Source organism: Trachypithecus francoisi, unplaced genomic scaffold (genome assembly GCF_009764315.1).
Source record: "Trachypithecus francoisi isolate TF-2019V2 unplaced genomic scaffold, Tfra_2.0 Lachesis_group19, whole genome shotgun sequence".
Lineage (NCBI taxonomy): Eukaryota > Metazoa > Chordata > Mammalia > Primates > Cercopithecidae > Trachypithecus > Trachypithecus francoisi.
In genome coordinates, this window is record NW_022681464.1 from 44,400,040 (window position 1) to 44,688,397 (window position 288,358).

A 288,358-nucleotide genomic window follows, 5' to 3' on the forward strand; every position below is an offset into this window, starting at 1 on the left:
TGCCGACAGGAATGGAGGACTGAGGAATGCCGCACGTGGCGTCCCTCCGGAGCGGCTTTTCTAGGAGTGGGAGGGCAATAGGCGGGGCACGGGCGTGTCCGGGGGCGTTCCGCAGGAGCGACCAGGTAAATCTTGGTCTCTTCGGATTGACGTCACCTGGCGCATGCCCGGTTGGTCTGCACCTTCCCTGGGCGCTGGCTGCATTTTCGAGCCCGCGGGAAAAGTTGGTGAAGAAGAACCCGGAAGTGCACCATCTTGCCTCCATTCGTCCAAACAGTAAGTATAATGCGAATATTCCAAAATCAGAAAAACGCTGCTGGTCCCAAGCATTTTGGATGACGGATACTCAACTTGTACGCAAATATTCTTAGAGGCACTTCAGATTCGGAAGAGTCTGTATTAGATTCTTCCTCATCTAGGGCAGTCTTGGGAATTCAAAGAAAACACAGATTTCCCCCATATCACAAACACACACACTCACCTACCCGTTGACTAGGTTCGAACTCCAGCCATCCTGAGCATCTTCTCCTTTACTTGGGGGTTGGTTTCAGTTAATTCAAGGTTTGGAGTCTCTGGAATTTATACTCATTTCTTGAATGAGAAGAGTTACCAAAATGAAGCCACTACACCAAGCCTCAGACATTTCACATCACACAATAGTCTCCTGTTTCTTTCCTTTATTACTCGACTTCGGCGTGGGTCCTCTTCCTCCATCGGCCATTCTGCCAGTGTCTAGCACAGTCAGGGTCTGCTACTTGCCGAATGGGTGGGTAAACAGCTAAACACAGAAATCCCTGCGATATAAGAATCGTTGCCAACATCTACAATTAAACCAATTTTTAGTTGATAGCAAATAAGGTACAAAACAGTGAAACACAACTCCTTTTAAGAAAAAGAAATCCTAAACTCCATAGTATTTCTCTGAGCAATTGCAAGAAAACTTACATGACTCGCCAGAAGCAACAACCCAAGACAGTCTATGAAACAAAACTGGGGTTGTGGCGACTTTGATCTGCATCATTAATTTAATTTCTCAGTTTTACAAGTAAGCAATGAAAATGAACAGGACTGATGGAATTACATGTTACTTAGGGCTTTTGGGAGGTGGTCACAGCTGAATCAATTCATTTACCTTCCATGGGAGGTGTTAATATATATCTTATTGCTTATTTTCTTTTAACCCAACACTTTAAGCTCAGCCAGAGATCCAAGGGATGGTGGAGGTTGCTGGGCAGGAGTGTCAGTAAAGAGGCCAGTTAGATGCTGAAGATGGCTTAAGCTGTCCAGTGCTAGCACTCAGGAATCTGAAAAATTTAAACACTATCACCTGACACCAATCCTTTGTGAGGTCCCAACAGCGCCTGCCTTGTCTTCAGCGAGAGCTGTCTGCTTGTTCTGGAACACTTCTGAGCACTCTCATTCGAGGCGATGGAGATGACGAGGAGGCGAGCCCCCACCCTCCCCGTCTCCCATCTAAGATGTCACCACACTTTCCACATGAAGAAGACATCTAGAGTTGCAAAAGGAGGCTGTGCAATTTCTATCCGCTTTCCTAACAGCCCCTCCACCGAGCAGCCACCTTCCTTGGGGTTCTCAGGAACACTCCCCTTCCCACAGACAGAGGCTGTTTCCAGCCTCCACCCACCAGCTACTGTCTCCTTTTTCAAGTCTGTGGGTGAACTATGGGGTCCACTCACTTCTGTTTTTCTAAATCCCTCAAATCCCTTTCCCTACCCTGGTATGTCCAGGATTCATCTCCTCAAAACTGTTTAAAGGGTGCGAGTTACAAATAAGATTAGGTAGCACACGCTATTTAGAAAGTTTCATGAAAGAGAAGGAAAGAAGGAAGGAAGAAGGAAGGAAGGAGTTGTTACGTAAATGAGAAATACTGAAAGGCTGTTTAACTGATATTGCAGACACTATAGTTCCATAAAAAAGATAAATGATGAAAAACAAGGGTTGTAAACACTTTTATTTTTCCTTAATTGACTCTTGGGCAGACCAGATGACTCAGTACTGGTCTCCAGGGATCAGTCTGTGCTCCAGGGCGTTGTAACACATTTATATTACTTATCCTATTTAACATTTTGAGTCATATTATTTTCACAGAACCTTATTTACTATAAACGTCTCATAAATCTACATAGTATACACATTTCATTTAATATCTAAGTAACATATACTATTGTACACCATTAAATACACCCAGTAAAGACACCCTAGCTTGCTTAATCATTCCTCAAATGTTAGGAGATTTGAGTTACAATTAGTGCAAAAATCCTCCCTTTACCTCCCTGGAGATAATTTTTTTGTTGTTTTCTAACCCATTTATTTGTTTCTTTGTCTGCATATGTGTTTATATTCAAACAGGCAGCTTTGTTTACTTTTCGTCTTTGTATGTTAATGTTCAACAAAGGATTTCCTGAATCAAAAAACGTGGTTAGTTTTATGACCATTACTGGCTTTTGCTGTTGGAGACTTTATAGCAGCAGAGAAGTGGAGGTCTGAATTAGCACATGACCATTTACGTTACAAAATTCTCACAAGAAAAACTTGCATGTTCTATTTCTTAATTTGATAAATTGTCAGTTATGTACCATTGAATTTTTATCCCTGCTGAAGTTATACCCGAACTCCATATTTGCAGGAAATTCCAGAGGAGTCAGGATGGGCCCTTAGTGCAGTAATCAAAGAGTGTAACAATAGAGAACATGGCACTTTTTTAAAAAGTCGAGAGCTACCTCTGACCTGTCACTACTAAAATATGTCTCCTAGCAGTCATCTTCCTGCCTTCCTGGGCTAGAGCTTTATAGGTTACCTTAGGGTGATCATGGGGACCTGGTTTTCATGAGGCCATGTTTAAGTTCAGGGGTGACCTGGCTGGGGAGAGGGTATAAACCCGTGAACACAGGCCAGTTGACAGACCAGGATTGCCACTTTGTGAAGAACAGCCCAAGGCCTGATCAGAATGAGACACAAAAGAGGTCATTTTTAATAGAGCTAGGGGTGGGGAGAAGGACAAATGGACTGGGGCAATACTCAGGGAGGGAAGGGCTGGATAGCGGACTGTTTTGGGAGAGCCTAGAAACCACACACCCGTCTCAGACACCCGGGCTAGTGGAGAGGAGAGCGGAATGAGAGCAGTCAAGAAAAACGGTAAGGGAACACAAGAGAAATTCGGTTTGCTTATTTTTGTCTGGGCACGGTTTTGCCCTTAGCAACCTAAGGCAATTTCACAAAGCCCCACTCACTGCACAGGATGTAGAACACCGCGGAGGCTTCCACTTTGGTTTGACTGGCTTTTGGGAATTGAGCTGGAAAGGCAAAAGGACACGTTTCAGTGTGGAGATCCAAGTCTCAGTAGGTGCCCTGAGGGCAGGGGAAGGCCTGGGGGAGGTATCTTTGCAACTGTGTAGCGGTGGTTTTCTGATTAGCAAATCTGAAGGCGGTGAGATACTGTGATCAGGACTGTTTGATTCTGGGCAAGCCTCTTTTCACCCTGCCCACATAGAAGACTCTGCTTTGGATACAAACTCAAGGACAGATACGGATACAATGGACCTGTAACTTGTTCATGGCTGCCTTTTGAACAATTGAGTCCATTTGAGTAACCTCCACAAGCCTGCACTTCCAGGGCAAAGTGCCTGCTCTTTTGGGGAATTTAATTGTGAATTGTCTGTTTTGGGGCCCATTTTGACTCCAGTATTCCAGGACTTACCTCTTTGGAGGCCTTGATTTGGAATTTCCCATTGGATGGGGGCTACTTGGGTATGGGGTAGCTTCAACCTGGCTTCTGTAAGAACAAAGCCAGATGATCACGGTGGGTGGTCTGCTAGGAGAATGGAAATGCCATTGATTAAAATGGAAAGGTTTGGCGAGAGGCCTGAGAGTTTGGGATAGGAGATGAAGTTTTAAAAAATCAGTTTTTTAAAAAAACACTTCCCATCTGAAATGCCAGTGAATTGTTCAGATAGATTACATTGAAAAGGCTGGCATTTCTGTAGCAGCAACGAATGAAGTCATCGGAGTGGATGAGGTGCTCTAGGCCATACATGGAGAAGAAAGAGAACACAATCACCCAGGCCTCCCGTGACTGTGTGCGGCCACAGCCTCTGCTCATTTCCTAGTTAGGAAGGATGCAGGGGTCTGCTGGGATCGCCAGTTTCTACCTGTACTCCTGAGGACTGGGTTTCTGCCCACACGACTTGCAGGATTTGCCCTACTGAGAAAGAGTTTTGCTCCAGAATGCAAGTTTCCTGTTTCAGACACGGGCAGCCAGTTTTGCTTCTAGAATCATTTTCAGCTACATACAGAAAAGTGAACTTGGCTGAGCTGAAGAGCCACGCGTATGTTAAACGGCAGCTCGGGTATTAGGAACGCCGAGAAGGCAGGCCGAAGGTTAACCCCCTTCCCCTCACCCCTGTCCTCCCAGCGGCCCCGTCAGCGGCCTGGGACCCAGCATGTGGCTTGAGGACGGGACGACCCGCAGACCTGCAAGCGCTGCCACGCAAACGGCCTCGGCCGAGAGCAGCCGCTTTTCAGATGAGAATGGCATCTTCGGGACCCTCTGGTAGTGGGGCCAGGTCTCCGCAGGGCCGGTCCCGTCCTTCCTACCCGGGCCTTGCGGCCAGGCGGGGCCGGGAGCGGCGGATGCGGGAGGGCGCAGGGGGAGCCCGACTCGCGCGGGGCCGGTCCGAGGGCGGAGGTAACCCGCCGGCGACGCCGCAGGTCCCGGGTGGCTGACGCCGTCCGGGGGCGTTCCTGGGAGCCGGGGGCCGGCGAGGCTGGACCCGACGCGCCCGGGAGGAGCCGGCCGGCGGCCACGTGACCCACCGCGGCGGGGCCGGCGGCCCAGAAATAGCAGCGGAGGCGGTTCCGCCCGCGGGCGGCGCGAGCGAGGAGCCGCGGCGGGAGAAGCCGGCAGGGCGCGGGCGCGGCGGCCCCGGAGGATGCTGCTGAGCCCCGGCCCTGCCCGGCCGCGAGCACATGATGGCTATACGGGAGCTGAAAGTGTGCCTTCTCGGGGTGAGTCCTGGCCGCCACCCGCCGGCGGACCCCGGCCGGCGCCCCCGCGCCCCTTCGCTCCCTGGTCCCCGCGCGCTCAGACCCCGCCATCCCCTCGCTCTCCGCACTCCTCTCGTAGCTTCCGTCCCCCTCGTCCGCGCGCCCGCTGGTTCCCCGGGTCCCCCTCGCTCCCCTAGTCCGTGCGCCCCTCGCTCTCCGCACCCCTTCTTGTTCCCCGCCTCCCCCTCGTCCGCGCGCCCCTCCGGTCCGCCCCGCTCTCACCCTGCCGGGGTCCGGGTCCGAGCCTGCCCCGGGCTTTTTCTGCTCTTTCCTCCCGGCCCGCGAGTCCCCGGCTCCGCGGCGGCCTCGCGGGGACCCCCGGCGGGGACGGGGCAGTGGCTGCGAGTCTGGGGCCCCGAGGGCTTTCTCCTCCGCCTTTGATAGTTTCCTTCCGGCAGAAAGTTTAAGTTGCTCAGCCAAGTCGCTGAGGACTCTTTTGCCTCCTGAGGGCAATTGATTGTTCACTTAAAACACAAAAATAAAACCAAAAGCGAGCCCAGCCAAGGGGGTGAAAGCCGAGGGCGCGGCCGGGGTGGAAGGTGAGGCGGTGACCTGTGCGGAGCGCGCCCTGCAAACGTCCCTGCTGCGGATGAAAGAAGCAGACTGGGAAAGTCCTCCCCACACCACTTCTCCTAAAGTGGGGCTTTCTCAGCCCGAAGAAGCCTTAAAGCCGCCAGAAACAAAGAAGCAGTCAATCCTTGCGGCCAGGGGACTGCAGACAGGGGACCCGGCCAGGACGTAGGGTCGCTTCCTTTCGGGGGCCCACATCACATTCCAGAATTCCTTCTTCTAAAAGAAGAGCTGGTTCTAAGGGCGTTTTCAGCAGCCTTTGGCATCTGGTGTACCCGCCCATGTCATTGGCAAAGCTGGTCTCATGAAAACCATTTCCTAAAAAAGAGCAGCGAAAGGGTCGCATTCTTGTGCGAACTGATCTGTCAAGATGGGGATACAAGAACTGTAGAAAGAGGAAATGATTTTGGTGAGGACTGAACTGTGCCAGCGTCTCTAGGCTTCCTCTAGGCTCTTCTGGAACCTCCGGCAGAACCTTGTTCTGTCCACCGGCTCCCATCACTGGCCTCTGCCAGAACCATCCCCTACCCTAACTTGATTGTCCGGCTGGCCTAGAGTTCCAGAGGATCTGGGAAGGCCCTGCCCTCCCCGGTAGCCCCTGGCACAGATCCCCACCTCCCCCGACTTGCTCAGCCACAGCCAGGATCTAGCCTGGTCCTTTCCCTGTTGACCTTTTTGTGTGGCAGAAGTGGGTTTTCGTGTTCCCCAGGCCCTCTGATATTTCCAGACATAAATTCCAGGAATCCCATGCTTCCCTCTTGAGGGGCCATTTCAGCCTCAGGAAAGGCCTTCAGAGACTTAGAAGGAATGTCGTGTTCTAAGGAATGAAGAGGCAGCCTTGATGTGTGCTGTGTTTGTCAGAATTGGCCTTGGGAAAAATGAAATAAGACATGTTTTTGCCTTTTTTTTCTTCAACTCTTTCTCTTCACTTTTACTGAGGTGGTCCAAGTCCTGCCCTATCACAGGACCCCTTATTTTCAGTTTTGGTATTTAGGGACACATCTCTATATCCTCCTACCAGGACATTGATCAGGTGGCAAGAACCCTGTGTCAGGAGGCAGGAAACCCAGGCTCTCATTCTTTCCCACCAACGAGCCGTGTCGTTTTAGCAAAGCAACTCAGCGGCCTCATCTATGAAATGGGCATAATAACATGTTCCCCCTTAAGGCAGAGGACTATACCAGATGATCTCTTAAGATACATGCTACTATTTCAGGGTGGCAATTAGCAAACCTGGGAGAGGAGGAAGGTGGAGGAAATCTCTTTACTTCTTTTATCTCCAAGAATGATACACACTCTGAGTGGCTTTCTGCAGACAGTGCCTTTCCTTTGCCAGTTCTGTGTGTAGGAAATTGAACTTGGAGTTGGAAGAACCATGCCAAAGCAGAGAAAGAATAGGTTTCTGGGCAGACGGAGGCTTTGAAACATCAATCGTGGCTGGTGGCAGTGATTCACACCTGTAATCCCAGCACTTTGGGAGGCTGAGGTGGGGGGATCATTTGAGGTCAGGAGTTCAAGACCAGCCTGGCCAACATGGTGAAACCCGTCTCTACTAAAAATACAAAAAAATAACCGAGTGGGAGTGGTTCATGTTTGTAATCCCAGCTACTTGGGAGGCTGAGCTAGGAGAATCGCTTGAGCCTGGAGGTGGAGGTTGCAGTGAGCCGAAATCGTGCCATTGCACTCCAGTCTGGGCGACAGAGTGAGACCCTGTCTCAAAAAAAAAAAAAAAAAAAAACATCAATCATATCACACCACATCTGTGGCTTCCTTTTTTTTTTGAGGTTGGCTGTAAGTTTCGGTTTTATTGAAATCAGAGAACACTTTATTTGAAAGGCCAAATGACCTTATTGCCCACACTGAGTAAGATTTGCCACATCCGCTCGTTTGGCTGGCTCTTTCCTGGGTGAGATGTGTGCAGCAGGCTGTGTTTCTAGCTGCTCATCCAATTAGGCTGATTCTCTGGGTGGGATAACATTTGAGGTAGATCAAAGCCATTTAACTGTCTTCGGTTTACTCTCTTCTGTCTCTTTTTTTATTTGTTTTGAGACAAGGTCACGTTCTGTCACCCAGGCTGGAGTACAGTGGTGCAATCCTAGCTTACTGCACCCTCCAACTCCTGGGCTCAGTGGATCCTTCTGCATCAGCTTAGGTTTATTCTCTTGATTCCAGAGACCCTGTAGATCAGTTAGTGCTAAGTCCAAAAGTCCTTAAAAAAATATGTATATTTTTGAGATAGAGTCTCATTCTGTCGCCCAGGCCGGAGTGCAATGGTGCCATCATGGCTCACTGCAGCCTCGACCTCCCAAGCTCAGGTGATCCTTCCACCTCAGCCTCCCAAGTAGCTGGACCATAGGTGTGCACCACCCACCCAGCTAATACTTTTTATTATTTTTGTAGCGATAGGGTCTCCCTGTGTTGCCCAGGCTCTTTCAACATTTTAACGGGAATTGGGCTTGTTTGTTCTTTGCATAGGGAGGTCTGTCTTTTCTGGGTGAAGTTTTGTGTGTTGCCGGCACTCAGCTTCCTGTTTTTTAGCCATGAGACACCTCCCTGAAGTCTTGGTATGACCAAGACCCTGACAGCCACACCTTCTTTCTCCTTGTTAGAATCACTGTCTGTTGGGTTTCCCTTAGAAGGTGACGGAGAACATAGACTTCGTAACAAAATCTCACTCTCACTGGGAAGGCTGAGGGGTGGGTCTTTCTGTGCCTGGTCCTGTGCTCAGTGAGGACGTGGGGACGTGCTTCTCTATAAGGCACAGGTTGTTTTAGGCGTGGGCAGTGGGAAGTTTCAGCAGAGGATCCCTGCTGGTCACTCTTTGCTGTAGTTTCCCGCTCCATCCATGGGGTTGGAGGTCTTACCTCCTGACATTAGAGTCATTTGCAGCAGGTGGGAGTGAAAGTGGGCTGGTGCCAGGCCTTCACCTGAACTTCTTCTGTCTTCCTGGCATGTTAGGAATGTCCGAGCTTATTTCTTTTGGTGAATGCTCCCACATGGAATGGACCATGGCCTGTGGAACATTCTCTGAATGCTTTGTGTTCTTGGAAAACCAAGGACTGAAGAGAGCACTGGGTTTGTTTAGGTTACCTGTTATAAATTCTTGGCTCGCATTTCATGTGTGGACTTTCTCGGGTTCATTCCACATGGGGACAGCCCAGCAAGCCTTTGTGAATGCCCTTTCCTGGCCTGAGCCGAGTCACCTGTGGAAGTCGGCCGTGCAGGAGGGTGTGCTTGATGGGGGAAGCACCCTGGGCAGGACCCCATACGTTTCCTTCTTACCGGGAAAGTGTCATTCGTCCCACTTTGTGATCTGAACCGGTGCTATGAAACATGAAGCTTAAAGGCAACACCCTTAAAAACAGCAAAGTATGTTAACAACAACAAAAAAACCTAACAAAAACAACACTGAGGCAGCAGCTGCTTCAACCCCAAAGGTGGAAAGTTTCCCAGTATGCATTTTTAACAACACATCACCACGTGGCAAGGAGCAGGAGGAAGGCAGAGAGTGGGGAGGAGGAGAAAGAGAAGGAGGGGATCTTTGTTTTGTTATTTCCTTGGGGTATTTGTGTGCGTGCACTTCAAAACTGCTTCCTGATGGAATCCCAGAGAGATTTATATTTGGACTTTGGTTGTCTTGACAACAATTTAGAAATTTCTACCACTTCCTCAATAGCTGGGTGATCCGTTAAAAGAGCCGATGGCTTCCCTGCTTCTGGTAAGGAGCTTGTTGAAGCGTCTCCTTGTGATCTTGGAATCTATATGGTGGCTCATCAAAGAGCAGTCAGATACCTGCCATTTGGTGAGACATCTGGGTAATGGGGACTTCATCTATGTCCAAGGCCTTCACATGGGCCTCTTGTCTCCCCAGGGAGGACACTAGGATGCAAAAGAAGAACAGATTTATATTCACGGTAAGGCAGATCATCAGAACTGTGCAACCTCACATGAGTTGATTTGAGTGCTATATGAGAGCGTATCCAATACGGTGATAAGAATTTGTTAGTGTTATTGTGGAAGGAAGGAATGCATAGGATAGTGGGTTGGGCCAGGTAATGATCACATTTGCTTTCGAGTCTGAGATTCTAGTAACTTACTTTTTTTTTTCCCCCAGAGACTGGCATTTCCTGGGGAGGAGGGATGGTGAGGAGGGTGGAGTGGCTAGCCACAGCATTTATTTCTTGGCACAACTGATTCCTCTATTAAATCGAACTGTTTGTGGAAAGTATGTTCAGCATTGGTGACTCTGGGTAGCTTCTATGTTACATGAGAATAAATATGATATAGTGAGTTATCTTCCCAGCAGTGCCTGGCATATGGTAACACTGTGTCTAATGCACTTATCCCAGGCTGATGGAATCCATCAGGGTTCCTTTGTTCCTCCTTTGTTCAGGGTCAGCATTGCTGCTTTCATCCTGCCTCAGCTTTCAGAGCTCAGTGCGTCTCTGGAGTGTGTATCAGAATCATTTGAGGAGCATTTTCAAGCTTCTCAGGGTCCTTTCCCCCATTCCTTGTGTCTTAATTTGAGCTGCTGTCACAAAAATACCATAGGCTGGAGGGCTTAAACAATAGACATTTAATTCTCACAGTTCTGGAGGTTGGGAAGTCTAAGACCAAGGTGCTGGCAGATCTAGTGTCTGGTGAGGGCTCGATTTCTGGTTTGCAGACAGCTGCCTTCTTGCTGTAACTTCACATGACTTAGAGAGTGCTCGGTCTCTTTCTCTTCTCATAAGGACACCAACCCCATTCATGAAGGTTCTACCCTCACAACCTAAGCACCTCGCAAATCCTAATATCCTCACTTTGGAGTTTAGACTTCAAAATGTGAATTTTGGTGGAGGGACACAAACATTAATTCCGTAGTACCTTGTCAATCGCTTTCAGGCATGTGGCCTCTACTTTTGCCCTGGCCCAATGACACTGTTTTAATGAGCGTGATATATCCCTTAAGTCTGCTTTAAGGCCATAGCCATGAGAAAATAGGAAACTTTACATTTTAAGATGCTAGGACAGTGGTTCCCAACCTTTTTCCCACCAGGGATCAGTTTCATGGAAGACGATTTTTCCACAGATTGGAGCAGAAGGCAGGAGATGGTTTTAGGATGAAACTGTTCCACGTCAGATCATCAGGCATTAGGTAGATTCTCATGAGGAGCATGCAGCCTAGATCCCTCACATGCGCAGTTCACAACAGGGTTTGCACTCTTGTGAGAATCTAATGCCACCATTGATCTGACAGGAGGCAGAGCTCAGCTGGTAATGCTCGCTCACTGTTCACCTCCCGCTGTGCAACCTGGTTCCTAACAGCCATGGGCCAGTACCACCCCAGGGGCTGGGAACCTCTGTGCTAGAACGCAAACGATTTTGAGTTCACTAATTGGAAAAGACCTTTAAAATTTAATTAAGCCTGGTAGATAACACTTACTTGGTGTTTGCATGCCTGTGCAGATTTTATACTTTCATTTATCTTAGTTTTTATCATTTATGATATGTGTTTGAAAATGGAATAGGTATTCATTCATTCAGCCATTCACCATTTGTGGAGTGTTTCTTTTATGCTGGGAGCTGTGGGTGGCTGCATGTAGACAGGATGGCAGTGATTGCTGCCTTCCCAAGGACACGAACACACCAGCAGTGAGCTCTGTGGCAGTGACTGGATTCTGATTATGGTGCTTACCATGGCCCACCATCCAGAACAGAAGTACTGTGGTGTGATGATGAGAAATACTGACTGTCATCCCGCTTATTAGACTTGACGGCATGGGCGGGACAGAAAGTTCTTGCTCCAGGTCTGTCTTGGGTACCTGCTATTGCACAGTGCTGTGCTAACTCTGCTAGAGACAGAAAGTAGGTCAGGCAGGGATCTGGTCCCTGTCTGGGATGGAGAGGCTTCTGGTTGGTTCCTGTGCCACATGCACAGGAACGTGATCCATGCTGATGGGTATGTACAGGAGGTGTTGCATGTACAGTGGGAGATGGTGGGAGTCGAACACAGTGGGGGCTGTGAAGTGGGGAGCTGGGAAGGTTTCTTGGAGTAGGAAGGATTTGAGCAGTGCCTAAATGGGTGAGTAGGGCTTTGACAGGGAAGGAAAGGTGGATGTGCACTCCAGGCCCGTGGGGCTTGGGATCTCACTGTATTTTCTGGCACAGTCCCTCCTCTCCCAGCCTGCCCACTCTTCCATTGATACCCCCTACTCCCTGTCTTTCTAGCACTGGGTCTTTTATTTTTAATTCCCTTTGCCCCATGTTTTTTGAAAAATTTAAAACTTACACAACAGTTGAAAGTACTATGAATGTTCCCTAGATTCAGCAGGGATAACATTTTGTCACTTGTCCTTTCTCTCTGTCTCTCTCTCTCTCTTCTTTTTTTTTTTTGACATGGAGTCTCGCTCTGTCAACCAGCCTGGGGTGCAGTGGCACAATCTCGGCTCACTGCAACCTCCACCTCCCGGGTTCAAGCGATTCTCTTGCCTCAGCCTCCTGAGTAGCTGGGATTACAAGTGTGCAACGCCATGCCTAGCTAGTTTTTGTATTTTTTTTTTAGTAGAAATGGGGTTTCACCACATTGGCTGGCTGGTCTCAAACTCCTGGCCTCAAACAGTCTGCCCGCCTTGACCTCCCAAAGTGTTGGGATTACAGGCATGAGCCACCGCACCCGGCATGTCTCTCTGTTTATAAATAATACTAAACATTTGTTTTTAACCATTTAAAAGTAAGTTGCAGACATGGTGGCACTTTACCCCCAAATACTTCAGTATGTGTCTTTTAGGAAAAGGGGCATTCTCCTATGTAACCACAATACTATACTCCCATCCCCTAAACTGAACACAGGTGCAAGAATAGTATCAAACATGTGATCCATGTTCAGAGGTTTCCAGTTGCTCCTTTCCAGCTGTTTAAAGGGTGCAGTTAGACATCATGTATTATATTTGGTTGTCCTGTCTCTTTAGTTACTGTGCATCTAAAACAGTTCCCCTTCTTTTTACCTCATTTCTCTGGCATTTTTGAAGAATCCAGGCCGGTTGCCTTGTAGGCTGTCCCAAGATCTGGAAGTGTCTGATTGTTTCCTCATTGCTTCTTTCAGGTTCAGTGTTTTGGTGAGAATACAACGTAGGCGATCTTGAGTGGGCTTATTTTTTAACGTGATCATGTATAGTATTAAAATACTCTTTCCCATTTGTCTCTGTGCCATTTATTTAAAAAAATTTCTTAGCTTCTGCAAGTGTCAGGCAGTGGTGTGTCTGACACAGGACTTTGACCTCTTGGAGCCTACATTTTAGCAGGAAGGTGGGGAAATTATATCATACGGTCTTTTAGGAGGTGGTATGTGCTCTATGGGAAAAGAAGGCAAGAGGTGGGAGTGGGCTGGCGGGGGTGACAATTGAGTGTGCTCAGTGTCTTCGGAGCCCAGGGTAGAGGTGTCTGTCTCTTACTTACCCAGGGGATGATGCTGGTCTCACAGCTTCCTCCTGTGGTAAGCTGCTGAGCTATGGAGAGGAGAGTATGTCCTAAGGAGCCAGAGTGGTCATTCTTGTTGCCTAACTTTGTCAGCAGAAATGAGGAAAAGAAAAGTGGAATTTTTATTTGAGATGGAGTCTTGCTCTGTCGCCCAGGCTGGAATGCTGTGATGTGATCATAATTCATTATAGCCTCGAACTCCTGGGCTCAAGTGATCCTCCTGCCTCAGCTTCCTGAGTAGCTGGGACTACAGGCGTGCCACCACACTCAGCTAATTTTCTTTCTCTTTTTGTTTGTTCGTTTGTTTGTTTTTTGTAGAGATGGGGTCTTGCTGTGTTGCCCAGGCTAGTCTTGATTTTATGGGCTCAAGAAATCCTCCCACCTCAGCCTCCCCCAAAGTATCGGGATTACAGGTGTGAGTCACATTGCCCAGCCGAAAAGTGGACTTTTTTTTTTTTTTTTGAGACAGGGTCTCACTGTGTCTGTCACCTAGGCTGGAGTTCAGTGGTGCCATCACAGCTCACTGCAGCCTCAACCTCCCAGTCTCAAGTGATCCTCCTGCTTCCAAAAAGTGGGATTTATCATCAGGTCACCAAATGGGGTTTTCACTGTGGGATCTTTTGATGAGTCTTTTTCAAATACATTTCCTTGATTTAGATGTCTCAGGCCTGCTTGAATTCTCTAGAAGTCATGAATGTGGCTTCTGTTTGCACCACATTAAACCCAGAAGGTATCTCAGGCTCCTTTCGGCCCCCTCAGAGGTGCGTAGGAGACTTGAGTTATCAGAAACTTGAAGAGGCCTGCAGGACAGCAAACAGAACGCAGGGAGGTCATTTCTCTTCTATTTTCTCTTCTTTGAGCAGGATGCCACAGAGAGCTAGATCCCTTTCTATCAATGTATTTGGTTTTTTTTGTTTTTGTTTTTGTTTTTTTTTTTTGAGACGGAGTCTCGCTCTGTCGCCCAGACTGGAGTGCAGTGGCCGGATCTCAGCTCACTGCAAGCTCCGCCTCCCGGGTTCCCGCCATTCTCCTGCCTCAGCCTCCCGAGTAGCTGGGACTACAGGCGCCCGCCACCTCGCCCGGCTAGTTTTTTGTATTTTTTAGTAGAGACGGGGTTTCACCGTGTTCGCCAGGATGGTCTCGATCTCCTGACCTCGTGATCCGCCCGCCTCGGCCTCCCAAAGTGCTGGGATTACAGGCTTGAGCCACCACGCCTGGCCTGTTTTTGTTTTTTGAAGAAAAAGATGCCTTCATTCTCCAGGACTACTGTCTGCCCTCATGGAATCACTTTCCTAACTAGGATCTGCAGATATAATGTGTAGCCCTAGGAGGGAAGAATAGAGGGAGAAAGTGGGAGAGAAGAAGAGAGAAAGAGGAGAGAAAGAGGAGAAGAGAAGGAGAAAGACAGAGAGACACGCACGCGTACACATACAGACACTTGCACACACTATGCAGAATATCACATAAAATTTGCCCTCTGCTGGCAAGGAGAAAGAGCAAAAAGCGTTTTTTGTTTTTTCTGTTTTTTGACAATCAGATTATTGGCCAGGGCATTTACATTTATGGAGATTAATTAAGAAAGTTTTATTTATTTACTTTTTATTTATTTAATTTACTTTTTTGAGACAGGGTCTTGCCCAGGCTGGAGTGCAGTGGTGCCATCACGGCTCACTGCAGCCTCAACCTCCCAGGTTCAAGCAATCCTTCTACCTCAGCCTCCCGAGTAGCTGGGACTATAGGTGCCCACCACCACACCTGGATACTTTTTTTGGTATTTTTTGTAGAGACGGGACTTGCCACATTGCCCAGGCTGGTCTTGAACTCCTGGGCTCATGTGATCCACCTGCCTCAGCCTCCAAAAGTGCTGGGATAATAAAGTGTTTTTTAAAGTTTATCTCATGGCATCAATACTATATAGTTAATTTATACTTAATTTTAGCAGCTAAAATATTTTCTGAACTGTTTTTTCTTTTTTTTTTGAGACGAAGTTTTGCTTTTGTTGCTGAGCCTGGAGTGCAGTGGTGTGATCTCAGCTCACTGCAACCTGCAACCTCTGCTTCCTGGGTTCGAGCAGTTCTTCTGCCTCAGCCTTCCCACGTGCCACCATGCCTGGCTAATTTTGTATTTTTAGTAGAGATGGGGTTTCACCATGTTGGTCAGGCTGGTCTTGAACTCTTGACCTCAGGTGACCCACCTGCCTCGGCCTCCCTAAGTGCTGGGATTACAGGCATGAGCCACTGCAACCAGCCTTATTTTCTGAACTTTCATAATAAACTTCTAAAGAGCTAACTTTTTTCATTATCAAGTAGTTGAGTCTTTTTGGGCTGTTATAGTAAAGCACCATAGACTGGGGGCTGATGAACAACAAAACGTATTTCCCGCAGTTCTGGAGGCTGGAAGTCCACCATCAGGGTGCCTACACGGGCAGGTTCTGGTGAGGGCTCCCTAAGGGGTTGCAGACTGAGTCTTCCTGTTGGGTAAGGGAGCTCCCTGGGGCCTCTTCCATAAGAGCACTAATCCCATTCATGAGAGCTCTAGCCTCATGACCTAATCACCTTCCAAAGGCTCTACCTCCTAATATTATCACTTTGGAGGTCAGGATTTCAACATACGAATTTTGGGGATCACAGATATTCAGACCGTAACATAAAGTGATGCATGCTATTTACAATTTGAAGGCCAGGCATGGTGACTCACACCTGTAATCCCAGGACTTTGGGAATCCAAGGATGGTGGATCACTTGAGGTCAGGAGTTTGAGACCAGCCTGGCCAACATGATGAAACCCCGTCTCTGCTAAAAATACAAAAATTAGCTGAGCGTGGCGGTGTGAGCCTGTAATCCCAGCTACTAGAGAGGCTGGGACATGAGAATCACTTGAACCCAGGAGGTGGAGGTTGCAGGGAGCCGAGATTGTGCCACTGTACTCCAGCCTAGGCGACAGAGCAAGACTCTGTCTCAAAAAAATAATATATAGATAGATAGATATCTATATCTGTATATATAAAATAAAATTTGATCTAATTGTGAGGGAGGGGAAGTGATCAAGTAGTGAAATGATACATGCTGATTGTAGTTTTAAGCTGCAGAGGTGAGAAATACAGGATGATGGTTTTAATCCCATTTCTTAATAATGACACATCATTGTACTAGCTGGCAATATCCTATTTGTTCTCCTCTTTGTTTGTTTGTAATCCCACAGCCAAAGAGAATTCATCCTGCTTGCCCCTCTTTTCTGTAACACTCACCTCCTCATTTAACTTCTTTTTTTTCTGTCCTTTGTTTCACGTTCGGAGGATGGCTTTATATTTTAGGACCAACATCAACCTCACCATCCTGCCCTGTATTTCTTCTGTTATGTCGCTGCTTTTTTCTGCCCCTGCAGGATCATTTTCTTCCATCATTTTAATTTGTTTTCTTATTCTCTCCACTTCACACGATGAGTCATCAGCCCGACCTCTTGGAAAGAGGCATTCAGGGCTTCACTTTTGCAGGAAAGTGTTTCTAACCCTGCTTTTCGCTTGCTCCCACCCTTTCAGTGGGACTGTGCCAGACTCCTTCCTGCTGTGCCACAGCAGCACTCAGCAAGCCGCAGGGTTGCCATCAAGCCTGGCCAGGCTCACCCTTTTTTTTTTTTAGGTGGAGTCTTGCTCTGTCACCCGGGCTGGAGTGCAATGGCGCAGTCTCAGCTCACTGCAACTTCTGTCTCCTGGGTTCAAGCAATTCTCCTGCCTTAGCCTCCCAAGTAGTTGGAATTACAGGTATGCACCACCACGTCTGGCTAATTTTTGTATTTTTAGTAGAGATGGGGTGTCGCCATGTTGGCCAGGCTGGTCTTGAACTCCTGACTTCAAGTGATCTGCCCGCCTTGACCTCCCAAAGTGCTGGGATTACAGGCATGAGCCACCACACCCGGCCTGAAATCTTTAGTTATCAGAGTTGTATTACATGGGTTCTATGTGGTAGTCTCTGTCCTTGAGGTTTACAGTCTAGCAATGTCCTTGGCCTGCTAGGGCATAGGTGGGAAAAGTTAGGTAACAACACCAGACATCCCAGTGGGATACTGCCAGATGCTTAGTGGCCAGATGTTCAGAAGGTGAGGGCTGGTGGAGTTTGGGGTGACCAGGAAGGGCGTGTCGTGTCTGCTAATGAACCAGAAGAAGGGTAAGGTCAGGTGAGGTACAGAAGGGGCGTGTCTGGGAGCGAGTGGGAGTGGCTTCACTTACATGAGACACACACACACAGGGAGAAGGTTCCCCAGAGACTCGGTGTCAGAGTGGTTGCCTATATGGTGTGGGAGGTAGATTTGGGCTTATAAGTAATTTATTCTTTATTTATTTATTTATTTTTTTGAGACGGAGTCTCGCTCTGTCGCCCAGGCTGGAGTCTCGCTCTGTCGCCCAGGCTGGAGTGCAGTGGCGCAATCTCAACTCACTGCAAGCTCTACCTCCCGGGGTTCACGCCATTCTCCTGCCTCAGCCTCCCGAGTAGCTGGGACTACAGGCGCCTGCCACCACGCCCGGCTAGTTTTTTGTATTTTTAGTAGAGACAGGGTTTCACTGTGGTCTCGATCTCCTGACCTTGTGATCCACCCGCCTCGGCCTCCCAAAGTGGTGGGACTACAGGCGTGAGCCACCGCGCCCGGCCTCTTTATTTATTTATTTTTTTCGCTTCTCTGTATTGATTTATTTAGTGAGCGTGTATTGCTTTGTGTAATTACGTTAAAACCTACAAAATGTGTTGCAGGGGACAAGGAGATGCTTGACAGAGCGAGGTCCATTTGGTTCTTACTGGAAACAAACGGTACACTGGTAATAAAATTGGAAAGTCAGTCTGGGTCAGACTATAAAGGGGCCTTGCAGTTCGAGTTTATAGCTTCGATGAAATGACAGGTCTGGCATCAACAGGATGCAGATTTGGCTTATCAGGTAGTGCTGTGCTTTCACTTGTGCAGGCCGTTCTCTGGGGTCCGTGGTCCATCACGGGAGGGCAGCTACCTCCTTTTGGGTAATGGTGACCTCTTCAGGGTGGTATTTAGGCTTTTTCATCATTCTCTAATTTCCTCTTCCTCAAAATGGGGTCTAGGAAAGTTATGAGCCTGTCGATCTGTTCTTAGGGTTCTGCAGGTTTTCTGTGTGGCATATCTGTTTCCTGTGTGCTGTTATTTGAAAAATAAATAAAACTACATCCTGGATCTTCCAGGTCATCATCCTCTCACAGAACTCTGTGTGACAACGTTAACGTCGTTAAAACTGGTTTAGGGGAAAATAACCGATGTAGTTAGTGTAGAAATAATTGGGGTCGACCGGCCACAGTGGCTCATGCCTGTAGTAATCCCAGCACTTCGGGAGGCCAAGGCAGGCAGATCCCTTGAGGTCAGGAGTTCCAGACCAGCCTGGCCAACATGGTGAAACCCTGTCTCTACCAAAAAATATAAAAAATTAACTGGGTGTGGTGGTGCGTTCCTGTAATCCCAGCTACTTAGGAGACCGAGGCAGGAGAATTGTTTTAATACGGGAGATGAAGGTTGCAGTGAACTGAGATTGCGCCAGTGCACTCCAACCTGACTGACAGAGCGAGACTCCATCTCAAAAAAAAGGAAAAGAAAAGAAATAACTGGGGCCATGTGAAGACCATGTAATTATGCAGCACATGCAGCAGGTGTTTACTGAGTGCCTGCTGTATACCAGGCAGTTTCTAGGGGTTGGGGGAATAGCAGGTAACAACATGGACTGTCCTTGACCTCATGGAGCTGATATTCTAGTAGGGGTGACAGGTGGTGCACAAATACCGAGTGTGGCAGATGGTGAGGGATGCTGTGGAGGAAAGGAAATAGAGGAAGGGCCCTGGGTGTGCTGGTTGGGAGGAGTGTGGTTTCAGGTAGGGGCTTGAGATCTCTGAAAGGAGGCATCTGAGTGAAGATCAAAGAGGCAGTACTCAGGGCAGCCATGTGGGCCACCAGGCAGAGGGGTCTGTGAGGCTGGAGCAGGGTGGACATGCCTGGTGAGTCTGAGGAACAGCAGGCGAGCAGTGTGACTGGGGTAGGAAAGAGAAGAGAGGTAGAGGAGGGTGTAGAAGGGGGATAGGTCAGGGAGGTTTGGGGCCGGGTCAGGTGGGGTCTTGCAGGCCAGTGTAGGAACTTTGGCATTTCCTTGGAATCAAGTGGGAGAGCTTGTGGAGGTTTTGGTACAGAGCAAGGACATGATCTGATTTAGCTTCTATGAGGGTCGCCCTGGCAGCTGTGTGAGGGCTGACCACAGGAGGATGCAGAAGGAACATGGGAGACAGCGGTGACTTCCAGAATGTAGCAGCAAGGTGGTGCACATGATCCCATGTGAGCTGTGTTTTAAAGGTGGAGCTGACAAACGTTGCTGATGGACTGTGCATGGAGCACAAGGGAATTAAACCATGACATGGTGCATGGTGCGTACCTCGGAATCCAGCCACAGTGGAGCAACACTGTCCATCACGTGAAACTAACGTCAAGTGGAATATCATTGGCTTTAGGTTTAATTTGTGTTTAATCATTGCATCTGTGTCTATTTTGTAGTTTCAGAATAGCACAGTTTATGTGTACCCTTATTATTTGTGTATATTTACACAGTGGAATAGTTAATGACTACCTCGGCGTCCGTGAGATTGTTTTTCCCCTTATGAAAGTATGCAGAGTCTTAAAGGGGCCTGAGAAACCGTGCTCTAACCACTGCGATTAGCCAGGGACTGATGGAACCCATTTGTTCCCCTTACGAAGTGTCACAGTATTGGCAGGACTCTGGACAAGGACAAGGAAGGCTGCATTCCTGTGGCACCACCAGGTGGAAGGTGTGTTCTCAGGTATGGCCAGTGTCTGCCGAGATGCTATTCCTCAGCTCTATGGTTTTACTACTTTTTCTGGTATGACACAACTAACAGACAGCCTTGAAAATCCTGGCTACTCCCATGACTAGATGCAGGTACTGTTGAAATCTCAGAAGTCTGTGTTGCAAAATAAAGCAAAGAATGCATTAGGCTTTGTTCATAAAAGTCTTTTTTTTTTGAGACCAAATCTCGTTCTGCCACCCAGGCTGGAGTGCAGTGGTGTGATCTTGGCTCACTGCAACCTCCGCCTCCCGGGTTCAAGCAATTCTCTTGTCTCAGCCTCCTGAGTAGCTGGGATTACAGGCGTGCGACACCAGGCCCAGCTAATTTTTGTGTTTTTAGTACAGATGGGGTTTCACCACGTTGGCCAGGCTGGTCTCAAACTCCTGACCTCAGTTGATCTCCCTGCCTCGGCCTCCCAAAGTGCTGGGATTACAGGCATGAGCCACCGTGCCTGGCCCGTAAAAGCATTTTTATGAGCATGTGAGTAATGAACTCAGTCATTTCAAGATCTTCCAAAACAGTTCATTTGTTAGGGAATTGTTAGTAAATATGGCAAATAAAAATTTTAAAAAATACCTCTATTTAAAAAGATGAGTTATATATATTATTTTTCGTAGATTAATCTTAGCAAGACAATTTTCTTAGTCCATTTTGTGTTTTGTAACAGAACACCCGCGACTGGGTAATATATAAAGAAATTGGCTCATGATTCTGGTGGCTGGAAAGTCCAGGATTGGGCAACTGCATCTGGTGAGCCCCTCATGGCAGAAAGTGGAAGCGAAGTGGGTGTGTGCAAAGAGATCACATGGTGAGAGAGGATACAAGAGAGCAAAACCAAAGAAGCCAGACTCTTTTTACCAACTGATTGTTTCTGGAACTAATCCATTCCTGCTAGAGTCAGAAGTCATCCACCCCAGTGAAAGGGCATTAGTGTATTCATAAGGTTCCATTCCTATGACCCAAACACTTCCTACTAGGCCCACCGCCCAGCACTATTGCACTGGTGATCAAATTTCAAACTGAGTTTTGGTGGGGACAAACAGACTACATCTAAAGCATAGCAAGAACCTAGCGTGTAATATTGTATAATCAAAATATAAGGATTTAAAAAACATTACTATTGAAACGATACTTTGCATAATGTACTGATTAGCATATGTTGCTACTGTTAATGAGGATTTCATGGTTGGACACTTCACTTGCGTTGCTTCTGACTTGTTAATTATAATTGTTGTGTCACAAATAACCAGATGTGCACATTCTTATTTGTGCTTATGAACAAAGTAGTTACACTCTACTTATGCCGTCTTTATATGCCCTTGGCTTCTTCCTTATTAAAAATATCCGTGGGTGAAAGAAAAACAGTAATTGTAGACTCACAAACACTATAATAATTTGTAATTGCTTCTGCTGTGAATCTTGGCAACATCAGGAATGGCTGAGAAGGATTGGTACATAGCCCTGGAACGTACTCCTTTCTTTTAAGGAAGCACTTCAGAATGCCTTTTGATTAAGAAGGATGTCATTATGCAGATGAGCTTGTAATTGTTCTAGTGTAGGAAAAAGGTAATAGCCCCATAATCCTCAGCACGTAGACTTGTACTGAATATAACTCATGTGGCACGGACTGTGCTCAGTGTTTGTTACCTATTGCCGCATAACAAACTACCCCAACCTCAGTGGCTCCAAATAACAACTTGTTAATATTTCTCACAGTTCTGTGGGTTGACTGGGCTCAGATGAGGAGCTGTTAGTTACCTGAAGGCTTTGTCACTTACCTGTCTGGTGACCGGGCCGGGCAGGCTGGGTCAGGTGGGTGCTAATCAAGCATCTCTCTCCAAGTGGCCCCTCTACCTGGGTAGCTTGGGCTTCCTCATAGCATGGAGTCTCAGGGTGGCCAGTCTTGTCATATAGTGGCTGGCTGAGTTCACAGCAAGTGTTCCAGAGCCTTGGGGAAGTGGATGCTAAAAGACTTCTGACCTAGCCTCACAGATCCCAGAATGCCATTTCTACTGTATTTTATTGATCAAGCGTTTTTACTAAGGCCAGCCCAGAAGCAAAGAGAGGAGAATTAGACTCTACCTCTTGATGGGAGGAATAGCAAGAATCTGTGGTCATCCTTAATTTACCCTACTGAATAAGTGCTTTACGTACATTATGACATTAATAGGCTTGTAAGAGTGAGTTCTATTCTTCATCTTGCTAATGAGGAGACTGTAGCTCAGGGATTTAAGTAACATGCTCAAGGACTGACTGCTAATAAATGATGCTTCGAGCGTTAGAACTAGCTTTGTATGATTCTAAATCCCAGTGCACATAATGACTTAATTGTGTCACAAACCAGTTATTATTGTTATCATTATATGTCACAAATTATTTGTTCAAAAGTGGCGTGTGGTAGGGAGAGCACCACTGGTCTGATAGAATGGACTTTTAAAAAATAAGGAATCTTGTAATAAAAACATAATTTAATAATTTTATTGAATAATTTGAATCAGGTTTGAAGCATTTCCATGGAAGGAAAACATACAAATTCCCACAATGTTAGGGTCCTGGTCAGGTTCTTTGGAGATACAGATAATGTTTGTCATTTCTGGGAATGTATGAGATGTGCGGAGACAAAGTCCAGTATCAGAGATGGTCTCACCTTGATGGCAGTAAAAGACTTGAATGCATTTATAATAACACCAACGGCAGCAGCGACAACAACCTATTTGTTTGGCACTTTACAGTTTACAGTGAACTGTCCTCATGTTATTTCATTTAGTCCTCAGGTAACTCAATGTGGTTGACTTTTTGTCTTCAATCTGCAGGTGTGAAGGGCAGAGGCTTAGCCATGTGGAATGGTTTTGCTCAATGTCATAAAGGTCATATGGGAAGTGGGCCCTAACCCAGGCAGTGTGACTGCTCCAGAGTTCCCAGCTCCAGAGTGCAGGAGGCAACAGTTTCCAGTTCTTTCCTTCCTTTACTTTCTCACAGGGCACTTTTTAAGCACTATAAGTCGGTTTCATGAAATGTCAGTTTGTGAAATGTGATCAATCCAGAAGGCCAACCTGCTGGACTGCAGGGGCCCGTTAGATATTAGAGGTTCCCAGGTCTGCTATTACAGCTGTTGGATCACTGTGCAAACCTGCTGCCAGGGTGGCACAGTGCAGGGCAGATGAGCCCTGGCGGCAGGTGGACTTGGGCACGTATTCGCTGTGACAAATCATGTAATCTCTGGGGCTCAGTTTTCTCATTGCAAAATCCTGACAGTTTGCGTAGATAACGCCTCGAACAGGGAACCTTGCCTGGCATGTCATATTCAAAATATTACCTTACTCTTCTCCCAGACCGTTTTACATCCTCATCACTTTAAGGCTTAAGGGAGTTTAAGCAGATTCTTTCCGCAAGAGGAGCTCTGGCTGAGCTGTTTTCTTTAGATACTTTGCTACAGGGTCTGCCAAGTAAAAGGTGCTGAGTAATAGCTTTCAATTCACTAAATGAATACTGTCGAATATCACTCTTTTCATTCATTAGACTAAATTTATAACATACTCTATTTTTTTTTTTTTTTTTGAGACGGAGTCTCGCTCTGTCACCCAGGCTGGAGTGCTGTGGCCGGATCTCAGCTCACTGCAAGCTCCGCCTCCCAGGTTCACGCCATTCTCCTGCCTCAGCCTCCCGAGTAGCTGGGACTACAGGCGCCGCCACCTCGCCCGGCTAGTTTTTTTTTGTAGTTTTTAGTAGAGACGGGGTTTCACCATGTTAGCCAGGATGGTCTCGATCTCCTGACCTCGTGATCCGCCCGTCTCGGCCTCCCAAAGTGCTGGGATTACAGGGTTGAGCCACCGTGCCCGGCGAACTCTAATTTTTTATATTGAAGTATAACATGCAAAGTGCACTCATCTTAAGTTTAATGCACGATGGACTTTCACAAATGGAACAGACCTATGTAAACACCTGGGTCAAGAAATAATATTACCGACTGCCCAGAAGCCCACCCTGTTCCCCCTTCCAAGCGTTACCTTAAAAAAAAAGTAACTAGTTGTCTTGACTTCGAACACCGTAACATTTAGTTTTGCTTGTTTTTACATTATAGCATATGCTTACTGTAGGATCTTTGTTTTTATTTTTAAGTACTTATATTAAAATGACATTCTTAGGACAGAAGTTTCGCCACCAAAGGGCTGGGGCAGAATGTGCTGCCCTCGGGCCACAAGTGTGCAGAGACATGGATGTGGGCCTGGGGAGATGGGCTGGGTAGGCGGTGGCCCTTTGGCTTCTTCCGTCTGGAGCCACATGTGCCCTTACAGCCTGGTGCTATATAGATAATAGCACTTTCTGTGTTTGCTGGGACGTGAATAAGGTTGGAAAGCAGTGTCTTCAGAGGCCTTGTAAAATCAATTAATTAAAATGAGAAGCATATTACTTTTATTTTATTGTATTTTGTTTAGAGACAGGGTCTCTCTCTGGCGTCTAGGCAAGAGTGCAGGGGTGTGATCATAGCTCACTGCAGCCTCGAACGCCCGGACTCACATGGTCCTCCCACCTCGGTGTCCTGAGTCGCTGGGACCACAGATCCTCCAGCACGCTTGGCTAATTTTTGAATTTTTTGTAGAGACAGTGTGTTCTCACTATGTTGTCCAGGCTGGTCTCGAACTCCTGGCCTCAAGGGATCCTTTTGCCTTGGCCTCTCAAAATGCTGGGATTATAGGCATGAACCACTGTGTCTGGCCTGAGAAGCATTAATTGTGTATAATTAAGCCATTTTAAAGTGTTCAAGGGTGTTTGAAAACAGTTCTCTCAAATATTAAAAATATGTCTTGTTTCCATTTTTAATAAACAAAACCTTTCTGTGAAGAAAATCTTTGCTAAGATCAGTTTTTCCTCTTACCCCAGCTTTACTGACGTATAGTTGACAAGTAAAAATTGAATGTCCACTTTTAAGGTGTGCAATATGATGCTTTGATTGTATACATTGTGAAATGATAACCACAGTTAAGCTAATTAACACATTCATTATCTCACATAGTTATCTTTTTTTGTGGTAAGAATACATTGAGATCTACTCTCTTAGCAAATAGATCAGTGTTTTAAAAGTTGTTTTTAATGACTAGACTTAATGTATACTTGTAAAGAATAAGAAGGGTACACATAGGTATAAAATGAAAAGTAAAAAAGACCACCTTTCTCTACTCATGTCTTCTATTTCTTGTGTATTTTTTGAGCTATGGTCTATGCATATGCAAACATTAATGTAAACCTTGAGTATCATTCCTTGGCACCGTGTATAGAGCAATCTCATTTATTTTAAAAGTCACATAGTGGTCTGTCACAACAGTATATCATGATTTACTTAACTAGTGCCCAAATGATAAATGTTGAGGTAGTTTTCATTTTTTGGCTTTACAAATAATTCTGCAATAAAAATCTTTGTACTTGAATCTTTTTTTTTTTTTTTGAGACGGAGTCTGGCTCTGTCTCCCAGGCTGGAGTGCTGTGGCCGGGTCTCAGCTCACTGCAAGCTCCGCCTCCCAGGTTTACACCATTCTCCTGCCTCAGCCTCCGGAGTAGCTGGGACTACAGGCACCCGCCACCTCGCCCGGCTAGTTTTTTGTATTTTTAGTAGAGACGGGGTTTCACCATGTTAGCCAGGATGGTCTCGATCTCCTGACCTCGTGATCCGCCCATCTCGGCCTCCCAAAGTGCTGGGATTACAGGCTTGAGCCACCGCGCCCGGCCGTACTTGAATCTTAATGTACATGAATGAAATGTATTTGTGGGATTTTCTAGAAATAGAACATTGGGTCAGAGAACAGGAGATTGATATCTAAAAAGATATTGCAAAATTAACCTCAAATATTGCACCAATTTACACTCCCTTTAAATGGTTGATGACATGATTTTCTACACCCTTACAACACAGAATATAACCTAATTTTCTGTTTGTTTGTTTGTTTGTTTTGAGACAGGGGCTCATTCCATCACCTAGGCTGGAGTGCGGTGGTGCAATCTCAGCTCGCTACAACCTCTACCTCCCAGGTTCTAGTGATTCTCATGCCCCAGCCTACCAAGTAGCTGGGATTACAGGCGTTTGCCACCACACCTGGCTAATTTTTGCATTTTCAGTAGAGATGGGTTCTCACCTTGTTGTCCAGGCTGGTCTCGAACTCCTGGCCTTACGTGATCCACCCGCCTTGGCCTCCCTAAGTGCTGGGATTACAGGCGTGAGCCGCCCCGCCTGGCCATGATATAATCAAATTTTTTGTTTTTGCTAATATTATAGATTAAAAATGGTAATCTGTTCTAATTTGCATTTCTTTATCATGACAATGGATATTTTAAAAATTTGTTTATTGACTGACTATATTTTTCTGTTACCTGCCTCTTCACATTGTTTACCCATTTTCAGTTGGGTTGTTTTTGTTACTGATTTGTGGAGAAATCTTTGTATATTGAGAAGCTAAACTCTTTGTTATTTGTATTGCGTATGTTTCTCCTCAGTTTGTTGTTTTGTGTTTCACTTTCTTTACTGTCTTTTAGAAAAACATACTGATATTTAGAAATCTTCATTTAGTTAACTATATCAGTCTTTTGTGATTTTGATGTGTTATGTCTTGCTTAGAAAAATCCTTCTCCACTCTAATATTATAAAAGTATTTAGCGGCTGGGCACGATGGCTCACGTCTGTAATCCCAGCACTTTGGGAGGCTGAGGTGGGCAGATCACAAGGTCGGGAGATTGAGACCATCCTGGCTAACATGGTGAAACCCTGTCTCTACTAAAAATACAAAAAATTAGCCAGGCGAGGTCGCGGACGCCTGTAGTCCCAGCTACTCCGGAGGCTGAGGCAGGAGAGTGGCGTGAACCAGGGAAGTGGAGCTTGCAGTGAGCCGAGATCGCGCCAGTGCACTCCAGCCTGGGCGACAGAGTGAGACTCCGTCTCAAAAAAAAAAAAAAAAAAAAGTATTTAGCTATATTTTGTCCTAGTACTTTCATATTTTCTTTTTTACATTATAATTATTTGAGCACTTGGATTTTGGGATAAAGAACCATCTAGGGATTTAGTCTCCCCTCCTCCTACTGTAAATGCCTAGCTGGTTGTTTTAATACCATGTATTCATTCATTCATGATGATTATGTACTGGTCTGACATGTTATCTTTGTCATAAATGAAATTTCCATGTGTATGTGGGTCTGTTTTTGGACTCGATGTTCTATTAAAAATTTAATTAATTTCTGAATTTGAGAAAAATCAGAGCCAGTTGTGCCTGAATTACGAATTTACCCCGGTTGTTTTTTAACTCTTCTCTTGACGTACTTCTCACACACTGCATTCTGTTGCATAAAAGGAATAACATGGTGTTGAATGACAGATCTCAAGATGGACATTTGTTTGTGTGGTAAATATGTGGTAGATTCTGGGTGATTTTTCATATGCTTCATATAAAAAATGTTCGTACGTAAAATATCTCTTTTGGAAGGAACATAATCTGAGCCATTCAGATACACCAAAATCCAGCTCCTCTCTACAGCATCGCTGTGGGTGTAGCTAAAAGATGAGATTTTAAGTTTAAAAACAACTTCTGCATGTTATTTGGAAATATTTTTTTACTAATTTCTCACCCAGCCCAAAACTTAATGGACAAATTTAAAATATGCATTTAGTGTCTTAGTATTTTACAAAGTTTGAGGCAGACTTTTTTTTGAGGCAGAGTCTCACTCTGTCACCCTGCCTGGCGTGCAGTGGTGTGCTCTCAGCTCACTGCAGCCTCTGCCTTCCAGGTTCAAGTGATTCCCCTTCCTCAGCCTCCTGAGTAGCTGGGATTACAGGCGTGGGCCACCACCCCGGCTGATTTTTGTATTTTTAGTAGAGATGGGGTTTTGCCATGTTGTCCAGGCTGGTGTCAAACTCCTGGCCTCAAGTGATCTGCCTGCCTCAGCTCCCAAAGTGCTGGGATGACAGGCGTGAGCCACCGCGCCTGGCCTGAGTTTGCTTTTCATCTATGATAATAAGCTCCTCCCCCAAGCAGATGGGAATTGAACTCAGACAAGTTTTAATTCGCACCCATTTGCAAAGGTAGGTTTGCATTTTTCATTCTCTGTCCCTTTTATATATTTATGTATGCAGCGGACAAAATGCAGAAGACACAAAGGATGAACAGCGAGAAACAATGCCCTGCCTCCATCTCCCTCAGCGCTGCCATTCCTCTCCCCAGGAGCACCGGTCACTTGTAATGCCCTCAGAGCTCTTGGGTTCATCCAGCATGGTCTCTGACCTGCCTGTGCAGGTACCAGACCATCTGCGTCCAGGGGGACGTGGAGCCACACGCATGCAGGCAACAAGGAGAGGGCCTGTCACAGGCTGAGGCTGGGCCCCTGGGGCAGGGGTTTCATCAGAGCCCTAGGTCTGTTCTGTCTCCAGAGAAACCTCCCCAGTGGCAGAGGCCCAAGTCCTGCACCTACTGCAGCGGGACAGGGCTGCAGCCAGGTGAGCAGAGGGCAGAATCCTCCCCCGGAATACATTAGAGCCAGTGGTGACATTAGTTCATGCTCAGTGCTCTGTTCACAATCTCTGGTCCTCACAACGGCCCTGTCAGCGGGTTAGGTGCGGGTATGCAGTGAGAAGGTGGGTGCTGGAACTTGTCCCCAGGCTTGTCTGACACCAGAGCCCATGCTCTCCACCACAGCCATGTCTCTCACCTCTCCCTAGTGCTTGGTGCTACTGCAAGGACTTTCTTTTCCCTTCTCCCCTTCACTGTCATGATAAAGTGACAACATCTCAGGCAAATTTAAAAATTCCCTGAAGGAATCAGCTGGTTGGCGCTGAACTTTGCAGGGTGCCTTCAACACCGTGGGCTGGAGTCTGAATGAATGCATTGCTTTCCTCATGCAACAGTATTGTTTGAGCCACTGTAAACCCACGAGAGTTTTGCTGGGTGCTGAGTTACTGCGAGTTTTCGTCGTCTGTGCTAATGTTCCTCTTGCTGAGCATAATAACCTGGAGCATGACCTGTATTGAATTCACTTGGTGGCTGCTGCAGGACTGAAACTTGAGGGTCGGTTGAGGGAAGCAGTGGTGATGGGCTGAGCTTTCACCGGGTGGCACCTGGCTCTGGATTCTGATGTGTTTGGATCAGCGGTAGAAAACAAGCAAATGGAATGGTGGGTTAGACAGTTTCCATTGCACACAGCACTTGGGCGTTGTCCATGCTGTAAATCTTTATTTTTTCCACTTTGTTGTGAGTGGGATCACTTCCTTTGGAGCTAATCCAGAAATTGCTAAGTCAGTGGGAATTGTGAGTCTACAAGTTAGGAATAAATTGAGTTTAACATGCAATATATTGGAAATGATCCTAGATCCTGGATCCTTCCTCTTCCCAAACAGTGAGCTGTGAGGACGTCACTCCTCCCAGGTTAGAACCATCTGATGTGTGCAGATGTGGCATATATGGTGTATGCTCTGAGGGACAAACCCTGGCCTATCCTCCATGGATGCACATTAGGAAGGCTTTGATAGGACACTAATGTCTTGACTCTATCACAATCATTGAATCATTATTAGTATCCACAGGCATTCAGTATCCACAGGCATTCTAGAAGCCCAGGTTCTCCTTCATTCTGCTTAATAGCTCGGCCTAGAATTCTCATTCCTATTCTCTGCCTGGAGACCCAGCCCAAACTCCAAGCTTCATTCCATCTTCCTGGGCCCTGGTTCCCTCCAGGATTCGGTCCACAGGTGGGTGTGGACAAGACTGCTGGGGCCACGGCCTTGGTTCCCTGCTCTGTTGATGAGGTTCTTGGGCTCAGACACTATCTGCAACCCTTCTGCGGCCAGCCTCTCCGTTGTCTGCAAACCCTTGCCCATCCTTCCCTCATAGACTCCCTCGGAGACCTTGTACCATTGTTTTCTAGTGATCCTTGAAATTTGAGGCAGTAGCTATTAGAAAGAAGAGACTAGAAAAAAATAGGAGGCATAGTTACTGGGGAGGGAGGGCTTGGTTGGTAAAAATAGGTGAATTTTGCTGGCATAGGTCAAATTCCTCCTAACTGAAAAGAGGGGAGTATCTATTAATACAAATGCAAAGAGGGGAGAAAATGTGTTCTGTTATATGGGAGAGGCGTGCCCCATAGTCAGGAACCTGTGCCCAGTTATGTGAGATGAAAGCTGGGCGGCGGGGTGTGGGGGGAGGGAGGGAGGGAGGGAGGGAGGAGGAAGGAAGCAGGCAGGCAGGCAGGCTAAACTAAGGTCATGCACTCAGGTCCTCAGGTACATAAGAGCTAGTATCTATCGCACTCTAAATACTGACACTGGACAAACTCCTTCCCTGCACTGTCACAGCCTTGTGAGGTGTTGCCCTTCCTGTCACTATTGTGCAATTGAGATGGAAGCCTGGAGAAGTTAAATACTTGCTCAGGGCCCCGCAGCCAGTAAATGGCAGGACCCGTTCTTACCTCCTGGCCCGTGGACTCCAGCGATTGCGCTGTGAAGCTATCACGCCCGCTGCCTTTCCTGAACAGGGACAGGATGCATTACATCTCTAACTAGGAGAACATGGGCTAAAACTCACGAGTTTAAGTTGTGAGTGAGCTAAGGGTGAGCCGAGAGGATGATTGTGACCAAGGCTGGCCCACTCTCCGGTTTTGTTTACTGGAGTGTGAGTGTCCTGAACAAGGAAGGGGGAAGTCCTTATCCCTGAGGCACTGTTTTACCTGGAGGGTGGTTCCCAGTGCTGGGGGCTCTGGTGTGGTGCTGGATGTCACGCGACTGCTTTGACGATATTTGAAAAATGGCTGAGAAGCTTCGAGTATGGGACTTTTGAATTCTTTGTCATAGGAGGTGTTTCAACAGAGCTGAGTGGCCACTTCATGGGGGCATGGACACGAAGGCATTTTCCAAAGCCCAGCGTAGCATTTTACACGGGAACATTTTGATCCGTGGTACAGGGAGATGGCAGGCGTGGTCCTGGGCTGAGTGATGTCTGCCAAGTACCTGCTGGGAGCCACCCAATAGGAAGCGTCCCTGGCAGGCTTTTTTTTTTTTTTTTTAGATTCAGGAGATACATGTGCAGGTTTATTACATGGACATATTGTATAGTGATGAGGTTTGGGCTTCTAATGCTACTGTTGCCCAAGTAGTGAACATAGTACCTCATAGTACCTGCTAGGTAGTTTTTCAACCCTTGCTCTCCTCCCTCCCTCCCCCATTTTAGAATCTCCAGTGTTTATTGTTCCCATCTTTGTGTCCGAATGTACCCAAGGTTTTGCTCCCACTTATAAGTAAGAACATGTGGTATTTAGTTTTCTGTTCCTGCATTAATTCACTTACAATAACGGCCTCCGGCTCCATCCATGTTGCAAAGGACATTATCTTTTTTATGGCTGCATAGTATTCCATGGTGTAAATGCATCACATTTTCTTTATCCAGTCCACTGTTGATGGGCACCTGAGTTGACTGCATGTCTTTGTAATTTCAAGCAGTCTTTTCATGTTTAGCTAGAAAAGTCATTGCTTTGTCTTTGCCATGTAAACCTCTTAGAAGATCTAGGCTAATGAACATTGAAATGAAATGTTGAAGGTGCTTTGAAGTGTTCTTTCTTTTGGGGTAGGCTTCAACCTCATACATTTGTTCAGATTTGTTGAAAAGAATAGTTCAAAATAGTCTGGCCTTTTATGTAAGTTTAAGTCTAAGTGTTTGAAATCGGAGAGCCAGATGAGGAGTTGGACCTAAGGTCTGTTTCTAACGCTGGCTCCACGGGGCTCAGACCTTCACAAGGTGGGTGCGGCTGGGGACAGATGGGAAATGTGGGAAGCGGCTTGAAGACGTGCACGTGGCAGCCTGGGGAGGCTGTCTGCAGGCGTGGAGGGGTGAATTGTCAGTGAAGGTGAGGAACAGCAGAAAGGAGAGGCAGGCAGGGTGCAGAAAAGACCCCAGGTATGATGGACAAAGCAGGGCCCGAGGAGCCACCCCTGTGGGGAAGCAGTGGGGCGGGGAAGGACTCGAGTCTCTGGCACCTCAGCACTGTGTGCCAGAGGAGAGACAAGTTGTGTGTGGCTTTATTCTCTCCATATCCATTTCTTTTTGTTTTGTTTTGTTTTTAAAAAGTATTTAGCATTTAATGAACCTCCTTCCATGTGGCTTCAAGCCACCAGGACACAGGCCCCCCAGCTTTCTTAATCTTCTCCTCAGCTCATCAGAATTGGGCCTTCACGATGACAGCCTGCTTTGGGAGCTTTGCCTTTCCCAGAACTTTGTCGTAGCTTAGTTGTACCATAGCAGTGATGGGAGGAGCCTCTTGGTGGTGGTGGTGGTGTTTTTTTTGTTTTTTCTTTTTGAGATGGAGTCTCTCTCTGTCATCCAGGCTGGCGTGCAGTGGCACAATCTAGGCTCACTGCAACCTCTGCCTTCCAGGTTCAAGTGATTCTCCTGTCTCAGCCTCTCAAGCAGCTGGGATTATAGGCGCCTGCCACCACGCCTGCCTAATTTTTGTGTTTTTAGTAGAGACGGGGTTTCACCATGTTGGCCAGGCTATCTCGAACTCCTGACCTCAAGTGATCTGCCTGCCTTGGCCTCCCAAAGTGTAGGGATTATAGGCGTGAGCCCCTGCACCCAGCCCTTCGTCTTGTTTTTAGCAGCATTCACCTGTGTCTGCTCACTGGCCATAGTCCACAGCTTGTCAAAGTTGACGGTTAGGCTGAAACTCTGTTTCCTTTTTAAGTGGTAATGCCTCACACCTACTTTCCCACATAACCTGGGTGACATTTGTCACAGCTGATCCTGTGGTGATGCACACCACCAGCATTACCACAGCCTCCACGCTGCTTCCGCACTTGGTGATGTGGCTGTGGCTGTGGCTCGCGTGGCCCTGAAGTTTCTGGCTTTTCCTCAGTCTGGATGGCATGCCAGACAAAGAGGAAGGTTTCTACAAAGTCTCTTAAGGTATTGAGTGCCTATTTCTTCTTTTAAAAATGGGTAAGCTGAGCACCATTGTGCATGCCCCATAATCCCAGCTGCTTGGGAGGCTGAGGTGGGAGGATCGCTTGAACCCAGGAGTTCGAGATCAGCTTGGGCAGAGGGCAATTTTTCTTTCATTATCATTTTGATGTAGAAAATCAGTAACGGGCCGGGCGCGGTGGCTCAAGCCTGTAATCCCAGCACTTTGGGAGGCCGAGGCGGGTGGATCACGAGGTCAGGAGATCGAGACCCTCCTGGCTAACACGGTGAAACCCCGTCTCTACTAAAAATACAAAAAAAAAAAACTAGCCGGGCGCGGTGGCGGGCGCCTGTAGTCCCAGCTACTCGGAGGCTGAGGCGGGAGAATGGCGGGAACCCGGGAGGCGGAGCTTGCAATGAGCCAAGATCGCGCCACTGCACTCCAGCTCAGGCGACACAGCAAGACTCCGCTCTCAAAAAAAAAAAAAAGAAAAAAAAAAAAAAAAAGAAAATCAGTAACATCTTCTCTGCCAATATGAAAACATGTTTTTCTTTAAGCAGAGTCTTGCTGTCAGCCAGGTTGGAGTGCCACGGTGAGGTCATAGCTTACTGCAGTCTTGAACTCCTGAGCACAAGGGATCCTCCTGCCTCATCCCCCTGAGTAGGTGGGACAACAGACATGCACCACCACGCCTAGCTAATTTTTTAAAATTTTTGCAGAGATGGCATCTCACTAGGTTGCCCCAGCTGGTCTGGAACTCCTGGGCTCACACAACCCTCCTGCCTCAGCCTCCTAAGTAGCTGGGATCACAGGTACACACCACCATGCCTGGCTAATTTTTTATTAAAAAAAAATTTTTAGAAGGTCTTTCTAGGTTGCCCAGACTGGTCTTGAACTACTTGCCTCAAGTGATCCTCTCCCCTCAGATTCCCAAAGTGATGGGATTACAGATGTGAGCCACCATGCCTAGCCTGAAAACATTTCCTTTTGATTCTAGCATTTAGATCCTAAACCTAAAACTGTTGCCCTAGAATTGCACTGCCCACTTTTGCTGCTAATCTCATTCCCTGTCCAGACCTTTGAGGACCAGAGTTGGCTGGGCCTCCCTCCCAGATGATGCTCAGGGTGCTGGATGCTGGAGCGCAGGGACTTTCTCTGGTGACTGTGGGGAAGCCCCTGCCCTCCCACCTCCCTTTTTTTCATTTGTTGATTGGCAGTGCTGAGATTTCCCAGCGTATGTGAATTTGGTTTTGTTCATTTGTAAACCCCTTGATGACTCTGTACATCAAAATAATGGCATTCCTCTTGGGAGTATTTTGTGATTATTTCCTCATTGTGTAATATCACATCAAATATCCAAAGTCAATTCAGCAAATGTTTATTAATAATAAGATTTGCTGAAAGCAATAGAAGTCTTGAGTGAGTTATGCCTACAGTTTCTAAAAAGCCTTCAGATTGTGGTGGTAAAAAAACTTGCTTTGTAAATTTTGTGTCATTTGTATTAGAAGATGCTAATTTATTTTAAAAGCACAGTACTATTCTGTGGTAAATTTCCAAGTTTGCCCCTGTCACTTGAAAAGCTTTTGGTGTGAGTGTTCTCGGATGTAATTGGGTGGTAGGGGCAAGGACTCGTTATTTTTGTTTTCAAATATGTATTATCTCTTTCAAATAGCTATTAAAATTTATTACATATTTACACTTATAAATGTTTTATGTACCAATTTTAAAAATGGGTCAATAGATTTCTGTATCTAGCAGAGGATCGGTTAATGAGTTTTGAACAGTGTGCCAGGGTGACTCAGCTTTATGACTTTCCATGGATGACAGATTCTGCCCCTGCGACAAGGTCAAGCCCATAAAAATTCCAATCGGATACCATAAAAAGCACAGTTTCATATGTCAGTTTAATTCTATAGTCGTCTCTTCTGTCAGCATAGCTGGCGATTCCATCTGTTTCAATTTAAGATTCACCCCAACCATGCCTCTGTAGCAGGTGACACTCACACACACGTGCACACACACACCCACACCCACACACTTTCCTTATGTAACATACATGATGTAAATATGTACTATAAATATATTGTTATATAGAATATAAATATATTTACGTTGTAGTAGAGGCTGAGTCGGTGGTATAATAGGGCATCTGCAATTCGATATTTAGAGTATAAAGCTGTTTTTCCTTTGTGAAACTATTTGTTTTCCATACGCTGCTTGGTGTTGGGGGAGGGAAATAATGTAGTTACTTATCTGCTACACTAATGAGCAGATGACTGTCCTCTCCTGCGGCTCTTCTGCAGAAATGAGTCGCCACAGTAAATTGCTTGTGTTTATTATTCTGGTCATGGGTTAGCACCAGGTGTCACAGTGAATCAATCTTGGATTGGTAATAGGTTGTCACGAAGGCAGAAAATTGCAGGCTAGAGAAAATTGTCCTATGCCCATTATATAATCTCAAGTAATGATGGTTGGTTATGCATGGAGGGGCTGAAATAGTCCACAGCATAAGGAAACCAAGCAGGGGTCTCTAAATAGGTCAGAGGGTTCTAACAGATACCCCACCCCCTTCTGCTTCTTTTAAAAGCTCTTGTTACTGAATAGTCATAAAGAGAGTTTTGTCTGCCTCCCACGCTAACCAACAAGACAGGCTTACCAACAACGTGGTTCTGGCAGGCAGCCAGCCGGCCGGCATTTAAATGATGCTTGCTGCTGTGGCAACCCCATGGGCCTTTAACGGGTGAGCGTGGACGCAGCAGCTGAAGGCCAACTGCAACATGGAAGGCAGTAGTGCCAGCACAGTCCTGGTTCCAATGACTTAATGACACCTGGGTCACTGCAAGACCAGCGTGGCAGACAGACCCCCTGGCGAGGAGCTACATGTGGGGTGAGTGGTGGGATATTGTGAAATGTGTATTTGGTCTTCATCCCTGTTTCCTAAAACTCTTAAAATCTCTGGAGTGAAGAGCATTTTTTGCCTGCTCGTGATTGACTGATAGCGGGCAGCCCCCAGGTTGGCAGCTGTAGGATGGGGCTGGACACAGGAAAGACCAAGGCAAGATGGGAGGGTTGGGACTTTTAGCCCCACCACCAACCTCCAGGGAAGGGACTTCCAGGGAAGGGAAGGGGCTGAAGGTTGAGTCGATCCCTAGTGGCCACTGGTTTAATCAGGCATGCCTACATCATGAAGTTTCCATTAAAACCCAAAAGGGTGAGTTCGGAGAGCTTCTGGATAGCTGAACATGTGGAGGCTCCTGGAGGGTGGTGCAGGGGCGTCCTGGGGAGGGCACGGAAGTCCACACCCCTTCCCACGTGCCTTGCCCTGCAAGTCTCTTCATCTGCATCCTGTGTAACATCCTTTATGATAAACTGGTGAACGTCAGTAAGTGTTTCCCGGGGTTCTGTGAGCCACTCTAGCAAATTAATCAAATCTGAGAAAGGGGTCATGGGAACCCTGATTTGCAGCCAATCAGTCAGAAGCACAGGACACCTTCCTCCATGTGCTGGGCCTGTGGAGTAGGAGAAGGCCTCCTTGTAGGACTCAGCCTCCCACTGTGGGATCTGACATTATCTCCAGGCAGGTAGCTTCACAATTGAGTTGAACGAGAGAAGACTCAGCTGGTGTCCGCTGAAGAATCAATGGCTTGCTTGGTGTGTGGGGAAAGCCTCCTGTACATTTGGTCACAGACATTTTGTGTTGTGAGAGTAGAGTAGGAGAAAAAACATTTTGTTTTTCTACTCAGGTGGCATGTTCCAAATAAAAACATTGGAAAGAATATGAGTTTAAAGAAACGGATTGTAATGCATGATATAGTGGCGTATTATATAAATAAATCTCGTAAATTTGGATTTCACTGCCTTAGAATTTGTAAGAGTTCAGCCGGGTGCGGTGGCTCACGCTCATAATCCCAACACTTTGGGAGGCTGAGGCGGGCAGATCACAAGGTCGGGAGATCGAGACCATCCTGGCTAACATGGTGAAACTCCGTCTCTACTAAAAATTAAAAAAAAAAAAAAAAAAAAAAATTAGCTGGGTGTGGTGGTGGGCACCTGTAGTCCCGGCAACTCGGGAGGCTGAGGCAGGAGAATGGTGTGAACCTGGGAGACGGAGCTTGCAGTGAGCCAAGATCACGTCACTGCACTCCAACCTGGGCGATAAAGTGAGACTCCGTCTCAAAAAAAAAAAAAAAAAAAAAGAATTAGTACGAATTCAGACTCAGGGTCCAGAATGAATTTACCGCTTGGGAAGATGTAATGTGCTAAAAGAAAAAAAAAAGTAAATCAAACAAACTATCCAGATGACCTCAGCCTATGGAGAGTAAAGCACAGGTTTTTAAGTTTCTTAGATACACCGCATTGATGAGGATACAGGCTAAGCTGCTGAAACAGGAGATCGCAGAGTATAGTGACTTCAGCTTTTTCAGTCTTCTTCGTGTGTGGTTCAGGGCTCGTTTGGTGGCTTGTGGGGTCATCACATTGTATACTCTGCTGTCCTGTGTGCCAGCACCTGGTCACATGGCCACCCCTGACTGTAAGGAAGATGGGAAAATGTCATTGTAAGCTGGGTAACCAAGGGCCCAGCTAAAACTCAGGGTTCTTTTTCTAATAGTTGAAAGGGAGAGTGAGTATCACAGAGCCCCAGCAATTTCTTTCCTAAGCATCTTTTATTTTCCAATGAGGACACTGCCAGGCCAGTTATGTCTTCCTTGACTAGAGCTTTGATCTGCAAACTTGCAGCTGATTCTTACCTTAGACCCTGGGGTGACGAGAGGAGCTCCATGATTCTAGTTAGACCAGCCTAACGGATGAATCGTGACTCCTCACTTACTGTTTGTGTGGCCTTCAGTTGCGCTGTTGAGCCTCTCTGACGTGCCGATTCACTGGTAATGATAACTATCTCACAAAGTCATTGTAACAAGTATTGTGAGAACATCCAGGATAATGCCAGTCATGTGATAAGTTTTCAGTAAAAGTCCATTTGTTCCTTCTTCTCTAGGATGAATCATAGAAACCACCTACTTACCTAACGCTTCCAGTGAAACAAGCCAGTTTGCTCGGAACCTAATTTAATTTGCATTATTGCATCAGGATGACACCTCTTTACAGTAAATTTATTTATACTTCTCCAAATGCAAAATTTAAAATTATCTTGACTGGGCATGGTGGCTCATGCCTGTAATCCCCGCACTTTGGGAGGCTGAGGATGGTGGATCACTTGAGGTCAGGAGTTCGAGACCAGCCTGGCAACATGGTGAAACCCTGTCTCTACTAAAAATGCAAAAATTAGCTGGGCATGGTGGCGCACACCTGTAATCCCAGCTACTCAGGAGGCTGAGGCAAGAGAATTGCTTGAACCCGGGAGGTGGAGGTTGCAGCGAGCCAAGATTGCACCACTGCACTCCAGCCTGGGTGACAGAGTGAGACTCCATCTCAAAAAAGAGAAAAAAATGCTTTTGGTGGGTTAATGTTACCCAGAAGCAGGTCATACTATGCTCACACGTCTTCTGTCCACATCATACCAATGCTAGAATAAAGGGGGCAAACAGAAAAACAGGTTTTCTTGGGAAATGACATATGGAAGTTGCTGCACAGGGGTCTCTGACGGCACAGGTGCCTCCAGGGGGCTTTGATATGGTCAGCAGTAGCAGCGCACACTGCAGTGCCTTCCTCGCTTGTAGTAAGTGGCCTCTGGGTTCTTAAAGCAAGACCCTATTGTGTAAGATACTGGACTTGGGAAAACCCCTGGCAGAGGCTGCATTGAGGCTGGCGGCTCCTGCGGGGGCATTGTGTGCTGCACAGTGTAAGAGGCAGCCGCTCTAGGCCCACCATGGTGGCTCACGCCTCTAATCCCAGCACTTTGGAAGGCCGAGGTGGGCGGATCACTTGAGGTCAGGAGTTCGAGATCAGCCCAGCCAACATGGTGAAACCCCGTCTCCACTGAAAACACAAAAATTAGCCAGGTGTGGTGGCGGCTGCCTGTAGTCCCAGCTACTCGGGAGGCTGAGGCAGGAGGATCGCTTGAACCTGGGGGGCAGAGGTTGCAGTGAGCCGAGATGACGCCACTGCACTCCAGCCTGGGCAACAGAGTAAAACTCCATCTCAAAAAAAAAAAAAAAAAAAAAAAAGAGGTAACTGCTCTGGGTGCCCTGGATTGTGGCGAACTTCAGAATTGGGTGTGCTGTGTTGGTGCCAAGTGACCAAGACAAAACCACTGTGGATGTATCACAAGGGCTGGAGTCACAGAGTCAGAGCTGATGGAGCTTTCCTGCCAGCCGTGCACCATCTGTCCAGTGGGAAGTCCTTTCTGTGCTGGGAGGAAGGGGCCGGTAGGATCCCTTGTCCTGCACCAGTGCCAGCCTCTCTCAGCCTGTGTGCAGCACGTACGTGTCCATGGCAGCCCTCAGCTGGATCTCAGGGCTGTGGGCAGGGGTGGAGGCTACTGCTAGGCCATCCTGCTGCTCCAGCAGCCCCCTCAGGGGCACTTGACTTTTCCCGTGAACCCAGGCCTGCCATTCAGGGTGGAGATTTCATTTGGAAATGCTCGCCTCACTTCCTGTGTGGTTCCTCTGTCTCCTTTATGAGCGGGACATACCCCTCATCCACTGCCCCATCCAGGTTTCCTGGTGTGGCAGTGTCCCCAGAGACCCAGAGGGAGCCAGGGAAAGTGAGTCAGTGGCTTCCCAAAGTGGCTGCCTGGTCTGTGGTGTCACAGGGCTGCTGCTCTCTGCCCTTTGTCCTGCCTCACGGTGTCCCCGGCCCTCCCCGCACAGGGCGTTGAGAAGACAGAGTTGAGTTGACTGTCACTGTGGTCTCCGGGAAGGCCACCCGGCAAAGCGCTGGCAGGTCTCTGAGTGGAAAGGCAAGGTCAGACTGGATTGAGAATTGCAACTTTGATTAAAGGCGGTCTTTCAAAGCAGGTTCTTGGTGAGGATTGGGTAAGAATCGCGATACTGCAGCGCAGAGTTGCTGGAAACAGCAAGCAAGGGTTTCAAGGACTTCAACGACTCCTAGGGGCAAACTTCTGCTGCTTCCTACTGAAGAGTAGATGGGCCTTCAGGGAAGTTGCTGGCAGGAACAGTCCTCCCATTTGTCTGGGCGGATCGTCCGGAAGAGCAAAGACATGCTAATGAGACAGAGGAATAGCAAGTCCCGTTCAAGCAGACAGGAAGGGACCTCCATTCTCAGCGCCAGCCTGAGTGGAGGGGCTGCTTGGCTCGGCCTGTTTCCACGCTAGGGACGTTCTGTGCGTTTTCTTCTTCGTGGCTTTTTGTTTTCTAATAAAAGATGTTTCTATTCATAAATGTTGTAGATGAGGATAATGTCCATTTATTTTATTTTGGAGGGGCGGGGATGGGGAAGGCTGAGGAAGGGGGCTGTCTGATTGCTGGCTCATGCCCAATTACAGTTTATTTCCTCCCTGAGTGCCCTCTTTGATGTGGGAAGGAAAAGGAATGAAATCCTTCTCTTTTGCTCCTGAGCAGTGCAGACAGCCTTCTCCAGACAGTTTGGCTTGACCTGTTGAGAGTGCTTTCTCCCTGGCCAAAAGGAACAGGAAAACTCAGGCCACAAGTGGCACAGGGGTGGAGCCACAACGGGGCCCTTTCTCCTTCTCCTTTTCCTTCTTCTTTTTCTAAAAAGTCCGGTCCACTAAAGCACGAATGTGTTTCAGAGTCACAAGTGAAGTATAGCAGGACTTTAAAAACTCAAAGCTGTCTTTCAGTATGTTGATATTCTCGGACTGTAGCAAACACAGTTTGGACTTGTCCATTTAGAAAGCGGTGTCAACAGGCTCTGAAATGCCATTGTACCAAGGGAAATGAGGACATGTGGCAAAGCTTTAAGAATTCAGCCCCTAGAGTGACTTTTGATTGAAAAAGTTTTGCTTGAAATAATTTATTTTCTTGAGTTTTTTGATTTTTATTTCTTCAGTTCTGTCTGGTCACCTTCCCTGTATAGGCATGACCAGCACCTGAGGAAGAATGATTAACAGATGTACAAATAACTTAAATGTACTTGAAAGCTATAAAGCAATATGTGTTACTGAAAATAAGCACATAATACCTGGATTATAAACATCTCCATCACTTGAAAATAAAGTATTGCCTTAATTCAAATAATAATACCTCAATGTTTACATAGTGCCTATCTGAAAAGTATTTAAAGTTACTGTTATTTTCTAGATTTCCTGGTGGGTTGATTCACTGGAGGGCTAGTTGGTTAGGGAGGTAGCACCCGGGCTGCCACCCTGTCACAGCTCCCAGATGGACATGGAGTTGGGTGCTGGATGGGTTTGGGAAATCTTCTGGGTCTGGCCCTTCCGGATACGCTTCCTGTCCTGGGGCTTCAGGGGATCTGCGTTCTCAGGCCACATGCAAAAGCAGTTGTTAGTCATCCCTGACACACTCTGAGCCCCCAGCACCCTCTGGGAAGCCACAGGGAGACCTTGGCTGAGGCCACTGCAGCATCATGTTTCGCCATCTTGCAGCCAAGTCTGTTTATTTGTCTGCCTTTGGCACCTCCAGGACCTCACTCTTTTGAGTGTTGGTCTCAGTTTGCAGACAGATCTAACGGTGGACTCCCAGGTGCGGTCTGTGCGTGTTGGGAAGGTGGGCAGCTGACTCACTTCACTGCCATCCCCTCACCCATCTTCTGTGGTCCCAGGCTCCACTTACCTCCTCTGTATGACCCTGTAGGCACAGTGGATGCTTTAATCATGGTGCACAGTGGGTGCATTCATCTTTCCTCATTTGAGTTTACATTTTTATTTAGTGGTGGAGTTGCCTCCATGAATTTCTTTTCTCATCCACACCTTTAGTTTTTCTCTTTTTATTTTCCATGTCATAGTCGGAGGAAATTTGGAATTAGCAGAAAACATTACTGAACATTTCCAGTGGAAAACTATGCATTGTGTACAGCATACCCTTCCAAGGTATCTGATTGTAGCCTTTGATCAATTTCATCCCTCTGTAAGTTGTGGATAATTGGTAGCAATACAAGATAATATTATTGCCTGTAGACATGCAAAAATGTCTGTTGGCATGGCTAAAATGGCCCCCTCCAAGCCGCAGGAAAAGCCAACTTCCTATTTGTAAATTCATTTCAACATTCCTTTACTCCATATATACTTATGCTTCTCTGACTTCTCCTTTTAACTGGTTGTAACATCTTATTAATTCCGTAATTAATAATGAAGTCAATAAAATCTTTAACATGTTCATTTTATATCTGTATGAGAGTTGATTTTACCTTTGATAATTATTTTTAACGTAATATTTTATGGTCCCTATTAAAAATAACAAAGGTACGGTGCTTCCTGGTTAACCAGTGACAAGAATGGGCCCTAACAAGAGGAACTTGGGTGCAAAAAGCAGAACGAATTAATCCTGAGGGCTTAAGACATTGGAAGTTTTTCTCTTAATATTATAAAAATGAGTAGACTCATAATCAACCAACAGTCAAAGAAGAAATTAAAATGGAAATTGGAAATTACCTTGAGATGAACGAAGACAAAAGCACAACATTTCAAAACTTCAGAGCAGTGCTCAGAGGGAAACTTATAGCCATAAACACCTACATCAAAAAGAGAGAAAGACTTCAAATCAATAACCCACTTTTACAACATACAGAACTAGAAGAAGAAGAGTAAAATAAACTCAAAGTTACAAATAGTAGGAAATACAGAGTGAAGAGAAATGAAATAGAGAATAGAAAAACAATAGGGAAAATCAGTGAAACCAAAAGTCGGTTCTTTGAAGATCAACAAAATCAACATACCTTAAGCTACATTACTAAGAAAAAAAGAGTCAAGAAGTAAATCACTAAAATTAAAAACAAAAATGGGACATTACTACTGACCTTACAGAAAATAAAAAGATTATAAGACAATACTATGATCATTTGTAAGCCAACAAGTTAGATAATCTAGAGGAAATAGACAAATTCCTAGACACACAAACTACCGAACTGTCTCATGAGGAAACAAAAAATCTGAATAAACTTAAAACAAGTAAGGCGAATCAGTAATCAAAAACCTCCCAAAAGAAAGGCTCAGAACCAGATGGCTCTACTGGCAAATTCTACCAAACATTTAAAGAAGCATAGCGTCAGTTGCTCTTAACCTCTTCCAAATATAGAAGAGGAGGGAATACATCTAATTTATTTTATGAGGCCAGCATTATACTGATTAAGCCTGACAAAGATATTACAAGAACACTATAGACCAATATCCCTTATGACATAGAAGCAAAAATCCTGAATGAAATACTAGCAAACTGAACCCAGAAGTATATTAAAAGGATTATACACCATGAGCAGATGGGGTTTATTCCAGGAGTGCAAAGATAGTTTGACATACTAAAATGGATCAATGTAATACGCCATATTAATAGAGTGAGGGAAAAACACCACCTGATCATTTTGATTGATGTTGAAAAAGTATTGACACATTCATTCCAACACTCTTTCATGATAAAAACACTGAGGAAACTAGAGATAGAGGGGAACTGTCTCAATATGTTAAAGGACATTTGTGAAAAACCCACAGCTAGCATCCTGTTCAACGGCAAGACTTGAAAGCGTTTCCTCAAACATCAGGAACAAGACAAGGATGCCCACTTTCACCATGGCTATTTAACAGTACTGGAAGTCTTAGCCAGAGCAATTATGCAAGTAAAAGAAGTAAACGGCATCTGAATAGAGAAGAAAGAAGTAAAACTATCTCTGTTGCAGGTGATGTGGTCCTCGATATAGAAAATTTCAAATAATTCACAAAGAACAACTCTAGAACTAATACGTTCAGTGAAGTCACAGGATACATGCAAAAATAAGTTGTGTGTTTTTACACCAGCAGTGAACAATTTGAAATTACCAAAATGATTCCATTTTTAATAGCGTTTAGAAGAATAACACACCTAGGAACACATTTAACCGAAGAGGTGAAAACATATACACTGAAAACTAAAAAACATTTCACACTGCTGAAAGAAATCAAAGAAGACATAAGTAAATTGAAATAAATCCCTACTCATGGATTGTAAGACTTCTTATGGGTAAGATGACAATACTACCCAAAGTGGTCAACGGATTCAATGCAATATCTATCAAAATTCTAAGTGTGTTTCTTGCAGAAATGGAAACGCTGACTCTCAAATACATGCAGAATTGCAAGGGGCCCCAAATAGCCAAAACAATTGATAAAGAACAAAGTTGAGGCTGGGTGCGGTGGCTCACGCCTGTAGTCCCAGCACTTTGGGAGGCCGAGGTGGGCGGATCATGAGGTCAGGAGATCGAGACCATCTTGGCTAACATGGTGAAACCCCGTCTCTACTAAAAATACAAAAAATTAACTGGATGAGGTGGCGGGCGCCTGTAGTCCCAGCTACTCGGGAAGCTGAGGCAGGAGAATGGTGTGAACCTGGGAGGCGGAGCTTGCAGTGAGCCGAGATTGTGCCATTGCACTCCAGCCTGGGTGACAGAGTGAGACACCACCCAAAAAAAAAAAAAAAGAACAAAGTTGAAAGACTCACACTTCCTGATTTCAAAACTTACTACAAAACTATGGTAATCAAAATAGTGTGGTACTTATTTTCAATAAGAGTACTAAGATCAGTCAATAGGGAAAAAATAGTCTGTTCAACCAGTGGTGTTGGGACAACCAGATATCCACATGTGTAAGTTTAATCCCTACTTACACATTTGCATACCCTTTATACAAAAATCAACTCAAAATACTCAATGATGTAAATATAAGAGCTAAGTCTATAAAACTTCTAATGGAAAACATAGAGTGAAATCTCCATCACTTTGTTTTTGGCAGTGGATTCTTAGACATGAAAGCAAAAGCATAAGTAACAAAAGAAAATGCATAAATTGGACTTCATCAAAATTAAAAACTTATGTGCATTAAAGGACAGTATTAAGAAAGTGAAAAGACAGCCTACAGAATGGGAGAAAATATTTACAAATCAAATATCTGTTAAGGGCCTAGTATCCAGATATAAAGTACATTTACAATTCAACACAAAAAGACAAATCACTCATTGTCGTTAATCTTCACCACAGCCCTGTAAGGGAGGCGCCACCATTGCCCCATTTTATGGAACGGAGGGAATGGAGGGAACAGAAGTGCAGGGACATCCAGGAAGATATGTGAATTTCGTGTGTCTGATTCCAGAGCCCAGGCTCTCACCAACACAAAATTCTACTCCTCTACACAGTTAGTTTGTGGGAGAGCTGGGATTTATTGTAATTTATAGTTTACACAGCTTCTATGTTTTGCGGTTTTCTGGTTCAGTTCCCTAAGGTGTGTGTGCCCTGTGTTTCACATTTCAGCCTCCCGGGGGCTCTACCGTAGTGGGTTTTCCTGATTTTGTCTTCCTTAAATTAGAAAAGGAAAGGAAGAACCAAGAAGACCAAAACAGTTATGACTGAGGTTTGCAGAACTGTTCCCATGAGTGGCTGCTAGCTCTTGATACATTAGTCCAGAGCACAGAAAATCTATACTTTTAATAGCTTGGACTGCACACAACAGTAAGTCTTTATAGACTGTTCTGTCCTGTAGGGGAGAAAAGTCCTCGTTGTTCCTCTGGGATGCAACGTAAGAGAGCAGCACAGAGGCTTTAGAGGTGACCCTGCCATGAGTGAACAGGTCCCAGCATGAAAGCGGGACAAGAACGTTGAGCTCGTGACCTCTGTCCGTTGGGCCCTTCTGTTCATTCTTTCTTTTCTTCTCACTGTGTCATAGTATCTCCCTGAACTCAGCTCCAGATTGAAACGTAGCTGTAACCCCAGCTAACAAACAGGCTTCCCTTGAGCAGGCCGAAAGGTACACAGGGTGAGTCTATTTCGTGACTCTGTGGAGGCGTGGGCAGCGAGATGGTTGTCTCCCGGGATCTGTGTTCTGGCTTTTGTGAAGAAGGGAAGAAATGGGAAACACGCTGATGCCAGCCTTGCTGTGACTGGTTGGCAGGGGTGTAAACAACTAGCTGGTTTGGATCTAGGATCAAGACGAAGTGTAATAGAAAACCCGGGCTCCCTTTATCCTTAGGTCAGCAAAATGGCAGGATGCTGCTGTCTGCGTCCCGGCTGACCCTGGTGTTCTGGACCGCTGCCAATACAGTTTGCCATTTAGATCCATTTAGCAGGAAAGGACATTCGTGTAGAAGGATCCCGCCTTGTAAAAATGCAGGCTTGGCATGCACTGGGGCCCTGGGAAGTCATTCTTAAATATATGAATCTTTTCCTGGGGGAGAGGTGCCGGCAGCTGCATGCAAAACTGGGCACTGCTGTGGTGGATTGGCCAGCGCATTCTTACGTGTGGCAGACACTGTGGAAAGGCTCCTTTGTGCCAGTTTGGATAAGACTGGGTAGGAAACCAGTGTTTGAAATTAGGTGCTGAGGTCGTAGAGTCAGATCACAGCAGAGCAGAAGTTTAAGCTATGAGTTCGGAGAAGGTCTGCAATATTTTCCTTGACCTCTAAAGTTGTCCAAACCACTAAGTGAAGAAACATACTTCCTTTGCTTCATCTGACCAAATTATCATCTGCACACTTGTGGCCTTGTTGCCTCAATCGAACTGCAATCTTCCTGCCTGCTTGAGAGAGAACTGGGTGTCGGGGGAGCAGGGGCGACGTATTGTTGCTCCCCAGGGTCAAAATGTGAACCAAAACCGGACCAAAGGGTCCGGATGGAAACCAGAATGATGATTTCACTCCTGGAACGAGGCATCATCTTTCCTAGCACATGTATTTTTCCTGCATGCCTCTTTTCTTTTTTCCTTTTTTAGTTTTAGTCTTTTTGAGACAAGGCCTCGCATTGTCACCCGGGCTGGAGCGTAGCTCACTGCAGCCTTGAACTTCTGGACTCAAGCAGTCCTCCGGCCTCATCCTCCCGCGTAGCTGGGACTATAGGCAAGCACCACCATGCCCGTCTAATTTATTTATTTTTTATTTTTTGTAGTGATGAGGTCTTGCTATGTTGCCCAGGCTGGCCTTGAATTCCTGGGCCTAAGTGATCCTCCTGCCTCAGCCCTGCAAGTTCATTTTTCTTTTAAAATAAAGTCAGTCAGTTGTAAAGTTAGAATGTAAAAACAAACATTTTCTGATGGATGAGAGGATGCACACAGCTTTCTGTAACTGAAATTCTGAGTGCATGTGCAACAGTGCCTTTAAACAATGACCTTGGCCCGCGGTGCACATTTGATACACTGAGTATAACCGTGGCTGAATGAGTGCTCCTGGTGCTTTGGCTACAGGCAGGACTTGGATGTCGGCAAAGCCCTGACATTGGGCCACAGTGATCTTTCCCAGACTCTGCATGTCCACGTTTTTCTAGGTAGGAGACATCATTCTTTTGATGTATTGCTCTCCAACCGCAATGGTAGAGCAGCACATGATTAAGTTACGGTTAGACATAGAAACAATACTTGTAGCAGAAACTTGAGCTGGTGCATGTAAAAAAGTGGTTCATTTAATGATGTAATGGCAAAGTGAAGGGACCAAATGAAAAGGGGCATGCCCAGGGCTCATCTGCAAAATCTTCGGGACGTTTCCTCCTGGGGGTCAAGCTTTAGATGCCTGCCGCCCAGCCATGAGAGAACATCAGAGGGCCACAGCGTTCCCCAAGGTTCCGTTAACAGAGCAAAACAGCATCTCTTGCAACCCAAAGGCAGGAACACAGCTGGGCCCCAGGAAGACAGGGATTGCATAGAATCCCTTGCAGTCCTGAAAGAGTGCTGTCTTCTGGCTGCTTGGCTTAGCTCCTCTCTGCACCCCAGTTTCCTCTCGCCTTGCTGACTCCCCTGTAGGGAGTAAAAGAGGCTGCCTCCAGCCTCCGCTCACGCAGCTTTGTTTCTGTGTGTTTCCCAGCCTCTGTGTGGAAGGCCATGCTGAGAGCCCTTTCTCCACTGTGCTTGCATTGACTGATAACATGTCTGTCTGTGACACCAGCTCGGCCTTTTTTTTTTTTTTTTTTTGTGGCGGAGTCTTGCTCTGTCACCCAGGCTGGAGTGCAGCAGTGTGATCTTGGCTCACGACAACCTCTGCCTCCAGGGTTCAAGCGATTCTCCTGTCTCAGCCTCCTGAGTAGCTGGGATTACAGGTGCCAGGCTAATTTCTGTATTTTTAGTAGAAATGGGGTTTCACCATATTGGCCAGGCTGGTCTCAATCTGCTTCTGATCTCAGGTGATCTGCCTATCTCGGCCTCCCAACGTGCGGGGAGTACAGGCATGAGCCTCCATGCCCAACCCAGCTCGGCCTTTTTAATGTACGGAACTGTGCGACCTGGAGGTCTGAGGGCAGCTACAGCTTTCATTAACTCCAGCATCCCATTGACGTCCGGGTTGGATGGCTCAGTATTAAGCAGATCCTGACTGGTAAAATATCATTCTTCTAAAATTTCTACTTCTGTGTGTTTTATATATTCTATGATACTTTAGTACAGTACTACATGTGTGCAATTTATAAATGAATACACACATATTAGAGGATGCACACAAACTCTTTTACAATTAGGATGTGCAATCAAAGAAGTTTGGAGACTTTTACTTTATGGAATGTCTACACTACATATAGGATGTTTATCCAGAATATCTCTGGGAAGTGGTTCATACAAGGGGCAGATCATATCTTAATAAGCACATACTACACATTTTCTTTCTTGACTCCAAAAAAACTTAAAGAGATTTATGTCCATAGATCTTAAGGTATGTACAGTGGAATTTCATGTTTCAAACATTTACTGATAGCCTCGCATTATCATGAGAAAGAAGACTGGGATTGTGCTGCGGGACTGTTATTAAGTTATCTATACTTACTTGCATACAATGATTTCTAATATAAAATTCACCAAAGTTGCTCAGTTGTAAGAGATGAATGGCTTTATTTGAGATACTGCTATGATTTGAATGTTTGTCTCCCCTAAAACTCATGTTGAAACTTAATTCCCAGTATATTGAGAGATGGGGCCTTTATGAGGTAATTGAGTCATGAGGGCTCTACGGTCATGAATGGGTTAATCCATGACGGGAGTGGTATTAATGGTATTAACGGGTTATCACAGGAGTGGCATTAGTGGCTTTATAAAGGGAGAAAGAAAGACCTGAGCTAACTCATCATCCCCTTTGCCCTGTGATGCCCTGCTCCACCTTAGGACTCTACAGAGTCCTCAGCAGCAGGAAGGCCCTCACCAGATGCAGCTCCTCAACTTTGGACTCTCAGCCTCCATAGCCGTAAGAAATAAATTACTTTTCTTTATAAAGTACTCAGTTTCAGGTATTCTGTTATAAATAACAGAAAATGGATGGAGACAGATACCTTGGCTCTGAACTTTTTTCTTCCTTGGCTTTTGAAAGCCTCTCCGGGTCCAGTGTGGATTCTATAAACCTTTTTTGACTTCTTTAGGACTCAAGAGCTGGAGTGAAGGTCTTTTAGCAATGGAGAAAGTATGTACTAGGAGATGGAGGCATGGGAAGTGGCTCTAACCCCATTTCTACAAGTAGTGTGACTGTACATCGTGCTGGGGCTCAAGTTCTTGATCTGTAAAATGGGAATGATGAAACCTCCAAGAGTCATCATGAAAATCAAATACAACCATGAACGTGTTTGTGCTCTATGAGCTGTAAATCCTAAACGATAGGTTGGTTAAGATGAAGAAAGGCCATTGTTGAGTTTCTCATGAACCTCTGATGCAGGGCGTGTTCTAGTGTATCATGCGTAAGGAATCCTTGCGAAGTCCGAGATAAACTATGTGGTGCCAAGTGCATCACCCCGGGCATGAGCAGTCCCACCCAAGACAGGCAGAGGGCTCCTGCCACTCTGCGCATCAACAGGAACTGAAAACAAAACTCCACCCCATTGAAACCTTGAGGTCTAGCATTATATTTTGTCCCTGTTTGTGCATCTTACGTGCTTATGCGATAAGGTACTGTCGGCCCTCAATATCTGTGGGTTCCATGTTTGTGGACTCAACAACCTTGGATTTAAAATACTGGGGAAAAAATTGTGTCTGTACTGAACAAGTACAGGCTTTTTTCTTTCTTTCTTTTCTTTTTTTTTGAGATGGAGTCTCACTCTGTCGCCCAGGCTGGAGTGCAATGGCGCAATCTTGGCTCCACCTCCTGGGTTCAAGAGATTCTCCTGCCTCGGCCTCCTGAATACCTGGGGTTACAGGTGCGTGCCACCACACCTGGCTAATTTTTGTATTTTTAGTAGAGACAGGGTTTCACCATGTTGGTAAGGCTGGTCTCGAACTTCTGACCTCAAGTGATCCACCTGCCTAGGCCTCCCAAAGTGCTGGGATTACAGGCGTGAGTTACTGCACCCAGCCCAGACTTTTTTCTTGTCATTATTTCTTAAACAATATGGCATAACAACTGTTCACATAGCATTTACGTTGTATAGGTATTATAAGTAATTAGAGATGATTTAAAGTGTACAGGAGGATATGCATGGGTTATATGCAAATATTATAACATTTTATATCAGGACTTGAACATTCTCAGATTTTGGTATCCATACGAGGTCCTGGAACCAATGCCCTAGGGATACCGAGAGACAACTGTATGCATTGTTGAACCTCCAATGTCTAACGCAGCGCCTGGTGTGGCCTAGACATGAATATGTGTTTAGTGAGTGGAAGAATAAAGGCATTACCATACCTGCTTGTCTCTCTGGCACTTGTCACAGGATTGTAAGCCCAGATGGTGTTTGTGAAGAGGCAGGAGTAGGTACAGTATGGAGGTCTAGAACTTGGGTTTCTGAGGCACAGACCAGGATCAATTGTATCACCTCCCTAAGCCTGTTTTCCCAACTGTAAGGTGTCACACTAGTACATCTCTCATAGAATTGGATTGAAGATTAAATGAGGTGATGCAAATTAACAGAGTCTAGCATATGGGGACATGGAGCGGGTATCTACAGGCAGCCACTGCTCTATGTAGCTCCTGCCTCTGCACCCTACGTTGGGAGGGCTGCTATTGGGAGAAGAATCAGACACAGAAGAGAGGAGTGGGAACAAGTGGGGCTCTGCTGGGAACCTCATCGTCTCTGTGTGCTAAAGACCATCAGAGAGTAACGCCCAGTCTTTACTTCCAGCAAATTCCTCTTTTGATCAACTCTAGTCCAGAACTCTATGGAGAAGGGACTTCTGGGAAGTGAGTGGTGTTCCCAGCTCTAGCCACATTGAACCTAGGATGATCCAGGACACTGCATGTTAGGTCTGTGTAACAGTGTCTGTGTGGGCTATGTGGGCTGTGTGGGCATGTGTGTGCACATGTATGCATGTGCATGTATGTGTGTGTTCATGTGTGTGCTTCAGATCCCCTTTGGGGAATGTGCAGGAACATCAGAAGTGGGGAGGTAGAGCCTCTGGGTTAGGGCAAGGGGCGAGAGACCCTCTTTGAGACCACCTGTGAGGGCTAAGATGACTCCATCCTGGATGCTAATCCATCATGTTGGCTTCTGATTAACTCCAGTTCTGGGAATGCCTCTAAGATTTCTATTTCATCTTGTTCCTTGTGTAAGAGCATAAATCTTGCCCTTAGGTCAAAACAACCTTGATGTTATCCTACTTACCGTAAATCTTGCTGTGATTGTCCTGCATATCCCTTCTGAAGCATGGACACTGTACCCCTGTGGTACATAAGCCCTGGGCCTGGGGATGGTAGCGCAGGGATGCCCCATTTCGTCTGCTAGCCACCCGAGATACGGCTCCTGTTCACACATCTCATTAAGTGTTGCTCTCTGAGAAACTGGATTTGTTGCCTCTTTCTTCGACCTCTCAGCTTCCTTGGCTTTTGGCAGTAGGTTTGCAAAATGACCTGCTCACCACAGAACCAGCTTATTCCAGTCAGAGTGGGATCAGCAGAATGGGGGAGTGGAGAGCATAACCCAGACCCCTCCATCCACGTGTTCATGGGAAGGTGCTGGCTTCTCTGCCTCCTGGGGAGAAAAGCCTCCAATGTCTGACTACGCTGACTCACTCGGACAGCCTTCCTTCTCTGTGGCCTCTGCTTGTGTTCTCCTCCCTCCTCCTCCCTTCTCCATTCACCAGTCCTGCCTGTCTCTCTGCTTGGCTAATGCATCCTTTTGGTTTCAGATTTAGTGTCCCTGCCTCCATGCAGCCTTCCCTGATTGCCCCAGTGTGGGCGGGTGTCCCTGTGCATCCCCATCACAGCACTTGTCACAGTTGATGCCACTTCCCAGTTTACTTGTCTGTATTCCTCGCTCAACCAGGAGCCTGTGAGGGTAGAGACATGGGATCTTGCTGAGACTTACAGCAATAGCCATGTGCTTCCCTTCCCAATGTCACACAAGTGAGACATGGTCTGGTGCATCTGATTCTGAGTCTCAGCTGTATTGCGAGTGTGGCATGACCTTTCATCCATCCCCCTCTCTATCTCGCCACGAGGACAAAAGTAAGGGTGACAACTACAAAAATGACCACTGCTGCCGAGGCCTCTGCTCTGAAAGTGCAGTACGGTGCGTGGGACCTCAAGACAGTGTAACTGATGACGTCTGCAGAAGTCAACCAGTGCGCCCTGGTGGGTGGGACAGGAAGTAGGGCAGTAGAAGATTAGACAAAATTGGTACTCTTTGAGATCAAGCAGCGTGTGGCTTTGAGATGCAGAAGCAGTAGTAGCTTTGTCCTTCCCAAGATTTGGACCCAGGTTTGTCTTGGGAATTCAGACATCAGGAAGGTGACGTGAAACTTGGTAACTTGGCTATGTAGAGTAGAAGGCACTTAGAGGACGTGTATCTATCCAGCGGGTCTTTTTGTTTTTGTTTTTTTTTGAGACAAGGTCTTTCTCTGTTATTAAGGCTTGAGTGTAGTACAGCCTCAACCTCCTGGGCTCAAGCAGTCCTCCTATCTCAGCCTTCCGTGTACCTGGGACACCAGGGACATGCCACCATGCCTAGCTAATTTTTTGATTTTTTTGTAAAGACAGTGTCTTGCTATGTTGTCCAGGCTGGTCTCAAACTCCTGGCTTCAAGCCATCCTCCCACCTCAGCCTCCCAAAGTGTTGGGATTATAGGGGTGAGCCACAGCACCTGGCCTATCTAGCAGATCTTAAAACTATTTAGGTCATAGATTACGTTGCGAATCTCATGAAGGACCCTCTCACCAAAAAAAAAAAAATGCCTGCCTACAAAGGTTTCCATATGATTTAGGGGGATATTATATGCTTGAGGTCTATGATCTGTTTCTAAGCCTCATCCCAGAGGTGTGGTGATGAGGACCAACGAGGCGTATGCTTGCCTGAGGTCAAGACGGAGACAGGAGAGGTGACAAGGGCAAGGCTATCTTGAGACCTGTTTCCATACATGGTGGCGTCTCTCAACTTGAATGGAAAGTTTAATTTTGCCTCTGTATGGTGGTAGAAATAGGGTCAGTGACATCCAATTTTTATAATGGGAAAGCACCACAGAGGATCTTGGAGTGCTGGGCTGTGACAGATGATGCATGAGCTATCAGGATTGTGTCCGCTTCCGAGGGTACAACATAGTGAGAAAAGGGGGCACCAGACTAACTAAGGCGGTCCCCGTGAGCACATTCTCGGGAAGTGTGAGGGGGGGTAAATGATCCTTGGTTCTTGCCTTGCATTGAAGCCTTTGCTATTCCACATTTCCTGTTTTTTTTTTTTTTTTTAAGATTATTTTAATTTTATTTTTTTAACCTCGGTTAAAGATATGCATATTCCACATTTTCGCGGTGCTTTAGAATTTGTTTAATGAAATGAGCTTTCTTTCTTTCTTTCTCTCTCTTTCTCTCTCTCCTTCCTTCCTTCCTTCCTTCCTTCCTTCCTGCCTTCCTTCCTTCTTTCCTTCCTTCTTTCTTTCTCTTTCTCTCCCTCTCTCCCTCTCTCTCTCTCTCTCTCTTTCTTTCTTTCTCTTTTTTGAGATAAGGTCTCACTCGGTCACCCAGGCGGGAGTGTCATGGCACAATCACGGCTCATTGCAGCCTCAACCTCCCAGCCTCAAGCGATCCTCCTACCCCAGCCTCCCAAGTAGCTGGGACTACAGGCTTGCACCACCATGTCCAGCTAATTTTTTATTTTTTGTAGAGACAAGGTCTTGCCATGTAGCGCAGGCTGGTCTCGAACTTCTGAGCTCAAGCAGCCCTCCCACGTAAGCCTCCCAAAGTTCTGGGATTGCAGACCTGAAGCCACCATGCTGGGCCATCAGCTGTTCTTTAGAACAATGTTTTTTCATTCTTTTTTTAAAAATCCTTTTTTCATGTAGTCTTCCCTACATTTCAAATAGAACGATCTTAGGAGAAGGGTCAGTGGGGTTATTTAAAGCCGAGAGATGAGGCAGTGAGCCCCGGGAGGTGCTCGTGCTTCCCTTTTCCCTCTGTCTGTCGGGTCCCGGGACTAAGGATCCTGGCTGTGGGCAATCTGCAGGGTGGAAGAACAATCCTGTTTCCCCTAAAATGGCTTGTCACGGTTCCCAAGGCCCCCCACTAAGGACGCGTGGAGTGGGGAGGTGAGACGGGAGGAACTGAAACAGCCCCATCCTGGTGTTAGGTTCCCTATCGAGTCACAATGTGTGGAAATGATACCAAATGAAGCAGAGTTTTTCTACTGAGAGGAAAAGGCACTTAATAAAACGACATAACACTTCACAGGGAGCTGTTTTAATGGTTGCTCAAAGCAACTCTGAAATGTCTATAATGAGATCTTAAAAGCAAGTTCTGAAATCTCCAATTCTCTTCTTTCTGATCTTGGGTGCTGTGATATCTTCCCTAGAGATTTACGCTTAGACTGAATGACTGTATTACAGGGTAGCTCTCCAGCCATGCTAACTTCATTTGCTGATGGTAGGTTTATCGCTAGTGCTTAAATCACTCTAAATAGGTTTTGTCAGTTAAAGCGATGTAATATCTTTGCTTTCTTATAGCCCAGAGAGTAGACTTCTGTAGGAATATTCAGAATCATTGCTCGCAGAGCAGAACCTTGTAATCCTATAAAACTTTGCTCTCATCAACCCCTCACACTGTTGACCTGCCCTAAACTTTAATGTCCTGATTTGCAAAATGGGGATAACCCAACTTCATTAGGGTTGTTGAAAGATTAAATATGTAACAAGCCTGGACAGAGTCAGTGCTTACTAAATGCCTTCCTTTATATCTGTATTAATTGTCCATTGCTGTTGTCCCCAAACCTAACAGCTTAAAACAACATGCACTGATTATGTCACGGTTTTTGTGGATCAGGAATTGGGTATGGCTTAGCAGGTCCTTGGGCTGGGGGATCTCTTACGAGGCTACAACAGGTGTCAGCTGGGGCTGCAGTCATCTCATGACGGAACTGGGGCGGGGTCTGCTTTCAGGTTCCTTCGTGGTTGTCACCAGGATGCAGTTCCTGGTGGCCTGTTGCGTATGTGCCCTGAGGCCTCTCTCAGCTCCTTGCCTTGCATCTCTTCATGCATGGAAGCTTGCAAGAGCAAACAGGCAAGAGGAAGAGAGGGAGTATGAAAAACAGGGCCACCAGCATCTTTTATTTATTTATTTATTTATTTATTTATTTACTTACTTACTTACTTACTTACTTATGACAGAGTCTCGTATGTCGCCCAGGCTGAAGTGCACTGGCATTGATTTTGGCTCACTGCAACCTTTGCCTCTCAGGTTCAAATGATTCTCGTGCCTCAGCCTCCCAAGTAGCTGGGATTACAGGTGCACGTCACCATGCCTGGCTAATTTTTAATATTTTTAGTAGTGATGGGGTTTCACCATGTTGGCCAGGGTGGTCTCAGACTCCTGAGCTCAGGTGATCCACCCGCCTCGGCCTCCCGAAGTGCTAGGATTACATGTGTGAGCCACTGTGCCCAGCCCCCAGTACCTGTTATAACCTCCGCCTTGGAGGTGACATCTGCCACTTTTGCTGCATTCCATTTCTTAGGAGCAAGTCATTGGGTCCAGGCCATATGGGAGTGAGTACTGGGAGGTGGGGATTATTGGGAGCCACTTGAGAAGCTGCCTACTGCAATTGTCATGATTCTTCATCCTTTTCTGCTAGGGATGCAACTCAGGAACAGTCAAGATTGTCTTGTAAAAAACTGCAGAATGTAACAATACAAAATCCAAAGTTTGGAGCTTGGTGCCTTGCTTGGTAAGCCAGGTTACTCCACATGATCTGCGGCTGCTCCCTCCAGGAGGTGGGTGCCTGTGTCACTCATCAGTGACCCATCTTGCCCAGTGAGGAGCTCGCACGTGTTGTTTGTGAAGAAAGGCGGCAAACAAACAGGTCGTTCCTTGGATAGGAAGTATGATTTAAGTAAGAAACCATGTTAATTATTTTTTTAACAGTTAAGGCCACATTCTCTATTTCTGCTCAGCTGCACAGAGTTTGTACACTGGGACAAACTGCTCTCTGGAAATGCCAAGAAGCAGTGGGGCTATTATAAGAAAAATGGAACTGAAGGAGTTATGAAACTTGCTCTTCCTCCCCATTTAAGAGTCGTCTTCCTTCTTTAACTGATCGGAAGAGTAGGGGAGGAGGAGAGAGTGGTGGTGTGGTCTTCCTTAAGAGCTGGGCTAGGAGAGACATGGAGCCTCTGGCACGTTGGTTTTTCACTCCTGATAACGTCAGTGGCCCTGGCTTTCCTAGAACTCAGCAGCGGGGGTTTCCTTTGCCACCAGCAGGGTAGAGGAGCCACCACCATTGAGGCCAGAACACTCAGTGACTGAAAGATTGGTGAACTTGGGAATCTACCAGATAGGCCAGCTCTGCAAGAATGAGAGAAAAATAAATTTAACAATAGCAGAAAGGGACAGTGTTTTTAAATATTGCAAATATTTTCTTATTAGGAACAGTTTCTTTAGGGTGGATGATGTCCCAGCACCAAGACTCTCTGTTCTTTTTAAACCTTCATCTCAGAGTCTGAAAAGATCTGAAAAGTGTCCTGGCCTTAACATGTGTCCTTGGACAAGTTGCTTTAATTTCTTCCTTTAAACTTATGCTAAGGCCTAATCAAACATGACTAGAGAGATGAGGAGACAAGGCAACTCAAACAAAAACCTTTCAACAGACATTAAAAGCAGACCCACAGAGAATCTGAAGAATGAAATTATCAGACATGGACTTTAAAAGATGAATGTTTAATATGTTCAAGGAAATAAAAATCAAGATTTAAAAATTCATCAAGGAATTGAAAACTAGAAAATGAATAAAATGAAACATTTATAACTGAAAACTATAATAATTGATATTAGGAAATCAATAAATAGGGTTATCATATTTGATACATCTGTAGAAAGCACTGGAAGAAAATCTCCAAACTCAGAGAAACTCAGAGTGATAGCAAATAAAGAAAAAAATAAGATATAGATATATATAGGTATATATATATGATGAAAAAGTTTAATGTAGGTATAACTGGAGTTCCAGTAGGATAGAAGAGACTGAATGGAGCAGAAACAATATCTAAAGAGATAATAGCTGATACTTTTCAATAGGAAGTGCTTAGCTTGGTGCCCAGAACTTTTTATATGGTTAGTAAATGTCAGCTTTTCTCATCATCAATATTATTATTTTGCTCATCTTTGCTCCTGTGGAAGATGTACACTGATGGCAGTTTATGGGAGTCCAAATCCACTAGGCCTTTTGTTCACCAAAGATCTTACAGTCCTGGCGCTTCTGCTTCTACTGAAGGCCTGGAGTTGGATTCACACTGGTTGAAATCTGATATGAAATTAGAGTAAGTTTTCCTGTGGAAACAATGTTGTCAATGAATGTGGGTGTCCACTGTAGAGTGCTGTAGCTCAGCAAGCTTGGGATATAATCGTTCTTTATTTACAGCATCAGTTCAATGGAAAAATGCATATTTTAGTTTCACATGCGTAGCCAACAAATGCTCGCTTGGAACTCAGCCATCAGCAATCCAGTTGATGGAGTGGGGATTGCCTGTACAATTAGTTCGGTCACTGTCACCCTAACCTCCTGCCTTTGATTCCTTTGTAAAGTTTAAGTCTTATTTGTAAGTGTCCTCACTGCAGGAATCAGGACATAATCTTTTTATCCCCTGTCCTTGCGTACTGCTGACTGCACGGGCGGTGAATCAGCGGATGAATTTGTGCATGCATTTGTGCGTGCCTCCTGGAGAGATGGTTCGGCTGGTGAGCAGGGCACTGGATATGGGGAATGGGAAGTCTGAGTCTTGTCTGAGTCTTGACTCTACCCTTACTAGTTACAGGCCCACTAGGAGAATCTGTGTTTTCCTTATGCGGGAATTGGGGATCAAGTCATCTCTCCTCCCCTGACAAAGGGCTGCTGTGAGGACCAAGTGAGATAAGTGTGTGAACATGGGTGCATGGGCCATATTTTTGTATCTCAAATGTGGCACCTTCTTCTCTGTATATGGGCTTCTGATTCTTTCATGGAGGGAACTGTGGACATTTCCAAGCTATGCTCATTGATGTCCATGGGGCATTAATCTAAATACTTGAGTTCACTTATGCCATGTATTAGTTTAAATTGACTTCCGTAAGGATTATGTTCCCTCATGAGGTAGACAGACAAAACGAAGGCTGGTGTAACAGGCCTGGAGTTGCATTTTCTTGCATTGCTAGCTCAGTTTTTCCTAGAACAGCGTGTGAAGACTGAGATTTACTCTGCTTGAGTGAGATCTGCTCTCATCACCTCCAAAAGGAATCTTATAGAACGTTGTGGTAATAAAAACAGCACAGGATGGACTTGAGTTTGATAATGTTTTCTGCTTTTATGGCACTTTATTTTTGGTAGTGGTTACTGTGACTTGTAAAAATCATGCCTTTTTCTCTTCTGTGCATAATTGTCCCTCTGGTGAAAAGTGCTTGAGGTGAGAGGAATTATTTTATACCCCCAACATAGTATTTTACAGCCCAGAGCAGACAGGCCCAGTAAGTCCATCATCTGATAAGCCCCTGGAATGGGATCCAGGTGCAAAGTACTTCCCTTCTCTTTGACACAAAGGGAGGCCTAGACAATCAAGTGAGGAATGAATTGGAGCTCTCCAGGGAGTTCGCTGGCAGTTTCAGGAGTGATGGTCAGTGTTTTAACCTCCAGTCTTTGGTCCAGCCAACTGATAGGATACTTCACTTTGAGGACCCAAGGCTCTTGTTGGATATGTAGGATTGGGATTTTCTGTTGATTGCTTTGTAACAAACCTTGTGCAGGGGGCCGGGTGTAGGGGGTGGGGGAGAGTAGGTTGGAGGAGTATATTCTCTTCCCCTTAGGCAAAGCTTCAAAAACGTGCTTTGTGGGTTAATATGGAATTTGTGCCATATTTCTGTGGGGTTTCTTTGAAATCGAAAAGGGCAGGCGCAGCGCTTCCTGGATTGAGTTTCCTGAGCCCGTTTGTCTTCTGCTCTGAGTGGACCCTGGTTTTTGGACTGTAGAAAGGGGAGGAGTAGCCATCCAGTAACCCTGGCCTGAATTGCTAAGGCCGGGCCCGGGGGCTGGGCCCTCACTCTTTCCAGACAGGGCTGAGGCACCGTCCTGCTCCAAGACGTGAAGGTGCCTTCCTACATGACCTCATCTCTGCATCTGCGAGCTTCATCTGCCCCCGGAGTGGGCGAGCCAGGCAAGCGTGGCACTGCCCTCATTACTATGCACTGCCTTCCCTTGCAGGCATCTCCACACAAGGCCACCTGCCTGGCAGGCGGGGCAGGCTGAGGCGGGGTGGGTGGAGCGTGTCTGCTGGTGTCCAAGGTGCCTGATGGGACCTCTACTTCTTTTGGTCACCTTTGAGTCAGAACAGTCCAAACTGTTAATCATGCACAGTTCTGCCTGTTTCTCTCTTTATGTTATTTCTTTCAGCCCACAAGCTCTTCTGCCCTGTACAGGCCTCCTGAATTCCCTAACTTAACTCCTTGTCAATGCTGAAGATGCTGAAGACTTTTTTTTTTTTTTTTTTGGAGACGGAGTCTCGCTCTGTCGCCCAGGCTGGAGTGCAGTGGCCGGATCTCAGCTCACTGCAAGCTCCGCCTCCTGGGTTTACGCCATTCTCCTGCCTCAGCCTCCCGAGTAGCTGGGACTACAGGCGCCCGCCACCTCGCCCGGCTAGTTTTTTGTATTTTTTTATTAGAGACGGGGTTTCACCATGTTAGCCAGGATGGTCTCGATCTCCTGACCTCGTGATCCGCCCGCCTCAGCCTCCCAAAGTGCTGGGATTACAGGCTTGAGCCACCGCGCCCGGCCGTTGAAGACGTTTTAGAAGCATGTGGCTGGGCGCTTGGCTCATGCCGGTAATCTCAGCACTTTGGGAGGCTGAGGTGGGGATCGCTTGAGGCCAGGAGTTTGAGACCAGCCTGGGCAATATAATGAGACCTCATCTCTACCAAAATAAAAATAAAAAATTAGCCTAGCATGGTGGTATGCACCTGTAGTCTTAGCTACTTGGGAGGCTGAGACAGGAGGATTGCTTGAGCCTGGAAGGAGCAGGTTGCAGTGAGCCAATATTGTGCCACTGTACTCCAGCCTGGGTGACAGAGTGAGATCTTGTATCAAAACAAACAAACAAAACCCCAAACCAAAACAAACAAAAAGAAGTATGTAAGCCTTAAAGTCTAAACATTTAACTAAATGGATGACTGAATAAAAAAAAAAACACAAAAATCCTTGTCATATAGGTTAACTCTGATTCCAAGACCAGAAAGAGACGCTGGAATTATCAGGTGACCCCCAACGGGATGTGATGCACAGAGTCAGTTCTGTAGTGTACATTGTAGGCAAATCATATTCTCTGTCTTTCTGAACATTCTGAGAAGAATGAACTCAAGGTTTGAAAGACTACCACGTATGCTGTAATTTTTGTGCTTAGTTTTTTTTTTTTTTTCTTATTTGACTACATTCTGAGGAATGGAATCCCTGAGTTTACGGGTCTTGTTAGTTGTTATTTCCTGTCCATAAGAATCATGTTGATTTATAATGTTATCAGCAATGTATATTCCTTACCAGTTTCCTAAGACACCTCATCACCTGAAGATTTCTGAAAGTCTGGGAGCAGTGCTTAGTGAGTTTGGAGTGAAGGCGTCAGTAGGAGTATGGTGGATGTTGTGAAGACAGACCAGAGGGGACAGCCTTTTCTTCTCAGTGCCCACTTTGATCGAGTCACAATTATTCCCTGAGGGTGGGGTTGAAAAGATTTTAAGGTCCTTTTCAGGTTCAGTAAGATAATGTGTCTTGAATTGATTACTGATGTCTGCCACAAGAGCAGGATTAAGTAGTCGCGATCTATTTGCCTGGGAGGTATCATTCTTTTTTTAAATTATTATTATTATTATTATACTTTAAGTTCTGGGGTACATGTGCAGAACATGCAGGCTGGTTACATAGGTATACACATGCCATGGTGGTTTCCTGCACCCATCAATCCGTCATCTACATTAGGTATTTGTCCTAATGCTATCCCTCCCCTAGCCCCCCACCCCCCAACAGGCCCCAGGGTGTGATGCTCCCCTCCCTGTGTTCTCATTGTTCAACTCCCACTAATGAGTGAGAACATGCAGTGTTTGGTTTTCTGTTCCTGTGTTAGTTTGCTGAGAATGATGGTTTCCAGCTTCATCCGTGTCCCTGCAAAGGACATGAACTCATCCTCTTTTATGGCTGCATGGTATTCCATGGTGTACATGTGCCACATTTTCTTTTATCCAGTCTATCATTGATGGACATTTGGGTTGGTTCCAAGTCTTTGCTATTGTGAACAGTGCTGCAATAAACATATGTGTGCATGTGTCTTTATACTAGAATGATTTATAATCCCTTGTGTATATACCCAGTCATGGGATTGCTGGATCAAATGGTATTTCTGGCTCTAGATCCTTGAGGAATCACCACACTCTCTTCCACAATGTTTGAACTAATTTACACTGCCACCAACAGTGTAAAAGCATTCCTATCTCTCCACATCCTCTTCAGCATCTGTTGTTTCCTGACTTTTTAATGATTGCCATTCTAACTGGTGTGAGATGGTATTTCATTGTGGTTTTGATTTGCATTTCTCTAATGACCAGTGATAATGAGCTTTTTTTCATATGTTTGTTGGCCACATAAATGTCTTTTTTGAGAAGTGTCTGTTCATATCCTTTGCCCACTTTTTGATGGGGTTGTTTTTTTTTCTCGTAAATTTGTTTAAGTTCTTTGTAGATTCTGGATATTAGTCCTTTGTCAGATGGGTAGATTGCAAAATTTTTCTCCCATTCTGTAAGTTGCCTGTTCACTCTGATGATAGTTTCTTTTGCTGTGCAGAAGCTCTTTAGTTTAATTAGATTCCATTTGTCAATTTTGGCTTTTGTTGCCATTGCTTTTGGTGTTTTAGTCATGAAGTCTTTGCCCATGCCTATGTCCTGAATGGTATTGCCTAGGTTTTATTCTAGGGTTTTTATGGTTTTAGGTCTTACGTTTAAGTCTTTAATCTGTCTTGAGTTAACTTTTGTATAAAGTGTAAGGAAGGGGTCCGGTTTCAGTTTTCTGCATATGGCTAGCTAGTTTTCCCAACACCATTTATTAAATAGGAAATCCTCTTCCTGTTGCTTGTTTTTGTCAGGTTTTTCAAAGATCAGATGTTTTTAGATGTGTGGCATTATTTCTGAGGCCTCTGTTCTGTTCCATTGGTCTACATATCTGTTTTGGTACCAGTACCATGCTGTTTTGGTTCCTGTAGTCTTGTAGTATAGTTTAAAGTCAGGTAGCATGATGCCTCCAGCTTTGTTCCTTTTGCTTAGGATTGTCTAAAAAAAGGATGGGCTCTTTTTTTGTTCCACATGAAATTTAAAGTAGTTTTTTCTAATTCTGTGAAGAAAGTCATTGGTAGCTTGATGGGGATAACATTGAATCTATAAATTACTTTGGGCAGTATGGCCATTTTCATGATATTGATTCTTCCTGTCCATGAGCATGAAATGTTTTTCTATTTGTATGTGTCCTCTCTTATTTCGTTGAGCAGTGGTTTGTAGTTCTCTTTGAAGAGGTCCTTCACATCCCTTGTAAGTTGTATTTCTAGGTATTTTATTCTCTTTGTAGCAATTGTGAATGGGAGTTCACTCATGATTTGGCTCTCTGTTTATTATTGGTGTATAAAGATGCTCGTGAGTTTTGCACACTGATTTTGTATCCTGAGACTTTGCTGAAGTTGCTTATCAACTTAAGTAGATTTTGGACGGAGAAAATGGGATTTTCTCAATATACAATCATGTCATCTGCAAACAGAGACAATTTGACTTCCTGTCTTCCTATTTGAATACCCTTTATTTCTTTCTCTTGCCTGGTTGCCCTGGCTAGAACTTCCAATGCTATGTTGAATAGGAGTGGTGAGAGAGGGCATCCTTGTCTTGTGCCAGTTTTCAAAGGGAATGCTTCCAGCTTTTGCTCATTCAGTGTGATACTGGCTGTGGGTTTGTCATAAATAGCTCTTATTATTTTGAGATACATTCCATCAATACCTAGTTTATTGAGAGTTTTTAGCATGAAGTCATGTTGAATTTTATCGAAGTCCTTTTCTGCATCTATTGAGATAATCATATCATGTGGTTTTTGTCGTTGGTTCTGTTTATGTGATGGATTATGTTTACTGATATGCGTATGTTGAACCAGCCTTGCATCCTGGGGATAAAGCCAACTTGATCGTGGTGGATAAGCTTTTTGCTATGCTGCTGGATTCAGTTTGCCAGTATTTTATTGAGGATTTTTGCATCGATGTTCATCAGGGATATGGGCCTGAAATTTTCTTTTTTTGTTGCATCTCTGCCAGGTTTTGGTATCAGGATGATGCTGGCCTCATAAAATGAGTTAGGGAGGAGTCCCTCTTTTTCTGTTGTTTGGAATAGTTTCAAAAGGAATGGTACCAGCTCCTCTTTGTCCTGGGAGGTATAATTGTTCATCTGGAGGGGTAGGAAGCTTGAAGAAGCTTGAAGGAGTCCAGGAATGAATCAAGTATTAGTGCTTGGTTTGCATGGATTGCTATTGCCTAGCGTTTTGTGTGGCAGCAGCCAAGAGGGTGTGGTTCCTGATTTCATAATTATAGATTTACATGTGATTAATAAGTGTGATGACAATTCAAATAGCAGAGGTTGTCATTTCAGAATAAGTGGTTGTTCTCAGAGAGGAATCTCACATGAGGGATCCATTTCCCAGGAAATAGATGGAACCAATTGCTGGGCATGAGCACCTCTCTGATATCAACTATACGAATGAGTATACAATGAAACACTGTCAGGCCCACAGGTAGGGTTTTACTATACTTTATTTCAGGTTCTGGCGTCAGAATTGAGTTTATTCTAATGTCTCCCCACCAGTCAATAATTTGAGCATCTTTCATTACTGTTAAGGCTGCAGCGGCTGTCTTCAGAGCCTGTCAGGCTATGAGTAACTTGAGCTATGCAACGTGAAACCAGAAAGCACTAATAAAGTACTTGTGAGTTCCAGAAATTTGACTTTTTTTTTTTTTTTTTTAAGAAATTTAGGCTGGTGTGGTGACTCACGCCTATAATCCCAGCATTTTGGGAGGCTGAGGCGGGAGGATCACTTGAGCCTGGGAGTTTGTGTTAGCCTGGCCCACATAGCAAGACCTTGTCTCTGCAAAAAAAACCCTAACATTTAAAATTAGCTGGGTGGGGTGGTGCACACCTGTAGTCTTGGCTACTGGAGAGGCGGAAGCAAGAGACTCACTCGAGCCCAGGAGTTCGAGGCTGCAGTGAGCTATGATTATACCACTGCATTCCAGCCTGAGTGACACAGCAAGACCCTGCCTCTTAAAAAAATAAAGGAAAAATGTTCACTTAGAGAAGTTGATTTAACCTAGTAAGAGCCTTAAGAGGTTTTGACTAGGACTCAAAAGTTTGGTTCTGACTCTACCAACCAGCTATGTGACCTTGAGGAAGTCACACGGTTTCCTTTTGACCAAAACGAGGGGACTGGACAAGATGGCATGTGGTATTCTCAGAATCTTATGAAATGGAAAAAAATATACATAGACCGGTTTCCATCAGTGTGACCCTCAAGACAGGCCTCTCTGGACCTGGGTGTCTCTTCCAAGGCTCCTTCTTCACCCAGTAGGCTTCATTCTCTTTTCCGAGTCCTACCTCTGTGTCTTCACATGCGACAGCCACGATTCCCCTGGCACGTTCTTTGTGTGTGTGTCACAGGCCCCGCGAGGTTCCTGCGGGGAAGGGCAGTCCCAGCGTGGAGTGGGACTCCTTAGCCTGGCTCCTGGCTCGTCCTCAGCAAACCGCGGGTAGGGTGTGCCCCTGGTGGTCGGCCGAGGAACAGCAGTCGCCCTGGAGGTCGGGAGCTACATGCACTTGAGCGGTCCCAAGCCAGGGGTCAGAGAAGATTCAATGTTGTTTTTTGTAGAAATGTTTCCTTTTCTGGGACAAGCTAAAACTTTGTCTATCCTTTTGTCCTGTTCTTTCTTTCCTATCAGGTGTGTAAGAGTGTACGTTTGACAGTGCATTATAAAAGAGGTGAAAGTTAAAATGTTTTAAAATAAACAGTGACTAGGTTGTTTGACTGAGAAATCAGTGCTTACATCTACCTTTGCGCAGACTTGCTGCTGTAACTATTCAGACACGTTGGCGCTGGCGCTTGAGCCCTTTGTGGAGGATGATGAGTAGAGCTGAACCTTGAGCACTGTCAGGTGGCTTTTCCCTTTTCCACCTGCGAGGGCATTTTGGGGCTGGCCTTGCAGGATTTTTTTTGGCTGCTTTGAGACTTGTGTCCATTGTTTTGAGCACATCCCTTGGGACACTAAATGATAGATTCCAAAGGGGTGTTCTCCAGAGCAGTGCTCCCTCCGAGAAGATGCACCCTCAGCCCTGTGCCCCGAGGGCACGTGAGGGAACGGAGCAAGCGCCTGCAGCCTAAGGAGGAAGGCCCCAGGGCAGACAAAAGCCAGGCGAGGTTTCTCGCTGGGTGATAGGGTGAGCCTGGATTTCAAGGAAGGAAAAAAGGAGTAAATCGAGAGTTGTCTCCTGAGCTCAGGGGGGCCACAGGTGAGGCAGCCCCGTCCCACCACTGTGTGCTGGTCCTCCTGCCGTGTGGCTGGCCCTGCTTAAGAACTCCTGGAGGCCAGGGAGGGTGGAACGGTATCTCCCTGCCAGTGGGGTCTAGCCTGCTGTTGGCATGGGAAAGGAAGGGTTAGGGGAAAGACTGTAGGGTGAGTGAAGAAGGAATGAATGAAGGAATGAATGGAGGAGCCCTGAGAAAGAGAATTCCTAAACTGCGATGGAGAAAGGTAGAAATGAGAGTGGTCGGTGTTGGGGAGAGGTCCCCACCCTGCCTTCTTGGCAGTTTGGAGGAATCAGCTGGCCTCACGAAAGGGTGCTGCCTGCCGCAAGGGGCGTTTTCCTAGTCTTCAAGGGCAGGGCAGGGCAGGGCAGGCTGTCACAGTTCCTCGGTGTCCAGTTTTTGGGGGTTATGTGGGCTAAAGCCTGGCAAGGATTTGCTCCTCCACAGGGGACTTAAGAACAACTGAGATGAAAAGAGTTGTGGTTTGGGGGACTGCGAGGGAACATGAGCCAGAATCCATACTTGGGGTGCAGCTCAGAAAGAGCAGCGGCATCGATTGGCATCTCATGAGCTGATGTTTTAATTCTGCCGTCACCTCTTTGAACTCTGTGCATCGGTCTGCACGATGCAGGTAAACAGCAGCTGTGGTGCTGTGTTTGTTAGGGCTAGAGTCAGTGCAGGCTGCGCTCCCTGGGAGGCGAGACCTACTGGAGAGGGATTTTCAGATGAGTGTTAAAAGCCAGGTCCCCTGTTGCCCCAGGTTTGCTGGAATTGTCCCCCAAACACAGGACTGAGAAGGAGTAAAAAGAATTCAGATTGCCAGCTGGTATTTCAAATCCCATTTCATATTTCGGTGTCTGAATAAAACCACATTTCTCTGAATTTCAACATTTTGTCCTTGATCTTTTGGCTTTCAAATTTATACCTTTAATGTAAGAGAACCGAATCAACGATTTTTTCCTTTCCTCAATAAATGACTTGTTTCCCCTTTGTTTATCATTTTCAGAGCGCCTCCGTGATCCTTTCAGTAGGAGCATGTCGGCGATGGCGATCTGTGTTGATAAAGCCTCGGGTCCTGTGCCCTCTGCCCTTCCTGCCTCTCTCAGAACAGAAGCCATTAGCAACTGAGGGCAGATGCTTTTTTCTACTTTCTTCTACTTTTTGGGCACTTCCAGACTTTATTTTCTAACTCCTCTTTGAAATTTTAATTTCTACCATCATATTTTTAATTTTTTTTTTTTTTTGAGATAGAGTCTCGCTCTGTCACCCAGGCTGAGTGCAACGGCACAATCATAGCTCACTGCACCCTTGAACTCCTGGCCTCAAGCAATCGTCCTGTCTCAGCCTCCCACATAGCTGGGACTACAGGCCCATGTCACCACACCCAGCTAATTTTTACATTTTTTTGTAGTCAGGGGTCTTGCTGTGTTGCCCAGGCTGGTCTTGAACTCCTGGCCTCAAGTGTTCATCCTGCTTTGGCCTCCCAAAGTGCTGGGACTGCAGGTGTCAGCCACTACACCTAGCCATATTTTAAATTTCTAAGAGATTAGTTTTATTCTCTGAATGATCTTTAAAAATAGCATCCTGTTCTTTTGTGTGTGTGTGTGTGGAGGGGAGCATATAAATGTCTGGTATTTCTTAGTGTTTGTATTGAAAAAGTTAAAAATACAAGTTGAAAGCTGTGTTTGTTATTGGGGTTTGTCAACTGCTGCACACATGGCCTTTGGTGAGGGGATCCCAAATATCAGGAACTCGAGAGCTTTTTTTCTCTAACCTAAAGGGGAGCCCTCACTGCTTCTGTGTGGGCTTATCCAGCGTAGGTCGAACAGCACCTGGCCCCTCCCTTACCTGTGCCTGATGTCCCCAAGCCCAGCTCTGTCTCAGGCAGGCTTCCTGGAGAGTAGAGCCCTGACCCTGGTCATGTGGCCTGGGGCTTCCAGGGTGTGTTGTTGTGGGGCTTTCAACTGATGTGTTTGTAGCCGCGCCCTCCAGTGCTTGATGTTTTCTGAGGTTCCACAGCACCAATTGGCTTTTGCTTCTCTATTGGCTTCTCTCCCTGCCAGCAGTTCGGTTTCAGCTTCTTGATTCTCAGGGACCGCTTGTCCTCCTGGATTTTGTGGATATCACTTGTCTGGTGTTGTCTCTTTTCCTATCTCTTTGACCTTGTGAATTTGTGTCTTTCATTTCTCAAACCACATGACAAGGGCTTTGAAAGGGAGGGATATAAATGCGTGCGTTCAGTTCCCAGTGTGTAATTGGACCCTTGCCCTAATCAGCTTTAAAGAATTATTTAAGAGAGAAAGAACTGAGACAAGACCATCATATAACTAAGCAAACTTTGGCAGTTATTACCCAACCATCAGATTGTAAAGAGAAAATGCTAGAAATGTAGAAATTAGAATTAATAGGTCTTATAGGATGATACCTAGAGAGACAGATACGTGTCTTTTAAATGCAAGGTTTTGAACAGAGTGGATTCTGTTTCTGCCTAAACAATGCGGTATGTTCGTGTACTTCTTCTCTAGACCCCGCCCAATATTTCAGAATTTCTGAAAATACATCCAAGGCGAACATGCTCATTTTTGGTTAAATATTGTTGACGTCAGACATGTTTCTGAAACTTATTTTTACCATACTTCCTTTCTTTCTGTGAAAGCAATACAATGTGATTATAGAAAATACTGATAAGAAATAGAAGAAAATATCCCCCCACTCCTTCTCCCAGTCTCATCAACCATTAAATAGCCAGGCCTGTCCTCTGGTTATCTGTGAGGTCAGAGTTGCCTCCGTTCATCTTCATGGTTGTGTCCTCCTTCTTTTCTAGGACACTGGGGTTGGGAAATCAAGCATTGTGTGTCGATTTGTCCAGGATCACTTTGACCACAACATCAGCCCTACTATTGGGTAAGTTCCTCTATGTCGTTCTCTTTCACGTTGCTTCCTTTCACAGCATCAGAATGGCCACTCTGTCTGTGCCTGAGCCTGCAGGCAGGGCCGCAGTTTTCATCCCAGCCACTGAGAATCGATCCCAGCTGTAGACTGACAGAAATTCAGGGACTTCTGAGTATGTGCCCAGGCTTACTGTCCCTGTCAGCCATTTTTTTTCCTAGTCAGCCTTCCTCACGCTACCTCCCAAGGTCATTTCCTTGATCTCCAAGAGCATTATTCTGCAAATCTTGGAGGCGTTATTTCCAGATGGAAGACGATACACAGAGCAAACCCCTAGTAGTTCTGCTGTAAGTTGCCTGCTAGTAAACCCTGAAAATGCCATCCACCCATACCTCACCACTGTCTGGAAAGTCTGTGGAGCAGATTGACTTTCCCTTTTCTGGAATTATCTTTTTTCTTTTTTTTCTTGAGACTGAGTGTTGCTCTGTCACGTTGCCCAGACTGGAGTGCAATGGGGTAATCTTGGCTCACTGCAACCTCCACCTCCGGGGTGGATTCTTCTGCCTCAACCTCCTGAGTAGCTGAGGTTACAGGTGTGAGCCACCACACCTGGCTAATTTTTTTGTATTTTCAGTAGAGATGGGATTTCACCATGTTGGTGAGGCTGGTCTTGAACTCCTGACTGAAAGCAATCCACCTGCCTCGCTTCCCAAAGTGTTGAGATTACAGGCATGGGTCACTGTGCCCAGCCCCTTTTCTGGACTTATCTAATGCCAGCATTTCCACTCTCGTGTGTGGGGAGGGGTGGAAGTGCATGTTAAATTCTCCTGAGCTGGGGTGCATAAGTGTTTTCCTGTGCATCTCCCCTTTCCAGTGGGCTCTTTGGCCGCCTGTGCTTTGGCTCTGCTGTTTGGGAAATGCCTGCTTTTTCTCTCTTAGAGCTTGGCCTCCGCTTATTTTTCACCCTGAGGATATCAAGTCTTTGCAGGCAATGTCTGTCTGTCTGTATGTTTTGGGAAACCCGTAGGATTGTTGAGAATGGGAGATGGTATCAGAAGTGGAGAAAAATCATGCTGGGGAATAAACAGATGCTCAAGAGTACTTGGCTGATAGGCCAGTGGTTGGAACTGTGTAGCTGAGAAAACCCACATTTTATAGTTTAAAAATGACTTAAAGAAACATACTCATGAAAATATCAAGAATTAGGAAAGGTCTGACATTTTACCCTAATTGCAGCCTGCAACTTGTTAACAGGTTAACAGTTGTGACTTGTTAGCCTGACTCAGTTTCAGGGATGCTGGCAGAAGACAGAAGACCCCCGGGTCAGAGACAGAAGCAATAGCAATAGCCAGAATATTCGCATTTTGCATTGGTTCCACCAGTCCAGATTTCCATAGGGTGACATTAGAGTCAGAGACCTCATATGTAGGAGGTTGTGTGACGGGAGAGGAACCCCAAGCTGAAGGAACCCAAATCTTCTACACAGGGCAGTGAGCACGTCTGTCCTCAGCTAGAGAAAGGGGGACTCTCCCCTCCAAGGATGCTTGCTGTGCAGGTTGATCATCCCTAATCCAAAAACCTGAAACCCGGAATGCTCCCAAATCTGAAACTTTTGAGTGCCAAAATGACGCTCAAAGGTGATACTCAAAATGCTCATTGGGATATTTCAGATTTTGGAATTTCAGTTTTGGGATGCTCAACTAGGTAAGTATAATGCAATTATTGCAGAATTAAAAATCTGTATATCCAGCCGGGAGCGGTGGTTCATGCCTGTAATTCTAGCTCTTTGGGAGGCCTAGGTGGGCAGATCACATGAGGTCAGAAGTTCAAGACTAGCCTGGCCAACATGGTGAAACCCCGTCTCTACTAAAAATACAAAAATTAGCCAGATGTGGTGGCGCACGCCTATAGTCCCAGCTACTTGGGAGGCTGAGGCAAGAGAAAGTGGTGGTTGCTGAGATTGTACCACTGCCCTCCAGCCTGGGCAACAGAGCGACACTCCATCTCAAATAAATAAATAAATCCAAAATTCGAAATACTTCTGGTACCAAACATTTTGGATAAGGGATACTCAACGTGTACAAGCATCCTTGAAAACACAATCCAGAAAAAAGCGTTTACTTGCAAATTGTACATGGTGTGAGAGACCATAAAGAATTGTCTCCCAACATAGGTGCTTATATGATAGGTATACTTTTTATGGAAGAAATTCTTTTCACTCTGCTCTGGGATGTACTTTTTTCTCCCTCTCTTATTTTTCACTTTGTGTCTGTGTGTGTGTGTTTTTAATAATAAAAAGCAGAACTGATAAGAGTGATTAACTGTGAAATATGGTTCCAGAAGATGGAGGAGAGATTTGTGCCTTCTACTTTCTAAACTGTTGTTTAAAAATTTTTTTTAATAAATTTCTTTTGTAGGCCGGGCGCGGTGGCTCAAGCCTGTAATCCCAGCACTTTGGGAGGCCGAGATGGGCGGATCACGAGGTCAGGAGATCGAGACCATCCTGGCTAACATGGTGAAACCCCGTCTGTACTAAAAAAATACAAAAAAACTAGCCGGGTGATGTGGCGGGTGCCTGTAGTCCCAGCTACTCAGGAGGCTGAGGCAGGAGAATGGCGTAAACCGGGAGGCGGAGCTTGCAGTGAGCCGAGATCGCGCCACTATACTCCAGCCTGGGCGACAGAGCGAGACTCCGCTCTCAAAAAAAAGAAAAGAAAAGAAATTTCTTTGTAATGACGTTTTTTATTTTTATTTTTATTTTTTTTTTTTTGAGACGGAGTCTCGTTCTGTCGCCCGGGCTGGAGTGCAGTGGCCGGATCTCAGCTCACTGCAAGCTCCGCCTCCCGGGTTCACGCCATTCTCCTGCCTCAGCCTCCCGAGTAGCTGGGACTACAGGCGCCCGCCACCTCGCCCGGCTAGTTTTTTGTATTTTTTTAGTAGAGACGGGGTTTCACAGTGTTAGCCAGGATGGTCTCGATCTCCTGACCTCGTGATCCGCCCGTCTCGGCCTCCCAAAGTGCTGGGATTACAGGCTTGAGCCACCGCGCCCGGCCTGTAATGACGTTTTTTTAAAGTAAAAAAGACAGTGCAGTGCATACTCATACCACAAATTATGGGCAGTACATAAAAATGACAAGCGTCTAAGTGTTAAGCATAGGTATAGGCATCATAAATAGGGTGGTTACGTAATTTTGGTCATAATCTCTTGGTCAAAGAAAGTTGCTGTGCCAGCCCAGATTAAAGGGGGAGGAGACACAGGCCACCTTGTGGTGGGAGGACCCATGTGTGCCTGGAGGGAGGGTGGGGGATGGATTGCTGGTACCATTTTGGAGACAAACATAGTTGACAGTGTTTTGTCTAGTAAATGCATTTCGGTGGTTTGGAGTTTTAAAAACCTTGTATATTACAATTGACCCTTGAACAACTCGGGGATTAAGGGTGCTGACCCCTGAATGGTTGAAAAACCACCTATAACTTTTTGTTTTTTGAAATGGTACTTGGCTCAAAAGTCTGGCTCTGTCACCCAGGCTGGAGTGCAGTGGCACAGTCTTGGCTCACTGCAACCTCCACCTCCCCAGTTCAAGCGATTCTTCTGCCTCAGCCTCCCAGTAGCTGGGATTACAGGTGCACGCCACCATGCCCAGCTAATTTTTGTGTTTTTAGTAGGGACAGGGTTTCACCATGTTGGCCAGGCTGGTCTTGAACTTCTGACCTCAGGTGATCCACCCTCCTTGGCCTCCCAAAGTGCTGGGATTACAGGCGTGAGCCACTGTGCCCAGCCCCATGTATAACTTTTGACTCCCCCAGAACTTACCTGCTAATACCTGACCATTGACCTGAAGCGTTATGGAGAACATAGTCAATTCACACAGATTTTGTATGTGATATGTATTATATACTGCATTCTTACAATAAAGTAAGCTAGATAAAAGAAAACATTACTAAGAAAATCATAAGGAAGAGAAAATATATTTACTATTCATTAAGTGGAAATGGACCATCATAAAGGTCTTTATCCTCATTGTCTTCATATTGAGTCAGCTGAGGAGGAGCAGGAAGAGGAGGGGTTGGTCTTGCTGTCTTGAGGGTGGGAGAGGCAGGAGAGATCGACTCAGAAGTGGGCCCATGCCATTCAAACCCGTGTTCAAGGGTCAACGGTCTATGGAAACTCTCTACACTTTCTGCTTAGTTTTTCCTGTAAACTAAAAGTGCTCTAAAAAACTGTTATTAGTTTAAACACTATGTCTTAGTTTTAAACATTATGAACAAATTTATACTATACAGAAATATATAAAATAGAAAGTGAAGTCGGAGGATTTTGCTAGCTCTTCAATCTCACATTCTTCAATTTACATAACCAATATTTAGAGTCTGAAGTGCATGTTTAACATATTTCTTATAAGTACTTTCTGTGGACATGCAGGTACACAAGTAGATAATTTCTAAAAATGAAAACACATCACACTTTACCTAACAAGCCACAACATACATTCCCAGTTCACTTAGGTCCTCCTTATTCTTTTTCATGGCTGATTGCCAGCCTCTGGGAAACTGAGTCAGGCTGCCAAGTGATGACTGTTAACTTGTAAACAATTAGGGTATAATGCAAGTATGCCCCGTGTGTATACTAAAAATTTATTAGTTCTTTATCTGGAAATCAAATTGAACTGGCATGCTGTATTTGTATTTGCTGAATGTTGCAATCCTCACCTCACCCCTCCTTTGGGCTTAAGCCAGGCTGGTTGGGTTTCCGAGTCTTGCAACCAAAGGGACCTCAATAGAAGCAGGCAGTTGTGCAATAGGGGCTTAGACAGGTGACTCAACTTTAATTGTGACACAGACAAGATTAAAATCTAATTTTTTGATTATAAAAGTTCATGTTCGACTGGGCGTGGTGGCTCCTGCCTATAATCCCAGCACTTTGGAAGGCTGATGTGGGTGGATCATTTGAGCCCAGGAGTTCAAGACCAGCCTGGGCAACAGGGTGAAACTTGGTCTCTACAAAAAAATACAAAAATTAACTGGGTGTAGTGGCATGTGCCTGGAGTCCTAGCTACTTGGGAGGCTGAGGTAGGAGGATCACCTGAGACTTGGAGGTTGTGGCTGCAGTGAGCCATGACTGTGCCACTCTACTCCAGCCACAGCAACAGAGTGAAATACTGTTCCCAAAAAAAAACTGTATGTTCACTCTAAAAAAACTCAAAGAACACAGAATTCATGAAACTAGGAATCTTAGGGTACATACAGTTTTTTTTACTCTGTGTTCTACTTAATGTATTTTGAACATTGTTTTACAGTGTCACATAATCTTCAAAAACATGTTGAAAATATTTTTTCTGATTATACAAGTATTATATACTCATCATAAACAACTGAGAATGAAAAAAAATAAGGAAAAATATTTTAAAAACTCATAATCTACCTCTTAGAGGTAACTACTGTAAACACTTTGTTATTTTCTTCCAGCCCTTTTCCTGTATAAGTGTGTATATGCGTTATTTATTCAACATCATTTTGTGAATTTCATGCCATTAAATAGTCTTTAAAAACAATTTTTAATGGTTGTATTTTTCACTTCAGGCATTTAGGTTGTTTAAATACTTTTGTACTTTTATAAATAACGTTATGAGGCTAGACATGGTGACTCATGCCTATAATCCCAGCACTTTGGGAGGCCAGGGCAGGTAGATCACCTGAAGTCAGGAGTTCAAGACCAGCCTGGCCAACATGGTGAAACCCCATCTCTACTAAAAATGCAAAATTAGCCAGGCATGGTAGTGCACGCCTGCAGTCCCAGCTACCTTGGGAGGCTGAGGCAGGAGAATCACTTGAACCCGGGAGGCAAAGGTTGCAGTGAGACAAGATTGTACCATTGCACTCCAACCTGGGTGACAGAGTGAGACTCTTGTCTCAAAAAACAAAACAAAACAACACGTAAATAAATAATGTTATGATGCACCTCGTTGGGCATAGATATCCACGTATACTGCTGATATTTCTTTAGGTTAAACTCTTAGCAATGGAATAATTTAGTCCAAGAATAAAAATATATTTAAGGCTCTTGATGGATATAGCCAAATTGTTTTTTGGAAAGGTTATCTCTGTACCAGCTTTAGGTATATATATATCTTTTTTTTAAAACAATTTTTTTTTTTTTTTTGAGACGGAGTCTCGCTCCGTCTCCCAGGCTGGAGTGCAGTAGCCGGATCTCAGCTCACTGCAAGCTCCACCTTCCGGGTTCACGCCATTCTCCTGCCTCAGCCTCCTGAGTAGCTGGAACTACAGGCGCCGCCACCTCACCCGGCTAGTTTTTTGTATTTTTTAGTAGACACTGGATTTCACCATGTTAGCCAGGATAGTCTCGATCTCCTAACCTCGTGATCCGCCCGTCTCAGCCTCCCAAAGTGCTGGGATTACAGGCTTGAGCCACCACGCCCGGCCAACAATTTTTAACTTTATGAAATTGTGAAAGTTTGTATGATTTTGAATTATTTTCCTCTAAACTTCAAACATTAGCATTTTCTCATAGCTTAATGTTTCTTTGTTAACACAATTTTACGTGATGGCAGCATGGTATTGTGTGCTGTTCTTTTTTCTTTTTTTTTTTTTTTGAGACAGAGTCTTCTCTGTCGCCCAGGATGGAGCTCAGTGACGCGATCTTGGCTCACTGCAACCTTTATCTTCCAGGTTCAAGCAATTCTCATGCCTCAGCCTCCCAAGTAGCTGGGACTACACGTGCTCGCCACCACGCCTGGCTATTTTTTGTATTTTTAGTAGAGAGAGCGTTTCACCGTGTTGGACAGGCTGGCCTCAAGCTCATGACCTCAGGTGATCCGCCCACCGTGGCCTCCCAAAGGAGTTTACAGGCGCAAGCCACTGCGCCTGGTCCTGTTCGCTTTCTACTTCGTCCCTTGCTTTTCCTCTGGAGTCAATGTTAGGCTCAGCCCCTCCACCCTTATGTATTTTCTTCTTGATATAATTTAACTTCTTGATTTAAAAGTTGATGAAAATTTTCCTCTGGAATTTTGAGAAAATGTTTTCAAACACCAGTTGCAGAAAAATAAAGCTAGTGGAAACAATTTCTAAGTGACATATGCAGTTTTCCTGGAAGGTGGCATAAATGGAACACTTTTAAAACATTTGAGTGCTTTTCCAAAAGCTGGTAGATTCGGTGGGCTGAGGAACTGGCTTGTATTAATAGATTTGATTTGTTCAGCCTTCACAGTGCTGTAAAGACTTTAAGCCAATAGTGAAGAATCAGGAGACTTGCACGTAATAAACTTGCATTCCTGGTTTCTCTTGAAAAATCAGTGGGTTTGGAGCCCTGGTGCTCACTCCCAGGTAGTGGGAGCCATCTGGTACCGCTCTGCATGGGTGCCAGGCCTCCCAGCTTCACGCCATTCCCGCTAGGTGTTGTTACTATTATGTTCATCAGTATTAATGTTCACACCTAGCCCGCGTCACTCATTTATATGTCCTGCCTGGTCCGTAGACTTTTCAGTTCCTGGTCCCAGCACTGCCTTCTTGGCAGTAACCCTGCTGGCCGCCCCGAGGCCCAGGGCGGTTAGGGGACTTGCCTAGGTGCACACAGCCCGTGAACAGCCCACTCATGGCTCACACCAAGTGAGTCCACTCTCAAAGCCCACCCTGGTTCTTCCACTGGAATCACATGAGCATTGGTGAAAGGCCATGGGCTGTAAAATGCCATTGCTTCAGCATTAGAAGAGTTAATTCTTATGGCCTCTCTGACTCACACTGAAAAACCTTGGCTCTGCTATTCAAGCAGATTGCATTGACATCTTGAGTGTGTGTGTGTATGTGTGTGTCTCCCTTTTATTTCAACTTTTGTAAGGAAATTGTGTTACTTCTCTGCCAGATTTTGGTTTCCACAGATAATGAAGTCAGTTTAGCAGGGCCAGTGCGCCTCCCCCACCACTTCGGAGGGTAATCTACACAGAAGAAAAGTGCCTGAGGTTCTTGTTTGTTTGTTTGTTTGAGACAAGGTCTTGCTCTGTCACCCAGGCTGGAGTGCAGTGGCACAATCATGGCTCACTGCAGCCTCCACCTCCCAGGCTCAAGCGATCCTCCCACCTTAGCCTCCTGATAGCTGGGACCACGGGTGTGAGCCACCACACCTGGCTATTTTTAAATTTTTGTTTTTAATTAAATTTTTTTATTTTTGTGGAGATGAGGTCTCCCCATATTGTTGCCTAGGCTGGATGAGGTTCTTAAGATCAAAAGCTAGCAAAGACTTAAAAACCAACAACAAACCTCAGTCAACCAAAAAAAGCAATGATTGTCAGGGTCCTCATTTCAAATACTGAGAGTCTTTCTCCTAGTGGCGAGAGATCAGGAGCACAGAGGGATATGTGTATGTGAGGTGTGCCTTCCTACTATTATTAAAGTTGCTCCTCACAGCTCACTGTGAACCAAGGGGAATTTCACAGGTATCCATTTCCCTCTTTGTCCCTGCAAACACCTTCTGTTTAATGCAGAGTAGGTATTGGCCCCATTTCACAGAACAGGAAACTGAGGGGCTTTACGGGCTGTTTAATTGAGTCTGGCAGCGAGGGCCTCTGCATCCTCTTCCTGGTTATGCCACTACATTCTTCTTTCACCAGGAACTAGGCTGTCTTCTGGGATCTGGGTTTTCCCCCCTTTACCTGCACTGTGAAGGGGTTGGACTGGATATTTAATATTTTTTTCTAACATTTTAAAGGCATGAACTTAGTTTTCTAACCCTAAGGAGAACTTTTTAAGGGTAGTAGGGTTGCTGTATTATTTCTCCCAGCACCTAGAATATATTGAAGAATAAATGAAAATCTGACTAACATCAGAAGTGAAAACAAAAACAAAACACACAAAAACAAAATGTTGATAGAGTTGTCTAGTAAAATTTTTAAATGAGTTTATGAAAAAAAAATGAATGAAGTTAAAGGGCAAATGTTAAACTGGAAAAATATTATTTGAAATATATTACTACAAAAGGTTAGTGGAAATTACTCAAAAAATGAATAAGAAAAGGCTGAATACCTCAGTTGAAAAGTGGGCCAAGGTCATGAACTCGAGAAAAATTCCTTTACAAAGAAAAGTACAAGTGAACAATAAATGTTAAAATGATATTTAAACTTGTGATAAGCATAATGAATATAAGAATAAAATATTTTCTAATACATTGAAAGAAATTTGAAAGATTAATAATAGTTGAGGAAAAGGCCATCTCATACACCACTATGGACAGGTAGGTTAGTACAATATAAGTTTGGCACAGGTAGCAAAAGTGGAGTGTATCTACTTTTATTTTATTTATTTATTTATATATTTTTAGAGACAGAGCCTTACTGTGTCGCCCAGGCTGGAGTGCAGTGGCATAATCATGGCTCACTGTACCCTTGACCTCCTGGGTTCAAGGGATCCTTCTGCATCAGCTTCCTGAGTAGCTGGGACCACAGGCAAAAGCCACTGTACCTGGTTGATTTTTTTTTTCTTTTGTAGATCCAGGGGTCTTGCTATGTTGCCCAGGCTGGTCTTGAACTCCTGGCCTCAAGTGATCCTCCCACCTTGGCCTCCCATAGTGCTGGGATTACAGGTGTGAGCCACCATCCTCAGCTCTACTTTTTAAAAACTAAGTCTAAGGATATAGTTGTGCAGGGACACAAAGATGTAAGTATAAGGATATTACTGAATCATTGTTGTAATAGTGAACAATAGGTAACCAAAATGGCCATCGTTAGGGTATCGAATAATTCCATGACATGATGTATGATCTTCAGTCATTTTAGATGATATTGATCTATATTCATAGAAATGGAAACATTTTAGATGATTTTTTTTTTTTTATTTTATTGAGACAGAGTCTTGCTCTGTCACTCAGGCTGGAGGACCGTGGTGTAATGTCAGCTCACTGTAATCTCTGACTCCTAGGTTCAAGCGATTCTCCTGCCTCAGTCCCCCACATAGCTGGGATCATAGGCACGTGCCACCACACCTGGGTCATTTTTGTATTTTTAGTAGAGACAGTGTTTTGCCATGTTGGCCAGGCTGGTCTCAAACCCCTGACCTCAAGTGATCTGCCCGCCTCAACCTCCCAAAGTGCTGGGATTACAGCTGTGAGCCACTGTGCCCAGCCAATTTTAGATGATATTGATCTTATATTTATAGAAATGGAAAGATTTCCAGGACATATAAAGTTGAGGAAAAGCAAAATTTAGATAGAGTATGATCAATTTTCAGAGTAAAAGTTATGTTAAAATAGATTGTCCTGCAAACTCAGAAGCAGATCACATGGAGGGGGTCACACTGCAGTGTGATTGACGTCAAGACCAGTGTTACTTGGGAAGAAGCCTGGAAGAGGAGAAAGGGGAACGAAACAGAGTCAGGAACAGCTCTTCTCAGGGATGCTGGACTTTCAGGGGTGTGGCGGTAAAATCCTCTGAGGGTGAGTGGGAGTGCTTGGACCCGGCACAGCATCCTTTATACAGGGACGTGATGTTGGAGAGCTACAGGAACCTGGTCTCCATGGCAGGAAATTCTCTTCCTAACCCACATATTATCTTCATGATGGAGCAAGGGAAAGAACCCTGGACAGTGGAGAGTCAAGTGAAAATAGCAGGAAAGCCGAGTGGGAACATATCAAAGGTGTGATCAGAGTGGTGCTGCAGCTCAGACAGAAACACATGCAGAGATCTTATCATGGTAGACAGCTTTCATCTGGTAGGGTGTCATGATACATATGTCATATTTGCATATATATAGGTTTTTATCTATGGTTCCTGGCTCCTAACTCCCAAGCTCTTGTTATAATCTTGGGGCACTTTAGGCCTCAGAAAACAGAATTGATGTCTGAACTTCTGTCCTCCTTTTACCAGCCCAAGGCAGGACTCTAATCTGATTGCAGGTCCTTCCAGTGAGAATCCTGCCCCACCCTCTAGAGGAAGGAATGCTGCACAGAGAGGCCAAGAGGAACCTGAACACACAGGCCTTGCTGGGTTTTGATCATGCACTTTTTGTCCGATCACGTTTCTACAAGATTGTTAAGAATGCCTCTGTAGGCCGGGCACAGTGTCTCCCGCCTGTAATCCCAACACTTTGGGAGGCCGAAGTGGGTGGATCACCTGAAGTCAGGGGTTCGAGGCCAGCCTGACCAACATAGTGAAACCCCTTGTCTACTAAAATTACAAAAATTAGCGGGGTGTGGTGGTGCATCCCTGTAATCCCAGCTACTCGGGAGGCTGAGGCAGGAGAATCGCTTGAACCCAGTTGCAGTGAGCTGAGATTATGCGACTGCACTCTAGCCTGAGCGACAGAGTCAGACTCTGTCAGAGAGAGAGAGAGAGAAAGGAAGGAAGGAAGGAAGGGAAGGAGAATGCCTATGTAATGAAGCCTCTGTCAAAGAAAAGAAAAGAAAGAAGGAAAGAAAGAAACAAAGAAAGAAAGAAAGAAAGAGAAAGAGAGAAAGGGAAGGAAAGAAGAAAGAAGGAAAAGAGAAGAAAGAAAAGAAAATATAATGAAGCCTCCATAAAAACTCAAAAGAAATGTGTTCAGGGCTCTTCTGGAGAGCTGAGGTTTCTGGAGAGCGGCGCCCAGGGAGGGCATGGCAGCTCTGTGCCCCTGTCTGCTTACCTTGCCCTAAGCGTCTCTTCATCTGTATCCTTTGCAATATCCTTTATGAGAAACTGGTCACTATAAGTGTTTCCTTGGGTTCTGTGAGCAGCTGAAGAAAATTAATCGAACCCAAAGAGGGGTTGATGGGAACCCCAACCTGAAACCCGTCGATCAGAAGTTCTAGAGGCCCGGACTTGGGACTGGCGTCTGTGGAGGAGCAGTCTTGGGTACTGAGCCCTCAACCTGTGGGATCTGACAGCGTCTCCAGGGAGAGAGTGTCAGAAGTGAATTGGAGGACACCTAGCTGGTATCTGCTGCTGGTGGTGGTCGAACTCCCCACAGATTTGGTCATAGAAGTCCTCTTCTGTGTTGATGGTTGTGCTGTGAGAGCAGAGGAAAAACATGGTTCAAGAGAGTTATCCCCTACACATCTGGCTTCTGGGAACTCTCTGCTTCCTTCTCTCGGAGGGATAGCTTTCCTATATGTGCAATCAAGGAATTATCCCCCGAAGGGAAAACTAATATGGGATAAATATTCCACACAGTGTCACTGGAGTGTGGCAAAGCCTTCAGTGTGCAGTCAGCACTTACAATCACGTGATCCATACTGGAGAGAAGCCTTCCAAATAAAATGAGTGTGGCAAGGGCTTCATGCACAATTCACTTCTCCCACAACATCCAATAGTTCATTCTTGGGAGAATCCTTACAAATGCAATGAGTATGGCAAACCTTTCATCATGAGTTCAAGCATTAATTGACATTAGAGAGTCCATACTAAAGAAAAATCATATAACTGTAATGTATGTAGCAGAGGCTTTATCCAGATTTCACACTCACTAGACATCAAAATAAGCATTTTTGATGAAACCACAGAAATGTAATGTGCCTGCTGAGGCTGTCGCCCAGAGATCAAAACTGTAGAACATCAGAGGAGTCAGATGAGGAATGTGACTCAGTCTTTAGTTCTCCAAGGTTAACTTTCAACATTTCACACTGCAGAACAATTACAAGTCAAAATATGTTAAAACTCATGACATGATATCTATCAAAGGTACCAGGATGTTGGGCAGTGGCCAGTTACCTTCAGGTTATAAAATATTATATTCAATTATTTAAAGTTTCTTGAAAAGACTACGTTACTACTTACAACTTTCAGCTTGAACTTTGAAATAAAAGGGATGGAAATCCAGAATATACAAGCAACTCAAACAACTTAACAGCAAAGAAAACCCAAATAAAATGTTTTAAATTGGACAGGAAATTTGAATAGACATTTCCGAAAAGACATACAAATGGCCAACAAGTTTATGGAAAAATGCTCAACATCACTGTCATCAGGGAAATGCAAATTAGAAACCACAGGAAGATATCATCTCTCTCCAGTTAGAATGACTATCATTAAAAATACAAAAAATAACAAATGCTGGCAACGACGAAGAGAAAGGGAATTCTGGTACTCTGTTGGTAAATGAAACACTGGGTACATTAGTACAGCCATTCTGGAAGACAGTACGGAGGTTTCTCAAAAAAGCTAAAAATAGAACTGCCATACAATCCTGCAGTTCTACTACTGGGTATTTATGCAAAGGAGAGTGAATCAGTATATCAAAGGGATACCTGCACTCACTGATTTATTGCTGCACTATCCACAACAGCCAGGATATGAAATCAACCCAAGTGTCCATCAACAAATGAAGGGAGGCCGGCACGGTGGCTCACACCTGTAATCCCAGCACTTTGGGAGGCCAAGGAGGGTGGATCATCTGAGGTCAGGAGTTTGAGACCAGCCTGGCCAACATGGTAGAACCCCATCTCTGCTAAAGTAAATTACAAAAATTAGCCGGGTGTGGTGGCACATGCCTGTAATCCCAGCTACTTGGGAGGCTGAGGCAGGAGAATCACATGAATCCGGGAGATGGAGGTTGCAGTGAGTTGAGACTGTGCCACTGCACTCCAGCCTGGTAGACAGAGTGAGACCCTGTCTCAAAAAAACAAAACAAAACAAAAACGAATTCATAGGTAAAGAAAATGTGGTATGTATACACATTAGAATACATTCAGCCATAAAAAAAGAATGTAATCCTGTTGTTCATAGCAACACAGATGAGCCTGGAGGACATTTCATGAAGTGAAATAATCCAGACATGGAAAGATAAATACTACATGTTCTCACTTATGTGCAAGAGCTAAAAAGAAAAGAGCTCATAGAAGTAGAATAGAATTGTAGTTATTAGAAGCTGGGAAGGGTTGGGGGAGGGAAGGATAGGGAGAAGTTGGTTAACAGTTACAAAGTTACAGCTAGATGGGAGGAAAATATTCTAGTGTTCTATAGCACTGTAGGATGAATAAGGCTAACAATAATTTAGTGTATATTTTTGAAAAGCTAGAAGAGAGGATTTTGGATGTTCACAACACCAAGAAATGATAAATGTTCAAGGTGATGAATATGCGAATTATCTTGATTTGATCATTACACATTGCATACATGTATGTACATATCACTCTGTATCCCATAAGATGCATAATTATTGTGTATCAACTAAAAATAAAAGGAAAAAAATGAATAATCCCATTTAAAAAGTTGTATAAAAATAATTGGGAAGGACATAACACCATTTATTAGCAGTGACTATGGCTGGGTGGTGAAATATGATTGGTTTTTATTTCATTTTTGTTTTTTGAATTTCTTTTTTATGAAATACGTATGTTGCTTTTAAAATGGGAAAAGTAATAAAGATATTAACATTTTTGGAATATATTAGTTCTTCCCAGTTGTCTGGATATACGTTTTAAACACTTTTAAATAAATAAAGCAATAGATGTGGTTTTGATAATACTGGATCTTATCACTTAGAATACTTAGAATTTCTATTTAGTGCAATTGTGGGTTGGTAATTAGAACTCTCTAACAAGCCTTTGGTTTTTGTGGGGATAGTGTGGGACTTGCAGTAGACTTTTCTACTTGGGACTTCTGTAATCGGCTTCTTATTCTTAGAGGATTTAGAGGCTGAGGAAATATTACTATGATGAATCCTAGTGGACCAGGCTCGACTGTATGAAAGTAAGGGAAAGAATCCCTGACTCTTTACCTCTAACCCCCGGGGTCCATCTCCTAAGAATAAGAACATAATGAGGACGCCGTGATCATACCTAGAAAATTAATTTGAATCAATGATAATATCTTGCATATAGTGTGAATTTAAAATTTTTCAATGGTTCTTAAAATATCTTTTTTGAGGGGGTAGGGGGTGCAGGGTCTCGCTGTGTCACCCAGACTGCAGCGCGCTGGGGCAATCGTGGCGCTTTACTACCAGCCTCAAACTCCTGGGTTCAAGCTGTCCTTCTGCCTCGGTCTTTTGAGCTGCCAGAACTACAGGCTTGTGCCATAATGCTCAGCTGATTTAAAAATAATTTTTTTTTTTTTTTTTTGTAAAGAAGGAGTCTTGCTCTGTTGCCCAGGCTGGTCTCAAAATCTTGGCCTCAAGCCATCCTCCTGCTTCAGCTTCCCAAAGGGCTAGGATTACAGAAAAAAGAGCCACCACACCTGGCCAAATATATTTTAAAGCTGTTTTCCCCCTAATCTGGGATCCAGCCAGGGTTCATTTTATCTCTTTCCTCTCAATCTAGATTCTGGAAGAATCTCCCTGTATTTTTCTGGTTTGCTTCTCATGACATTGACTTATTTGAAGCATTCAGGCCAGCTTGTCTTGCAAAATGTTTCACATTCTACAATTTGCCTGATTGTTTTCTTACAATTAAATTGAGACTAAGCATTTGTGGCCAGAATGCTGTCTAGGCGATGTGTCTACTTCTTATTTCATCACTTCAGGAGGCTCTCATGCCAGGTTGTCCCACTCCTGGGGATGCTTGCTATTTTTTAATGAATAGGAAACTTTCTCTCATAAAAGTCAAGGCTATTGAATGTTCCTAGTATTTTTATACCCTTCGTGAGCACAAAGAAAATGCTTTTTTAAAGGAAATAGTAAGAAAAAGAAAATAGTAAGTGTTTCATGATCTACTGAGGCTTTAACGTCCTTTCTTTTTGGACGCAGAAAGGAGGAAAAATAATCCTTCCTTTTTTGTAGAGAAAACATAAATATGTGTTAAGCTGCCAATCTTCGTCCTTGAATTTATGCAAGCAGGTTGGGACTTAGATGTAGTATTCTATTAGTTGCTACTGGTGTTGGATTCATATCCAAAATTAATTTGAATCAATGATAATATCTTGCATATAGTGTGAATTTAAAATTTTTCAATTGTTCTTAAAATATCTTTTTTTGGGGGGTAGGGGGTATAGGGTCTCGCTGTGTCACCCAGACATAGTAAATACGTAAGGCAGCTTTTTTGTGTGTGTGGTACCATTGGAAGACCAAAACCATAACATGCCAACATACCAGCTGCTGTTTTCACTCTTGAGTATTGTAATAAGTTTTTAAAATCCAAGGTTGTATTCTTTCCTGAGATCTGGGGGTATTTTAATAATTGAAGCTAACTGGTTTTAGAAGCACAGTCTTTCTTTTTTTTTTTTTTTTGAGACGGAGTCTTGCACTGTCACCCTGGCTGGAGTGCAGTAGTGTGATTTTGGCTCACTGCAGCCTCCACTTCCCGAGTCCAAGTGATTCTCCTGCCTCAGCCTCCCAAGTAGCTGAGACTACAGGCACCTGCCACCACGCCCAGCTAATTTTTGTATTTTTAAGTTTTATTTTATTTTATATATATATATTTCATGTGTGTGTGTGTGTGTGTGTGACGAAGTCTCATACTGTCATCTGGGTTTGAAGTGCCATGGTACGATCTTGGCTCACTGCAACCTCCACCTCCCGGTTTCAAGCGATTCTCCTGGCTGGGACTACAGGTGCCTGCCACCATGCCACCACCACGCCTGGCTAATTTTTTGTATTTTTAGTAGAGACAGGATTTCATCATATTGGCCAGGCTGGTCTCGAACCCCTGACCTCGTAATCTGCCCACCTTGGCCTCCCAAAGTGCTGGGATTACAGGCGTGAACCACCGCGCCTGGCCAGAAACACAGTCTTTTGAATGTCTCCTTTGTTTTGTTTTGTTTCAAAACACCCAGTTGAACTAACAGAAAATGCAGATTTTTTTCTTTTGGGTGTCATGAATCTTCTAGCTCTTTTCTCCTCTTAGTGGTTCCCAAGGACCAGGGCTTTTTGGGGTCCTGCTAAGGTGTAGCATTTAACTTGTTTGACTTGTGAATCTTTGTGAAGAAACAATGCAGTAATGTGGAGATGTTGACTCTCTTTTTCAGGGCATCTTTTATGACCAAAACTGTGCCTTGTGGAAATGAACTTCACAAGTTCCTCATCTGGGACACTGCTGGTCAGGAGCGGGTGAGTATATGCTGTTTTTTGGGCTTTCCAGTGAAAATAAGATCAGTTTCTGAAGGTTTGTTTGCATTAGACAAGACTCTTGGTTGCAGGTGACAGAAACCTAGCTTGAAATGATGTAAGCAAAAATGAAATGTACTCATGAGCTATGTGAAAAGTCTAAGGGGGTACCTAGGGTGAGGCGGGGCTGAGTTCAGGTACCCCAAATGTGTATGAGAGGAGTCTATCTCTCTTTATTTCTGTTTCTCTCCATTTAGTGCAATTGTGGTTGCACTCTTGATTTGATTCATTTTTAGGCAGACTCACCCTCCCTTCTTGCCTCAAGTGTGGCAAGGATGGCCCCAACAGCATCCCTACACCTACCTTCAGCCTTTTTAGCAACTACCGGGTGAGCATGCACCTCTTCTGCAAGTGGGAACATACATCTTCGTGTCTCTGAGTTCTCATTGGCCTGCCTCAGGCCCCATGCCCACTCCTCAATGTCAGGTGGTACAGTGTTCTGGGGGGTTTGGCGCCCCTACCGGTGGGACCTGGCAGTACACTGACCCCTCAGAGGCAAGGGCTGGTGTCAGCCCCACCTAACCAGGTTGTCTGGAAGTCAGGTAGGCTTAGCACCCCAAGGAAAACCTGGGGTCTCTTACTGGAAAAATGGGTCAATGGATGTTGGGTTATCAAAACAGTGGATGACTTCTCTTCTACTCCTAATTGTCTTTATTTGCTGAAAATACGGAGAAGGCTATATATTTTAGAAGGTCATGCCTTTAGATTCAAAAAAGGGAATTGATGAATACTAACATAGTGTCTATTACAGGATACTTCATAATAGCTAGAGCGTATATTATAAAAGTTGCTGTGTCTTGCTATGTCTCCCAGGCTGGAGTGCAGTGGCACAATTATGGCTCACTGTACCCTTGACCTCCTGGGCTCAAGGGACCTGCCTGCCTCAGCTTCCTGAGTAGCTGGACTACAGGCACAAGCCATTGCACCTGGCTGATTTTTTTTTTCTTTTGTAAAGCCGGGGGTCTCACTATATTGCCCAAGCTCGTCTTGAACTCCTGGCATCAAGTGATCCTCCCACCTTGGCCTCCCACAGTGCTGGGATTGCAGGTGTCAGTCATAATATAAAAGTTGAGGCCAGACGCGGTGGCTTACACCTGTAATACCAGCGCTTTGGGGGGCCGAGGCGGGTGGATCACGAGATCAGGAGATCGAGACCATCCTGGCTAACACAGTGAAACCCCATCTCTACTAAAAATACAAAAAAAATTAGCCAGATGTGGTGGTGGGTGCCTGTAGTCCCAGCTACTTGGGAGGCTGAGGCAGGAGAATGGCATGAACCCGGGCGGCAGAGCTTGCAGTGAGCCGAGATCATGCCACTGCACTCCAGCCTGGGCGACGAGCAAGACTCTGTCTCAAAAACAAACAAACAAACAAACAAACAAATAAATAAATAAATAAATTGAAGCAGATAGCCAAGTAGAGATGACCAATACCTTGTCTTAGCCAAGAGCTGTTAGCCTGATTAAAATTACCAGAGTTGATGACTATGGAGTAAAATTGGTAGAATTTTCCCTTGTTTGATCCAAACTCAAATGTCACCTTTTCTACCTCCCTGTTTAAAATGTCACCACCTCCTTTTCTTGCCCTACTCCACTCACTTCCTGCTTCACTTTTCTCCACAGTTTTTATCATCTTCCAATATATTATTTAATTCACTTTATTTTGAGACAGGATCTTGCTCTGTCACCCAGGCTGGAGTGCAGTGGTGCCATCACAGCTCACTGCAGCCTCAAACTTCTGGGCTCAAGCAATCCTCCCACCTCAGCCTCCCGAGTAGCAGGGACCACAGGTGCTTACCACCACTCTGGGCTAAGTTTTAAAGTTGTTTTGTAGAGACAAGGTCTTGCTCTGTTGCCCAGGCTGGTCGTGAACTCCCGGGCTCAAGCAGTCCTCCTGCCTTGGCCTTCCAAAGTGCTGGAGTTACAGGTGTGAGCTACTGTTTGGAGCCTTAATTCGATTACTGATCTGTTTATTGTCTTTCTAAAAGGAAGAATCCAGGATTCAGGATAATCTATAATTTTCTTTATCATCTCCTAACTAATCAAGTGTTCGTTTATGTAATTTTCATTTTATTTAAATTCCCTTTCAAAACAAAAGTTCCTGTATTTGTAGATTAAAACATTTTAAAAACACTGCCGAAAGAAATCATAGGCGTAGACACAAATAAATGGAAACACATCCTATGCTCATGGATGGGTAGAATCAATATTATGAAAGTGACCATACTGCCAAAAGCAATCTCCACATTCAAGGCAATTCCCATCAAAATACCACCATCATTCACGGCGGGTGCGGTGGCTCATGCCTGTAATCCCAGCACTTTGGGAGGCCGAGGTGGGTGGATCATGAGGTCAGGAGTTCAAGACCAGCCTGGCCAATATGGTCAAACCCTGTCTCTACTAAAAATACAAAAATTAGTTGGGCATGGTGGCACACGCCTGTAGTCCCAAATACTTGGGAGACTGAAGCAGAAGAATCACTTGAACCCGGGAGGCGAAGGTTGCAGTGAGCTGAGATCATGCCACTGCACTCCAGCCTGGGCGACAGAGAGAGACTCTGTCTCAAAAAAAACAAAAAATGAAAAGCAACCACCGTCATTCTTCACAGAACCAGAAAAAAAATCCTAAAATTCATATGGAACCAAAAAAGAGCCCACATATCCAAAGCAAGACTAAGCAAAAAGAACAAATCTGGAGGCATCACATTACCTGATCTCAAACTATACTGTAAGGGCATAGTCATCAAAACAGCATGGTACTGGTATAAAAATAGGCATATAGACCAATGGAACAGAATAGAGAACCCAGAAATAAGCCAAATACTTACAGTCAACTGATCTTTGACAGAACAAACAAAAACATAAAGTGGGAAATGGGCATCCTATTCAACAGATGGTGCTGGGATAATTGGCAAGCCACAAGTAGGAGAATGGAACTGGATTCTCATCTCTTACCCTATGCAAAAATCAACTCAACATGGATCAAAGACTTAAATCTAAGACCTGAAGCCAAAAAATTCTAGAAGATAACATTGGAGAAGCCCTTCAAGACGTTGACTTAGGCAAAGGCTTCATAACCAAAAACCCAAAAGCAAATGCAACAAAGCAAAAGATAAATAGATAGGACTTAATTAAACTAAAAAGCTTCTGCACAGCAAAAGAAATAATCTGCAAAGTGGACAGACAAGGGAGAAAATCATCACAGTCCATACATCTGACAAAGGACTAATATCCAGAATCTACATGGAACTCAACAAAATCAGCAAGAACAAAACAAACAATCCCATGAAAATGTGGGATAAGGACATGAATAGACACTTCTCAAAAGAATTTATGCAAATGGCCAACGAACGAACAGGAAAAAATGCTCAGCATCACTGATTATCAGGGAAATGAACATCAAAACCACGGTACGATACGACCTTATTCTTGCAAGCATGACTATAATCAAAAAATCGAAATATAATAGATATTGGCATGGATGTGGTGAAAAGGGAACAGTTTTACACTCTTGATGGGATTGTAAACTAGCATAACCACTATGGAAAACAGTATGGAGATTCCTTAAAGAACTAAAAGTAGATCTACCATTTGATTCAGCAATCCCACTCCTGCGTATCTACCCAAAGGAAAAGAAGTCTTTACACAGAAAAGATACTTGCACACGCATGTTTATTGCAGCACCATTTGCAATTGTAAAAATATGGAACCAGGCCAAGTGCCCATCAATCAATGAGTGAATAAAGAAAATGTGGTATATACATACCATACAATACTACTGAATACTACTCAGCCATAAAAAGGAACTAAATAGGCCGGGCGCGGTGGCTCAAGCCTGTAATCCCAGCACTTTGGGAGGCCGAGACGGGCGGATCACGAGGTCAGGAGATGGAGACCATCCTGGCTAATACGTTGAAACCCCGTCTCTACCAAAAATACAAAAAAAAAAAAAAAAAAAAAAAACTAGTCGGGCGAGGTGGCGGGCGCCTGTAGTCCCGGCTACCCCGGAGGCTGAGGCAGGAGAATGGCGGGAACCCGGGAGGCGGAGCTTATAGTGAGCTGAGATCCGGCCACTGCACTCCAGCCTGGGCGACAGAGAGAGACTCCGCCTCAAAAAAAAAAAAAAAAAAGGAACTAAATAATGACATTCGCAGCAACCTGGATGAGATTGGAGGCCATTATTCCAAGTGAAGTAACTCAGGAATAGAAAACTAAACATCGTATGTTCTCATTCATAAGTGGGAGCTAAGCTATGAGGACGCAATGGCGTAAGAATGATACAATGGACTTTGGGGACTTGCAGGAAAGGGTGGGAGTGGGGGTGAGGGATAAAAACTACACATTGGGTACAGTGTACACTGCTTGGGTGATGGGTGCACCAAAATCTCAGAAATTACCACTAGAGAATTTACTCTTGTAAGCAAACACCACCTGTTCCCCAAAAACCTACTGAAATATTAAAAATAATGATAAAATCTGAAAGCAGCGTGCTAAAATATGCATCTAATCTTAATCTAAAATTGTAGGTGTGGAATTGCTAGTTCAGAGCCTCTGATACATACTGTAAAATCCACCTGTTATTTGGACCCACAGTGTTTCACTGTCATGTTCTTTCACTTTTACCCAAGTATTATATTAAAGTGAGGAAGAAAAAATAATCCTTTAAAAAATATATATTTGCTTTCTGATAACTTCAAACTTTTTAAATATTTTTTTAGCCATTTCATTTCCGATCTGAATAATTGAATGATTATAGCTTTACCCATTTTTTTCTTGGGTAATTTGTAAGAATCTCTTACCATTAAATTATACATAATGTCTCCATTTGTTATTTATATTTTAATGTCTATTTTAGGTTTCTAATGGTCAAACTTGTTTTTTAGGGTCAAATAAATAATCTTGTCTTTTATAAATTCTGCTTTAGAATACATGCTTTAAAAGACCTTCAGAATGCTAAAGTAAATGTTAATTAAAGTTATATTAATCATTTAAATAAAACATTTTCTTAAAAAATACATTTTAAGCAATTTTAAGAAATAAATTAGGATGAATATTCCAGCCTACAAATGCTAACCTCATTAGAATGTCTTCTATTTTTCTGCTAAATTGAGAACACAGACTTCTGTGCCCGGGAAGCAGCTGCCTGGGGCACCTCTTTAACTCCGTCAGCTGTGCCTGCCTATTCCTCAAATGAGGTGACCATTCAAGGAAAAATGTCTGCTTGGAGACCTCACTTCTTGATGTGCGTGTGTGTTACTTGTAGTTGATCTGCTGGTTTTTTGTTGGTGTTATGTAAACTTAAGCAGAGAGAGGTTCTTGATTCCCTTTTACCTCTGGCTATGAAGTAGTTGCTTTTGCAGCTGCCTTTAATGAGCACAGTTAGTCAGTTTTGCGAAGCGCTGGCTTCTCCTCAGCGATGCTCCTGCTTCTGCTTCTCCTGCTGGCGGACGTTCCCTGATGACTTGCTGTGCTCCATGTACTGTTCTGAGTGCCTGTGTGTACCGATGCGTTCAGCCCTCCTTGCAAAAGCACTTTGAGGTAGAAACTGTCGTTATTCCCATTTGCAGGTGAGGTCATTGAGACACAGACATTAAGTAACATGCACAATGTCACAGAGCTAATAAGGTGTAAAGCTGAAAATTGAATCCAGCAGTCTGGGTCCTGAGCTTTATAGTGTTACTTTGATTGAAAAATCACACAAAAAACCATACGGTTGAAAGTAAAACTGCCCAAACTCCCACCACCCAGATATTTCCACTATGGATATTAGATGATCATTCTTCAGATATCTGTATGTGATTAATAATTTTATATCAATGGGGTTGTGATTCTTTATAACCTGCTGTTTTCATTTGATATTACAGTGTCACAAAGGAGAGATTTCTGTGTGATCAAAACAGAATGTTTAACACTTCCCTCTACCCTAATAGACTATTCAAGGAATAGTCTTTTGATGAAACTTGAACTCTGCTAAAATGACTATTGTAATTTGTAGTTTGTTCCATTTACCATCGCAAATAAAAATACCAGTGGGAAGTTTTCAGGTGACCATATTTCTAATTATTATGATGGCTTTTCCTAAAATTTGACTTAGAGGTTGTACACATCTGACTCCATCGATATATCCATAATTTTAAAGAAACCACTAGTATTATATGTGCAAGGCATGACTCCACAGTAGGGATATTCTTTCTTTATCCTTCGAGGAAGACGGATGTAGTTTGGGATAACGATTTCAAAGCGAACGTTTTTAGAGTCTAGATTTGTGGAGGATGTGAGTGATATCCGTATGGCTGTGTGGTCATCCGATCTCCCCAGCCCTCGACGGCCTGATTTCGTTATCCTCGGGCTGTCCTTGTCTGGTGTCCCCGGTGGAGTCTTGCATCTCTCCAGTAATGGCAATTTTTCAATTGTTTTGGCAGCTTGTTGCTGGCTTTAATTGTGCTTGTAATGATGTTGCCTAATGTTTGAGCTAAAAATAAATTCCCTGCTGTTGCTTGTGCCTATTGCTATTTGTTCTGTCTCATTAATTATTGGAGTCCAGTGAATTTTATTACCCCTCTTTAGCATCGTAGAAATCTGTTACTGTTCTTTTAGTTTTCATAATTTTAAGCAAACAATCACTTTGGGTTTATGATTTGACAATATAAAGACAGATTTCTTTTTTCTTTTTCTTTCTTATTTGATTTTATTTTATTTTTTAAAGACAGGGTCACACTCTGTCACCCAGGCTGGAGTGCAGTGATGCAGTCATATCTCACTGCAACGTCAAACTCCCAGGCCCAGAATATCCTCCTGCTCCAGCCTCCTGAGTAACTGAGGCTACCAGTGTATGCCACCATGCGCAGCTAACTTAAAAAAAAAAAAAAATTGGGCCAGGCGCGGTGGCTCACTCCTGTAATCCCAGCACTTTGGGAGGCTGAGGCGAGTGGATCACGAGGTCAGGAGTACGAGACCAGCCTGGCCAATGTGGTGAAACCCCATCTCTACTAAAAATACAAAAAGTATCTGGGCATGGTGGCACATATAATCCCAGTTACTTGGGAGGCTGAGGCGGGAGAATCACTTGAACCCAGAAGGCGAAGGTTGCAGTGAGCTGAGATTGCACCGCTGCACCCCAACCTGGGTGACAGAGCAAGACTCCATCTCAAAAAAAATAAAAAATAAAAATTGGAGAGATGAGGTCTTGCTATGTTGTGCAGGCTGGTCTTGAACTCCTGGCCTCAAGCAATCCATTTCACTTGGCTTCTCAAAATGTTGGGATTATAGGTGTGAGCCACCAAGCCTGGCCAAATACATAGATTTCTGTGTCCTTAAAGGAAGAAAGCTCAACTCAGTGCTTTGCTTGTGTTCATGACCCAATATTTTTTTATTTGTGGAGTGATTGCACCAAGTTCCGCCTAATGTACACAGCATTCTGGTTAATGCCCTACTTACTGCCCAGTAATAATTCTGTCTTATATTTGTGGTACAAATTTGTACTCTTGGAAAATTATTTTTTCTTCTCCTGAGCACAGGAGTCTAAAAAGATCCTCCTCCTCTTTGTATAAGAGAGTATTCATTCTATTTATTTTTATTTATTTATTTTAGAGACAGGGTCTCACTCTGTCACCCAGGCCGGAGTGCCGTGCATGATCATAGCTCATTGCAGTCTCCAATTCCTGAGCTCAAGCGATTCTCCTGTGTCAGCCTCCAGAGTAGCTGGGGACTACAGGTGCGCCACTGTGCCCAGCCTATTCGTTCTTAATACCGTGTCTGAATGTTGCTTTTTTAATCCAGCTGTGTGTCATGGGCATCCTATCTCATTCATTCAGTGGCAATATGGTCATTCCTAGGGTGCTTCTATTAACAAAAATGTTTTATGAAAAATTTAACCATTTTCCAATTGAATCCCATTTGTTGGAAGTTTAACATTTGTAAGATTTGCGTATGGTGTGTTGGTACCACCAAGCGCTATTAAGAGGGGAAGAATGCCATTGGGCTCCCTCTGTTGTACCATCAGTGTGGCCTTTGGGAAGTTTTGATCCTGTCTTCTTGGAATGGGTTATTGGACTGGTTTCTGCTTCACACCAAGCTGTGAACAGTACAGAGTAGCAGGTCAGCAGGCACCTTTGCGAGGATGTACACAGGAGCGATGCCTAGAGTGGTCCACAGCCGACAGAAGGGAATTTACCTGCCCAGCTCCCTGAGGGAGCCCAGAGTCAACACATAGAGGGGCCTTTAGCGAGAGGAACTGAAAAGCAGCATTGGCATAAATGGGGCATCGGTTCATGGAGAAGTGAAGAGCTGGGGATTATACTTTAATCTACCAGAGGCCCCTCCTGGGTTCTCTTGCTCTATATACCATGGAGGACCAACTTCTTCCAACCTGAAACTTTCTTCAGCCATCTCCCTTCCATTTTTTTCCACCATGGTGTACTTTTACACAATTCATGACGTTCCAACACAAATTTCCCATCAAAAAGCCTGAAGCTGTAGATCTAATGTTTGACTTTCCATGGCACTGAAGATGTATTTATTCCTTCCTTTTGGCTCAGACGGCCCCTCCCCATGTTGGAAAATGGTTTCTAAAAAGAGCACAGTGAAGCGGCAGTAGTGGAATTCTCTGTACTTTTTTCTTGGCAAGGAGTTCTTTCCCTGACCCCCTCCTTACCTGTTCTAGACCCACTCAAGCTTCTGTCTCTGAGCTTTCTGTCCTCATTCTCTGAGCTTTCTGTCCTCATTCTCTGGTTGACCTTGGAAGCAGCTGAGCCAACTTTCACGTTTTCTGGATAACCCACCCTGGAGCTTTAGCAGTTAGAAATCACATTCACTGAAAATTGCTTTTGTCCACATTTGTTCCTCTGTTGACTATCAGTATGTGGAGTATTACCAGCCTCTTTTCTTTATTTAAAAACAGCTTCACTGAGATCCGATTCACATACCATACAATTCATCCTTCTAAAGTATGCAGCTTGGTGGGTTCTGGTGTATTCCGAATTGTTCAACCATCAGCACAGTCCATTTCAGAGCATTTTTATCAGTCCAGAACGAAACCCTTTATGCATGAGCAGTCACTCCCAGTTCCCCCTCTACATCCCCCAGCCTTGGGATACTTCCTGTCTCTAGATTTGCCTAATCCAGACATTTCATACAAATGGAATCGTACCACCTGTGGTTCTTTGTGACTGGATCCTTTCACTTCGGAAAAGATGATCAAGGTTCACGTTGTGGTGTGGGTCATAGAAGTATTTCCTTTTTATGGCTGAATAATATTCCATTGTATGGATAGACCACATTTTTGTTTATCCACTCATCAGTTGATGAATATCCACTTTCCCCCAACTTTTTGGCTATTATGAATAGCTGTGAACATTCAGAAACAATTTTTTGTGTAGATTTTTTTTTTTTTTTTTTTTTTGAGATGGAGTCTTGCTCTGTTGCCCAGACTGGAGTGCAGTGGCACGATCTTGGCTCACTGCAACCTCCACCTCCTGGGTTCAAGCGATTCTCCTGCCTCAGCCTCCCCAGTAGCTGGGGTTACAGCTGCCCACCACCGCTCCTGGCTAATCTTTTGTATTTTTAGTAGAAACAAGGTTTCACCATGTTGGCCAGGCTGGTCTCAAACTCCTGACCTCAGGTGATCCACCCGCCTCGGCCTCCCAAAGTACTGGGGTTACAGGTGTGAGCCACCGTGCCCAGCCAGATGTATGTTTTTAAAAATCTCTCAGGTATATATCTAGAAGTGGAATTGATGGGTCATATGGGAACTCTATGGCTAGCATTTAGAGGAACTGCCAAGCTGTTTTCCAAAGTGGAAAACTAGCAGTGTATAAGGCTTTAGTTTCTCCATATTCTCACCAACACTTGTCTTTGCCTAACCTAAGGTCATAAAGGTTTACTCCTGCATTTTCTTCTGAGAGTTTTATAGTCTTAGTTCTCACTTTTATCCCTGTGATGCATTTGGAGTTAATTTCTGTGCATGTTGTAAGGACAAGATCCAGCTTCATTCCTTGCAGGCAGCTGTCCAGTTGTCCCAACACAGTTTTTTAAAAAGACTATTCTTTGCGCAATTGTCTTGGCACCTTTGTTGAAAATCACCTGACCATAAATTTGAGGTTCTGATTCTGGACTCTCAGTTCTATTTCTTTGATACACATTTTTTTGTCCTTATGCCAATACCACATTGTCTTGATTACTGTAGCTTTGTAGTAAGCTTTCAAATTGGAAAATGTGAGTTCTCTAACTTTGTTCTTTTTCAAGATTGTTTTGGCTTTTCTGGGTATGTTGCATTTCCAAATGAATTTTAGGATCAGCTTGTAAATATTTATCAAAACAATCCAACTGGGATTTTGGTCAGGATTATGTTGACTTTGTAGATGACTTTGGCATTACCTGCTCCTTAAACCTTTAAATTATTAATGATAAGCAAGTTGCAAGCTGTCTTTCAACTCTTTGGAATTTACATGTAGGTTAGAAATGCTGATCTCAGAGGAAAAATTTTGAAGAAAGAATTAGGTCAGGCATAGTGAATCATATCTTTAATCCCAGTACTTTGGGAGGCTGAGGTGGAAGGATAGCTTGAGCCCAGGAGTTCAAGATAAGCCTGGGCAACACAGTGAGACACTGTCTCTACAAAAAGTAAAAAATTACCTGGGTGTGATGGTGCATGCCTGTAAAGGGGAGCCACACTCACATCCTCCAGGAGCCCACGGTTTAATGCATGCAGTCAGGAGATCTGGGCACCCCAGGCTGTTCAGCCATACCACTTGTTCACCTCCTTCGGATTAACTTTGCAAGCGACTACCAGTCTGCATGGTGTTTGGAGATCATGTGCCCAGAAGGCTGAGATGCACTGGCACAAAGCTGTGTGAAATCGCTGGGTCTGAATGGGTGCTTGAGAAAGCAAAGGAACTGGAGGCAGCAGATAGCTGAGGTCAAATTCAGGCTTCACAGACATCCAGAGAAACTGTTTTGCTCTCTTTCCTGCTTTCTTCACGGCCCCAGCATCTATGGTCAAAAAAGTGGTTCACTATTCATAGGCTGTTAGTAAAGTCAGAGGAAATTTTGACCTTTGGAAGTTCTTGAAGAATGGAGCCTCTCACAAGCTCAGAATGAGCAGCTCCTTTCTTTTTCCTGCAGCCATTGGAAATACAGGCCTGGCTACAGCACAAGCCAGCAGCACACACCAAAATCCTGCTCCTGACCTGCGCCATCCCCAGCGGCCCATGATAGAACGTTTTTGTAGGCGTTCCTCCTCGTGGGAGAGAATAGAGTACATGCGAGTTTTTTTTTTTTTTTTTTTTTTTTTTTTTTTTTGAGACGGAGTCTTGCTCTGCCACCCAGGCTGGAGTGCAGTGGCCGGATCTCAGCTCACTGCAAGCTCCGCCTCCCGGGTTTACGCCATTCTCCTGCCTCAGCCTCCCGAGTAGCTGGGACTACAGGCGCCCGCCTCGTCGCCCGGCTGGTTTTTTGTATTTTTAAGTAGAGACGGGGTTTCACCGTATTAGCCAGGATGGTCTCGATCTCCTGACCTCGTGATCCGCCCGTCTTGGCCTCCCAAAGTGCTGGGATTACAGGCTTGAGCCACCGCGCCCGGCCAGAGTACATGCGAGTTTTTGCTCTCCTCCCCACCCCTTTCACAAGAGCACTGTGCTTTCTTTTCTTCTCTCTTTTTTTTCTTTTCTTGTTTGTTTTTTTTCTTTTTCTTTTTTAGACAGGGTCTTGCTGTGTCACCCAGGCTGGAGTGCACTGGTGGGATCATAGCTCACTGCAGCCTCGACCTCCTAGACTCAAGCAATCCTCCTACCTTAACCTCCCGAGTAGCTGGGATTATAGGCACGAGCCACTATGCCTGGCTAATATGTTGTTTGTTTGTTTTTTGTTCAGAGACGAGGTCTCACTATACTGTCCAGGCCGGGATGACTGTGCTTTCAACCCATGCAAACTGAGATCCTGGCAAGGGAAATATTCCCTTCCTCCATGCCTCAGTAACTCTCTTGAAAGGGAAAACTGAGTGACGATTGTGTGGGGAGGAGACAGGCCAGGAGCTTGAAGATAGGGTTTATGCTGTTTAAGTGAGGTAAACAGCTGTGGTGAGGGCCGTGCCTGCTGAGCTCCTTTAAGGAGAAGCCCCAGGAATCCTTCACTGAGTGGTTTTCAGCTGAAGAGTTTCATTGATATTTGAAAATTGGTGCTGGAAACTACAAAAGCAAAGCGTGAACAGAGGTATTGGAGAGGGGCATGAGGGGACCCTGACGGCAGGTGGAGCGGGGACTGCCTCGGTCCACAGACGTGGCCCCCAGAACTGTGGTGCCGTTTGACGGGGGGATGTGTGTTCTCTAAGAAAATAGGAGTCTAGGTGCGGAACAGTCCTCCTGGGTGTCAGAATGCTAGTGACAAGAGAGGAGGAAGGACTTGTCCACATACGAAGCTACCTTAGGAGACACTGTAACCAGCTCTGCCCTGAGTCCGGGAGGAGGCCATGCTGCGGTGAGGGATGTGGCCTGGGCCGTGAGGACACAGAGGTCGGCAGAGGGGAAAGCCTCAGAGCTGCGTGGACAGGCTTCTGCTTACACACAGGCTCCCGCCCTGCCTTTTGTCCCTCGGGAGTTCTTTTGTCACTGGAGACCCCACTGTTGCCCTTTGCTCTCCAGTGCATGTCCCCTTCGTCCAAATGCCCCCTCCTTGGTGGGGACAGGCTGCTCGGGGAGGGACAGTGACTGTGCTAGATGAACACCCTCCCAGGTCAGGCAATGACATTTTGCTGGCATGCGTTTTAGTCTGGGATGCCCTGAGTAGCTTCTAATTATGAGGCACTGTCTGTACCTCTTGGGTGGAGGCCAAGTTTCCATTCTGCCAACTCTCAGAGGACGCGGGGCCAAGACACAGAGCCGCTGAGACAGGAGTTTCAGGGGGTCTGGAGGTGGATTTGCCGAGAATCCAAGAAGCACCTTACCTAGTTTTGTTTCCTCTCCTCCCTTCCCCTCCTTTTCCCTTCTGTCCTCTTCTTTTCTTTGATGGAGCTAATTTCCTAAGTCTGGCTAAAATACAGGAGAAAAGGCCTATAAAGCCTATGAGTCTCATTCTTGAATAGGAAATTAGCAAACAGATTTTGTTTGGTAACAGAAGAACCTGCTCCTGAGGCGCTGACAGCCTGTCCTGACAGAGGCAGCTGGGCTGCAGTGAGCACGGACCCGCCGTAGGAAGACCTCTGCGTCCAAAGCGGCCCCATGGAAGGTGCCGGACTCCCCCTCGCTCCAAGAAGAGGACACTTTTTGAGGGCAGGGACCTTGTTACCTTCTTCACCTTCTCTTTTCATTTCTGATTGCTACTGTAACAGATTGCCACACACTCAGTAGCTTAAAACAACAACAGACTGACTCCCTCAGGGCTGTGAAGGTCAGAAGTCAGAAAGAGGTCTCACGCCTGTGGTCCCAGCTCCTTGGAGGCTGAGACAGGAGGATCACTTGAGCCCAGGAGTTCAAGACCAGCCTGGGCTACACAGTGAGAGTCCCATCTCTATAAAAAGTTTTTAAAAAATTAGCCAGGTGTGGTGACATGCAGCTGTAATCCCAGCCACTCAGGAGGCCGAGACAGGAGGATCACTTGAGCCCAGGAGGTTGAGGCTGGAGTTAGCCGAGATTGCACCACTGCACTCCAGCCTAGGCAACAGAATGAGACCTTGTCTCAAAACAAGAACAAAACATAAAAAGATTAAAAAAAAAAAAAAAAAAAAAGTGCGTCTCCCTGAAATAAAATTAAAACATCTGCAGGCCTTAATCCCTCCTGAAGGTACAAGGGCAGAGTCTGTTTCCTTGCCTTTTTCAGAGACCGCTCGCTTCCTTGCCTTGTAGCCCCTTCCTCTGTCTTCAGAGCCAGCAGAGTAGCATCTTCAAATCTCTCTCCCACTCCCCTGCTTCCCTCTTTCGCTGTTGAGGAGCCTTGTGTGGACACTGGGCTCACTCAAGGAATCAAGATAAATGTCCTCATCTGAAGGTCAGCTGATGAACGCTCTTCCCCTTCCTGTGTACCCTAACACAGTCCCGGTGACGGGGATTAGGACACGGACCTCTTTGGGGGGCACTGTTCTGCCCGCCACACTCCAGTTTCTCTGCTGCTCAGAACAGTGCCTGCCACGTACTGAGTATTAAAACAGTGGTTACTGTTTGTTGAATGAATGAATACATTTGATGTAAACCTGTGTCTTAATTATATCAACTGAAGCAACATGTCGTTTCAGAGAAGCAACACAGAGATGGAAAAAGCATGAAATTTGGAGTCAAGACCTGTGTTCAAAGTCTTTTCCACCATTTAAGAGCTGTATGTCTTTGGGCAATTCACGTAACCCTGCTGAGCCTCAGCTTTCTCATGCGAATAACAGGAACTATTCTGTCTTCTCTCCCTGGCCTCACAGGGTTATTGACTTTATTATGTGCATTTGGTCATTAAATATTGGTTGAGTCCTTGCTATGGTCCAGATAGGGTTTCAAGGAAGGGTTCTCAGGGAGGCTGGCAGTTGATGAAAGGTGCAACAGAAGTGGGGAGGGGCCTTGAGGATGCTGGCGGAGGAGGGTCCAGGCCGCCAGAAGGCATCAGGGAAGGTGCGGAGGCTCAGTGGACCTGCCTCTGTGTTTAGGGAGCAGCGAGAAGGCTGGGGCTGGAGACAAGCAGTGGAGGGGCCTGAGAATGGACCAGGGCCCACCCAAGAGGCCACATGATGGAGCTTGGCTTTTATACTAGGTTTGAAGGATTCTGAACAGGAAAGTGAAACAATCAGATTTATGTAGGAAGAAATCAATCACTCTGATGTTCAGTTAACATAAGATGATGTCAAGTATTTGCTTCAAAAGACTGCACGGGTGGGGATGGAGCGGGAGGTGAGACGAGGTGGAAACCGGGGCTCCAGGTGCTAGTGGTGATCTTGAAGCCAGGGGATGAGAAGATGGAACTTCATTATTCTAGTCTCTCTTCTTGTGGATGTGCTTGAAAATTTCCACAGTAAAAGTTAAAAATAAATCCATTCTGTGGTCAGTGTAAATATCATCATCCAGCCCTTCCAAACAGGATCTCTCTGATGGCTGCGTGGCCAGTTTGGAGCTCACTGGACATCTGAAGGCTCTCGTGGAAACTTTGGACGTCCAGTCCAGGCAAGGCGAACTTTGCTCGGACAGGAGGGAGGCGCAGCTGCGTGAGAGCTGGGGCCGGGTCTGAAGGCCGTGCCGGCTAGCCTGCGTTGGCACACAGCAGAGTGCAGAGTCCGGGCTCTAGGCGCACTGTGGGAAATGACACTGTATGTTTCTGAGTGCATCTGGCGTGATGGGGCCTGTTCAGAGGCCTCCTCCGGGCTGTGCAGCGAGGATACTGTCCCGCACTGTGGGGTCTTGTCTTGAACGTGGTACGCTTACTGTGACTCTGAGGCTAAGGACGGGAAAGACCAAACCAACCTGGGCAGAGTGGAGAGAGGGCAAGACGAGACCAGCTTTCTATGATCGCTGTGGCCATCCTGGCTTTCCCCACAAATGCATAGCACAGTCGCTGTGTATGATGCAAGTAGACATACCTAGGAGTGGGGTGGGGCTTAGTTCTGGAGTTTTAGGAAATTCCACTTGTTTGCCAACACACAGAAATATGAACTGAAGTTCACTGCCCTTGGACAATTTCATATGTGGGAAAAAATGCCTTTCTACAGCATATTAAATCATTGATTTCTTTTTTATACATTATTTTAGGGATTAGAATCTTCTAGTTCATCACATTGTCTTTTAAAAAACACTAATCCAGCTGGGTGCAGTGGCTCATGCCTTTAATTCCAGCACTTTGGGAGGCTGAGGCAAAAAGATCACTTGAGTCTAGGAGTTGAAACCAGCCTGGGCAACATAGCGTGAACTTGTCTCTATAAAAACTTGAAAAAAGAAAAATTAACCGGGTATGGTGGCACACACCTGTAGTCCCAGGTACCTGGGAGGCTGAGATGAGGGGATGACTTGAACCCAGGAGGTTGAGACTGCAGTGAGCCGTGATGGCACCACTGCACTCCATCCTGGGTAACAGAGTAAGACACTGTCCCAATCAATCAGTAAAAGTAACCCATGCCTTGCTCCCACACCGTTTTTGTGGAAAGATGTTTGGATGTGTGTTGTGTCATTTTCTGCTAAATGAGGCTGTGGCACATCTTGTCAGAAAGGAGTCAGGTGCTCATCAGGTCTGTTCTAAAACCCGGCTTCCTCCTGGTACTGTTGCTTGAACCCTTGGATCCCTGAGTGCTGAGAAGACTTTTTGACTCTAACAACACATTCAAAGAAAAATGAAAGAAAGGGAAAAAAAGAAAAAGACACCCCCTGTCATTGCAGAAGTAATGTATCATGATATAATAGAAACTTTTTTGAATAATTCAGAAATCGCAAAGCAAGTGGTGGTTTGTCTGTACTGCCATTATTTAGAGAGAACATCTTAACAGTTCGATGTAACGTCTCCCAGCCCCTTTTTATTCAACTCTGCATACACTCGGGTGTTAGGACATCTGAGTAGGCATATTAACGAGGCCTCTGCTTTTCTGTGGAGAGAGAGGGTCTATGTAAAAGTCGGAAGTATTCTTCTGAATGGCACAGAAAGAACATTCAGTAATGTGTTTTTCCATTCAACTTTTGCCAGCTGAGAATGTTGAGAATTTCAGGAATTTTCTTCTACCACTTCTGTCTTTGTTTGAATCCCAGTGGACCTTGGGCTCTTTTTGGCATTTGCCCTTGACTCTCCCTGATGGTGGCCTTGCACCTGACCGGCCACAGAGCAGCATAGGCGCCCAGGCCCAGCGTGAGCGACTCAACAGGGACAGAGCGTCCTCTGGAAATCAGAATACAAAGCCCATCACTCCGAGTTCCTGGACCTCATGCCAGAGCATTCTGGCTTGGATAATTCTCATCTGGGAGGCAGAGCCCAGCTGGAGCTGTGCTTGTTTGGAAACTTCATGTATTTTCCACCACTGCTCATTCCTGACTTGCAGGATTTCGCTGCTGTAGAATTTACGATGCCACAAACCTGCATTTAAGGAATGTTGCCTGAGGCAGAGTGGGTGGTCTAAAGGATTAGGAGATTTCCTGGAATAAGACTTTCCACTGTGCTGCTGACTGGTGTGTGTGTGTGTGCGCGCGCGCGCGCACGCGTGTGCATGCATGCACATAGGGCAGTACAGGATGGGAAAACGAGACGTGCGCTACAGAGAAGGCGAGAGCCTCCATCCTGAGCCTGTTTTCACCTTGGCCGCGAACTCTGGAGGGTTGTCACAGAGCTGGAAAAAACCCCAGCTTCATCTCTGACCCCACCCACTGCACCAATTTCACAAAATAAAAAAAGCAGGATAGAGCCAAGCCAAGCCTCAGGTCTCTCTTTGAGTCCAGTTCTCTTCACTGCCCCTCAGGTGGGTCTTGATCACACTAGGTTCCTAGATATTAATAAATACTACTTGAAAAAAAGATTTTAGAAATGCATGGGGAATTCTGAACTAAAACCAAAATAAATAGGTTTCTTTACTGTAGAAAATGTTCAGATCCTTTAATGCACTAGTTATGCTTTGTAAACATCCAGGGAAGCGTTATTATATATGGTGTTTTCCCAACTTATTTGGCCAGGAAACCTTTTTTCCTGGCCACCTCCAGGTAGTCTAGTGTTCTGCAGAAGACCCTCAGGACAATACCACACTAGGCTGTCTTGCCTCGCGTGCCATCTGATATTTTAGAAGCACCTAAGTCTAATTGCTGCTGGATATTCCATCATATGGCTATCACAGAAAATGTATGTGTCCATTCCTTCACTGTTAGACATAGAGATTGATTACAGTTTTTCAGTGTCATTGATAATTCTCAAATGAATTCTGGTTACTTTGTAACCATCTCTGATTATTCCCTTCAGAGGCAGAATTGTCAAATCAAAGTATCTGAACATTTGCAAGATTCTTGAAACACATTGTCCAGCTGCTTTCCAGAAAGGTCATGTTCATTTATTTTCTGCCAGCTGCTGGAGGTGGGGCAGGGTTAGTGTCCGTCTGTGAAAGCTGAGCAGTCTGAGAAGCTCTGAGAGCTTGAAGATCATTCGCTTCTCCCCCACCATAGGGACCTCCAGCAATTAGAAAACAAATAATCACACACACTAAGGACATACACAGCTATTTCTTTCGAGGAGACACACTGGGTTTTCACAGTTTCCTGTGCTGTTTCTAAATAATTGAATGACATCTGAAAATTTTCTCAACATTTTGATTTGGTCTTCTAGATGTTTTGTGGTGTAGTCAGAGAAGAAGGGATTTTGAATTGGCATCTGTTGTGCTAATTTTCAAATAACCTTTCAAGGTAAGATGTAAAAATAAAGCTTTATCAGCCTCCTGTGACTGTGAGCTTTATTTCTAGAAGAATCTTTTTATGTGAGCATTCCATCAGTCTTAATTCTGACCCCACAGGAATTGAATTATGTCATGTTGAGTACTGAGGCTGATTGTGGTGCTTTTGTTTTATATTTGTAAGGGGGAAAAGCATATACGTTGTAGACTAGAAGTGATTTATCATTTTTGTCCTCCACCAAGATCACCCTTTGGTCAATGCATTATTGGGTTTTGGAACTGAGACGTGAACTTCTAACTCATTAAAACCCTCAAGTCCCCAGCAATAAAGTCAGTTAAGTGGCTGCACCAACAGATTTATTTCAAAGTGATTCCATTTGGAGGAAGGAAAGAATGAGTAATGCTTTATATACCAAGCTCTCTTCAATAATTCATGAGACCTCCACACCAGTGGCCGTTTTAGATTCAGTTCATGGTGTTTTAGCCTAAAATGAACTCTCTCTGTGTTAGAAGACACCCGCAGTGTGCTCCTCTTTGAGCTTGAGTCCATGAATGTCTTTACTTTTGGGAAATAAAGTTTGTATTGACTGCTACTTTGTGTGTTTATGTGAACCACTCTTATACGGAGACTATTTTGAAAAAAACGGGCATTTTGGATAATTGGGGTAAAAAGAGACTGTATCTGCAGTCCTTACCCTTTGAAAAGTAGGAAAGTTTCAAAAAATTCTTACTTTTTCCTCCCTTTGGGCAGGAATTCTGATTTTGTTTTTTAAGTGTAAGGAGTAGGTTGCCAAATGGTGGGTTAAAAATAGATTTATGGATGCCTAGTAATTATGCCAAACACAGTGTTGGGCAGTCAGTGAGTATGGAAAGGCATGCATGTGACAAATGTCCCTGTCCCCAAGTGCATTCTGGAATGGGGGCAGTGGGTGGAGCCCACCCTTCGGCGTCTTCGGCCACCGGACAGTTCAGCTGTGAACTCCTTGGTTCACCCTGAGCTTCGTCCAACCTTCTCCCTTCTCTGAAACCCGCGGAGGCTCCAGAGTCCTTTCTCTTCAGGATGGAGACCTGCATGGAGGGACCGGAGGCAGGGAGGCTGGCCCACTTCCGTTCCACCCTCTTGTGAGTGCCTCACCGGCATTCCTCAGTGCAGTAACGGGGAAACCTGGGGACTCAGATTATTTCCAAATACCATCATTTCAATCTGGCAAGTATTGATCCAATGATGAGTATCGTGGGAAAGAAAATAATGAGTTGGGGTTTTGTTGCTTGCAAATAAAGCTTCAGGATCCACTTCTCCTTCCTCCCTGCTCTCTCCCCGCTGCCCAATAAAAACAGCTGCTTTGTTCAAAACTTAAAAACCATATTACTTAAAACTCGTTGTAAAAAATTATGCTATACAGATGCTTATAAGGAAAATGTAAAATCACTGGAAATCCCACCTGTTAAGATTTAGAGGAGCCTCGTGCTCTTCCTGCACACAGAGCCATACTCCCACACACATTGTACCCTATTCCTCGTGCTCTTCCTGCACACAGAGCCATACTCCCACACACATTGTACCCGATTATATTATCATAATAATACATCAGGCACGTAATAAATGATACATTATATGCTATAGGTGCTGTTTTGAGACTATTTTTCATCTAACAGTATGTCAAAGATATCTTTTCCTGTAAATAAAAATCATCATTTTAATGGCTATAGAATATCATTACATACATTTATGTATTAATCTGTGCACAAAATAACATAGACTGGGTGGCTTAAACAACACACATTGATTTCTTACCATTTGGGAGCTGGGAAGGCCAAGATCAAGGTACCGGCATGTATAGTGCCTGTGAGGGCCCCCTTTCTGGTATGCAGATACTCACCTTCTTGCTGTATCTCACGTAGGGGCAGGGCGGGGAGGGAAGAGAGATCTGGTCTCCTTCTCTGCGTATAAGGGACTAATTCCATCAGTGACCTCATCTAATCCTAATGACCTCCAAAAGGCCCCACCTCCTAATACCACCACGTTGGGAGTTAGGGTTTCAATACATGGATTTTAGGGGAGACACAAACATTCGCTTCATAACATTATACCGTGAGTCAATTCCCGTTTGCTCCCGTATACAGCACAAGGATGTGTCTTCCTGTGTGTGGTGGTCACTCCAGTATATATTCCTCTAAGTGGAATTGCTGGGTCAAATGGGGCACACATTTCAACTTTTGATTATGTTGCCAACCGTTGCTTTGAAAGAAGATATTCAGCCCATTCCGTATAGAGTATGTGTGCCTCGCTTCTGAAACCTACACCAACTCTGAACATCACACATCTTTTTACGATGTAACAATTTATAAGTGTCTCCTTATTTATTGGTGTTCCTCCAATTCTAATTGAACATGTTTTAAAATATTTATTGGCAATTTATGTCTTCTGTGATTTACCTATATCTATCTTTGTCCATTTTTCTATTAAGCCATCTTTTTCTTACTGACTTTCGAAACCCGTCCAGGATACCTTTTTGTTTTGAGATTGAGTCTCACTCTGTCTTCCAGGCTGGAGTACAGTTTTGCAATCTTAGCTCACTGCAACCTCTGCCTCCCGGGTTCTAGCGTTCCTCCTGCCTCAACCTCCCGAGTAGCTGAGATTACAGGCATCTGCCACGCCCAGCTAATTTTTGTATTTTTAGTAGAGACGGGGTTTCACCATATTGGCCAGGCTGGTCTCAAACTCCTGACCTCAGGTGATCCTGCCTGCCTCAGCCTCCCAAGTGTTAGGATTACAGGCATGAACCACCACACTCGGCCCCTCCAGGATACTTTTTAATTTAAAAAAAAAATGCAGATTGGCCAGGCGCGGTGGCTCAAGCCTGTAATCCCAGCACTTTGGGAGGCTGAGACGGGCGGATCACGAGGTCAGGAGATCGAGACCATCCTGGCTAACACGGTAAAACCCCGTCTCTACTAAAAACTACAAAAAACTAGCCGGGCGAGGTGGCGGGCGCCTGTAGTCCCAGCTACTCGGGAGGCTGAGGCAGGAGAATGGCGTGAACCCGGGAGGCGGAGCTTGCAGTGAGCTGAGATCTGGCCACTGCACTCCAGCCTGGGCGACAGAGCGAGACTCCGTCTCAAAAAAAAAAAAAACACAAAAATGCAGATTAAGACTGGACCCTTCTCCAAAATATCCATAAAGTGTATGCATTCTGAGACTAATGAGCTCTCCTGTCCGGGGATGAACGATGCTAGTGACCAGCAGCCCTTGCTTTGTTAACATTTTGGAATGGAGCTCCTCTGCTGTCTTGTCACTTGTGGACCTTAGGTAGGTGAGGAAGCCCCGTGCTGGAGAGGTGGCAGCCCTCCAGACCCAAGGCAGCTGCTGCCAAAGCTGCCCTTGCTGACTGGTCTTCATGAGCGGCTCAGCAAGGGTCCTGTGGTCTCGGCCAGTGTTCCCTTTCCTCTCCATGCCATACTTCTTTCCTTTACTGCTGCATCATTCTAATGAGATTTCCCTGGGTCGGTCAGTCATATTAGAGAAATGATGAGCAGCAGAGAAAAGAAAATTCGCAAGATGGTAACATTTAAAATAAAATTTGTGTTTGGCTTTTACCCAAGAGTAGATTTCACGGTCAGTAAGCCACAAGTATATATATGTGTTGATGAGGAGGAAGATTTCTTATTTAATATGAACCCTGGGGCTGGGCGTAGTGGCTCACACCTGTAATACCAGCACTTTGGGAGGCCGAGGCAGGTGGATCACCTGAGGTCGGGAGTTTGAGACCAGCCTGGCCAGCATGATGAAACTCTGTCTCTAATAGAAATAGAAAAATGATCCAGATGTGGTGGCGCGTGCCTGCAATCCTGGCTACGCGGGAGGTCAAGGCACAAGAATCGCTTGAACCCAGGAGGTGGAGGTTGCAGTGAGCCAAGGTTATGCCATTGCACTCTAGTCCGAGTGACAAGAGTGAAACTCCATCTCAAAAAAATAAAATAAAATAAAGAATAACATGAACCCTGGAAAAATTAGATGGGGAAGGAATGTAGGGATCCTATGGGATGATGGAGGATAAAACTTTTATGTTTAATTTGGGATTGAATAAAGTCTGTTCACTTTGGCCTAAAACTGTTCATTGTTCTTAAACAGTTTCATTCATTGGCTCCCATGTACTATCGAGGCTCAGCTGCAGCTGTTATCGTGTATGATATTACCAAGCAGGTAAGAATGTCTCCTTCAGAATTTAGATGTCATTTATGGTGGTTCTCTCACTTAGAGAGACTGAAGCAAAGACGTCACTGCTTGCGTCTTGCCAGTAGTGTGCCACTATATATTGAGTTTATTTCATGTATATGTAACAAAGCATCCCATATTTATCTGCTAAATTAAACAACAATGACCATTCATTCTTAAAATTGACTGTAGAGGCAAAGTCATGCCTGGTAGTACTATTCTGCAGAATACCAGCTTTTAAAGAAAAGGAAAATCGTTTTTAATCTCTGCATGCTTTATAATTACAGAATACTTATTTTTGTTAGTGTTTCAATCATACTACTTACTTAAAATGCCAAGCATAACATTTGTGTGCGTGTAAGTAAATCTGTGTGTTTGTGTATATATAATATATTTTTAGTTATAATGTTGAAGGTTTTAGACTTCCATCAACAAATAACTGCAGTCGTTTGATGACATTTTTTCCCACTCCTGCAAGTTGAATTATTTACTTTTTTTCTCTGGAGTGTTGACTCAGCACATGACTATCAGTTTAATGACCCATCACTGTTACCTTCCACGAGTTCCTGACCACTTCTACCTAAATGTGGTGTGTTGCCTTTGACCTGTTTTCTAGAGGACAATTGTGAGTGAGGGGCCAACAGGAAGACAGGACTCTAAAGATGTGTGATTCTTTCTTGGTGTAAGCATGAGCATTTACTTAGTCCTGTTATTCTTATTCATGCAGAGTCCAGGCTATCATTTTAAATTAACGTTATTTGTAGGAGAAAAATCACTGATATGATTTTCTTAACCAGATCAAGTTTTAATTTTAGAAAACTTTACATGGTCTATTTAAGTGTATTTCAGCTGACATTAACTTCTGTGCCTAGACAGAGGTAGTATGTTAATCTGCATGACTCTCCTAAAAATATTTTTCTCCATTAAATTGTACTGGGCTTGTATTTCTGCTTCGTTGAAATATTATATTGAGGGGTTTTTCTAATGGTTTATGTATCCTGTTGGTTTAGGATTCATTTTATACCTTGAAGAAATGGGTCAAGGAGCTGAAAGAACATGGTCCGGAAAACATTGTCATGGCCATCGCTGGAAACAAGTGCGACCTCTCAGATATTAGGTAAGATGCGTTTAAATCTCTTTTGTGTAGATATTGTCCTCCATCCCTGAATGTCATCCCTGAGTGTACAAAGGTATCATGCCTTTGTTATGTCTGCCCTCAGTGTGATAATTAATGGCCTTTCACTTGTGGTAGTCAGTGTGGCACTGATTCAACCAGAGAAGAAATAAGGGAAAATGATAGGGAAATGCAAATCTGGTGTACCATACGATGATAAATGTTAAAATTATAATTCCTGTACATAGCACAGTTACATCCCTGACTCTACATATCTTTGGGCTAAACGGTTTTATTATTTCTGTTGTTACTTTTTCCATTTTTATTATCGTTATGACTACTAGCACAATTTTAGTAACACTATGGTAATGGTCATCCCTACCGTAATGACCATTAGAATTCTTAAAATTTTTCATGGCATACCTGTTTTGGTTCTAGATTTTACCTTAAGAATATAGTCAAGTACGTAATCTCACTATTTTGTTCTTAAATCAGACACATTGTATGTGAGGACCTTGACTTCCCCCAGTGGTACTGGGTTATTGAACTTCCCGTATCTGGAAGGGGGTTGTGAGGATCCAGTACACATGAATTAGAGATTTGATGATCGCTTTGCCTAGCCTGGTAAGCTAGCTATTTTACTAAATAAATACATTATTTAAAAAAGGAAGTAGTGAATTTGTGGTATCTCTAGTCTCTTGTTTAATTTAATTCTCAGGAATTCTAGTAGCTGATTTTCATAAAGACAACTACATCATGCTTCTGGTTTTGCTGGTCAAAATGTGATTAAACCGAAGCGAAATAAATAGTGGATGGAAATGGATCTTGCAAAAGCTCTTAACGTAGCATTTAACACATTATTCTGTTTCTTTGGGATTTCAAAAGTTTGTATCACCTTGCATCTGGTTGGTTTATAATAACAGCCATAAACACCACTTAATAGTTTATTTTTCTGGGATTTGGACAGGTCTTCTAACTTCCCAGACTTACTTCAGATATCCACTTCCTTTACTGTAATCTTCAAACAGCTTGCTTGTCTAGTGTTCCCAGCAGAATCACCTTAACCTTGGTCATGGGAAGGGTGAGGTGGGTGGTAATTATGGGACTAATGTGCACCTTTGAGTGGAACCAAGTTTTATGTATCGTGGGAATGCTGATGGATAGAATTTAAGCAGAGAACGATTTAAACTTGCATAGTATCAGTTAGGATTCTTGGTTACGTGGAGCCGAAACACAATTGAAATTCAGGAGAAAGGGGAATTTATTGGAAGGTACTGGTATCCACATGGTAAAAACAGAACTGCCCTCAGCTCTGGCATTTGACATGTTCCAGAGTTAGTCTCTGGAGAGATGCTGGCCTGGCATTGTCTTAGTTTCCAGTCTAAAATGCCAGGGAGGAACTCCCAGCATTAACAGGCGTGTGTGGCCAGGAGGGGATTGGTGGAACGAGATGGTATTTCCCGACATTACTATGAAAATGGGAAGGCAGGTGGTCTTGAAGAGGGACAGCTCCTAGAAAAGTGTCGCCTGGCCAGACAAAACTTACCTGTGACATATAGATGTGGCTACCAGCACCCAAGATATGCTGTGTTTCAGGGTGGAATTCGCCTTTTATGCACAGGTACAGCATTCTTCTTGATGAGCGTTCTGATTTGTGTTCAGCTGATTCTTATATGTGCAATTTTCAATGTGCCCCAGCTAACATAATCTATTCATCTCACTTCCAACTGTAAATTAACTTACAGCCTTTCTATCCCATGGGAGAAAATGCAGGGCCATCCAGCTGCTCCCTGTAGTGGTGGTGTCATGGGGCCACTATCCCATGCTTCCAGCCTCCCCGGTAATATCTTTTCTCCTCTTGTTTGGCCTCAGTGAGGTGTGAATGTGGCTCCTCGAGATCCTGCAGTTGTGTTTTAAAGTGTGGCATGTATATCTTTTGTTATACACAGTTATTTTAGATGGTACGTGTTATTGAATCAGGCAACAAGAAGCTGACTGCCTTTAAAACTCTGATTAGGTCAGTGAGAAAGACTAGTTGTACACTAATTCATTTTTAATTTTTAGACATTTAATATGTTGTATTGAGGTAAATTATAAAACATCACAATCACCTGTTTTAAGTGTACAGTTCAATGACTGTTAGTGTATTTTTAGAGTTGTACAATCACCTCATATCTAATTTTAGAACATTTCCGTCACTCTGTGAAGAATGTCATGCCCATTTATACTCACTCTCAATTTCCACCTGCTTCCAGCCCTGGTAATCACTAATCTGCCTTTTTGTTCCTCTAAATTTGCTTTTTCTGGACATTTTGCATAAATGGAATCGTACAATATGTGGTCTTTTGTGACCACCTTTTTTCAGTTAAGCATGTGTCAGTGATGCATTCATTTTTATGACTGAATAATATTTCATTGTATGGATATACCACATTTTATTTATTCATTTACACATTAACATTTGAATTGCTTCTACTTTTTTGCTATTATGAAAAATGTTCCTATGAACAATCATGTACAAATTTTGTGTGGATGTATGTTTTCATCTCTCTAGGATATATCGCTAGGAGTGGCATTTCTGTGTCATATGATAACTCTTTTTAATCCTTTTAGGAACTCAAAAACTGTTTTCCAAAGTAACTGCAAGATATGCATATCCTCACCAACATTTATTGCCTTTTTGATTATAGGCATCCCAGTGTGTGTGAGACTGTGTCATTGTGGTTTTCCTAATGACTTATAATGTTATAGTAAATATCTTTTCATATGTTTATTGGCCATTTGTATATCTCCTTTGGAGAAATGTCTCTTCAAATCCTTTGCCTAATTTTTAGTTGGATTGTCTTTTTATGATTGAGTTGTAAGGGTTCTTTATGTACTCTGAATAAAAGTCTCTTATCAAATATATAATTTGCAAATATTTCCTCTCATTCTGTGGATTGTCTTTTCACAATTTTTACTGTGTGCAAAAGTTTATGTCCAGCTTTATCATGTTTTTCTTTTACCTCTTGTTTACAAGTGATTGGCTAATTAGACATCACAAATATTTATCAATGTTTTCTTAGTGCTTACATTTAGGTCTGTCATCCATTTTGAGTTACTTTTTGTATATAACGTAAGATAGGGGTCCAAATTAATCTTTTTCTATGTGGATATCTCGTTACCCCCACACCAGTTGTTGAAGAGATGGTTTCTTTCCCATTGAATCTTTTGGGGTACTTTTGTCTAAAACTAGTCAACCATAAATGTGGTCTTATTTTTCTACTCTTAACTTTATTAGTTGATCTACATGTCTGTCCTGACACTAGTGTTATACTATTTTGATTGCTGTAGCTTTGTAGTAAGTTTGAAATTAAAAATTGTGAGTCCTTCAACTTTGTTCTCTTTTTCAAGATTGTTTGACTATTCTGGACCCTTAACATTTTCATATGAATTGTAGGATCTATTTCTTAATTTCCGAAAAACAAAAGGCAACTTTGATTTTAATAGAAATTGTGTTGAGTCTTTAGACCAATTCAGGTGTTAATCCCATCTTAACAATTTTAAGTCTTCCCATCCATCAATGTGAAATGTCTTTTCATTTTATTACGTCTTCTTTAATTCCTTTTAGCAACGTTTTATAGCTTTCAGTTTACAAGTCTTGCGTTTATTTTATTTATTCTTAAGTATTTGATTTTTTTTATGATATTGTGAATGGGATTGTTTTCTTATTTATGGCATTGCTTTTTGTTAGTGTGTAGAAATACAATTGACTTTTGTATGTTTATCTTGTATCCTATAACTTTCCTGAACTCATTTATTAATTTTAGTTGGTTTTTAGTAAATTATCTGGAGTTATCTATATATGAGATTATATTATCTGGGAATAAAGACTATTTTACTTCTTTCTTTCCGATATGGGTGCCTTTTAGTTCTTTTTCTTGACCAATTTCTCCGGCTGGAATCTCTAAAACAATCTGGAATAAAAGTAATGAGAGTGTACATTCTTGTTTCTTCCTGATCTTAGGGATAAAGCATTTAGTCTTTCTCCAGTAAGCATCACACTAACTGGTTTTACATATATCCTTTTTATTCTGTTGAAGAAGTTTCCTTCTGTTCCTAGTTTGTTGAAGGTTTTTTGTCATGATCGAATGTTGGATTTTTTCCAAAACAATTTTTGCATATGTAATTATATGTTAATTGATTTTTGGATGTTAAACTAGTCTTGCATTCCTGGGATAAATCACACTTGGTCATGATGCATCTTCCTTTTTATACATTGCTGGGTTTAGTTTGCTAGTGTTTTGTTAAGCATTTTTATGTCTATATTCTTAAAGGGTATTAGTCTGTAGTTTCCATTTCTTACAATATCTTTGTCTAGCATTGGTATCAGGGCAATAACAGTCCTATAGAATGAGTTGGTAAGTGTTCCCACCTCCTCTGTTTTCTAGAAGAGTTTGTGAAGGATTTATGTCATTTCTTTTTGTTTCTCTACATCAACTTGGTCTCCATGATGTCAATTCTTTTTTTTAATTTTATATTAGATTAATTTTTGAAAGATAAGTATTGTCTTTTAAAACACATGACAATACTATATGATAACATGTAAAAAATTAAATGGTTCCTTAATATCAACTATACAGTGTTAAAATGCACTTTGTTTGAATCCACAAAAATGGAGTCTATACATTGCAATGAATTGCAGTTACATGTCAATCTTTTAGTCCATGGGTTACCCCTACCCTGCCTTTTTTCCCTTTGAAATTGATTTATTGAAGAAACAGATTCATTTCTCCTACAGAGCTTTATGAAGTCTGAATTTTCCTTATTGTCTCCTAACGGTGTTATTTAACTTGTTCCCCTATGCCCTTTAAATAAATTGTTAGATTTAGGCCGGGCGCAGTGTCTCAAGCCTGTAATCCCAGCACTTTGGGAGGCCGAGACGGGCAGATCACGAGGTCAGGAGATCGAGACCATCCTGGCTAACACGGTGAAACTCCGTCTCTACTAAAAGCGACAAAAAACTAGCCGGGCGAGGTGGCAGGCGCCTGTAGTCCCAGCTACCCGGGAGGCTGAGGCAGGAGAATGGCATGAACCCGGGAGGCAGAGCTTGCAGTGAGCTGAGATCCGGCCACTGCACTCCAGCCTGGGTGACAGAGCGAGACTCCGTCTCAAAAAAAAATAAAATAAAATAAAAATAAATAAATTGTTAGATTTAGACTTGGTCAGAATCTAACTGTTGATAATCTGCTAAGTGATTATGGTTAGCAAAGTGGTGACATTCAAATTCTGTCTTTCCTTCTTCATTTGTTACATGCAGTGCGTCTGTAGAGAAACTTCCTCAAATAAACTACAATATTTAATTATACTGAGGTACAGTGTATATGGAAGAGTATGAAAGGGAAGGAAAATGCTTGATATATTCTATATTTAGAAGGTTTTAAAGTAATGAAATGATTCTATAATACCCTCCCAAATGACCAATTAGGTTTTTTGTTTCATTTTAAAACTCATTAATTTAAACAAACTTTATATCTTTAAATTGCAGGTATTGTTTTACTAATGCACAAATTGTCTAATTTGTATGATGTCAATTCTTTAAGTGTTATCTAATTTGCTGTGTAGTTCATAGTATTCTCTTATAATCTTTTTTTCTTAATCCCATGACCAATTAAAAAATCCTTCTAATTTGTGTAAGGTCAGTAGTGATGTCTCCTTTTCCATTCCTAATTTTAGAAGTTTGAAACTTCTCTCTCTTTTTCTCATTCAATCTAGCCAATAGTTTGTCAGTTTTGTTGACCTTTTCAAAAAACCACTGGTTTTTGGTTTATTTCTTTTCATTGTTTTTCTCTTTCATTTCTTTTTTTTTTTTTTTTTTTGAGGCAGAGTCTTGCTCTGTCGCCCAGGCTGGAGTGCAGTGGCCGGATCTCAGCTCACTGCAAGCTCCACCTCCCGGGTTTACGCCATTTTCCCGCCTCACCCTCCCGAGTAGCTGGGACTACAGGCGCCCGCTACCTCGCCTGGCTGGTTTTTTGTATTTTTTAGTAGAGACGGGGTTTCACTGTGTTAGCCAGGATGGTCTCGATCTCCTGACCTTGTGATCTGCCCATCTCGGCCTCCCAAAGTGCTGGGATTACAGGCTTGAGCCACCACGCCCGGCCCTCTTTCATTTCTTTATCCTCTAATTGTTATTTCCTCCCTCCTATTTGCTTCGGATTTGCTTTGTTCCTCTTTTTCTAGTTCACTAAGGAGAAAGGTTAGCATATTTATTTGAGATCTATTTGAATGTAGGCATTTATAGTTATAAATTTCCTTGTAAGCACTGCTCTAGCTGCATCTCATAGGTTTTGATATGTTGTTTTTAACTAATCTCAAAATATTTTCTAATTTGTGTTCTAACCCGTTATTTATTTAATAGCATATTGTTTAATCTCCACATATTTGTGCAATTCCCAAATTTTGACTTTTCATCATTTCTAATTTAATTCCATTGTAATCTGAAACATACTTTGTATGATTTTAATTATTTTACATTTACTGAGGCTTGTTTTATGGCTTAGTATATGGTCTGTCCTGGGGAATGTTCCGAGTGAGCCTGATGCCACTAAGTTTTGAACACGTATTTTTATACTTGCTCTTCTCCCTTAGAGAGAGAAAAAGTCTAAAGTTGAGGGCCCTCTGCAGACAACTGTATCTAACTAGAGTTTAATTATATTTTGTCCTTATCATATTTATTTTTAGAATTACATTCTCTTTATGATAGTTGACACTAGTGTTGCGTTTATGACAGTGATATAAAATTTATTTTAAAATATTAAAAAAGTTGATTTATGCACATGACACAATTATCTACACAGAAAAGCCCAAAGAATATACCAAAAAAGTTCTAAAAATACTAAGTGGGTTCAGCAAAGTTGTGGGATACAAAAGCAACATGGAAAAATCAATCAGATTTCTATATATTAATACAATAAATATGCAGAAACTGAAATTTAAAACACGATATTCTTTACAGTTGCTCCAAAGAAAATGAAATGCTTAGGCATATATTTAACAAAACATATATAGGAGCTGTATGCTGAAAAGTACAAAATGTTGATAAAAGAAGTCAAATAAGACTTGAATAAATGGAGAGACATATTATGTTCATGAATTGAAATTCTCAGCATAGTAAAGATGTTCATTCTCTTCAAATTGAGTTATAGGTTTAAATGAAGTTTCTGTCAAATCTTAGCAAGGTTTTTTGTAAACATAAATAAGCCTATTCTAAAATTTAATGGAAAATCGCAGACACTAAATAGCTAAAACAATACTGACAAAGAAGGATATAATGGAAAGAATCACTCTGTTCTATATGAAGGCTTACTATATAGCTACAGTAATCGAGACCGTATGGTATTGGCAGTGAGATGGATGCATAGATCAATGGAACAGAATAGAGAACCCAGAAATAAATCTACACAAATGTGCTCATTTGATTTTTTGACAAACATACAAAGATAGTTCAACAGAAGAAGCAATTCAACCGATGACCTTTTCAACAAATAGAGTAATCGGTCATCAATAGGCAAAACAAAAACAAACCTCAAACTTACATAAAATTAGTCTAAAATGAATCAGGCTTTAATATAAAATGTTAACCCCTAAAACTTTTAGAAAAACTTCTAAAAGAAAATAAATTGGCCGGGCGCGGTGGCTCAAGCCTGTAATCCCAGCACTTTGGGAGGCCGAGACGGGCGGATCACGAGGTCAGGAGATCGAGACCATCCTGGCTAACATGGTGAAACCCCGTCTCTACTAAAAATACAAAAAAACTAGCCGGGCGAGGTGGCGGGCGCCTGTAGTCCCAGCTACTCGGGAGGCTGAGGCAGGAGAATGGCGTGAACCCGGGAGGCGGAGCTTGCAGTGAGCCGAGATTGCGCCACTGCACTCCAGCCTGGGCGACAGAGCGAGACTCCGCCTCAAAAAAAAAAAAAAAAAAAAAAAAAAAAGAAAATAAATTTAAAGATCTGGGGTTAGGCAGAGTTCTTAGACTTAGTAAAAGCCCAATTCATATAAGGAAATACTGATAAATTGGACACCCTTAAAATTTAAAAACTTAAAAATATTTGCTCTGTGAAATATTGATGTGTGAAGAGGATGAAAGACAAGCTACAGACTAGGAGGAAATATTTGCAAACTATGTATCTATAAGGGACTAGTATGTAGACTGTATAAACTTATATGAAAAAAATTTTAAAATGGGCAAAAGACATAAACAGACATTCCACCTGAGAGAATGGAAGATGGCGAGGAAGGATGTAAAACGACGTTCAATATCATCATCACACCTATCAGAATGGCTAAAATAAAAATCAGCAACAACACCTAATGCTGGTGAGGATATGGAAAAACTGAGTCATCCATACATTGCTGGTGTGAATGCAAAATGGCACAGCCACTCTGGAAAACAGTTTGGCAGTTTCTTATAAAACTAAACATGCATTTACCATATGGCCTAGCAATCACATTCTCGGGCATTTATCCTGGAGAAATGAAAACTTATGTTCACACAAAACCTGCACATGAATATTCATAGACACGTTATTTGTAATAGTCCTAAACTGGGATCAGCCCAGATGTCCTTCAGCTACGAATGGCTAAACACACTGTGGTGCATCCATACCGTGGACTACTACTCAGCACTAAAAGGACGCAAACTGCTGGTACGCGCAGCTCGAATCATCTTCAGGGGAATCGTGCTGAGTGAATGCAGCCAGTCCCAAAGGTTTCACAGTGCATGGTTCCATTTATACAACATTTTAGAAATAGAGATAGATTACTGATTGCCAGGGGCTATGGTAAGGGGAAGTAGGGGTGGGGGACGGGGAGGAAAGTGGGCATGGATTTGAAAGAGCAACACAAGGGACCCTGTGGCGTCGGCGCTGCTTGGTGTCTCTGTAGTGGTGGACACAGGAACCTACACAGGTGATAAAACTGTATAGAGTTTAACTCACATACATAAGTGCATACAAGTAAAACTGGAGAAATCTGAATAAGATAGAAGGCAGCAATGACAATGTCCTCTTTGTGATATTATAGCATAGTTTTTCAAGATGTGACCATTTAGGGAAACTGGGCAAAGTGTATGAGGAATCGCTTGGTACTGTTTCTTACAACGACATGTAAATGAATCTATGGTTATCTCAGTGAAAAATCTGATTAACAAAAAGTTGATGTAGACAAAAATAATAAATATTAGAACAGTGAGGTGAGGGTATGTGTAATATATATGCATTATATATATTATATACATATGGCAAAAATTGCAAAGGGGAATGTATTTGACAAAAGTTTTATAAGCGCCCTGGGCCCAATGATTACATGAACCATCTCCAGCACACCTAAGGGACAAAAGATAAACAGGGTAACTGTATTAAGAACTCCCATTTAGGAAAGAGGGAAAGGGAAGCCTGCTGCCTGGGTCTCTGCCCAGAGTGTCTGTCCCCTGTAAGACAGGAAGAGTCGGTAAGTGATAGGGCCTGGGAACCTAGTGGGCACCAGCTTGTTGACACGTTTCTATGGCAGGGGAGTCGGTTCTTGGTCAGCAATCTGGCTGCTCCAGATTCTGCCTGCTGACACAATCTTTCTGGGGAGTTAGCCAAACCTCTACACCCCAGACCTGATTCAGAGCTTGACCTTCTTTTACTCTAATCCCAAAGTACTTGGCTCTCCTGTAATTCCCAGAAAACTGTGTTTGATTTTTCACTGGGGGTTGTAGCAGGACAGTATGTAGATGTGTGTGTGTGTGTAGATATGTGTGGGTGTAGATGTCTATGTATGTGTGTGTGTGAGAGTGTGTGTGCAGATGTATGTGTGTATGAGTGTGTGTGTAGATATGTACGTGTGTGTAGATATGTGTATGTAGATGTGTGTGTGTATGTAGATATGTGTGGGTGTAGATGTCTGTGTATGTGTGTGTGTGAGAGTGTGTGCAGATATATGTGTGTATGAGTGTGTGTAGATATGTGTGTATGTAGATGTGTGTGTGTAGATGTGTATGTGTGTGTACATGTATGTGTGTATGAGTGTGTGTGTACATGTGTGTATAGGTGTGTGTGTGTGTAGGGGGTGTGTGTGTGTTGGTGGAACTGGTCTCATCCAGCACACTTCGGTTGTGTAAGCTTGTCGATCCTTGGAAGGAGCTCGCTCTACCTGGCATATTTTGAGAATGTGCTGGTTGGAAGTGGACTTAGCCCTCCAACCTTGGCTCAGCCCACTTGAGGTGTTTGAGTGCAGAAGTACTTGGCAGAGATGGCTGTTCAGTGTGTTTCATCTTCTTGCATGTTCCAGAAGACAGTATAAAGGCCCGCCCCACTCCCAGAGTGGAAGGCGTTCAGAGGCATCTGGTCAGGTACACTCAGGATTTTTAGCTTGGATTTTTTTTCTAAGTTCCTGATCTTGGTGAGGGATTTTCCTATCTTGAACAACCCTAAATAAAATCTTCCTCTGCTCAAATTATTGTGAAACTGAAGTAATGTATGGTCCCTCTGAATTTGAGGCATGAAAGCAAAGTGGAATGTGAGAAGACTGTCCTGGACTTTCACAGAGTCGGTGCTCGGGGTGTAACCCCCCGTCCTTCCTGCTGCCCGTCTCCCTCCCGGTGAATGTTGTGGTCGCTGCTCCCAGGGGTGGAGAGTGTGCAGTTCCTGGTGGGGCAGGCCATTCTGTTCCCTCTGCCGTCTGCTGATGCTGCAGTTAGGCTTGCAAAGTTGGGGACATTTAAGGGACTGACAGAGTTGCAAGAAAATAGGAACCTCAAATGGATTGAATCCACAGGATCTGGGGTACCAGCTGACTTGCCTGGTCAAGATGGCAGGAGAACCTAGTCTGCATGCTGAGCTGGGGCTGGCAGCAAGTTTCTGAACAAGTAGCACATGGCATGGGGCTAATTCAAGGTCTCTGCTATTCTAGGAGGGCAGATTGGCCTAGGGTCTAAATAGAAAGAAAGCTTTGTCTCAGAAAGTCTGGGGAGCCTAACAGGAGACTGCATGGCCTTTTCCTGGGTCTGGCGGAAAAAGCAGGGCAATTGAGTCTTGCAAAGAGAAAAAAGAGAAATAGGTTGTAACCTTGCCTCAGTGGTTTTAAAACTTTCATGAATTTAAGAAACCATAGTGCACTTGTTCAAATTTCCAGTTCTAGGAACCAGGTCCAGAGATTCCGATTCAATAGGAAGAAGGAGGCGAGGATATGTGCATTTTAAAAAGTGATCCTAGGCCGGGCGCGGTGGCTCAAGCCTGTAATCCCAGCACTTTGGGAGGCCGAGACGGGCGGATCACGAGGTCAGGAGATCGAGACCATCCTGGCTAACACGGTGAAACCCCGTCTCTACTAAAAATACAAAAAACTAGCCGGGCGAGGTGGCGGGCGCCTGTAGTCCCAGCTACTCCGGAGGCTGAGGCAGGAGAATGGCGTAAACCCGGGAGGTGGAGCTTGCAGTGAGCTGAGATCCGGCCACTGCACTCCAGCCCGGGCGAAAGAGCAAGACTCCGTCTCAAAAAAAAAAAAAGTGATCCTTTTACAAGTGGTCCAAGGGTCATTCTTGGAAAAGCATTGCTTTCGGCAGTAGAAGTTGACGGTAGAGAAGAATGAGGAAGTCCCAGAATCTATCCGGGCATCTGCCCAGGTCTCCAACTGCAGGCTGCACTGTCTGGGCTTTTCTCTTGCCCTTCAGGCCTCCTGGAGAATGAAAACAATGACTCATCATCTTTCAGGATTCCAAAGTGGCACCCATTATCCTAAGCAAGTTAATCCAAGAACAGAAAATCACATGCTGCATGTTCTCCCTTACAAGGGGAAGTAAGCATTGGGTACTCATGGACATAAAGACGGGAACAGACACTGGGGGCTTCAGAGGCAGGAAGGAGTGGGGGGCGGTTACAAGACTTCCTCTTGTGCTCAGTACATGGGTGACAGAATCAATTGTACCCCAAACTTCAGTGTCACTCTGCATACCCGTGTAACAAACCTGCACGTGTACCCCCCTGAATCTAAAATGAAAGTTGAAATTATTGGCTGCGCAGGGTGGCTCACACCTGTAATCTCAACACGTTGGGAAGCTGAGGTGGGCAGCTCACCTGAAGTTGGGAGTTCAAGACCAGACTGGCCAACATGGCAAAGCCTCGTCTCTACAAAAAATACAAAACTTAGCTGGGTGTGATGGTGCGTGCCTGTAATCCCAGCTACTTAGGAGGCTGAGGCACAAGACTTGCTTGAACCCAGGAGGCAGAGGATGCAGTGAGCTGAGACCGCACCACTGCACTCCAGCCTGGGTGACAGAGTGAGACTGTCTCAAAATACAAACAAACAAACAAAAAAGTTGAAATTATTTAAAACACACACACACACAAAACACCAAACTGACACCATTGACCCTGCATCTTTAATCGCTTCCAAAGCATTTCCAGGGCCTCTCTGCCCCGACCCCTTCACACCCCACACTCATAATCACCAGGAGAAGAGATGTGATTGGGTGCAAATTAATATGAGTCTCCCCTGTTTAGCTTGGATATTTTTCTAGGTTCCTGATCTTGGTGAAAGATTTTCCTGTTTTGAACAACCGTAAACAAAATCTTCCTCTACTCAAAATTATTGTGAAACTGGAGTAATGTGTGGTCCCTATTCTGGATGGTTCCGCTCCCTTATATCCAGCCTGTGCTTGGTTGCCTTTGGCTTGGGTAAGGGGTTAAGGTCACCTGGCTTTGGGACCTCTGTGAGAGGACCTGCAGGTATTTCAGGAACCATCTGCTTTAGGGCCATGTGGCCAGGATCCTACGCGAAGGAGGGAAGGTCAGAGGAAGAAGTACATATCCTATCCCACCCTGGCCCTTAAGCAAGAATCACTCCCCCATATTTCCTCTGACAAGCACGGGCAGCCTTGACCTATAGCTGCCATAATAAGTCATTTCTTGGGAGAAGTTACTCCAACCCCATGCATTCTGCGTAGCAGGTTCTAGTTCTACATTTCTTCTGCTTGATCTTGTTTTCTTGATTTTGAATTCTTGGCTCTACATAAACCCCCTTTGACTCTTCCCACTTTGAAACTCTTTCAGGCTTTCCTGGCCATTTTTGGACATTGGCCTTCATTTCATGGCTTCTAATGGAACTGCTTTTCAGGCTCAGGGGTCTCCTGTTGGCATTTCCTTGGAATTCCACCTCTCACTGGTATATTTAGGGCCACGAATGAATCAGAAGGATGAGGGAGGGATGGGGAAGTGCTGATGGGAGAAAACCCCTCAGACCTAGTTTATTTTACAAGTGGTAGCAGTGGGAAGTTACCCAACAATAGTGACGATGGGGGCTGGGTTGGGAAGTGGGAGAACCTTCTTCTCAGGGGCGGTGGGAAGACCTTGAGATGGCTTTGCTGTCACTGGCTGCCTCTGCCCAAGATTCCTCCTACCCTCCCCATAAATACAACCCAGGAGGTGCTCAGGGGCAGTTCTTGTGCACTCTTGTCTCTTCTGAAGGATGGAATCATGGTCAAGGCTGGTCTCAAACTTCTGGCCTCAAGGGATCCTCTCACCTCGACCTCCTAAAGCTCTGGGATTATAGGCATGAACCACCATACCCAGTTCTTTTTTTCATTTTTTAAGAGACAGGGTCTTGCCATGTTGCCCAGGCCGGAGTGCAGTGGCTATTCACAGGCCTAATCCCACTACTGATCAACACTGAGGTTTCGACTTTCTCTGTTTCCTACCTGGGCCAGTTCACCCCTCCTTAGGCAACCTGATTGTCCGTCACCCCTGGGAGGTCACTATATTGCCATGAAATTTAGTGCAGACACCCGATTGACATAGTGCTCTATAGCCCAGAACTCTGGGGCTAAGTGATTCTACTGCCTCAGCCTCCCTAGTAGCTAGGACTACAGGTGCATGCCACCATGCCTTGCTGTGTTGTTTTTTAATCATCAGAAGTCCTTAATTTTTATGTAACATGATTTATCAATTTTTTTCTTTATGGTTTATTTTGAGGGCAAGAGCCTGATTTTAAGAAATCTTATTTTAAAAATATTTCCATACCTCCAAGATCAGGAAGTTATTGCCCTAACATTAACTTACTCCCCTAATATTAACTATCTTTCATAAGCTTTACAGTTTTGGTTTTCCTATCTGTCTTCAAATCCCTCAAAATGGATTTTGATATGTATGCTGCTTAATTTTTCCCATGTAGACACCCAGTTGTCTCAGCATCATTGGTTATACAGTCCACTGTTTTCCTACTGACCTGCAGTATTAGCTGTTATACGTCACGTGGCGTGTACACAGTGTTTCTCGGGCTGTCTCTGCTGTTCCACTGGCTGACTTAGCCATCCTTAAACCAACACTGCACTAACTTAATTATGATACCTTATCATCAGTCTTGATAAACAGTCTGGACTTACGCTCTGGGATCTTTAATCAATACTTGTGGGCCCCAGAAAAGATTTTCTGAGCACATAGGCGTGGGGGTGTGGACGTGTTACGGTCTGCTGGAGACTGGGCTGACGCTGTACTTTGGGTTACGATGCAGAACTATGTTATGTATTTCGTTGCTCAAATGGTTCCAGCTTTGGCCACTGGGGTTTCTTTCTCTTGGTTCCTCTGTCCCTTTGACATCTGCCTATCATTTTGGTTTTTGAGCACTTTCTTACTTTCTGGCACAACAAGCTGCTTCAGGTTTATCTTGTATATTTTTGGCTCCGGCCCTATAGTCAGCCTGACTCCTTTTCCCTAACTAGGACTCCACAGGAAACAGAGTCCCTTCTTCAAGGAGCTCAGCCTAGCAGTAGACAGCTGCTTTGTAGGCAGGACCAGGCTTCCCTGCAGCAGAAGGGAACTTGAAATCAGGGTAATGAGCTTCAGCAGGGACAGGCCACCATGCTGCCCTGAGAGGATCGTGTGTGGACCCAGGGCTGTGGCATGGCCCTGCTTTGACCCTATGCTGTATGGCTATGCTGTAGGGACAAGTGGAGCCTGGAGTGGCCTGAGCTGGGGACTGCCCTGAGGTCTTTCCACTCCCCAAGGCATTGCATAAGTCATGCCACTTTCTATCTGCACAGCAAAATCAGGGACACAGTTTTCTAGAACATGGGGTGCCTCCCCGCCCCGCAGCCCATGATGGTCTACCCTGGGTGGTGGGCCCTTGCCTGTCTTAGAGACAGAACGCTCTGCAGGATTCCAAGTGGTCAGTTGTGACCCACAGACCACTGGCAAGTGGAGGCAGACCTGTGGAGCCCTCGGGAGCCACGGAGGGCTGCTGCCTGCCACGAAATGCCTACTCAGCTGTTACTGGCCCCCTGTGGGTGGCGGTGCTAGTGATGTACAAAATCCTGGGACTACTGCCAGTGACTCTATGGATATGCTGAGTGATCTGGGCGTGCACTGCTATGGTGGCCTTTATGGTCAGGAGGTGACATGCGGTGACAAGAAAGGAAGAGCTGGCCCAAAGGGATTCAGCCCAGGGTGAGGTCCATGGAAAGGCCAGGGCCAAGATGCAGTCAGCACCCCAGGCCGATGGTGGCCTCATGTCACCCATGCCAGAGGCCAGTCCTCGATTGCTGCAAACCCTCGCTCGAGGGTTCAAAAGGAAATGAGCGGGTCTTCCCATCAGGGTCCAGATGAGCTTCTGAAAAAAAGCATGACAAAACACCTCCTGAACATGCTGGAATGACCGACGCAGAGTATGCCCCGCACGGCACAGAACAGAGATCTTCAGGGGTAAACCGTGGGCGATCTGAATGACAGCACAGACCGTCAGCAACCTGCAGAGCTGCCTGGCCAAGAAATTGCCAGACGGAGGCAACACTTGCAGGCAAAGGAGGAGAAGAAGGAAAGGCCGGAGCAGGCAGGGGCAGGAGTGGAACAGGCCGCAAATGTTGGAGTGAAGTGCAGACCTTCCTGGCCCACACTCCTCCGAGCATCTGCTCGAGGGCAGTAGGGACCACGTGGACGACAGGGACTTGGTGATGGTGGGGGACAGGGAAGCAGAACATGGCGGTCCCCCAGCATCCTGGCTAGAAGTCCCTCTGAAGAGTGGATGATGATGGTGACTTAGGTGTGTCTTTCGAATATCCTGAGGGGGAGACTGGAAAAGCAGACATGCAATCCTGGGAAGAAATCCAAAGGTGTAAAGAACTCACAGCGGAAGTCCAAATTCTGCCCAGCGGGCAGGCCTCTCTGCAGGGCGGGCACAATGGCACAGCTGGAGAGGGAGCTCCCAAAACTGCCGCTGAAGGTTCCTGCTGCCTACACTGCACCGAGAACCCATGATGGGGTCTCACGGGAGTCCACGGAGGAGGACGCCTACTGCCTGGACCTCGACCAGAGACTTGGAAAGGTGCACGAAAACGTGAACCGCGTGTGTCAGACTCGGCGACCACTACAAGAAGATGGCCCAAGACCTGGCCTGGGAACCGAAAAAAGACACTTCTGGTTTTCAGAGGGAGATCTTCTTCTGTGAGAAAATGGCCCAGGAAGACTGGATGGCCGCTGTGTCCACTGAGAGAGCGCTCCAGGCGCTCCGGGAAGAAAATGGCCACAGCAGGCAGAAGCCGGCTGATTTTGAGGCCAAGTTCCAGCCTCTCCGGGGTGGTGCTTTGGCTGCTGGAGTTCTGCCTGCAGCCCACAGGGGCCCAGAAGTGTCGGGGGGACCATGGGCTGACAGGGCCCCCAGAAGGGAGACGATCATGATGTGAGGGTTTGGGTCCAGAGTACCTGCTGGTTTGATTCTGTTTTCCCCGTAACCAGGTCCTGAACGCCCAGAGCTTTGGCAGAACATCAGCCAGTGCTGCTCCCTTTAAGGTACTTTTGATTGATCTCTTGTTAGTTTAGTTCATTAGTTGATGCTGAAGTTGCTTATTTTGATGTCTGATAGATGGCATTAGGAGTAAGGTACTATTTTTCAAATAAAGATTGTTTAATATAATTCTTGCAAATACACAATTTCCACATTTCTGGGCCCTCCATAAGTACGCAGGGCAAGTATTTCATTTTCATTTAGAAAAAGGGCGTCTCTTACCTCAACATCATTGTGTTTGTTATGGATAGGAAGACATAGGCCATATCTGATCTATGAGCCGTTATTAGAAAATAGCACAGTAAATTGGCTGGAATAAACTTTGGTTTTAAAACAGTGCCAAAAGAGTCATAAAGTTCTTTGTCTCTGACCCAGAATTCTTGGGTCTTCTGTCAGCATCCATTGACTATATCAGATGATTTTATTGACTTAAAAATAGGGCAAAGTCAATCCCTTCATGCTTTTTATGAGACAGACGGGATACTGATAGAGATATGACCATCTGGAATAGAGCCAAATAATGAGATTTAAGGGAAGTCCTTGAGATTCAGTGGTAGATGCATTGAACAAATTATATAGTCTTTTGTCCAACAAATGGTTCTCCACTATGCAGCCTTTTTTTTTTTTTTTTTGAGATGTAGTTTCACTCTTGTTGCCCAGGCTGGAGTACAATGGCGCATTCTTGGTTCACTGCAACCTGCGCCTCCCGAGTTAAAAAAATTCTCTTACCTCAACCTCCCTAGTAGCTAGGACTACAGGCGCATACCACCACAACTAGCTAATTTTTGTATTTTTAGTAGAGACAGGTTTTGCTGTGTTGGCTAGGCTGGTCTTGAACTCCTGACCTCAGGTGAGCCACTCACCTCAGCCTCCCAAAGTGCTGGGATTACAGGCTTGAGCCACTGCACCCAGTCCACTATGCAGCCTTTTAATAAGGGGGACAAACCTGAACAGCAGGTGGTCGGCTCAAAAACACCTTTCCTATAAGCATGTGGATCTCCTCACTAATTCAGCCGTCAGTCGTATTGTGGCAATTAGCAATAAATTTCTTCTGGGGTTGAAGAGGAAGGTTCCACCAACTTCAGACAATATTTACAGAGACATAAACAAAGAAGTCATAAAGAATATTCAAAGTTCACAAAAAGGAATGAACTTGAGTTCTTATTGATGCCTCTAACTCTAACCCAGAAACACAGGCCCTGTTCTAACCTTCTTTGGCAGTGGGGGAAGCATGTTAAAAGCCATCAACTTCTGAATGATTAAACAGAGTGGTAAGCTTCTGTTCCTGGGGATTTTCTTCAAAGACAGAGTAATCTCTTTTGCCTTCACTTCACATACTGCCCAGAAGTTTCAGCATTTCATAATGTAACTTCTATTAATATTAAGAACTACAACTATCTCAGTGATTACTTTCAAATGGCACAATTTTTACTTATAGTTGATCTGTCTCCTGTTTACTTAGGAAGTGGGTTGTAAACAAGTTAATTATCATCACTGCCAACCCTAACTGAGTGCCTACTGTGTGCATGTGTGTAGTTTATGTCAATCCTCCCGTCCTTTTCCTATCTTATCAGTCAGGAGACCGAGACACGGGTGAGTCGAGGAGTTGATCCCAGGTCCTGTAGCTAAGATGGTGTAGAGTCCAGCTTCTGACCTAAGTGGTTGGTCTCAGGGCCTGTGTTCTTGACCGTCACGGTGTCTTGCATCTGCTAAGAAGTACAGACAGGACCCATGACAGAGAGTAACTTGCAAACTGCCCCGAGAGAAAACGGCAGCTGATGTGATCCTGCTCAGAGGATTTGGAACCCACAACTCTTTCCAGTGGCTCTTTCTCTGGCCTCTTCAGGACTAGGCTGAATTTCTGTCAGGAGAAGGGGATTAAGAAGCAAAGGAATGGCCAAGTCCCCTAGAGAATCTGTTTTCTGCCCAGTCCCTGTTGGATTCCAAGTTCTGGTATGTTTTCCATGAGAAACAACCCATTTAAACCTGTGGCGAGAAGCTGCCACTGCTCGTTTGAACTTGACACTGGGAGTTTAGCCCCAGGTGAACAGCAGTGAAGGATGTGTGTTATTAAATAGGTGAGGCCCGTTGGGAGCAGAAAGCCTTCCCAGGTACATGGTTGTCAAGTGCTTTAGCTGTAAGTGCTTAGATCATTGCAATGTGTTATTGTCTCATTAGATATTTGCTGTGAAGGGAGTAGTTAATCTTTGTTTTTTTCAAAGAAGTTTGTTTTCAGTTTTTTCCATCTCACAGGTAAAAATCCAAGTGTCTGTAAGAACTAGCATTTTAAACAGATTTTGCTGCTTTAATTATTGTTAAAATGGTTGCCTCATCTGTGTGTTACATAGACATCTTGGGTATTTAGAGAAAATATGAGCTAGGGGGAGCATAACAAACTCTGATTATTCATTTCAGTGGGTGCTTGCAGGAACGGGGCCTGCTGTGAGAATGCGTCAGCGCACACACAGCCCTGCAGCCCTCCTCTGCTTGATTTTGATGAAATGTTGTGAATGATTTCCCTTGCTTTTGGCTGCAATATCTTAAACATGTGGGATGGTTTTGACAGAAAATAATTCCACCACACAGTTAACAGCGTCTCCCGCTCACTGCTGCTGTGCTGCTCATGGCCGGCTTCTTTGGTCTTTTATGCTTGACCTTGGAAGGGGGCTGTGGCTAGGGGACAGAGTAAAAATATAATGCAAAAAAAAATTTAATGAGATTTTAAATGTTACATTGCAGAAGTTTGGCAGAATATAATATGCTTAGTTTTTTCTCTTACAGAATTTTAAAACTATAATATGCATGCTAGAACATGTATGAACCACCAGAGAATTTGTTTTAGGAAGCGCTCATGAGTCCACTCTTCTTTTTATTTTTATATTTTTTTTACTGTAAAATGGTGCCTGAGCAGTATATATTTTATTGTGCCGTAGGTATAGTTATCTTGATACAGATCTCCAAACTACTGGCTTCATAGTGTCAGATTATGAATTGGATAGAGTGAAAAAATATCAGACTTGACTTTTTATAGTCCCCCCTGCAAGAATTCTTCTCCATCGTTAGATGGCTTGAGAGCTGTTGGGAAGCTTGCTACAGTGTAGATTTCTGGGGCTTGCCCAGTAGACATTCCGATTCTGTAGGTCTGGGGAGATTTAGCGTATGAGAAACAGAGTGGAACACAGGGGCAGAGTCAGTGTGTGAGGAACGGGGTGAGACACACGGGGAGAGTCAGTGTGTGAGGAACGGGGTGAGACACACGGGGAGAGTCAGTGTGTGAGGAACGGGGTGAAACATGGGAAGAGTCAGTGTGTGAGGAACGGGGTGAAACATGGGGCGAGCCAGTGTGTGAGGAACGGGGTGAGACACACGGGGAGAGTCAGTGTGTGAGGAACGGGGTGAAACATGGGAAGAGTCAGTGTGTGAGGAACGGGGTGAAACATGGGAAGAGTCAGTGTGTGAGGAACGGGGTGAGACACACGGGGAGAGTCAGTGTGTGAGGAACGGGGTGAACATGGGAAGAGTCAGTGTGTGAGGAACGGGGTGAAACATGGGAAGAGTCAGTGTGTGAGGAACGGGGTGAGACACACGGGGAGAGTCAGTGTGTGAGGAACGGGGTGAAACATGGGGAGAGACAGTGTGTGAGGAGGAACGGGGTAAAACACGGGGAGATTCAGTGTGTGAGGAACCGGGTGAAACACATGGGGAGAGTCAGTGTGTGAGGAATGGGGTGAAACACATCAGGAGAGTCAGTGTGAAGAATAGGGTGAAACACGGGGAGAGTCAGTGTGTGAGGAACGGGGTGAGACACACGGGGAGAGTCAGTGTGTGAGGAACGGGGTGAGACACACGGGGAGAGTCAGTGTGTGAGGAACGGGGTGAGACACACGGGGAGAGTCAGTGTGTGAGGAACGGGGTGAGACACACGGGGAGAGTCAGTGTGTGAGGAACGGGGTGAGACACACGGGGAGAGTCAGTGTGTGAGGAACGGGGTGAAACATGGGGAGATTCCGTGTGTGAGGAATGGGGTGAAACACATGGGGATAGTCAGTGTGTGAGGAATGGATGAAACACACGGGCGAGCCAGTGTGTGAGGAAGGGAGTGAAACACACGGGAAAGTCAGTGTGTGAGGAATGGGGTGAAACAGATAGGGACAGTCAGTGTGAAGAATGGGGTGAGACACGGAGAGAGTCAGTGTGAGGAACAGGATGAAACAACGGGAAGAGTCAGTGTGTGAAGAACAGGGTAAAACACAGGGCGAGAGTCAGTGTGAAGAATGGGGTGAAACATGGGGAGAGTCAGTGTGGGGAACGGGGTGAGACACGGGGACAGTCAGTGTGAGGAACAGGGTGAGAGACGGGGAGAGTCAGTGTGAGGAACAGGGTGAAACACAGAGGGAGATTTAGTATGTGACAAACGGGGCAAAAAAAAGTCAGTTTGAGGAACAGGGTGAAATACATTGGAAGATTTAGTGTATGTAAAGATACTTGAAATCTGTGCAAAAAAGAGATAATTCAGTAAATGGTGGAATTAATAAGAGAAGGAAAAATAAGAGAAGAGAAATTCAAAATGGAACAAGGATTTAAATGTAAAACAGTGAAATCATGAGACTTACAGAAAATGAATAAATTTTTAAATAATCTTCAAAATGGAATTAATTATTTAATCATGATACAAAACTCATAAGCCATGGCTGAAAATGATGAATAAGCCTGACTATATGAAAACTTCTGAGTGGCATAAATGCCATAAACAGGAATCAAATACAAATAGCAGGTTGAAAAAAATTCGGAAAATGTATTACAAGGGGCTAAGTTCCATAATATGCAAAGAGCAATTACAAATAAATAAGAGGAAAAAACCCTCAAATAATCCAAAACCAACCTGGGCAGAGAACATGTACAAGAATGTCATGGAACAAGAAACATTCATGGCTTCTAAAAAGTTATTCACCATCCTTGAATAAAAGTTTCTCAGAATTAGTGTCAGATTTTTTTCATTGAGAAAGAACTTCAAAGTACGATGCCGTTTTACTCTTGGGGTGACTTATGAACATTAATATACTTGTCAAGTTGGCTGATCTGGCCTGTGCTCCCCTCATGCTTCTATGGAATGTTGATAATTGGACCGGGAGCTCTCCTGGGCATAAAATGATGGGGTTGAGTAGGATAACGCTACGAAGGGCCTTTACTTGTTTCTTCTACTTGCATCATTTCCTCAGTCTTTTTGGCATTCTGGAAGAAAATAGTGCCATGCAGTCATCCTCGCTGAGACGGCTTTGCAAAGATTCATTTAAGAAGCATTAATATAACACTTATGCTGTGCCCTGCATTATTCTGAGCACTTTATAATATCAACCTCCTTTTCCCTTACGTGAACACTGAACATTGCTATAAAATGTCCATCCAGCCTGGTGGAATGCATGGACGACATAGACCTGAGGGAGGTGAGCACTGAAGGGTGCTGACTGGTGGAGACGATCGCTTTCTTTCTGTGAGTAGTACACTTGGGCTGCCTGTCTGTATTTACCCTCTCATGTGAGGTGCTCATCTGGGCCACCTGGGAACGACTCTGAGCCAAAACCCATGGCCAGGACACCTGAGTATACTCAGGCAGACGGAAGTGGAGGTGGAGCTCATCTCTCTCCAAAGGAACCTACCCAGTAAACCTCCATAGGGAAAAGCATTCTTCTACCCTCAGCCTATGGATTTGATTCCCTTCCCTCACAGGCAGGGCTTCAGGATTTCTTCTGGTGTACCTGTCTTCCTTTCCCCAGCCATCAGTGGAGGAGGACCACAGAGAATTTAACCAGCCCTGAAATTAGATCAAGGCAGCTGCCATGTTGCCAGGTTACTTCCACAAACAACCAAACAAGGACCCCTATTGGGTAGCACAGGCCTGTTGGAAATGCTGGAGCCCACACGAATGCTGTTTCCTGATCCCCCTCCCCTGCTGAGAAGCCTCTGAGTGCCAGGGACCAGCTCAGGGCTCTTCCTGTGTCCAAGAGACATGACAGGCCACTGCCTGGACCTCACTGAAATACAGGCTGGTTAACATCAGAGCCTGGGACTCGGAGGAGACTCCCTTTCCTATTGTTTTCACTGTCGAAGCCTCCCTCCCAGCCACTTGGAAGGCTGGGGGAGCCTCTAGTCCCGAGTCTTTTCCAGTTGACTGTCTCAGCACTCACCACCCTTCCCACTAAGTCCGCAGATCCCTCCACCACCCACTCCTCCTTTCTGCTGAAGGCGACTTGGGGTGATTTTTGTCATCTAGTCATTCAGCAGATGCTTACTGATTGCCTCCCAAGAGCCAGGTACTGTGAGGACCCCTGGACATGAAAACAAAAGCCATCGTCCTGGTTCGAAGACATCCACAGCCTGTGTAGACAGAGAGGCAGCTTCACAAGGAGATGGTATGACGACAGGGGTATGACAGGAAGACGGGAAGAGCATCTAGCCTGGCAGAGGGGCTGCCAGGCTGAGCTCTCCAGGAGGCCGTGTGAGATGTTGCCACATGTACAGGGAGGAGCGGGTGCAAGAACTTGAAGTTCCACTGCCAGCAGCCAATTTAAAATGGCTGTGGCTTCGGGGGTGAACGGGGGAAGAGTAAGACAGGAAGCCTCGTCCTGCTAAGGTGTTGGTTTGATTCTCCCGCAATCAGAAGATGTTGGAGAATCCTATTCATAGGAATACTTGCTGGATTTGCAGTTTGAAGAGGCCCCACCATGGACACATGGATTGCAGGAGGCTAGAGGGCCAGGAAAGGCAACCGTGGGAGTCCCTGTGAGAAGCGAAGAGGGGGTGACTGCAGCAGAGGCAGCGGCTTGGCAGTGAGGCTGGAGGGAGGATAAGCAGGCTTTATCACAGAGCATTGAGGGGTTCTCGAGGGGAGGCCATGTGGGGGAACTTGGTGGTTTCTGGCTTGGGAAGCACCAGGTTTGCGAGAAGTGGCAGATTCGTGGGTGAGAGGTGGTTGGTTGGGCTTTGACAAGTTGCATTTGTGAAGTCCATTTGCCATGAGCAGCACTTAGCTAGTTCAAGGAGGAGATGTGTCCAGACGTGGAAGAGAAAGGGTGGAGTCTGTGGCCCCCGAGCCTGTAACCACAGAGCATGAATGTCAGGTCCCTAAGATGCTCTGCAGGACGGTGTCCACCATGGGAGGCAGTCACCCATCCTTCATCCTGACTCGGTGCTTTCATCCCCATCACCTGAACTTGATTGGTCTCCTTTGTGGTCCGGCAGCCGTTCCTGTGGTCTCCAGCTTTCCCACTTCTCCAGCCCTCCCCATCCGCAGTGGCTCAGGGGGGACTCCAGCTGGGCTCTGAATTCCACCCTCCACCCTGACCACTCAGCCTGCCCGGAGCTGGCCGCCGCTGCTGCTTTGGGATGGGGTGGGCTTCAGATAGTCAGGGAGGAAACCCTGAGTAATGCTGGCATGGATGGGCCACGCAGCCTGTGATCAGCTCCGGGAACATCTGTGAAGGAGCAGCCGGGGGACGGGGCTGGCCTGGGGGAATCTGCACCCACACTTCCCGCCGTCACGGTAATTCTCAGTGATTTCTGCATGTAGGTTGGTCTAGAAAGTCTAAAAATAGTCTTCACCGTCAAAACTAACTCTGCTTGTTTATACCTTGGCTTGGGTTCACTTGTTTCAGTTTACCTGTTTCAGCACCTAGCACAATGCCCAGCATATAGTAGGCACTATACACTTGTTGAAAAAAGAATGAACAAAAGTGACTGGATGCCGTACCCTCCCATCATCGTAATGACGGGAGGCCTGTGGTGGCACCTGTCTGCCTCATGGGCCTGTGCAGTGGCCTCTCCTGAAGTGCACCTGGAATTCTCAAATGTTCCTGGTTTTACATGTTTGCAAGGCCTTCTGGGAAGTGAATTCTCACCTTCGCAAAACTCTCCTCGCAGCTTGTAGGCACACGATTTGTTCCGACAGCAATTTATCTGACACTAACTGGATGTCCTACCATTCAGTTCAATTCAGACTCTGACTACCTGGAGTCAGCGTAGACCCTGCTGGTTAAGAGCTCTATCCTGCAAGACTGCCTCCCATTTCAGACCAGAGCTGCAAGTTTCCAATATCCCCAGGTTACCTGCATTTCTGTGTAACAGACTACAAATATGGGGTCTCCTATGACCTCCCCTCAAACTCAGTACTTCACTAGAATGGACTCACAGAACTCAGGAAAGCACCGTACTGTCAAAGGAAGGAATTACAATAAATTTATTTTTAAATATTCTTTAGAGACAGTATCTCGTTCTGTCACCCAGGCTAGAGTGCAGTGGTACAGTCATAGTTCACTGCAGCCCCACACTTGCCAGGCTCAAGCAATCTTCCAGTAGCTCCTGAGTAGCTGAGTCCGCAAGCACACACCATCACACCTGGCTAATTTTTCCTTTTTTTGTGGAGATGGGGCCTTGCTATGCTGCTGAGGCTGGTCATGAACTCCTGATCTGGAGCGATGCTCCTGCCTTGACCTCCCAAAGTACTGGGATTACAGACATGAGCCACTGTGCATGGCCCAAATTTAGTTTGAAGATCTCAATTGGCTTTATTCATGGTTCTAGAATTGACAACGAATCCTTCCATAAAATAGAGTAAGTGTTCCCATGAGCTGAGCAGAGGGGATTGGCTTTATAGACAGAGAAGAGCTGAAGAAAGCAGGAGCAAGGAACAGGAACCTGCTAATCATTTCAAAGATACTTTTCTTGGGGGACAGGCAGAGAGAAGGACAGGGAAACAGAACAGTAGAAAAATATCAGATTAGTTAACATTTTATGTAAGGATTAAAGCCAAGGGAACTTCATTCCATGGCTACTGAAGATTTCAGCTGGCCTATTTGGGAAATTGGCTGTTACCTCTTGTGACTTCTCAGAAGGTCAGATAACCACTTAGTTTGGGTTTGGTGAAGGGGAACTTAAGCATGAGTGACTGTGTTTATTTTTAGTCTGGTCTCTTGGGGCCTAATGCAGGAGCTTAGTCCCAAGCAAAGGCCTCCTATAATATCAATTTGACATACAGTTCTGTTGTTACGGACACAGCACAGGAGTAGCTAAATGGAAGAGACAGCGAGGGCAAAGGGTGAGAGTGGGACAAGGAGCTTCCAGCCTCTCTGGGGTACCACTCCCAGCACACCAGTGTGCTCAGCAGCCCAGACCCTCTCAAGCATTGTGTTCAATAGTCGTATTGAGGCTTCATTACTTAGTCATGATTGATTAAATCTCCAGCCCGAGAGGCTGGGGGTGGGGCTGAAAGGTTCAACCGTCTAACCATGTGGTTGATTCCTCCAGCAACCAGGCTCATCCTGAAGAGGTCACGGGATGGTCTAGGGCCATACCCTGTCAAACTCAGGCATGGTTGAAGGGGCTCTTCAAGAATACCAGAAGACACTCCTGTCATGCAGGAAACTTCGAGGGTCTGGGGAGAACTGTGCCAGGAACCAGGGCAAAGACTGAGTCTGTATTTTTTATTATGCCACAGTAATGGGAACCTATTTTGACAGACTCAAGAGTGGTTGGTCCTTCTAATCTTAGTTCACATTAGAGGGACTTTCACTGGCCGGATTCTTCCTGTAAGCGCCTGTTCTTTAGGAGGACAGAGTGGGCTTCTGCCCTGCTCCACCCCAACTCCAGTGCATATGACAGTCTGAAACATTTTGAGCCCCACATGTGTCTGTCAAGATGGAAATAACAGCCTCTGGCATGTGGTGCCGGTGGGTGCTTGTGCCATTGGGGCCCAGTGGGAGTGAGGTGGACAGAGTCACGGGGTTGAGTTAAGCCCTGTCTCACCTCACATTAGGCATGTCACTTCTGCAGTCCGAAGATTTAATGAGACCCACCTGTAGCCATGGAAGGAGTCTGAGGGTATGCTTTTCTTATCTTCCTGCCTCCAGATCTGTGTTTTAAACTGTGAAGGAATGAGCCTCTTGGCCATGGTCATCCTCAGGATGGAGATGTTGGGCTGTGGCACATGATATCTGTTCTCTTATAAGCCTGGTGAACCTGTGCCGCTCCTCCTTGTCCTGCAGTTGGCTTGATTAGAGGGGTTGAGGAAGCACTTCACCTGTGAATGTGATTTCCTCTCACCTGCGGGCCCAGAGACATCCTTGCTTGCCAGGTACTCCTCACCCCACCCCCAGCAGGGTAGCAGGTGACATCTCCTCCTGCACCCTGTTGTGGGCAGAGATGAGCCCCACCTTTACCTATGCTTTGATAAAGACTTCGGGAACAGGCTGGGCGCGGTGGCGCACACCTGTAATCCCAGCACTTTGGGAGGCTGAGGCAGGTGGATTACTTGAGGCCAAGAGTTCAAGACCAGACTGGGCAACGTGGTGAAACCTCTTCACCAAAAAATACAAAAATTAGCCAAGCATGGTGGCACACACCTATAATCCTAGCTACTCGGGAGACTGAGGCACGAGAATTGCTTGAACCCGGGAGGCAGAGGTTGCAGTGAGCCGAGATCGTGCCACTGCACTCCAGCCTGGGCCACAGAGCAAGACACTGTCTTTGAAAAGCCAACAAACAAAAAAAGACTTCAGGAGGAAGTAAAAAACACATATCATGCCAAACTGCACAGAGAAAAGCACTTTTCTGGAATCTTTCAAATATAAATGTTCTGCTGCCAGAAAAACTCAAGCGTAATCCCTGTGACAGGCATGGGTCTTGTCTGTTACAAACGAGAGAGTGAATGTCGGGGTATACTTTTCCCTGCAGTTTGGAAGCACAGGTACCCACTGACGTGGCTCCAGGGACATATTTCCTTTGGCTAAGAGGCTGGGGCCATCGTCTTTAACATGATAGACCCTAGTTAGGTGCTCTTCCAGCTAGGACTAAAGGGTCTTCCCGCATGTGATTTGAGTCCCATAGGAATTTGAATGCCAGAGTAGAATTTCCTTGGTAACCTTAAACCTCTTGAAGCCATTTACAGGCTCTGAGGTGGGTGGAGGAAGGGGCGGGGAGGTAGGCGCTGTCCCGTCACTCCCTGTCCCTGTTTTGATTTTGTGTCTGCCTTCTTCTCTTTTCCAATAGCAATTCTTCTGGTTGAGGATTGTTACCTCTTGCCTGCAATATTAGAGGAGCTTCCAGATTCTTCTCCTCACCTCCATCCATTCTGTGCACCATTTTTTCCTAGACTGTGGAGCTGACCCTGTCACTTCCTGTCCTTCAGTGGCCTCTGGGTGTAGACAGACGTGGTGTGCCTCCCTCTCTCAGCTCCAACCACTCTGACATTCTCTCCATTCAGGCCCATGTCATTCATTTGCAAATCCACCATAACACCCCCAGCAGTGCTGGGTGCAGAATCAACTTTTAGTAATCTTCAGGAATGTGTGCACTCTCCTGTCTCTAGGCCTCTGCTCAGGCTGCCCATCCCAAATTCTTACCTGCGTTTGCCTAGCCTTCATGGCCGCACTTAAGGTGACCACCTCTGGGCGTCTTTCTGGGGTTCACTGAACAGAACACATCACTTTCTCCCCCTCTACTCCTGAAGCACTTTATGTCGTAGTGTTGTGGATTAGAGTGAATGAACCCTGTTTGTCCATGCTCTAAAGCACAGGTGCCAGAAGGCAGGACCTGTGGTTTCCCTGGCCCCTGGGAGAGGGACTGGCATGCAGCAGCTGCTGCAGAATAGGAACTGCGTCTTTTTTATCTTTGAATCCACCACAGCATTTTCACATTGCAAAGAGGTCAATAGATTTTTTTAGGCTAGTATGGCCGTGGACCCCATCCAAGTACTAGCCAGACCTGACCCTGCCTAGCTTCCAAGATCAGACGAAATCAGGTGTGTTCAGGGTGAGATTTTTTTAAAAATTGTTCATTTAAATAGAGTTCATGCCCTAAAACCTTTGTGAGAACATCCTTTTACAGATGAAAGTCCAGATATGCCATCCTGTATTGTAGCCATGGTGGGTATAACCATGCTTTATTTCCAGACTGTCACAGCACATTGCATATTTTCTCTGATTTTTGAAAGATAATATGTAAAAAGTTTCACAAAAGCATGTGTGCACAAACATACTAACAGTGGTGTTGGTGTTTTTTAATATTGAGTCACATAATGGGGAAAAGGTTGAAATGAGCCGTAGCTCTGAAAGTTGATATGTGTACTGCCATATTCATCATGGTTTTCCCTGCAGTTCTGGCATTCTTCTGTGGGAGCAGGAACACTATTTTATATGTGCATATCTTCTCTTCTTGGATACCAGAGACTGGGTTTTAAACTTTAAAAAGTCTCACTCATACTAGGCATCCATTCTTGCTGAGTGATTGAGTTATTCTTCTACAAGAAGATAAAGGAGCTGTTGGCACACAAGCTGTTTGGTCTTTTGAGTGATTTGTATTTTACAAACGAGCATTCATTTCCTGTCTGTCTTTGACCTCTGTTCCAGGGAGGTTCCCCTGAAGGATGCCAAGGAATACGCTGAATCCATAGGTGCCATCGTGGTTGAGACAAGTGCAAAAAATGCTATTAATGTTGAAGAGCTCTTTCAAGGAATCAGTAAGTACCTGAAATTGGTTTTTCAGTCCAGTTGCATTTCGATGCTTCTGGGAGTCAAAGGATAACATTTGAGAGCTCTGAAGTAGGACATTTCCTCTGTGTGAATTTATCGGATGCCATGGATACAAAATCGACAGCTGTGCAGTTGTTAGCACCCACTTCTCTTATCCTCTCGATTCTAGATTTCCATGATTCTGTACTTGAAGCTGTTCAGAGTTCTGTAAATTAAAATGAAGTAATCCTGTTGCAAAAATAATATTTATTTTAATTGAAAATTATACATTCTATAGCATTTTATGTTAGTATATTGAGTGAAGGAGAGATAAAATAGACAAGGTATAGAAATCAAAGTCACCCGTTAGATGGGATGACTCTAGGCAAACTGAGGGAACGTTCCAGTAATTTTTTTTTTGCCTGATAAACTCCTACAAAAAGTAATGTCTCCATTGTATGTGACCCGAAATTGGGAATTGGGTGCAGGGTTGGTGTGTACAGGTACCCCTTGTGTCTGGTGAGCTAATTAGGGAGGGTGATAGCCTCCTTCCTGGTCCCAGTGCTGGGTCCTGTGACGCTCATGGTATGCCAGCTCCCGGGAAATCACCTTATCAGCCAGAGCTGGTTCCCAGTTAATGGCCCTGCCAGCATATCTATCTGCAGCTGCGAGGCTTCCAGCTCAACAGATTTAACCTTCATAGGTTCTCTGGTTGTGTCATTCTGTTCTGGATTCTGCCAGAGAAGTCCCTGCTGACTTCCCAGACTTTCCCGTCTGGGAAAACTGCTCTGAGACACCTTCAGGAAAGGTCGACCAGAGCATTTTCAGGGACGTTGGGAGAAGTACAGGTGTTTGATGAAATGCTGGCCCTGAAGTTCCTGGAATATCCACCTTAGGAGGAGTTGAACCCCAAAACAGCAATTGTCCTCAAATATCTTAGCTCCAGACAACCCCAGAAGGGAGACTGATGGTTTGATCTCTCCCCTGCCTAAGGTCGTTTCTGTCAGAGCTCTCAAAGTCAGAGAAGCCGTGGCTTTCCAGAGCAGTTTGATTTCCGTTTAACTGGTTTGAGTGCATTACTTTAGACTCCAAGAACCCACAGGAGGGAGTCTTTTTGTTTATGTTGGTTTGATGGCGAATTCACTGCAGATGATGAATTCTGACCTGCCTTACCTACACTATGCAGAGATATGCAAAAGAAATGTGCAAAAGAATGGCTCGGAGCCTCCCCTCCCCAGCCGCTGGCCCTTTCCTTCACTGGGGTCCTCACCCCCTTCCCTTCTTACCACCTTCCCTTTCTTTCCTGCTATGATTTCATGCTCTCAACAGAATAGTTTCAGACTCCTTGCCCTGAATGGCTCAACTCTAGCAGGCTGGGGCTGGAATTTCATGTGGGAAACCCCATGTCCCCACACTCCTCTCCCTTCTCCATGGTGGGCAGCGGGTGCAGATGCTCTCTGGAGTTCTGTCACTCTGGGTGACATCTAAGTTTGGGCTCGAACTCATTACATTAGCCTCACATTTCCTCAGATTAAACTCATTCTCTTCTGGTGGCGTTAGGCTTTTCTGCTGTGTTCGGCTATGAACCATTTTGTTTTTCATGGTGGTTTTAACGAATGAAGCTAGATAGCTCGTGAGGACGATTGCCTCAGCACCCTCCATCCTTACAGCCCTGCGTATTCCGCAGAGCCCCTCCTCCTCCCTAGCTCCCTGGCCTTGGAAGTCCCCCAGCACAGATAGCAGTGGTCAGCCAGGGGAGCCTGGCGCCTTCTCTGACCTGAACTTCAGCTTGAGGTCTCTGTACCAACTGGGAGACTTTCTGAAGTTTATGAAAGTCATTATTAAAATTTTTAAAAATCAAATAAGGACCCGAAAGAGAGGAAGCCTGAGCAGGAAGTACTATACTAATATCATTTTTTTTTTTTTCCTTTTTCTGAGACAGCGTCTTTCTCTGTTGCTCAGGCTGGAGTGCAGTGGTGCAATCATAGTTCACTGCACCCTCCACCTCCTGGGCTCAAGCAATCCTCCCACCTCAGCCACCTGGGTAGCTGGGACTACAGGTGTACACTACCACATCCAGCTAAATTTTTGGATTTTTAGTAGAGTCAAGGTCTCACCATGTTGCCTAGGATGGTCTCAAACTCCTGAGCTCAAGCAATCTTCCCCCATTGGCCTCCCAAAGTGCCAGGATTACAGATGTGAGCCACCACACATGGCTTGTAGTAATAACTTAAAAGATATTTATCCAGTATAAATCCCTTCCTGTGTGTGACAGGGACTTTGAACAGTTTAATTCCTCAGATCCTGGTGGTCTGCTTTATGAAAAAACAAGTGCTTTGCTTAAACATGGGTAATTATGGTTTCAAAGTAATTAATTCCTGTATAAACCATCAAATACACACATCACCTGATCTTTCATGTCACCTAAACAATTGTTTCTGTTTTATTATACTTTGGTTATAATTGCCTTAACAAAGAAAGCTTGTAAATAAACAGTCATGGCAAAACCTCAGTCTGTCCATCTGTCTGGTTATCCATCTGTCTGTCTGTCTATCTATCCATCTATCTGTCTGTTTATCCATCTGTCCATCCATCCATCTGTCTGTCCATCTGGCCATTTGTCTATCTATCCATCTGCCTGTCTATCTCTGTCCTTCTGTCCATCTGTGTGTATATCCATCTCTCTAGCTGTCCATCTGTCTATCCGTCTATCTATCTATTCATCTGTCCATCTGTCTGTCTGTTCATCTGTCTATCTGTCCATCCATCTGTCTGTCCATCTGTCCGCCTGTCTATCTGCATGTGTAAGTACTGGTGCCCATCTTTTGCCTCTTTTCTCCTTCAGGTGATTTTCTTCAGAATGGGATTCTGTAGCATAATTACAGGTTAATTTAAAACACACTTCCAAGTGCACCTAAATATATTGCAGCAGACTTTTCATTTATTTTTCTTTTCCCTGTTCCTACTTATATTACATGTGCTCCTCCCTGAGCTTAAAATAGAACTACGTATTGCTGACACCTAGGCTCCCCAAAGCAATGTTCCACAGTCAACTATGCCTGGAGAAAAGATGCAATACAAAGTTAAGGAGCTGTGAAAATAAAAGCCCTTTAAAAAGGCGTGCTTAAACAAAATTAGTTCACACTGACTCGAATGAAGAGATGTTTCTCTTTTGCATCCCATAGTGTTCATAAACCAGAAATGAGACAACTGTGTTTTCTGAACATTGGCAAATACAGTGTCTAACTGGAGACTGCTTACAAAAATATGTTATCTTTTTAAAGACTGAAGCTACCCTGCAAAGGATTGAGGTGCTGCTCTGTTTGGGGTGGTCTGTGCACAGTTTGTCCTCCTCATATATGTTGTCGTCTGACTGGTGTTCCTCCAGGCACCCGTTTCTAAATCACATTTTTAGACTTACTGTATCTGCCTGCGTGTGCTCATTCTCTTCCAGGCATTTCTACCCAGGGTTTGTTTATTTTTCTTCCTTGGGTTCTTACACCCAAGGAAGAAAAGTAAAACCTTGAGGTTACTTTTGGTTTGTTCTGTCATTTTGACACTTAAACATATTCTATCTTTAAATGATACTCCAAGTGTTTAGGTGTTCTAGGGAGATTGCAAGTTCTTTGGGAGCTTGTCTTTTGTATTCCCCGTAAAGCTGAGACTAGTAAATGGAATGGTGCTAAATTCGGGGTTTCGAATTTGGATCTCCGTCCTCATCTCATGATATAAAGTGAAATGTAATCACTTTTCTCTGGGAATTGAAGGTTGAAGAACAGCAGATTAGACAAGCCTACTTACTCGTGATTCGTTTATTCACAAATAGATACTGTGCTCTTTTATGGGTAGGTGCCATGCTAGACCCTGGCACAGCAAGGTGACAAAGCACAGTGACAGCAGAGAGGGGGAGACAGCTGCAGGCACAGTCAGATCGGTGTCTGGTGACTCTTGGTAATCAGTGCTGCGCAGCGAAGGAGCGGACTGTGAGAGGTTACTGTGGGGCGAGGGAGTGGCTTTAGATTGGGTGGGGAAGGCCTCCCTGAGGAAATGATTTTAAGCTGGACCTGAAAAACAAGAAAAGGCCAGTGGGCAAAGAGCTATCAGGCAGAGCAAACCGCAGGAGCCAAGTTGAGGCAGGAAAGGGCAGGAAATGGCCTGGTGCTTTTAAGGAAGAGCAAGGAGTGCGGTGGGAAGTTGTGGTTAGAGACTCGGTAGGGCCTTGCCATGGGGGTAAGGGTGATATTCGGAAACAATTGGAAGCCCGTCAAGCTTTTTTTTTTTTTTTTTTTTTTTTTGAGATGGAGTCTCGCTCTGTCGCCGGGGCTGGAGTGCAGCGGCCGGATCTCAGTTCACTGCAAGCTCCGCCTCCCGGGTTCACGCCATTCTCCTGCCTCAGCCTCCTGAGTAGCTGGGACTACAGGCGCCGCCACCACGCCTGGCTAGCTTTTTGCATTTTTAGTAGAGACGGGGTTTCACTGTGTTAGCCAGGATGGTCTCGATCTCCTGACCTCGTGATCTGCCCGTCTCGGCCTCCCAAAGTGCTGGGATTACAGGCGTGAGCCACCGCGCCCGGCCAAGCCCCTCGAGCTTTTAAAAGCAGTAGTGCAGTGTCCAATTTACATTTACAAAAAAAGATCACACTTAGAAGGAGGAAGGTCTCTGCATGTGTCAGTCAGTTGGCATGCGATTGTAATAATCCAGGAGAGAAGTGGCTTGGACGAGGGTGGAGGAAGTGGAGCTGGGTTTCAGAAATCTTCTGGAAAAGAACCAGTAACACCGGAAGGAGATGGGGAATGAGGAAGACGACGTTAGCAAGAGTCATCCCGGGGTTCTGTTTCCCGGCATGAGGAGGATTGGCAGAGGAATAAGTGCTCTGGGCGGGATTTGGTTATGAGCCTAGCATATAGGATTCTGGATTGTGGGGAATCCAAGTTTTGGTTTGTAGATTATTATTATTTTTTTATTTTTAGAGATGAGGTCACGCTGTATTGTCCAGGCTGGTCTTGAACTCCTGGACTCAAGTGATCCTCTCACCTTGGCCTCCCAAAGTGTTGGGATTACAGGTGTGCGCCACCATGCCCATCTGGTTTGTGGATTTTAATTACGCTACTCAAATATCTTTTAAAAAGTGTTTTAACTTTTCCTGAGGGCAAAGAGAGGTGGAGCTGCAGTCTCAGCAGAAAAATGTCTGGATTGAGGTGGGACCCAGCAAAATAGCTATGCTTTTGCTCTAGTTAATTTAAATGTTGACTATGACAGAGAAAGCAGGACTTTCTCCTGAAAATTATACTTGGAGACACTAGAGACATTAGACTAGGTTTTATATTTGTTGTTAGTTTGAGAGCAAAGTGAGAAACATTTGTTTTACTAAGGTGAATATATGAGCATGGTGGTGTACACCTATAGTCCCAGATACTCTGGAGACTGAGGCAGGAGGATCACTTGGGCCCAGGAGTTTGAGGCTGCAGTGAGCTATGGTTGCGTCACTGCCCTCCAGCCTAGGTAACAGAACGAGATCCTATCTCTAAAATAAATAAATAAGGTAAATATATTTAGAGGCACAAGCATATTGGCTTGGAAAATTGGAATAGGGTGTTAATATGAAAGACAACAAGTTAAGACTTGTGGGTAGTGATCATGTCTTGTTCTGGAATCATTTGTTCACAGAGTGTTGTGCTATAGGCGCCTTTGGTTAATCACAGGTTTAAAAAATTTTAAAGCAAAGCAAAAGGTTTGCAGATTTTATAATAGTACAGCCAGCTGTCAGGTGAAGGTAAGTTTCGCAGTTAAGGAACAAGGAAATGACAGAGACAAAGTTTGTCCACTTTCTTACCCCCCAAAACATTAATTTACCAAATGCAATCCACTTAAGAAAGTGGACAAACTTTCCTACCCCAAAAAAGTTGAGTTAGTGAATGTGAAATAATGTCATTTCAGCATATGGGCAAATTGGGTTTTCAAAAGGCATGTCTTTTATTCCAGCAATTCGAAAGAAGAAATTGGTCAGGTGTGCAAACATAGTAACAAGATTTAACATGTGTGGAGCTCTGATTCTGTGCTTTTGTTGCCATTGCTGAAATATATACTAGCTCATTAATGCACTCTTGATCCTATGGAGTAGGCACTGTTATCATCCCTATTTTACAGATGAGGAAATTGAGGCCTGGAGAGGCTTGTAACTTTCTCCAGGGTACACAGCTAATAAGTGAGAGACAGGCAGGCAGGCTCCGGGGCACATGCTCTTAGCTTGTCTATATCGTGTCTCATTGCACAGCCTGGTTTATTGTACCATTATTCATGATAGCAGAAAACAGGAAATTACTGAACTGTCCAAAAGTTAGGAAATAGTTTTTAAGAAATCATGGTACACCGATATAAATAGGTAGTTCAAAAGGATGACATAAATCTTTGCTGACACAAAAAGATAAATCATTGAATGTGAAATGGAAGTTACAGAGCAGTTCATATAATATCCTGATTTCATGTATTTCATATTTCGTATTTCATAATATATTTTAATATCCATATTTCATATATTTCATAATATATTTCAGTATATCATATATAATGATAAATAATATATTATTCCAAGAATATATCCTTCTTGGAAGGATACATATCAAAATATTAACAGTGGTTGTTTCATGATGGTCAGATTCCAGGGAACTTAAAAAACACTTGATTATGTAAAATTTCAAACATATACACGAGTACACTGAATAATATAGTGAGCCATTGTTTACTCAAAACGAAACTTGTGTCATCTCTATCCCATCCCATGCTCACCACCTATATTATTTTGAAGAGAATCTCAGACATCTAATTTAATCTGTAAATATTTTGTCCACAGTTTTTGTAAACAATGACAACTACGTTATCCTATGAATAACCAGAATACTGTTATATTAATTGCTATCACAAATAAACAGTCGGTGGTCACATTTCCAAAAAGTTCATAGTTGTCATAAATGGTGTCTTTGTTTGCATGTTACCATTTGTTTACATCAGAATGGAAAGAATCCCCACGTGCTGGGATTAGTCGGTGCGTCTTTTAGGCCTCTCTTAAGCAATAGCTTTCCCTTCCATCTTTCTTTTTTTCCCCTTATGCAATTTGTTTATCCAAGAAATTAGATCAGTTTTCCTGCAGAGTTTAAGACAGTATGGATTTTGCTGAGTTCCTTTTTTTTTCTAAGTAATATTCCATTGTATGCATAAACCACAATTTGTTCATCTATTCACCTAATATTTGGATTATTTTCAGTTTTGGGTGATAACCAGTAAGGGTGCTATGAGCATTCATGTACAAGTCTTTGTGTACGTAAATATCAAGGAATGGAATGGCTGGCTTATCTGGTAGGTGTGTGTTTAACTTTCTAAGATTAGAATGCCAAACTGTCTTCCAAGTGGTTTCACTACAATATATTACCACCACCAACGTGTGGGAATTCCAGTTGCTCCAAGTCCTTGTCAATACTTGGTACTGTCTGTTTGTAAAATGTTAACCATTCAAAACCATAAAAAGGTATCTCATTGTGATTTTTGTTTGCATTTTCCTAATGACTGCTAATGTTGAGTGTCCTTTCATGAGCTTGTTTTCAATTTGTATAACTTGGTGAAGAGCCTGTTCAAATTTTAACCATTTTATATCGGGTTGTTTGTCTTCTTATTGTTGAGTTCTAAAGATTGCTTATGTATTTTGGATACATATTTTTTATCAGATATTTGTTTTTCAATTATTTTCTCCCAGGCTGTGGCTTGTCTTCATTTTCTTGACAGTGTTGTTTGGAGAAAAGAGGCTTTTAGTTATTGATGAAGTATAGTTTGTCAGATTTTCCCCTCTTGATTTGTGCTTTTTGTGTCTTATAATTTCTAAATGTTAAAATAACAAAATTAAAGGGATACATCCATATAATGGAATATTATAAGAGATAAAAAGAAAATGAGCTATCAAACCATAAAAAATGTGGAAGAACCTTAAATGTGTATTGCTGAGTGAAAGGAGCCAGTCTGAAAAGGCTACACACTGTATGATTCCAAGTACATGACACTCTGCCAACTACATGACACTCTGGAGGAGACAAAATTGTGGAGTCAATGAAAAGATCAGTGGTTACTGTAGGTTGTTGGGGGAAGGATGAATTGGTGGGTCACAGGATTTTTAGGGCAGTGAAACTGTTTTGTCTGATACTATAATGGAGGGATACATACTATTATACGTTTATCAAAACCCATAAAACATACAGTGCCAAAAGTGAACCCTCCTGTGAACTGTAGACTATCCTTATTAGTAATGTCTTCAGCAAATATTGGTTCATCAGTTGTTACAAATGTTCCACTAAAGCAAGATGTTAAAAATGGGAGAAATTGGAGATGAGGAGAGGAAGGTATATACCAACTCTCTATTTTTCACTCAATTTTTTCCGTAAACCAAAAACTGCTTAAAAAATAAATAAAGTCTGTCAATTAAAAAAAAGAAAGGGAAAGGTACCTTTGAGTGGTAGGGAAGCCTAATGATTTTTTTTAAGGTTTTCTTTTTTTTTTTTTTTTTAACTTTAAGTTCCAGGATACATGTGCAGAACATGCGAGTTTGTTACATAGGTATACATATGCCATGGTGGTTTGCTGCACCTATCAAGCCGTCATCTAGGTTTTAAGCCCTGCATGCATTAGGTATTAGTCCTAATGCTCTCCCTCCCCTTGCACCCCATCCCCTGATAGGTCCCGGTGTGTGATGTTCCCCTCCCTGTGTCCATGTGTTCTCATTGTTTAACTCCCACTTATGAGTGAGAACACGTGGTGTTTGGTTTTCTGTTCCTGTGTTAGTTTGCTGAGATGATTTTAAAGTAGCTTACATCCCTCTGTGTTGGACAACTCGGCATTTTGGACCAATTGTGACCTCCCTGATTTCTCTCGTGTAGGTGCATCACCACTTCTTTACCTCCCTAGACTTTTAACTTCAGGGTTTTTGGCCTCTGTCTTGACTCTCCTGCCTCCAGGCAGTTGTCACCTCCTGCCAAGCATCTTCCACAGTTTCCCTTTCCATTGGTGCTTCCTGTTTCCCTGTGGCACGTTTAAGGCTCACTAAATCCCTGACCTGGGCTTTCCAACCCTTCTGACCCAATGAGCTTCTCACCTGAGAATCCATTCCAGTCCTATATAGCATGTAGCACGTTCTTCTTTATCCTAAAATTCAGCGCCTTCTAGTAATCCTAATATTGTCTTCTTTATGACAGCAAAAGGACAGTGATAGGGAATAACTTCAAGTAGCATGTGTGTGTCCCCCAGTTCTGCATTCTTAGGACGATGTTCCATGATCGTGAGTCATTGCTGTGTTCCAGAGACCCCCTCTCTACATGGCTAGAGGCTAGAGGTCATTATCAAGAGTGAATAGTGCCAAGGCCTAGCAAACGTGGTCAAGTTACTCATCTGGATGATTCAGAAAATCAGATCCAGAAGTAGATGTTACACAGCAACTGCCAGCATTGCTGACACCAAACAAAAGATAACCAAGCCTAGTAAATACTGGAACTGGAATGAAAGGAGGGAAGAATTACATACAGCGGAATTGTTAGGGGGGAATCAGCGCTCACGCAGGAAATGGCTGGTCTACCACACGGGGAAAGGGAACAGCCCCAGCTAAGCTTGCTGTTTTATTTTTGTTGTGTGTAAATGCATTACAGACCAGTTCAGAGCCAGGATAAAACTTACAGGCTAGGAATTTGTTCTCACATACTGTGTTCCTGTGGAATCATTTCTAAAACCTGCTTTTCCTCTAGACTGTCAACTCTCAGGAAAACTGAACTTCAAAAAAAAATCTTTTAAACTTCTCCTAGACAGCATCTTACAAAATCCAAACCCTATTAAAATAAACACTCTGGCCTCAAGTTTATGCTCAAGGACAACTTGTTCTGGAGGCTGAGTACTTAGAGCACATTTTGTAAGAGTGGAAACCTGCAGACAAGGCTCAGAGCCTTTTCAGATGTTTGTGTATATATTTTTGTCCCGCTCTATGCCCGTGTAAATAATACTGATTCAACAGTGTTCCAAGGTGATCGCCTTGGTACAGAATGCCATGGCCATTTTCCAAAACCATGTATTTGTGTAAGTGCCTTGAACCTTCCAGTAAGTTCTGAATACCTTAGGCCCTAAGATCGGGATTTGCGTTCAGGGTTTGCGTGCTGGTTTCACGTTCTGGTTTCCTGGTGCAGGCTCCCTTCTCCTTTTAAAGGTGCCAGCCTCATTGTTAGGATCTGGCTTCCCTCTGTCTCTGTGTGGAAGCATTTCCTTCTCCCTGTGTTTGAGGTTGGCATGTGTGTGACTCATCCCAGGCTGGGAGTTTTGTAGATGAGCAGCATGGGTCCCGGTCCACTGACTGAACCCTGAGAATCGGCAGTGACCATGAGTCACACAGCATTTCTCCCCGCCATGCAAAACCCATGAGCCATGCCCAGAAGCCCTCAACTGCTGGGGACTCCCTCCATCTTCATTGCTTCCTCTGCTGTTAGTGACGGCCGTGTGTGTTCCTTTCCCACATTCCCTCTGTAAGTGAGGAAGGCTTGGAGGTTTTAAATAACTGGCCCGAGTTCAGTGAACTGGAATGCTGATTCTCTCACATCTCAACACTCTTTCTACCAAAGGAGAAAAATGAAGTCTGAGAAATATTTTACTCTAATAAGTGAAATTTTGAATATTCTGAAGATAAAGGAACCTGGCACTCCTACGAAGCCAGGTTCAACAGCTGATTCAGGAGTGCTGCTAAGAGTTCAAAACATGTGGGAGGGGAGTCTCCTTGAGACACAGCCAGGCCTTCCTCAATTTTGCATTCTATGCATCAGTGCTCATTGTTGACTGGGGAGAGAAATGAGAGGCAGCAAAGAGGAAGGATTTGGCAGAAAGCGACGAAAGGTGTGGACAGACCGTCCTGGCATCCTACTTTGCTATCTGTACGCTCTTTGTTTCTAGATTTTCACTATACTTTTCTCATTTTAATAACTGTCTTACATATAAATTTTTTCTTTAATTTGTATACTTTCCAAAGCAAAAAACTTATGAAAGCAAGACATGAGGGAAGTAAAGTCGTGGAGGGCTAAAACACTAATGCTGTTGTGCTAACATTAGAGTTAGCATAAGGACACCACAGAGTTGATGTTAGCATAGGATGTTGATTTTGATACTGTAAAAAAATGCTAAAATGTCAACTCCTTTTACTAATAAGTAAATAGCTCTTGGCTCTTGGCTAACTAGGGCAACACCTGTACCCATGAGAATTAGAGTACTGTCCAAAAATATTTCAGGTGCAAAAGCAAAAGTCCTCCTTGGTGTGTAACACACTCAGGAGGCTCCTGAAATATTACTAACTTCAATAATGATGTAACTTGACACTGTCACCCCTTTCTCTTCAGGAGTAAGTAGCTCCTTATTGGCAAGATCTGACTTGGCTAGATCTTTAAAGAGTTCTGGTAGTCACTGGAGACTTCCTTCTCTGTTTATCACTTAAGGTTGACCAAGTAGAAGAGGCATTTTGTTTACTCCCTTTTAATTGTGGTAAGTGTAAAAGAATAGCTTGTCCAGAAAAGGAAAACTCATACTTATGGTCTCCTTTGCTCCTGGATTAGGACTGAAGTGTTTTGGGGATGGCCTGCAAAAGCTCTGTAGATCTCTGTTGGCTACACAAAATGGCAAAAGCCACAGCTGCAGAAATTGTTGCAAACTTTTCATTTGCTTCATCGTCAAATGAAGATCTCTACTATCACTTTTGAGTTTGGAGTTAAATGCTGGTGAACTTAATCTTTATGCTCAATTAAGCTTTGGTGACTGTCCATACCATCTGATCTACGCAGTGTATTATTACCTTTGAAATCAACTCTTTATATCCCACGTGGAAATGCACCTCTTCTGGGGTGTTTTTGGCTCTCTATATGGTCAGAACATCCACTTGCATTAAGACTTTTTCGGGGCTCAACACATGGTCAGTATTCCGTGCTTTCAGTGTGTGTTCAGATTCTCCTCTTACTGGTTTTCTTAGACTGTACGTTCTCTAAGCAAATGTCCATGTGTGATTTTTAAGATGTGCTGGGGAAAAATAAATCAATAGCACAACCAAAAAAAAAAAAAGGACTTAAAAATAGTCCCAGCTACTCAGAAGGTTGAGGTGGGAGGATCCCTTTAGCCCAGAAATTTCAGGTTGCAGTAAGCCATGATCAAGCCACTGCACTTCAGCCTGGGTAACAGAGTGAGGTCCTGTCTCAAGAATAAAACAGAATCCTCAGTTTAGAGCTAGTGTTTCATGCCTTTTTCAAGGGGGATAGAAAAGTAGCAGAGAGAGCTAATGTGGTTTAATGGGAAGAGCACAGGCCTTGGGACCCATGAGGAAATCAAGGTGTAGATTATAATCAAAGCACCAGCCCTACTACTGCCTATTATTGATGGAACCTTCAGCAAAGCGCTCAAGTTCTTGAGTCACAGTGAAATGGTGATAATAACGACCATTGCATCAAATTCACAGGGCGAGGGAGGATGGTGTTTGTGAAAATCTTTGAAAACTGGGAGCTACTAAGGTTATTTCCAGATTGCATTGCCTTTTTTCAGAAAACAACTTTATTGAGATAAAATTCACATACCATACATTTCACCCATTTCAAGTGTACAATGCGGTGGTGTTTGGTACATTCACAGATCCATGCAGCCATCAGCACAGTCAATTTTAGAATAATCACCTCATAAAGAAACCCATACCCTTTAGCTATCATCTCCCTGGCCCCTTCCATTGCCTGATTAATTTTTATTTTGTGTTTATTTATAGAGACTCTCTGATAATTTTTAAAATTAAGTTAAGTAAAAATAAGATTACTTGTGGATGACATTAAAATACTGTTTCCTATGAAAAGTGTCTCTGTAGGGCTTTCCAGTTAATGATCTAAATGCCTTGGTGGGACGAGGGATGATGAGCTGAGTGTTAGTAAATGACATTGCTAGGAAGATTACAGTTCAGATCCATTTCTATTTTGAGAAGCAGAAAAGATGGATGAGTACTCACTGTTACTGTTGAAGTCACGGTACCATGAAAGCTGCTCATTAAATCACGACGGGTCTGTGGGAAGGCAGGGAGGGAAGAGTGCGCTGATGAGCGGAGGCTGGGTGGGAACCCCCCCCGCCCAGGAGTGGATCTTCCTAGCCCAGGAAATCCACACCATCGGGAAACTGCTGGACTGTTCCTCACCTGAACTTCCTAAGCCCATGAATTGGGCTTTATGCAGCAGAACTAGGGAAGAAAGGATAGGAAGAAGGAAGGGAGGGAGGAAAGGAAGGAAGGAGAAAGGAGCCCTTCCAGGAGCACCTCTATTTTCTGCAGAGCCCAAACATGAAGCAGGAGTGTTGAAGCAGGGTGAAAATCTGTGTGTGCAGTGTTGGCTGTGGGAAAGGGGACTCACCGTTGGCCTCCTTTTTGTTCTAGGCCGCCAGATCCCACCCTTGGACCCCCATGAGAATGGAAACAATGGGATCAAACTTGTGAAGCCAACCAGTCAAGCCAGCCGCCGGTGCTGTTGACCCAAGGGCCGTGGTCCGTGGTCCGTGGTACTTGAAGAAGCCAGAGCCCACATGCTGTGCGCTGCTGAAGGACCCTCTGCTCAGTGGCCTGGCACCTCACTTTGAGAAGAGTGAGCACACTGGCTTTGCATCCTGGAAGACCTGCAGGGGGCGGGGCAGGAAATGTTCCTGAAAATGATTTTAGAAAACCCTGAGAAAAGCCACCACACCACCACAAAATGGCCTTTAGTGTATGAAATGCACACAGAAGGGAAGTAGTTGCATTTTTGCTAAAAAAAAAAAAAAAAAAAAACCTTTAAAAATTCTTGGATGTACAAAAGTCTTACTGGCTTATCATGTGTGTGGGATTCTAAAGTGGTGTTCCACTCGGATTTCCCGTGCCACCTATCCAAATTCCAGTAACTACTTCAATGTCATTGCCTTTGTTACCTAACCAACCTTCACTGAAAGGCAAATTTAATTCAGGAGGTTAGTTTTTAGCTAGCTTTGGAAGCAAGCCTTTATTTATTACTTTTCAGAAGGAAATCAGAGAAGTGTCAGTAGAGTGTCACTCAGACTGAGACTTGAGCTGTTACAGAAGCCAGGAAAAGTATATTAGAAACTGTTGTCTACATCACTTTGAATTGGTGAACATTTTTCTAAGTTATGGTCATGTATACCCAAACAAACCAAATCAAACTAAATTATTGCCTATAATTTTGGGATCGGGTGGCCTAGTTTGAAAGAGTGATTTAAGTAATTACCATGTAAGTGGTGAGACCACCTGACATGCATCTCCTCCGCAGGAATACATTCCTCCTCTCTTAGAGAAGTTAATGCACATAGTATTACTTTACTAAGAGACTATCTCTTGATGTCATATCTAGGGGAAGAGAATTAGCTGGGATTAAATTTAATGTTTAAATCTAAATCATTGGGCAAACTTCTAATAATAACAATTAATAATAGGTTACAGGAAAGCCAGCCAGAGGAAGTATCAGCACTTTAAACTTCTAGACCCAAAAAAACTACAAAATCAGAAAAAGTATTTTTATGATTCTAGCTTGAGGAGAAGGGTTTTAGGGCTAACCAGAGGTCCGACCCTGGGATGCCAAGGACCTGAGACCGGCCTTCGATGAAAACCTTCCTTTTCAGATTCCCTGTCTGCTCAAAGAATTAAAGATATTTGAATCCAAAGGAAGTAAAGGACAAAAAAGTGTGGAAAGGAAGAGAACTGATTCCTACTGAAAATTCAAATTCTATTACCATTCTAACGTTCATAAAAAGTTGGGATCAAGAAGCGGTTGATTTCCTGCCAGGGCTTATATTAGGGGGTGATTCTTAAAGGACATTGGGATCGGTGCTCAGAAATGGTTAATCATGCTGTGTGCTAACCAGGGCCAGCTGGTACCTTCTTTACCATAAGCATTCAAGGGACAGCTAACCTTTATTGACAATCTATATTGTGAAAGTCAGGAAAGAGATCGTGAGCTGCTTGGATTAAAGACCTGGCACTTCAGTTACTCAGCACGCCTCCACGTCACTCAACTTAAGAGAGTTCATTGACAGTGTTAGGATGTGAAGGCTGGAAAACATTTATTTTGCTTCAAGAGTTCCATTTGGCTCTCCCAAATAGGTACCTCAAAAACCGTTAGCAAGTGGCATTTGGATGTCTTGGCAAGACCTTTTGCAGGGATTTTTAGGGTTTTTTCCACCTTGTCCACATTAATGGTTGGCATGATTGTGCTTGCAGGCCAAGAAATGATCATACCCTTGCCAAAGGTAAAAAAAAAAAAAAAATCGAGTTGAAAATTGAAGTGACCTCTTTCCAGCTGACATGCAGGCTTATTTGGTAACCTTTCCTCATCCAGTTTTCCCTGAGAACCTGGGTTTATCTCTTGACAGCTGTTCAGGTTTTCAGCTGAGGGGTAAGTATCCTGGCTGAGAGTTTGCATCTTTGGGCTGGGTTTGCAGTGGTTGTGTTTTGCATAAAATGTCTAGTCTTAGCCACACATAGTGAGCTACCCACTAATGAGCCCATGGTTTTATTTCAAAAGCACATGAGGATGTGAAACCACTCTGTTACCTTTCTGTATTGCCTTAGCTATTCAAGCCAGTCAGAGGACAATATATATATTCTCATCAGCACTCAGAGCAGTCAGTGAAGAGAGTAGATCACACTTGGGCACACTGGGATTCACATAAACATTGTATCTTCTCTGTGGATGCTGAGGTCTTGTCTACAATGAAACTTTACAGCCTTCCTTTGTTTTGGCTCAGGATTACTTCCTGGCTGTCTAATAATTGAACAATAACCACATAATACTATGTAAAGGCCTGGAAATTACTGTTGCTAAAAAAAAGTCATATAGTTTCATGTGATGTAGCATCCTTGGCATCGTTTTCCAAAATTTGTTCCTTCTCCCTTTTTTTTTTTTCTTTCATGTGTGGCATGAATGTGTATCTGTGTAAATATGATTGTATATGTGTTACTGTGACATATAATCCATTTCACTGGCTGAGTTTGGCCCCTAGCCATGTGTTAATATAAGGTAGACATGGCTTCTCAGAGGGATGGCTTCCCAGTGGAAATCTCTGAGAATGGCAGTGGAGTTGTGCAAGCATTTTACATCGCCACATAATTGACTTGCCGTTTTGTGGTTAAAAATGGCACATTAGGCTGTTGAATATGACGTTACCTTGCAGACCAAAAGGTTGAAGGCCCGAAACTAACTTTTAGCTAACTAACAATAAGGGCTGTGCCCCCATGGAAACTGGGTTCATTTTCTGAGAAAGGTTTGGATGACTGAAACATTTCCTCTGCAGTCAAGGACCTTGACATGTGATGGCTGAAACTGAGCTTTTTTGCGTGGGCTCCGGTTCTCACTGTTCTGCAATGCTCATGGCAAGTTGAATGGTGAGCTAGCTTATAAACTAAAGGGCTCTGAGCTGTATTCAGACCGATTGGGTATCTAGCTTACTGTTTTAACATCGTTTCGAAACCAGACCCCATAATCCGATGGCGCTGCCCTGTTGTGCAAACTGCTCCCTTTTCTCGTGTTTTTGTAAAGAGCTTCTGTCTGGGCTGGACCCAGCTCTTGCACATACAAGACACCGCTGCAGTCAGCTAGGACCTTTCCGCCATGTATTCTGTTCTGTAGTAAAGCATTTCCATCAACAATGCCCAATTGTATCTGTTATTTTTGGTTTAACACACACTGATTCATACTAATAAATATTTTAAGTTTTATCAAGTTTGTCTTTTTCTTATTACAATGTTCAGTAGAATCATGTTTTAAAAATCAGTTAACTCAAACAGAGAATGATGATTCCCCAAGGAAATGTGTGCACCTGTACATATGCAGGCATGCATAAGGATGTTCCCTGAAACACTGTTTGCAATAGCAAAATGTTGCCTTCCACTAAGGAAATGGAAACATGAAATGTGGCCCAGCCACATGATGAAAGCTACCAGGTAATGAAAATGAACTCACTATCAGGCATCAACGTGGATCTCAAAAACAGCATTTGGAGTGCAGGCTGCTATCCTGCACACCCCCAAGAGAGCCATCATAGTGGCCTGTATGAATGCAACCCTCAGGAAGTGTGCAGTGCACAGCCTGGGCAACCAACCTGTGGCCCTGGCTGAGTGAATAAAGCAGCTGAGTAAGTACTAATACATGTCAACTCACATAGAACAATAGACATTGTTTTTGAATGTATTTGTGTGCTAAAAGAATTAGAAATTAAAACATGAACTTCATGATGGTCCTTACCTGAGGGAAGGCAGAGAAGTGAACAGGATCAGGGAGAACAAAGTAACTATCTGTCATTTGTAGGATTTACTTCATGATAGAAATATGAAGCCAATTTGACAAAAGGATAACATTCGATCATTTCAACATGTGTGTTTTATTCGCCTTTATATTTTTCTGTGTGTTTTGTTTTTCAGAGAGGAAGGGGAATGGAGACAAGAAACAACAAAGGATGAGGGTGACTTCTTTAACATGCAAGAAAGATTTCATACGTGTATTTACCAAGTCAGTTACTTTGATGAGGTATAGTCACTCCCATCCCCTCTCCTCCGTTGTCTCAGCCCCCACTACCTGCCACCAACAAACACACACACACACTTTCACATTCATGCCCTTGCAGGGCTTCTGTTTTCTCTGCAGAGCTTCATTTGACATCTAGATAACTGGGAAAGTGGGAGGTGAAGGGGAGAAAAGCAGCACTTTCATGTGCTCAGCACTGGAGACGCTGTCCGAGGCCTCTGCTAGGAAATGCTTCCAATATGTAATCAAACGAGACACCCACCGCCACCAAGAGGCCTAGTGTTCCAATGTTATGAGAAAACATGCCTTTCTTTTGCATTTACTAAGAAGCAGTTACCTGTGTATAGCAACTTTGGGAGATGGTTTTGGAAATAATCCCGTGACTGGATTCAGATGGCAGATTTTGTGCAGCCCAGACTTGCTATGTCAATAGCACTCTGCACAGGGTTTCCACTACCCCCTCCCGCGGGACTGTTGCGTCTCGCCTCGGGGTGTATTTAATAGAACCAGTGTCTGAGGAGTTAACGCCCTGAGGCTGGGAGGCCTTCATGGCAACTTGCACATTTTTACAAAACAACTCTGGTGGACTGAGGGGGCCCTGGAGAGCAAGGACAAGGAGCTCAGGCTGTGTTCAACTGGACTCCAGCATTCCCTGCGGTTGCTCTAAATAGTTCCTGTTCCTTCAAATAGTTCCTGTTCTAGCAGGTGTTGTCCAGAGAGCAAGACTTGCAGGTTGGAAGAGGAGAGAGACTTCATCCCAATTTTGTGAGCATTCATCTCCAAGAGTGTCTCGTCTCAAGTTTCTAGACATAACTGCAGCAACTGGCTTTTTGTACATATGTGAAGCCATCTTCTCCCTTCCATACCAGTGTTCTGTTAAAAAACTGAAAAGATAACACCAAGTGTTGCCTGCTATCCTGAAAATAGGCAGTCCCATATATGCTGGTTAGAGTATAAATTGGTATAATCTTTCTAGAAAGCAGCTTGGCAATGTATGTCAAAAACATTTGAAATTATATCCTATGAGCCACTAATTATATTTTTCTTTTTTTTCTTTTTTTTTTTTCTGAGATGGAGTCTCACTCTGTCGCCCAGGCTGGAGTGCAGTGGCACGAGCTCCACTCACTACAAGCTCTACCTCCCAGGTTCATGCCATTCTCCTGCCTCAGCCTCCTGAGTAGCTGGGACTACAGGTGCCCGCCACCACACCGAGCTAATTTTTTGTATTTTTAGTACAGATGGGATTTCACCATGTTAGCCAGGATGGTCTCAATCTCCTGACCTCGTGATCCACCCTCCTCAGCCTGCCCAACACTAATTCTATTTTTCTATTTCTGGAAATTAATTTTACCTTTATATGTGTGTGTATAACAGAAATATTATCTATTACTGCAAAACACATTTGTTTTGCCCCAAACTTAAATTGGCATAAAACAATAAACAATTATTATCTTACAGTTCTGAGAGCAGGAAATTGAAAATGGCTTAGCTAGGTGGTTCTGGTTAGGGGTCTTCAGATGTCATCTGGGGCTACAGTCATCTGAAGGCTTGACTGGGGCTGGGATTCTGCTGCTGAGGTGGCTCACTCACTGGCTGTTGGCAGGAAGCCTTCGTTCCTTACCAGGTGGGCCTCTCTGTGTGCTGCTTGATGGCCCCATGATGTGGCACGAGCCCCATTCTGTCTGATGCAGAAAGCTGAATGTAGTCTTCCAGTTGTTCACAGTGGCTTCTGTTGTCTTAGGCTTCAACTTGTCAGGAATTAACCCTCTGCCCTTTCTTCCAGGATGAGTGAATGGGTAAGAAGGATGTGTTGAAGCTTCTGGAGGGCTTATTGCACCCACAGGGAGGGGATGTGCTAATTGCTGCCCCTCATTGGCACCTCTTGCCTTCTCTGAAGGTCTGATATCCAGCCTGGTCTCTGGTGATCAGGTGATCAGCCCCATGCCCACTCTCACCTCTGGTCACAGGGTCCACAGTGGTGTCTCTGTCCCCGCATCTTATATACTTGGCTCCCTAGGTTCACTTCCATGCCTCATTTAGAGCACCTGGGAGATACTGGATGGGAGTGTGAACCTCCTAGCTCCATAGCTATGACTCCATGGTAACAGCCTGGGTGGGGCCCAGTGCTCAGCCCTGCTTCCAGGAAGTGGTGGAGAGCTGAAGATGGGTCCCTTCCAGGAGGTGGTAGAGAACTGGAGATAAGTCCCCTTCCAAAAGGTGATGAAGAGCTGGAGATGGATCCCTTCTAGGAGGTGGTAGAGAGCTGGAGATGAGTCCCTTCTAGGAGGTGGTGGAGAGCTGGAGATGGGTCCCTTCTAGGAGGTGGTGGAGAGCTGGAGATGGGTGCCTTCCAGGAGGTGGTAGAGAGCTGGAGATGGGTCCCTTCTAGGAGGTGGTGGAGAGCTGGAGATGGGTGCCTTCCAGGAGGTGGTAGAGGACTGGAGATGAGTCCCCTTCCAAAAGGTGATGAAGAGCTGGAGATGGGTCCCTTTCCAGGAAGTGGTGGAGAACTGGAGATGGGTCCCTTCCAGGAGGTGGTGGAGAGCTGGTGTATTAGTTTGTTTTCATTCTGCTAATAAAGACATACCCAAGACTAGACAATTTACAAAAGAAAGATATTTATTGGACTTACAGTTCCGCATGGCTGGGGAGGTCTCACAATCATGGTGGAAGGCAAGAAGGAGCAAGTCACATCTTACGTGGATGGCAATAGGCAAAAAGAGAGCTTGTGTAGGAAACTCTCGTTTTAAAACCATCAGATCTCATGAGACCCACTCACCATCACAAGAACAGTACGGTAAATACCCTCCCCCATTATTCAGTCACCTCCCACTGGGTTCCTCCCATTACATGTGAGAATTATGGGAGTTAGAATTCAAGATGAGATTTGGGTGAGGGCATAGCCAAACCATATCACTCTTCCCTGGCCCCTTCCAAATCTCATGTCCTCACATTTCAAAATAAATCATGCCTTCCCAACAGTCCCCTGAAGTATTAACTCATTTCAGCATTAACTCAAAAGTCCACAGTCCAGCGTCTCATCTGGTCCCTTCCACCTGTGAACCTGTAAAATCAAAAGCAAGTTAGTTACTTCCTAGATACAATGAGGGTACAGGCATTGGATAAATACAGCCATTCCAAATGGGAGAAATTTTCCAAAACAAAGGGGGTACAGGGCCCATGCAAGTCCAAAATCCGGCAGGGCAGTCAAATCTTAAAGCTCCAAAATGATCTCCTTTGACTCCATGTCTCACATCCAGGTCAAGCTAATGTAAGAGGGGAGTTCCCATGTCTTCGGCAATTCTGCCCCTGTGGCTTTGCAGGGTATAGCCTCCCTCCTGGCTGCTTTCACAGGCTGGTGTTGAGTGTCTGCAACTTTTCCAGGTGCATGGTGCAAGCTGGCCATGGATCTACCATTCTGGGGTCTGGAGGACAGTGGCCTTCTTCTCAGAGCTCCACTAGGTGATGCCCCAGTACGGACTTTGTGTGAGGGCTCTCACCCCACATTTCCCTTCTCCACTGCCCTAGCAGAGGTTCTCCATGAGGGCCCCACCCCTACAGCAAACTTCTGCCTGGGCATCCAGGCATTTCCGTACATCTTCTGAAATCTACGCAGAGGTTCCTAAACCTCAATTCTTGACTTCTGTGCTCTGGCAGGCTCAACACCACATGGAAGCTGCTAAGGCTTGAGCTTTGCACCCCCTGAAACCACAGCCTGAGCTCTACATTGGCCCCTTTCAGCCACAGCTGGAGCAGCTGGGACACAGGGCACCAAGTCCCTACACTGCACACAGCACAGGGACCCTAGGCCTTGCCACAAAACCACTTTTCCTCCGACCTCCAGGCCTGTGATGGGAGGGGTGCCGTCAAGACCTCTGACATGCCCTGGAGACATTTTCCCTGTTGTCCTGGGGATTAACATTTGGGTCCTCATTACTTATGCAAATTTCTGCAGCCAGCTTGGATTTCTCCTTAGAAAATGGGATTTTATTTTCTATCACATTGCCAGGCTGCAACTTTTCTAAACTTTTATGCTCTGCTTCCCTTATAAAACCAAATGCCTTTAACAGCACCCAAGTCACCTTTTGAATGCTTTTGTGCTTAGAAATTTCTTCCACCAAATACCCTAAATCATCTCTCTCAATTTCAAAATTTCACAAATCTCTAGGGCAAGGGCAAAATGCTGCCAGTCTCTTTGCTACAACATAACAAGAGCCACTTTTGCTCCAGTTACCAACAAGTTCCTCATCTCCATCTAAGACCACCTCTGCCTGGACTTTATTGTCCATATTGCTATCAGCATTTTGGGCAAAGCCATTCAACAAGCCTCTAGGAAGTTCCAAACTTTCCCACATGTTCCCATCTTCTTTTGAGCCCTCCAAACTGTTCCAATGTCTGCCTATTACCCAGTTCCAAAGTCGCTTCCATGTTTTTGGCTATCTTTTCAGAAGCACCCCACTCCTGGTACCAATTCAATGTATTAGTCCATTTTCATGCTGCTGATAAAGACATACCCGACACTAGGCAATTTACAAAAGAAAGAATTTTAATGGACTTACAGTTCCACATGGCTGGGGAGGTCTCAATCATGGTGGAAGGCAAAAAGCAAGTCACATCTTACATGGATGGCAGCAGGCAAAGAGAGAGCTTGTAGAAAGAAACTCCCATTTTAAAACCATCAGATCTTATGAGACCCACTCACCATCATGAGAACAACACAGGAAAGACCTGCCCCCATAATTCAGTACAACACAGGAAAGACCTGCCCCCATAATTCATTCAGGTCCCACTGGGTTCCTCCCATGACACATGGGAATTGTGGAAGTTACAATTCAAGAGGAGATTTGGGTGGTGACACAACCAAACCATATCAGCTGGAGATGTGGGTCCCCTTCCAGGAGGTGGCAGAGGGCTGGAGATGGGTCCCCTGCAGGAGGTGGCAGAGAGCTGGAGATGAGTCACTTCCAGGAGGTGGTGGAGAGCTGGAGATGCTTCCCTTCCATGGGGTAGTGGAGAGCTGGAGATGGGTCCCCTTCCAGGAAGTGGTGGACAGCTGGAGATGGGCTCCCTGCCAGGAGGTGGTGAAAAGCTGGGGCTGGGTCCCTTTCCAGGAGGTGTTGGAGAACTAGAGATGGGTCCCCTTCCAGGAGGTGGTGGAGAGCTGGGACTGGATCCCTTTTGGAGAGCTGGGGCTGGGCCTGCCTTCCAGGGCCTTACCTAGATGGCATCTGAGTGTCAGCTGCCTGGGCCTCTCCAGTGCTTTTCTTGCTGAAGCCAGTGGGAGGAGGGTGGTGGGAGGAGTGTGTCTTTACAGCAACTTCACCCACGCTTGCCCTTTTAGGTTCCTGAATCTTCTGTTTAGTTCCAGACTCTTCCCCTAGTCTGGGACACTTTAGAGAGTGAAAAGCGCAGCTGGTACAGCAGGAGTAAAGGCTAGTTCTGCACACACTGGGATGTGGGATCATTCTGGTCTAACCTACTATACATCTGGCAATGAGGGAGGGTGTGTTGGGGGACAGAAAACTCATGAGTTCCTGGATAAGCACCTTATCACCTATCTTTGTAAAATTGTCCATCCGTCCATCCATCCAACAAGTGTTTATTGAGTGCTACTATGAGTCGGGTGGTGGACTAGTTTTTCATGCTCCATGAGATTTCTGCAATTACCAAACTTACAAAGGAGGGAACAAACAGAAGGGGAAAGACAAGACAACTGAGAATGGCAAGAATGAGGAGTTCTTTCAGCTGCAGACAGGGCAGCGTGACTGGAGGAGGCACTCTGACCACATGGGTAGGAACCAGAGACTGGGGAGTCAGCCCCACCCCTTACTCATCAAATGTTTCTGAGCAAGTTACTTCGTTTCTGTGAACCTCAGTTACCTCTTGTAAAATGGGAATAGTATCCACATCACGAGGTTAATGTCAATGTGAAGTGAAAATACTGATTGCAAGACACTTAGGACAGGGAACTGAGTGGTTATGATGATGCCATAGGCTTCAGCCTTTGCCCTGAAGCCGGGAAGGGTTCTTTTTCCCTGTCCTCTTAGTTGCTACATTCTTTTTTAAAATTATTTATTTATTTATTTATTTATTTTGGTACTTTAAGTTTCAGAATACATGTGCAGAATGTGCAGGTTTGTTACCAAGGTATACATGTGCCATGGTGGTTTGCTGCACCTATTGACCCATCATCTAGGTTTTAAGCCCCGCATGCATTAGGTATTCTAATGCTGTCCCTCCCCTTTACCCCCCACCCCACAATAGGCCCTGGTGTGTGTTGTACCCCTCCCTGTGTCTATGTGTTCTCATTGTCCAACTCCCACTCATGAGTGAGAATATGCAGTGTTTGGTTTTCTGTTCCTGTGTTAGTTTGCTGAGGATGATAGCTTCCAGCTTCATCCATGTCCCTGAAAAGGACACAAACTCATTCTTTGTTATGGCTGCATAGTATTCCATGGTGTATGTGTGCCACGTTTTCTTTATCCAGTCTATCATTGATGGGCATTTGGGTTGGTTCCAAGTCTTTGCTATTGTGAATAGTGCTGCAATAGACATAGGTGTGTGTGTGTCTTTATAGTAGAATGATTTATAATCATTTGTGTATATACTCAGCAATGGGATGGCTGAGTCAAACGGTATTTCTGGTTCTAGATCCTTGAGGAATCGTCGCACTGTCTTCCACAATGGTTGAACTAACACTGTCACCAACAGTGTAAAAGCGTTCCTATTTCTCCACAGCCTCGCCAGTATCTATTGTTTCCTGACTTTTTAATAATCACCATCCTGACTGGCGTGAGATGGTAACTCATTGTGGTTTTTAATTGGTACATTCTTTTTTTGTTCTCTTCCTTTTTCTTTTATTGGGAGGCAATGCAGTGTGCAGATTAAGACATCTGGAGTCAGACCACCCATGTCTGACTCCCAGCTCTGTAATTTGCTGGCAGTGAGACCTTTGGCAGATTGGTCCCTCTAAGCCTCAGTTTCCTCATATGTAAAATCAGGTAGTAATTCATAAGCACACATATACACACTTCTAGAATCCAAAAAGCTTTGTAAACAGATTTTTTTTCCCCCGAGTTTGACATGGACCCATTTGGCAGCGGGACCAAACCTGAACTGAAGTGATGCTATTTATAATCATTATTTATCCAACCAGGAGTGAGTATTTGTGTATCTAGCTGCAGAAATACTACTGTATTTGATGATAGGATCCTCCCCCTGACTGCTGGAATGTTCTGTGATAGATATACTATTTTACTTTGTAAAATCCAAAGTTCTGAATTCTGAAAACATCTGCCCCCAAAGTATAAAGTATTGTCAGCCTGTGGTATTTGTCCCTGGGTGTGTCCTGAGGACCAAGTGAGAGGGTGCATGTGATGAGGCTCTCACATGGGGCGCCCCAGGCAGCTCTTGGGAATGCTATTCACATGGAAAGCGACACACTCGTGGTGCCTCCCAAGTGCAGCCATGGGGTCGATGCTACGGAAGAATTATTATGACCCTGGCACCAAGTAAGAGCTCAAAAACAGTTACAGCCAACATGAATACAGGGGCTTGCTACGTGCCAGACGCAGTTCTAGGGGCTTTGCATCATATTATCTCTTTTTATCTTTACAAGAGCCTTTATGAGGCAGACACCATTATCTCCACTTTACAAGCGAGGAAACGCAGACACAGGAGGTTAAGAAAGTTACCCAAGGCCGGGCGCGGTGGCTCAAGCCTGTAATCCCAGCACTTTGGGAGGCCGAGACGGGCGGAACACGAGGTCAGGAGATCGAGACCATCCTGGCTAACATGGTGAAACCCCATCTCTACTAAAAATACAAAAAACTAGCCGGGCGAGGTGGCGGGCGCCTGTAGTCCCAGCTACTCGGGAGGCTGAGGCAGGAGAATGGCGTGAACCCGGGAGGCGGAGCTTGCAGTGAGCAGAGATTGCACCACTGCACTCCAGCCTGGGCGACAGAGCGAGACTCCGCCTCAAAAAAAAAAAAAAAAGTTACCCAAGACTTTCTGATCAAGAGAGACAGAAGTCCAAGATTAGATACTACTGTTTTCTCCTTTCTTTCCTCTCATTATAAGTGCTGCACATAGTCAAAGAATGAAGAAAAGGAGATCCATGATTAGTGAAAATTTCCCAGGAGCTACTTTCAAATTGTATTTCATGTTATCCGCAAAACAAATCTGAGATAGATGCGAAATTGTTCTCTTTTTACAGAAGGAGCATGGAGAACTTAAGGGATGTAAGGAGGGCAAGTGCATTTATGTGGAGGTTCGTCCTGTGTCCTATTCCAAAACCCATTCTTGCATCTCAGGAGTAAGTTCCAACAGGGGAGTTAAGGGTTAACCAGCTCAGGCTGGAAGAGCTGAATCACCCAATAAAAGGAGACTTGCTGCTTTGATGGGAAGGTCTGATCCAAAACTGCTGGGGTGACTCTCCGTGACCCTACCGCTTGGGCAGCTTGATTTATCTTTTCTGTATCCCTGACCTTGATGTTGAAATCATTACTCAACCCTCAGTGAAGCTCTTAACTGGCTTTTTTGAAATGACTCATGCATCAGGGTCCATCCAGCCATCTTGACTTTGTAGGGTCTGAGGCCCTGAATTAGCTCCTGAGAACCCAGTGCCCAAACGGGTGTCCCCAGGTGGGTCTGGCGGACCGTAGGTGGCAGCTCTGTCGGTTCGGTTCTCCTTCACTTCGCTTCTCTCTGGATGTGCGCAGACTTTTTCTCTCATGGCTAAGGCACGCCCCAGGCTTTTTGCTTACTTGTTTCTATTTTCATCTTAAAATCACCCCTGCACTGTTTCACCCCTCCCGTCAACCTACCTATATGCATAAATCTTCTCTGGTTTTGATCAGCTGTCTTTTTTTCTCCTCCAAGCTACCCTCTCTTCCCTTCTCACTAAATAAATTCTTAAATGAGAATCATGATGTACTCACTTGATCACCTGAATTCGGTCCCTCCCCCAGCTCTGCACTTTCAAAGCCTATCCCCTCTTTCCACTCGCACTCCCAGAGGGCAGGTAAAGCTGTGGGCCCCTCCTTCCCTCCTGGACACTCCTTCTCCAGCCCAGAAGCTGCCTCTGTGGTTTCTGCGCTTCTTTTACTGCCCTTTTCATTTTCCTTTGCTGGCTCTTCTTGGAGCTTAAATGCAGGTACTTCCTGCAAATGTGTGTTCCTATTCCTCCTCAGTACACCACCTTCCTTCTGATTTCATCCAACTTTATGGCTTCAACTGTTGCCTCTGGGTGTCTGGCTGCTTCTAAACTATTGTCTAGCCTGACTGCTTTCCCGAGATCAGAGCTTGATTTCCAGCTGTGGAATGGGTGTGCTGGAGTCCCCTCTGGCATGCAAATGGTGTTGCACCTTGTTAGCAATGCCATTCCTGTGCTGCATTCTCTCAGAGGCTCAGGCTTCAAATTTGAGGGCCAGTTTCAGCTCCTTTCAAGCACTGACCAAACCATGGAAATTCTATTTCTGAATTTCTCAAAGCTTTTCACCTTCTTTCCACTGTCCTAGCATAGGCTTTTAATATATTCTATCTTGATTTTTGTGATAGTTTCTCAATAGATCTCTTTGAATGTTATCTTTGACTCTCAGAGCTAGCATAGAATATGCTAGCAGGGAGTGATACAGGTACAGAGCAAATTGTATCATTTCCTGAAAACTTTCTGTGAGACTCTTCTTGCAAATTAAGTAAAATTGCAACTCTGTAACCTGTGGTGAAATGCCCCTTTCATTTAGCCCAGGCTCCATCCCAGCCCCATGGCTGCCCAGGGTCCCTGCTCCTGCCCACGTCACACCCTGGTTGCTTTCTCCTAACTGGAAGGCTCCTCTCTGCCTGGCAATAAACCACCCTGCCTCGGAGGCTGGGAAGCAGTTTTAGGAGGCTTTCCTGGATATCCCCAGGAGGAATCACAGTCAGGACAGAGTTAGGGGCAGCAGGTTAGCCTATAAGTTAGAGTCAAATCGTGTTTACCAGAGATAGTGCATTCTTTGCACTAAACATCATGAGTCTAGTATTAAAATGTCGTTTTTCTTTTCTACACTCAGTGTTGTAGCAGGAGACCAGGAAGTTAATTGTGATTTCCTTCGCAAGTCAAAAAAGAAAAACTCACAAGATATGGGCACTTTGATCCTATTGTGCAAGTTTTCGTTGAGTGTCTGGGTTATTCCACAATGGGATGTAAAGACTGCAGATTCCAAGGCATATCTCACCCTCAGGAAGCCTGTATTTGGACTGGGAAGGAGAGATTCGTACCATATGACATCGTTCCATTAAGTGTGTGGTGCTGACAGGACTGTGTTAATCTGTGACATTTTACTCTTTTTTTGGTTTAAACATTTGTTTTTCAATATTATGATTTTAAACTTTGGATTATTGGAAACATGGGAATAGTGCCTTTCACCTCTCTCCAATTCCCTTTATTTTATTTTTTTAAATTAACACATAATAATTGTACAAATTTTGGGGGTAGATAGTGATGTTTTGATACACACAATATATAGTGATTCTCCTTTCTCTTTACTCGGAGGCTAAGGTGGAAATGGTGGTCTGCCAGATGTTCATAAAGGTCATTTTAGCAAAAATATTTTTTAAATTAAGTGTTTTAGTATAAACCATCTTCAACTGTTTTCCATTATACAAGCTGTAATCCATCCATGCCTTTATTCATTCATGCAGTAAGGGCCCGCTGAGTGCCACATTCACTTATGGTGAGAATGAGCTTGGGCCCTTCCCAGGAAAGCCAGTAATGACCATCTGTCTGAACATCTAACCATTGTCTGAACATCGAAGCTACAATATACTAAAAGATGATTCCTGCTGGGCACGGTGGCTCAAGCCTGTAATCCCAGCACTTTGGGAGGCCGAGACGGGCGGATCAGAAGGTCAGGAGATCGAGAACATCCTGGCTAACACGGTGAAACCCTGTCTCTACTAAAAAATGCAAAAAACTAGCCGGGTGAGGTGGCGGGCGCCTGTAGTCCCAGCTACTCGGGAGGCTGAGGCAGGAGAATGGCGTAAACCCGGGAGGTGGAGCTTGCAGTGAGCCGAGATCTGGCCACTGCACTCCAGCCTGGGCAACAGAGCAAGACTCCGTCTCAAAAAAAAAGAAAAAAGATGATTCCTGGGGCCTGCTGCTTTGCTTCTTTCTACCTGCTCCACTCCATTGTGGATCCATTTGTTCTGAAGGCAGGTGTAGCCTTTAGCAGTCTGCTCACTTGTCTGGCTTCTTTGGAAGGTGGGCGTTGATAGATTCAAAGAACAGCAAGCAGAGGGCAACGTCTTTACACCATGAACTATGGCCAGCAGCCATATGCATTTGTTAAGTCTTTTTAGTAGTATATTTGTATTAAAACATCAACAAACTTACACCTACCCTGAATCTTACCAAAGCAGCTCCAAATGGAATTTTTCAGTAAATACTCACACCAGAGAGCTTTAAACATTAGACTAGAAAGTCAGGGCGGGGCGCGGTGGCTCAAGCCTGTAATCCCAGCACTTTGGGAGGCCGAGACGGGCGGATCACAAGGTCAGGAGATCGAGACCATCCTGGCAAACACGGTGAAACCCCGTCTCTACTAAAAAATACAAAAAACTAGCTGGGCGAGGTGGCGGGCGCCTGTAGTCCCAGCTACTGGGGAGGCTGAGGCAGGAGAATGGCGTGAACCCGGGAGGCGGAGCTTGCAGTGAACTGAGATCCGGCCACTGCACTCCAGCCTGGGCGACAGAGCGAGACTCCATCTCAAAAAAAAAAAAAAAAGAAAGTCAGAAGTGGTCAGAGTAGGACCACTGCTCACAACTCTATCTTGGCAGGGTACCCAGCGATCCTCAGTTAGATTTTCAGACTCTTTAGAGTGGAATCTAGAAGAGAAATCTTTCTTCTGCTAATATTGCTCACCTCTTGTAATAGACATTGCAGGTACTCTCTCCAAGCACAGTTTCTCAGCACTGGCCTCTATTCTCAGATGACTGCTCACTGCAAACACCTGTGATTCTTTCAGGGTGGTTGTGGGGACATGCAGGGTCTGTGCCTAGGGCAAGCAGAGGTGCCAGGCTTACTGCCCCGAGACAAAATGTTCCAATGAAGGCTAGAGAGTTGGCATTACTCCCTCTCAGCTGGCCTTGGGTGTGAGCTTCGGTTGTGCACCGTGGCAACTGACTTGATCACCTCCTAAATCCTCCTCCGATGTCTCCTGGGATTATCTCCCAAATAAACTACTTGCACTCAAATTTTTGTCTTAAGATCTGCTTTTCAAAGTTTAACTAAAATGGATAATTTTTTATTCAGTGATGAAAGAAACAATACACAAAACAACATGGGAATGCCTTAAATGTGTATTCCTAGGTGAAAGAAGTCAATCTGAGAAGGTTGCATACTGTATGATTCCATTTTATGACATTCTGGAAAGACAAAACTATAGAGACAATGAGCAAATCAGTGGTTGCCATGGGTTTGCAGAAGGATGAGGGTTGACTAGGTGAAGCACATTTTTTTTTAGGGCTATGAAACTATTCTGTATGGTACTGTAGGGTGGTTAATAATACCATCCATTGGCTGGGAGCAGTGGCTCACGCCTGTAATCCCAGCACTTTGGGAAGCCAAGGTGGGAGGATCATAAGGTCAGGAGTTCGAGACCAGCCTGGCCAACATGGTGAAACCCTATCTCTACTAAAAATACAAAAAATTAGCTGGGCATGGTGGCAGACGCCTGTAATCCCAGTTGCTTGAGAGGTTGAGGCAGGAGAATCGCTTGAACTCGGGAGGTGGACCTTGCAGTGAGCCAAGATCATGCCAGTGCACTCCAGCCTGGACGATAGGAGTGAAACTCAGTCAAAACTAACTAACTAACAAAACCATCCATTTGTCAAAACCCAAAGGACTCCATAGCATAAAATAATATATGCAAATTTGAAAAAAAATCAACCAACAGAACAGAATTCTAGGATGAAATGCAGATTGTGACAAAAAAATATACAGTCATAGCCTGGGTAACATAGTGATACCCTGTCTATACAAAAAAAATAATAATAATACAAAAATTAGCCAGGCGTAGTGGTGCACAACTGTAGTCCCAGCTACTTGGGGGACTGAGGTGGCAGGATTGCTTGAGCTTGGGAGGTTGAGGTTACAGTGAGCCTGTGTTCACACCACTGCACTCCAGACTGGGCAACAAAGTGAGACCCTGTCTCAAAAAAAGAAAAAAAAAAAAAAGAATAAACAGGCATGCATCTCTTAATGACAGGGACACATTCTGAAAAATGTGTCATTAGGTGATTTTGTCATGGTGTGAACATCGTAGAGTGTACTTACACAAACGTAGATGGGAGAGCCTATTGTTCCTAGGCTATGAACCCCTAGAGCATGTTACCATACTGAATACTGTAGGCAATTTTAACTTAATGGTATTTGTGTGCCTAATCCATATCTAAACATATGAAGGTGCAGTAAAAATATGCTATAAAAGATTGAAATGGCCGGGCGTGGTGGCTCACGCCTATAATCCCAGCACTTTGGGAGGTAGAGGCAGGCGGATCACCTGAGGTCAGGAGTTCAAGACCAGCCTGGCCAGCATGGTGAAACTCTGTCTCTACTAAAAATACAAAAATAGCCGGGTGTGATGGTGGGCACCTGTAATCCCCGCTACTTGGGAGGCTGAGGCAGAAGAATCACTTGAACTGGGAGGCAGAGGTTGCAGTGAGCCAAGATCACGCCATTGCACTCCAGCCTGAACCCCAAGAGCGAAACTCTGTCTCAAAAAAAAGATTAAAATAGTACACCTTCTTAGAGCACTTTCCATACATAGAAAGTTGCTCTGGGTGAGTCAGTGAGTGAGTGGTGAATGTAAAAGCCTGAGATATGCCTGTACATTATTGTGTCCTTTATAAACTGTGTACTTTATAAACACTGTACCCTTAGGCTACACACTAAATTTATTTTAAAAATAAAGTAATTTTGCCATGACATTAGGGCAGCCATGATGCCACTAGCTAATAGGAATTTTTCAGTTCTGTTATAATCTTATGGGACCATTGTTGTATGTGCAGTCCATCACTGACCAAATGTCATTATGTGGTGCATGACTTTAACTATGTTACAAATGTGTGATATAACTTCACTGAAGGTATCGGGGGAAAGAAATGCTGATGTGAAGTAACTTTGGAAATGCTGGAAACTATAAAACTAAAGATAAAAGGAGCTATATATAAGCACTGTGTTCTAGTTGATAAAGTTGCTAGCCATGGAGGTACAGGTCTACTATTCTGAAACCACTCTACATGCGTACTGGGATTGGGCAAATAGGTAAATGGTTGGTGGATGATGGGAACCAAGTCACTTTTGGAGTAGGTTACAGACAAGCAAGAGAGAAAGGCTGAAAGGAGCCACGTGGTACTGAATTAGACTTGAGGACGTCAGTATGAACTCATGTTTAGCTTACTATAGATACTGATAAGCAGATATAGAAGTAATTATAATTTGTGTATATGCAAGTGTTACTATACATACATATATTTACACATACATGTAGGTGTATACTTCCTAATCGTGTTCACTGAGAGGGTCTAGAGACAATGATACCCAGCATCAGTGAACACACCTAGCCTAGGTCTTGGTTTCTTTTCTTTTCTTTTTTTTTTTTTTTTGAGGCAGATTCTCGCTCTGTCGCCCAGGCTGGAGTGCAGTGGCTGCGATCTCGGCTTACTGCAAGCACCGCCTCCTGGGTTCACGCCATTCTCCTGCCTCAGCCTCCCCAGTAGCTGGGACTACAGGCGCCCGCCACCACACCTGGCTAATTTTTTGTATTTTTAGTAGAGACAGGGTTTCACCGTGTTAGCCAGGATGGTCTCGATCTCCTGACCTCATGATCCACCTGCCTCGGCCTCCCAAAATGCTGGGATTACAGGCGTGAGCCAGTGTACCCGGCCAGGTCTTGGTTTCTAAATACTATTCCCCAGTTTTAAAAAACCTAGAAATGGATGATTCTACAGCTGGGATAGTGAATATACAGGATGAACCAGAAGTATCTTGTAGAGCCAGAAAGTAAGGAAGTGCTTACAAAGCAAACCAGCAGGTATATATCAAATAGGACATAGAAGCCATCGGAAAGAGCTCTCAATGACCAAAGCTGACAATTTGAGCAGAAAATAAAAACATAGTATTGGATTATAACCCAAAGAACAAAATAAATACCCATAATCAGGCGGGCACAGTGGCTCACACCTGTAATCCCAGCACTTTGGGAGGCCGAGGCGGGCAGATCATGAGGTCAGGAGATCAAGACCATCCTGGCTAACACAGCAAAACCCATCTCTACTAAAAATACCAAAAATCAGCCAAGCGTGGTGGCGGGCACCTGTAGTCCCAGCTACTCGGGAGGCTGAGGCAGGAGAATCACTTGAGTCCAGGAGGTGGAGCTTGCAGTGAGCCGAGATCGCACCACTGCACTCCAGCCTGGGCGACAGAGCGAGACTCCGTCTCAATAAATAAATAAATAAATACCCACAATCCACACTGATATTAATAAATGATGGAATTAATAAATTATTGGGGAGAGGCAAATCTCCCAAACAGAAGAATTCCAACTCATTTCTGTGGATACTCCTCCCTCAAAGAAGTAGAGCATAGTCTCCACCTTGGTGCATGGGCTGTACAGGGTGACTTCCTTCCAAAGGGTACATACAGTAAGGAAAGGGTCAAATTATTCACAGTAAAATCATCCACTCTGGAGAAACCTGACAAACACCACCTCAGCCAAGTGGTCAAGGTCAACATCACCAGTGATAAGTCATGTTGATAGTATCAACCCTTGATATGTTTAATTTATGATGAAGTTGATGAAAATGATACTTTAACCTCTGTGGTCTTCCTTCTGAAAACACATAATCCTGGTCTAACCATGAGAAATGCACCCGACAAACCCCAATTGAGGGACATTTTTCAAAATATCTGACCAGTACTTCTCAAAACTGTCAAGATGATCAAAAAAGGAAAGTCTGAGAAGCTGTCACAGCTCAGAGAAGCCTAAGGAAACATGACAATGAAGTATAACTTGGTATCCTGGATGGGGTCCTGGAACAAAGGAAAAAAAGGATGTTAGGGAAAAACTAATGGAATCCAGATAAAGTATGGGTTTTAGTTAATAATAATATGTCAGTGTTGTTTCCTTAGTTGTGACAAACATACCGAAGTGATGTAAGATGTTAACAATGGAGAAAATTGGATGTGGGGTGTATGGGAACTCTGTACTATCCTTGAAACTTTTCTATGAAAATGCATATTCTAAAATTAAAAGTTTATGGTCAAAACGCATTATTATGCCCAAAGAGCTGCTTCTCTCTGGAGTAAAGATTGAAAGGAAAATCAGAGGTAAGGGACAGCCCGCTGTGTGCCCCAGTTAGTACTGTAACTAGGATAGAGAGCTTGGGATTAACACTGCCCTCAGAGAGTTAAAGAAACAATGACTAACAGAAATTCTTGGGCTTAGGGGATATTAGATAAGAAAAGAAACAAAGTTTAAACTGAAACTATGCCCCAAAGAGTAAGAAACCAATGACTAACAGAAATTCTTGAGTTTGCAGGATGGCAGATAAAAGAAACCATTTGTTGAAATGCTGAAACTCCCTCAGCTTGTGAGATTTCAAAACTGGCTGAAATCGGTTGGAACCAAAATGGCCAACTGGAATTTGCACAGAACAAGCTTGCTGATGTCACAGCCCATATTTCCACTGTGTGTTTCATAGTAACTCCCCCTGAAATTTATACATGCAACTCATGAGGTGGGCATTATCAAGAGGTAACTGTGCATGTCGGAGGAGTTTCCAGAGCTCCCCTTTCCTTCCACCAATTACCTACTAATCCCGGAATCCACCCCCTAATCCTTTCCTAATAAGATTACTGCCTTGAAACCAGCACAGGGAGACAAAATCGAGCTGAACTCGTCTCTTTGCTGGTTGACCTGCAATAAAAAGCTTTGCTTTTTCACAGCATTGCCTTTGAGCTCATCAGACATTACCCTTTTTCACTTGGTAGTAGGGTTAAGATTCTTTTACCTCCAAATTATGGAGATATGATTTCCAGCAGGGCTCTTTTCTTACAAAATTCCACAAAATGCACCCATTTTGCATCTTACTGTGTTGATTAGTGGTGATGCATATTAAATTTCCCCCTCTCCATTGCCTATCCATTAGGCTAAATAACCAAGAGTCTGAATCTTTTTTTTTTTTTTTTTTTTTTTGAGACGGAGTCTCGCTCTGTCGCCCAGGCTGGAGTGCAGTGGCCGGATCTCAACTCACTGCAAGCTCTGCCTCCCGGGTTTACGCCATTCTCCTGCCTCAGCCTCCCGAGTAGCTGGGACTACAGGCGCCCGCCACCTCGCCCGGCTAGTTTTTTGTATTTTTTAGTAGAGACGGGGTTTCACCATGTTAGCCAGGATGGTCTCGATCTCCTGACCTTGTGATCCGCCCGCCTCGGCCTCCCAAAGTGCTGGGATTACAGGCTTGAGCCACCGCGCCCGGCCGAGTCTGAATCTTTATAGGGAGAATATTTTTATTATTCCACAGTAAATTGGTGGGCACTGGGGTATATATAGTATTAAAAAAAGAAAAGCCCATAATGTATACATATGCTCTCTTTAACTCTCTGAGATGGTTGAATTTTTAATAAGTTAGCAAAAGGAGTGAATTGTAGACTAACTTCACTTTAAACTATTTCCTTATATTAGAATTCTCATTGAATTAAATCCTCGAAAGTTTTAGCACTACTATTTTTATTGCCGTTACTATTACTACTGGTTTGGGGCTGTAGAGGAGGCAGTCTCAGAATCAAAAGTTCAGAAGTTTATACATAAATATATCACCAGGAGAAATCAGAAAATCAGAAAAGAGAAAATTGATAAGATTTGACTACATAAAAATGGAACTGTATTGTTCCCAAAATATCATCAACAAAATTAAAAGGGAAACTGAGAAAAAACTATGACAATGACTGGTAAAAGGAGATTATATATAATTATATATGTTAAGAAAATTAATATATATGGATATGCCTTCTTTTCAAGAAATATTAAGCAAAGGCCATGACACAGCAATTTGTAAAGAAAAAAATGGAAATTGATGATAAATATTTTTTAAATTTCAATAAAGAAATGCAAATTGGTACTAATGACATACTAATGTTCAATCAAGAAATGCAAATTGTTAATAATGACAACTTTTTTGTCCATCAATTGCACTTTTATACCTTGCTGATAGAACAGCTTTTCATAAGAACATTTTGGCAATATCTATCAAAAGTCTCTGGAATGTCTGCCAATTGATCTAGGGATTCCATTTTTATAATTTTTCTAAGAAGAAAATTAGTATGTGGAAAGATTTCTTCATAAATATGTTTATTACTGCATTGTTTATAATAGTAAAAAAATCAAAACCAATCTTTACCCACCAACAGAAAATTATGTAAATAAACTATAATTCATCCATTCAAAAGAACACTAATCAGCCATTAAAAATGGTTATATAGGTCAGGGGTTGGCAAACTATAGCCTATTGGCCAGCTGTCCTTTTTTGTAAATAAAGTTTTATTGAGACAGAGCGTTGCCTATCCATTTATGTACTGTGTATGGCTTCTATATTTGCTTCTAGTTTGCTATGGCTGCTGTAACAAACCACCACAAATGGGGTTGCTTCAACAACAGAAATGGATTGTCTCACAGTTCTGGAGGCTAGAAATCCAATCGAGGTGTTCTGAGAGTTGTGAGGGAAGGACCTGTTCCAGGCCTCTCTCCTTGGCTTGTAGATGGCCGTCTTCTCCCCATGCCTCTTCACACTGTCATCTCACTGCGTCCGCAAGTCCCCCTCTTTATAAGGATGTCAGTCATATTGGATGAGGGGCCCCACTCTAGTCTTGTGCAACTTCATCTTAACTAGTTATATCTGCAATCACTCTATTTCCAAAAATAAAAAAGGTCACATTCTGAGGTACTGGGGATTAAGACTCTAGCCTATGAATTTTGGGGAGACACAATGAACCCATAATAGCTACTTTCGTGTGACTGTTTCATGTGTTCATACTCAACAGCAGAGTTGAGTAGTTCTGATAGAAGTGAGGTCTGTGAAGTCTGGAATAGTTACCAACCCCTTACGGAAAAAAGTTGCTGACCCTTGCTATAGGTGAGTGTGTTTTGACATGAAAAATGTTCCGTTATAAAGAACATTTATTTATTTACTTATTTACAGACAGGATCTTGCTATGTTGCCCAGAATGGACTCCATTTCCTGGGCTCAAGCAATCCTCCTATCTCAGCCTCCTGCATAGCTGAGACTGCAGGCATGTGCTACCCTGCTGGGCCAAAAACATTTATTTTTATGATAATATAATATTTTACTTATTCTGTTCATTATTAACTAATATTTGAGAACATTTACAATATTAATGAGACAATCTAGGAGATGTTCAAATTAATTTTTTTTTTCTTTGAGATAGAGTCTCACTCTCGCCTAGGCTGGAATGCTGTGGTGTGATCTCGGCTTACTGCAACCTGCACTTCCTGGGTTCAGGTGATTCTCCTGCCTCAGCCCCCCGAGTAGCTGGGACTACAGGTGCATGCCACCACACTTGACTAATTTCTGTATTTTTAGTAGAGACGGGGTTTCACCATGTTGGCCAGGCTCGTCTTGAACTCCTGACCTCAAATGATCCACCCACCTCGGCCTCCCAAAGGGCTGGGATTACAGGTGTGAACCACCACGCCTGGCCTAAATTTATTTTTCTTTACGTCTCGATACAATCTAAATAAGAGAGATAGTCTTATTTAGAGATAGACCAAAATAATTATGGTCAAACTTATGATTTCAAAAACATAAATAAGTGGTTGATATTAGTGTGTCTACATATAATTGAGTTTTTGCTGTAAGGTTCTTTGGAGGCCAGATGTGGTGGTTCACGCTTGTAGTCCCCACACTTTGGAAGGCCAAGGAGGGTGGATCATCTGAGGTCAGGAGTTTGAGACCAGCCTGGCCAACATGGTGGAACCCTGTCTCTACTAAAAATAAAAAAATTGGCCGGGCGCGGTGGCTCAAGCCTGTAATCCCAGCACTTTGGGAGGCCGAGGCGGGCGGATCATGAGGTCAGGAGATCGAGACCCTCCTGGCTAACACGGTGAAACCCCGTCTCTACTAAAAATACAAAAAACTAGCCGGGCGCGGTGGCAGGCGCCTGTAGTCCCAGCTACTCGGAGGCTGAGGCGGGAGAATGGCTGGAACCCGGGAGGCGGAGCTTGCAGTGAGCCGAGATCGCGCCACTGCACTCCAGCCTGGGCGACACAGTGAGACTCCGTCTCAAAAAAAAAAGAAAAAAAAAAAAAAATAAAAAAATTAACAGGGTGTGGTGGCAGGTGCCTGTAATCCCAGCTACTCAGGAGGCTGAGGCAGGAGATTCACTTGAACCCGGGAGGTGGAGGTTGTCATGAGCCAAGATCGTACCCTGCACTCCAGCTGGGTGATACAATGATACAGTGAGACTCTGTCTCAAAAAAAAAAAGAAAAAACGTTATTTGGCTGCAAGAAAGAACATTTGGTTTACTTGTTTACTTTGATAATAAGACTATCTCTTACTGCTGGGATGGCCTCTTCCTGGCGTTTCTTCCTTGTAGATTTTTAGTGCCGTAATCTGTGATGGCATGAATGGGGTTGAGTGGAGAAGGACTCATCACGTTAATTCCAAACACGAGTGCCTGGCCAATGACTAAAATAAGTCATAACGAGGGAGATACATAACACAAGTGCCCAATGTTTTTAATGCCAATAGGTTAAGCCTAAGGAGTTTTGCCAAAATTCAGGAATAAAATATCATAATAAAATAAGCACTGAGTTATCTGCACAAGCATAGACCAAGGGACTTAAGGTTCAAGGGAGGAAAAATTGAGGAAAGGCCCAAGGCCTTGGGGTGCCCTCCCCATTCCCTGCCCTATCTTCACTGGAGGAAACATGGAAATATATTCTTAAGTGAAAATGATTACAAAATAGTATCTTTTTGGAAAATTATATCATCTGAAAATATCAGCCAAGTGCAGTGGCTCACACATGTAATCTAAGCACTTTGGGAGGCCAAGGCAGAAGGACTGCTTGAACCCAGAGTTTGAGACCAGCCTGGGCAACATAGTGAGACTCTGTATCTATAAAAATTTTTTAAAACAACAACAACAAAAAAAAACAGCCTGGGCGTTGTGGCTCACACCCGCAATCCCAGCACTTTGGGAAGCTGAGGCTGTCAGATCTCTTGAGGTCAGGAGTTCGAGACCAGCCTGGCCAACATGGTGAAACCCCATCTCTACTAAAAATACAAAAATTAGCCAGGAATGGTGGCACGTGCCTGTAATACCACCTATTAGGGAGGCAGAGGTGAGAGAATCACTCAAACCCAGGAGGTGGAGGTTGCAATTGTGCCATTGCTCTCTAGTCCAGAGAGACAGAGCGAGACTCCGTCTCAAAACAAACAAACAAAAACCAATTAGCTGGACATGGTGGTCCTCGCCTATAGTCCCAGGCACTTGGGAGGCTGAGGCCGGAAGATTGCTGGAGCCCAGGCATTCGAGGCTGCAGTGACTAATGATGGCACCGCTGCACTCCAGCCTGGGTGACACAGTGAGACCCTATCTCTTAAAAAAAAAAAAAGAAGAAAAAAAAGAAAATATCTACATGTGAATAGACAGAAGACAGAGAATGTACATCACACGATCCCAGCAACGATTCCTGAGGTTTGAAGCACTATGAGTAATTTTTATTCTCTTGTTACTTACCTGTTTTCTAATTTTTATATTATGAACACATATTATTTTTGTAATTATAAACCAAAAATGTATGCCAGCAAAAGACATAACAAATTCACACATAGGCCAGGCACAGTGGCTTAGGCTGTAATCCCAGCACTTTGGGAGGCTGAGGTAGGCAGATCACCTGGAGTCTGGAGCTCAAGACCAACCTGGCCAATGCAGTGAAACCCGGTTTCTACTGAAAATACAAAAATTGGCCTGGTGTGGTGGTGGGTGCCTGTTATCCTAGCTACTGGGGAGGTTGAGGCGGGAGAATCACTTGAACCCGTGAAGTGGAGGTTACAGTGAGCCGAGATTGCACTGTTGCACTCCAGCCTGGGCGACACGAGCAAAACTCCATCTCAAAAAAAAAAAAAAAAAACACCTTGTGCACAATATTGTCCCTATAAGGGTGTGGTAGAAATAGTTTTCCATGCAGTGTTTATTCCAACTTCCTTCTGATATGCCTCCCTGCTCTGCAGAGGCTGGGAAGAAAAAGTCATGTTTCCTTGACTCCCTTGCAGCTAAGTCGCTGGGTATGAATTAGCCTCTACCTGTAGATGAACCTTCTTGAGAAGGAGGCCACAGTATCAGCTCTGCCTCTGTCTGAGCAGGGGCCCAGTGGGGGTTGGAACAGATCACCAGAACTCATCTCCAGCTCTGAGCTCAGAGGGAGTCCGGGCTGCAGCATACTCACCCCTGGATGGCGACTGTAGCAGAAGGTTACTAAAGCCAACCGTTTGGGTGGTGGCCTTCTAATTCCCTATCTTCCTGATATCCTGGAGGTTGTAGTGATCCTGGCAAGCCTGTTCTGAATCATTGCTCAGTGTTCCGGGAAACATTCCGGGATACCTAGCCTAAACGGGCAGCCTTGCCAGCAGTTTTATAATTGCCCAAATCATCCCAGGCCTAAAATAGCTGGTTGTTTCTGTTTCCTGAGACACAACCTGACTGACATGAGGGCTCATGAGCTATTTGGGGATGAGCTTGTGCTGAAAGAAAACATACATTTTTATGACAAGTCAAATGGAAGCATTAATATTTCAAGTTGCTTGGAATTCATCTGAATTGCAGAAGGAAGAGTAAAAATATCAGGAACAAGTGCCAAACCTAAAACGCACGACGATCTCCAAGTATAAATGTAACAGGATCACAGATTTCCTCTCTTTTACTAAGACATGCAGGTGCAATATCACTTATCCATCTCTCTAGAACGGCTCGTTCTTCCCATGAGCCTTATCTCAATGGGTTTTGGAGTGAGATGGTGAGGAGCAGGGAAATCGAATTAAGTTTGCCTGTTTGTGGAATCTCGGCTCAACGAACCTTTTTCCACGTGTAGCAGTGCAGTCTTTCAGAGTTCTCGATTTCTCCACGCTGTCTGGATGCCCAGGGCTGTGTGGATAATGTAGTACCAGGTGCTCTCGTCCTGTACTGGTTTCCCATGTGAATTGGCTGGCCTGGCCTGGTCCCCAGCCTGAGATCTCTTGAAGGACTCACTGGTTCCATTTAGGACAGGGGCATCGTGATGTTACTCATGGCTGGAGTCTGTGATTCCAGTCCTTGCCTCTGGTCACAGATCCTCCTCTTCTGTGGCTTCTTCCCCTAGGCCTCTTTCACCAGTCTCAGAGCACTCCCAGATGCACTCTGGGGTGTACATGGTTGCTAGATCCTTAACCTCCTCCCTGCAGGCTGTGGAGCCTGCCCCAGGTCCACACATCCATTCCCACCCTCTACTAGGGGTCATGCTGCATGAGGACAGTGCTGTGTTGGATGTGGAATCCATGAGTGCTCTTCCTGGCGTTCCAGGTGGAGCAGGAGGCAGATGCGCCTCTGCTTTCAACTGCAACTCTTTTTTTATCTTTTTTTTTGAGACAGTCTTGCTCTGTCACTCAGGCTGGAGTGCAGTGGCACCATCTCGGCTCACTGCACCCTCTGCCTCCCAGGTTCAAGCAATTCTCCTGCCTCAGCCTCCTGAGTAGCTGGGATTACAGACACACGTCACCATGTCCAGCTAACTTTTGTATTTTTAGTGGAGACGGGGTTCCACCATGTTGTCCGGGCTGGTCTTGAACTCCTGACCTCAGGTGATCCGCCCACCTCAGCCTCCCAAAGTGCTGGGATGACAGACATGAGCCACTGCGCCCAGCCGCACATCTGATCAGCATCTGTGCCGGCAATCAACCTGGAGAAAGGAGGCTGGGACACAGGCATCTGTCCCTTTGCCTCCGCATCTACTGGAATGGCAGGGGTGATGTTTTCTCTCTGCCGCTCAGTGATGGAGTTCCTCTTTGTCCTCATCCACTCCCTTCCAAACAGCAGGGACCTGTACAAGATAGGGTCCAAGGAAATAAATTAACTTACCAATGAGCAAGGGCCAAAGATGCTGCCCACTTTGTGCTAATAAAATCTGTTCATGATGATTTCTGCAAATGATGCACACCCTCCCTGCTTCGCCTCCTTTCTCCTAACACTAGGAAAGAAGACACTGAGCAGGTAAGTGGCTGACGTTTATTTTCATACTCTGCTTTAAAATAGGGCACCATGAAAAGAGACCTGTCAGCTGTGGAAGCCATTGGCATCGGAGACGGAAGACAACCTCCCATCCTTTAAAATATCACATAAGAAAGGCCCAGAGTCTCCTGGTGAGAGAGGGGAGAGCTTTCCTTGGCAGTAGCTGAGGAAACAGAGTGGAAACATGAGCTCTTCCTGGAATAGGATTCATGTCATCAAGAACTATGAATCTGCTGGGCCAGGCATGGTGGCTCACGCCTGTAATCCCAACCATTTGGGAGGCTGAGGCAGGTGGATCATTTGAAGTCAGGAGTTAGTCACCAGCCTTGCCAACATGGTGAAACCCTGTCTTGACTAAAAAAATACAAAAATTAGCCAGGTGTGGTGGTTGCATGCCTGTAATCCCAGCTACTCGAGAGGGTGAGGCAAGAGAATTGCATGAACCCGGGAGGTGGAGGTTGCAGTGAGTCGAGATTGTGCCACTGCACTCCAATCTGGGTGACAGGGCAAGACTGTCTCAAAGAAAAAAAAAAAAGGAACTATGGGTTTGCTACGGCGAATAGTCTCTCCATCCCTTAGTAAAACGTGTTTTGGTATAAAAATCCAGATAATTGAACCATCACCATTAGATGTTTCGAGGTTTCTATTGACAATGTGGAGGTCTTATCATTTAGATTTCAACGCTTTTATTTTTAGTTTTTAGAGACGGGGCCTTACTCTGTTGCCCAGGCTGGAGTACAATGTAGTGATTATGGCTCACTGCAACCTTGAACTCAGTGGCTCAAGCAAGCCTCCCACCTCAGCTTCCCGTGTAGCTGGGACAGGAGTGTGCCGCCATGCCTGGCTAGGTTTTGTATTTTTTGTAGAGATGGGGTCTTGCTATGTTGCCCAGGCTGATCTCGAACTCCTGAGCTCAAGAAATCCTCCCACCTTGGCCTCTCAAAGTACTGAGATTACAGATGTGAGTCACCACACCTGACCACTTTTGACACTTATATTTTTGGAGTGAAACTGAAACATGAGGATTTGTTCGAAGTGTATATAGAGAAGGCAAAATTCCACACTGATTCTTCCTGCCTTGGACTAGATGTGTTGTGCAGAGTGAGGGTGGAAAATGAGCCAGTGGTCCTGAACTAATGAAAATAAGTCTCCCTGGGGGACAGGTATTGGGCTTCCCATTCCACAGGATGGGGTAGATGTGGCTTATGGAACACAGATTTTTCACAAAGAGGTTGTTCTCCTGCACGTAAAGGCTGGAAGAGCCGTGTACTTGGATGTGCCTGCACGGGAGAGGGCACAGGCTAGGCTGGCGGGCCTGGGAGGTGGGGGAGGTGGGGAAAGGCCGTCTGGCAGGAGCTGAACATTTGACATCGTGGGACACTTTGCAGAGGAGGCTAACATGGTTTCGAGGAGATACTTAGGAGCTGGTCACAATGGGTGAGTCATAAAGAGAAAGCTGGAGCTGCGGGATCCTGGAGGGAGATGAAAAGAAGGCTGATTCACAGAACCCAGGCTGGACAGGACTCGTTTTCAGAACCCAGGCTGGACGGGACTTGTGGCGAGCAGTCCAGCACAGCCTCACAGTGCAGAGCGTGAGCTGTGGAACCTGCCCCTACCCTAGCTTTGCAACCTTAAGTGAGCCTCATAGCTTCTCATGTGTAAACTGCTCATCACAATGGTTCTGACCTCAGTGGTTTGTTGTGTTATAGGAAATGATGCCAGTGAATGCATAGTCCCAGCCTCAGCACAGGGCAGCCACCTTGAAGCTCTCAAACATCACTGTTGTGAATACAGAGAAGGAAAACCAACTGTAACGTGCTACCCAAATATAAGTTGTACTCATATTTTGATGTTAGGATGGATAGCTTGCAAAAAGTTGGAGGGTACGGCCTTTATTATGAAGCATCTATGAAGGATCAGGAATGGATGTAGATAAGGAACCAGTAATGGAAAGTGTTAAAGCTGGAGCCCCTGGAACACCAGAAATGAGGCTGGGCACTCAGGAAGAAACAAATGAAGGTGATGCTAATGGTAAGTAGGGGAGGAAAGAGGGTTGCCTTAAAGACCTATGCAGTTAGGCAGTGGGCAGGGTGTTGAACCAGGAAGGGAAAGTTGTGGTTTAAGAACATGCATACAGAAGATACATGTAACTACATGCTGTTTGTCCTTCTGTTGAACGAGTTATTCAGATCAGTACACCATTCATCAGACTTCATTCGTGGTCTCTAAGTGTGACATCAGTCTTCCTTGGAATATGATGAGAATTTATTTGGTTCTTCTTTTGCTTTTCTATTTGATTTATTTTATGTTATTTGGTACAGAAAGTTCATTACAAGTCCTGTCCAGCAATGTGCCTCTCCTGGCCCTAGAGTTCTTGGACACAGTCCAGGCTAAAGAGAAGGCCTTTCTCCCCATGGTCAGCCGCACGTTCCACATGCCCACAGAGGAGTCTGGTGCTCCACAGGAGGGTGATGACCTACCGAAGTCCTCGGCAAACACCAGCCATCCCAAGCAGGGTGACATCCCCAAATCCCCAGAAGAAACCATCCAGCCCACGGAGGGTGACATCTGCAAGTCCCCAGAAGAAACCAACCAATCCAAGAAGGACGACCTCCCCAAGTCCTCAGAAGTCATCAAACCCAAAGAGGGTGATATCCCCAAGTCCTCAGCAAAACCCATGCAGTCCAAGCTGGGCAATATTCCCAAGTCCTCAATGAAGCCCATCCAGTCCAAGGAGGATGACAGCCCCAAGTCCCCAGAAGAAACCATCCAGCCGAAGGAGGGTGACATCCCCAAGTCCCCAGAAAAAGCCATCCAGTCGAAGGAGGGTGACATCCCCAAGTCCCTAGAAGAAACCATCCAGCCGAAGGAGGGTGACATCCCCAAGTCCCTAGAAGAAGCCATCCAGCCGAAGGAGGACGACAGCCCCAAGTCCCCAGAAGAAAGCATCCAGCCCAAGGAGGGTGACATCCTCAAGTCCCCAGAAGAAGCCATCCAGCCGAAGGAGGATGACAGCCCCAAGTCCCCAGAAGAAGCCATCCAGCCCAAGGAGGGTGACAGCCCCAAGTCCCCAGAAGAAGCCATCCCACCCAAGGGGGGTGACATCCTCAAGTCCCCAGAAGAAGCCATCCAGCCGAAGGAGAATGACAGCCCCAAGTCCCCAGAAGAAGCCATCCAGCCAAAGGAGGACAACAGCCCCAAGTCCCCAGAAGAAGCCATCCAGCCCAAGGAGGGTGACATCTCCAAGTCCCCAGAAGAAGCCATCCAGCCCAAGGAGGGTGACATCCTAAAGCCTGAAGAAGAAACAACGGAGTCCCTGGAGGAGGACAAGGTGAGAGTGATCCTGAGCAAGGAGGACTTTGAGGCGTCACTGAAGGAGGCTGGGGAGAGACTGGTGGCTGTGGACTTCTCGGCCACATGGTGTGGGCCCTGCAGGACCATCAAACCGTTTTTCCACGCCCTGTCTATGAAGCATGAGGACGTGGTGTTCCTGGAGGTGGACGCTGATGACTGTGAGGAGGTGGTGAGACACTACGCCATCATGTGCGTCCCAACCTTTCAGTTTTATAAAAAAGAAGAAAAGGTGGATGAGTTTTGCGGCGCCCTTAAGGAAAAACTTGAAGCAGTCATTGCAGAATTAAAGTAAACATGTATTCTGAAAACAGTGCAGACAGTCAGATGTTTATAGCTTTTGAGTTATCTTTTATTATTTACACAAAGCGATCAGGTATAACAAAAGTGTATGTCCAAATGGCACTGCTCGTACATGATAATATTAACTCTACCCTTTTCAAAATACAGTCCAAGCATTAAAGTACATTGTGACTGTGTTTCTGTTGGTGGGAGAGTGTAAAATTAGAAATTCCTCTGGTGAAGATTGCTAAGTCCCACGGTCTCCTATTTTTCAATCTTGATATGTATTTATTTTTCACTTGCCTTTGAAAATTCCATGCATTTAGTGTTTGTAGTAAGACTGAAAATTTAGATAATTTTTCTATAGAGGCAGATGACTGAAAGATGAATGGAAACTTCTTTTCTCATGCTCATGTATCTTTGGGGATTCTGATAAGACACATTTGGAAATAAGGAATTGGAAAGATTCACGTCTCAGTTAACCTCCTTCTTCTGCCGGGAGTGCTATGGAGGCCTTGGGAAATCCATTGGGTTTTCCAAGACCTGATTTGTTGGTGACAGAAGTGAGATCAAGGCTGCTTCCAGATTTCAAGTCCAGGGCTCTGCCTACTATAATCTATGCTCACAAAATCTAAGACAAGAGCTCAGAACTTCAGGTTTCTTGGAGGTTGAAGTCCTCCGGATCTTTGCTGCCATTATGACATCAGTGCCCTGATGGCAGAGCTCCTGGTTTGTCTCCGTGGTAACTGGGTTCCTAGTACCTAGAACTTCCTCTGACTTTTTTACTTACACTTGTTCTTATTTTCACTATCGAATAAGCCAGGCTTTAACATGACTCTACCAGCTTAGACATATAGGCCTAGACTTTAATGAATTAACCTAATCACAGTGCTACCAGAGTCTTGTTTGGGCAACTCAGTAAGCCCCAGATGTCTGTGAGCCCAAAGGCTCAGGTCTGAACCATAGATGGAGGCTTAGTCCAGAGTGGGTTTTCAAAAATGAATAAAACCAGCTTCATTAGGTATAATTGATATACAAAGAGCTGCACATATTTAATGGAGGGAGTTGGATGAATTTATTGTGTTGCATATGCCCTTCAAAGTAATTAACACCTTCACTGCCTCCAGAAGTTTCCCTGTGTCACTGTGCTTTATTGTTATTACTATCATGGTAAAAGCACTTAACAGATACACTCTCCTGACACATTTTTAAGTGTCCAGCACTGTAGCGTTAACTAGGGACACGATGCCGCACAGCAGATCCATGGAACTTACTCATCGCTGTGGCTGAAATTTAACACCCATCGAACAACTAACTCCCCGTTGCCCCTCCCGCACCCTCTGGCAGTCACCATTCTACTTTTTGCTGGTCCAGAGTGTTTTTAAAAATTGGAATTCCTTGCCAACATTTCAAACATCAGGATTAAAAATAAAAAATCTAGGCCGGGCGCGGTGGCTCAAGCCTGTAATCCCAGCACTTGGGAGGCCGAGACGGGCGGATCACGAGGTCAGGAGATCGAGACCATCCTGGCGAACACGGTGAAACCCCGTCTCTACTAAAAAATACAAAAAAACTAGCCGGGCGAGGTGGCGGGCACCTGTAGTCCCAGCTACTCGGGAGGCTGAGGCAGGAGAATGGCGGGAACCTGAGAGGCGGAGCTTGCAGTGAGCTGAGATCCAGCCACTGCACTCCAGCCTGGGCGACAGAGCGAGACTCCGTCTCAAAAATAAAAAAATAAAAAAATAAAATAAAAAATCTAGATGTCTAGCTTTTCTTGAAAAACTAAGATCTGACAATCCAGGCTTGCCTTACCTCAAGAAAACCAGTCTAACCTTGGGGTCTGAGTGGCAGCTGCCTGCATCCGATAGGGCGCACTCTCTCCAGTCTTCTGCAGAACCCGGCTGGCTTCTTCCCTTAGCCAGCTGAGTTGCAATCCCTATTGTAAGTTCAAGACTGGGACTGGGTATGGTGGCTCACGCCTGTAATCCCAGCACTTTGGAAGGCCGAGGCCGGTGGATCACCTGAGGTCAGGAGTTCAAGACTAGCCTGGCCAACATGGTGAAACCCCGTCTGTACTAAAAATATAAACATTAGCCGGGTTGGTGGTGGGTACCTGTAATCCCAGCTACTCAGGAGGCTGAGGCAGGAGAATCACTTGAACCCGGGAGGCGGAGCTTGCAGTGAGCTGATATCATGCCCCTGCACTCCAGCCTGGGTGATAGAGCCAGACTTTGGCTCAAAATAAAATAAAATAAAATAAAAACGAGAATGCCCCATCTCTTCCCATCTGCACCTATCTTGACTCTCCTTAGTGGTACCTCAGTCACAGGCTTCATTTGCACCCTTAACAATGGCCCAACAACTGCAAACAAAATGAAATACCCTACATGCTTGGCCTTTTTTCCAAAAAAGATTTGGAATTGCCTACGAAAGGACTGATGATGAAGCTAACAAACCAGAAAGAGGAATCCGAGCCGGGAAGTGAGTAACGTGTCAACTCTGTGGGCTCACATCTTGGCTCTGACAGAGCAGCAAATTTTGTTCTGAACTCTTGGCAAGTGGGAGAGAAAAGAGAAATTCAATAATACCCAGATGTCATCACCCAAAATAAGCAGGCTTAGGAATTCGCAGAAGAGTCAAAGCTTCTCCCCAACTAAATTCCTGAATGACATTTCTCATCTGCGACTCTAAGTTTGAGACACTGAAGGATGGATGAAGTTCTTGACAGGATTTTTTTATAATTAATTCAGAACAGTTTTTCATGTGGATATTCTTGGTAAGAATCTTAGTGAAAGCTGAAGCCGTAATGGTAAAGTGCTTTTCAACGAGAGGATTCCGGATTCGAGGTGTACTGCATTTTCATAGAAATGGGCTTTTAGTGACAGTGCATATATCTACCTGTTATTTCCCTCTGATAGGGAGACATTATTCTGACTTTTTCAATCAAATTTGTTCTTATTTTCCATAATGATCAAGGTTAGCTTCAACATGACTCTATCAGCCTAGACTTTAACCAATTAACCCAACCATTGTGCTACCAGAGTCCTGTTTGGATAACTTAGTGAGCCTCACAACACTTTTAAATTAAATTAAATTAAATTAAATTTTGAGACATTTTCTCACTCTGTTGCCCAGGCTGGAGTGCAGTGGCATGACCATAGTTCACTATGGTCTTAGGCTCAAGTGATCCTCCTGCCTCAGCCTCCTGAGTAGCTGAGACTACAGATAAAGCCACCACGCTTGGTTAATTTAAAAATGTATATATTTTTGTAGAGATGGCGTCTTGCCATGTTGCCCAGGCTGGTCTCAGACTCCTAATCTCAAGAGATCCTCCCACCCAGACCTCCCAAAGTGCTGAGATTACAGGCATGAGCCACGGTACCCAGCCTCCCACAACACTTTAGAGTGTGCAGTTTTAAGGCCCAGGGACCTTGAAATCTAACACTAGTAACTTATACTAACTGCTTTTTCTGGTACCATAATATTAAAGACATTTCTGTCAAAGGTCCCTTTTTATATTTAGGTTACTAAGTGATGTCGTTGACAATGACCTCAAAATATCCTTAAAAATTATTGTGATAGTAGATTCTTCAGATGATTTAATAGAATTCCTAATGTAAGTCAAAGGAGGAGGCAAAGCACAGCTCTGTGAAGGCATTCTGTAGGGCCAAGAAAAAGCAACGTAAGTGTGTGGCTCTCTGATGATCTAGTTTGATCCAGGGATAAAATCTAAACTAGCAGATAATCAATTTATGTCCCTCAAATTACACATTGTGAGAACCATTTATCTCACAATGTGTACATCACATTGTGACTCACACCTGTAATCCCAGCACTTTGGGAAGCCAAGGTGGGTGGATCACCTGAGGTCAGGAGTTTGAGACCAGCCTGGCCAACATGGTGAAACTCTGTCTCTACTAAAAATACAAAAATTAGCCGAGCGTGATGGCAGGCACCTATAATTCCAGCTACTCAGGAGGTGGAGGCACAAGAATTGCTTGAACCTGGGAGGCCGAGGCTGCAGTGAGCCGAGATCGTGTCATTGCACTCCAGCCTGGGTGACAGAACAAGACTTGGTCTCAAAAAAAGAAAGAAAGAAAAAAGAAAAAAAGAAAGAAAGATGCCAAGGATGTAAACAGGGTGAGTCAGTTCTGGGGTCTGTTCTTCTAAGTGATGCTTTTGAAACATGTTTTTCTCTAAATATGAACAATCTGGTTCTTCATAGACTATGCCTTTGGTGTTCGACACTTGTGTCTTTTTGAGACTCAAATGGTATTTCAAATACATTATATTCAGCAAATACTAGAAAGTTATGGTATGTTGTTACTTAGAATTCTATCATGATTTTTGGCAGATTTTTAAGTTTCCCAGAACTTGTAAGGGAACTGTGAAATGCTACACTCTATGGAGATAAAAGTTAACTAAAAAACAAAGCGAACCAAAAGATAAAAGGAAAAGTTAGGCTGCAAGTTTTGAAATAATAATGGCACTTGAACCATGAGATCCTTTAATACCCACAATGAAAAGACGCACCCAGCACAACAATGACAAATACTTGGATGCAGATAGCACGGGGTCAGATAAAACCCAAGGCTATAGCTTAAAGATTTAAGGAAATAAAAAATTTCAAATTCCAGGATAGAAAAAAGATAATGTATATGAAAATGAAGAAGTTGATGACAGAAAATGGTACATAGGAAGAAGTTAGGGCCAGTAAGACAGGCAATACTTGAAAAGAAGAAATGTGGACTGTGAAAACGAAAAGAAAATGTGGTCATTCTACTACATATTGATTTGAAGTGTATATTACTTTTACACACACAAGTTGAGGGTCATCTTTGTTTAGGTTAAGATGGTAGTTTCAAGTAAGAGGGAGATATGGCATGGGAAGGACAGCGAAGAGTAAGGTTGTCCTTGTACATTACGTTTCTGCGGACCTTATTGCTATTTTCATGAATTCCTGATTTAGAAAACTAAAAGTTCTCTGACCTCTGGAGAGGCACCTTTCTGGCAGGTCTTGAGAAAAGGTGAAAAAAAAAAAATGCTGCTTCTCTCTCCTTGCCCTATGAAAGCCACGAAACGTTGGTGTTTAAAAGACAAAGCTAAATGTAATCTAATGACTCATAGATCAATATCTTTCACTGACCTTGGGAAGATACGCGAGGAAGTCACCAGTTAGCTAATGATTCTCAGTTTAGAAAGGGCAGAGGAGGCTAGCCGCCTCCCGGAGAAGGCTTTAGGGAAGACTTCCTTTAAGTCTACCAGCTAACATGGCGAGACTATAATATACTGTCGTGCCATCAGAAGCAGCTACAAAACTTGAATTTGAGAGCATTCAAGCTTAATGGATTTTTTTTTTTTTTTTTTTTTTGAGACAGGGTCTTGCTCTGTCACCCAGGCTGGAGTGCAGTGGCATGATCATAGCTAACTGCAGCCTCACACCTGGGCTCCAGTGAACCTCCCTTCTTGGCCTCTCGAGTAGGTGGGACTGTGGGTGCACACCACCACATATGGCTAATTTTTAAAAATTTTTAGTGGAGATGAGGTCTCACTATGTTGCTCAGGCTGGTCCCTTGAGATAAAGTGATCCTCCCGCCTTGGCCTCCCAAAATGCTGGGAATATAAACATCAGCCAGCAAACCAGGCTGAATTTTTGTTTGAGATAGCGTCTCACTCTGTTGCCCAGGCTGAAGTGCAGTGGCATGATCATGGCTCATTGCAGCCTCAACCTCCCAGGCTCAAGTGATCCTCCTGCCTCCGCCTCTCAAGTAGCTGGGACTACAGGTGCGTGCCACTATGCCAGGCTATTTTTTTTTTTGTTAAAGATGAGGCCTCACTGTGTTGCCCAGGCTAGTCTCAAACTCCTGGGCTCAAGTGATCCTCCACCTTGGTCTCCCAAAATGCTGGGATTACAGGTGTGAGCCACTTCACCCAGCCAAGTAATGGAGCTTGATGATTCCCACCCGATGTTCATTCCCCTAATTACTTTGATTTCTTACTGTGAGGTTACAATTACTTGTACTTACTTTCAAATAATCTCCATTTGTTTTGGCATTTGAAGGTTTTTTAAAAAGTATTTATAAGTCTAAATCATAAACCTATTTCATTTTGGATTGCTATTTTTGTATATGTATATGTCAGACATAAACATGCTAAAATAACGTTGGTAGTTATGTAAATTGGATACCAGTGGTGATCATTCATCCTCTTCAGGCCCACCTACGGCACTTATTCTTTCCTTATGTGCTTAAAAATAAAAGACCAAGATTTATTATGTGGGTTCAGATGCTACTCATGTTTATTATTGATACTCAGGTTGAAGACAGAAAGATCAATGCATGTCAGGAGATCGACTGCTACAGCAATGAGCCCTATTTGCAACCCACAGACAAACTGTTTCAAATACAATGAATCGTCAGTGTTCACAGATGTGCTCTAGGAAAACTGTTTGCAGGTGAATACAAAACTGAAAACTCCTCTATTGTGAATTAAAACTAAGAAATTAATCATCTAATTCTTAGGATTCTTCTGTGCTTTATTGACTTGCTTAAATACGAGGTCTTGATGACCCTAGTTTTATCTCCCTGAATGAAGATTACATTCCTTTTTAACAATTCAAGGGAAACATCCAAATCTCCCCTCTCCAGGAGGAACAGTGGTTGAACTGAACAGCAAAATAAATAAATAAATAAATAACATTTCTGTGCCTTGGGTTTGTCAGAGATAATTTTAACTAAATCATTAAACTGATATGAAGATTATTAATACCAACTGTAGAAGGTTGAATGGTATCCCCAAAGACATCAGGGTCTAATGCTATAAACCTGTAATTGTTACTTCATTTGGAAAAGGGCTGTTGCAGATACGATTAAGTTAAGGCTCTTGAGATGAGGAGATAATCCTGGATTATCTGGGTGATCCCCAAATGCCATCACAAGTGTCCTTAGACAAGAGATGTAGGAGATTCAACACACACTAAGAAGAATGCAGGTGAAGATGGAAGCAGTAGCTGGAGCAATGTGGCCACAAATCAAGGCTCCCTGCCAGCAGCTGCCAGAGGCGAAGAACAGTTTCTCCCCTGGAGCTTCCCAAGGGAGCGCAACCCTGTCAACACCTTGATTTTGGATTTCTGGCCTCCAGAGCTGTAAGAAAATACCAGTTGTTTTAAGCCATCCAGTTTGTGATAATTTGTTACAGCAGCCATTAAGAAATGAATGCACCAGTGAATAAAATATTTTTGCAAAAGATGTTTAAATGCAAGATAGCAATGAGGGATCAGCGTTAGGATATATTTAAGGGAAATGTGTTCCTGCATATGGGATAAGCATTTCTAGTATGTTTTCTTCTTCTTCTTTTTTTTATTTTTTTATTTTTATTTTTTTTTTTTGAGGCGGAGTCTCGCTCTCTCGCCGGGACTGGAGTGCAGTGGCCAGATCTCAGCTCACGGCAAGCTCCGCCTCCCGGGTTTATGCCATTCTCCTGCCTCAGCCTCCCAAGTAGCTGGGACTACAGGCGCCCGCCATCTCGCCCGGCTAGTTTTTGTATTTTTAGTAGAGACGGGGTTTCACCGTGTTAGCCAGGATGGTCTCGATCTCCTGACCTTGTGATCCGCCCGTCTCGGCCTCCCAAAGTGCTGGGATTATAGGCTTGAGCCACCGCGCCCGGCCTTCTTCTTTTTTTTAATCAAGCCTTCTTTTTTTCTTTTTAAATTATTTTTAATTGACAAATGATAATTGTGAGATACCGGTTCACGCCAGTCAGGATGGTGATTGTTAAAAAGTCAAGAAGCAATAGATGCTGACGAGGCTGTGGAGAAATAGGAATGCTTTTACACTGTTGGTGGGAATGTAAATTAGTTCAACCATTGTGGAAGACAGTGTAGCGATTCCTCAAGGATCTAGAACCAGAAATACCATTTGGCCCAGCAATCCCATTACTGGGTGTATACCCAAAGGAATATAAATCATTCTACTATAAAGATACACACACATGAATGTTTATTGCAGCACTATTTACAGTAGCAAAGACATAGAACCAACCCAAATGCCCATCAGTGGTAGGCTGGATAAAGAAAACGTGGTACATATACACCACGGAATACTATGCAGCCATAAAAAGGAATGAAACTGTGTCCTTTTCAGGGACATGGATGAAGCTGGAAGCCATCATCCTCGGCAAACTAACACATGAACAGAAAACCAAACACCGCACCTTCTCACTCATAAGTGGGAGTTGAACAATGAGAACACACGAACACTGTGAGGGGAACAACACACAAAGGGCCTGTTGGGGGTGGAGGCGAGAGAAAGGAGAACATCAGGACAAATATCTAATGCATGCAGGGCTTAAAACATAGATGATGGGTAGGTAGGTGCAGCAAACCACCATGGCACATATATACTAACAAAACCAACATGTTCTGTGCATGTATCCCAGAACTTAGAGTTAAAAAAAAAAAATTACATTCCCACCAGCAGTGTACAATGGTTCCATTTTTTCCACATCCTCACCAGCATTTGTTATTGCTTGTCTTGTGGCTATAAGTCATTTTAACTGTGGTGAAGAAAAAACAAAAACTACCAAAACCTTTTTTTCTTTTTAAATTATTATTATTATTATTATTATTATTTGAGGCAGAATCTCACTCTTGTTGCCCAGACTGGAGTGCAGTGCATGATCTCTGCTCACTGCAACCTCTGCCTCCCAGGTTCAAGCGATTCTCCTGCCTCAGCTTCTCCAGTAGCTGGGATTACAAGCATGTGACACCATGCCTAGCTGATTTTTGTATTTTTAGTGGAGACGAGATTTCCCCGTGTTGGCCAGGCTGGTCTTAAACTCCTGACCTCAGGTGATCCACCTGCCTCGGCTTCCCAAAGTGCTGGGATTACAGGCATGAGCCACTGCACTCCGCCTTTTAATTATTTTTAGTTGACAAATGATAATTGTGTATATTTATTGGGTACAATGTGATTTTTTGATATATGTACACATTAAAAAAAGATTCAATCAAGCTAAACACATGCATCACCTCACCAACTTACCCTTTTTTTTGTTAGAAGAACATTAAAAATCTATTCTTTTAGCAATTTTGAAATATGCAATACATTATTTGTTAACCGTGGTCACCATGCAGTACAATAGATCACTAAAATGTCTTTTTCTAGTCTAATCAAAACTTTGTACACTTTGGTCAACATCTTCCCTTTCCCTACCCCTCTCCTTCCCTACAGCCTCTGTTTCTGCAAGTTCCCTTGCTGAGTTCCTAGACCTAAGCCAATTTTCACATTCAGAGCTCATGGCTGGAAGAGATTGCCAAGGCCCTATGAGGAAGTAGGCAGCAATGCCATGGCAAAGAAATATCAAGATGATTCCCCCAGGACTGTCCCAGAGGGACCTATGGCCATTTACTTGGGTCACTATATGTTGAGGAGGAGGAAATACCCAGACCTTGCAAAGATTGTTGGACACAGGGACTCAGTTGACATGAATACCTCGAGATCTGAAATGTCATCCTGCACGTGTCCCTTCCTCGTCCCACCTTAGAGTCCTGGCTAAAGTAATATGTTTTCTTTTTTTCTTTTTTTTTTTTTTTTTTTTTTTTGAGACGGAGTCTCGCTCTGTAGCCCGGGCTGGAGTGCAGTGGCCGGATCTCAGCTCACTGCAAGCTCCGCCTCCCGGGTTCACGCCATTCTCCTGCCTCAGCCTCCCGAGTAGCTGGGACTACAGGCGCCCGCCACATCGCCCGGCTAGTTTTTTAGTATTTTTTTAGTAGAGACGGGGTTTCACCGTGTTAGCCATATGTTTTCTATGTGTACAATCAGCCCCTCAGCTGCCACGCATCTACTTAGTGGTCATTTTCTTGGACCCTGGCAGCTGAAATAACACCTTTGGGTCCGGGGTGTGTGGGGTAGGAGCTATCACATTAGGGAAGGCTAAGTAGGAGCCTCTAAAGCTGCCCCCACCCCAGGACCAAGATAGTACATCAAAGCACTATTGCATCACAGGATTTAATGCCTATTAGAGCCTGAAAGGGTATAAGGTGGTGGTCCCTCCTATCACGTCTCCATTTGCTCAGCCAGTCTGATGCTTGCAATGATCTGCTCGTAGAATACCACAAGCCTAACCCAGCTGCTGCCCTACTACAGCTGCCAAACAGAGCAATATTGTTGCTAAAGCAGATTGTTGAAACCTCAGGTACATGTTATGTGGCCACTGATTTGGCAAATGTGCTCTTTTCTATTCTGAAGAGCAACAGTTTGTATTCCTGTGGAACGGACAACAGCATTCATTTACTGTCTTGCTTCAGGGCGCTGTGAACTCTTCTACCCTCTGTCATCATATAGTATGAAGAAACCCAGACAGTCTGGACATCCTGTGGGACATTACAGTGATCCATTACATGGGTGACATGATGCTGATCGGGCAGAACAAACAAGAGGTAGCCAGCATTCGGGAGGACTTGTTAGGACAGGCACCTACCACTTCAGTAAAGTTTTCATTGGTCCAGCAATCAGAAGCATGCTGGGATACTTCTTCTAAGTTAAAAGATGCATTCTTGCTCCTGCATCTCCTACCACAAAGAAGGAAACAGTGCCCAGTAGGTCACCTGGACCGAAGCTGTATTCCTAGCCTGGAATGTGGCGAGCAAAGACAGATGAGAAAAACTGCAGGGGAAGGAGTTGGAGGGAGCTAGCAATGGGGTCTAAGGTTGATTTAAACCCACTGCCAAGAACAATAGGTCCATCATAAGTCTGAAACTAGTAAAATAGTGTCTGAGGAGTTCAGAGCACAGACTACAGACAAAAGAATTAAAAAGATGCTTGTTTTAAAGGGCTAGTCTTGGGAACACATCGCTTCTGGGGGAGAAAAAGCTAAGCAAAAAAAGAAGGGAATTTGTCAACAGCAAAAACTGTGTACACTCTTACCTTCTGAACTACAAGTCCCATGTCCAGGAATCTACTCTTTAGATCTACCTCCAACAATATGAAAATACATATGCACAAGGTTATTCATTGCTAACTGCAAAGACTTGCAGTGAGGTGGGCATGAGACAGGAATATTTTCACCTTGCATTCCTCTGCTGAACTGACCAATCTATAAACCAAGCTTGGGCTCTTTCCTCTTCTTCCATCCGGTTGTACAGAACCCTCCATGAGGCCATGGGTGTGAGCCTGAGGTAGGGAGCTGGGGTAACCACTGTGGGTGATACAGGGTTTGGGCAACTTGCTCATTGATTGTTAATTGCAAGATATTAGAGACAGCCTAAATGCCTATGGACGGGAAAGTGTTTGAATAACATCCCCTGAGTGAAGTACCATGCAGCTGTAAGAACAAGGAAGTGCTCTATGACCTGTTACAGAGTGAAACTAGCATAATTAGCAAATATCCCATGTCTAGGATGTATTAAGTGAAAAAAACAAACCACAAAAAGAGCATAATATTCTGCCCTTCAATTAAAAATGAGCATTATACAGCTTAGGCAACATGGGGAGACCTGTCTCTGCAAAAAATTAAAAAGTTAGCCTGGCGTGGTGGCACACCCCTGTGGTTCCATCTACTCGGGGGGCCGAGACAGGAGGAATGCTTGAGCTCAGGAGGTTGAGGCTGCAGTGAGCTGTGTTCATGTGACTGCACTCCAGCCAGGCAACCTTGTCTCAAAAACAAAAGCGCATTATATAAGAAAATATACATATATCTGCTCATTTTTGCCAAAGAGTAAATTAGGAGCTGAAATTGGTTACCTACAGGTGTTGGGTGATAACAGAGGGCAAATAACATTATTGCTGAGAATGGGGTCACAGGAATCGGGAGAGATACTTTGCAAAGCATGTTCATACTTAGAACCATGATATTTTTTACTCTTAGAGCCACGTTAATGCTTCACAAACTCCCAAAATAAGTGGTTAAAACAATGGGGATGGGACAAAATGGAATGCTAAACGTAATAAATGAATTTACTATAATTGTATTACAAATGGATTACATAACCACACTGAAGGGGTGGGAGAGAAAAGCATTAGCCAAAGTTACTTCGGAAAACAGTATTTTGATTGTATATTGTAAAGGAAAAGGCAAAATGAACTAGACACAAATATTGTACTCTAGTTTCCTATCTGTTTTTCACAGGCGTATGCAAGATCAGTAAATTTATGGAAGGTGATGAGACTCAAACGTTATTAAGAACATCATAAGGAAGAGAAAACTATATTTCCAATTCATTTAGTGGAAGTGGATCATCGTAAAGGTCTTCATCCTCATGGTCTTTACGTTGAGTGGGCTGAGGAGGAAGACAAGGGAGGATTTGGTCTTGCTGTCTCAGGGGTGGCGCAGGTGGGAGAAAATTCCTATATAAATGGACCCACACAGTTCAAACCCATGTTGTTGGAGAATTAACTGTCATTCAAAATAAAAATTAGAAAACCATAAATGTAGGTTGAGCAGCTTCTGTGTCTCAGGCCTTGTTGCAGATGCTAGAGATATGCCAGTGAACAGCATGAGGCCTGAGGCCCCTGCTCTCATGGGGTTTATGTTAAGTCATAAGTCTCATGCTAATCACTCACCATTTGTAATAAAGACAATGAGAACATTACCCTGTACAGATTGAATTATTCTGACTGAAGGTTTACGTAATTTAGAGTGACACTTGGCTTCTGTCTTAATGATGTCACAAAAGAAAATGTAGAATCAGGGACCAAACATTGTTAACTACACTGCTGAACAGCTCTGGAATTTAGATACTCATTTCCAAAAGTACATAGTTACTAAGTCTTCTTGGTGGGCACAATCTAATTTCAGCTTAATGCATTTTTTCTGAACTTGAACTATGCTAAGATTGATGTGTGATAAGCCACACCTGATAATTGCCCTTTATATGTTAAGTCTAGAAACTTCAAGAATGATCCATACACATTTAATTAAATCTATGACTTGTATCTGAATTGTGATTTCATTTCCATGATTTAGCTTTAAAATTCTTCAAAATCCACAATTCTATTGATCTTTGACCAGATGAAAAATAGAAACAATGAGAGTTGCTATGGCCATGGGCTCAGTTCGTGTGTCCCGTTGTATGATCACCTTCCCCTGCAGGGAAACTGGGCGAGGGGTGAGCCTGGTGGTTCAGTCCTCTGGAGACCTGATGCGTGTTCGGCTTTTTCTTTTTGCCAGCATGCTCTGGCATTGGCAAACAAATCATTTAGAGGGAGCTGAGAAGAGATAAATGGAATCTGAGGAAAGTAGACGATGTGTGAGTTTTCCAAGCATTCAAGAATGTGTGTCACAGCTGTAAGGTCAAGTACAATGTTGTGAGCCACTAAGGTGGATACATTAAGTCTTCAGGGTTTTCTCATTCCAAAAAAGAGCCTAGCTGCAAAGGAGTGGCTTCTGCAATATAGTAAGGCAACCCTGGAGGAAGTAGGAATGGGGATAACTGAGCCATCCATGTTATTAACCATGGCCTCCTTTCCTACCCATCTCTCTGGCCACTTTTCTTCCACCCAAGTTAACTCATTCTACTTAATGAGATATTTGAAAGCTGCAGTTTCCCAAGAAGCAGTACGAGGCTCTGGTCATTTCTCTGTCTGTATTAGGTGACCTCCTACATGCCCGTGACCATTCATGTTCAAGACTTGGAGGTTCAGTTTTTAGCGCAGAGCTGCTGCTCCTGAGTTCCCACCAGAACATTCTATTGCTTATTTTTTTTTGATGGAGTCTTGCTCTGTCACCAGGCTGGAGTGCAGTGGTGTGATCTTGGCTCACTGCAACCCCCGACTCCCTGGTTCAAGTGATTCTCCTGCCTCATCCTCCTGAATAGCTGGGATTACAGGCACGTGCCACCACGCCCAGCTAATTTTTGTATTTTTAGTAGAGACAGGGTTTCACCATGTTGGCCAGGATAGTCTTGATTTTCTGACCTCGTGATCCACCTGCCACAGCCTCTCAAAGTGCTGGGATTACAGGCGTGATCCACCGCGCCCAGCCAAGAACATTCTATTGCTTATTTAACGTTTCCTCATGAATGTCTCAAAGGCATCTTACATCAAGCTGGCTTAGTGATCTTTCCTTCCCTGCACCCCAACATCAGAATCTGGTCCTCTGTCTCTGTGACTGGCACCATCATTCATTCCCCTGCACACACCAGAAGAAGGGGAGCGGTTTCTCACTCTCTCACTTTCTCCTATTACCCCTGTAGCTGATCAATAGCTGATTGGTTATTGATTCTACCACCTAAATATCTCTCAGATCCGTTTGTACTTTCTCCATCTCCACTGTGTCTACCTTAGCCCAAACTACCATTCTCTGCAATACCATCCTCTGTAATACCATCTTCTGTCTTCTGAATTATAGCACTAAACAGTTCTCCCCATATTCCCTCCTACTCCCTCTAATCCACCACATTGTAGTCAAGAGAACTTTTAAGAATTGCTCATAATGACTCTATTGTTTAAACACTTTGATGGTTTCCTATTTTCTTATGATAAAGACTCAAATACTTAATATGGCCTAAAACAATCTGCATAATCTGGTTTTTCAGCCTCACCTCCTGCTACTCACTACCCACTTTATTCACTGTAACACATCAGCCTTTCTTCTACAATTTGCAATGAGCCACGCTCATGTCAACCCGGCCTTTGCATATGCTGTTCCCCTTTCCTGGATATCCAGATACCCTTCAGGAGATACTTCTTATTACTCCCTGAAGGAGATAATCTTCAAACCTGCAACTCAGTTCCCACAGGTTACTCTCCCAGTACCCTAGACCTCTCATTCCTAGTGTTTACCACAATTCAAATAAAATAATTGTATAGTTATTTCACATTTGTCTCTCACTCTTGAGTGTAAGCCTATAAGGGTAGGAACCATGTCTATCAGCTTATGTCTAATCACCAGTACCTGCCACAGTGCTGGGCACACAGCAGCAACTTAACATTTAATATTAATAAGGTAACAGTGCTGGAATCAGGCACTGTTATAAACTCTTAATGTGTAGGAACTCACTGAATCCTGGTAACAAACCTAGAATGTAGGTCTTCTTCTTCTTCTTATTTTACAGATGTAAAACAGGCACAGAGAGGTGAAGTAAGCTGCAAATATCACACAGTGGAAAATGGAACTTGAACCTAGCAGTCTAGATTCAAAGCCTGTACTTTTAGTTTACTGCCTCAATATTTATTGAAAGCATGCCTGTTTAAATGTTCACTGAAGTGAATTACTCAGAGAACTGCTCATCAACAAATTCATAATTATAGAGCACCTCTACTGTAAAGATTAACATGTTTAACTATGGAGGAGGAGAGGGATATAAGTACTTTGATACCATCCATACTGGAAACTTAAAATCTTTGCCAAGCCCGTAAGAGATAACGTGTCCAAAGGTGAATACCACTAGATTCAAATACGTTGAAATAATATTCAAGGCCTTTGTACTTCTTAGGCTTATGAAAATTTGGTTGCTTGATATGCTTGAGTATATATATATACACACACACACACACACATATATACACACATACATGTATATACACACATATATATATTTGCTAATACTTTAAGGCCTTTCTGTGCTGCATTAACCAATCTAAAAAGAGCAAACAAAATGAACATAGGTACCATGGTTCATTATTCCTAGCTTAAATGTTAAACAATGGATAAGTTAATTACATTTTAAATTGTTGCCTTGACCACTGTGGGTTGTCATTTTATTGTGGCTTTGGGAAGAGCAAAAATGCACAGAATAGAACATTGGGCAACTTCCCCTGCCCACAGTTGAGCTCTATTACTAAGATGAGATGCTGTCATCTGTGTTTTCATTTCCATATTTAACAGCAAAAGTGGCACTTGCCAACTGTTATAAAGTTGTTCTGAGTAGGGCGTGATGATGTTTGTAAAGTTTGTAGTGCTGGAAGAAAGGTACTAATAAACACTAAAGCACAAACCACTTAAATAGTGCACTATTTGATGTGAAGCAGATGATTCAAAATGACTCAGTGGTGATTCATCTAATGCTCTAAAATACAAACAGGGGATTCATCCCAAGATGTTTCACATATTCTTAGAATATCAGAATTTTAAATTCTTATATATTTTAAGACTATACCTACAGGATTTTGAAGCAATATTGAGAACTGAACAAACAGTTGATTCCAATGATAGATGACTCAAATGGGCAGAGATTTCTTAATAATACAGACTGCGAAACTAGAATACATTAAATTCAGGCTTCCCATTAAATCTATAGTGTACGGGTGATCACTCACCCTCTCATAGGGGAGTTACTGGGAATGTCCTCCGCATGCTATTCTGCTGGTTGACTGTTTGCACATGGTGGATTCCCAAAAGCTTTCTGGTAAGAGAAGCGTCCCTCCAGCTATGGAGGGACAGATCAGCCTGGGCTAGCTGGCCATGGAGGAGAGTTCTTAGGCTGGCAAAAAACTGGGGTTTGTGAGGGCCTTTAGGGTTGTCACTTCACAGCTAAACCTGTATGGGGCACTACGGACTGACTGCCAACTTTAGCTTTTTTTTTCTTTCTTAAACAAAAACAACTTGAACCCCCATTTTAATAAACATACAATTTTTTTGTATTCTATCTTAATGATAATCGACATTTCAAAATAAATTTTGTGAATAGAAAGAAATCACAGTAAAGGTAAATTTAGAATATGCTTCAAACTACTTAAGCACTGTATCCTCCTGCGTCTGGAGTTGATTTGTTCCAGTGGGTTCCTGGTCTCGCTGACTTCAAAAATGAAGCCCTGGACCTTCACGGTGAATGTTAGAGCTCTTAAAGATGACACAAACCCAGGTCAGGCATGGTGGCTCATCCCTGTAATCCCAACACTTTGGGGGGCCCAGGCAGGCGAATGACGAGGTGAGGAGATGGAGACCATCCTGGTTAACATGGTGAAACCCCTTCTCTACTAAAAATATAAAAAAATTAGCCAGGTGTGGTGGCGGACCCCTGTAGTCCCAGCTACTTGGGAGGCTTTGGCAGGAGAATGGCATGAACCCAGGAGGTGGAGCTTGCAGTGAGCCGAGATCGCGCCACTGCACTCTAGCCTGGGTGACAGAGGGAGACTCCATCTCAAAAAAAAAAAAAAAAAAAAAAGATCACACAAACCCAAAGAGTGAGCAGCAGCAAGATTTATTGTGAAGAGCAAAAGAACAAAGCTTCCACAACTTGGAAAGGGACCCAAGCAGGCCACCCCTGCAGGCTGGGGTGGACAGTTTTTTATTCCCTTATTTGTCCCCGCAAATGTCCTGCTGATTGGTCCACTTTTCGGAGTGCTGATTGGTCCATTTTACAAACCTGTAAATAGCTACAGAGCACTGATTGGTGCGTTTTTACAGAGCACTGATTGGTGCATTTTACAAAACTCTAGCTAGCCACAGAATGCTGATTGGTGCATTTCACAATCCTCTTGTAAGACAGAAAAGTTCTCTAAGTCCCCACCAGACCCAGAAGTACAGCTGGCTTCAACCTCTCACTCCCAGGAACTACATGGCTGAAGACACATTCCTCCTGGGTGGCACGATCTTCTGTGAATGCCAGGCTAGCGATTCAAGCAGGATGTTCCTGGATGGACTCTGATACCTGGATCCCACATGAAAACTTGGACTTGGTGCCTACATCTAGACTGCTGTTTCGTCTCATTTATTTTCTAGACAAACTGTGCTGCTCCACGGCATTAGCATCAATGTATCTTTTGCTTCGTGGAGCTTCCTAGGGATTTAAATTCAAACCATATCATAAAATACAATAAAGGTTTATTTACAGCACATTGGTTTCATTTGACGTTCCTGTACCAGACTACCCTGGCAATCGGCTAAAGTTTTCTCAGCAAGTTTGCTGCTGGGATTCTTCTCATTTGGTTCAGTTACTACAGTCTATCGTAAGTGAGGCAGATGGGTCTCGTTTCTCATATGTGAACGCGACAACTGTTTTGGTTTGGGTCCATCATTAATCAAAACTGAAGAAGATTGTTGGGTTCCATGGTGTAGACTTTGACTTTTATTTCTAGCTTCTGCGTGCTTTGTCATATTTCCCCTTGCTTCCCAGACGAGGTGTGTTTCCTTATCTGATTTTGCATCTCTGGAGACAACTCAGGAACCAGGAGAGGCTGGATTGGATACCACAAGGAATGCAGCCCTGCCAACAGAGGGACGGATAGAATTAGAGCAAACGGACAAATCCCCCCAGCCTGTTCTCCACAGGGCAGATTTTACTAGTATATTTCTAACATTGGGGCCTCATTTCAGTCTTCAAAAGTTTTATTTTTTTAGCGCAAACTAGACGCGCTCTGAGCCAAAATTAGCGTCCGCGAACCCCACCCCATTCGCCTCCAACGGACCTAGCTCTCCTTTCCGCCCACAAACAGCCGTTACTACAGTTCCCAGCAAACACCGCGCAGGGCCGCAAAGAGCCAGGCCCTCGGCGAAGGCCCGGCCCCGCCCCGCAGGAGGCATGCCGGGAGTTGTAGTGAGTGGGCGCTTCCCCACTGCTTCTTGTCCCTTCCACTGAGCATTCCCACTTGGAAGACTGTGAAGCGCTGCCAGAGCAGTTTCTCTAGTTCCGCACTCGGAGCTCAAGGTGACAGAGGACTGCGCCGCCAGCCCTGCGCTGCGCATCGCGTCGGCCCCGCGGACCTTTGCCCCGCCTCCCTCCACACCCGTTCCCTTGACAGCTGGGCTGCGCACGGGGCCGCGGCAAGCCGTGAACGCGCAGGCGCAGCAAGCCCGCGCCGCGCTAGGCCGGCCTGGAGGGCGGGACGAGCGCTAGTGGCTCCCGGCCGCCGGGGCGCGCACGTAGGCACGCAGAGGCCGTCACGTGGGGCACCGAGGATCGCAGTGCGCGTGGCCGTGGCTGCTGGTGTGGGGTTGAGTCAGTTGTGAGACCCGGAGCTGCTGGCCCAGCGGGTGGCCCACCGAACCGGCGACACAGCGACAGGCGTCAGGGCTCGGGAGCTGCGAGCCTGGCCTCGTCCTAGAGCTCGGCCGTGCCGTCGCCGCCGTCGACCCCCGCCCCCAGTCAGCAAACCGCCGCCGCGGGCGCGCCCCCGCTCTGCGCTGTCTCTCCGATGGCGTCCGCCTCAGGGGCCATGGCGAAGCACGAGCAGATCCTGGTCCTCGACCCGCCCACGGACCTCAAATTCAAAGGTAGGCAGGACGGGACACCCCAGGGCTGGCTGGGGCGCGCGGAGGGCTGGCGGGCGACGGGGGGCGGGGAGGGCAACTCGGCCGCCCCGGCCAGAGGGAGCGCCCCCTCCCCCACGCCCCGGCGCCTGCCCTTTCCCGGCTGCTGCCTCCCCGCCGCCGCCTGGGCCGGCCTGCCCCTTGCTCCGGCCCGCTCCATCCCCTCCCGCCCGCCCGCGCTGCGGTGCGCGCGCCGGCCGGGGCGAGGCGGAGGGGAGCCGGGCCCTGGCGCGGCCGCCGCCATCTTGCGGTCCCGCGGGGGCGCCTCCTGGGTGTCCGGTCCCGCCCGAGCCGTTGTCCGCCCGGGCCCGCGTCCTGGTCCCCGAGGGCGACGGCGTGCTCCGGCGGGGCGTGGGCGGGTGGGCATCCGCGGGCGTGCGCTCTGGGCTGCGGCGGGGAGTGGGCTCTGGAGGTGGCGCAAGCTGCGTCCGTCGCCCGCTCCCGGCTGTCAGCGGCGCGGGGAGGCCAGGGCGCCGCGCGGGACCCCTCGGGAGTGAGAGCCGCCCCTCGGCCCCTGCCCCGGCCCGGGGAGAGCTGGGAGCAGCCGGCCCTCAGGCTCCGCCGAGGGCGTCGTTTCTCACTTTTCCGCCCGGTTTAGAACTCGGTCGTCAGGTGTAGGGCGCGCCGGGGAGGCGGAGAAGCCCGGGAGGTGCTTGGCGAGGGCTGCCCGGTGCTGTTGGCACGGACCCCGGCGCGTGCGGGCAGCAGCGGCGCGTCAGCTGCGAACGGAGAGTTGTAGGTTCATAGTAAGCGGGGCTCCTGCCTTGTACGACATTTCAGTGTGTCGCCCGCGTGCTTTGCTTTAGCCCTGCAGTTGCGCTCCTCCGCTGAGAAACCTTCAGTGCCGCGGTGCGTGTGACTTTTTTGCTTTTACTTTTTTGCTTTTTTTCCGACAGACCTGAGAAGGCTGGTGAGGTGTGACCCAGCTCTGGCACTTTGTAGGTTTTTATTTTGTAGCACTGCCTGTGGTAAGTTTTTAGTCTGACTTGGTGATCCTGGAAGAATCCCAGGGGCTGTTTGGTCCCTTTCCTTGTCGATATGTATTGTACTTTAGGAAAGAGAGTAAAACTGTACAGATTTTTATTTTTTTCTTCTGTGTTCTTAAGGAATACTGAAAGAGTGTGAACATCTGATAGAAAGTAGGTTCCTTCCTATCTTCAGTTAAGTATAAAGTTTTAGAAGTCCATGTATTTTGTATTTGAATGTATTTCAGTTGTTGAATGAGAACAATTTTTGTGAGGTGTATAGCAATTCTAGTGCTAAAAGAAAAAGTTAAATCCTTTATTGTTGTGTAAGGTTGAGTCCAAGAGAAAACCAACTGCATTATTTCCATAGGAAAAACTTCAGTTTTAGGAATTTAAAATATATTCTGGAATTATGAGATTAATATTGCGTAACTACATTCCAGGCTTTTTAGTGCATTTACAAATTTCTTCGAATAGAAGTGTGAGCTACTTGTTGGGTAAGGATTTGGTTTTAAGACAAGGTGCAGTGAATGTATTTTATTGCAAGTTTATGTAAGTTGTGTGATTTTTTTACGTAGTTTTAGCTGGGGGGAAACCTTTGAGGAATTATGAAAAGTCCTAACTCAGCCATTATCTTGAGATAATTTAATGTAAGCCTGTATGGTGTGTTTTTTAATATTTCGTTTTTATCTTTTGACTGGCCGTGTTTACAGTGAACATTTTCTCTACTGGATAACTATGTGTAAGTTGCCATTAGGGACTTACAAGTATGTGTAAGTTGCCATTAGGACAGTTTTAGGCCAGGAAATGTCCACAGTGTGAAGTTTTTTCTCCTTAGGGAAGTTGTTATGTTGCTATAGTAAGAGACTAATAATAGTGGAGAAGCAGGTTTAAAAAAACGAGCAAAAACCCTACACAGTGACTTACTCATATATTTCCTTTTTTGGGGGTATTGGAGAATTACAGCTATGATTATAGAACACGTTGTTCTTGTGTTGCCAGTAAAAAGATAAGACTAGCCAGGGAAACAGAAAAGGTGTATCGATGGTATAACAGAGAGACAACCCTGTCTGAGGAAAGAAGCCCTTTCTCTATGTGCCCCATCCGTCCCTTAGGAAGTTTTTAAGGAAAAGGCTTGTTTTTCGTTTCAGGGGAGTAAACGTTTAGGTCGAGAGTGGTTGAGTAAACACACTGCTGTGAGAGGATGCCTGGTACTTAAATGCCCAATAGTTTCTTGTGTGTTTCAGTTTAAAGATGGAGATAATGGGGAGGATTGGGAGGTGATGTTTGGTGTCTGGTTCCTTAATATTGTTTTTTTAGTCAAAGGTAAATTGTTTGCTTGATGGAAACCTTTGTGTATTTAAGTGCACAGCTCAACACTGAAGAGACTCATTTAGAATCTACAGTCTACTTGTGTTTAGTTTATGATAGAAAAAAATCATTTAACTGACTTATCCTAAATCATTCAAAACCTTCTTTTTAAGTGAAGGACTTTTAAAAGACAGTTTTGCAGAATTCTTTGTCATCTTCTGGTAGGTTTATTTTAGTTATTTTGATTCTGAGTTTGAGATGGTTTCTCCAGGAGTGACTCAGGTAATCATCCTGAGAGTGGATGGTTTTTCTTTTATACACCCAACACAACCATCTTGAAGATGAATTAACAGCATTTTGCAGAATTTTGCAAAAGCAGATACCAACTAGTTCAGTACTACATTTTTCTGTATACCTAGTATTAAAAAAAAAGTTTTATATAATGGTTAACATACAAAACTGCATTTATGATGATGTAATGAATTCTGAAGTAGATCTCTTGTGTTGGTAAAGAAAAAGAAGTAGACACTGCTTTACTTCAAATTCTGTTTAAACCTTGGAAGTAATTTTACCTGGATTTCAGATTTGAAAGTTGGTATTTTATGTGAAAGTTCTTTTTTGTCTGTACAATTTTTTACATGATAAAATTCCGTTTGTAAGTATTACACGTTTTATTTTTCTACCTATTAGCAGTTTTTTTGTTTTTTATTTTTTGAGATGGAGTCTTGCTTTGTTGCAGTGTCTTGATCTCGGCTCACTATAGCCTCTGCCTCACGGTTCAAGCATTTCTCCTGCCTCAGCCTCCAGAGTAGCTGGAACTATAGGCGTGCACTACCATGCCCAGCTAATTTTGAATTTTTTGTAGAGACGGAGTTTTGCCAGGCTGGCCTCAAACTGCTGACCTCAGGTGATCCACCTGCCTCGGCCTACCAAAAGTGCTGGGATTACAGGTGGGAGCCATCGCACCTGACCCCTATTAGCAGTTTTGTAGGGAAGTTTGAAGAAGAAAGTTTATAAAATGCTAAAATAAATTTCAACTATATTCTTCTTAATGATCAGAGAGGAACATAAACCAAAATCCTTGTGTTGACAGTGGCCCATAACAGTAAATCAACAAAGAAAATTAAGCTCTCTGAAGGATCAAGGGACGTGTGGTGTCAACATCAGCTAGTGCATCTTTGTGTAGAAGCATACTATTAAGAAACAGCACGGGGGAAAAATAGAGAATACTCCTCCTCTGGATGGGTATTTAGCACATTTTTAGGTGTTTCCAGTCAGCTCTTGTTTTCCAGTGGCTATACGAAATGCTTGGGGTAATACCCCCAACTCCTCTGAAGACAGGAATGTAATCTTTAATCGTGTTTCTCCATTCCTTAGTTTTTAGGTAACTCTCAATTGCTCACAGAATAAAAGTCAGATTTTTTTTTTCAGTAGGACATACGATCTCTTCCATGATATGCTGCTTCCTCTTGTTAACACCTGTTAATCTGTATACATCCATACTTTCTTCCCTGAGAAAGAAAACCTCTGCTCATACCCAAGGTTCGTTGTTCCTCTGTTTTTGCTGGCTAAGGTAAAATTCCTTATGACTCAGACCATGTTCCATGAGATGTTTTCCCGCAGATTTTCAACCACTGGCTGCATTGTTTTAACATATAAATACCCCAGAGTCTTTCATTTTAAAAACAAACTGACATGTACATCTTTGACCATAACTCCCTCTAGTATATGTCTCTCCCTTTCCTTCATTTCCTGTGCATTCAGACTTTTTGGAAAAATAGTCCATATTAATTGTTTTTCCAGTTACTCACCTTTTATTCTCTCCTTAGTCTACGGTACTTTTATCCTCACTATTTACTGCTAACTTGATCATTTCCAGTTTTTATCTCACTTGACCTCCCCTTGGCTCTTGACATTACTGACAGTTTCTCTAAAAAAACCTTCAGTTCTTCTGGCTTCTGTAATACCATTGTCTTCTCATTTTCTTCTTTGCTCCATTTATTGTCTTATTTGTGGCATTTTTCTCAAATGCTCATGTTTCTGAGATTCTGATTTGATTTCATCTATCTCAGTCTGTGAACTTTGTTCATTTCATTGTTTTGAGGTTTTCTCTTTATCTTCCTTGCCCTTTGCAGGTATTGCTACACCCCCAAATCTGTTTTAATTCACATTTTACAGTCAAGAGCACATACTCAACTTACTATTTAGATTTGAATGTTGCACAGATATTCTAAACTCAAAATATCTCACATTTTTTACTACCCAAGCCTACTCGTCTTCCCATATTTTTTATTTTTATTTTTTTCAGACAGGGTCTTGCTCAGTTACTCAACCTGGAGTACAGCGGCATGCACATTCTTGGCTCACTGCAGCCGTGATCTCCTGGGCTCAAGTAATCCTCCTGAATAACTAGGACTATAGGTGTATGCTACCACTCCCAACTAGTTTTTTACGTACATATGGGGGTCTCGCTATGTTGCCCAGGCTGATCTCGAACTCCTGACCTTCTCCTCCTGCTTCAGCCTCTTGAAGTGCTGGGATTACAGGCCTGAGCCGTTGCACTTGGCTTTATTTTTATTTTTTAGTGGCATCATGATTACTCACACCAGAAACAATATGCCTATCTAATAATTAAAATCCTGTGTTTCTGTTTTTGACATACTTTGTCCCCTTTAATGCGTTTCTACTCCAAATTCATTTATTTTTAAAATTCATTCAGTTATGGATCTAATATGATTAGATTTGAGTATCACTATATGTCAGGTATGATGAATAAATATTGGAACTACAGTTGTGAGTGAAATAGAAGCCATGTTTTCATGGGGCAGTTCTAACAAGAGAGATAGATACTACTAAAATAATCAGAAGAATAAAGTATACCCCTGAAGAGATATATAGTGCTATGAGAATGTAAAATAAGGGTCTCTGATCAGGCTGTCACAGTTGAACTAAGATTCCAACAATGAGTAAAAGTTATCCTGGTGAAGAAGAAAGGAAAATGCATGTTCAAATATCCTGTAGCAGGAGGGACCGTGAAACGTCCACCGTCCTGAAAGACGTTGGTGTGGCAATGGTGAAAATAGCCAAGAAGAATGTAGTGCTGGTTTAGTAGGTCAAGTTAGGAGTTTTGTTTTTATCCTAAGCCACTAGGGTTTTTAAGTGAGGGGAGGAGCAGTAAAGGTGAAGGAAATGGAATAACATCACATTTGCATTAAAAAATAATTCTGGTAGCAAAGTAAAATTATACTAGAGGGGAGAAAGAGATGAATTAGGCAGCTGCAGCAGTCCTGGCAAGTGTTGACCCCTTGAACTGAGGTCATGGTGTTGGAGGTGATGAAAAGTTAGGTTAAGTCAGTGAGACTTGGTGGTCTCTGTGCACTGAGAGAAAAGGGTATGAATGTCTGAGATTTCTGCCTATATAACTGGGGAAATGGTGCTATTTGTTTAAGAAATGGTGGATGTCTGGATGAGGATGAAATGCATCTTATTTGGGGATGTGTGAGAGAAGTGTAGGAGGGAGATCATGATCTCTTTGCGTATGGTAGATACCTTTAGGTCTTTCAGGATACTAACAAGAAGGTGGATTTGGTTAAATGGGTGTGTTACTTAAGGAAAGGTCTGGGCTTTGGATAATTTCCTTACTTCAGGTGATTACCTTTGATATTTACTAGTCAGCAGACATCTCTTTTTCTTTCTTTTTTTTTCTTAAAATGGAGTCTCGCTTTATCACCCAGGCTGGTGTGCAGTGGTGCAGTCTCAGCTCACTGCAACCTCCACCTCCCGAGTTCAAGCGGTGCTCCTGCCTCAGCCTCCTGAGTAGCTGGGATTACAGGCATGCACCTCCATGCCTGAGTAATTTTTGTATTTTTAGTAGAGACGGGATTTTGCCATGTTGGCCAGGCTGGTCTCCCTGACCTCAGGTTATCCACCCGCCTCTGCCTTCCAGAGTGCTGGGATTACAGGCGTGAGCCATCATGCCCAGCCTCCTTTTCTTTATTGTCAGCTCTTTACCCTGTCCTCCACACTGCTGCTAGAACTATGCTTTGAAAAAAGGAGGCTGTTACTGTTAGTCCCTTGGTTAAAGAACTCGAAATGTTTTCCCATTATGTACTTGAAAAATCCAAAATCCATTGCTTACCTCTCCAGCCTCAGTGTCTGCTGTTTTTCTTCTGTCCATAACTTTGGCTATATGAACAATTTTCCCAAACACTCCAGGCCACTGCAATGCTGTGCACAGGCTCTGCTCAGAATATTGTCCTCCCTCATGTCTGTCAGGCAGCCTCTTATTTTAAGAATCACTTCCTCTTGAAAAGTCGTTGATACTTCTACCAGTCCAAGTTGGTCAGAGCCTTCATTGCCACTGTTGAAGCTTGTGCTTACCTGTCATGGTAGTTTCACATTAGATGGTAGCTGTGCTTACATATTCTCCCCTCCCAAACTATACCATGAACTCTGAGTATATACCTGTTTATGTTTGTAGTAACAAGATCTGGCATCATAAAATGATTGCTCTGTAAGTGTTGATTGAATTAAGACTCAGATGATTTCTCCAGTAATTTTTAGTTTTTAGTCTTGGATCTTGACTCAGCTGGAGTTTTCACCTGCCTTTGCAGGTAATAGTGTTTTCAAAATTTTGTACTTCCAGAAAAGGGGTGGTAGGGTCTTTTGTAAAGCGCTGACTAACCTTTACTAAAGGTAGGTTGTTTCATGTTTGTGCTTTTTTCATTTGTAAAGTGAGAGGTAGGACTAGGTGATTTCTTGGGTGTTCTGTCTTTAAAAGTTTGTGTGAATATATAACAATTGAGTACAAAAAGAAAACGCTATTTTTCTGTGAAGTGGAAAAATGCATATAAAGAATAGGGAAAATTATACTTTTAATCCTTTAAAAGACTTTATTGTGTGTATTTGAGGTATACATGTAACATGTTATGGGATACACACAGATAGAGAAATGGTTACTTTAGTGAAGCAAAGTGACGTATCCATCGTCTCAACGTGGTTTCTTTTTATCTTACCTTTACTGAACGTGGAGTGAAATCTTCTTTGCCTTTCAGACGTGGAAATTAATATAGGATGGATCTTGCTTTCTTTTGATCATAAAGTTAGTTTTGGGAGAAAATTAAATGTGAGAGAGGACTGTTAACTTGGAAATGCTTGTTTACTGGCTTAATTTATTTTATAATGGAAATATGACTCAAATTAAGTTTTAAACGTTTGAAAACTTTCATTCGTGAGCACCTTATAATATAAACCTCAGTATGCCTTAATTTAGTAAATTAAATTTAAATATAAATTTAATAATTAACGTTTTACCATAATCATACTTGTTTATTTATATATTTTTGTTTGCCTCCGTGTTTGTATTTTTTCACAGCAGTCTTGCTCTTGACACCAGACTGAAGTGCGGTGGTGCTATCATAGCTCACTGCAGCCTTGAACTCCAGGGCCCAAGCCATCCTTTCGAGTAACTGGGACTACAGGTGCATGCCACTGTGCCCAGTTAATTATTACATATTTTAATTTTTGTAGAGACAGTCTTGCTATTTTGCCCAGGCTGATCTTGAACTCCTGGCCTCAAGCGATCCTTCTGCCTCAGCCTCCCAAAGTGCTGGAATTACAGGCATGAGCCACCATACCTGGCATGCCTCAGTATTTTTAAAACAAATCCTGGATGATAGCATAACATTTCATCCCTAGATACTTGAGTTTGCATTTCTAACCAAAAAAGGACATTTTCTTTGCATAATCGTGATACAGTTAACGCATAATAAAATTAACAGTAATTCTTTAATATCCTCTAATATTTAGTCTATTACAGAGAACAAAATCACGCTTAAGAGTTTATTAATAAGCAATCTCAATGGCATAGGAAATCAGGTGTACCTGGCCTCACAGGAAGAGGCTGTTTATAATCTAGATTCAAGGCCAGCCAATATATATGCTGGTGACTGACCAGTCAAAATTTTGATGCCTCACCTTGGAACACAACTATAGATAGATGGTTATAGGTTTTAGACCTTCAAGGTCAAATGACCCGGGAGGCAAAACAGTGGCTAATTTGGAACAGTGGCAAGCAGAAGCAACTAATTGAGAGAAAAAAGGCAGAAAAATGTAGGCAGAGAGGTCTTAATGATCCCAGGAATTAGTTTCTCTTGAATGCAGCCTCTTCTGTGATGCCAGTTATACTTCATTTCCTGTGCCATTGAATTGCTTACATCTTTGTAATGAACTCTTCAGTATGAGTTTTTTTTATAATAAGATATTATTTACTTAAATAAGATTGGATTTTATATTTTCTGAAGACATATTTGTGACACATTATAATTTAACATTTCACTTTATAAAAAATAAATTCTGTAATTATTGTTATGCATATTGCACTTTGTAATTGTTATTCTGTAACACGTATTTCACTTTATTAAAACAGTGTAAACTAGTGTCTTAAATGTTTATAGAAGAAATCTCCACATCATTTGTGTTGACTTATGCATCATTAATGTACCATAGCATGCTTAGCTGCTTTTCCCTGGTGTTTGGACGTTCTTTATAACTAGTTACCACCAGTGTTTGATACTGTTCTGAAAATTCAGATTTAAAGGAGTGAGAAGTTTAGTTACGTATCTTTCAGCCTTTTAAGGAAATGATTAGATTGAATTACCATTAAAAAGTAGGAATGTTAATTAAAAAAGAATTGTTGCTGTGAGAGGACTTTTAAACGTACATTTATCGTATAACTTGACAAATTTCTCATGGGCCTATGTTTTGACAGGTCTTTTGTAGCTGTATGCTTCATGTATGTGTATATATGTGTGCAGCGTATATGAATATGTATATAATTTTAATTCTTGAATGACGTAGTGACTGTCATACTTTAAAGATGTAGAGTGCCTTTGAATCATAGTGTTTCCTGTTTAGTTTTTCTTGTGAAAATTTTTTATTTTTTAAAGCCTGTAGGGCAAGAATCTCTTGGTCTTGTTTTCTGAGTACTGTTCCCACTGAGAGAAACCTCACGAACAACAGATCCCCAAAATATCTGTGGTTCTGAATTTTTTCAGTTTTTTTCTTCCAGGATTTTACAAATAAGACGATTTATAAGCAATTACAGCTACTATGGGTGCATGTTTAAAAGTCCCTTCTTATATAAAATCAATGCTAAATGTAGAAAATGAAAAAAGTATAGATATTATAAAGCCAGTAGAAATTACTCAATCTCACAAAATAACCACTGTTAACATTTTGGTAAACTTTTTATAACTATGCTCTGTATAACTCTATATATCTATATCTTGTATTTTTTTAGTTAAGATTATTGTGCTCATTTTTTTCATGTTATGTTTTCCCCTGGCAAGGACTTTAGATCTAAATAATTAAAAAAAAAGGTATTTCAGGTTCTCCAAAAATGTACCTTATTTTCTATTTCTTCACATCCTACCTATGTGGAGTCCAAAAACTTAAACTTTGGATGTGGACCACTCTTTTCTATTTTAATCCAGATGTTAAAATATTAGTAAGTAGTATGCACTAATTTCATGTTCATTCTTGAACACTATCATTGTTCTTTTACAAATAAATTATGTTTGTATACATCTTATTCTTTGGAAGTTTAGAGTGGAGGGACATAACATTGATATGAAAATGTTGCAAATCAAAGTGTTCCACTTCTATGTTAAGACTATTGTTTATTTTCTCTGCCTTGTTTTCAAGATTATGTCACCAGGATTTTTTTTTTTTTTTTGAGGCGGAGTCTCGCTCTGTCGCCCGGACTGGAGTGCAGTGGCCGGATCTCAGCTCACTGCAAGCTCCGCCTCCCGAGTTTACGCCGTTCTCCTGCCTCAGCCTCCCGAGTAGCTGGGACTACAGGCGCCCGCTACCTCGCCCGGCTAGTTTTTTTATATTTTTAGTAGAGACGGGGTTTCACCGTGTTAGCCAAGATGGTCTCGATCTCCTGACCTCGTGATCCGCCCGTCTCGGCCTCCCAAAGTGCTGGGATTACAGGCTTGAGCCACCGCGCCCGGCATCACCAGGATTGTTTAGGTCAGACTGAGCATTGTATGTATCAGAATACCTTAAAAAGCACTCCTAAAATGTTTAAGGTAGTTTTTTTAAAATGTCAATAAAGCTGTGATGGGTTTAAGATTGAATTATCTCCCATCTTTACCATAGGGTAGAAGACGTTCTTTAAGGTAGTAAGTAAAGTTAATCATAATGTCGCATGATTTTAGAGCTGAGAGAAGCCTTAGAGATCATTTTGCCTACGAATTCTAAAATGAAGAAGGTTAGACTGGGATAGAGAGGTGAAGTGATTTACCCAAGGTCAGTCACCTAGGTAATGGTTTTAGCTGTTAAGCCTCTGGTTGAACATACTACCTTAATGCTTTTTTTTTTAAAGTCATGGTATAACATCAGTAACAGAAATAAGCCTCACTCTTCCCCCAGAAGGCTGCCAAAAGAATGGAAAGAAGTGTTTTCATTTTTTATTTAGGTACCTGTTTATGTAAAGGTGATGGATGAGTATTTATACGACCAGAACAATACTACACTGTGTGAAAACGGTGTAAAAGAAGTAAAAGACATGGTCCTTTCCTGTTGGTAACTTTTTCACACTGTGATTTTAGGCTCCCAGAGTGGGAATACTGGTTTATAAAAAATGATTACATGACTATATTAAGTGGATTTTGGAGAGTTTTCATGATACATTCTGAAACTGTTAGTTGATTGTGTAACATGGATAAACAGGGACAGTGAGGCAATTTCAGTAATTAAAGCCCATGGAGGCTTAAATAAAATAGTGCAGTCTTGCTTTTCCATTAATCTCAGGATCCATATTTTTATGATGTTAGTGAGATCTTATAAAGAGATATGTTTTAGTGCTTCAATAACTAAATTTTTTAAAATAGAACTGACTCATTTTCTTTTCCAGAAAGTAGTACTCTATTTGTACAACAATATTTATACAGAAATGTTTCTTCAGTACCTACTATGCCAGGCATTGTGTTAGTTGCTGGGGATACAGCAGCTAACGAAACAAAGACGTAGTCTTCATGGAGCTTACCTCAAGTCTGATATTTCAATGTGTTTGAAAAAAATGTATAGTAAAAAATTTGTAATAAGAATGTTTTAGGACTTTCTTGGATGTAAAATGTAGAATATTTTTAGAGTGCTTGATACTTACTTCAGGAAGTGTTCAGTGTTGACCTATGTGACCAAGAGAAATACAATATTCATTTAAAAAACCTTTTTCATACATGGCTAATTTGACTGCACTTTCATGCTTTATTGCTGCAGAAGTCTACCTGGAATACTTATGAATTAGAAAATAAATACCGCTAGGTTATACGTTCAAAATGTATGAGAGTTCAGGCCCTAGAGTCAGACCTGGTTTGACTTTTCACTTTCACTGTTTTGAGTTGTATGACCTTGGACTAGTGTTTACCTTCTGAGTTGAATCATCTGTAAACTTGGTATATTAAAATATAATGAAAGTATCTACTTCACGGACTTGTGAGAGTTAAATAACATAGTTTGTACAAAGTTACTGATACATGAGTGCCCAATAAATACTAGCTAGTCCCTTAGTAGATATTCTGTGTACTACATAGTATTAATATATGTTTTGTATATATAATTATGTTAACATGATGCCACAGATACTCAGCAGCATACCCCTTATGTAACTGGGAAACAGTTCAGTCAGTGATACAACTTAATTAGCTAAAACCTGTTGGAAACATTGAAGGTAGTCATCACCTGCATTGCTATGGCTACCTTGTTTGTGTATTTGAGCAGAGCACCCAGCCTTCCTCATTAGTCTGCACTGCGTAGCCAAGAATTTACAAAGACCTTGTCAAGAAATGTGAAGGGACTGAAAATTTTGCCTGCTGCAGTTTTGTAGATGTTGGTAGAAGATGTGAGATTTCCTGAGTTAGACAATGGACATAATTTTTCATGGCACTGCAAGTGGAATGGGATTTATATTTGTGTTGGTTTTCCTTGCCCTCCTCAAGTTCCATGGAGGTGACAGAGGTGTTCAGGTAGATCCTACTCACATAATGAGTTTGCATCATAACTAGAAACCCTGAACTTAGAGAACCTGAATCTTGCGTAGTGGGCTGCACAGAAACCTACCTGACCTTTATTCCAGAAGAAGACCTTAGCTTTATTATATTGGCCACTGGACAAACCTGCTCCTCTCCTCAGAAGGGAGGTGGTGTCTTCTAAGACAGTTCACTAGTTAATACACCCTTGAAAAGATAGTCTGGGTAAAAACCCCCAGGACTTCACCTTGCAAGATGTGCAGAAATGCTAGAGGCCCATGCAGAATTGTCTCCTAAACACGCCTCTGAGTAACTAGCCTAAATGGGGTCACAGAGTTCATTAATTAATGTTCATGTACATTGTCTGTTTATTCTTAAGCTACATTTTCGAAGCGTTTTCTGAAATGTTCTGTGTGATATACTCCTGCTTATCCTGTATTAAAATTTTATACTCTTAACAGAAAACAAATGCTAAAGTTGATATGCATACTGAGGTGTTCAGGAGTGACTGTACTGATGTCTTCAGCTTGCTTTGATGTGCATCAGAAATTAAGTGGATGTCTGGACAGGGCAGATAGATACGCTGCAAAGTAAATACAGCAAAATGTTGATTGTAGAATGCGAGGAGTGATGTATGAATGTTTGTATAGTTATCTCAATTTCTGTGTCAAATTTTTCATAATAAAATGTTGGGGGGAAAGCCAACTGTTCCCCTCTTCCACAATTGATTCTCTTTGCAGCTGTACTGAACTCAGGATTTCAAGATAACTTTGTTATCAGTAGTTCATATCAAAATATGGATGAATGATAACAGTTTTTAAAAACTGTTAGAGTGGTTCTTTTTTTTTTTTGGTAGCTCTTCTTAGCTTAGTGTGGGATTCCTTTTAAGACTGGGCGGTTTGGAGAATAAAGGTCCTGCTATTTAAAAGGAAGCCATTGTACTGAATGGTTGCGTTTTACATATATGGACTGTCTAAAAAGGATATTTCATGCTGGAAAAACGTTTTTAGGCAAACGAGGCAGGCCAGTCCCACTTGACTGACTTCTGGGTGAACTGCCTTAAAATTTTCTAGTATTTTTGACATCTCATGTTGCAAGTTTTTTTTAAAACTTATGTTCAGATTTTTTTACTCAGGGGCCACATTTGTGTTTGTGTTACATTTCTGTTTGTAAGAATTTGGGACTAGGAGCAGGATTTTGGCTTAATGGCAGTGACAACTATAGAGGAGTTGGGACAGAATATTTAGTGGCAGGAAATGGTCAGGCTTCCAAAGAACAACAGGCACATAATTGAAAGGTAGAAGTATTTTAATTGTAGATTTTTTTCAATGTAAGAGTGCAAATAAATGTAACTTGTATGCAGTTTTCTTTTTTTATATGGGATAGTTCATTATAAACAGTGACATATCTCTAACATAAGTTTCTATCAGTACTTTTGATTAAAATGGACTAGTTCAAAAATTGTTTCCTAAATATTAAACTAAGCATTTATATTGGGCAAATGATAGGATTTCCCCATTTGTAGGGATTAAGTTTCAGAAACCCTCGAAACATATTTGTTTACTCCGTGAATTGCATCAGATGTTCACTTTGTCATCAAAACTGCTTTTCACTGTTTTTTTCAATTTTTCAAGGTTATGTCAAGGATCAGTTTTTTTAAAAAAAACATTTTTGTTTTTCATAAAGAAAAGATATATACAGTTCAAGGAATTATTAAAAATTAAATACTCATATAATCACCTCCAGGGTGAGAAATAGAACTTGGCTAGCATTCGGCAAAGCTCTCCTTTTACCCTCTCCCAGTTACTTCTACTGCAGGATTAACCATTATCCTGACTTTTATGGTAGTCACTTGTTTCTCTTCATGGTTTAATCACCTAAGCCTTCCAAAGGATACATTTTCAATTAGTAAAGCAGGAGATTATTGGTTTAATTCAGGGATTCTTAACTCTAACTTCATACCTCATTTTTATATTTTGTAATGTTCCTATTACTATCCTGAAAAGAAATTCATATATAAAATGACCAATAACATATGTAATTAAAAATTACAAAATATATTTGCCCTAGCTATAACATAAGGAAAAAAAAAAGGAAGTACTTTTATAATGGAATGCTCATTTTAAGTGTGTTTGGGCATGACTACCCTAGAAGACATAATGAAGTAGTCAGATACTTGTACTACTTAAGTTTGTAGGTACAATAGTCAGATGTTTGTATCTACTTAAGATGAGTACGTTTGGATTTAAGAGAAGTAAGACAAGAGTTATCTGAATAGTACTGATAGTTTTTCTTAACATTGATAAAAGGGCAAAATAAGAATATGCATATAGGTAGATTCATGTGAATGTGTCACCTACAAATGACTGCTGACTAATTCAAATGCGTTGTATTGGTGATTCAGGTATCATGAGTGGCATTGCTATTGGTAGAATAATCTTCTGTGACGGTGAACTCACCTTTTAACGTTTTGAAGGAAAGAGTACACATTTTTCCTGTTCACATAATAGATGAATACTTGGAAAAGAGGTTTTCCACCAATATGAATTTTTGGAGGAGTATTTGAAAATGCGATGCAGTGGGAACATAGGACTTCATTGTGTGGGTCTGCATTGCAGAATGTCTACCATCTTGTTTCCTGCCCCCACCTCCCACCCCAGTAAGTACCAGCCAATCATAATGCCTAATGAAAACACCTTGTAAGGGGCAGTATCACCTAAAGGGTTATGTTTGTGGAACTCGCAGCTCCCGGGGGTTACATGATACAACCTCTCTATCCCTGAGCCCAGCTCTCCAACCCATTTTACCTTCCGTAAAAGTCAGTGTAAAAGTTTTGTGAATATTTACCTATGTATGTTTTTCTGAGGTGTAGGATACGGCTTTCATCAGGTTCTTAAAGGATTCTGTAACTCACAAAAGTGGACCACATATTTCTTCCCATGACCTTTTTTAGCTGTTAAATCTGGTTATTCGTTTGCTAATGGTCATCAGTACTTGATAATTTTCCATTTTAAACTAGGAAAGGGCTCAAACTCTTAACTATCTGCTGGGAGCAACCCTCATTGAGAGGCTAGGTTAGAGGGATACAATGGAGCAGAAAATCTCAAATTCATTTGTTAGGTGGGTTTATTATAGGTAATTCTACATTTTACTTGCAAGGTTAACATGCCTTGGTAAGAATTTTGTTTTGAATTGGTGGAGTGTATTTCTTTTGGTATATTTATCATCATCTTTAGATAATTTATACTTTTATGTCTAGAAATCCCACAGTCTGTATTGACAATTTATAATCCCTGGTGGGCAATATCATGAAATGTAAATACTATTTCAGAATTTATACAACTCTGGTAGAGTTTGTTGATCAAAACTGACCCACAGTCATTTTAAAAATCAGTGAAAAAATTATTTTACCTTAGTTTGGATAAATGGCACTTTTTAAAATTGGAGAGAATTAAATTAATAAAACATTTAAATCCTGAAAACTTACATAATTATGTTATGAAAATACATAAACGTAATTAAAAATAATTAGGTATTCATATTATGGATTAGGATTGTTCAAAATTAAAATTTTGTGACGTCTTTTTGTCATGTTACTAAGAAATTGGATCTTTATTTTAATCTGTGCTTGCTACTAATGTTAAAGTCCTACTCAAAATAGTCCTATAAAATTTTACATTTTAAAGTGTTTGTAGTAATTATGGATTTGATAATGTTAAGAAATGGAATTTGCCTTTAAAACTTCTGGTTTTATCAGTTCAAAACATTTTCTCCATTTTGTGGATTCCTGTAGTAAAATGGACACATTGGAGTTTTTTGTCTTTAGTCTCTTACTAGTTTTATGGTGGAGTTGTTAATCAGATGCTTTTCAAAAAGAAAATGCAAGCACTTGGGGTTGAAGAAGCAGCAAGGGGTGTATGTTGTAAATGGAATGATTAGTTTGACCATATAATGAAACAAGCAGTTCAGAAAATCGTACTTTATCATATGTATGCTTTTTTTTCAAAAAAAAAAAAATGCAGACCTGTTTTATTAAAATACTTTCTTTTCTAAAACCTGCCTTTACATGCTTTCTTCTAATTTTCACTCATTTTTATCTCCTTCCTCTCATCCTAGTTCCAAATTTTTATTTATTAGAAAATGTTTTACTACTCACAAACTTTAAGCATAGGATAAAATCAGTTTACTTCTTACCACTTGATAATAAGTGTCTTTTAATGACCTTGCCTTTGTAAAATTTTAAAAGACATGCTTATTCTTAAAATTGAAATAAAGAAAAGATAGCCTTTATAATAGTTGTCTTTGATTCCAGCCTTCTAGCTTTTTTTTTTTTTTTTTTTTGAGACGGAGTCTCGCTCTGTCGCCCAGGCTGGAGTGCAGTGGCCCGATCTCAGCTCACTGCAAGCTCCACCTCCCGGGTTTACGCCATTCTCCTGCCTCAGTCTCCCGAGTAGCTGGGACTACAGGCACCCACCACCTCGCCCGGCTAGTTTTTTGTATTTTTTAGTAGAGACGGGGTTTCACCGTATTAGCCAGGATGGTCTCGATCTCCTGACCTCGTGATCCGCCCATCTCGGCCTCCCAAAGTGCTGGGATTACAGGCTTGAGCCACTGTGCCCGGCCTTTTTTTTTTTTTAAAATATAACTTTAAACGAATTGTTTTTAGAATCATTTAAAATTACTTTTGGAGTAATTAGAACTGTGGTTATTGTTCCCAACTGGAACATACTTTTATCTTCTGCCTCCGAATTAACCGGTATTTTGTTGTCTAAATTAATCTGCATAATTTTTCTTTAGGCTTTTCTTTAGCAAAATGGATGAGCCTTTTGGGTTCTTTGTTTTGTAATTTTATGTTGTTTGGGTGCAGAACCAAAGCTTAAAAACTTTATATCTAGAGCATATGGCATAATAAACACTTAACAAATATGTGAATGAATGAATGGATTGAATGAATGAACAAACAAAATTGAGGTAAAGCAAAAGCACTGATGTCATAGGGTGTAGGGTCTTCAGATGTAGAGATTTTTGCAGTTGGCCTAGTAAAATGAACTTGAAGATTGACACTGGTTTGCAGACAACTGGGAAATTCTGGTATTTTCAGCAATGTGTTAACAACATACTATAAAAATACAGTTGTAAACTTTATAGATGATAAGTTTCGTAGTACTTTTTTTTGATAGAAATCATACGTGTTTATGGTAGAAATTTTGTGAAATACAGGGAATGAAGAAGAAAGTACGACTTATTTTTAAGTCTACCACCTGGAGAAAGGCAGTGTTAGTAGCCATTTGGGATATTTATGCCTACAAATGTCAACACATAATTAAAATTGAGGTTATATACTTTCAGTTTTGATTCTTTTGTTGTTGAGAATCCAATTAAATTTTGTTTTCTCTTTAATTTTTAAACTTTACAGGCCCCTTCACAGATGTAGTCACTACAAATCTTAAATTGCGAAATCCATCGGATAGAAAAGTGTGCTTCAAAGTGAAGACGACAGCCCCTCGCCGGTACTGCGTGAGGCCCAACAGTGGGATTATTGACCCGGGGTCAACTGTGACTGTTTCAGGTAGCAGATCATGTTCTGAATTTATGTACATTTGAATTTTGACATTTTATGATTCTGTTTTTGTTTAATAAGGTTTCATCTGGAGGGAGGGAGATAATTCTTACATTATTCTGGCTTTGCCTTTAAAGATGTCTTGTTATTGTACTGTATGCAAGCTGTTTCAGAAAAGTTCTCACTCATCTTCTGTGTAGGGAGTGTGGTCAGTTTATAAGAAATTATTGTCAATTACAAACTTTATATCTAGTCTTTATTTCTACAGCTAACCACTACCTTCTCTGCCTTTGTTATTTTATCTTTGAAAAATTATACCATTTTTCTGATGGATCATTCTCCTTCAGATCATAATCATATTACACATTGCATGCAGCTATAGAAGTGTCATAATTCTTTTGCTTAAGAAGGTATAATGCCACTTTTTTGCCTACTGTGTCAAATCAGATGAGTATGTCTTTCATTGTAAATGTCAACAGTGTCCTGCGTGTGAAAACTTTATTTTTATTTTACTACTCTCTTACGGGTTTACTTGTCAAAGAAGTATGCTTGCCATATATAGATTGCTTACTCCTGCTATGGAGTCGATACTGGGACCATGACTATTGCCCCCTATAAACTGTTTTTTCCTTTCTCAGTCCCTCTGACTTCACTAATATAGCTGAGAAATAGGAACTAAATATGAGAACTTACATGGTTTCATGTATTTTACTTAGGGGAGAACCTCTCAGGCTGCATTTACTCTTCCTTTACAGCAGCAGTACTTCTCAACTCCCACTATGTGCTGTAATAACACAGGGAGCAGGAACACACGTGGATTCATCTCTCTCAGATGGGAATCTCTGGGAGCATGGCTTAGAAATATGTACGTTTAGGCTGGGCGTGGTGGCTCACGCCTGTAGTCCCAACACTTTGGGAGGCCGAGGTGGGTGGATCACGAGGTCAGGAGTTCAAGACCAGCCTGACCAAGATGGTGAAACCCTGTCTCTACTAAAAATACAAAAAATTAGCCGGGTGTGGTGTTGGGCGCCTGTAGTCCCAGCTACTTGAGAGGCTGAGGCAGAGAATTGCTTGAACCCAGGAGGTGGAGGTTGCAGTGAGCCGAGACCACACCACTGCACTTCAGCCTGGGCTATAGAGTAAGACTCCATCTCAAAGAAAAAAAGTGCACATTAGAAAAAAAAAGCCTGGGTGATCTTGGTAAGTAATCCCTAAGATACAATAATTCCATATCAGTTTTCAAGTCCACAGCAGAATTGGGTAGAGAGAGAGAGAACCCAGGGTAGGCTCATTGAGAGTATTTAGAGGTGGAACCTGAGTGCAAAAGCCATGAAGGACAGACCATAGAGTTTTTTGTGACACTAAATCTTCTCTTGGCAGGTATAGCCAAAAACCTCAAGAGCGAGGAAAAAGATGTTTTAGTGAATCTTGTGTTAAGGAGGCCTGGGAGGAGTGCTTTTCATGTTTCTTTGCTAAGTCTAATTCATCAGTTCTTGGGATGAAGAGATGGGAAATAAAGATGAAGGAATGCATGCACTCTGGATGTTGCTGCTTTCTACTACATCCTGAAGCCTTTAGCACAATTGGAAGAAGAGATAATTCTTTTTTTCTTTTTTCTTTTTTTTTTGAGACAATGTCTTGCTCTGTTGCGCAGGCAGGAGTGCAGTGATGTAATCTCAGCTGACTGCAACTTCCGTCTCCTGGGTTCAAGTGATTCTCATGCCTCAGCCACTTGAGTAGCTAGGATTACAGGCGTGCACCAACATGCCTGGCTCATTTTTATATTTTTAGTAGAGACAGAGTTTCACCATGTTGGCCAGGCTGGTTTCGAACTCCTGACCTCAAGTGATCCGTCCACCTTAGCCTCCCCAAATGCTGGGATTACAGGCGTGAGCCACTGCACCTGGCCAGAAGATATAATTATTTCAATCCACATGGCTAAAAATAGTTTATTGGTACAAGCAGTTATATCCCTAGGAATCCAAACAGCTATGCAGAATGATTTTTTCTTTGAGGGGTCCAGATTGCTGGTTTCTGTGTGTTAATATTTCTTGAGAAAATAATGTATCAAAGCATTTTCTTCCATAGCAACCTGCCTTATTAAAACCTTCAGACAAACTGGTTACTGATTATACAAACATGCCCTTGGATTGCTCTATTTCAATGAGAATTTGGCTTTTCCAATTTTTAGTGTAGTGTATTTCCATTTACAGTCACTCAAAGGTATGCTTCCTCCAGCAACCTTCTCTGATTAATTCTCTGTACTACATGCTCATTTCTCTTTTTCCCCATGTCCCTTTGACACTTTTTTTTGAATTTGTTCCAATTTGTGCACATTTTTATATTAGTTTTCAAGATTGTCTTTGTTTTGTTATTTGGTCTGCAACCTAAATTAGAGTGTAACTGCTATAAACTTAACCATGTTGTAAGTTTTTCGTTTTATTCACAGATTTTTGGTTCATAGCTTATAATGATTGCTCAGTGAAGGTTGCTAATGGAATTTTATTTAGCTTAAGCTGTATTCTGAGGCATTTTATCCAGTACATTTCCTGCTTCTGTGTATTTGGCCCCTTGAAAAAGTTGTCTTAACCTTGATAGCAGTTAATGGACTTCTCAGACACACCTTGTGAATAAGACTTTATTACATAATTGTTATTTTCTACATTTATTTACTCGTGTGGAGATACATCTTAGAAATAATCCGAAGTTAGGGAAATAATTTCTGTAATACCATGTACATACTTTGTGTAACTGTTGGTTCATTCTTTATATAGTCTCATATTGGACTCACGTTACATAAATTTAGCATGACTTACAACCACATGGAACCTTAAAAAACTTAAAAGTTGGGAAATTATAAATGCTTAAAAATTTTGAATGTTATTGAGACTATAGAATAAATTTTAGAAATCAAGAGGCTATATGGTTTCCTTGTGTACTTTTGTTTTCTTAGAAGATTGAAATAAATTCATAAACTGAAATAGATGTTTATTTAAAATACATGTTTGAAAAACTAATTATATTAATATATGGGACGGGCGCTGCGGCTAACGCCTGTAATCCTAGCACTTTGGGAGGCTGAGGAAGGCGGATCTCTTGAGCCCAGAAATTCGATACCAGCCTGGACAAAATGGCGAAAACGCTTTCTCTACAAAAAATACAAAAATTAGCTGGGCATGGTGTCATGTGCCCGTAGTCTTAGCTGTCTCGGAGCCTGAAGTGGGAGGATTGCCTGAGCCCAGGGAGGTTGAGGCTACAGTGAGCAGAGATGGCGCCACTGCACTGCAGCCTCACAACAGAGTGAGACCCAGTTTTAAAAAGCAAAAAATAGATGGTAGTGAAGTTTTAAGTTACTATTTCTCCTTTAAATATCCCAGCTGTATAATTTTAAATCAGAAAACACTAAAATGAAGCCTAAATTCATAGTTTTAATAACTTAGTAGATTTTATCTGAGCTTATAGGCATTATAGTTAACATTGGCAAAGTTTTGAAAATGTTCACAAGCTGAGTTTAGAAAGGGCAAAATCATAGATTCATATTTAATTTTTAATTGCAATTGTTTATTTTGTTGGTTGTGGAAAACTTAGTAAATTAGAAAGACAGACAATTTAAAAATACTTGGGATCCATTAAGTTGATTCTGGATTCTTAAACATTCCGGTGTTTGGTTTCTTGAACCCTTCTTAGTTTTCTTTAAATTTGCATATTTGTGAAGTAATAGGAATGATACTATGGCCAGATACTGTTGAAGGCAAATCCCAGACTTGGTATAATTTAATCTGTAGCTGTTTCAATGTATGTCTTTCAAACATTCAGGAGACAATATATCCTTTTTTTCTTATTTAGTAATGCTACAGCCCTTTGACTATGATCCGAATGAAAAGAGTAAACACAAGTTTATGGTACAGACAATTTTTGCTCCACCAAACACTTCAGATATGGAAGCTGTGGTAAGTATAGAAGAGGAATTTATTTGGGGGAGTGGAATTTAAACTGTGGGTTTTGTTCAGCAGTCAGTAGAAACACTTAATTTCTAAAAACTAAAAGTTAAATATAGATTTTTAAAAAACTGCCAATGTCTTCATTGTAGATAATTCTAACTTACAGAATGAAAGAATTTTTAAACAGTATTTTTTTTTTAGAAACAATTTAGGAATGCTGCTACTGGCCTAGTGCAGTGGCTCACACCTGTAATCCCAGCCCTTTGGGAGGCCAAGATGGGAGTATCTCAAGCTCAGGAGTTCGAGACCAGCCCAGGCGACATGACAAGACCCTGTCTGTACAAAAAAAAAAAAAACAAAAAACTAACAACAAGTAAAATGAGCTGAGTAGTGTTGGATGCCTGTAGTCCCAGCTACCCAGGAGGCTTGCTTGAGCCCAGGAGGGGCCACTGCACTCCAGCCTGGGAGACAGAATGAGACTAACTGGAAAAAAAGAACAAAGAAAGAAGTGCTGCTATTAAGAAGAAAGTCCTGTGGTTGCTAGTGATATCATCGTGATTTTAATGGATGGTGATAGTAACTCTAGGATTATATAAAGATTCTGTAACATTAGCCAGTAACAATGGCAGGGTGATCAGTAAAGAGTGCACCAGTGTATTTCAGCCAAGCCAGGCAGCTACACTTATCTTTTAGCTGTCCCGTGAGGTCAGACTGACTTACCATGATCATACCTCCTATGTCTCATGTTTGGTTTTGTTTATTTTTTAGTGGAAAGAGGCAAAACCTGATGAATTAATGGATTCCAAATTGAGATGTGTATTTGAAATGCCTAATGAAAATGATAAATTGGTAAGTAGGAAAATGTAAAAAAATTGGAAGCTGTTGAACTCTCAGTTCCTTTGATTAATTTTGCTTCTATTTTTGACCTTTGAGGTATGTGTGGTATGGCTATTTCACGTCATAAGACTCAGTGGTTAAGTTTTAAAAAACTTGATATACTTTTTTTTTTTTTTAATTTTTGTTTATCCAAGAAGAAAGAAAGACTCACTTTTAGGTCTAGACTACATCCTTTAAGTATAGCAGATTTTTGTAGCGTAAACCACTACAGGTTCTTTTTTAGAATGAGACGTGTATACATAATTTAAAAATACATATAAATTGCTTTTTGGCCATTATGTACCAGCAGTTTGGGGATAAAAAATTCACTTACATGGACAGTTTATTCCAGGTTTAGCTATTCCCAGGTATTTTGCTCACTTTTGTTTTTAGTCAAATCCATCTGATTGCATTCTTTAGTAAATAATTGTTATGCTGCTTACTCATTAGTGTAAATCAAATACAATTTGGGGGACTGAGGGATATATGTGTTTATTTAAAAACAAACAAATAGTAGTCTGTGAATGTACAGAGTGGATTATAGTCACTTACCTTGTCCCTTTCCCTGTCTGGATTGCAAATTTGAATCTTTCCCTATGGTAAGAGAGACTTGAAAGATAAGTTTTTCTGTGTGTGTATGTGACTTAATACATACAATAATATGGATAAATAGAATTGTTTGGCACGATTTGGTTACAATCTGACATGACTACTGCCTTAATCTGGTGGCCATTTGCTCTATTGAAAAGTAAACATGCAGATTAAATACGTGGGCTCAGTTACTGTGTTTCTGTTTCAGGATAAGCAGAAAGGAAAAGGTCTCTGGTAATTAGGTGTTGACCAAATTAGTTTTTGAATTTTTAAAATACCTCTTTTAAGTGATTTTTGAGGTATTTGCCAAAAGCAAAAAAATGTGAACACGTATATTCTCTGTAAAGTGAGTGTTAGATGGCCTGTGTATGCTTCCCATTTAAAGGTTTTCTTTTTTGCTTAGGCTGAGGGAAGCTAATAGCTTGCACAGCTCTTACTGTTGAAATCAAGAAAACAAAACAGCATGTTGTCTGGATTGACTTTTTTAAAAAAACATTTGGATATTTTCTCACTTAGAGTTTTATGTCATTTTTTACAGTAATTCAGTCAGCATAAATCTGTCTTCTCTCTGGGCTTCTGCTGTGCTCTGGATAGCACACACTTTGAGATGTGTGAAAAGGATTGAGACTGCAGGTATTTGATACTGCTGATTAAGAGTAGCTCTCACTGGTTTGGAAACCAAACCAGAAGTTGATGGGAATGATATGGTAATGACAGTTGAACCCAGCCATTTACCCATCTTGTGTGAAAAGAGCAGTTATGCCTACCTATTGGTCTAGCCCATAGTTATCCAAGAAAGTAGTTTTGGGTCTCTTTTAGCACTTGAGCAAATACTGAATGGAGTTCCCAGAATCGCCTGTGGTGGAACTTGAGCAGCAGTAGTATGAACCTGGAACCTTTTCAGAGCAGGTATTACTAGTAACCTAAAAGCTGTTCAGTAACTTCAAAGTACTCTAGAGGATATCTTGAGTCTGAGCCTTGATTAGCTAGCTGTTAATGTATTTTCACTAATTGGATTATCTGGACTTGTATATTAAATTGTAGGAAATATATGCTAAAGATAATTTTTAAGAAGATTTATTTTGAAAAACTTGAAGCACCTAGACGAGTAGGTAGGAGGAGTACAATGAACCTCTGTGAACTTATGAGCAGCTTTAACAATGACTAGTTTGTGGTTAAGCTTATTATATATAAATCCTATTACTTCTCATCTTAGGTATTATTTAAGGCAAATCCCAGACATGGTATAATTTAATCTGTAACTGTTTCAATGTATGTCTTTCAAAGTACTTTAAAAAAAGAGATACAAGAGTTTTAATGACAATATTGTTACTATGCCTTTAAAAATTTAGCATATCCTTAATATCAAGCTATCCAGGCAGCATGAAAACTTGTCACAGATGTCATTAAAAAATTTTTTTTCTGCAGTTTGTTTGAATTAGATGAAAATAAAGTCCAAATAGTTCTTTTTTTTTTTTTCTTTGAGATGGAGTCTTGCTCTGTTGTTCAGGCTGGAGTGCAGTAGCACGATCCTGGCTCACTGCAACCTGTGCCTCCTGGGTTCAAGCAGTTCTCCTGCCTTAGCCTCTAGTAGCTGGGATTACAGGTGCACGCCACTACGCCTGCCTAATTTTTGTATTTTTTGTAGAGACAGGCTTTTGCCAGCCTGGTCTCAAAATCCTGATCTCAGGTGATCCACCTGCCTTGGCCTCCCAAAGTGTGCTGGGATTACAGGTGTGAGCCACCGTGCCTGGCAGAGTCCAGATACTTCTGTTGGATGATATATTTCTTAAATTTCTTAGTTTGTTGTTTCCTCCCTCTCTCTCTTTTTTTTTTTTTTTTGCAAAGTATTGAATGTTTTTATTATTAAACTATGTTTGCCTATAGACTTTCCCACAGACTTGATTTTGCTGATTCCATCCTTGTGGTGCCATTTAGCCTTTTTCCCCTGTCCCTGGTATTTCCTATGATGGAAAGTTTGAAATGAGTGGTTCTCATCAGGGGCAATCTATTTGCTCCTCTAGGGACCGTGTTTGGAAACATTTTTGGTTTTCACGACGGGGAGGTAGGTAAGGGTTCTACAGGTAACCTGTTTAGTGGGCAGAGGCCAGAGATGCCTTTCAGCTTCCTGTGATGCACAGAACAGCCCCCACAATAAAGAATAATCTGGCTCAAAATGTCAGTAAAGTTGAGATTGAGACAGTATGGCCTAGGTCTGTTAATTCATTTAAGATTGTCTGATGGTGATACTCTGTCATTCCTACTTCATAACACTAGTATACAATACTTGTGTAAAGAGAAACTTGTGCTTATGTAATATTTGGTTATTGAGTGGTAGAGTTTAAAAAAGCAGAACAAATGCCAAAGTTTATCTTTAAAGGTTTTGAAAAATGAGTTGGTTTATAAGCATCCCATCTCGTGATGTACAGTTGATCTTCCACCTTCCATCCTTTCTTCCCTCCCTCCCTGCTTCTATATTGATAAAACTCATGAATTTAAACATATTTGAGTTTTAACTCTTGGCAGTTAATTATTAATATTGGTGCTCAAGTTGCCTGGTAAGGATACTTTTCACATTGGTTCTTGAGTTTTTTTGATCCTCATAGTCTTTGGTAATTTTCTTGTCTAATGTGACAAGATTTTTCCAGGTTCAGACCTGGAAAGAAGCTCAGGACCATTTCAGTGGGAGATGGTATTTCAGGACTACAATCGGCCGGGGCCCTGTGACAAAGTTGATTTTTAATTTTATCAAACACTCTATTCATTTTTTTGACCAAGGTAAGAGTGGAGGCCCATTTTTCATTTGAAGGTGCTTCTTCAAATGGTAAAATTTTAATGATAAAACAGCATATAGGATGATGTGGATCCTTTTATTTCTTGGGGTAATGATTGCATTTTATGGTTGGATTATGTTGGGTAATTCAAAATGTGCAAAATCCAATACTGATCCTGAGAAGAATGGGCAGGTACTTCTATGAACCGGCTGAAGTGGTGTTTCAGTATAGCAGTACATAAATATAACTTATGAATTTCATGGCTCACTGGCCTTGCCATTATGATTTTTGATGGATGTTTTTGAATGTTTATAATTTACATTTCAAGTTTTACACATAAAATGAGACTTAAAGATTGTAATATATCACCATTTCAAATTTATGTAATTCAAACTTGCAAAAATTGTGTCTATACTATTTAGGCTTGGAAGTGGCCTTAATTGATTAATGTGTATGTTAAAGAGAGGCTAAAACACAACTGTATTTTTATAAGGCAGTATTTCCCAGTGTATTAGGTTGGAAGCGTTCTGTGGTCAGGTGAGCTTGGAAAAATACTGTAAATGTCTCCAAGAGGAATCACATGTGTATCTGACTATTAAAGGCTCTGAGAAAACTTAACGGTAAAGAAATATATTTAACCCAGTATTTTTTTTTTATTTAAAATAACCTAATTAGGAAATACCGATGTTCTGAAAAAATATACTTTGGGAAATACTGTTCCTGCCTAAACTCAGTCTTTTTTTTTTTTTTTTTGAGACGGAGTCTTGCTCTGTCGCCCGGGCTGGAGTGCAGTGGCCGGATCTCAGCTCACTGCAAGCTCCGCCTCCCTGGTTTACGCCATTCTCCTGCCTCAGCCTCCCGAGTAGCTGGGACTACAGGCGCCAGCCACCTCGCCCGGCTAGCTTTTTGTATTTTTTAGTAGAGACGGGGTTTCACCATGTTAGCCAGGATGGTCTCAAACTCCTGACCTCGTGATCCGCCCGTCTCGGCCTCCCAAAGTGCTGGGATTACAGGCTTGAGCCACCGCGCCCGGCCTCAGTCTTGTAATATTAACTAACCTGCAGATTGTACAAGAAATGTTACATACTGAGAAATGGTTTAAACTCAGTGCAACCTGGCACAGACCCAGTTCCATCTGGGTTGTTAATTGATGGTGTGACTTTCAAGTTATCAATTTAATGTTGCATCTCATCTTTTATAGAAAATATGAAATCTTAAGGTACCAAATCTGAAGTCTTATGATAGTACAAAATATATAAGAAGTTTTTGTTTCTAACAATTAAGGATAAAACCTTTTATATGTCTAAAGATAAATAACAAAACACCTCTTTCTTAATATTTTATTCGTGTGGTAATAAGACCCTATTGATAATTGTATCCTCCTGTTTCTAGGTCAATATTCTTTATAGATGAAGTTGATAAAACTGGTTAAAAAAAAGTATTTTTGACATGTTGGTTTCTTTTTAGTATCTGTAGATAAAATTAGTAGTTAATATTCGTTTTCTTTGTTTAGCATGAAATTTGGCTCTTTGGAAATTAGGACATTATTGGATAGTGTGATACACAGTTTGTTAATTTACTTCAGATGAATTGATAAAATGCTATATGACGCTGAATCCTGACTTACACAGTTGCTGAAATGTGACAATCCCTTATTCAAAGAAAATACATTTCTAAATGTGCAAGATGAACAAAAATGTTTTGAAAACTTGGTGACGTATTTTTTAAAAGTATAGAGTGGAAAATATACTTTTTATCTTACGGTTATGATTGTGATATAAATTCTTTGAGATCTTTCGATCTTTTATTCTTTTAGTTTATTAGTATGTTGTAAAAAGTGTGTTAAGCAAAATCAGTTTAATTTTAATTTTAATTTTAATTTTATTTATTTATTTATTTTGAGACGGAGTCTTGCTCTGCCACCCAGGCTGGAGTGCAATGGCCGGATCTCAGCTCACTGCAAGCTCCGCCTCCCGGGTTTACGCCATTCTCCTGCCTCAGCCTCCCGAGTAGCTGGGACTACAGGCGCCCGCCTCGTCGCCTGGCTAGTTTTTTGTATTTTTTAGTAGAGACAGGGTTTCACCGTATTAGGCAGGATGGTCTCGATCTCCTGACCTCGTGATCCGCCCGTCTCGGCTCCCAAAGTGCTGGGATTACAGGCTTGAGCCACCGCGCCCGGCCCAGTTTAATTTTTAACTGCGTTGCTGGTAACATCTTAGGATTTAACATAGAGATCTGTGGATGGCATTTGTATTTTTTTGTTCAGCTTTATTTAGTGTTTAGAGCAGTGGAAAAGTTCATAGGGGTTCTTTACACCTTTATTTTTTGTTTCGATATATGCATACATTATTAAATGATCACCACAATCAAGCTGATTAACATACCAATCACCTCAGATAAATGGGTCACATTTACTTTAAAGAGTCGATCAAAATTTCATTTTCGGTAGTCAGCTTAGAATAATTTGGTTAGTGTTGAAAACAGATTCTGCAATAGCTATCACAGTTGTTGATGCACTCTCCTCAGATATTGTAGAGGTAACAAATCTTGAACTTCATGATTTTTTTTCAGTGTGTCTTAACCCCACTCCCTCACTTCCCCAGCCGCTCTTCCTGTATCCTTGTGCAGAAAGAAGTACACTAGTATTTAAGTACTGTATTAGTCTGTTCTCACATTGCTGTAAAGAAATACCTGAGACTGGGTAATTTATAAAGAAAAGAGGTTTAATTGGCTCACAGTTCTGCAGGCTGTACAGGAAGCATGACGGCTTCTGTATCTGAGGAGGCCTCAGGAAACCTCCAGTCATGCTGGAGAGCACAGGGGGAGCAGATGCCTCACGTGGTAGGAACAGGAGCAAGAGAGAGTGAAGGGGCGGTGCTACACTCTTTTTAATAACCAGATCTCATGAGAACTCTATCATGAGAACAGTGCCACGAGGATGATGCTAAACCATTCATGAAGGACCCACCCCCATGATCCGGTCACTTCCCACCAGGCCCCACCTCCAACACTGGAGATTACAATTTGACATGAGATTTGCCGGGGACACAGATCCAGACCATATCAAGTGTGTGGTATACGTATACCCCACTTGTTTGAGGATTTTGATCTTTTTACGGATGCTATTAATTCTTGGGTGTTTACATGTTTGGAATGCAGCGAAAAAGTATGATGTTATTTTGTTGATTTCCTTAGACTTTTTAGGACTTTGATACTGAATAAATAAGTAAGGAAATGATTGAAGTTTTGTGTTTATCTTATAGGGTAAAAAATGGAGCCAGCTTTAGAAGCACAGTGGCTAAGTTCATATTTTTATTTTTATAGTTAAATCATTTATTTGTGACAAAACAATTCTCATTTATTTGAACCATCACTAAAATGTGGGCTACGTTTTGGGAAATAGCTCTCTGATTTAGATCATAGATAAGGTGCCCCAGGAAGCTTAGGAACCCTTTTATTTTAGAACAAAAGGACTCTTAGTATTTTTTCCTGGATAATAAGCATAAGCAGATACCATCCTTAAGCACACTGAGATGTGTCGTTACCCTAGTCCTCCCTAGTCCTCGGGATCAGCAGGTGTGTGCCAATACATTTCATTTTGTTAATGGCCCCTAGTGTCTTCAGTTGAGTTATTGTCAGTGCTAGTACTGAAAGCCATTCAGCATGTTCCGTGTATTGTTGACAGCTGGAGGCACATGATACGAAAGTGCTGACTGTTGTACAAAATAGGGTTCTTCGAATTATTAGCTCTGTTCGGATTGTCAGCTCTGTATTATGAAATACGTAATGTCCAATTAGTGGTAGTGGTTATTTTTTAAGGATCAAATGTGGTTTTATTATTTTTGAAGTTTTATGACCTATTCAGTTCTTTGTGTTCACTTCTAAAAAATTTTTGAGGCCTTAACTCTGACATTTTCTGAATTTCTTAAATGTATTGCATTTCATTTATATCCTCCATCTGACATTTGAAGGTGACATATTTTCTAGAAAAAAATTCTGGTTTGTTTTAATGAAGACTGAGGGGCTGTAAAGAACAGGGATGTCAGGGGTCTTATTATAAAGACATTTTATAGTTGAATATACATTATTTTCTGTTGAGACAGAGAACAAATGGGATATCAGTAAGTATAATTAAGGAATCCCTTTCCTTCCTGTTTGTATAATACAGTATTGCTTTTATCTATTAAAGGAATTTGAAAAGAAAGGAAGAGAACTATGGAGTTAATGGTTATGTGAGTCTTTAAGTGTGTTTATTGGCCTGGGATGTGTGTGAGGGCGTGAATGTATTAGGGGATAGGCTTTAAGTACAAGAGAGGTTTATAAAATTGTTCAGATTGAGCATTATCAAAGGTGAGAAGACATGAAGGTGCTTGGTTTTCAGATTACTGACAGTTACTAATTAGTAAAAAACATTAAAAGCCACAAAGAATTAGATGGTATTCATTTTAAAACAACATAAGGCTGGCATAAATTTTAATGAAGTATGTACATTTAATAGGTGCACATAATGCAATTAGATTATAACTTATTTTGTTTGGGAAATATAAAAAGCAAGTTCAGAAACTACTTTTGCTTTAACATAGCTATTACTTATTAGTATTGTTCCTTATGCATTGATGCATTTTTATAAAGTGTTAATGTTTTAGAGCCTAATGGTTTCTGTGTCAGTCATTCCCAATATCATGCAGAAGAAATCAAAAAGTTCAGTGAGAATCTGAGAATATGTTTCCCATGCCATCTCAGGGTATAACTCCACCAGGGAATGCTCCGACTGTCACATCAATGAGCAGCATCAACAACACAGTTGCAACACGCGCCAGTTATCACACGAAGGATGACCCCAGGGGACTCAGTGTGTTGAAACAGGAGAAACAGAAGGTTTGTTATAGGGAGCTAACAGACTTAGGAGTCTACTAGTGTTAATGATTAAGTTAATGTAAATATCTAGCAGATAAGTGGTATTGTGAGTGTGTTATATGAAGTAGATAGAATTGAACTATGCCTAAAATTACAATAAAACCACAAAGCACTTAAAAATCATGCACACAAACTACTCTGTTCTAAAAAACTTCTGAACTTACTAAAATCTCAACAGTGAGCAGGACAGTATAAGTGTGAACATTACGAAGTTAGTGTAATTTTTTTTTTGAGATTTGGGGGGCATACTCTTTTTTTTTTTTTTTTTTGAGACGGGGTCTCACTCTGTCACCCAGGCTGGATTCTCCCACCTTAGCCTCCTCCGTAGCTGAGACTACAGGCATGTGCCACCATGCCTGGCTAATAATGTTTCTATTTTTTTGGTGGAGGTGGGGTTTCACCATGTTGGCCAGGCTGGTCTCAAACTCCTGACCTCAGGTGATCCGCCTGCCTTGGCCTCCCAAAGTGCTGGGATTATAGGTGTGAGCCACCACACGTGGTCAACCCCACAGTTTTAGCAGATTGTTTATACTTTGATTTGGTTTTGCATATGATATGCATTACTAAGGCTTTAAAAAGTTACTGTTTAAATGTTTAATATTTTTTTGTTTTTGTGATTGGGAATTATTTACTTCTGGGAATCATGATCCTAGAGAAACAGTACATTGGTCGTTTAGGGTGGGAAAAAAAATTTCAGGTAACCTTGTTACTTAAATCCTGTCTCTTAATTCATAGGTTAAGACCTTAATTCTGCCTCTCACGGTTTATGACAGTACTCTTGACTTCAGCCTCTTAACTCCTTTTATGTGCGTTTTTATCTATCACTCATGTTACTTGTAAGAATATAGCCCCACGTTTATGTCCTTTATCTCCTTTGTTCTTCCCAAGGCTTCTTTGCAATCTTGTTCTTGTATTTCCAATTCCTAGTTCCCTCTTTTTCTAATTAACCCCCAGTAGAAATACTTGGAATATTAGAACTGAAATTCTGATGGTCGATAGAAAAGAATAAAAAAGTACAGTCATGCATCTCTTTAAGGATGGGAATATAAAGAAATGCGTTGTTAGGTGATTTGTTGTGTGAACATCATAGAGTGTGCTTTAAAAAACCTATATATGGTATTGCCTGTTGTTCCTAGGCTACAGACTTGTGTAGCCCGTGGCTGTACTACAATGGTAAGTATTTGTGTATCCAAACAATCTCTAACGGAGCTCTGTCACCCTGCAGCCTGCTACCCACACGTGGCCCAGGACGTCTTTGAATCCGGCACATCGCAAATGCGTAAATTTTCTTAAAACACTATGAGATTTTTTTTGTGTGATTTTTTTTTTTTTAATAGCTCATTAGCTATTGTTAGTGTTAGTGTATTTTATGTGTGGCCCAAGACAATTTTTCTTCCAGTGAGGCCCAGGGAAGCCGGAGGATTGGACACCTGTGACTATACACAGAAAAGGCGCAGCAAAAATACGGCATAAGAGATTTAAAAAAAATTGTATACCTGTATACCAGTGTACCTGTATACTGTGAATGGATTTTGCAGAACTGGAAGTTGTTTCGGGTGGGTCAGTGAATGAGTGGTGAGTGAATGGGAAGGCCTAGGACGTTACTGTACACTGTAGACTTTATAAACACTGTACACTTAGGCTACATTTATTAAAATTTTTTTCTTTATTAATCTTAGCTTTCTGTAACTATTTTCATAAACTCTAAAATTAAAAATTTTGACATAACTTAAAGCACAAGCACAGTGTATAGATACATAAAAATATCTTTTTATGTCCTTATTCTATAGGCTTTTTTTTATTTTTTAAGTAAGATTTTTTTAAAAACTTTTTTTGTGAAGACTAAGACACGGCACACACATCAAGCTAGGCCTGCACGGGGGCGGAATCATCAGTATCACTGCCTTTCATCTCCACATCCTGTCTCACTGGAATGTCTTCAGGGACAATAACACGCATGGAGCTGTTATCATCTGTGATAACAGTACCTTCTGGAATACCTCCTGAAGGACCTGCCGGAGTCTTAGAGTTAACTTTTTGTTTTCATAAGTAGGAGTACATTCTAAAATAAATGATAAAAAGCATAGCACAGTAAATGCATAAACCTGTAACATAGTCATTTATTACCAAGTATTCTGTATTGTACATAAGTCATGTGTGTGATACTTTTATATGACTGGAGTACAGTATATATATTTACACCGGCATCACCACAAACATGTGAATAATGTGTTGTAAGACCTCACTAGATAATAGGAATTTTTCAGTGCCATTATAATTGTGTGGGAACACTACCATATGTATGGATCATCGTTGACCAAAACATCATTATACAGTGCATGACCGGACAACTCATAGATGGAGGATTACTGCAGATAGGCTAAATAGTGGAACATGGACAAGGTTGGGTTACTGTTTTAGTTGATACACACCTTGACTTTCCACCTTATTCTAAATTGCAGTGTTAAATGTAAGGTTACTATGCATCAGTTTACTAAGAGTCACAGCATGTTGAATCCCTCTAGTTTGCTTGTTTCATGGTTCTCAGAAGAACCAGTCTTCTCTTTCTGGACCAGTTTGAAGCAACTCTCAAGAAACAAGCTGTTTTATTGGAGCCAAACCTCACTATTAGAGGTCCTGGATGGAAACATATACTTAAAGTTACACCTGCTTAATTTTTTCCATCAGGCTGTTCAGATTGTCACTCCACGCATGACTCAAACCCCACCCTCCCATCACACTTCCCCCTATTTTTAACTCCCAACTAAGATTAATATGCTATATTACATATACATATGTAGCATATGTATATGTAAATAAAATAGATTTTCTTGCACCTATTATGTATGTTGACTGGTTTGTAAGGGGCCTAGGTAGTATGTGATATAACTTATTGGGCACACTTTTGAAGTGTGTTTCAGCTTCACTGTATTCTTTGCATTCTAGTCTCTTTATGCTCCACAAATTGGTTATCATTTCTTCTTTTTGTTATAAAAGCAGTATAACTTTTTTTTTTTTTCCTTGAAACGGAGTCTTGCTCTATTGCCCAGGCTGGAGTGCAGTGGCGCGATCTTGGCTCATTGCAAGCCCCGCCTCTGGGATTCACGCCATTCTGCTGCCTCAGCCTCTGGAGTAGCTGGGACTACAGGCGCCCACCACTACAGGCCCGGCTGATTTTTTGTATTTTTAGTAGAGACGGGGTTTCGCCATGTTAGCCAGGATCGTCTCTATCTCCTGACCCCGTGATCCACCCTCCTGGGCCTCCCAAAGTGCTGGGATTACAGGCGTGAGCCACCGCGCCCAGCCCAGTATAACATTTTTAAGAGAAATTTCAACGAAAAAGAAAAATGTAATTGTATTTGCTTAGATAAATTCTAATCTAATTCCAAGTCTAATTCTATTAGAATTAGAAACATCTAAATCTAATTCCAATCTAGTTATCTTTTTATGGAATATCTTCTTATGGATGTGTTATTTAAAATTGGAAAGAATGGAAAGCTGCCCATCAAATGCTTAACAGAAGTGAAATGTTTAATTTTGGCAAGGCGTAGAATAGAATATTTAATGACATGTCATTTAAAATGATTATTTATTTATTTTATTTTATTTTTTTGAGACGGAGTCTGGCTCTGTTGCCCAGGCTGGAGTGCGGTGGCTGGATCTCAGCTCACTGCAAGCTCTGCCTCCCAGGTTTATGCCACTCTCCTGCCTCCGCCTCCCAAGTAGCTGGGACTACAGGCGCCCGCCTCGTCGCCCGGCTAGTTTTTTGTATTCTTTAGTAGAGACGGGGTTTCACCGTATTAGCCAGGATGGTCTCGATCTCCTGACCTTGTGATCCGCCCGTCTCGGCCTCCCAAAGTGCTAGGATTACAGGCTTGAGCCACCGCTCCCGGCCGCTGTTTTTATTTGTTTTTTTTTGTTTTTCTTTTTTTTTTTTTTTTTGAGAAAATGATTAAAAATGCATATAAATGAATAAGCAAATATGTATGCCCAATTTTATAAAATGTGTGTGGAAAAATAGTAATATAAATAATAGTTTTGTTGATTTCATGAGATCATGGGAAATGATTTTTTCTCTTCCCCCCATAATTTAAAATTTTATGCAATGTAAAGAATTTAAAAACAAAAATCTAGTTGTCAAGAGCTTGATGATCTTTGTTTTAGTTTTTTTCTCTTTGGTGTTAACCCCATGTATATCTTTTTTTCCCCCTTTTGGAGACAGAGTCTCACTCTCACCTGGGCTGGAGTGCAGTGGGAGGATCTCATCTCATTGCAGCCTCCACCTCCTGGGCTCAAGCCACCTCAGCCTCATGAGTAGCTGAGATTAGGGTTGCACACTACCATGCCTGGCTAAGTTTTAGAATTGTTTTTTGTAGAGACAGGGTCTCCCTCTGTTGCTCAGGCTGTTCTTGAATTCCTGGGTTCAAGCAGGCCACCCATCTCGGCCTCCCAAAGTTGTGGGGTTTACAGGCATGAGACATGGTATCCTGCTTCATCCTCTTAAGTTTTTCGTCAATTTTCTGGTATGGTTATGATACTTTTTCCCAATTTTTAACCGAAACCTAAAAGTTCTTCTGTTGCCATATTGGTGACCATTGCCACCTCCTTTATAGAGGAAGTCAGTGTGCCAACTTCATTATCAGAAGTTGGATTTGTGTTAGGATAGAATTTGACCACACTGAAAATCATTTTGAAATGAGTTCTAACTACTATTAAGGAAAATAATAGGAAAAAGTATTGGCAGGGTAAGATATATCTGAAGCAATGTTTTAATAGTAGAGGTGGCTATTATTAGATTGGTTGGGGTGGAAGAGATTGGGGTGAAGAACAAAAAAGCTGGCAAGAGAAAAAGAGAAAGAATTGAAGTAGGATTCTTTAAAACCTTTCTTAACTGGGAAGCTTGAAGAAAAATGGAAGAATCTGCCAACAGGTCAAATACATACTGTTGTTGATTAGAACCTCATTATAAATTTCATTTTTAAATAGATTTTATTTTACATGGATTTAGGCATACTAATCAAATCACATCCCCTTCATAAGAAGAACAAGGTTTGCCCTTTGAACAAATAATCTGTTTATACTTAATATAAATTTGGTAGCTGGGATGGTGTGGTAGGTGTGCAGCCTCTGATAAATCTTATAAAATGAGTATTGTGGAATGCCGTAAAGTTGATTTTGTAAATATCTTTGTTAGCAGTTTTGTAGCTGAATAAAGCAGATTGTATCTAAAATTATTTTAAAGCAAGTGAAAATTTAATTAAAATGAAAAAAACTTGTTACACTAATACTGCTACTATGTGTGGTGCCATAAATGCTATTAGAGTGAAGGGTGTTGGGGTACTTCGGACCACGGGCTGAGGAATACGTAGATGCTGTCATAGATGTTTATTTCCAGGCCTTCAACACTAACTTCACATGGTTCAGTGTTGGTTAGGATTAAGATTTTGGGGCTCATAGTCTTCAAAGCATGCTAATTTTTACTGTGATGTTGAATCACGTGAATTAAACAGCATTACTAAAGATGATAATAGAAGTTAGCTGTTTTGGCATGTTTTTTCTTAGGTAGTTTCTAATTTTATTGGAATGATTGCGATAATATCCCCCTACCCCCCAGAACCTTATTTGAATTGCAGAACCAGAGCACGGAAAATGACCTTCGTATTTGGATTTTGTTGACGTCAGTCATTCAGCATACTTTGATTGAATAACTACTCTTGACCAAAGTGCTGGTTTTAGGGGTAAATACAAAGAGAGATGGCTCTTGCTCTCCCAGCCTTAGAAGTATTATAGGAAAGAACTTGAACAATAATTATTAAGATATATAATAAAGTGCTATGGTAGATGTACATGCCAGGGATTATAGGAATAGAGGGAGTGGGCTGATTGATTAGACTAATCTGGCTGCTGACATGTACTGATTTAGGTCTTTTAAAGAGTTTTTCATAAAGATGTAGAATTTATGTTTTTGTTTGTTTAAAATCTGTAAGAAGATTTGGTTAAGAAAATTCTCAATGTCTTTGTAATACAGAATGACATGGAACCTAGCAAAACTGTTCCACTGAATGCATCTAAACAAGATGGACCTATGCCAAAACCACACAGTGTTTCACTTAATGATACCGAAACAAGGAAACTAATGGAAGAGTGTAAAAGACTTCAGGGAGAAATGATGAAGCTATCAGAAGAAAATCGACACCTGAGAGTAAGTTCTGTTGGTTGAAAATAAGTTGATTTAAATGAAGGTATAGGACATGTTGAGTGTTATTAGGCCATTTTAGCAGTTAGTTTTTAAATTTATCCTTGGTCAGTTCTTTCTTGTTTTCCCCAATTTGATTATGTCCTGACCTTTGCTCCCCACCCTACGCCTCTCTTAAAAGTCTTCCTGTGGGTTTCTCATTGCCACAAGTTCCTTACCTTAGCACACATTCTAATTATTTGTGATCTGGTCTGCAGCATTGCCAGCTTCAGCTCTTGTTTCTCCTGTCCTTCCCATTTTGTGCCCAGTCATACTGAACTAGGATTGTGTTGTCCCACATCATAGCCATTAGTCACCTAGGGCTGTGGAGCACTTGAAATGGGATTTGTTCAAATTGAGCTGTGCTGTTAAGTGTAAAATACTGATGTTGAGTTAGTACAGAAAAAGGTAAAATTTTCTTTTTTTCACGGTTACATATTGAAATAGTAGTTTGGGTATATTGGGTTGAATCAAATATATTATTAAAATGAATTTTACACATTTCTTTTTACTTTTTAAATGTACTATTGGAAAATTGAACGTTACATATGGGGTCACATTTGAAGCTCACATATTTGCATGGGGCAGCGTTGGGCTGGAGTATGCTGGAGAAGCATCTGTTTATCACCCCTCTTTTGCTTTATAACTGGAAAGGCTCAGAACCCTGTCCCTCCCGGCACAGCACATACACATATTGTCTTGCTACTATATTCTTGTCTTTTCAGTATAGCCTTTGGTGAGACCCTCTCCAAAAGAAAAAAAAATCGATTTGTCCTGTCTGCTTTGTGCCACCACTATGCCGATTGCATTCTACTGTCTTACTTGTTAGAGGCCTTTCTCCCTCTAGTGGGCAGTAATTTCCTTGGGGGCAAGGGCAGTGTTTCATTTCTCTCTGCATTCACCGTACATGCGGGTAGTAGTCATATATTTGATTGAATAAATGGATGGTGAAGGAGGACTGATTTGAATATGTGTGAAATTTATGAATAATACTTGTCTTTGACAAGTAATTGTTTCAAGACCTGAATACCTGTACGTTGCTCTTTAGGCTTTGTCTGAAGCTCTTTGCAGCAACGTAGATGATACAAAAATATATGTAACTAAAATAAGCTAAATGATTGGAGTTATTTGATTATTCCTTTTGTTAGGTGTGTATAGGAACTACACTCTGAATTAAAGGCACTGTATCTTAAGCCGGTCTGTGAACTCCTTTGTTGAAATGCTTTTTAAAGTGAATTTTTGTGTCTCTTCATGTTTGATACTTCATAGTACCCCCTTGAGGGGTACCCCTCTGCTTCCAAGCGCTTGTCTGGATAGCGGGAAGAATATCTTTATTTCACACCTACACACCATGGAAGGATTTTGTTGGTTACTTTCACTTGATCTGCCATGACTTCCATAGTTCTGTTCTTTGATAAAGATGTGCTCCTTGGGTGCTCAATAGCTTTCTTTCAAAAGCCACTGTTTACCTCTGGCAGGGAGGGGAGAAGTGTAAACAGTAGGAATGTCAGGTGGGGCAGGACTGGAAAATAGGAAGAGTGAACCAGGGAAGTGAGAGAGACTTTATTCCTGGTTTCTGCTCTTTGTATGCTAATGTTCTGTGTGAGATTTTATTTGAGAGATGATTCTGCTGTTGGAAAAGTAAAACAAAAAAGCTGTGCTGGGCACGGTGGCGCACACCCGTAATCCCAGCACTTTGGGAGTCCGAGGCGTGTGGATCACCTGAGGTCAGGAGTTCGAAACCAGCCTGGCCAACGTGGTGAAACCCCATCTCTATTAAAAATACAAAAATTATCCGGGTGTGGTGGCGGGTGCCTGTAATCCCAGCTACTTGGGAGGCTGTGGCAGGAGAATCACTTGAACCTGGGAGGCAGAGGTTGCAGTGAGCGAGATCACACTGTTGCACTCCAGCCTGGGCAATAAGAGCAAATCTCAAAAAACAAAACAAAATAAAACAAAAACCTTGAAGACCCACTGGCTTACAGAATTTCAGACCCTTTAGCATTTTATACACAGGCCCATCATAATTTTTTGCCATGTTAACTTTCTTGCTCCTGTCTGTTCACTATCCCTTTTAATTCCTCTAGCCCTGTGGTTCTTAATTCACACTGCATGTGAATCACCTAGTGAGCTTTAAAAAGTTACAGTTTACCAGGCCCTCCCCAGACCTAATGAATCAGAATCACAGGAGTATTAAAAGTTCTGTAGATGCTTGTGATGTGTAGCTGAAACTGAGAATTACTACTGTTTTTATATAGGACTAATTAGCATGAGACCAAAAAAACCCAACTCCAGAAAACCCAGTAATGCAAATAAAACTGTGCCATTAGGTGTACTCTTTTAGTTAGTGTTTATTTATAAGCACAATAAAAGAATCATGGGAGAAAATATTGCCTTGCACTGAAAAAAGTAAAAAACTGTCCTGTCATTCATCAGATTGGGTAACAGACACAGATAAAGACAACTGCATAGTTAACAGGTATTAGTATTTTTCCCAAGGCTCACATTGCACACAGTGTCGTAACAACCTCCTGCTTGGAGCGACTTCTGCTTTCTTCTGAGAAACCTTGTCCTCTAAGGACATGGTGCTGTGTGAAGCCATATCAGCAAGGATGAAGCAGCCCACTCTTGACTGGAGGATCTGTCATTTTGACACAGAGAAGCATCCTCAGTTTCCATTCCAGGTGCAGAGCTTCAGATAAGGGTTTCCTACGTACATTTCTCATCTAAATTTGTAGTTTCTGAAGAAACAGTATTCTTTCTCTGCTTTGCAATCCAGACCTGGTGCTATCTCTTTACACACAGCCCTCTGCTTTGCTTTGAACGTGTGAAAACACTGTTCCTTAAATTTCACGTTAAACCATTTCCTTCTCCGAAACTTCTGTGATAACCGTGTCTCTGGTTTCGGCAAGAATACCCTCTTGTGCCTCCACTGTTGTGGTTCCTTAGTTGCGGTGGGTCAGTAAACCCAACTGGCAGACTACGGGTCTGGTAGTTTTTGGCTGATTGGGCTAGGATAGGTGTAACTGATTTTAAATACCATGGGCCGCCTTGGAAGTACTCTTCTTTAATTATGTTTTTAGTGGGATTAAAATAAAAGGTAAATATAGCCATATTTGACTTTTATTTTTTAGGAATACATTTCTCAGCTCCAGTTTTAAAAAATCAGTGTTATTGAGGTATAATTTATATCCCATGGAGACACCCACTGTGAGTGTACAATTCACTGAAATATAGAACTTTATAACTGTCACTGTAGTTCAGTTTTAGAATGTCCATCAGCCCCGGAAAGTTTCCTTATGTGGTTAGCAGTTAATCCCTGTTTCTGTCCCCAGCCATAGGCAACCACTAATCTACTTTCCGTCCCTATAGATTTTTAGCTCCAGTAGTCTCGTTAGTATGCTTGTTTTTAAAAACCTCTTTTGTGTGTGTGTGTTTTTTTCCTAGGATGAAGGTTTAAGGCTCAGAAAGGTAGCACATTCGGATAAACCTGGATCAACCTCAACTGCATCCTTCAGAGATAATGTCACCAGTCCTCTTCCTTCACTTCTTGTTGTAATTGCAGCCATTTTCATTGGATTCTTTCTAGGGAAATTCATCTTGTAGAGTGAAGCATGCAGAGTGCTATTTCTTTCTTTTTTTTTTCTCTTGACCAGAAAAAGATTTGTTTACCTACCATTTCATTGGTAGTATGGCCCGCGGTGACCATTTTTTTGTGTGTACAGCGTCATACAGGCTTTGCCTTTAATGATCTCTTACGGTTAGAAAACACAATAAAAACAAACTGTTCGGCTACTGGACAAATTGTATATTACCAGATCATCACTAGCAGATGTCAGTTGCACATTCAGTCCTTTATGAAATTCATAAATAAAGAATTGTTCTTTCTTTGTGGTTTTAATAAGAGTTCAAGAATTGTTCAGAGTCTTGTAAATGTTATTTTAATAATCCCTTTAAATTTTATCTGTTGCTGTTACCTCTTGAAATATGATTTATTTAGATTGCTAATCCCACTCATTCAGGAAATGCCAAGAGGTATTCCTTGGGGAAATGGTGCCTCTTACAGTGTAAATTTTTCCTCCTTTACCTTTGCTAATATCATGGCAGAATTTTTCTTATCCCTTGTGAGGCAGTTGTTGACTGAGTTTTTCATCCTTACAATCCTGTCCCATGGTATTTAACATAAAAAAAATAAAACTGTTAACAGATTCTTGCTCGATAGCTTGTTTGTGTCTGTCGTGTTATTAGAGGGGAGTCTACTATATATGGTCACTTGAAATTATGATGCAAAGGTTTCTCTTGCATTGAAACCCTCTCGGATATTACAGCATTTTTAATTGAAAGTCCTAATTCTGTTAAGGAAAGGAGTTGATTAAATTTTAAGGGACTGCTGGTATTTTGGGAGATTGTAACCAGTTTGTTTTCAAGATACTAGAAAATAAGGTCCATGAGAACAGAAGTCACGTGATTTCAGTGAGTTGATGTGTACAGCATGGCTGTGCTCCATCTAATTTTTACCCCATTCTTCAGTTCTGAGAGTATGTTCTCAAGGAAGATTTAACTCTCCTTGGTTTTAAAGTACTTTTTTTTTTTTTTTTTTTTTTTTGTTGAGACGGAGTCTCGCTCTGTCGCCCAGGCTGGAGTGCAGTGGCCGGATCTCAGCTCACTGCAAGCTCCGCCTCCCGGGTTTACGCCATTCTCCTGCCTCAGCCTCCCGAGAAGCTGGGACTACAGGCGCCCGCCACCTCGCCCTGCTAGTTTTTTTTTGTATTTTTAGTAGAGACGGGGTTTCACTGTGTTCGCCAGGATGGTCTCGATCTCCTGACCTCGTGATCCGCCCGTCTCGGCCTCCCAAAGTGCTGGGATTACAGGCTTGAGCCACCGCGCCCGGCCGGTTTTAAAGTACTTTTTTTTTTTTTTTTTTTTTTGTTGAGACGGAGTCTCGCTCTGTCGCCCAGGCTGGAGTGCAGTGGCCGGATCTCAGCTCACTGCAAGCTCCGCCTCCCGGGTTTACGCCATTCTCCTGCCTCAGCCTCCCGAGAAGCTGGACTACAGGCGCCCGCCACCTCGCCCTGCTAGTTTTTTTTTGTATTTTTAGTAGAGACGGGGTTTCACTGTGTTCGCCAGGATGGTCTCGATCTCCTGACCTCGTGATCCGCCCGTCTCGGCCTCCCAAAGTGCTGGGATTACAGGCTTGAGCCACCGCGCCCGGCCGGTTTTAAAGTACTTTTTAACCAGCCTAGTAAGTCTTACTACTTCTCATAATATTTCATAATAGTTAAAAGTAGGTGTGTTTTCCTGCCCGATTTGGCGCTCAAAATAATGTTCATTATGGAAGTTTGGTAATACTGAGCAAGCCTGTGGAATTTTCTTTATGAAAAATGATTTTGTCCTTTGCAAATGTTAACCATGTGAAACACATTTTCAGTATAAGTATGCGTTACAGGGTCTGATATTTCCTGCACTTAGGTTTGTCCTGTGTCTTCATTTATTCTTACTAGGATAGAAAATGTTGGAATCAGAAAATAGATCCAGTTTTTAGCTACATATAGTCTAGTACAAGTGATTTTTTATTCTTAAACATAGGTGTTATTTTTTTAAAAGACACGCTCTACCTGAAAAGGAAATTGGATTTTAGAACTGGTTGTGGTGAAGTATTTTAGGCCCAGATCTGTGTACACATTTTATAGAAGAGTGAAGTATTCTGAAGTATTTTGGTTGCCTTTTCATTTCAGCTGTGTTTTGAATTTGTCAGATGATAACATATATTGTGTTATTGTGTGCTGTGGTATCTTTTATAAAACCTCTTGCTTATGTGCAAGTTGCTAAAAAGAAACACAAGTAATGCCTATCCATTACTAGCATGCTATGCTGCAGGTAATATTTCCATTGCTATATGCTTTACTGTTTTTGTAAAAATCCCCCCCTCCCCTTTTCTGGTAACTAGAAAAGCATGCTAAAAATAGTCTTATATTTTCACCCCATAAATGGAGAATCAGCAATTCCTTGGCTTAAAGCTCTTATGTAATCAATGTTATTGGTGATAAATATCAAGTTTGGTATCTCATAGCTATCTTTTTTTAAAGAAATGAAGTTCTTGAAAATTTAGCCAAATCCCGTTTTATGGGAATGCTCCTTAGAATTCATTTTGTTCAGTCCCTTTGTTTTATAGTTGAGAAATCTGAGGCCTTATGAAGGTTAAGAGAACTTTCCCCATGTCTCACAGGTAGGTAGAGGCAGAGCTGGAACTAGAAATCTGTTGACTCAAGCTCAGTGTCTTTTCTGGTAACTTGAAAATTGTCTTAGTTTGAGAGATGGCTGAAATAATGAACATAAAATGCTATTTATAATAACAAGTATATGTGAAACTTCCTATTGTAAGACTACTGCTGGCTTACTGTTGAATAGTTTGGTTATAGTGTTTAGGCTAGACATGCTTCCGACATTGGTAATAAATAAACATTACAAAATACAATGTATTTTTAGGTAGGCATTTTTTAAAATGCATTATGCCATGGTTGCTTTTGAGATAGATTGTAGTCTGGGTAGCATCTTTAAAATGTATGTGGGCTTAACTGTTGTTCATATCAGGAGATGCTCTGATTGTATAGGTGAGACTCTGTTTCTGTTATTTTTAATTGCTGTATGAAATGTGATCAGATTATTTTACTACCAACAGTTATAGTTTGAAACTGTATTAATTGACTGATAATATGATAATACAGAGATTAAATTGTCTTCATTCCTTACATGTTTAGAAGTTTTTGCTTTGTCTACCTGCTTACTTGTATATGTAAGCATGAGGGAAATACCCTGTTGCTAATACTGAAATTACAGTCAAGTAACTAAGGCTTAAGTTCATATGTGACACTGAATGCACTAGCTTCCTTCGTTCTGTAACTAATGTACCTTAACTTCCCTCATTCTTGTATTTACAAGAAACTAAGAAGTTATATTCTGAGTGTGTGGTATGTTCCCTTAAAAAAAAAATGACGCTTGAAAGAAAAATGTATGAAATTCAGAAATTCCGATCAAAGAAAAGTAATTTTCTGTCTCTCTTTCTTTCTTTCTTTCTTTTTTTCTTTCTTTTTTTTTTTTTTTTTTTGAGACAGAGTCTTGCTTTGTTGCCCAGGCTGGAGTGCAGTGGTGCGATCTCACCTCACTGCAGCTTCTGTCTCCTGGGTTCGAGTGATTCTCATGGCTCAGCCTCCTGAGTAGCTGGGATTACAGGTGTGAGCCACCAAGCCCGGCTAACTTTTGTATTTCTAGTAGGGAAAGGTGTTTCACCATATTGGCCAGGCTGGGCTCAAACTCCTGAATTCCGCCTGCCTCGGCCTCCCAAAGTGCTAGGATTACAGGCGTGAGGTGCCACACCCAGCCAAGAAAAACAATACTCTTAAATATTTACCTCAGATGTTCACCTAAAGTTGATATTATTTGGTATGGAAATTACTTTTGAACTGTAATCTTTCAGATTATACCACTTTGCAAACAAGTTTTAACAGTAAGGTAGAAATATAGTTCTTGAGGGTGTATTCCCCACTTGTGATCTTCTGCCACTTTAGAGACATTCAATTAATAGTTTTCCTAGAGCTTTGCATATTCCCATTCACAGATTTTTAAAATTTCACCTTTATTAGTGGGAAGGATCAATGCTTACCATTTGGAAAGACAAAGATCAGAAAGTAAATAAATTATTTTCTAGCTTTAAAGGGAAATTAAACTATTTGTGAATAAACTGTTTAAAAATGTGAAGTGTCCTTTTCCTTTTCACAATACAAAAAAAAATTTCAACAGATTGTGATGGTTTGTGCATTTATATCCTGTTAAGCATTAATAGCTAATCACTGACTGGGACTTGCATTCTGATGGCAGATAGTCTCTTGCTTAGTGAGGTAGAGTTAACTGTTTTGTAGTAGGAAGTGAGAACAGCTGATTTTTCATTCCACATTTTGTAGCCCACTTTTGGTAGATGACAGCCATGCTGCTTTGCAGAAGCAGTGGTAGCTTGGGAGTGAATGCCCAGCCAGTCCTGGGTTGGTGCAAAGAAGTATAAACATACATCACTAGGGAAAAAAAGTTTGTCTTCCCCGTCTGACACAGTGTGTGCACTTGAGGCAATTTTTGGAAAATATGAAAAATTCCAAATTCTGCCTTTCAGCAGCATCAATTGCTAGGAACATTTTATTGATTTCCCTATAATATTAATGTTCTTGAAGCATAATCACTAATTATAAGTTGTATCCTATTTTTTTCCAACTTACTTTCTGTGGTTTATTGAAAACCAAGTATAAATGTGACTGCAAAAGCTTTTTGCTTTGTTTTTATAGTTACTTTCTTAAGGTTATGGACATTTTATAATGTAACACTTGATTGGCCTGGCCTCTTGACAGTTCCCTTCTAGTGATGCATACCCTCCTGTTGCCACATTTCTTGTTTTAAAACTCAGTTTCTTGTTTTCCAATTGTTCCTATGTATAACACCCATCTTGAAAGAGAGTGTATAGGAAGTTATTCAGATAACTTTTGTAGTAGTGATGTTCAACTATGGCAGTACATTAACTCATGTGATGAGCTTAGGAACATAAAAGGTAATTGTTGCTTGAATAGCACCCCCAGAGATACTGACCTAATTAGTCTGGGGTGGAGACCTGGCATGGTAGTTTTTTTCAAGCTCCAATCATTGACCAGGCAGTTGCTTTACATAGGCTTTTAAATGCCAAAGGAAGAGATGAAGTAGATTTAATGAAGACTTGACTTCAGCAATACAGGGGAACTTAGAATACTTACTTTTCTTTAAATTGCAGGAGTCACTGTTAGGTTTTGCTTAATACAGAAGCTTCGCTTGTCAAGTTAGGATTGCTGAAATACCACTAAAGATTTTTGACTTGTGAATAAGTGAGCTGTCAGCGCCAAAAGGCGATTTGAGAAATGTTGTGGGCTTCAGTATTAATTGCCATTTTGCTGACACCCACCTACCTGAGAAATTAATTTTGTCCATCATGTATTTCTCAAAGCAAAAGGTGGTTTTCAAGTATAGTGTCGTTTTCAGCATGCTTATTACTTAGTTTTACGTCAGCTCATTTCATCATCACTGATAACTTGTGGAATAGATACTTATCTCTATGCTATGGAATAGGGGAGACGGGTTCAGACAGGTTCAGTTTGCTCAAGTCTGCACAGCTGTAAGTAGCAGAGAAAGTGGGATCTAGATGGTCTGATCCTAGAGCCCATGCTCCTAACCATTGTAATCTACCATATGGAGGAAATAGCTTGTGTCCTGGTCCAAGTCAAAGACTGACTCCACACAAACAGTAAGTATGGCAATTTTGTGATGCCTTTGATTCCACTTTACAGGGACTACTGTTACTTGTGAAATGTCTTTAAGATTTTTGGTCTTAAGTTTTTGAAGACCGCTTTCCTCCTCTGTCTCCCAGAGAATTGAGAAGAAATAAACTTCTGCCCATTAACAATCTCAGTCCGTGAACAAAACCAACATGAACATTCCTAAACAAGTGTGTTACTCTGAGAAGGCGGCTCTAGAATTTATGGAAATGGCTTATGTAACCTTCAAGACTGGAGAACAGAAGGTGACTGGCCTTTTCTAATGGTCCTTTAAGATATAATGATTATTTAAAGTAGCGTTTTATTTTTTATAATTGACTTTGTGGTCTGAATTCTTGATACTGTTTGTAATTCGACAAAGAACTAAAATTGTTACGTACTATAGGCACTTAACCCTGAGGAAAAATAATACAGTTGTGTGTGTGTGTGTGCGTATGTGAGAGAGAGGGTTACTAACGTGTAAGTTCCAAAAAAAAAAAAAAAAAGTTGAAATGGTAAGGAATTGGAATATTTTAGAGCAGTAAGAATTCCTAATCTTACTACATGTCTTGTTTCAAGTAGAGGTTTGTTAGGAATTACAATTGTGGGGAGCAAACTTTTTGTGCTATTTTAATCCAAAATGTATATTCTTAATTGTATATAATATGTAGATAAATATATGAGGGTATTAAGCTACTTTGAATTAAATTTAAGGATATATTTCACATGAAAACATATAAACTTTTGAGAATCAAAAGAAAGTTTTGCAGAGTATTTCTTTGGGTGCTTTTGTGTACTTTGCCATTGAACAAATTTTATGAAGTTATTGGGGTATTAAGATTTTCTTTTAAAAGTTAAATGTTTAATCAAGTAAATTCTCATCTCTCCAAGGGAGACACGCTCTTGTACGTTGGGACCCCCATAGAATATCTCAGCTAGAGGAGTTTCCCTATGCATGTTTTAGGAAATTATGGAGATTGTACTTTCTGCAATGAAGGAAATGCCTTCAGAGCCTTAATTTTGAATTGGACCAAGTGGTTCCTTTGTAAGACAGGTGGTGAGCAGAATGGGAACTTCAGGGGGAGGAGTATATTGGCATATGTACTTAAAGGCTCCCGACGTGAGTGTTAAGGTGCTAGAAATTTGTGTTCATTGTTAGAACATTTGCATCACAAGGTGATGGGGGGAGATAACAGCTACAATAGTATTTGCTTTCAGTAGTTAAGCCTGTCACATCTATGCATTTGTTTGAGGAAATTGTGCAAATGTTTCCAACAAATAATGTTTACACTACTTAAATATGTAAACATTGATTCCATCCAATACTTTGATGTCTAACTCCAAGACAGCACGTTGGAGATACCAACAGCAAATGAGGTTTTACATTTTCATCATGTGTTTCCCATACCACAGTAGTATGGAGATAAGGTGGCTGTAGAGTAGTGTTTCTTTTTCTCTTTGCTTTTGTTTTCCTTATGAAGTTTCCCCAGCTTTGACATTATTTTTCCCTATTTGGTTTAGAGCCTAGATATGATTAAAGCCACCTTGATGCCCTTCCCTGTCCACATTTCCATCTGTCAAACCAGCAACCTGAAATGTCATTCTTGTGTTTCAATGTTTTGCTACATGTAATCAAGTTTATAATGGATTTTGCATGTTTTAAAATGCCGCATAGCTGTGTATCTTAGAATATTATTTGTCTAGCTTTACCTTCATCTACAGTTTTTTAAACCCCCAAACTTCCACCTAAGTCCCTTGGGGTCTCTCATGCATTTCATATACTAATGTATTGTTTGCTCCTATGAGTAGCAGCTTGGACCCATTGTAGTGACTTTCTGTTGCTGCCAGGGCTAGAACTGAAATTAGGACACCAGCAAAGGCTGCTGAAACCTGTTGATTGATTCCAGCAGTGCTGCCACTGCCTGATGTTAGCACAGGGTCTCTTCATCAGTCTGGCACAGATGTAGTTGATACCCGACTGAACATCTCAACTCTTTCCTGAATCTCTCGTGGTGGTTTGTTCTAGGACTCAGACATGAAGTCTGGCCAGAAGACAGGTGCTGAGACAAATACTGCCCTAAAAGCCACTTGCTACATGTGACTGTGTACATAGTCACAGACTCGTTTAGAAGTAAAATGAGTCTAGGGGAAGAGAGATGAGGTGCGTAAGCACATATGTGGAATCTTCAGACTACTTTCACATCCACACTGTTTATGCATGTGCTGCAGTGTGTGTGTGTGTGTGTGGAAATGGAGATATGACACAAAGTCAAATTTTTTCTGAAAATTCAAGATTCGGAACAAAGGTCTTGCATTACCACATGGCGACAATTTTCTGGAGCCAAGTAGCCGTTTCCCCTGTAATTCCCGTTGCTTGTTTTATACTCTGTCTTGTTACCTGCATGATCCCTGTATTCATCTGAATTTGACCCGTGATTTAGATGCTAATCACGTATTATAGATACTGAGTACTTCTATATTAGGTATAGGTTGGAGTCGGGGGTGTAGGGTAAGATTATACCAGATTGAAATATTGGGATATGGGGGGATCCTGTTGTCAGGAGGCAAAACTAGTTAAGCACTTGTACCTGGTCAGCAGGTAACTGGGCTCAGAATGTCCAAAACATTGTAAACTGAAATAGGCTAAAGTTTGAAGAGCAGTAACTGTAGAGTGCTTATTACATGTCAAATACTTTACATATGTTATTCTCAGAATAACCTTTCAGATTTATTTATTTATTTGAGACAGAGTCTCGCTGTGTCGCCCAGGCTGGAGTGCGGTGGCGCGATCTCGGCTCACTGCAAGCTCCGCCTCCTGGGTTCATGCCGTTCTCCTGCTTCAGCTCGCAAGTAGCTGGGACTACAGGCGTCTATCATCACGCCCAGCTCCTTTTTTGTATTTTTAGTAGAGATGGGGTTTCACCATGTTAGCCAGGATGGTCTCGATCTCCTGACCTCATGAACCTCCTGCCTGGGCCTCCCAAAGTGCTGGAATTACAGGCGTGAGCCACCGTGCCCAGCCACCTTTCAGACTTTTAAAAAACACAGATGAGAAGCGCTTGGAGAAATTCACTGTCCAAACTTAACTGTCTTGGACAAGTCTGGACCCTTCACCATACCATGCTGCCTTTAGGGAGAAAAGGTGGGAATGACGGTGAAACTGAGCTAATGATGTTTAATTGAATAAAAATGAGAACTTACGTTGGTCTCAGTCACTTTTGTGAGTATAAAATAATTTTTTTTCTGGTTTTGAAAATCTCAACATCAGAGAATAATGTGCCTAAAACTTAATTACCGAATACACCATACTAGTGACTAGAAGTTGGCATGTGACTGCAATATGGTTTCAGAATATAAGCTTTTTGAAATTCAGGCTCTTCATAGCCCACCTGTCAGCAAGTGAACCTAGATTTTTAGCTACGTCAATGACCTTTAGCGTTAACAGTTCCAAATATTAAGCATGAGAGAACGTTGGGAGGAAAGCATTTCAAAGTGGTATGAGTCTGGACGCTGAAATGAGATTGTGGGTTATAATTCTGGCTCTGTCAGTTTACTAGTTGTGACCTTGGGCAGTTTTATTTCTCTGTTGTCCCAGCTTCGTCTGTAGATAGGGTAATAACTATGCCTGTTCGTTGGATGTGGAGGGGATTAAAGAAGTACAGCTCTTAGAGCAGAACTTGGCACAAAGCAGATGCTCAAGAAATGGTAGCAGTTATCGTGTATGTATAAATGAAGTGGAAAATTGGGAAGCTGTCTGATTATTTGGGTTAAAAATTAATATATCCAGACTGGGCATTTGGTTTGACGTTTTATTTTTGAAGTCATTAACCAGGTGTGCAGCTGCAGGCATTATCTGTGTTAGGCAACAGCCTTTTATTGAATGCCAGTAGAGTGGCAGCAGGACAAACATTGTGGGTTTTGGAGGATAGACAGACTTGAATTTGGATTTCAGCTCTGCCATTGGCTAGAGACGAACCCTGGAACAAATTATGGAACCTCTTCGAGGCTCAGCTTCCTCATCAGTGACACCGTCTGATTTTTAGACCCTCTTCGAGGCACAGCTTCCTCATCAAAGACACCGTCTGCTTTTTACACTCCTCTTTTGTAACTTTGTAAGGTTGTGGTGAAGACTGCAAGATATTTTAAAAATTATATTTTTACTCTGTTCTTCATTCGTATTGAACATGATATTGGGATAATTAAACTTCTTAAAATTTAATGGTAACTTTTAAAGCTTAATGGTAATGAATACTCGAGTTAGAAAATATAAAAAGACTGTAAGGGTGGAGGCATTATTGTAGGTGAGTAACCTGTGAGTGTTAAGAATGATGCATTTCTTGGTTGATTCTTTTTTTCTGCATATGAAGGTAACACTAGTGGATTATAGAGGTTTGGAAATGATAGAAAAGTATATAGCAGAAAAAATTTCCAATATCTCACTTCCCAGAGATAACTTTTTAACCGTTTTTTTAATGCCTAGGAGCATAGCAGAGGTTTTATATATATGTATATAATTAGTATAAATATTAATTTATACTACTAAAAATCAACATGGTTAATTGCTTTAACAAAATTAAAATAATTCATTTTTTACCTGGAAAGAATTTTGGACATTGTTGTAAGAAAGAGTAAGAATAGTAGAGAAGACACTCGTTTTGCCTCACTGCTTTATTGTGCTTCCTCCCTGTCCCCTCCACACGTAAGTGCATATACATTATATGTGCATACATGCATGTTCATCTATACACATGCATGCATCATCATGTACATGTATACATATACACATTCACATGTGCATATATACCTATACACACATATACCCACATTTTCTCAAAACCATCCAGGAGTAAGTTGCGTATATCATATTGCATGCTACTGGGGAGGCTGAGGTGGGGAAATTGCTTGAGCCCAGGAGTTTGGATTAAGATTGCACCACGGCACTCCAGCCGGGCAGCCACAACACCCTGCCTCCGTCAGTCAAAGACATGCATATATTATCCCTAACTACGTCAGTGTGTGTTTCCTAAGGTAAGGTTCCCTTCCATAACCACAGTACAGTTGTGAACTTCAGCAAATTGAACACGGATAGCTTTTTCCCCCAAATCTATTGTCCGTATCCAAATTGACTAATCATTTATGGCATATTCCCCCCTCCAGTACAAGGGTTGGTCTGGGGTCGCCTGTTGTATTTAGTCGTCAAATCTCTTTAGTTTTCTTGAATCTGAAATAGTTCCTCAGCCTTTCTTTGTCTTTTATTACATTGATGTTTTTGAGGAATGCAGTCCCTGCCTCCGCATTTGGGCTTTCTTTGATGTTTCCTCAGTAGACTCAAGTAATAAATTCTTAGCCTGATTGCTGCAGAAGTGACACCATGTCCTCCTCAGGGTATCATGTCCACTGGCACATGAGGTTCCCCTGCCCTTCATTTGTGAATGAAGACCCAGCTGAGGGCTGGGAAAGAGGACTCACGCTGAGGTGAAGAATCAGATGGCCTGGCTTTGAATTCTGGCTTTGCCTTGTCATCTTGGGCATGCTTTCAACATTGCTGTCTCAGATTCTGCATCTGTAAAAAAGGGAATTTAAGAAAGTGTACTGATATATACCTCATAAGGTTGTTATTCGATTAAATATACCTAGAGTGTTGAAAATAATTATTGGCACAAAGTTAACAACACATGAGTGCTAGCCATCATTGACATCAATTCTCTTCTACAGTATATTACTGTTCTTTTTGAAAAATTAATAGTCTGAAATACTGAAATGCCAAGTGCATTGTTTAAGCTCATGCAGGTAGGATACCAAGTCTCATGAAGCTAAATACTGTGCTGTCCTGTTAATATTTTTATTTGATTTTTGCAAGATCCATTGTAAGCACACCTAATTTCTATGGTATAGATTGAAAAGACCCCAGGAGAGTGTCTTCTTGATGTTATAGTGGGAAAGCCTCTGGCAGGTAAGTTGGGAGCTGCTCTCCTCCTCGTCTGCCTAGAGAAGTATATGCTATGGAGGTGGCTCTGTGCCGTGGAGAAATGGAGCAGAATTTACTCCTGTGGTGTTCAGCTATCACCAGGCAAAACACTAATTTTATTTGGATAAATCAGAACATCTGTGGGTGTTTGGAGCTTTTTAGTGTAAAAATGGTGCTAATTTTCACATTTTCAAATAGACTCTCAGCCATTATGATAAAATTCGAAGTTTCTTTTTATGTAGGTGATTTTCAAGCATGCTTGCACAGAGCTGTGATGCCTGGGGACCTGCGTATTCCTTTCTCCTTTTCCATTTTTTGATGAGACTTCCTTTCTGCGCATTAGAACAGGTAAAAGGAACATGGTGTCAAAAGCAGCCTAATTCCACTCTTCTCATTTGCTCAGACACAACTAATCTACATTTCTAACAATACCACTTGCCTTATTTTGGGAAACAATTTGGAGTTCACAGGGATTTTTTTCCATTGATTTGCTAGGGGGAGACCCCAGGATTGTGGAAAGCACTCTAAAAGGTGAGGAATATGTATTAGCAGTGTGTAAGTGACCGTCCACAAGAGGTAGTAAGGAATTGCGGGAACGCTACCTGCTTATGAATGTTTTCTCACCAGGCTACAAGGACAGCTGCTCCCCTGCCTGGCTTGACTGCCCTCTCCAGAGCAAGTCATGAATGGGTTAGGACAGTGAGAGTGGGCAGAATAAAAAGAGCATCCAGCTGTGCTTAAGTGGAGAACCGAGCAAGAAACCAGACTTCATCCTTTTTGTATTATATTCTGATTTCCTTCTGGGCAGTGGTATTACAGCAGTCCACCACCCCTCTCCCTCCCTTATCTGTGGTTTCAGTTATCTGTGGTCAACTGTTATCTGAAAATATTAAGTGGAAAATTCCAGAAATTATAAGCTTTAAATTGCATGCCATTCTGAGTAGCATGATGAAATCTCATGCCGTCCCACTGCATCCCACTAGGGACCCGAATCCTCCCTTTCTCCAGTGGACTCATGCTGGATGCTCCCCACCTGAGTCACTGACATGGTCTGCTCCTGACATCCAACCGTCAGCATCGTCGTGGCTCGATGATCCAGGATCACCTGGAGTGAGTGATCTTCCGATTTGCCATCAGAGGGTCAACAGCAGTCTCATGCTGTATCACCTCACTTCCTCTCATAGGCCTGCTCATCTCACATCTTCACCGGAAGAAGGGTGATGCAGATGACCCTGGCTTATGACACTTTAACTTGGGATTTGACTGTAAGGTGATGCGAAGGTGATCTGCATTCGGGAAAAGCCGTACTTCCAGTACCATTCAACATTGTTTTCCACTCTAGTACAGCATTCAGTCAATTACACGAGACATCTGACACTTCGTAATGAAGTGGGCTTTGTGTTAGAGGACTTTGCTCAACTGTAGGCTAATGCAAGTGTTCTGAGCACATTTCGAGTAGGCCAGGGTAAGCTGTGATGTCTGGTAGATGAGGTGTATTAAGTGTATTTTTGATATACAGTATTTTAATTTATGATGGGTTTATTGGGACATAAGCCATTGTAGGTTGATGCCTGTACAGTACAGTAAGATATTTTGAGAGAGTGTGAGCATGCACATTCACATAACTGTTATTGCAGTATATTGTTATAATTGTTCTATTAGTTATTGTTAATCTTATTGTCTCTATACATTAAACTTTATCATAAGTATGTATGAATAGGAAAAATATATATACAGGGTTTGGTAGTACCTCTGGTTTCAGGCATCCACTGGGGGTCTTGGAAGGTATCCCCTGAGTATAAGGGGGACTACTGTAGTTTTCTGTTGTGACTGTAAAAGGTTACCACAAATTTAGTGACAAAAACCAATACAAATTTATCTTAAAGTCCATCTCCCTTATCTAAATTAAAATATCAGCTGGGCTCCAAGGGAGACCATTCCTGGCCTTTTCCATCATCGAGGGGCCACCCATATTCCTTGGCTCCTGTGGCCCCTCCTGCGGTCACATGACACCAACCTCTGCTTCCACCCTCTCTTCCCCTTCTCTGGCCTTCTGCCTTCCTGTTACAGGTACCCCTGCGATGACACTTGGGCCCACCTGGCTGATCTGAAGAGCCTTCACTTCATCACAGCCAAAGTCCCTTCATGGAGGTTACACATTCAGGGATTCTGGGGGTTAGGATATGAACATTTTGCGGGGCATTGTTTCCCCCACTCCCTCAGTCTGTGCTCTTCAGCCTGGCCCGTGTCTCTGGCAGCAGGGAAAGTAGAAGAAGGTCTCTGTCTGAGCCAGTCAGTACATCCCAGTGCTTCAGAGACTGGGGTGTGACCCGGTCAGAGCCAATGAAACCACCTAAAACCTCAGCCTTTCAATGGATCTCTGTTTCCGCTGGTTTTATTATCCCCTTCAGCCCCTTTCAGGTTAGTTCAGGCTCTTTTTCATATTCAATTCAAAGTTTATCATCGACACTGTGCTGGTCTGAAAGATCTGGATTTCACTGGTGCTTCTGGTCCTCTGGGTCTCGGCAGCACCCGCATCCTTTTCCTGCTCCAGCGTCCCCTCACCCCACCATTGCACTCCCGCAGGGCAGGGCCAGTGCTGTCCAAATCAGGGGTACTTCCTGAGTCATGGGTGGGAACTTGTGATCCTTCCCTATGTGAGGGAGGGAGACTCTCGGCTCTCCCGGGCTCTCTTTCTTGCTAATCACAGAGCCCTGGCTTTCCATCTGTCCCCTCGCCCCTCTTCCCTGCTCCCAGCCCAGATATGTCCTTGAATTACAGACTTACATCCCCAACGACTTTGGCCATCCGTCCGATAACTCGGACTTGATAGTCCAGAACTGAATCCCGTCTCCCTCACACCCCCGCTTGCTCCATGCAGGCCTCCCCCATCGGCATGCTTTCCTTCACTCAAACCTCGGAGTCATCCTTGCTTGGCACGTTCCTTTCCTTCCCATGCCACAGCACAGCCCTCTTGTGAAAGCTGCTGCTGGCTCTACTTTCAAAACACACCCAGAACCCAGCTGCTGCTTGCCACTTTCATGTTTTGTCCCCTCCGTTTCCTTCATTTTCTCCACAGTCTCAGCAGATCTCCCAGACGCCCGCGGGTCCCCTAAGTCTGCCTTAGAGCGGGAACCAGAGCGGTCCTGTTAAACACAAGTCGGAGGGGTGCTTTCCTGTGCTCAGACACTCCAAGCCTTCCCCCTTCACCATGAGCAAGAGTGGGGACCTGGCACTGGCCCACAGGACTCCAGCGTCTCTGCCCCGGTCCGCTTCCTGCTCTAGCCCCATTCCTTCTCCTTCTTCTTCCACTCGCCCCACGTCGTCCTGCCATCGCACTGTTCTCTGCATATTCATGGAGCATTTGCACATTCCAGTCCCGGAGCCTGCACCTGCTGTGGCCTCTGCCCCCATGCTGTCCCCTGTGTGTCCGCGGGGCTCACTCCTCACCTCTCCCAGACTTCACATAGGTCACCTTCTCCATGAGGCCTTCCTGGGTCACTCCAACGGAACAATGGCGCCCGTCCCTTCACACTCTGGCCCCTCTCTCTGGCTCCCCTCACCCCCGTGGTATGTGCCATACCTGTCTTCATTTCTCTTGTGCTCTGCTCCTCCACCAGAACGCAAATTCCCGAAGAGCAGTGGTTTTGGACTTTTTGCTCACTGCGCATCCCCAGTGCCTGTAACAGCCTGGCATACAGTAGGTGCTCAGTAAGTCTTTTTTGAAAGGAGAGAGAGAAAATGCACAATTGTGCATGTATACAGGGTAGCCATGTAAAATGGGCTCTTACTATGCATTGTGGTTAAAAATCTGAAAGCCCTGCCTCAACTGGACCCTACCCCTCCTGCTGCTCCTCATCTTCATTTCTGCGCAGAGCTCCAGACTTCCCCTATGGGATCCACAAACCCCCTAGCTCTTCATCTTCTAAGGACAGCCTTTTGCCACCAGGCTCCAACAGAAGCTGAGGTGTCTCCTGGGGGCCCTGCTGTGATCTGGAATGGAGACCACGACCCTCCCTTCTGTGCTGGGAGGAGGGGCTGGTTTCCTTCCTCGTTTGCACACCTGTTCTGAAGTTTTCTTTCCTTCCTCTTGCAATAGCCGAGGCTTGTTTCCAGCTCATGCTGCCCGCAGCCCACCTTGCTCCTTCCCTCTTCCAGCCTGCACCCTCCCCTGCGCTCCACACTCAGGGGTCTTCGCTGGGCGGGTTTCTGTTTGTTGACCTCCCCCTTCCAGGCACTTTCTTCACACACCTGTCATTCACTGTCCTGAGGGAGAGTTTTTGTCACCACCCGGTAGAAACGTCTCTGCAATTTTGGCTGCAGATAACTACTTTCCAATCATAGCGATCCTTTCATCCGAATTGCAGAAATATCCACCCCTTTCTTACCAAGAGCGGCCTTTTCTTTGTTCCCTCGCTGGCATTTGATGCCAGTGCTGCCAACTTCACTGCTTCCGCCGGCTCCACAGCTGCCTGGCACACCCAGCCCCTCGGGGGGTGCTGGCTCTTGTACCCTTCACTGTAGTTCATGGCCCCTTCAGTGCACATTTGGGGTGAGCCGGTGTGTTGAGCTGGGCCACACTGACTTTAGGAGACGGGCTGATGCTGGCCTTAGACTGCAGGGACTGCATTGAGACTTTTCTGGACACATAGAGGAGTGCCTGCATGGAGACTTTTCTGGAAAGCCATCCTGGAAGTGGCCGTTTGGAAAGCAGGCACACCTTGGCCTTTGGGAGAGGTGGGACTTCCTCTTGCCAGGCTGGACACAAGAGCAGGGAGAAGGAGGGGGGAGATCGGCCCGTGGCCCTGTGGAACTTGGTGTTTTCCCACTGCGGGAGATGGTAGTGGCAGAGCCGCGGAGGTTCCTTTAGCTTCGTGGGGACTTGTCTGTTTCCAGGCCCCCTCTCAAGCAGAAGAGAAAGGTGAGGACGCAGGGTCCTTCCTTCAGGCGACACCCTCTCAGCTCAGCCACCAGAGTTCATGACCAGCCTTAGCTGCAGGGGTGGATCTGAAGAGTGGATCGTGAAAAGTTGGTGGTTCTCCTGGAGGGAAACCCTGGAAACTTCTTTCTCATCCTCTGAGGAGTTGCTGGAAATATCTCAGGCCTCCGCTTGGGAAGAGCGTGGAACAGGGCTGGTGCCGCCGCCCAGACCAGCAAGCCAGGCTTGGGTCTGCAGGAATGAGTCTGAGGCACTTGCGGGTCCTGCTCTCCCAGCGGGGGCGATAGAGGAAGCCACCCTACCATGTCCTTGTCTTTAGAAAGGGGGCGCTGGGGAAAGCGACGTGGTTCTTGATCATCATCAGATTAGGAAGACATCTGGGGCCTTAATTTGGATAACTGGGTCAAGATTATACAACAATTATGGTTATATGCAAATTCTGTTGGTTTAAAAATGGGAATCACCTTATTTAATTATTTTAGGATCACAAAGGTTCCATCCTCCGCGAATGACCACACGATGGACATTTCAGGAGCCTTGGAGAGCCACATCTCTAATTCCACCATCACACTGAACATGCAGCTTGCTATCCTTCTGTTTTTGTTTGAAAACTGGTGGCTGTTGTTTACAGTCCCCAGTAATATTGGGGTTTACAACCCCAATATTGTGGTGTGTTTGGGATGGGGATCCCAGGCATTTATCAGATTCAAGCTTTTCCTATCCTTGGAGCTTTTTTCTTTTTGGTTTCTAAAACTAGGTAAATAACAATATTTGATTTCCTAACCTCCAAAGCCGTACTAATTTTGGTTTTGCTAAATGGCACTGCTGAATTTTAATGTACACAACGGAGGGTGCCTGGAGGAACCAGGGCCACTCCACTCCAGGGGCCCCTTTCTCATTGAATTTTAGATGGTGCAGAAGGAATTGGGCTAGCGCCTTTTCTAAGATGCCACGGGAAGATTTAGCACTCCAAAAAATTGTTTTAGTTCAGCACCTCCAACAACCTGTCCCCAGACTCTTGTTTTTCTTAGTGCTAAACTATTATAACCACCTGGAACATACACTTTTCACTTTATGAATAGTAACTTGAAGGCTGGTGAACCATTACGTTGAACTGTTGTAAAATCTGATCCTGCCACCAGGTGGCAGTGTGGTCTTGTGTCTTGAGGCTTTCTGCACGATGGAAAACCCTGTACTGAGAGAGAGTCGGTACAGACAGTATCAACCAACTCCTTTCAGAAACACACATCTCAAACAAAATCAAACTATTAAGTTTTTAATGCAAACTGTAATTACAGGCTGAGGGAAGCTTTCTTTTTGATTCTAGGGATAGATATAAAACTTCTCCCCCCTCCCTTAGAAGATGTAAGATAGTTGATGTCAAGTTTGCTTTTCCAATATAAAATTAGGCTAATTACAGTGATAATGTGGGTAAGCCCTTGTGGTATCTTTGATGAAAATATATAGTAGAATAATACCTTTAATTTCATTACTGACTTTCATCTGTGTGACTTACTTTGTTGAAAGCATTAATTTTTTCTAAGGTCTTATAATTACAGAAGGCATTATGTGTTTTTCTTTTTTTTTTTTCTTTTTTTTTTTTTTTTGAGACGGAGTCTCGCTCTGTCGCCCGGGCTGGAGTGCAGTGGCCGGATCTCAGTTCACTGCAAGCTCCGCCTCCCAGGTTTACGCCATTCTCCTGCCTCAGCCTCCGGAGTAGCTGGGACTACAGGCGCCCGCCACCTCGCCCGGCTAGTTTTTTTTTTTGTATTTTTTAGTAGAGACGGGGTTTCACCATGTTAACCAGGATGGTCTCGATCTCCTGACCTCGTGATCCGCCCATCTCGGCCTCCCAAAGTGCTGGGATTACAGGCTTGAGCCACCGCGCCTGGCCTGGCATTATGTGTTTTTCTTTACCTGATCCTTCCCTCAAATGTTGAATAACTTTTTGATTTCATGATTAAATTCTGGGTTGCAAGTACATCTCTCTTTCTTACCACACCCCTAACATGTTAACGTGTAAATAGCCTATCTTGTCCACCCATTGTCAAGTAGGAGCTCTGACTGAGGGGAAAGTAAGCTTGAATAAGGGCTTAAAAATAACAGTAATTTAAAAAGCAAAAATGTCCTAACCTTTTTATTGCTGAAAATGTTAAGACACAACTGTCTTTGAGTTTACTGTTTTGGAGCTCTAATGAGGGCCATCTCATTAACTTGAATGCTTTTGAACTCAGTTTAGCTTTAACGCATGTGCTCTCAGGCAGGCAGGCAGGCGGGCGTGTTCCTCTGGTATTGCACGCACCTGTTTGGAATGGATCGAACTTCATATACACCATGCCTGTGCATTCAACATACCACCCTACCTAAGAGCTAAGGATGAAGAAGATGGTTATCTTTGACAAAAATCATCACTCCTGAGTGTCTCCATTGCACCTGGTAAAAATGTCACTTGGTCTGGGCCAGGTGAGAGCCATGGGGGTAGACCAAGGGGCCAGGCCATGGGTTAGAGCAGGCCTCAGACCCAGAGCTTGATCAAGGGGGGAGTCACCCACAAACGGAATGAACGCCTACTCTGTGACTGTCGGTTTACTTACATTACCTCCTGCAATCCCTCCAACAGCCCCATATCTCCCCTTTCCACAGAGGAAAAAGGTTTACCAGAAAGGAAAAAGGTTTACCAGGTATGGTTGGCAGAACAATGGCCCCCCAAAGATATCCACGCCCTAAACCCCAGAACCTGTGAATACGTTAGATTACACAGCAAAGGGGAATTAAGGTTGCTCATATAATTAAGGTTGCTAATCCAATGACTTTCAGGTAGGGAGATTATTCTGGTTTATCCTGGTGGGTCCAATGTAGTCATAAGAGTTTCTGTGGCTGAAAAGGGCAGAACCAAAGAGATGACAGCATGAAAAGACCTCAGCCAGATGCTGCTGGCTTTGAAGATGGAGGAAGGGGCTTGAATAAGGGCTTAGAAGCCAAGGAATGTGGCGGCCTCAGGAAGCTGGAAAAGACATAAAACAGATTCTCTTCTAGAGCCTCTAGAAGGAGCACCGCCCTACTGACACCTTGATTTTAACCAGTGAGACCCATTTAACTTCTGACCTCTAGACTTGCAAGAATGAATTTGTGCTGTGTAAGTCACTACATATGTGGTAGTCTGTTATGGCAGCAACTGGAAACTGACACGCTGGTGCTCTATATTGCAGAGGGGGGTGATTCCAGACTTAAATCATAGCTCACATGATTGAGAAAATGTAATTTATTAGTTTCATGGATAAAGTGATATTTCTCACCTGCTAGGTAGAGGATAAGAGGAAAATCATTTTCAGTTCTGTTTGATATGAAATTTAGTCTTAATCCAATAATTAATAAAAAAAATTCCTTCAGGCAATGCTGTGTTTTTAGTTTTAATAACTGTTCATTGTTTTAACTTCCTCCTTAATCACCTGCTCTGTTCTCATGAAGTGTGTGTGTCAGGTGACTCAGTGGCTGTGGGATGGGGGGGTCTCTGGCTCTTACCAAGCTCTGAGGCTCCCTGTCCCCCCGTGTGTGGGTGGCCTCAGGGAAGGATTTTGCTCAGAGTAGGACTGAAGTAGGTGGGGCCTCAGGGAGTGGTTCTGCACAGGGTGGGGCCATGATGAACTGGGCTTTGGGGTGCCTGCTGCTGCCTGCATTCCTGTGGGCAGGCCCAGTCTACACCGACATTGAGAGACCTTCATGGCCAGTGTCCATTTCCCCAACTCTGGACTTTTCCACTCCTGGCTCTGCTGCCTGGAGTCCAGTCACCCTGGGTCTCCTCATTTCCCAGCCCAGCTCCCTGGTGCAGTCTGCAATATAGCCCCTCTACTCCCTAATTAATTCCTGTTCTAGTCACAACGACCATCAAAGAGTGGCATGGAATTAAAGTCTCTGATTTTGGTTCTTTAGAAGCTAAAGAAAATTGCAATACTTGTTTCAATATCTAAGCCTGTTTTTCAGACCTCTTGTCCTATGAAGGGGCTACTTTCCTCTGTTGTCCCACGGCCATAAGTACGGAGACCACAAAAGGCGTGTGTTTTATAGGGGGCTGTTAAAATGCACACTTTTCTGTTTGCTGTACATGGCTCTATAGCAGAAGCTGAGACGGGATTGGAGCCTGGGTCTCTGTCCTCAAAGCCCAGATTCTCACATACTACAACACCTTGGCAGGCTGCAGGTGGACAGAGGCTGTGAAGTTTCCAGATAAGGAAATCTGGTCCTAAGGCCAGCATCTAGGAGGAGAAGGACGGTGTCTCCCTTTGGCATGATCTACCGGGAAGATGGAAATTACTACCATTCTCCAAAAGTGGCTCATTCTGCCAGAAGCTGTCTGCATAAGAAGCGAACACCAACTTGGAGGTGGAGTTGGGGGGGTGCAGCGTTGGGATGTCTGCTTCTCATTAGGTTGTGTGTGTGGGAGCGAGGGGCTAGGTGGAATTCATTAGCATCATTAGGTGGTTGTCCTGGGCTTTCCCCAATGGGAAGGAATGAGGCTTCAGGGCACCTTCAATTAAAAAGTCTGATTTTAAGTCTTTGGGAAATAGTTTTATGTTTATTTCTTAACATACCATTTTCTAATGAGGCTATTTGACTTCTAAGAGAACATTTTTTATTGACTATAAAGAATGAAACAATCTTGTGGTGTTGAAACCATGTTCCACAAATTCAGTATGGAGTCATCTGTCAAGAATAAACAAACCAACCAAAACCACCATACAGATTCTTCGAGAGCAAAATGTGATTTTTAAGACTTTTACTGTTCGGCACAAAGGTATTCTGGAAGCCCAAGCAGACGCTACAATGAATTTGTACATGCAAAGTTGGAATAGGGTATTTAATGTGTCATAGACCTTCCTGGAGTAGTAGCACTATTGCTCTGGCCTTATCCAAGATCCATTCTTCTTTCCTTCTTCACAGATGGATCTCTGCTTTTGTTTGGGGTAGCACTGTGCCCTACTAAAAAATTACATTTCTTGGCATCCATTGTAGTTGGGGGAAGGTCATGTGATACTCTTCTGAACAATCAGAAGTCAAAGACTGCTGGAAATTCTGGGAAGCTGTGCTTTCCTATTTTAGCATCCACTGCTTTCTCCTTGTGTTACTTTCCTCTTCTCCAGATTGAAATGCGAGTTTGATTGGTTTTATGTATTTAAGTTTATTCTTAAGATCATGAACTAAAGACTGAGAAAATTATAAAACTTTCAACCCTGACATATTTGAGCTGCTGGAATAATACCAATTGTCTGGATTTCATGTGGCGTGAGAGAAAAATAATAGCCCTAATTTATTCAAGTAACTCATGGTCACATTTTCAGTACTCCTAATTTATATTTGACATTTCACCAATGTAAATATAATTATACGTCTTGTATTTTTCTTACTAAAATGCTTCAGCTGCCACATGCCCATGTTTGCAGGAAGCCCAGGCTCTCCATCTTCAAGGCCTCTTCTGTCACTCTCCCCACCACTCACAATGACGAAAGGTTTTCATTCTACCTCTAACTCCAGGTGGATGGATAATTGGAAACGCTGACTGCCTACTAGCAGAGCCTATTGCTCACCACAGGATGTTGTTGGAAAAACCTTGAGCAGTCTTAAGCTTCCTAAACTGCGGTTGGCACAGCCTTTTCTTTAAAAGAAATTTTATCTGGGCCGGGCGCGGTGGCTCAAGCCTGTAATCTCAGCACTTTGGGAGGCCGAGACGGGTGGATCACGAGGTGAGGAGATCGAGACCATCCTGGCTAACAGGGTGAAACCCCGTCTCTACTAAAAAATACAAAAAACTAGCCGGGCGAGGTGGCGGGTGCCTGTAGTCCCAGCTACTCAGGAGGCTGAGGCAGGAGAATGGCGTAAACCCGGGAGGCGGAGCTTGCAGTGAGCTGAGATCCGGCCACTGCACTCCAGCCTGGGAGACAGAGTGAGACTCCGTCTCAAGGAAAAAAAAAAAAAGAAATTTTATCTGGAAATGTTATTACTTCACCTTCATTCTTGAAGCATATTTTGTTGGGTATACAATTCTAGGTTTTCAATTATTTGATTTCAGCCCTTTAAAGATATCATTCCATTGTCTTTGGGTTCCACTGTTTCTATGAATAGTTCTAGCTGTCAGTTTATTTGCTGCTGCTTTAAGAATTTGTCTATTTTTCTCAGGCTTTTAAAAGATGTCCTCTTTGTCTTTGATTGTTAGCAGTTTTAATATGAAGGAGGTGTGAGACTTTTTTGATGTGTTTTGTTTTTATGTTTATTCGGCTTGGGATTTGAAAGTCTTCTGGATTTTGAAACATGACATTTTTAATTAGTTTTGGAAAAATTTCCACCATTATTTCTTATAATACAGCTTTTGCCTAAAGAATTTTATCCCTTAATGGGGTTTCAATTTTTTACATATTAGACCTTCTCATCGTATCTTCTATGTATTTTACCCTCCCTTTTGTATTACACTTCGTTTGTCTTTTTGGCTTTACTCCTGGACATTTCCTTCTGGTCAGCCTTCTACTTTACCATTTTTTCTCTTCAGCTATGTCTAATCTGTGGTTAAATCTATACAATAAAATCTTAATTTTGATTGCTACATTTTGTTATTTCTGGATTTTTCTTTTAAAAATGGTTTCCTGTTCCTGGCAAAACTTAAAACTTTATTTTTTATCTACTTGCACATGAGGACAGCTATTTTAAATTCTGTGCCTTATATCTCAATTATCTGGAATACACAGTCAATTTCCATTTTGTTGATTTTCTTGGTGTTTTCTTGTTTTCTAGTATGCGTGGCTATTTTAATTTTAATGCCAGATATTGTTTATGAAAAATGGTGAAATAATTTGAGGCCTGTAATGATTTTATATCCTTTTTTAAAAATTATACTTTAAGTTCTAGGGTACATGTGCACAACGTGCAGGTTTGATACGTAGGTATACATGTGCCGTGTTGGTTTGCTGCACCCATCAACTCATCATTTACATTAGCTTTTTCTTCTAATGCTATTCCTCCCCCAGCCCACCAGCCCTGACAGGCCCCGGTGTGTGATGTTCCCTGCCCTGTGTTGAAGTGATTTCATTGTTCAATTCCCACCTATGAGTGAGAACATGAGGTGTGTTGTTTTTCTGTCCTTATGATAGTTTGCTCAGAATGATGGTTTCCATCTTCATCCATGTCCCTGCAAAGGACATGAACTCATCCTTTTTATGGCTGCATAGTATTCCATGGTATATGTGTGCCACATTTTCTTAATCCAGTCTATCATTGATGGACATTTGGGTTGGTTCCAAGTCTTTGCTATTGTGAAAAGTGCTGCAGTAAACATATGTGTGCATGTGTCTTTACAGTAGCATGATTTATAATCCTTTGGGTATATACCCAGTAATGGGATTGCTAGGTGAAATGCAATTTCTAGTTCTAGATCCTTCAGGGATCACCACACTGTCTTCCACAATGGTTGAACTAGTTTACATTCCCACCAACAGTGTAAAAGCGTTCCTATTTCTCCACATCCTCTCCAGCATCTGTTGTTTCCTGACTTTTTAATGATTGCCATTATAATTGGCGTGAGATGGGATGGTATCTCATTGTAGTTTTGATTTGCATTTCTCTGATGACCAGTGGTGATGAGCAGTTTTTCACGTGTCTGTTGGCTGCATAGATGCCCTCTTTTGAGAAGTGTCTATTCATATCCTTTGCCCGCTTTTCGATGGGGTCATTTGTTTTTTTCTTGTAAATTTCTTTGAGTTCTTTGTAGAGTCTGGATATTAACCTTTTGTCAGATGGGTAGATTGCAAAATTTTTCTCCCAGTCTTATGGTAGTTTCTTTTGTCATGCAGAAGCTCTTTAGTTTAATTAGATCCCATTTGTGTATTTTGGCTTTTGTTGCCATTGCTTTTGGTGTTTTAGTCATAAAGTCCTTGCCCATGCCTATGTTCTGAATGATATTACCTAGGTTTTCTTCTAGGGTTTTCTGGTTTTAGGTCTAACATTTAGGTGTTTAATCCATCTTGAATTTATTTTTGTATAAGATGTAAGGAAGGGATCCAGTTTCAGCTTTCTACATATGGCTAACCAGTTTTCCCAGCATCATTTATTAAATAGGGAATCCTTTCCTCATTTCTTGTTTTTGTCAGGTTTGTCAAAGATCAGATGGCTGTAGATGTGCGGTGTTATTTCTGAGCCCTGTGTTCTATTCCATTGGTCTACATGTCTGTTTTGGTACCAGTACCATGCTGTTTTGGTTACTGTAGCCTTGTAGTATAGTTTGAAATAGGTAGTGTGATGCCTCCAGCTTTGTTCTTTTTGCTTAGGATTGTCTTGGCAATGTGGGCTCTTTTTTGGTTCCATATGAACTTTAAAGTAGTTTTTTACAATTCTGTGAAGAAAGTCATTGGTAGCTTGATGGGGATGGCATTGAATCTCTAAATTACCTTGGGCAGTATGGCCGTTTTCACAATATTGATTCTTTCTATCCATGAGCATGGAATGTTCTTCCCTTTGTTTGTGTCCTCTTTTATTTCATTGAGCAGTGGTTTGTAGTTCTCCTTGAAGAAGTCCTTCCCAACCCTTGTAAGTTGGATTCCTAGGTGTTTTATTCGCTTTGTAGCAATTGTGAATGGGAGTTCACTCATTATTTGGCTCTCTGTCTGTTAATGATGTATAAGAATGCTTGTGATTTTTGCACATCGATTTTGTATCCTGAGACTTTGCTGGAGTTGCTTGTCAGCTTAAGGAGATTTTGGGTTGAGATGATGGGATTTTCTAAATATACAATCATGTCATCTGCAAACAGGGACAATTTGTCTTCCTCTTTTCCTAATTGAACACCCTCTATTTCTTTCTCTTTCCTGATTCTCTTGGCCAGAACTTCCAACACTATGTTGAACAGGAGTGGTGAGAGAGGACATCCTTGTCTTGTGCTGGTTTTCCAAGGGAATGCTTCCAGTTTTTGCCCATTCAGTATGATATTGGCTGTGGGTTTGTCATAAATGGCTCTTATTATTTCAAGATACATCCCATCAATACCTAGTTTATTGAGAATTTTTAGCATGAAGGGCAGTTGAATTTTGTCAAAGGTCTTTTCTGCATCTATTGAGATAATCATGTGGTTTTTGTCGTTGGTTCTGTTTATGTGATGGATTATGTTTATTGATTTGCATATATTGAACCAGCCTTACATCCCAGGGATGAAGTTGACCTGATCATGGTGGATAAGCTTTTTGACATGCTGCTGGATTCAGTTTGCCACTATTTTATTGAGGATTTTTGCATCAATGTTCATCAGGGATATTGGTCTAAAATTCTCTTTTTTTTTGTTGTGTCTCTGCCAGGCTTTGGTGTCAGGATTGATGTTGGCCTCATAAAATGAGTTAGTGAGGATTTCCTCTTTTTCTATTGATTGGAATAGTTTCAGAAGGAATGGTACCAGTTCCTCTTTGTACCTCTGGTAGAATTCAGCTGTGAATCCGTCTGGTCCTAGACTTTTTTTGATTGGTAGGCTATTAATTATTGCCTCAATTTCAGAGCCTGTTTTTGGTCTATTCAGAGATTCAACTTTCTCCTGGTTTAGTCTTGGGAGGGTGTATGTGTCCAGGAATTTATCCATTTCTTCTAGATTTTCTAGTTCATTTGCATAGAGATGTTTATAGTATTCTCTGATGGTAGTTTGTATTTCTGTGGGATCCATGGTGACATTCCCTTTATCATTTTTTATTGCATCTATTTGATTCTTCTCGCTTTTCTTCTTTTTTAGTCTTGCTAGTGATCTATCAGTTTTGTTGATCAATTTTGTTTTCAAAAAACCAGCTCCTGGATTAATTGATTTTTTGAAGGGTTTTTTTTTGTGTCTCTATCTCTTTCAGTTCTGCTCTAATGTTAGTTATTTCTTGCCTTCTGCTAGCTTTTGAATTTGTTTGCTCTTGCTTCTCTAGTTCTTTTAATTATGATGTTGGAGTGTCGATTTTAGATCTTTCCTTTCTCTTATTGTCATTTAGTGCTACGAGTTTCCCTCCACACACTCCTTTAAATGTGTCCCAGAGATTCTGGTACATTGTGTCTTTGTTCTCATTGATTTCAAAGAACATCTTTATTTCTGCCTTAATTTTGTTATTTACCCAGTATTCATTCAGGTGCAAGTTGTTCAGTTTCCATGTAGTTGTGCGGTTTTGAGTGAGTTTCTTATTCCTGAGTTCTGATTTGATTGTACTGTGGTCTGAGAGACAGTTTGTTGTGATTTCTGTTCTTTAAATTTGCTGAGGAGTGCTTTACTTCCAATTATGTGGTCAATTTTAGAATGAGTGTGATGTGGTGCTGAGAAGAATGTATATTCTGTTGATTTGGGGTGGACAGTTCTGTAGATGTCTATTAGGTCTGCTTGGTGCAGAGCTGAGTTCAAGTCCTGGATATCCTTGTTAACTTTCTGTCTCGTTGATCTGTCTAATGTTGACAATGGGGTTTTAAAATCTCCCATTAGTATCGTGTGGGAGTCTAAGTCTCTTCGTAGGTCTCTACGGACTTGCTTTATGAATCTGGGTGCTCCTGCATTGGGTGCATATATATTTAGAATAGTTAGTTCTTCTTGTTGAATTGATCCCTTTACCATTATGTAATGGCTTTCTTTGTCTCTTTTGATCTTTGTTGGTTTAAAGTCTGTTTTATCAGAGGCTAGGATTGCAACCCCTGATTTTTTTTGCTTTCCATTTGCTTGGTAGATCTTCCTCCATCCCTTTATTTTGAGCCTATGTGCGTCTCTGCATGTGAGATGGGTCTTCTGAATACAGCACACTGATGGGTCTTGACTCTTCATCCAATTTGCCAGTTTGTGTCTTTTAATTGGGGCATTCAGCCCATTTTCGTTTAAGGTTAATATTTTTATGTCAATTTGATCCTGTCATTTTTATGTTAGCTGATTATTTTGCCTGTTAATTGATGCAGTTTCTTCATAGCATTGATGGTCTTTACAATTTGGCCTGTTTTTGCAGTGGCTGGTACTGATTCTTTCCATGTTTAGTGCTTCCTTCAGGAGCTCTTGTAAGGCAGGCCTGGTGGTGACAAAATCTCTCAGCATTTGCTTGTCTGTAATGGATTTTATTTCTTTTTCACTTATGAAGCTTAGTTTTGCTGGATATGAAATTCTGGGTTGGAAATTCTTTTCTTTAAAAATGTTGAATATTTGCCCCAACTCTCTTTCTGGCTTGTAGGGTTTCTGTCGAGAGATCTGCTATTAGTCTGATGGGCTTTCCTTTGTGGGTAACTTGACTTTTCTCTCTGGCTGCCCTTAACATTTTTTCCTTCATTTCAACCGTGGTGAGTCTGACATTATGTGTCTTGGGGTTGCTCTTCTCCAGTAGTATCTTTGTGGTGTTCTCTGCGTTTCCTGAATTTGAATGTTGGCCTGACTTGCTAGATGGGGGAAGTTCTCCTGGATAATATCCTGAAGAATGTTTTCCAACTTGGTTTCATTCTCCCCGTCACTTTCAGGTACACCAATAAAATGTAGATTTGGTCTTTTCACATAGTCACATATTTCTTGGAGGCTTTGTTTGTTTCTTTTTACTCTTTTTTATCTAATCTTGTCTTCTTACTTTATTTCATTAATTTGATCTTCAATCACTGATACTTTTTCTTCCACTTGATCAAATTGTCTATTGAAGCTTGTGCATGCATCACGAAGTTCTCGTGCCATGATTTTCAGCTCCGTCAGGTCGTTTAAGGTCTTCTCTACACTGTTTATCCTAGTTAGCTATTCGTCTAAACTTTTTTCCTTCCAAAGGGTTTGAACATATTCCTTTAACTTGGAGAAGTTTGTTATTACTGATCTTCTGAGGTCTACTTCTGTCAAGTTGTCAAAGTCATTCTCTGTCCGACTTTGTTCTGTTGCTGGCGAGGAGCTGCAATCCTTTGGAGGAGAAGAGGGGCTCTGATTTTAGAATTTTCAGCTTTTCTTCTCTGGTTTATCCCCATCTTTGTGGTTTTATTTACCTTTGGTCTTTGATATTGGTGACCTACAGATGGGGTTTTGATGAGGATGTCCTTTTTGTTGATGTTGATGCTATTCCTTTGTGTTTGTTAATTTTCCTTCTGACAGTCAGGTCCCTCAGCTGCAGGTCTGTTGGAATTTTCTGGAGGTCCACTCCAGACCCTGTTTACCTGGGTATCACCAGCGGAGGCTGCAGAACAGCAAATATTGCAGAACAGCAAATATTGATGCCTGATCCTTCCCCTGGAAGCTTCGTCCCAGAGGGGCACCTGCCTGTATGAGGTGTCTGTCAGCCCCTGCTGGGAGGTGTCTCCCAGTTAGGCTACTCGGGGGTCAGGGACTCACTTGAGCAGGCAGTCTGTCCATTCTCAGAGCTAAAATGCCATGTTGGGAGAACCCTGCTCTCTTTAGAGCTGTGAGATAGGGACATTTGAGTCTGCAGAAGTTGTTTGCTGCCTTTTGCTTAGCTAAGCCTTGCCCACAAAGGTTGAGTCTAGAGGCAGTAGGCCTTGCTGAGCTGTGGTGGGCTCTGCCCAGTTCGAGCTTCCCGGCTGCTTTGTTTACCTACTCAAGCCTCAGCAATGGTGGAGGTCCCTCCCCCAGCCAGGCTGCTGCCTCACAATTCGATCTGAGACTGCTGCGCTAGCAATGAGCAACTATCTGGTCTCTGTGGGTGTGGGACCCACTGAGCCAGGCATGGGAGAGAATTTCTTGGTCTGTCAGTTGCTAAGACCTTGGGAAAAGCACAGTATTTGGGCAGAGTGTCCCGTTTTTCCAGGTACAGTCTGTCACAGCTTCCCTTGACTAGGAAAGGGAAATCCCCTGACCCCTTGTGCTTCCTGGGTGAGGTGATGCCCCGGCTTGCCCTCTGTGGTTGTACCCACTGTCCAACCAGTCCCAATGAGATGAATCAGGTACATCAGTTGGAAATGCAGAAATCACCCGTCTTCTGCCTTTATCACGCTGGGAGCTGCAGACCGGAGCTGTTCCTATTCGGCTATCTTGGAACAGATCCTGATTTTATATTCTTATAAAACTGTCTGGTGATTCTGTGTAGAATATACTAAGGTTATATTGATTGGCTGATATCCTCTAACATCCTTATATCCTGAATATTGATGTGAGTCAATCAATATAACCTTAGTATATTCTGCAGAGTTAGAATCACCAGATAGTTTTAAAAGTTACTGCTGCATAGGTTCCGTAACCAAAGATTCTGACTCAAATGGTCTGGAGTTGGGCCTGGACATCAGTATTTTGTGATAGCTTCCCAAGTGATTTTAATGAGTACCAGGATTGAGACCTACCCTAACATAAAACATAAAGATAGTACAAATGAGGGAAAGTAATAGTGCAATCACTTAATCTCACTTATGAATATAGTTGTAAAAATAAAATGTCCATATATAGAATTCACCTGTCATCAAAAATAATGACTTCTACTAAACAGACAATTTCAGAAACACATGAATGATTCCCTCACAGAAAATGTATGCACATAATTTATTACATTACAGTTCTGGTAGAGAAAACCCATAGGAACATATCAATAGATGCTGAAATTTTAACAACCAAATAAAAGCTTTTAATAGGAATGGAAAAGAATTACTGAGATGTACTAAGGTCTGCTTGGTGGATATTAATAATGTTTACCCATATCTGCTTTTTGTTTTCTTCCAGGCATTCAGGCGGTTATATTTCCCAGTCCCCTTGTGGTTTTCTGGGTGGAGTCTGTGAGTCGTTTCGGTTAACGGGCTGGGAATGGAAGACTTGCATCACTACTGTGCCAAAGCACCGAAGAGTCGAGGTATGAGAATGCCATACGCTCTCTTCCTTACCATGGTGACCCGGAAGGCTTTCTGTTGCGATGGCAGTGCCATGGGATGGAAAGCCTGCTTTCTATCACTTCCTGGAGGTTTGTCCAGAACCACAGCTGGCTTTCTGGGAGTGAGAAATAAATGTGTAAAACTACTGAGATTTCAGAGTAGTTTGATATCACAGTATGACCGCCCTTGACCAGGAGTTGTTGGAGAACTTTTCCTACAAAGGGCGGATATTTTAGATTTTACAAGTCATGTGGTCTCTGTCACAACTACCAACATTTTCCCATTGTAGCAGAAAGCAGCCATAGATAATATATAAATGAAAGAGCATGGCTGTGTTCCAGTGAAATTTTGTTAACAAAAATGGATGGTAGATTTGGCCCATGGACCATCATTTGCAGACCTCTGCTCTTGATGAATACTTTTGTATACTCAGATTTTATTCCAAATATAATTCAAAATGATAAAATCCTAAAACCTTTTCAGCTAAAAGCAGGAACAAGCAGGGCTGTCCACTATTGCCACTTAATGACACTATTGTAGAGGGTCTAACTAGTGCAATATGATAAGACATTTAAGCAATTGGCATAAATGTGGGCAAAAGTCCGATTGTGGTGGTTCACACCTGTAATCCCAGCACTTTGGGAGGCTGAGGCAGGTGGATCATGAGGTCAGGAGTTCAAGACCAACCTGGCCAAGATGGTGAAACCCCCATCTCTACTGAAAATACAAATAATTAGCTGGGCGTGGTGGCGGGTGCCTGTAATCCCAGCTACTCAGGAGGCTGAGACAGAGAATTGCTTGAACCTGGGAGGTGGAGGTTGCAGTGAGCTGAGACTGCACCACTGCACTCCAGCTGGGGTGACACAGCGAGACTCCATCTAAAAAAAAAAAGGCAAAAAAGTTTTTCTGATAACATAATTAAATACCCAGAAAATCCAAGAAACACTAGTAAAAATGACTAAGATTTATGTGACAATTTGGTAAGATGACTGAATATAATAGACACACAATAGTCAATAACCTTGCTGTGTGTGCGTGTGCATGTGTGTTAATAAATCTGTATATTCCCAATAGCAGTACTCTACATAGTGAAATGGGAAGGATTCACAATAGCAGTAAAAATTACACAGTAATTAGGAGTAAATTTAACAAGAAAGATATATCATGTAAGGAATAACAGAACTGAACAAATGCGAAGACGTCTGCTGACTCCGTTTCTGGCTGGGGGGAGCTGCACAGCCACATGAGGAAGGGCGGAGAATTGGGACCACTTTGGATCCACCTACTGCACAGGTATTATCAGCTCTGAAGTCCCCATGACCAAGCATGACTCTGTTACCAGCGTCGGATGCCTCAGTCTGGTGTTGAGGTAGTATTTGCAGTGGAATAACAGTGAAACGTATTGTACATATCATGGTCAAGGTTTCATAGAGTAAAACCACTTGAGAGTCGAATGTGTGGGTAAGAGAAGTAACATAGGTCATTTTGCAGGTTCTGCCATTTTAAATGAGCACAGGCATTTTTCTAGTTAATGATGTAACAGAGAGCAAGGACACTGGGAGCTGGAGCTGCCCTCTCCAGTGTGGCTTGTTAGGCCATGACAGGCTGCATGTCCTTAGGTGCTGTTATAGCCTCAGTGTCATTGCCTTTGCGACATTCTGAATGACTGTCACACAAGTAAGAAAGCAATTCTCTGTCAGCCCCACTGTGAATGGGGAAAGAGGCCTGGGGCTGGGAGACCTGAGGCAGGCAGGGCCTGCTGGTGAGCCTGCGTCCTTCATGCACCTCCTGTCCCACAGGCTCAGGCCCCTGCTGTCACTGGCAAATAATAATGGGACATGAACTCACCTCTTATTAGGTCTCCAAGTGATCCCTTAATAAGCCATCCGGAATGTGCACCCAGATGCTTTTATGAGAAAATTTCATTAGGTTGCTCTGTACAAAAGCAGCATGTGCTGAAAGTCGATGAAACTTCTGGGGTCCCTAATAACCAGTCTTACTGCCGTTGTTACTAAATGTCGCCAGTTGTCTTTCATTTTTTTCTGGTGGCACTAGTGCTTAATGAAACCCGTCAATCAGTTCTATCAACTTGTCAGAATGTGTGGAGCTGGGACTGTGCTCAGCACCAGGCTTAGCATCTTTGAGATGACAGAAAATGTATGTGACACAGTCACTACCTTCAAAGAATCGGAAGTCTGTTTGGGAGCAGTGAAGTGAGCACTCAGGGCATAGTTATGGCAGAAATCAGGCTGTGCAGGGCTGAGCTCAGGAGATCATGGGCTCTGGAAAGGAGAGATCCATGTGGGCTGGAGCACGAGGCGAGGTGAGCCCGGCCTGAGATGACCAGTGGGGTTTAGATATGTGGAAGGGAGAAGGGAGGGCATTCTCAGGGTGGGTCATGGCCTGGGGAAATAGAAGAAGGTGGGATTCAGGTTGGTGTAAGTTGGGGACAGTGAGGGTCTCAGGCCATCAGAGGGTGGGCTTTGGAGCATGTGGGGGATAGGGAGGAGCTGGTAGTGAGTTGTGTGCAGTGCCACGGGACCTCCCGATGCGGCACGCAAAGCCCCACTGTTCTCATCCATGTTCAAACCTGCTGTGGGGCGGGCGTGCTGTGAGCTGGGAGGAGCGGGAGCCGAGGGTGCTAAGGGCACCGTGTGGAGCAGTTCTCACTGCAGAGCTGGTCAGGGAGCGTCTGGATGGTTTGGGGCAACTTCCTGAATCTCTCTCCCTTGATTTTTCTTGTTTATAAAATAGGAGTAATGACAGGTTGCTGGGAGTGTAAGTATTTAACACATGGACTAAAATGTGTGTGCAATATATATGCATATGTAATATATATGATTATATTATTTAATGATTTGCAAGTATATATGATGCACAGTTTATAATAATTATAAGTCTATATTTCTATTGCACAATTTATAATATAATTTATATTCATAAAATTATATTGTATATTACATAGAAGTAGATGTATCATTATTTATGAAAATCATAATACACATTTTAATGACCCCCAAATTCATGGGCTTGTCCCTGGTTCCTTTTACTTATGAAACCTCTACCTGGAAAGAAAAAAATGGGTGAGGATTTATCTCCAGGTAGATAGGAAAAAAGAAATCATACTGTGTAGTGTGCTGCAGCTTTCAGTGCCTGTAAATTATCTTTGTTTTATCTTTATTTCAAAGACAAGGCCACTGAGGCACATGGAAGTGAGTAAGCTCCCCCGGCCCTGACCCAGTCAAGACCAGAACCAGGTCCCAGCATGTCTCTGTGCTCCAAGAGAGCACCATGACGCTTGGGGGGGGGGCAGCATCATTCGAAATAGACAATTTTCCTCATAATCTCAGGCCATGACCACATACTTTTGGCTTCGTTTTTTTAGCAAGATTCTTTTTTTGAGCTTGTGCCTAGATAATGAGGACCTGTGAGGAGTCCCGGCCGGCACATGGTCACTGCCACGTGGGCCCCAGGCCAGAGACACCTCCCGTCTCCTAGGAACGGATTCCAGTGGCCCTGGTCGCTGACCAGCACACCTATGGGGGAGACATGAACCCCCTTCACCCACACAGAACCAGCACCGTCTTTGCATTGTATATTTTGGTAAAAAGAGCTCCAATGTGGAAGCATTTCCTTTTTTTGTCTAGAATTGTCCAGATGGTTGACACCGTCATTATGTGGACCTAGTTAATTACATTCAAACTTGCTTTTGTCCTAAGCGAGCGTTATTTCTGCGACTTTTTACACACAGCTTCCTAAACACAGGGAAGAAAATATTAGCCTGGATCTCATCTTCTGCTCATCATCTTTACAAAGAAGGTACCAGCTGTCTGTGAACCCACAGGGCATTAAATGCGCAGGAGCCTTGGGCGGGAGCATGGAGACAGAAATCCACAGGTTCCACCCAGGCTTTCTGAGTAAACAAAACCAGGGAAGGCAAACACAGGCCTTTTGTTCTGTGGATGGTTCTAGCCAAGTGCTGTTTCGCTAGGGTTGACCTCACAGAGCTGAAGAGTGTGGTGTGAATTGCCGAGTTGACTGGGGCCATCCTGTGTGCCGGGGGGACTTGGCCCTCCTCCCACGGCCAGTCTGCCTCTCACCTTCACACCCTGCCTCACAGCCCAGGGGCCTTGGCGCAGGCGGGTGAGAGAGACATTGGCAGGCTCCATCTCACAGCAACAGGGTTGCTTTGAGGGGTGGTTTCTGAGCCCGCTCAGCCAAGATCAGTCATAGCTTCCTCCTTCTCCTCCCCCACGCAGACCTAGATAGGTTTATTTTCTACATGTAAGTTACTGAAAATAGTCAAAGGCTCATCAAGACTTTGAAGAAATTCTTTCTTATGAACTCTTGTCCTTTTAATTGGCAGGAAGTAAATTCATGTAAAACAGTTTTGCGATCGCACGAGCAGATAGGAGGCGATCAGAAAATGTGCTTATCCTCATCTCCCAGCTCGACTTTCATATTACGGGGAAGTCCTCCATCCTTCTATCAACACTTTCTTTATTCCTGCTTCAAATCCTGGCTGCTTATTTGATCCGATGAAACTCTTCTTTGCCTGCGTCTGCTCTAACCCCAGATATGTGCAATCATATCAAATGGATTCATGTGTGGCTCTCTTGCCGCTGTGCCTAAGCCTGACATTTTGGGCCACATGCACTGGAGATGCAGGACGGGCTTCTAAACTACGTGAGCAGAGAGTGCGGACACACGGCACGCCTTTATCTCCGTCCCAGGATTCACAAGATCAATCACAATATTGTTCCGGCTGACCCTGGGAGGGAAAGTCATGAAACCCAATCCATGCCCTGTCCTCCCAGGAAATTCAGGAAGCAAACTGCAGTCAAAGATTGAATGAGCGAGGACTGGAAGGGGAATTGCCCCTGGAAACCAATCTGCAGGCGGCTTCCTTTTCTCCTGAAACATGCCTTTTATTTTACTTTTGAGTTGCGGTCTCACTCTGTCAACTGGGCTGGGACGCAGTGGCATCCCGAGTTGCGCAGTGGCATCCTGAGTTACAGGTGTGAGCCACTGGCTCTCAGGTCCAAAACATGCCCTTTATTTTTATTTACTTATTTATTATTTATTTTTGGAGACAGGGTCTTGCTCTGTCACCCAGGCTAGAGTACAATGGCACTACCATAGCTCACTGCAGCCTCGAACTCTTGGGCTCAAGCAATCCTATTGCTCCAGCCTCCTGAGTAGCTGGGACCACAGGCACATGCCACCACACCCAGCTAATTTTTTATTTTTTTGTAGGGACAAGTTCTCTCTATCTTGCCCAGGCTGGTTTTGAACTCTTAGGCTCAAGTGATTCTCACACCTTAGCCTCCCAAAGTGCTGGGATTGTAGGCATGAGCCACATGCCCAGCCTGAAGCATGCCTTTCAAATGGGAGTTTGTGATTTTGTAATACCCTGAAATAGTTTACAGGCCTCTTAAAGCTAATGCTGTTGTGAGGTGGGTCTGAGGGAAGCGAGGGGAGAGCTTCAGTTTGTCCTCTGGGAAGAGTGAGGCAGAGCCCACCTGAACTCCAGGGGCAAAGTAGGTGGCTGGGGCTCCTCCCTGGGGAGGCTGAGTACCGTGGGCTTGGCTGGGAGCCGGAATTTAGGTTTCCTGTATTTTGTTTAGAACAAGCTTCCCCAATTTGGTTTAGAAAGTTGCCTTTCTACAATGGAAGAGTTTCCAGCAGTCTCTTCCCAAGTGTCCAGGGCATGCCTGTTACCTCAGCTTTTCCATCAGAAGTGTTGGAGGGTCCTGAGTTGTCTGCACAGTTCAAAGGAGAATAATATTTATTTAGCATTTACTAAGTGCCAGGCACGACTCTAAACACTTCCTGTAGATATTAACCCATTGAATCTGCATGACAACCCAATGGGGTAGGTATTCTGTTTTATCCACATTTTACAAATGGGGAAACTGAGGCACAGGGCGGTTATGTAATTTGCTTACTGACACAAGCATGAGATGAGACATTGGCCATCATAGATCTTCTCATGGTGACGTTTTGAGCCAAACTGCCAATAAGACAACTGTGGCCCCCTAAGTTCCTGCAGCCGCTCCCGCCTGTCTGGGGTGGTTGTGTTTCCTTTTATATTGTCCATTTCGGGGATCCTTTCAGTCAACTGTTTAATTTCACCTCAGGCTGGTCTCTTTTTCTTCAAAATGGAATTGGTTCCAGGGTAATGCGTGGGGGAGTCCTCGCCACCGTGGAGGGGCTGCCCTGCGGGGCACTCGGCCCATCTGAACAGAAGGTTATTCATTCTTCCTCAGAAGTGGCACGCGGGCCTTCCTGAAGTGCTCATTCATCTTTGGGGAAGGTGGGTGAGAAGGGCACGGTCAGCCCAGTCTCATTTTATGTCTGCTCAGTTCGTAGGCTGTGCATCCCTCAAACATCCTGAGATCCTGGGAAGTCATGGAGCCAATCAGCCTGTTGTCACTCAGTTTCTTCAAATATGGAGTACCATCAGGCTCATGGCTTGGGAGAAATATATGGCCAAAGCCCCAATAAGCACTTTTAAAAAGCAAGAGCTCCTGCGAGCCTTCCTGCAGGATGGACCCTGGCGGTGCTGAAGGGTAAACTGAGGCTGATGGCCTCCGTGTGCTGGTTTGTCCCCTCCTCCTCTCCTCTCCCTTATTCACAGATTCTGTCACCCCCAACAAAGCTCTCAGCAAGGCCATTGAGGACCCCCTTGTGGCTCTGGGACCAATGACTCCTAGCGGCACATGACGCTGCTGACCTCCTTGTTCTGGAAACATTTTCTCAGCCTCGATGCCGCTGCAGATCCTCTTCTGGTTTCTCCTCCCACGGGATGTGCCCCTGGACCACCTTTGCCAGCCTTCTTCAGCTCTGCCTGAGCTTCTTTGGTCCTGGCTCCTCTTCCCTTCTCAGCCTCCCTCCCCCGTGATCGGCAGGATCTCTTCCCAGGGCTTGGAGGCCCGCTGTGTCCTCTGACAACTCAGGTCTAAGTGTCCTGCCAGTTGTCTCCCTGAGCGCCTCACACCTGCAGCTCTCCCTGGATGTGCGTGGATGCCTCAGACTCAGCAGGTCCACACCAGGGCTCTAGCTTTTCACACCTATGCTCCTTTCTGTTTCCTGTCTCAAGTGAACGGGACCATTCTCTACCCAGTGGCCCTATCCAGAACTCGGAGAGTCTCCCTTGACTTCCCCAGCTTTCTTACCCCGCATTTTGACACCATGCCATGAATCACAAAGTCCTGTGAATTCTCCCAAATGCATCCTGTCTGTCCCGTGTCCCTTCCCCTGAGATCCCCACATCCAGGCCACCGCCAGTTCTTGTCCAGTTGCCGCACCTGCTCCTAGGTCTGTCTGTCTTAAAATTACTATTTTTTCAATCCATTATCCAGACTAAAGCTGGGGTGATCTTTTCAAAATGCACATATAAGTCACCTCTGATGAAAATTTCCAAAAGGTTCTGTGTATTTGGGATGAAGTCTGAACTTCTTAGGTGAATCTTCATGACCTGGACCCTACCTCCTTCTACTCCCATCTCCTGTCCTGCTCATCCATGGCAGATTTTTACCTTCCTCAAAAAATAAAATGTGGGGCCGTCTAAGTCTCCTCTGTGTGACTTGGCTAGCCACACACACAGCGACCACCCTAGTCGCCGGGGTTTTTGAGCTGAGTTTTTGGCAGCTCCCAGTGGTAGACTGGGAATGTCACCATCCTCTTGGAAAGCCCGTGGCGAGTTCTTTCTAGCTGGCAGGACCTCTGAGGTGTCACCCTGAGGCTTAGCAGTTTTCTCGTCATCTTCACTCCCTAACTAAGAAAGAGGGAGTGAAAGAGGGTGGTGAATACTTCAATATTTAAAAGCACCAAACACAACAAAATGTATGTGGACATCGTCATTATTACTATCCTGACTTAATGAACTTTATCCTCTCCTTTTTTGGCTGGAAGAACATAAAAGTCCCAATGAAAGGAAACAGATGTAGTTGCTTTGAGCATTTCCAAAGGAAACTGCAGTAAAACGTGAACCATCGCCCTGTGAAAGCCTGTTGTGTAATGGAGATGTCCTGATACTGTTTCCATCTGCCAGCTCTGTGTAAGTGGAGGGGGTGTAGAGGGGCCAGCAGAGCCCCCACATCAGAGTCCAGCAACAGCAAAGTCATGGAAATGTTTGGGGAAAAAAGCTCAAACCACACTTCTAACCATGCTCAGTTTTTCTTGTAACCAAAAGCCATGCAAAAGAAGGGAGGTGAAAGGAAGACCTGTGGGCTGGCAATTTAAAATGATGTTTGAACAGAGGAAGAGAAGTGAGGATGATTGGGAAGAACAGTCTTTGGTGAACAATTCATAAGCCCCAGTGAGCAGACACAAACTCAGATTCACCCAGTGGGGAACGGGAGCCAGTGTCGCCAGTGCTCGGGGAAGGCTGCAGCTTGGTTCGCCTTAGTGAAAGCTGTGGATGGCTCATGGTCCCAGGCTTCCCATTTTTCTTACTGTGCTCAGGGTGTCTGATTCCTGGCCAGTGCCGTGGATGTCCTGGGGCAGGCTGCGTCCACCAGTGCACGTTGGAACGGGAGAGTTGATTCCCTCTCCCAAGCCAGGAGGTCCGTGGGCATGGTCTCTTTCCTAAGTGTGCCTTCCTACAAAAGGTCTGAATGGTCACAGTCCTGTCTATATTTTAAAAGAAGTGCAGGCATCCTGTTTGCGCCTATTTTCCTCCCGTGCCTTCCCCATTTCCTTCTCACTTCCTACCATGGCGGTGTAGAGACTCTCAAAATCAAGAGGGAAAAGAAGGAAGCTCAGTACTTCTTGCCGCGAGAGAAGCCAGTGCCGGTGCGGATGCTCTTGGCTGGTGGAATCCATGGTAGGGGTGGGGGGTGCCCTCACTGGCACGGGGCTTACAGATGGATTGGATGGTGTGAGGAGATCCCAAATGTACTTGGCCTCTGTCTGTGAGCCCCCCACTGTGTGTGCTGTGGCCCCTACACTTCTCCTGCCCCCCCATTGTGCTCCGCAGAGCTGGAAGAAAGAATGGTCCTGTTCTCATTGTCACCCAAGCAGTTGCTTCCACAGATGCCTTTGTTCTTCCAGGCTGCCCAGTTACCAAAGGGCTGGAATTAATAATTGACTAAAATTAATAGGGCAGTGCTTGTCTGAATGAAATGTGGTCTGGGCTGCATTTCAACCTGACAGTTCTTGTTCTCCTGTTGGATTTTTTTGTTGTTGTTCGTTCTGGGGCAACTTTACAAGGATGTGGGTGAGTGTGCCTCAGTTTGATTTGTGGCTCAGCTGTCTGCTTTTAAATTAAAATACCTGGCAAACAAAAGGCCCAGCTCTTGGGTTCAGAAAACGAATCGCAGACGTCTGAGGTGTGGCCCTGAGATTTAGTGGGAGCAGGAGTAAAATGGGTTAAAGGTTGGTTGAAAATAAAGTTAATATTCAGCACTGGTGTATTGTGGCTGCCAAGAATACGAGCTGTGGCCGCGTTCATAAAAGTGCAGTGTTTAGAGGGAGCAAGCGATGGTCTTGCTCTGGCTCTGTGGGACCACCCGCGAAGCCTGGCTGGGCTCTGTGAGGGGCACCTCTATTTCAAGGGAGCAGGAACAGATGGGGGTGCTCTGACAGAAGAGCAGCGGGACCTTGTAGGCACCCGGGACCATGCCTGAGACACAGGGGAGGCAGGGGAGGGCATGGATGTCTCGGTTAAGAGAGTTGAAGGGCGACAGATGGGAGAAAGGGGCACTGGGCTGCTGTGTGCATGAACAGTCCCAGCTCTGCAAGGAGGAAGCAGTGAGCGCCCCGTGAACGGGATGCTGCATAACCACCCTGTGTGTACACATCAGAAAGAAACTTGAAACACGTGACTTTAGTCTTGTCCAACCATGAGATTTTATCATTTTCAAATGGACACATTTCCTTCTTTTCAATTAGTTTAAGTAAAATTTGTTAAGGTCAGTCTCCCGGGTGAATACTGAGAGCCCCTTGAATCAGCTCTGTGGGATTTCAACTCCGTGTGCACCTCAGATACTCCCCAGTTTGACTCTCGACACGCTGTTGATATGTTTCAGTGAGCCTGACTGCATGGCACGAGGCCTGCCTGCCAAGGAACCTCATTCACTCGGGGTCTGAAAGAGTCAGTGCCTCTTCTGCATGGCCAATTCATTCCTGAGGAGGGCTTTACTTGCTAGGAGCAAATGATGAACTATTCATAACATTTGTCGAGCATCAAAAAATTGGGAATGAGCACGTAGCCCAGGATTTGACCTTTCACTTCCTTGACTTTGCCATCTGAAGCCAGAGACAAGAAGTCATCTGGGCTGACAGGCATTTTGGGTGAGTGGTGTGCCAGTACCTCCTTCCAGGCCGGCACTGCGGAGAGAATCCCAGCAGCCTCAAAGACATTTAACAAACAGATAGAACTGAAAACCCAGTCATTCCAAGCTTCTGGTTTGGGTCCAAAACACAGGTCATTTCAACCCGGAGGACAAAGCCTTCTTCAGCGTCTTGCCAGAGAAACTAAGGACCAGTCTTTGGACGACCTGGCGAGGACAAACAAATTTAGGGGCATCTCTGAAAGCCATGCAAATGCTTCGTTAAGGCTACAACAAAGATAAAGGACAGGAGGAAAGTCACCTTGAGAATAATCATTTACCTTCCCTTCATCTTTTAAAAGACAGGCAGGCAGAATTGCATGGAAGGAGGAAATCTAAGAACAGGTAACTGTTCTTCATATTGATCCATTGCTTACTCATTTTAAAGGCACAGAAATCCCGCCTACGGTGCACAACCAGGTCCCACTTGACCGTGTAAAGGGCTGTGGGTATTGGCAGTTGCCTAGGGGATACCCAGCCCTGCTTCTGCCACGTGAAAGCAACACCCATTACGTGCTGCTTATTAGCTGCCTTTCTTGATTATGCTCAACACCAATGGGACAATCAAAGACTTTCAGAAAGGGTTTGCTGATGTCACATGGCTGATGTCATTGGTGAAGCTGCCAATGCATGGATCCTGTCCATTCAGAGACTCTTGCCATGGAGTCGCACTCCATGCTGACTTGTCAAGCAAGGCTTTCCAGTTGAGTCATAGCCCTGTGCCTGGCCAGCCAGGGAGTAGGACCACAGAGATGGGAATGCAGGCCCAGAGGGGCATCTTGCCACCTGCCTGCAGCATGAAAACAAAGCAAAGTGGGCTGCTGGCCTCATGCATGCATGCACAGCGTGTGTGTGTCCGCATGTGCATGCACGTGTGTGTTGGGGTGGATTGGATAAAGCAGGGAGAGGGGATATGGAAGAGATAAATGATGAAAAAAACAAGCAAAAAATTGAACTAGATTTATTCTGACAATGTTTAGGCCTGTGACTGTAATATAATAAATCACTTTCTTACAGAGGAATTTACTTCCTGAGCTTTACACAACTTTATAAGCCTAGCATGTGTATGAGAACAGAACCTAGAAATTGGAGATGGGAAAATGATGGTTTGTACAAATGTGGTTTTAAACCACAACTGGTGATTTTGTCAATGCAGAGGCTTCATCAGCCTGGGGCCCAGCACTGCAGGAAGTGGGAACAGCTTAGGAGTTTACTACCAATACTTCCAAGAGAAAACTTTAAATAGCAGAATTTAAAAATGTTTTGTTGTGGCCACATGGCCTTGAACTCTGGGCTAAAAAGAAACTAAAGGGAATTTATAATCTGGGGATGAGGCCAGTATTGGGGTGTCAATAGAAGGTACTTGTTCAGGTAATCCTTATCCAGAGATAAGATGTCCACATGAACACTACAGATCCAAACTCTTTCTCTGATCCTGTCTTCAAGGATATCCATGGCTCTAACATGTTAGTGAGCACACATGGCTCAGAAATTTGGCTGATTTAATGAATGAAGGATTGAATAAAGAAACAAATCTGGGAACAACTTCTATTTTTCTAGTCCCGGGAAAAAACTCAGCATGGGTATAACCAACCTCAGTACCTCTAGTTGTCCAGTTCTTAACTTTTTTCCTTATCTATCTTCCTCCTTGGCCCATCTTCCAAAACAAAGACATACACACATATGTGCATGTGCACACACACATACACACACACATGCATGCACACACTCACATGAATGCACACATAAACTCACACGCACACACACACACACACACACATGCATGCACACACTCACATGAATGCACACATAAACTCACACGCACACACACACACATGCATGCACACACTCACATGAATGCACACATAAACTCACACGCACACACACACACACCATGCATGCACACACTCACATGAATGCACACATAAACTCACACGCAACACACAACATTACACACACAGATGCACACACCTCACATGAATGCACACATAATAAACTCACACGCACAACACACACCATACACACACATGCAGCACAACACTCACATGACATGCACACATAAACTCACATGCACACACACAACCTTCCACACACTCCCTCCACCCACACACACACACACATGCATGCACACACTCACATGAATGCACACATAAACTCACATGCACACACACATACACGTATGCACACACCAACTCACATGCACACACACATACACGTATGCACACACCAACTCACATGCACACACACATACACGTATGCACACACCAACTCACATGCACGCATGCATGCACACAAACACACATGCATGCCACGGTGCCCTTGGCTGTATCCCTTCTACCCCAACCTTAAAACCTGCTTTCCAGAAACCCTACCAACTTCCCTCTCAGGAAACTGTGAGTTTCTTAAAGCCAGAACATTATCCTGTTATGCATCATGGTCTTCCCAGGGCATGCATGGCACCTTACAGGTGCTCTGTGAGTCACTCAAGCACATAATGACAGATCATTACAAAAACATTACCAAGAAATGAAGCTTCAGAATTTGGAAAGTGATGTCAGCAAGATGGTAGAATAGGAGTCTCCAGTGCTTGTCTCCTTGTAGAAAAGTAAGTTTGAACCACAATCAGCACATAAATTTACCTTCACAAACGTTAAGGAATCTAGGTGTGAGATTACTGCACTAGTGTGAAGCAAATAAAACACATGTTGAAGAGGGTAGGAGGGACAATTTCACATTGTTTGTGTCACCTTTCCCCTAAACTTATGCAGCACACAGAGAGAGACCCTCTACATGGGAGAGGGAGAGTGAGGTGAACACCTGACTTTGTTGTGGACCCCAGCACCAGGCTCATCCCAGTGAACCCTGGTGCCAGGCTAGTTCTCACAGCCCCATGCTCCAGGCTGTCACCCATGAACCCAGCTTCTATGCCTGTCCCGGCACCAGGGTATCTCCCATGGACTCAACCTCCAGGCAAGCCTCTGTAGAGTCAGATTTCAGGCCCAGCCCAATGCCATCTGTGTCCCAGGCTCCTGTGTCCCAGGCTCCAGGTTGACCCCCATAGACTCAGGCTTCAGGTTGGCCCCTGTAAACCTAGGCTTTGGGCCCACCCCAGCATCATGCCAGCTCCCATCTCCCTAGGCTCTAGGCCAGCCCGCGTGGACACAGGCACCAGGGCTGCCCACCCCTTGACCTTGGCACCAGGCCACCCCCCGCATATCCTACCAGCCAGCCTGCTTAGACTCTCTGGACAGGCTAACTGATGCAGAGCTTTCACTAACTGTTGAGGCCCATTTGTAAAGACCAAAAGAGGTGTGTACTTCTTCAAGTGCATAGACACCAATGCATGGCCACAAGAATCATAAATAATCACAGAAACATG

The 288,358-nt window shown here is 43.4% G+C and overlaps 3 protein-coding genes and 2 long non-coding RNA genes across 9 annotated transcripts; 4 read left to right on the forward strand and 1 right to left on the reverse strand.

Annotated features, from left to right (window-relative positions):
* Positions 1–4,554: 4,554 nt before the first annotated feature.
* Positions 4,555–155,459, forward strand: RAB31 (RAB31, member RAS oncogene family). Of its 2 annotated transcripts, none has more exons than XM_033178352.1 (7): positions 4,555–5,025; positions 68,676–68,755; positions 85,615–85,696; positions 108,194–108,265; positions 109,288–109,394; positions 138,581–138,690; positions 152,136–155,459. In XM_033178352.1, the coding sequence occupies exons 1-7, from the start codon at positions 4,987–4,989 to the stop codon at positions 152,228–152,230; spliced, it is 585 nt and encodes a 194-aa protein (XP_033034243.1). In that variant the 5' UTR covers positions 4,555–4,986; the 3' UTR covers positions 152,231–155,459. The 2 variants fall into 2 exon arrangements, with proteins under 2 accessions (XP_033034243.1, XP_033034242.1); XM_033178351.1 differs by lacking the exon at positions 4,555–5,025 and adding an exon at positions 9,407–9,548.
* A 26,467-nt stretch (positions 155,460–181,926) lies between these two features.
* TXNDC2 (thioredoxin domain containing 2) lies at positions 181,927–184,246 on the forward strand. Its single transcript, XM_033178354.1, has 2 exons — positions 181,927–182,615; positions 182,906–184,246. Exons 1-2 carry the CDS (start codon positions 182,507–182,509, stop codon positions 184,228–184,230), a joined length of 1,434 nt encoding a protein of 477 aa, XP_033034245.1. The 5' UTR covers positions 181,927–182,506; the 3' UTR covers positions 184,231–184,246.
* Positions 184,247–188,316: 4,070 nt separating this feature from the next.
* On the forward strand, positions 188,317–194,880 carry LOC117064152. The gene is made up of 3 exons (XR_004429287.1): positions 188,317–188,357; positions 190,533–190,671; positions 194,524–194,880. It is a non-coding gene; the product is annotated as an uncharacterized LOC117064152 (long non-coding RNA).
* A 6,456-nt stretch (positions 194,881–201,336) lies between these two features.
* LOC117064154 lies at positions 201,337–204,126 on the reverse strand. Its single transcript, XR_004429288.1, has 2 exons — positions 203,987–204,126; positions 201,337–202,362 (listed from the first exon to the last, which is right to left on the reverse strand). It is a non-coding gene; the product is annotated as an uncharacterized LOC117064154 (long non-coding RNA).
* On the forward strand, positions 202,677–244,830 carry VAPA (VAMP associated protein A). 4 transcript variants are annotated; one of them, XM_033178356.1, is made up of 7 exons: positions 202,677–203,369; positions 221,132–221,284; positions 225,122–225,225; positions 225,985–226,065; positions 234,201–234,335; positions 240,403–240,576; positions 244,057–244,215. In XM_033178356.1, the coding sequence occupies exons 1-7, from the start codon at positions 203,291–203,293 to the stop codon at positions 244,213–244,215; spliced, it is 885 nt and encodes a 294-aa protein (XP_033034247.1). In that variant the 5' UTR covers positions 202,677–203,290. The 4 variants fall into 4 exon arrangements, with proteins under 4 accessions (XP_033034247.1, XP_033034249.1, XP_033034246.1 ...); XM_033178355.1 differs by lacking the exon at positions 202,677–203,369 and adding an exon at positions 218,245–218,374 and having other exon boundaries at positions 244,057–244,830; XM_033178358.1 differs by lacking the exon at positions 234,201–234,335 and having other exon boundaries at positions 244,057–244,830.
* The last annotated feature ends 43,528 nt before the right edge of the window (positions 244,831–288,358 follow it).

Coding starts and splice junctions, on each gene's coding strand:
- RAB31 (XM_033178351.1), top strand. CDS start 9,453: ATGGGGACTTCATCTATGTCCAAGGCCTTCACATGGGCCTCTTGTCTC. Junction 9,549..68,675: donor AGAACAGATTTATATTCACG/GTAAGGCAGATC, acceptor CTTCTTTTCTAG/GACACTGGGGTTGGGAAATC. Junction 109,395..138,580: donor TGCGACCTCTCAGATATTAG/GTAAGATGCGTT, acceptor CCTCTGTTCCAG/GGAGGTTCCCCTGAAGGATG.
- TXNDC2 (XM_033178354.1), top strand. CDS start 182,507: ATGGATGTAGATAAGGAACCAGTAATGGAAAGTGTTAAAGCTGGAGCC. Junction 182,616..182,905: donor AAATGAAGGTGATGCTAATG/GTAAGTAGGGGA, acceptor TATTTGGTACAG/AAAGTTCATTACAAGTCCTG.
- VAPA (XM_033178355.1), top strand. CDS start 218,284: ATGCGATGCAGTGGGAACATAGGACTTCATTGTGTGGGTCTGCATTGC. Junction 218,375..221,131: donor TGCCCCCACCTCCCACCCCA/GTAAGTACCAGC, acceptor TAAACTTTACAG/GCCCCTTCACAGATGTAGTC. Junction 240,577..244,056: donor AAGAAAATCGACACCTGAGA/GTAAGTTCTGTT, acceptor TTTTTTTCCTAG/GATGAAGGTTTAAGGCTCAG.